This window comes from Lissotriton helveticus, chromosome 10 (genome assembly GCF_964261635.1).
Source record: "Lissotriton helveticus chromosome 10, aLisHel1.1, whole genome shotgun sequence".
In the NCBI taxonomy this organism is placed as follows: domain Eukaryota; kingdom Metazoa; phylum Chordata; class Amphibia; order Caudata; family Salamandridae; genus Lissotriton; species Lissotriton helveticus.
This window is the reverse complement of record NC_136071.1, coordinates 1,031,383,152-1,031,671,509: the sequence shown is the minus strand read 5'-3', so window position 1 is coordinate 1,031,671,509 and position 288,358 is coordinate 1,031,383,152. Positions and strand designations below refer to the sequence as shown.

Sequence of the window (288,358 nt, the reverse complement as noted above, 5' to 3'; positions counted from 1 at the left end):
TAGAAGGTGATGTCAGGGCAGAGAGAGTCGAGTAGGTTCCAGAATTCCATGGCGTGTTTGTGTATGAGGCGTACGTTGAGGAGGATGCATTTTAGGGTGTCGCCGGTGCTGGCGAAAGGCGCTGTTGGAGGCTGGAGTGGCGGTGAGTGTCTGGTGGCAGTGGAGGCAGGAGAACTGGCCGTGGGTCATGTTTGGCGAGGCTTGTTGGCATTCTCTAAGTCTTCCAGGGTTGAGTGCGAGGAGGGTGGTGGTGTCGTAGTAATGGGTAGTGGGAGGTCCAGGGTTCCTGGTGCTGACCGCTGTCAGGTCGTGGACGGGCGCAGACGGGCTTGCCTTTGGTGCATCGGCGGCGAGCCCGCCATGCGTGTCCGCCATTAAGTAGGGGAGATGGGAGGGAGGGAGGAGAGGCTGGGTGGCGGGAGCGGTGGAATTCCAGGGGGGAATTCCTGGGGGTAATTCCGGGTGGGAGGAACCACAGGGGCAGCAGTGAAAGGCAAAAGGAACAGGCAGGCATAAGAAAATAAAAAAAGTGGCGGAATTAGAGTAAGACGCAGATGGGCACAATAACAGTGGCACAACAGGGAAAAATTAACGGCTGAGAAAGGTTACAGTGGTTGCAGGCAGTCTGGTATCAGTTGGAGCGGACAGCAGGCCCAGGAGTGGGCAGCAGCCTCGAACCTTCCAAGGAGGAAGTCGGGGTCTGTAGGCAAGAGATGGCACAGCAGAGCTGCAGGGAGAGAGTGGACCTAGACTGAGGGTCGGAGGTCTTAAAAGGTCACCACTTGTTAAACGACCCTCAATGTCTGACATAAGATTTAAAGTAGATGCCCTTCAAGATACCTATCCATTTACTGTTTGCACTTTATTTGAAATTTCCATCAGAGGAATGGAATTAGCACTGCGCTCTTTTGGGTTTGGAAGATGTCACTAATTGATAAGATCAGGACGTGATTTTTTTTATCGCTTTAATTTCTTTTAAATTATTATAATGTTAGACCTGGCAAATCTTGGAGTGATTACCCCAGACTTTTTTGCCTCTACCTCCTTTGCTTTAAGATACTTTGGGTACTGGGAGACACCCAGAACTGATTTAGGCAGAGGTCAGGGACACCTGAGCACAACGAACTTCAAAGACATTTAGGGGTATAACTATGAGAGCTGAGGCCCCTGAACGTTGGAATCGGAATGGATTGAGACTGAAAAGGGTTGGACCCATGTTGTGGTCAAGAGGAACCTCTGCTAAGGAAGGAACAACTGAAGGTACTACTGGGAAGGACCAACCCTTGCATTGTGATCTGGGGCTGGTCTGCAGTTTGCTGTTTTAACCAAGGAAGAGGCTGTTGGGACTGTGCTTTGTGCGCTGGGTACCCCTGCTTGAAGAAGACTTTGCTTTGTGCTGTGTCTTGTTACCCCAAGGGCCCGAGGTGAGCTGGCTCCCTGTTTGGAAACACAGGAACATAAAAGTTTCCGGAGAAGTTTCAAGCGACGCTGTGAGCGCATGTTGTGATACCAAAGGGGATGATGGATGGAGCGTTTGAGCAAATCAAACACTCACCCCCAGTCAACTGATCTGGGTTTAATCCATCATCATTCTGTAGCTCACACCACCACCCAAGTTCAGACATGCAAATTAGTCTGACCCTGTGCCTCATGGGAATAGTTCAGCGCCGAACTGCAAAGCCATGTCTTCCCTGGACCGGAAACAGGCATCCTGGGACCGGTTTCGGGTTCATAACTCTCATCAGCCAGGCAATCTTGAATCCAGTGGCAAAGTGAGCAAGAGACCCACGTCTGGGCATACCCTGCCAAGTTAGGGCGAACAAAGGGATATCAAAGGGGATGATGGACGGAGCGTTTGAGCAAATCAAACACTCACCCCCAGTCAACTGATCTGGGTTTAATCCAGCATCATTCTTTAGCTCACTCCACCACCCCAGTTCAGACATGACCATATGCAAATCAGTCTGACCCTGAGCCTCATGGGAACAGTCCAGCACCGAACTGCCAAGCCATGTCTTCCCTGGATCGGAACAAGCATCCTGGGACCGGTTTCGGGTTCATAACCCTCATCAGCCAAGCTATCTTGAATCCAGTGGCAAGGGACCCACGTCTGGGCATACCTTGCCAACTTAGGGCAAACAAAGTGATACCAAAGGAGATGATGAACGGAGCGTTTAAGCAAATCAAACACTCACCCCCAGTCAACTGATCTGGGTTTAATCCATCATAATTCTTTAGCTCACTCCACCACCCCAGTTCAGACATGACCATATGCAAATCAGTCTGACCCTGTGCCTCCCATGAGTCCCGTGCTCTCCATGCCACTGGAATCAAGCTATCCTGGCTGATGAGGGCTGAAAGCCCGAAAGCGGTCCTAGGATGCTTGTTTCCATTCCAGGGAGGACCTGGCTTGGTAGTTCGGGCTGGACTGTTCCCATGGGGCACAGGGTCAAGACTGATTTGCATATGGGTGGGTTCAAACTGGAATGGCATGGTGAGCAAAAAAACGATGGATGGTGAAGAGCACCTGGTCATTGAGTGCTCCGGAGGAGAAGTGAGGCTCGGACACGGTGAGTGTGTTGTGGTGCAGCTGAAGGCGTTGGTGAAGAACGCCTGGACATCGGGGCACCGGAGTTGGAGTAAGTCTCTGTGAAGCAGTGTGCGTGCTTTGGTGCAACCTAGGACTGTGGAGGTGATCAGCTGATCATCATGTGCACAGGAAGAAAGTGAGTCTCTGCAGCGCTGTGTGCATTTCTGGGAGCCAACTGAGACCGCAGGAAAGAGTGCCTGGTGAACGTGCACTCGGAGTCGACGTGAAGACTCATCAGCGTTGTGTGTGTGGCTTTGTGCCAGAGGAGACCCGGAGGGTGCTGTGGTGAGCGTGCACCCTGATTAACGTAATCTCTGGGGCGTGGAGTACATGTGCCCTACGGCCGCCAGAGATCTTCCTAACAGTCGGGGCCTGGACCGGCAGACCCGGAGGAGCTGAGCTGCCAGGCCGAGCCACTGAGGCCCATTGAGGAAGCCCAGAAGGCCTAGTCTGTTGAAGGAGGAGAAGAGAGTGGGGTCGCGCCCTCAGGTATCGTGGCTCACTGCCTCGGTGGCGTGCGGGCTCGGAGGGCCATTCTCCCGGCCTCTCAGTCCTTCTGGCGACGTGAGCCTTTGCTTTGGCTCAGAGTGGGATCCTTACTGACCAAAGGAGTGGCAGTACTGAGACCAGAGTGAGAAGCTGTGCTTTATGTCATTGTTGATCCGTGTGGGGGGCAACTGTTATCAAAGAGGCTGAATGTCGTAATACACATTGCCAATATTGGTGCTAACAAACTGCTGGACTGTCTTATGATGCCTGATATTATTTCTGCATAACGAAGTACACGATTGTAGGGCTACGCATAGCATTATTTCTTCCTCACAAAGTACAGGATTGAAGTAGCCTGCACTGCATTATTTCTTCATAGTAAGTATATGATTGTAGCTACTCATTGCATTATTCCTTAATTGCAAAGTACATGATTGTAGCGGTGCACATTGCATTGTTTCTTCATTGCAAAGTACGTGATAGGGGTGTAACGCATTGCCTTATTCCTTCACTGTGCAGCCCATGATTGTAGCGGGACGCATTGCATTATTTCTCCAATTGCAAGGTACCGGAGTGTATCGTTACGCATTGTATTATTTCTCCTTTGCCCATCACAGGATTGTATTGTTACGCAGCGCACTATTGTTTGTTCATTGCAACATGTGTGATTCTAGCATTGCGACCAGCATAGCATTGTGGAAGCGGTGGCTGGGATTTGAACCTACCAGCGACCCGGAATGAATATTTATTATATGTTGGCTTTTGTATTGTGTGGTCTGATCGTACATCTTTTGAAATGAAGTTTATACTAGTTTTATCAAACTTGTGTGGAGTCCATTTGTGGTGTCACCAGTGTGTTGCTGTGGGTGTGGTTGCTCATACTGTACACTCATGCTTTGGAGATAGGCCTGGCTGCTCATGCCAAGCTACTAAGGGGGTGAGCAGGGCTATCTCAAACAGTGTCCTTACTTGGCCTAACTTTCAGTGGGGAGTCCCGGGTTGCGCACTTGGTGACAGTAGTGCGGGACTGGGACTCCGGCTTCCAACATTTGGAGGCAGAGCGCTGAGATACAATCCTAAAGTGATTGAAAAGCGTATGTGCAAAACCACTCCTAGTAATTGGTGTACATCATAAATTGACCACAGACCACGAAGCAGCAACATATTGTTTTGAATTGTTGGTTCTATTGTTGAGTAACCTTTAAACCACACATCATGTCTCAGGAGAGAAGCCAGATAGTCGGTGAGGCTGCGGCTGCAGAATTAGAATTTAACATTAAGGCATTGTTTACCTACAAGGTTGATCAGTTGAGGAAATTCTGCAGAGCTTTGGAATGTCCAATGAAGAGTAGCACCAGGAAGGAGGAGCTGCAAGTGGCCTTGAGGGCGTGGTGGGAAGCCAAATAGGCTCAGGAGATGGGTGATGTTGAGGTGGATGAGGATGACCTAGGGAATGGATTTGGTCCACAGGATTTGCCAGTGGAGGGACCAGCCTCAGGGACTGGTAATAGGCTTTCAGGGAGGAGTTTTTCACCAGAGGAGTTGAAGGAAAACCAAAAGGGTCAGGCTGCATGAGTTAGAGGTGTTAAAACTTAAAATTCAAGCAGAGGAGAGCAGGAACGCTCTCGCTTTGGAAGAGAAAGGGATTCTCTTCGCTCATTAGTTAAGCATGAGGGAATTGAACATTAAGGGTAAACAAGCAAAGTCCAGTTCGAATGGAGCAGCGCACCACCAGTGCCAGTAGGGAAGGTGTACATTCCCAAGGATTTAGTGCAAGATTACTAGAGGGTTGATGACATTTATGCGTGGTTCATGGCATATGAGATTGCACTAAAGATGAATGAGGTGCCTGAAAAGCATTGGAGGGCGGGCCTCTGGAAACACTTCGAGGCTGCGGGGAGGAACGTTCTATCACCTTTAGAGAGGGAGGGAACCCTGACCTATGCCAACATGAGGGAGGCTTTATGCTTTCGGTATGGGCTCACTCCTGAACAATACCGGCAGAAGATCAGGACCTCCAAGAAACTAGAATCCTATACTCGGGTAGAATGTGTGAATGAGTACGCACAGGCACTGGATGGTTGGATGCAGGGCAGCAAGGTTAATAATTTTAAGGGCTTCTGTGATTTAATCAGTTGGGAGCACTTAAGTAGTCTGTGTGTCCCAGAGCTGCGCCAGCATCTATTGGATAGTAAGCTGACTGATCCAGTAATCTTGCTGAGGAGGCTGACCGCTGGACTAGTACCCAGGTCTACTAGGGGGTTGTAAGTACCACTGCCAAGGGTATGCAGGGTCCCCATTAAGGGTAACCACAATGAGTCCTCTAAGGGGCCCCAAGGTAGTTTCCCCAAGAAAGGGTCCCAGTCTCCCAAGGGCAAGAGGGCCTGGGCCTCTAAGTGCAAGAAGGAGCCCCAAGGTCCTCCTACGGGTTACTTCTGTAAAGAAGTGGGTCATAATTCCTCTAAATGCCCCAAAAAGTCATCTGCAACCACTGATTTAGTGAGTGTAGCGTTGGGGGAGGAATTGAGGGCTAGATGTAGGTAATTCCCATTTACAGACTCTTAAATACCGAATGTTACCGATTCGGTATTTAAGAGTCTGTAAATGGGAAGGGGGCAGATGTAGGTAATTTTAAAATCTGAATTACCGAATCTGTAAAATTTGGTATTTACCGATTCTGTAAATACAGAATCAGTATTTCCCATTGATTCCTATGGGCTTTGAAGCATTTGTAATTACAGAATCGGTAATTTACCGAATCGGTAATTTTACCGAATCAGTAAATATACCGATTCTGTAATTTTAAGCCCCCTACATCTGAAAACCCTAATACCGGTCGGAAACGACCATTTCCGACCGGTATTTGTTGTCCTACATCTGGCCCTGAGTCCTTGGAATGGGGAGGAGCAAGCAATAATGACCCTGGTCTCCTAGGAGATTGAGAGATGGTCCAGTAAATCCCTCTGCCTAAGAACACTAAAAATACAGGCAGTGGGTGACCATCAATGGACGGAGGGTGGAGGCTTTGAGGGACATCGGAGTCAGTTTGACATCTGTCAGGTGTCAGTGGACGGTGTCTGAAGAGCAAGTAATTCCCGATGTGCTTCACCCTGTAATGTCAGCAGACAATTCAGTGTGCCTCTGCAAGGCGGCGCTGATTCCCTTTGAATGGGGAGGGGTCTCAGGTTCCCTGAAGGTTGTTGTAAGTCCATCCATGCCTGTAGACTGTCTGCTAGAGAATGACCTGGAGAGTTGCCACTGGAAGGAGGTGGAGTGCCAGGTGCATTTGGAGATGTTGGGTCTACCAGAGTGGGCGTGGGTGACCACTCGGGCTATGGTAGCCAGTAAAAGGTATTCAAGAGAACCTGGGGCCTGAAACAGTGGGCCAGGTGCCTGCCAGTAAGAGAAGAGGCAGGGGGCATGAGAAATCAGCCCCCACGGTCCAGGAGGAGGCACCCTTTGAGGGGGATGCCCTGGAGCCTACCGGGGAACAAGTGGTTGAACTGGCGGACCTACCCTGGTTGACCGAATGGCAGCAGGAAGGGGGGCCCTCCAGGGAGGAGTTCTGTGAAGAACAGAAGAAGTACCCGCCTCTTGTAGGTTTGCAACAGCAGGCAGCAAACCAGGCGGCAGATGATCAGTCGGGATCACACTATACAGGAGAATGATCTCCTGTATAGTGAGCCAAAGGTGGCTGAGCCTTAGTCAGCCCGGGCGCTTGTGATACCCCAGCACTTCCGAGCCTTCCTACTGGGGTTGGCTCATGATGTACCTTTAGCGGGAAATTTGGGGCAGGACAAGACCTTTGATGGCTTGTCACCCACTTCTACTGGCCCCAGATGCGCAAGAGTTCTGATACTCATTGCAGGACCTGTCAGACTTGGCAGGCAAGTGGTAAGAGAGGAAGGAAGTAAAAGGCTCCCCTCCAACCTTTCCCTGTAGTCAGCACACTCTTTGAGAGGGTGGGCATTGATATTGTGGGGCCTCTGGATCCCAAGACGGCTATGGGCAACAGGTTCATCCCAGTCTTGGTGGACCATGCCACCCGGTACACGGAAGCCATCCCTCTCCAGACAGTGACAGCCCCTGTTGTGGGCTGCGCACTGATGGGGGTTTTCTCCTGTGTGGGGTACCCCAGAGAGGTGGTGTCCGAAAGGGGAACTAATTTCATATCGAGGTATATGAAATCTCTGTGGAAGGAGTGCGGTGTAACTTATAAGTTCCCTACACCTTGCCACCCCCAGGGCAAGGGTCTGGTTGAGTGGTTTAACCGAACCTTGAAGGGCACGATTATGAGTTTGGGGGAACCCATGAGGCATAAGTGGGACGTCCTCTTGCCATGCCTGCTGTTTGCATATAGAGAGGTGCCACAGAAGTCATTGGGGTTCAGTCCCTTTGAGCTCCTGTATGGGCACCCGGTCAGAGGACCCTTGAGTTTGGTGAAAGAGGGCTGGGAGAAGGCTCCTAGTAAACCCCCTCCAGGATGTATACAGCTACATGCTGGCCTTCAGGAACCAAACTAGGGATTTCAGGAAGCTTGCTCAGGCAAACCTGGAAGCCAGCCAGGAGGATATGAAACAGTGGTAAGACCAGAATGCCACTCTGGTCAAGTTCCAACCTGGGCAGAAAGTGTAGGTTATGGTGCCAGTGGAGCTTTGTGCGCTCCAGTACAAGTGGTCTGGGCCTTATGAGGTGGTGGAGCACAGGAGCGAGGTGACCTACTTGGTGGACTTACGATCTCCTAGGAATCCTTTGAGGGTTCTCCATGTGAACCGCCTCAAACCACACTTTGAGAGGTCTGAGGTGACCATGCTCTTCGCTACAGATGGGGCGGAAGAGGAGAGTGAACCTCTTCCTGACCTCCTGTCAGCCAAGGAGAAAGATAGGCCAGTGGATGGGATGCACCTCTCGCCTACCCTGACCCCGGAGCAGCGGAGGGAATGTCGCCAAGTATTGGGTCAGTTCGCCTCCCTGTTCTCCCTGACCCCTGGAGTCAATCATTGGTGCATCCATGATGTGGACACTGGAGACAGTCCGCATGTATTACAAACATTTTACAGGGTAGCTGATAAGGTCAGGGCCAGCATCAAGGAGGAGGTTCCAAGATGCTGGCACTAGGGGTGATTGAGCCATCCAGCAGCCTCTGGGCCAGCCCAGTGGTCTTTGTACCAAAAGCATCTGCGCCAGGTGCCACCCCCGAACTTTGGTTCTGTGTGGATTACCGTGGGCTCAATGTAGTCACTAAGACTGAGGCGTACCCCATCCCCAGAGCTGATGAGCTTGTGGATTGACTGGGAGCCGCCCGGTACCTCAGTACCTTTGATTAGACATCTGGGTACTGGCAGATTGCCTTGACCAAGGGGGCCAAGGAGAGGTCAACGTTCTCAATGCCAGAGGGGCACTACCTGTTCAGGGTATGCCCTTTGGATTGAAGAACACCCCTGCCACCTTCCAGAGACTGGTTAACCAGGTGCTGAGTGGGCTGGAGGAATTCAACGCCGCTTACCTGGATGACATTGCAGTGTTCAGCTCCAGTTGGCAGCAACGTTTGCAACACTTCTGTGAAGTATTGAAGGCTCTGCAGAGGGCGGGCCTAACTATCAAGGCAAGTAAGTGCCAAGTAGGGCAGCATTCCTAGGTGTACTAGAGACACCTGGTGGGGAGCAGCCAGGTGGAGACCCTACAGGCAAAGATTGATACCATCCTGGCTTGGGAACCCCCAAGACCCAGACAGGAGTGAGGGCCTTTCTAGGACTCACTGGTTATTACAGACGGTTTGTGTAGGGGTATAGCGCCCTCATTGCCCCCATTACAGAACTGATGTCCAAGAAACAGCCCAAGAAGATGATCTGGACTGATTCCTCCCAGACTGCCTTTGATGCCCTGAAAACTGCCATGTGCACAGCACCCGTGTTACGGGCACCAGATTTCTCCAGTGAGTTTATAGTGCAGACAGATGCTTCAGAGCATGGGGTGGGAGCAGTACTCTCACAATTGAACAACGAGGGCTTGGACCAACCCGTAGCATTCATTAGCAGAAGGCTACTTCCCAGAGAACTGAGGTGGGGTACAATTGAAAGGAAAGCTTTTGCTGTGGTCTGGGCGCTGAAGAAGCTGAGGCCCTACTTGTTTGGGACCCACTTTTGGTTCTGACCCACCACAGGCCCCTCAGATGGTTGATGCAGATGAGGGGTGAGAACCCAAAGCTGTTGAGGTGGTCCATCTCTCTACAGGGGATGGACTTCATGGTGGAACACCATCCGGCAACAGAACACGCCAATGCTGATGGTCTGTCCAGATTTTCAGCCTTAGTGATGAGAACTCCTATGAGGGCGGGTAGTTTCCCCCACTGTTTGGCTGGAGGGTGTAACAGACACAGGAACTCCTAGGAATCCAGGCGATGCTCAAAGGGGTCCACCTCTTGACATCCCCAACTCTGACCCACAACGTACAGAGTATTGAGGCGATCAAGTGAGGGAAAGGAATTAGGGTAGGAACAGTGGAGGGTTGGGACACCTGCAAACAAAAGACACAGATATTAGTACAGATGCACCTCTCTTACTACTCTCATTGACTCTTGCTAATAGGATTAGTACCTGCAAAAACAAGTTCCGCCTACAGTGGTGTTCCTCTCTCTCTCTACTCTCTACCCAGTGGTGATACACCTAGCAACCGGAAGGAGAATATACCTATAACAAAAAGCACACTGATTAAACCCGCATTCATGGCATTTCTTTCCCGGCCGCGCAGCGGACGAGCGCAGCGGGCGCGACGAAGGCGCGCCGAAGTTGCGCCTAAGTTAAGCCCGTCTGCGCCCGTCCACGACAGGCCGGGACCTAGGGCCACACACCCTGCCCCTCCGCTTGCTTATTCATCCGCGCAGCTCCTCTCCTGCTCGGCTGATGCACCTCTTCCTCTGTGCCTCACGCAGCATCTTACTTCTCTAGGTATTTACGCCCCTCACCCTGGCCGCACTGTTTCCCTGAAGTCTACTCCTTCCTTGCACTCCCAGGCTTCTACGCCTTCCACCACTACTTCTACCTCCTCTCATATTGCCTCTGCCTGCCTCCTTAACACTCGTTCGGCAGGCAAGCATCAACTGCAATTATTCAACCTCCTTACCTCTGACTCGCCTGACATTCTGTTTTTAACAGAAACCTGGTTCTCACAGGCTTCCCTTCCAGATATCCTGGCCATCCTCCCCGATTCCTATTACGCCCTTTGGGCTGATCGCCCCGATGGCAGGATCGGAGGTGGTGTTGCCATGGTTGTTCGGACCAGTCTCCAATTCCAGCTTCTTTCTCAACCTCCTATAGCTGGCGTGGACTTTCTGGTTGCCCGCTCCACTAATCTTCCCGTCCCCCTGACAGTTATCCTTGTGTACCGCCCCCCCCTGAGTATGCCCTTATTTGTGGCCTCCCTGCAGGAACTCCTTGCTACTCTTGTAGTCAATAACTCCTCGGTTCTCCTGCTGGGAGACTTCAATTACTGGCCTGGTGATCCCAGGGAGGACCTGGCGTCTAAAGACTTCACGGCCACTCTTTTGTGCCTTAATCTCCAGTCCCATGTCTCTGGCCCTGCTCACAACCTTGGCCATACATTGGACCAAGTTTGGTCATCTCAGGACATAGTCTCTCCCCCCAGCATCCTACCTTGCACATGGTCTGACCATTTTCTTATTTCTTTCACTATCAACCTTGGTTCCCCTCACAAACCCCTTCGTCCTAAGAATATCTTCGCCCGTAGATGGAACCGCGCAGACCTGCATTCCCTTTCCCTCTCCCTTGCCTCTTCTTCCCCTGACCTTAATGGCCTTCCTCTTGACATCCAGGCCGTTGCGGTCAGCAATTGGCTATCCTCTTCCTGCGATCTAGTTGCCCCTCTTAAGATAGTCAAGTCTGTCCGCCCTCACGAGGCCCACAAATGGTTTAACTCTGAACTTAAGGTTCTTAAACTGGAACTCAGACGCTCTGAGTGCCTCTGGCGCCGCAACTACTGCCCTGTCCTCAGGGCCAACTACAAACGCCTGTTGAATGACTACAAAAAAGCCATCCTGGCGTCCAAGACCAAGTATTTTTCTGAGCAGGTTGCTTTGTCTGCGAACAAATCTAAAGAGATTTTTTCTTTGGTCAACAACTTGGCCACCTCTGATCGCGTCTGCCCCAAGCTTATTCCTTCCAAGGCCCTCTGCTCCTCCTTAAACGACTTCTTTATTGAGAAGATCGTTAAAATAAAATCCAACTTCCTACCACTCCCCTCCTTTCCCAACATTCTGTTCTCCCTGCCCCCAAATCCTTCCTCGACTCCTTCCCATCTATTTCCTTGGACTCTTTTCTTGCTTTGCTTATTAAAATCAAGTCCGGCTCTCCAGCCGATTGTGCTTCTGCTCGCGTGCTGAGCACTCTCTTTACCTCTTGCCCTACCACTCCCCTTTCCCTTCTTAATGCTTCTCTTTCCACTGGTTTGGTCCCCTCCTCATTTAAATATGCGATTGTCCTCCCTATCCTCAAAAAACCTGGTCTGGATTCCTCCCTTCTCTCTAATTTCAGACCCATCTCTCTCTTACCCTACCTTGCCAAAACTCTTGAAAGTTATGTCACCTCTTGTCTTTCCTCGTACGTTGAGCAGAACCACCTCCTTGCCTCCCATCAAGCGGGCTTCCGCTCAGGCCACTCTACGGAGTCAGTGGTGCTCGCGGTCCTTGATGAGCTGAAAGCTAAGGCCGATACCAACTCTCCTCAAGCTCTGGTTCTCCTCGATTTGTCCGCTGCGTTCGACACGGTTGATCATACCATCTTACTCGACCGTGTCGGCGCAGCGGGCATTCGGGGCTCTGCTCTCTCCTGGATTGCGTCCTTTCTTACGGGTCGCTCACAAGCTGTTCACCTCTCTGGCTTCTCCGCCTCTCCTCTCCCGGTGTCTTGTGGGGTTCCCCAAGGTTCCTCTCTCTCTCCTCTTCTTTTTAACCTTTATATTCGTCCCCTCATTGTTTCTCTGCTTGATCTGGGGGTCTCTGTATACAACTACGCAGATGACCTCCAGCTCATCTTTGATCTTTCCTCCTCTTCTCACTCTCTATCATTTTTTCGCTCCACTCTAGTTTTCATTTCCGGATGGATGAGCGCCAATCACCTCAAGCTCAACCCTGACAAGACCGAGCTTGTCTTGATTGGTGGCTCATCCAGTCCTTGGTCCTCTGCCTTCTGGCCCCCCACCTTTGGTCCCCCCCACCCCTCTTTCCTCTGTTAAAATGCTGGGCATTAAGGTCAGCCAGGACCTGTCTATGCACGGCCAGGTCAGCTCTGTTGTGTCCTCCTGTTTTCTTTCCCTTCGTCTGATTCGAAAAATCTCCCGTTTCTTTTCCCTGGATTCCCTCAAAATTATCATTTCGGCCCTTATTATTTCCCGCCTTGATTATGGAAACGGCTTGTTCGTGGGCATTCCTGCCTATGAAACTCGCCGTCTCCAAGCAATTCAAAATCAGGCCGCTCGTCTTATTTTTCATTCTCCTAAATCTCACCACATCACCCCTGTCCTTAAATCACTTCACTGGCTACCTGTTTTGCAGAGATCCCTATTTAAACTTGGGTGCCTAGTCTTCCGGGCTGTTGATCGCTCTGCTCCGGTGTTCATCAATTCCCTGATCTCCACTCACATCCCTGCTCGTACCCTCCGTTCCTCTAGTTCTCCCCTCCTCACTGTTCCCAGCTTCCGCAAAACCCGCACTGGTGGTACCAGATTCTCTGTTCTTGCCCCCCGGTTTTGGAACTCCCTCCCTTTGTCCCTGCGCTCAATTCCCATTTTTTCACACTTCCGTAAAGCGCTCAAGACTTTTTTGTTTACCCAGGCATACTCCGGCTAACTTCCTCGGCCCTGTTCTGTTCTGATCAGTAGAGCTTTCAGCGCCAGGAAGCCGCATGGCCACCGTGCGCTCTATAAATACCTTATTCATTCATTCATTCACTCCACCTACTTGGTTAGTAAGAATCCTCCCTTACACATACGTAACCTTTCAGTTACATTCCCCTAAAAAAACACAAAAACATTAGTAGAAAAGATAAGGGAAGTGACACTTCACCGAAGATAGTTCCGAGAGCAGAAATGCAATATGCAGTATCCTGTCTCTGCCGAGGTTAGCCTAATAGGAAGCGCCAGGAACTCTTTAATCAGAGAGCCATATAACTTCAGCCAAAGAAAAGTAAATGTTATTGAGGAAGTCCAAACCCTTAAACAAAAATTAGCAGAAAAACTAAAACCCTCCTTGGTAATCTACACCGACAAGAAACACACAGGTGTCTTGATTTTCAAACCCTGCATGTGAAGTCACCAAGCAAGATATGCAAGCACCCCCCAGAGAGGAGATAGTACCTTCACAGGTCGCCTCTCGCCCATGTGTCTTGTCTTTGTACAAAAGTCATTCAGAAAACGAGGTCACTCGATCACGAGCAGCCCCCGGACCCTAGCAGCCGCTGGATCATCCTTTCGCCGTTAGTCAGAACAGCTCCAACCAGAAACGGAAACGCCTCACAACCGAGAGAGCACTTGCCACTGTGCCAGCCTCCAATCCTCTCAGACGCCCGTGATCACCCACTGCGAACCAGCAAGTAACATCAACGGCTCACCCTGCGAGAGTCAGCAGGCAGCCAAGGTCCCCCTTCGAACTGGAACGAGCTTTCCTGTGATCTCACTCGGAGGATCCAAAAAAAAGCAGCCGCAATCGAACCTGGTCCTTCAATTAGAATTACGCACACCATCTGGCGTGCACGGGTGCCTAATGTACCAGGAAGTCCCTCCCTCTCTGGGCTTCTGGGATTTGTAGTTCCAGCGGTATTCCCCTCATCCACGGATCGTATGCCAATTGCTGACAGAGGGGATGCGTGTCAGACCTGGCATATTTTGGCATGAATACCCCAGACTTTTTGCCTCTACCTTCTTTGCTTTAAGATGCTTTGGGTACTTTGCCACTGCTGATAAGTGTAAAAGAACAAGGGTACCCTGTGTAAAGTACAATGGTAATTGGTTGGCCATGATTAGGATGCTTGCCTTACTAGTAAAGTCCCTAGTGATGTGCACTGTGTGTGCCAGGGCTTGTAATGCAAAGGCGCGCGGAGAAGGAAACTCAGGCCTGCAGTGTGGGGCCTGCACGCAGTTTGCTAAGTTAGCAAGTTGTCCTGACAAGTGCAACCACTTGGACTCTGTGGTAGGTCCCTGGTAACCCCTGGGAAGGGTGCAGTGTAAGTAAAAGGCAGGACATTTACTGAGGTGTGTGTTATGTCCTGACAGTGAAAAACACTCCATTTAGTTTTTTACTGGTGAAAGGCCATCCTGCCCATAGTACAGATTGGGGGAGGCTGGGTATTGTGTTTGTTAGCCTAGTTTCCCATAAGATTAAAATGGAGAGGTGAAGTTTAGTATGTATGAACTCACAGTGTCATAACACATCTTTCTATGAAAGTGGTTTTGTCACTGTGTGTTCAGAAACCACTCTTTTAGAAAGTGGCTGAGTTTTGTGCTTTAAGTATTTCTGAGTGTCTCTGCTAAATGTGGATTAACTGTCTGGATCTGAGAAGGGAGGGGTTGAGATGGCACAAGTCTGAACTGCATCTGGAGAGGGGGCGTAGGAGAAACCCCGGGAGGTGAAGAGGCCTGGGTTCCAGTTATAAAACAATTGATCCATCTCCTGCTGAGTGATTAAGGATCCAGGCCCCCAGTATCAAAGGGAGATAGATGACACTGGGAGGGAGATACCCAGAACTGATTTAGGCAGGGATCATGGACCACTGAGTACAACGAACTTCAAAGAAATTTAGGGGTATAACTATGAGAGCTGAGACCCTGAACGTTGGAATAGAAATGGATTGAGACTGAAAAGGGTTTGACCCATTTAGTGATCAAGAGAAACCTCTGCTAAGGAAGGAACAACTGAAGATACTGCTGGGAAGGACCAACCCTTGCTTTGTGATCTGGGGCTGTTCGGCTGTTTGCCGTTTTAACCAAGGAAGAGGCTGTGGGACTGTGCTTCATGCGCTGATCCCCCTGCTTGAAGAAGACTGTGCTTTGTGCTATGTCTTTTTCCCCAAGGGCCCAAGGTGAGCTGACTCCCTGTTTGGAAACACAGGAACATAAACGTTTCCGGAGAAGTTTCAAGCGACGCGGTGAGCGCATGTTGTGGCAGCTTGAGATCCTCTGAAGGTGTGCCCTGTGATCTTGGACACACGGAGGAGAAGCTAGACTCGGACTCGCTGGGTGTATGTCGTGGTGCACCACAGGCATTGTTGAAGAGTGCCTGGTCAGCGTGTGTATCGAAGGTGAAGTGAGTCTCAGATGCGCTGTGTGCGTGTCATGGTGCACAGGATGTGCCGGTGAAGAGCACCTGGTCAGCGTGTGCATCAGAGTTGACGGGAGACTCAGACGCGCAGGGTGCGTGCCGTGGTGCACTGCAGGCGCTGGTAAAGAGCGCCTGATCAGCGCGTGCATCGAAGGTGAAGTGAGTCTCGGATGCGCAGGGTGCGTGATGTAATGGTCGCAACAACACAGGACCTGCTCCTTCTGGTGCTACAGTTATGCCTGGTCAAACCCTCCTATATTCAATTTGGGATCGGGCAATAGCCCACCTTTCAGGCTAATAATATTCTAGACCAGGTTCACCACTTTCAGATTATTCATTAAAAAGAGAGTGCGCTCTTCATCCTTGTACCTCTAGCTTACTCTCCCCACCCTGCTGTCAGACTAGAGCAAGAAGAGAGAAAGAGGAAAGGACTGGAACCCAAAAATAGTGCGGAAAAGAGTGGTGTCGCCTCACGGGACTAACACCATGGAGGCTCTGCAGGAAGGTACTCGCCTGCCGCCTAGGCTCTCATCATTAGCATACACCACTCTAACAGAAATTGTGTAGTGGAAAAGAAAAGATAAAGTGAGGGTGCTAGGGCAACAGTACCTGCATATGCACCAAGTTCGGTACACAGCAAGGCTGGACCCAACAGTGTGAAGGTGGTGACACAGATAGTGCCACTCCACTTAAGTGAAAGTTAAAAATGAGTTAGAACTCGCTGGCTATCTAAACTTTATTCTTGGCTGCGAGTTTACTCGTATTTAAGGAGCAGGTCCTGTGTTGTTGCGAGTATCTAGAGCGGGGGACGACCTGTTCCGATAATCCCCTAAGCTCCTTAGTGTAGAGTGCGTGATGTAATGCACAGGAGGCATTGATGAAGAGTGCCAGGTCAACATGTGCATCAGAGGTGGAGTGAGTCTCGGACACGCAGGGTGCGTGTCGGAGTGCACCGGAGGCACTGGTGAAGAGCGCCTGATCATCGGGTGCAAGGGAGGAGAAGTGAGGCTTGGACACAGTGAGCTTGTCGAGGTAAGGCCAAAGGCGTTGCTGAAGAGCGCCGGGACATCCGGGCACCGGAGTTGGCGTAAGTCTAAGTGAAGCAGTGTGTGTGCTTTGTTGCAACCTGGGACTGTGGAGGTAATCAGCTGATCAATGTTTGCACCGGAAGAAAGTGAGTCTCTGCAGCGCGGTGTGCTTTTCTTGGTGCCAATGAGACCGCAGGAAGGAGTGCCTGGTGATAAGGCACTCGGAGTGCACAGCAAGCATCAATCACCACAGAGGACCGCCACTGTGATGTTTCAGCCTGCCCATCTGCGATGCCTGGCCTGCTCCACGCACCACACCGACCACTGACAGCGACACTCTCCTTCCTCCCTACGGCCCTCTTCAATGAGAACGAGACTCCTGGCACGTAACTTAAGAAGGTAAACCTTCCACTGGACTAATCAGGGACTGTATCCAATCCACTCTGCATCACGGTTGGCCTGAACATTAGTGAACATTAGTGTGACCATATGGCCATGGTTGGCGCTTCATGCATTTGGGTGCTATATTGCAGTTTATTCTTTTGAAATTCATAACTCCGGTTCTACTGATTGGATGTTTGCCGTTTTGGTCCTGTTCTGTTTATTAAATTAAGCTGTTTTTCTAAAAAAGGCGTGAGATCTTTTTCTGTGGTCTTTTCACTGCTGTACTGTTCGAAGTGTTGCACAATTAGCTTACCCATTGCCTCTAGGTTAAGCCTAGCTGCTCTGTGCCAAGCCTGAATGGGGTTAAGTACAGGTTAGTTTGGGGTTCCCTTATGCCATACCCTGACTAGGATTGTGGTTGCTGCTTGACCAGGGCTCACTCCCCAGTAAACTAGTGACCTGATTTCGAACAATTTCCTTTTCCCTGATCCTCCTGTCTCATAAAGAGCAAGACATCCATGTGATAGGCTCTCCTGGTAATGCTCAAGACCCACTGATCAGAGCAGTGCTTAATTTGTAGAAAATTAAGTGTTAGGGCTCTTACTGTATGGCCACTGCAGCCTGCACCACCCATACACTGCCTGCTCTGTCAATGGCAGTACTAACAAAACACCTAACCATCACACTCCTACAAGTGTGACTTGTCATGTTACACAAAGCTATACTAGTGGAACGAGAGGATGGTATTATTTATTTTTGGAGTACATTGACTTAATAAACATGGTTGTTATGCTCATCTCAAAATTAAAAGGACTATGCCACCATGTGGTGATTGCAAAAACAACAAGTGATGGACTGAATGTGGATCAATGTCACACACTCCCCCAGTCAAAAGATCTGGGCCCAAATCCATCGTTTTTTTGCACTCCACACCACCCTGGGTTAGACAATGGCGATATGCAAATCAGCTCTGACCCTGTTGCCCCATGGGAACAGTCCAGTCCGAACTACAAAAGCCATGTCCTTCCCAGAACGGAATCAAGCATCCGAGGACCGGACCGGTTTCGAGGTAACACCTCTCTTCAGCCCGGCTAGCTTGACTCCAAGTGGTGTGGAGTGCCTGGGACCCACGTCTGGGCATCCCCAGCGCACTTAGGGCGGCAATTGCAAAAACAACAAGTGATGGACTGAATGTGGATCAATGTCACACACTCCCCCAGTCAAAAGATCTGGGCCCAAATCCATCGTTTTTTTGCACTCCACACCACCCTGGGTTAGACAATGGCGATATGCAAATCAGCTCTGACCCTGTTGCCCCATGGGAACAGTCCAGTCCGAACTACAAAAGCCATGTCCTTCCCAGAACGGAATCAAGCATCCGAGGACCGGACCGGTTTCGAGGTAACACCTCTCTTCAGCCCGGCTAGCTTGACTCCAAGTGGTGTGGAGTGCCTGGGACCCACGTCTGGGCATCCCCAGCGCACTTAGGGCGGCAATTGCAAAAACAACAAGTGATGGACTGAATGTGGATCAATGTCACACACTCCCCCAGTCAAAAGATCTGGGCCCAAATCCATCGTTTTTTTGCACTCCACACCACCCTGGGTTAGACAATGGCGATATGCAAATCAGCTCTGACCCTGTTGCCCCATGGGAACAGTCCAGTCCGAACTACAAAAGCCATGTCCTTCCCAGAACGGAATCAAGCATCCGAGGACCGGACCGGTTTCGAGGTAACATCTCTCTTCAGCCCGGCTAGCTTGACTCCAAGTGGTGTGGAGTGCCTAGGACCCACGTCTGGGCATCCCCAGCGCACTTAGGGCGGCAATTGCAAAAACAACAAGTGATGGACTGAATGTGGATCAATGTCACACACTCCCCCAGTCAAAAGATCTGGGCCCAAATCCATCGTTTTTTTGCACTCCACACCACCCTGGGTTAGACAATGGCGATATGCAAATCAGCTCTGACCCTGTTGCCCCATGGGAACAGTCCAGTCCGAACTACAAAAGCCATGTCCTTCCCAGAACGGAATCAAGCATCCGAGGACCGGACCGGTTTCGAGGTAACACCTCTCTTCAGCCCGGCTAGCTTGACTCCAAGTGGTGTGGAGTGCCTGGGACCCACGTCTAGGCATCCCCAGCGCACTTAGAGCGGCAATTGCAAAAACAACAAGTGATGGACTGAATGTGGATCAATGTCACACACTCCCCCAGTCAAAAGATCTGGGCCCAAATCCATCGTTTTTTTGCACTCCACACCACCCTGGGTTAGACAATGGCGATATGCAAATCAGCTCTGACCCTGTTGCCCCATGGGAACAGTCCAGTCCGAACTACAAAAGCCATGTCCTTCCCAGAACGGAATCAAGCATCCGAGGACCGGACCGGTTTCGAGGTAACACCTCTCTTCAGCCCGGCTAGCTTGACTCCAAGTGGTGTGGAGTGCCTGGGACCCACGTCTGGGCATCCCCAGCGCACTTAGGGCGGCAATTGCAAAAACAACAAGTGATGGACTGAATGTGGATCAATGTCACACACTCCCCTAGTCAAAAGATCTGGGCCCAAATCCATCGTTTTTTTGCACTCCACACCACCCTGGGTTAGACAATGGCGATATGCAAATCAGCTCTGACCCTGTTGCCCCATGGGAACAGTCCAGTCCGAACTACAAAAGCCATGTCCTTCCCAGAACCGAATCAAGCATCCGAGGACCGGACCGGTTTCGAGGTAACACCTCTCTTCAGCCCGGCTAGCTTGACTCCAAGTGGTGTGGAGTGCCTGGGACCCACGTCTGGGCATCCCCAGCGCACTTAGGGCGGCAATTGCAAAAACAACAAGTGATGGACTGAATGTGGATCAATGTCACACACTCCCCCAGTCAAAAGATCTGGGCCCAAATCCATCGTTTTTTTGCACTCCACACCACCCTGGGTTAGACAATGGCGATATGCAAATCAGCTCTGACCCTGTTGCCTCATGGGAACAGTCCAGTCCGAACTACAAAAGCCATGTCCTTCCCAGAACGGAATCAAGCATCCGAGGACCGGACCGGTTTCGAGGTAACACCTCTCTTCAGCCCGGCTAGCTTGACTCCAAGTGGTGTGGAGTGCCTGGGACCCACGTCTGGGCATCCCCAGCGCACTTAGGGCGGCAATTGCAAAAACAACAAGTGATGGACTGAATGTGGATCAATGTCACACACTCCCCCAGTCAAAAGATCTGGGCCCAAATCCATCGTTTTTTTGCACTCCACACCACCCTGGGTTAGACAATGGCGATATGCAAATCAGCTCTGACCCTGTTGCCCCATGGGAACAGTCCAGTCCGAACTACAAAAGCCATGTCCTTCCCAGAACGGAATCAAGCATCCGAGGACCGGACCGGTTTCGAGGTAACACCTCTCTTCAGCCCGGCTAGCTTGACTCCAAGTGGTGTGGAGTGCCTGGGACCCACGTCTGGGCATCCCCAGCGCACTTAGGGCGGCAATTGCAAAAACAACAAGTGATGGACTGAATGTGGATCAATGTCACACACTCCCCCAGTCAAAAGATCTGGGCCCAAATCCATCGTTTTTTTGCACTCCACACCACCCTGGGTTAGACAATGGCGATATGCAAATCAGCTCTGACCCTGTTGCCCCATGGGAACAGTCCAGTCCGAACTACAAAAGCCATGTCCTTCCCAGAACGGAATCAAGCATCCGAGGACCGGACCGGTTTCGAGGTAACACCTCTCTTCAGCCCGGCTAGCTTGTCTCCAAGTGGTGTGGAGTGCCTGGGACCCACGTCTGGGCATCCCCAGCGCACTTAGGGCGGCAATTGCAAAAACAACAAGTGATGGACTGAATGTGGATCAATGTCACACACTCCCCCAGTCAAAAGATCTGGGCCCAAATCCATCATTTTTTTGCACTCCACACCACCCTGGGTTAGACAATGGCGATATGCAAATCAGCTCTGACCCTGTTGCCCCATGGGAACTGTTACAAGAGCCAGTGCTGACAATTAACGGCCTGTGCCAACCACCGGAAACCACCAGCCCGAATTGAGCACTGGATCAGAGGTAGCCCTTTTCCAAGTCTTGGGATAGTTTTGGATTCTTCTGACCACTGCTTCTGGGTCAAACAAGAGATGGAAATTGTGAGGACATCAGTGATATTTGCGATTGCTGGAATCTCAAAGTCTTTATCAAGGCACTGCGCAGCATAGGCAAAGTAGAGGCCTTGAGACAATGCATTCACTTCAAACGTTCTCTTCAGAGCATTATCCAGCTTTTTGTCCATGTCATCAGTTGGTAAACAGTCTTCATGATTATTGGAAGAATAACCTACAGGAATAGCCAATATAGCACTCACATTCAAATAGTGAAGACGCACATCCTTGGATTCTTCTAGACAATTTAGCTTCACTGGAAATCTATGTCTACCTCATTCAACTCCCTGAAAATAAGCTCCTTTTTCTACCACTGAATGTGCATGGAAAAAGAAGAAAGCTTGTCATACTGTGGAAATGGACCTTCTGCATCATCAAAGTAACAAATGAAAGAAATTGGAGATTGTGTCTAATGTGTTTTAACATCTCAGACATCTCCACCCTCCACATATAACTGCCCTATCAAGAAATACTTTGTACTTCTGAATTAGGCAATTATGAAAGATCCAGAGATCTCAAACTGCTGGGCTTGGAGACCTTCCAACCTTTGGTTTTGGTTTTCGATTTTGCCAAAAGTGCCCTGGAAACTGCTGCTTCAGTCATCTCCTGTACCTCAGCTGCAGAGATAAGGACAAGAGCTCCAAGGGAAAGCATAGGAGGACCTGCTTTTTCGATCTCTTCTTTGCAGTTCTCGTCCCCTTCATAGTCTGCCAGGAACTAAACAGATCTGGCAAAGACAACCCTTATTTAACCGCATGCGTGCGGCGGCTTTTTCCGCTGTACGCGGTGTTTTTTAAAAACGCGCGTTACATGACGAGCTCAGCTCGTCATCCGCGTGCGAGCAGCACAACTCATGACGAGCTGAGCTCGTCATGAGCAGGGAAGGGGTTAAACAAATAAAAATGCTCCCTCAGATTTTTCCCAGTGAGGATCAAGGGGAACACTCTGCTAACCATTAAAAATGAGCCATAGACTATTCACTAAAGCGTGACACTGACTGACTTCAGGGCCGGGGCCTACGGGAATCCCAGCGACCACAACAGACTCAGAGGTTGAGGTCCGCAGCATGCACCCACAATGATTCGGGCACTCGGGGACAGGCGGGCGCTCAGCGTCTGCAACACACGGCTGCAGCGGCCCGGGCTGGTGGGGCGATGACTCCCGTCGTGCAGCTCCGTGGTGGGCTCACATCGGCAGCAGCTCCCTCTTAGCTGCGGCGGCCCACAGAACGATAGTGACAATCCTCAACAAGGGTGACAAGATGCGGGGCGCCCAGCAGCAGCAGTTCTCCCTTAGCAGCCGCGGCCCACAGTACAATTCACGGTGATGCAAAGTAGCAAAGGGTGCAGGCACTCAACGGCTACAGCTCTCTCTTGGCTGCGGCGGCCCACAGGACAATTCACGATGATGCGGAGTAGCACAGGGTGCGGGCATTCAACGGCTACAGCTCCCTCTTGGCTGCGGCGGCCTACGGGACAATTAATGATGATGCAAAGGGTGCAGGCACTCAATGGCTACAGCTCTCTTTTGGCTGTGGCGGCCCACGGGACAATTCACTGGTGGACACGCAGCGGCTACAGCTCTCCCTTGGTTGCAGAGGTCCTCCCAGGTTCAGAGAAGGACTCGATGGTGTGGATTCCGGTGGGCTCTCAGCGGCGGCAACTCTCTCTGCGCTGCAGTGACCTACACAGGTTTAGCAGAAGGTTCAAAAGTTCACAGTTAGGCGGGCACTTAGTGGCGGCATCTCTCTTCTAGCTACAGCGACCCGCACAGGGTTTTGCAAAGGATTCAAAGGTTCAGCGTTAGGCGGGCTCTCAGTGGTGGCAACTCTGTTTTAGCTGCAACGGCTTGCACAGGTCTTGCAAAGGATTCAAAGGTTCAGTGTTAGGCAGGCTCTCAGTGGCGGCATCTCACTTCTAGCTACAGCGACCCGCACAGGGTTTTGCAAAGGATTCAAAGGTTCAGCGTTAGGCGGGCTCTCAGTGGTGGCAACTCTCTTTTAGCTGCAATGGTCCGAACAGGTTTTGCAAAGGATTCAAAGGTTCAGCGTTAGGTGGGCTCTCAACGACGGCAACTTTCTTTTAGCTGCAGCGGCCTGCACAGGTTTTGCAAAGGATTCAAAGGGGCCCAGTCCGCAGTCCTCGGAGTAGGACTAGAGGCTCCCGATTACTCGACGGAGGCCTCACCTGCAAGTTGAATTCCTCGCACAGGAATTCCGACAGCTGACGGGGTGAAATGTAATGTCCCTGAGACTTCTGCAGGAGGCTCTCTCGATTTAGGCCTTCGGGTAGTTTCTTCGGCAAGCTTGGTGAAAGTTTCCTCTGTTCACTCGGACAGAGTTTCGTCTTGAAATCTAGAAGGAACAAACTTGGCCCAAGTTCCAGCGCATCATTATATACCTAAAAAGTCTTTGTTCTCTAAGGTCGCAAATGAATGACTCCAGTCAGAACCAGTTTGGTGGGGTCGAGGAGCACTTGGTTTATGAGGCGACATCCTTCCCTTTCGGAATGAGGGGGCCTGCTATCAGACCCCCAGTGGGAGGTGGAGCCATCATTCACCTTGCAGGCACTGCCCTCCTTGGATCAGAGTCACCTCTCCCTACGCTCTAAATACCGATCTCTCTCTCCAGCCAGGCCTGATCTAGCTGGCCCTGCTGCTCCAAAACCAGACGACCATTACACATACTCGCAACAGCCTGCAGCAAAGCTTTAGGCAAGAAACTACAGTGTTTCCAGGAAAGGCATTTCCCAACATGTGATACCTAAACGGTCCTTACTAAAAGGTGGCCCTCACTGGCCTGTGCATAAACATACCAAACTCGAAGTTCCTATTGGGTTCCTATGGCCGGATAGGGGGATAGAAATTAATCCCTAACAAACAGGTTACACAGATGTAAGCATTAGAGTTATTCTTCCACACAGTCATTTATATACAGGGTGCATTCGCGCCGTGACACTGATTAGCAGTGGCATGGCGCCCAGAACATCTACATCCAGCCGACATACAAGACAGGAAGAGTAAAAGGGGAAGGGAGACCTGCGCCAGTGATGCCAGGTCTAACATTCACTCTCTTTGTCCATCATAGGTACCGCTGCATATATTAGGAGCGGTTCCAATAGATGTGCAGGTTCTAATGTATCAGCACATTTCCTATACAACCGTGGCTATTACATCACGTTAATCTATGGACCCTCTTATGACTTTTTGAGATTGGAAACTCATTTGATAACGACTTGATCCCTAATTTGGATCAACTTTCTGATACACAGATGTGGTTTATTACTATTCTCATGATGTGGGTTTCTCGAATTTTTTTTTTTATGCAGACGTGAGATTGCTACTTTTGTTTGAAAAATATTTGTTCACAAGGCAGCTACTATATGTACTCTTTCTTCTGGTCTATTTTGACTTATGAATAGTAGGTGTTCCCTCTGGTTAGGGTGTTTTGACACAGAGGAGCGTAGTTTCTCACTTGGGCTACTGGGCACATCTTTGGTTCTTGGTTTGTGTTAAAATGATGTACCTAATTATCATTGTGGGAGGGCAGGTTTGATATACAGGCGAGGTCTCCACGGTGATCGTCCCGGAGGCTCATAGGAGGGGAATGAGACACAGAAGGGAACCGTAAGTAGTCTATTTTCTGACCATGGGCCAGATGTAGGAGCCAAAATACCGGTCGGTAACGGCCGAATTCGGCCGATACCGACCGGTATTTGGGTTTTCAGATGTAGGGGCATATATTTTACAGAATCGGTAAATTTACCGAATCAGTAAATTTACCGATTCTGTAAAATACCGAATCGGTATTTTTACCGATTCGATATATCCAAATGTAAGTGGCACTCCTGAGAGAGCCACAGGCCTTACAGATTCGGTATTTTACCACCCAATCCAATTGGGTGGTAAAATACCGAATCCAGGTGTGCATGCACATGTGTGCATGCACACCTAGCCATGTAACAGACAGACATGCCCTTAGGGCATGTCTGTGTGCCACATGGCTCACATGCCCATCTTTGGGGTGCTAGAGGGTGTCAAAGTGACACCCCCTGCACCCTTGCTGGAACCGGTATTTACCGAATCGGTAAATACCGATTCGGTAATGCCCATTGATTCCTATGGGCTTCAATGCCCATAGGAATCAATGGGCATTACCGAATCGGTATTTGCCGATACGGTAAATACCGATTTTTACAGATTCGGTAATTCAATTACCGAATTTTCCTACATCTCACACCTTCATATTTACCGATTCATAAATACCGAATCGGTAAAATTCGGTATTTATGAATCGGTAAATACGAATTACCTACATCTGGCCCCATGTTTCTTGTCTTCCTGCACCACACCGTTGTGCTCACTATTGGGCTTAATTTGTGAGAGGGGAGGAAGGAAAGCAGGACTAAGTTTCCTGGGAGCCCAAGAGAATTGAGTGGTTTATGAGGTTCAAGAAGGGGGAAAGGGAGTGAGGGTTAGGGTCCTAATATCGTGTTCAGGAACAAATACAGGTTCTCTAGCCCGGTACCAGTAATAAAAGAACGATGGCATACTTAGTGGAGTAATTCAGCACAAAGTCAAGCGGTCGATAGTGGTCTTAGGGGTCATGCAGCATTAACAAACAAGTATAACCTTAATGCCTTTGACTCCCGCTACGAAACCCACCCGACACCACCTCCCACTTCCCTCCCACTATAATTAACTCATAGAACAAGATTACTCACAGACCCCGCCGCAACTCTCCTCCGAGTTGCGGCCGCTCCACAGCCTCCTCCGGGCACCACCAGTCTTCACACCAGCTCTCGTCTCCGACCTGGCTCCCTGGTATCCCGGGGTCCCACCTTTCGGGTCCCCCGTCTTCTCTCCGCTCTCCCGGGTCTTCAGGCGTTGAAGTATCGGGTCCCGCGTCTTCTCGGCGTCTCCTCTCTCCTTCCGCGCCACTGACGACCTCTTCCCCTTGACCTCTGAGCCTTTTCATTGGTTCGAGGCCGCCGCTTCCTGTTGATGTCGAATCCACTGCCGGGTCACGCCGCCGGTCGCATTCCTGTGTAAAAGCAGTAGAGCATGGTGGAAGTCCCGTATGCTTTTTCCGCACTGGTTCCCGAGTTAAAGGTTCTCCATCCAGTGCGTTACTGGTAAGCCCCGGGTCCTCCTCACAATCATGTTATTAGCGCACTCCAAATGTGGTGCACTCTATTAATCCGGATGTTGACTTTAACCTGACTTAAGTCGTGACAGCAAAAGGTTTCATTATTGACATACTGTGATTTATATTTGTTTTATCTATGCGTGACTCACAATGGTCATGATTGTTGCGGCGATTTAGACACAGTGTATATGATCTAGATAAAGATGTTTTTGTTGACATTTGCACAGGATTCCACTGGGGTTTTCATACTGGATTCTTCTCTGGTAACATTATTTCTGGCTTAGTTTAATTTTTCTCGCTGCTGTCTATTTTCTCCTTCTCTCTGTTCTTTCATAATTGCATATATGTCAATAATGTTTGGCTGTGTGCTTTTGGTTTTTGTATTTGGATTGTCTGATTAATGTTTTCTTTGTATACGTTTTAGACTTTGGTCTTATATCAATGTTTGATATGTTTCTTTTATATGTGAACAGTTTTTGTATATATGTGGTTGAATTGATGTCTTCTAAACACTTTATATATGTGTATATTTTAATGTTGTATGTATTGTATAGTTCATGTATTGTAAATGTCGTTTCTATATGTTTTTAACTTTCAGCCCTGAAGAAGTCTTACGCTACAGGACAAAACGAGTTGGCTGTTGCTTTTTAAGACAAAATAATAAAGAAGAAATTGTCTCAATTTGCACCTTACTGAGCAATAACTATTTGTATGGACTTGTTCACTTTAAAGTGGTGCAACTCTGATCTAGTTTTTAAATGTCTGTGAACACATTTTGTTGGGTTTGTGTTTGTACCTTTTGGGTGCGTGACAGACACGAACATGATATTGCGTATCATGACTCATGTCTGTCTCGTGTCTCATGCACAAGGTTACTTGTTCTGTATCTTTCCAAATAAAAGATTGTTGGATGGATTGTAGAGAGAGAACGGTTATCAGGCATTCTGATACTAACCGAGGAACTGACAGGTTGTATATGCTGATTAAACTTTCTACGAGAAACCTTTCTCCTTCTGCATCGTCTTTACTACACTGGTGACGACAGGGAACAGATTCACTTTCTACGTTTTATTCCAGATCTACTACAATATAAATTTAAGAAAGACAATTTTAACCTCTTTTCTAAATCTTCGTCGTGTTCAGGGATTTCTCTGCAGCTTTCATTCAACTTACATTCAAGAACAAAATAAGGAGGAAATATTTTTCTGCAATTTCATAAAATTGATTCAACTAAAAAGGTACTGTTAAAGCGTATACTTTACATTTTGAAACTTTAAAAGTTAATATCTTGTGTCATTGGTCTGAGGCAAATTGTCGTGTTACTAAGTCCTCTCCAATCAACAGTTACAAAATTACAGATTGTGGATTTATTCGCAAATATTTACATATTACTGACTTGGGAAGCATTATTTGGTAACTGGTGACTGTTGGTGTAACTGTCTCCTGCTGCATTTTATGAGCAACGCGGTATTCCATGCACCGCGATTATTCATTGTCTTTTGCTTCCCTGACGATGGTGCATTGTAAGTGACGCATTAGAAACGTATGATGTAAAACGTTTGGCCACACAAAAGTCCTGTCTTCTTCCACCATCTTGAATTGCATCTCAACATTGTTTTTGTTCTTGTTTCACGATCTCAAAGAAAAAATCTCCGTATTACTTTTCAAAATACAAAGGGCCTGATGTAGGTAGCCAAATACCGGTCGGTAACGGACGAAAATCGGTAATTTCGGCCATTACCGACCGGTATAAGTGCATCGAGATGTATGTCACCAAAAACGTACCGAATCGTTAAATACCAGTCGGTAAAACACCGAATCGGTATTACACGAATCGGAATTTACCGAATACATAATCTCCGAATCGGTAAATAAGAAATGGTAATTTACCGAATCGGTAAATACCGAATTCATATTTACCGAGTCGGTAAATAAGAAGTGGTAAAAAAGGCCAGTTGAGATGTAGCAAAGTCAGGAAATACCGAATTTCATGAAATTCGGTATTTAAGAGTCGGTATTTTACCATGGATTGGAAGCAGGTGGAAACCAGGAACAGGATATAAAAGAAGGTCCCAAAATGCAACTGTGCACCCACAATGGCGGCTTTCTACGTTATTGCAAGGCGGCTACGGATACAGGCAGCAGGAGAGAGGGTCTGGCTAAGGGAGGAGCAGGTATATAGGCAGAGGATCACCCTCTTCCAACTCACTGAAGCAGAGATCCTGCAAAGGTACCGACTCCACCCCAGAACCACCCAAGACACCGAACCCCAAGAGCACACGCCATCCCACCCCATGTACAGGTGCTGTGCTGCCTACACCTTCTTGCCTCTGGGAGCTACCAGCACGTGATAGCCTCAGTAGGTGGAGTGTCCCAGAGCTGCCTGTCACGCTTTTTCAGAAAATTCCTTGACGCCATGATGCAGAGGATGGAACACTACATTGAGTTCCCTGACACACCTGCAGAACTAGCAAGGACAAAAAACGATTTCTATCAACTTGCACAGTTCCCGCACATCATCGGATGTATCGATGGGACGCACATCCCACTATGCCCACCTGCAGCAACTGAACACATATACAGAAACCGGAAGTCCACACATTCAATCAATGTGCAGGTGATCTGCAACGCTAGCAACATGATAACGGACATTGTAGCCAAATATCCTGGGAGTACCCACGACTCCTACATATTCACCAACAGTGGGATATACAGACGCCTTGTGGCTGGTGATTTTGGTGATGGATACCTGCTGGGTAAGTATGTGTGAGACACCCTGATAGTTCATGCAGAAGGAGCACTCCTGAGTATGTGACTAATCAAAATATCCTTTCCCACCCAGGTGACAGTGCATATGCCCTGCAGTCATTTGTGCTCACCCCCTACCTGAACCCATCCACCAGGAGTGAAAGGCGTTATAACGTGGCACACAGAACAACACGTTGCGTGGGGGAACGTACATTTGGACTGCTGAAAAGAAGATTTAGGTGCCTCCATAAGAGTGGAGGTGCACGTCAGTACACGCCAATTATCTGTTGCAAGATTATTCCGACCTGCGCCATGCTGCACAATCTTGCCACCAAGGAGGGCACAGAGATAGAACTAACATATCATGAGGACATAGATGATGGGACAGTACAAGCAGATCACAATGCAGCAGGAGCTGCACCAGCAACAGATGGTCGACTGCGACGCGCAGAAATCACCAACAGATACTTCTAATAGAGCGATGACACACAGGCATGTCCATTTATTTGAACACTCACTTTAATGTGCACTACTGCACCATCCAAAAGAACATATATCAAATTAAATGCACATTGCACAATGGTTGGCCAAAGTTAACTTCACTGTGACCTGTCCTGTGTTCATTATGTCTCTCAATGTTTGCGCTTGCGCATGATGTTTTGCGAGCCACGGGGCTGGGGGTCTACATGCGCAGTCGTGCCGGTGTCATCAGCATGGAGTCTGCTGCTCCTACGAATGTCCTGAACAGGCGTGCTGGACCCACTGCTGCTCGTTGACTCCTCAGGGGGGACACACCACTTTGCTCTGCTTTACCTGCTGACGCTTCACCTCTTCGCATCGCGTCTACAGCTTGCCCGAGGGAGGACTAGTGCTGGTGTTCCACTCTCCCCTCGCCGCTGCATTACACCAGCAGCCCCCGAGTAGGGGAGAGCGAGAGGGCTCACGAACTACCCTTCCCAGCAGCCCTTGCCCCAAGACCGGAAGTTACATCCCGCAGCAGCGCGCCAGGCGGCGCATTTAAACCAGGTTCCATACCGGTGGAGCGGGGGACACACCACTTTGCTCTGCTTTACCTGCTGACGCTTCACCTCTTCGCATCGCGTCTACAGCTTGCCCGAGGGAGGACTAGTGCTGGTGTTCCGCTCTCCCCTCGACGCTGCATTACACCAGCAGCCGCCGAGTAGGGGAGAGCGAGAGGGCTCACAAACTACCCTTCCCAGCAGCCCTTGCCCCAAGACTGGAAGTTACATCCCGCAGCAGCGCGCCAGGCGGCGCATTTAAACCAGGCTCCATACCGGTGGAGCGGGGGACACACCACTTTGCTCTGCTTTACCTGCTGACGCTTCACCTTTTCGCATCGCGTCTACAGCTTGCCCGAGGGAGGACTAGTGCTGGTGTTCCGCTCTCCCCTCGCCGCTGCATTACACCAGCAGTCGCCGAGTAGGGGAGAGCGAGAGGGCTCACGAACTACCCTTCCCAGCAGCCTTTGCCCCAAGACCGGAAGTTACATCCCGCAGCAGCGCACCAGACGGCGCATTTAAACCAGGCTCCATACCCGCGTCGCTGGAGCGCGCGGGAGCGCCGGGCTAAGCCCGGGCAAAGGGCGGGCCCTCTACGGCCAGAAGAGGCTGGGCTGGGCCACCCCCCTAACTCCTCTCCTGCACTGTACAAGGTATTTATACAACCCCACACGCATCTTGTACTTTAAGTCTCCCACGCTGATATTGAGTGGTACATCTCCAGTATTATCGACGAAAAGATATTTGTCAAGCGCTAACAACACAAGAAACCCCGCAAAGTACAGATCTGAGTAGCATGAGGAAGGTAACTAAAACTACCAGGATGCCCACCTTAAGATCCAATACTAAACAGAAGGCGGATACCTCCCAATCAGTACCCACACTTACAGCGATAGACATAATGTTAAAACAGACTATAGGTGCAGTATCCACTGCAATAGCGAACACAGAAAGGAGGATGTCCTTACCACCGATGATAATTACCCAAGATGCACAAGATGTAGCAGAGGATCTCTCAGTAGTCACTATAGATGCAACAGATGATCGAGACACAAGCCTTGGCGTTACCTCCTCCTTCGCCGAGCTCCCGGGTGCTCAGGCCCCTATCGAGACCATTAGGGATACAGAGAATACTCAGACTAACCCAAGCACTGCGCGTGTTATAGAAAAGGTGAACCCAAGCAACACAGAGCCAAAAAGAGCCAGAGAAGCTCGTGTACACAAGAAAAAAAAGGGGCAAAATAATACAACAAACCATAATTTAGTGGCACCAATAACTAATTCTACACCAGGAATACCTTGCTGGGTGGCAAACATGGTAGCCGATCTTAAGGCAGACCTAGAAGATACGATCATTGCCCATATCAAACCCCTTATGTCAAAAATTCACAGATTAACATCTCTAATAAATAACAAAGGGGTGGGATCCACTAGGCAAGTGGGATATGATGGCACATTAACTAAAGTGAGGCAAAAAGGGGGAATTGTTCACAACACACCAAAAGATAAGGCAGTACCAGTTAATGAATCCACTGCAAACAGACCAAAGAAAGTCACGCAAACTAACACCCCAATTGTGAAGAAATTCCCTATACCCCTGAACCCCAGTACTTCCAGTACCACCCCACAGGTCCAATTAAAGCAAGGAAATGGAACCCTCCTGGTCTCAAACGACAAAACGGGCCAAAATCTAAAAGAAAGTACAATCACAAACACCCCTCTACCAAAAAATCTACCTGAAAAAGCAAGATTGGCTTGCTTCCAGACAATTAACCTTCCACCGGAAGCTTTGCCTTTCGTGGTTGTATTGACAGGAGTTCCACCCCTGAAAGAGGGAAAAAAGGAAACACACTTCGAGCTAAAAAACAAATGAGTGCAATGGCTAAAGGTAAATAGACCCTTACCTCCAAATATTTTTTGCGAAATACTCACGGTCAGAAGAGGGGAGTGGATAGGGAGAGGAATAAAAACAATAGCAGGGGACATCATAACAATCAATTCTAGAGACATTGCTGCAGTGAATTATATATGCAATGCACCCCCCAGTAGAATTAACACACAAATCCACCCATTACATCTATCATATTTCTACCCGATCACACCCCAAAGACCAATGCAGACAAATAGGACATCTATGAGTAGGGTTCACCAGCTAGAACCCCAGCACAGATTTCACCAACGGCAAACGCCATGGCAAGGCACTCCGGACTATGATCCTTTTCTATCCCAGTACGCGCACTGGAACCGGTTTTGTGCACTGGATGAGGTGGACTGACTCGCACCTGAGGAAACCAGCATCTCACAATCCGACACGAGATTAGAGGAGGAAGGGCTTACAGGGACAGGAATTCGCATATCGATTGCCCCAGAAGATAGCGGTGGCAGGAGGGCCAGTATAAGGAATTCCAAAAAACAAAAAGAGGGAACAAAAATGCCAGATCAAACAGATCAAATGACAATAGTTGATCAAATTAGGCGGAATACAGAAATTAAACTTGTACCCCACACCAAGACAATAACAGTAGAGGAAGACAAGGAAACGTATCCACTAAGGGAACTGAAAGGGCCCATTATGGGGGACAACCAGGATAGCCTCCGAATGATATCCTGGAACATTGCAGGACTGGCAGCCAAATATGATTCTCAGGAATGGCGGAAGTATATAAACAATTTCCAAATTATATGCCTGCAAGAGACCTGGGCGGTCGACCCCAATCAGTATAGCATAGAGGGGTATAAATGTTTTTCTGTCCCGGCCGTAAAATCATCATCTGGGAGAGCGATCGGAGGACTAACAATATACGTAGACCTCCTTATTCAAGGGACTTGGTTTAATTATAATTGGGATTCACGAAACATACAAGCGATAGGGTACCGCTTTAAAAGGCTCAATCTTCTTTTACTAAACTGGTATAATGCGGTAGGCGCGATGGGAATAGGGAACGTCACAAAAGAACTGGATTTCCGTCTAGATAGGCAGATTTTATCAAATAAGACACCAAACTCCCCCAGTATAATACTCATGGGGGATTTTAACTGTCGAAATACAAAAAAGTAGGGGGGCTGGGTGGGTTGATTTATTGACCATAATACCTCACAACCCTAGTCATAGTAACAAATACAAATGGGAGGCACATAGTCAAGAAAAGTGCGTGCTTTTATGAGATCAAGTTACGTGGAAATAAGATAAGAAATTACACTAGGCTGAAAAATTCCCATCAGCCCACCATTGTGGCGGAAGTTCATCATGTGGGATACGAATGGTATGATCCAAATCTCGCCCAACCCATCTGTTGATGGTGCAGAGACAGGAAGACCGAGGTAACCTTCTAGCCACAGTGTATTTCAGGGTGGTGCTGATAGATGTGCAGTGCTCAGTGAAAGAATAAGTGAAGATGTTAAAAATAACTACTAGAACAGAAAATGTGTTTAATAGGCACTGTTCTGGTGTTAAGATTAAAAGTGCGCCTAATAGTCTGAAATTATAACTATAATGTGGCGCAGTGCAGTGTGGTCAACATGTTTCAGCTGTCAGGAATATAGTATCCAGCTTTCGTCAGGACCGTGATGAGAAAAGCAACTGCAAAATACGGGATATCAATTCAAACAACAAAAATACTCCTACCAGGAACTTGGAGCCCCAATGTTAACTGGTGGAAACTTAGATGAATCGTCCTTTTCCTAAAAGAAAGGAAGATAGTGCAGACAAAATGTGTACTGTCAAACAAATATCCATAATAATCCAAAAGTAACAATAAGGACAAAACAACCATCGCACAAATAGTAAGGGGCAAATAGTCTCCTCACTTCTTCAAGAGGGCATTGTACTCCGGAATCAGGATGATAATGTCGAAAGCTAACAAATAAAGAATTTTTACGTACTCACCCAGCGTTGTGTGGGAAGTAACCTCACCTCACCCAGCACCCGCTCGGGATAGAATGAGGCCCCGCTCTGTTAGAATGGAAAAAATAGCTATAGTTTGTGAACTACCACGAGAAAAACTTCATTGTAGAATCTAGCTATTTATATTTATTTCCAAAGTTAAACTTGTCTCAGTTGTCTCCAAAAAATTGAGCACCCCCCTACCCAACTCATGGTCTGAACAATGCTAGTCAAGAATAAGATGAATCAATTCAGGAGTGTTGCTATATTAGCTCAAAACTAAAAGCTCCAGAGCCTAGTGACACTGTAGGTATTCAGAGCTCAAATAACGTGCATCCAATGGTTTAGAGCATAGATACTAAAATATAGATGTTACAAGCGAGCAGGGACCTACAAGAGACCTGGGCGGTCGACCCCAATCAGTATAGCATAGAGGGGAATAAATGTTTTTCTGTCCCGGCCGTAAAATCATCATCTGGGAGAGCGATCGGAGGACTAACAATATACGTAGACCTCCTTATTCAAGGGACTTGGTTTAATTATAATTGGGATTCACTAAACATACAAGCGATAGGGTACCGCTTTAAAAGGCTCACTCTTCTTTTACTAAACTGGTATAATGCGGTAGGCACGATGGGAATAGGGAACGTCACAAAAGAACTGGATTTCCGTCTAGATAGGCAGATTTTATCAAATAAGACACCAAACTCCCCCAGTATAATACTCATGGGGGATTTTAACTGTCACATTTGCGAGAATCTAAGACCATTGAATAAGGACTGGTCGCGATGCACTGTATTAAAAGGCCCACATTTTGCACACACCACGGAGGGATGGGATTTAGAGAAGCTAACAAAAAGGCACAACCTGGCCCATACTATGGACCTGATAGAGTTAGGTAGCAATGGAGACCCCAATCCAACATTTAAGGGCAGAGGCTGCCACTCGTACATCGACTTCATTATGGTTTCACCTATAATAAAAAGAAGCACCAGCAGCATGGATATTGACATAAGCATATTTAGTGATCACAACCCGCTGGTCTTGGTATTAAAAGGCATTAACTTCAAGAAACCATGACATAGAATAGACATCATAGAAAAGGCGGTGGACCAGGGGAGGAGGATTAAGTGGGCAAGGACAGATGGAGACAAATTTTACAGAAGACTAATAACAGAAGGGCAAAACGCTATAAATATATGCCTTGATCCCAGCATGGGGGGAGCATCGGTGGTCAGTGCATTTGAAGAAATCGCACGTCACGTAGATGATTTATTAAAGACCACCAAAGGCAGTAAAACGGCCCTCACACCGCGCTGGTTTGACCAAGACTGCATCAAGGCGCACAAAAACCTTAAAGTTAGCCTCAAGTCGTGCCCTAGGGACAACTCTAAAATAGTACATTACAGATCAGAATACAAAAAGGCCCTGAAATCCCGTAAAAAAAGCTTACAAATACAAGCGTGGGAAGACCTAAGGGAGGCGGCAGAAAGGGGAAACATGTCGGGATTCTGGAAAGTCATTAACACACCATGTTTCCAGGATCCAGGCGCGCCCAAAATAATAAACACCATCATACCAGAGCAATGGTATACCCATTTCCAGAGCCTCTATAATCACACAGGTCAATTAACTCAGGATGAAGGATTAAGGCTAAATCCAACTACTCGATTAGACTTTTCCCTGGCAGAAGTGGAACTGGCAATAGCAGGATTAAGCAAAAACAAAGCACCCGGCCCTGACGGCATACCCCCTGACCTCTACTTGAGCAATACAGAGTTGTGGGCTCCACTACTTACGAGGGTTTTGAACGAGGCAGCGGTGGCAGTGCTACCTCGTTCCTGGTCAACGGCAACTATTGTCCCAATCTATAAAAAAGGGAACCGCGATGACCCACAATGTAACCGCCCTATATCCCTCATTGATGTGACGGCTAAGGTGTGGGGCCGCGTCATTCTAAATCGTCTACAGGAATGGGCGGAAGAGAACTAGGTCCTTACAGATATACAATATGGGTTCAGGGGGGGCAGATCTACCACCGACCAATGCTTGAATCGTTACCTCTTGACCGCCAAATACACCATCGCTGGCAAAGGGGCTATATACATGGGGTTCATGGACCTCTCCGCGGCTTTTGACCGTGTAAACAGAGAAAAACTATGGGGCCTATTGTCAAACCTAGGAGTGGAACAAAAACTAGTAGACCTCCTAAAAGCCCTACATTGGAACACCTCTGCAACAGTTCGATACACTCAAGAGGGTAGCAGGACTGAGCCATTTTTATGTACGAGCGGAGTGAGGCAGGGTTGTATTTTAGCGCCTTTTTTGTTTTCTATATATATCAATCACCTGGACAAACAACTACTCAAACTGTGTGTGGATTCACCCCAAATAGGACATTGAGCGGTGCCCGTATTACTTTACGCGGACAACGCGGTGTTGTTAGCTAGAACACCGCTGGGGTTCCAGAAGCTGATTGACGGATTTGTCAATTTTATGGCTAAACTTGATCTATCTGCCAACCTGGAAAAATCCCATGTCATGACAGCGGGAGACAGGGAAAAAAGGAACTTTACCTATAAAATTGGGCCACACAAGATAGGCCAGGTCAAGTCTTTCTCGTATTTAGGTGTACTGTTTGATGAACACTTAAATTTCAAACCTTTGATGGATAAACACGCAGCAAAACTGGTGGCGTCATCAGGGGCTATAATGGGCTACGGGAGAAGACTTGGCAGATGGTCCCCGGAGCAAATACTAAACTTGTATAGATCAGTTTGTTGTGCTAAAGTAGTTTACGGAGCAGAAGTATGGGGTTTTACAAATAAACAACTGCAGCAGATCCAGGTGGAAGAAAACAAGTTCTTCAAAAGAATTTTGAAATTGCCGCAGAGTACCCCAGCCTATATCATCCATGAGGAACTAGGGGAGCCCTATATTGAAGATCGAATCAAAATTAGACCACTTCTCGCCTGGATTAAAATCTGGATTAATCCAGAAGCGGATCTCACCAGACAAATCCTTAAAGACTGTTTGAAACGTGATAGAGGGGACCACATTCCATGGTTGAAATATGTAAAGGACTCTCTTGAGGCAATCGGTTGTAAAAGATTTTACACTGCACTTGAATCTTTAAACAGTCAGAATAAAACAATAGTAAAAAAATCTTTTGCAGAATGGACACTTACGAATAGGGCCGACGTGGAAAGATGCAAACCTATTGTTTCATCCTACTGTTTACTGACAAAGAAACAAGGAATGGAACCATACCTCACTGTGATGCATAATGCCCAGGAGCGATTTTATATGACTCGGTTTAGACTTAACATGTTACACCATCTACTCTCTGTCCCCTCTGGATTCACTCTAACACTAGAGGCGAAGGGTACCTGCGGCTGCGACGGTAGGTCTTCGCAGGATACCCTCCACTTTGTTTTGCTATGTCCCTTTTATTCTGTTCCCAGACGCAAATTTTTAGTAGGGATCCTGAAAGAAACTAAATTTAGACAAGCAAAAGCGGCCCCAAAGTTTCTGCAGGAAGCCTCAGATGCTCACACATGGTTTTGTACAGTAAGTTTTATTAGGGTGGCAATGAGGTTAAGGAACACAAGAGAAATAACTGACTGTAATGCCCCTTAAACAGAGACTTCTATGGAAATCCCCCCTTTTTCTTTGCACATGTAATGAATTTTAGCTTGTTTTAACTTATTTTTAATCCTTTTTTATATAAAAAATATAATTGCCTATGTACTTTTATGGTGTCTTTTTAAGTGCCGAATAATGATTTGAATTGAAATTGAATTGACTCCTCAGTGTCCCCAACACCCATGTTGCCACCTGTGGCTGTCTGCTGTGTCAGCATTACCTCCATTGCAGAGGTCACCCTCCCCATCCCCCGGGACAAGTCACTGCAGCAGTGTACAATGTCAGTCTGCATATTTACAGAGCGGAGATACAGCAGTGTGGTTGAAGTTGCCAACCAGTTAATAGACTGATTCAGCAGCCTGACCTCGCGCCTATACCTGCGCCTCTCTTGGTGGTCACTTTCGAGCCTGTCACAGAGGGTGCCCATGTGCACCCCCATGTCCCTCACCCCCTCCGCCATGGACTCCATTCCTTTGCCAATTGCCTCCATTCCTTTGCCCATGGCCTCCATTCCCTTTGCCATGGCACCTATCCCCCGATCGATGTCCGACATCCTGGTGTTCAGGATGCGCACCTGTCTGTGCACTGCCATGATGCCTTTGGCCTGCATACGCTGGACCTTAACCATTGTGGCTTCCAGCCCAGCAAAGACCCCCTGCACATTCTGTCCCTCATCCTGCTCTCGTGCCCTACGGCCACGGTCACTTGCATGGCCAGATCCCATTGACCCAAGTTGTCCTGCGTGGCCAGCCAGTGGTGGTGTGCTAGGTCTGGGAGCCACGACCACTTCCTCATCGGAGCTCTCCAGGATCCTTAAAGGTGGTACGTCCTGCCTCCTTGGCCTCACATGCACAGGGGACCCTGAGCTGGGTGTTGTGGCTTCTGCAGGTGCTGGCGGAGTCTGTGTCTCGAACAGCAGGGGTGACAGTGGCTGTGCAGTGGTGTCATGCTCCATTGCTGTGGGTGCGTGGGGTGTGGTTGTATCCTCAGGGACAGTGCTAGGTCCATCTGTGTCTGTGGCCTTCTCCATCACAGCCGTTGTTGTTGCACTAGACTCCCCTCCCTGCGCTGCTCTGCGCGATGACTCTCCAGTGAACAGACATGGACATTGATCAGCTGTGTGTTTTCCCAACACAGGTTCCTAACACACAATTTCATTTGCCTAGACTGTTTGTGTATGGGGAGTGTGGCATGGCATGCAGGGTTCGGTGTTGGCAGCTTTGATGTATGTACCTATGACTACGACTACCATGATGCTTTGCTGGGGACTACAGTCATGTGTGCTGGATTGTGAGTGAATAACCCACATTGGGGAAGGGGCCTGGGAATGGGTGGGGTACATGTCCATGCATCTTACCTTTCTTTCTTGCAGCTCTGGCTGAGCTATCAGCATCCCCGATCCCATGTATGCTCTCAGGCTCCATGGTGGATTCCACGAGCTGCTCCAGGTCGGTGAGGCTTGGAGCACGGCTCTTCCCCCCACCGGTTGCTGCTGATTCCTTCCTCTGGGTGGCTAGTTTTTTTTGGGTGGTGATCCTCAGATCATACCACATTTTCTGCATGTCGTCGATTTCGCGATGAGTCACTCCTAGGGCATTGACCTTGCTCTGGATTGCCAGCCAGGTGTTCCTCTTAACAGACTCAGCTACTTGCAGAGACTGTCTCCCAAACATCTGGCTGTAGTGCTGCACAACCTCCTCCACCAGTGCCTGGAGCTCTATTGGGCTGAATTTCACCTTCCTCTTTCTGTCCCCTCCATCCTTTTGTGCCTCCTGGGACTCCATGCTGTTTCTATGCTGGCCTCAGTGCAGCCTGCTCCTCTGTCTCCCCTCCAGCTCTCTCTGCAGTTCTGTTGCTGTGCACCTGCATGGGTGTGGCCACCTCCAGGTACTGAGGTGTGGTACTTGCATCTGATTGGTTGATCTCTCAGATGCTTTGTTGTGGGGTGTGGTTGGTGTCCCTGATTGGTTCACAGGCTCACATGTCATGTATTCGAATTTTCGAGATCGGATTTTACCGATTCGGATTTTACTGAATCGGTATTTACCGATTCGGTAAATACCGATTCGGTGTCTCCCATTCATTCCTATGGGACTGGAGGGCCATGGGGTTGTATGGGTGTTACCGACTCGGATATTACCTAATCGGTAAATACCGATTCGGTATTTACCGAGTTTGGATACCGATTGATACCGATTCGGTATTTTTTACTGGATGTTTACCTACATTTGGGTTTCCGGTTCATAAATACCGATTCGGTATGAGTCGGTATTTACGAACCGGTAAAAATAATTTACCTACATCGGGCCCTTAATCTTCGGTGATAGGCACACCATGTGTCTTTAAGGTATCAGCATATTATTTTAATTAATTTCTTAATTTTTAATTTTTAAGGTGACATGCATTCATGAGTGATATACTACTGAACTTAATTACTGAGCATAACTTTATTATACATCAACATCAAAACTTTTTCAACATGTCTGGAATTGTTTCATCTCCGTCCTTTTTATGGAATAAAGTGGAACCTCCTATGGATTGGGAAGTTTGGGAACCTGTATTTTTAGCTTATGTTGATGTGTTGGAAGAAGAGGAGTGTGAACCTGAGAGAAAACGTTCCTTAGTAAAACATTGTTTAGATGGAATTGGACTGAAAGAATTCAGCACATTACCTGCATTAATTGATCCAGGCAACATTAATCAATCAATAAATCAATCATAGCATTTGTAAAGTGCACTACTTACCCGTGACGGTCTCAAGGCGCTGGGGGGTGGGGAGTGCTGCTACTGCTCCAAGAGCCAGGTCTTGAGGAGTATTCTGAAGGTCAGTAGGTCTTGGGTCTGCGGAAGGTGGCTGGGGAGGCTGTTCCTGGTCTTGGCAGCGAGGTGGGAGAACGATCTGCCGCCAGATGTCGCTCTTCAGATGGGGGGACTGTCTCGAGGTCGGCGGAACAGAGCTGGCAGGTGGGGGTGTAGACGCTGAGTCGTCTGTTGAGGTATGCTGGTCCGGTGTTTTGGAGTGCCTTGTGTGCGTGGGTGAGGAGCTTGAAGGTTATCCTCTTGTTGAAGGGGAGGCAGTGCAGGTCTCTCATGTTGGATGTGATGTGGCTGCGGTGAGGGATGTCGAGGATCAGGCGTGCAGAGGCATTCTGGATGCGTTGGAGCTATTTTAGAAGTTTGGCCAAGGCTCCTGCGTAGAGGGCGTTTCCATAGTCCAACCTGCTGCTGACTGCGGTCTGGGTGACCGTTCTCCTCGGTTTAGTGGGGATCCACTTGTAGATCTTGCGGAGCATGCGGAGGGTGTTGAAGCAGGAGGACAAGACAGTGTTTACCTGCTTTGTCATGGAGAGGTTGGAGTTGAGGATGACCTCTAGGTTGCATGCGTGGTCAGTGGGTGTTGGAGCTGTTCCCAGTGCGGTCGGCATCCAGTAGTCGTCCCAGGCTGAATGGTTGGAGCCGAGGATGAGGACCTCCGTCTTGTCCGAGTTCAGCTTTAGTCAGCTCTTCCTCATTCATTCAGCGACGGCCTTCATACTTTCGTGGAGGTTGGTTTTGGCGGTGTGGGTGTCCATGGTGAGGGAGAGGATCAGCTGGGTGCCTTCGGCATAAGAGATGATGTTGATGTCATGTAGTCGGGCGACGTGGGCGAGCAGTACTTCTAGACCTGACCTCTTTGGTGTGGTTTTCCCTATTTTTTGGCGTCTACCTCCTGTATTTTTGATGCTGTGCTGGATTTCGTTTTTGCTGGTTTAGATGCTTTGGGTACTTTGCCACTGCTGTTCATTGTCAAAGTGCAAGTGCTCCCTGTGTAAATTGTTATTGTGATTGGTTATCAATGATTGGCATATTTGTGTCACCCGGAAGTCCCTAATAAAGTGCACTGAGGGTGCCAGGGCTGGTGATAACAAATGCTACTAATGGGCCTGCAAACACAACAGTGATGGACAGAATGTGGATCAATGTCACACATTCACCCCAGTCCAAAGATCTGGGCCCAAATCCATCGTTTTTCCACTCCACACCACCCTGGGTTAGACAATGGCGATATGCAAATCAGCGCTGACCCTGTGCCCCATGGGAACAGTCCAGTCCGAACTACAAGAGCCATGTCCTTCCCAGAACGGAATCAAGCATCCGAGGACCGGCCCGGTTTCGAGGTAACACCTCTCATCAGCCCGGCTAGCTTGACTCCAGTGGTGTGGAGTGCCTGGGACTCACGTCTGAGCATCCCCAGTACACTTAGAGCGGTAATTGCAAACACAACAGTGATGGACAGAATGTGGATCAATGTCACACATTCACCCCTGTCCAAAGATCTGGGCCCAAATCCATCGTTTTTCCACTCCACACCACCCTGGGTTAGACAATGGCGATATGCAAACCAGCGCTGACCCTGTGCCCCATGGGAACAGTCCAGTCCGAACTACAAAAGCCATGTCCTTCCCAGAACGGAATCAAGCATCCGAGGACCCGCCCGGTTTCGAGGTAACACCTCTCATCAGCCCGGCTAGCTTGACTCCAGTGGTGTGGAGTGCCTGGGACTCACGTCTGAGCATCCCCAGTACACTTAGAGCGGTAATTGCAAACACTGCTTGATTCCGTTCTGGGAAGGACATGGCTTTTGTAGTTCGGACTGGACTGTTCCCAGGGTCAGCGCTGATTTGCATATCGCCATTGTCTAACCCAGGGTGGTGTGGAGTGGAAAAACGATGGATTTGGGCCCAGATCTTTGGACTGGGGTGAATGTGTGACATTGATCCACATTCTGTCCATCACTGTTGTGTTTGCAATTACCGCTCTAAGTGTACTGGGGATGCTCAGACGTGAGTCCCAGGCACTCCACACCACTGGAGTCAAGCTAGCCGGGCTGATGAGAGGTGTTACATCGAAACCGGGCCGGTCCTCGGATGCTTGATTCCGTTCTGGGAAGGACATGGCTTTTGTAGTTCGGACTGGACTGTTCCCATGGGGCACAGGGTCAGCGCTGATTTGCATATCGCTATTGTCTAACCCAGGGTGGTGTGGAGTGGAAAAACGATGGATTTGGGCCCAGATCTTTGGACTGGGGTGAATGTGTGACATTGATCCACATTCTGTCCATCACTGTTGTGTTTGCAATTACCGCTCTAAGTGTACTGGGAATGCTCAGACGTGAGTCCCAGGCACTCCACACCACTGGAGTCAAGCTAGCCGGGCTGATGAGAGGTGTTACCTCGAAACCGGGCCGGTCCTCAGATGCTTGATTCCGTTCTGGGAAGGACATGGCTTTTGTAGTTTGGACTGGACTGTTCCGATGGGGCACAGGGTCAGCGCTGATTTGCATATCGCCATTGTCTAACCCAGGGTGGTGTGGAGTGGAAAAACGATGGATTTGGGCCCAGATCTTTGGACTGGGGTGAATGTGTGACATTGATCCACATTCTGTCCATCACTGTTGTGTTTGCAATTACCGCTCTAAGTGTACTGGGGATGCTCAGACGTGAGTCCCAGGCACTCCACACCACTGGAGTCAAGCTAGCCGGGCTGATGAGAGGTGTTACCTCGAAACCGGGCCGGTCCTCAGATGCTTGATTCCGTTCTGGGAAGGACATGGCTTTTGTAGTTTGGACTGGACTGTTCCCATGGGGCACAGGGTCAGCGCTGATTTGCATATCGCCATTGTCTAACCCAGGGTGGTGTGGAGTGGAAAAACAATGGATTTGGGCCCAGATCTTTGGACTGGGGTGAATGTGTGACAATGATCCACATTCTGTCCATCACTGTTGTGTTTGCAATTACCGCTCTAAGTGTACTGGGGATGCTCAGACGTGAATCCCAGGCACTCCACACCACTGGAGTCAAGCTAGCCGGGCTGATGAGAGGTGTTACCTCGAAACCGGGCCGGTCCTCGGATGCTTGATTCCGTTCTGGGAAGGACATGGCTTTTGTAGTTCGGACTGGACTGTTCCCATGGGGCACAGGGTCAGCGCTGATTTGCATATCGCCATTGTCTAACCCAGGGTGGTGTGGAGTGGAAAAACGATGGATTTGGGCCCAGATCTTTGGACTGGGGTGAATGTGTGACATTGATCCACATTCTGTCCATCACTGTTGTGTTTGCAATTACCGCTCTAAGTGTACTGGGGATGCTCAGACGTGAGTCCCAGGCACTCCACACCACTGGAGTCAAGCTAGCCGGGCTGATGAGAGGTGTTACCTCGAAACCGGGCCGGTCCTTGGATGCTTGATTCCGTTCTGGGAAGGACATGGCTTTTGTAGTTCGGACTGGACTGTTCCCATGTGGCACAGGGTCAGCGCTGATTTGCATATCGCCATTGTCTAACCCAGGGTGGTGTGGAGTGGAAAAACGATGGATTTGGGCCCAGATCTTTGGACTGGGGTGAATGTGTGACATTGATCCACATTCTGTCTATCACTGTTGTGTTTGCAATTACCGCACTAATGGGCCTGCAGCACTGATTGTGCCACCCACATGAGTAACCCTAATATGGTGTCTCAGGCCTGCCACCGCAGTGCCAGTGTGCAGTCTGTGAATTGCCATGTCCTCCTGGCCAGTGTCCCCACTGACCAGGCCTAACCCTTCCCTTTCTGTACACATTGGTCACCCCTATGGAAGGCCCAAGGCACCCCCTTGGCAGGGTGCAGTGTAGGTGAAAGGTAGAGCATGTACTTGTGCAGGTGATTTGCTCTGGTAGTGAATTACAGCCATTTTCGTATTTCACTATTGTAAGGCTATCTTGCCCCATAGGCTATCATGGGGAATGCTGGCTACAGGGGCTGCCAGCATATCTTCCCATAGGAGAAAGATAGGACATAAAAGTCAGGTATCCCTGAACTCAGAATTTAATAACACATCTTTTAGGAAAGGTTGTTGTAAATCCTCTGTTTGAGAATAACTCTTTTAGAAAGTTTCTGTTCTATTGTCTGACCTTTCTGTGTGCCTTGGTCTGTTTGTGAATTGACTGTCTGGTTTGAGAGTGACAGAGGCTGGGAGCCCCCAGGAGGCTGGCTGAGTCAGCCCTAGGCTGAATCACTGCATCTGCATCTTGAGTGGTGGGAGGGGATAGCACCTGGGCCTGAATGGGGCTGTGCCTGCCTTCCACAATGCTGGCTCCACCTCCTGCTGGGCGGATGATGACCCTGCCCCTCCCCCTGAAAGGATAGGAGAGGCCAGGAAAACAAAGTGCTCAAGGAACAGCCAGAAAAGGTTCAGACCGGGCTCAGGGCCCTTCTGCACAAAGGCATCAAAGACTTTTAGGGGTATAAGTACAGGACCCCTGACTACAGAAAATTAGATCATCCTGGAATCAAGAAGGAACCTCTGCCAAGGAGAAAGCTGAAACTGAAAGAGGAAGACTGTCCTTCTGTTGCTCTGCTGGACTGACCTGCTGTTGCTTTGCTGCCAAAGAGAGGGAAAGGACTTTGCTTTGTGCTGTGTTCCCTTGCTTGAAGGAATCTCAAAGGGCCTGAGAAGAGCTTGCTCTCTATTTTAGTAAGTCCCAGGAACAAAAGGACTTCACCCCCAGCTTTCCTGAAGTTTGCTGAGAGAGTTCTGTCCTTCCTAGAGTACTTGGGTCCGTTGTAGTGCCTCTGGAAGTTGTACCTGTGTTGGGAAGCTGGAAACTAAGCTTTTAAAGACTTTCTGCAAGTGTTGTCGCATCGCTCGCTTGCAGAGTGCATCCCCGTCAGTGCAAGGAAATTCCCGCTGCTACGAAGGCCCAGATCGTCGTAGCGCCTTTTGCCACTGCCAGAACGTCGCATCTTTTGTTTGCGGGACGCACCGGTCCGGTGCGGGAAGAGTACCATCGCTGCGAGTATCGTTGCAGAGCCTGTCGTCACTGGGTGAGATTGTCGCACGGCTTGCTTGCGGACCGCATCACGTCGCTGCGAGTGTCGTCGCATGAGCCATCGCATCAAGGAGCTGCGAGAGGAAGATCATCGGTGGTCCGCACATCGTTGCCCCGGAGATCGTCACAGCCCCAAAGATCATCGTATTGTGCCTTTGCGAGCTTGTTCACTACGGAACCTCCGCACCGGAATCCATACAAGGTATCGCATCCCTCCCCATACAGACTGGAGTCACTGCAACACGCCCGCTACAACCAGCTGGGTTGTCGCATCGCCTCCCCAAGGTCTCAGGAGTGACGCATTGCTTGTTTTCCACCGCACCAGCTTCTGTTTTGGAACTTTGTCGCATTTAAAGGTACTGTTGGCTAAACGTGATGCAACTGTGAACTTTTCACGCAACTGTGGATTATTTTATCGCAACTTTAAGAACTCTTTTGAAACCATAATCTTGAACTGTGTATGTTGGATTTTTGTCGTTTTGGTCTTGTGTAGTTTAGATTAAATACCTTTCTTTTTCTAAACTGTTGTGGAGCCAGTTTGTGGTGTTTTCACTGTGTTACTCTGATTGATGGTACAAATACTTTACACATTGCCTTTGAAAAGCCTTGACTGCTCATGCCAAGCTACCAAGGAGGTGAGATGGGGTTATCTCAGAGGGTTTCCTCCTTACCATGACTAGAAGCAAGGGTCCCTATTTGGACCGTGGTACCTACCCCTGCCAATTAGAGACCCCCAGTTCTAACAGGTGCCATGTAGATGTTACACAGCATTGGGCTAAGGGATGAGCCCTGGGGTACGCTGCAGACGATCTCAGTGGCTTTGGAGCAGAAGGGGGGGAGGCGAACATTCTGTGTTCTGCCGGAGAGGAAGGAGGTGGTCCAGTGTCAAGAATGTGCCTCTGCACAATTGAAACCAAGGTTTGGTAAAAAGAAGAATATCGTCATGGAAAGATTTGTGTTTTATTCCCGAAAACAACATGCTGAAGAATCTGTTGAAGATTTTGTATCAGCGCTCAGATCACTTGCTGTCACATGTGATTTTGAACACATCACCTATGAACAGATGCTTAGAGATGAGATCAAATATTAATGAGAACCAATCACAAAAAAGTATAAGAAAGGTTATGGGCCACATCAGACATGTCTCTAAATACAGCCATCGAAATTGACAGATCTATCGAACATTCTGAAAAATGTGTAAAAGAAATACGAGGAATTGACAAGAGTGATGCATTCAGTGTTTCAAAAGATTTGGACAAACAAAAAAATACTCTATGCAAAATAGTGAGTACCCTACTAAAACTGAATGGAAATTTAAGAACACAAGGAGTGAAAAGAGAAGTACTCAATTTCTGTGTTTTAGATGTGGAAGTCCAGGTCATTTAGCTAATTTCATAATGTGTCCAGCTATTATTGACAAGACATGTTCTAAATGTAACAAGAAAGGTCATTTTAGCAAATTTCGTAAAACAATTCAAAAGAAGGTAAATCTTGTACAAGATATCAATCAATCAATCATTGACACTTATAAAGCGCGCTACATACCCGTAGGGTCTCAAGGCGCTGGGGGGGGGGGGGGGGGGGGGGGGCGGTGCCGCTACTGCTCGAACAGCCAGGTCTTCAGCTTCTTCCTGAAGGAGAGGTGGTCTTGGGTCAGGCGCAGGTCGGTCGGGAGGGAGTTCCAGGTCTTGGCGGCCAGGTAGGAGAAGGACCTTCCTCCTGTAGTCGCTCTTCGGATGCGGGGGATGGCGGCGAGGGCGTGGTTGGCTGATCGGAGGTGGCGTTTGGGAGCGTAGAAGTTGACTCGGCTGTTGAGGTAGCTCGGGCCTTGGTCGTGTAGGGCTTTGTGTGCGTGGGTGAGGAGGCGGAAGGTGATTCTTTTGTTGACGGGGAGCCAGTGAAGGTCTTTCAGATGTCCGGAGATGTGACTGGTTCGTGGGATGTCGAGGATGAGTCTGGCTGAGGCGTTCTGGATCCGCTGGAGTCTCTTCTGGAGCTTGGCGGTGGTACCGGCGTAGAGGGCGTTGCCGTAGTCCAGTCGGCTGGTGACGAGGGCCTGGGTGACGGTCTTCCTGGTCTCGGTGGGGATCCACCAGAAGATCTTCCGTAGCATGCGTAGGATGTTGAAGCACGCCGAGGAGACGTTGTTGACTTGCCTGGTCATGGAGAGGGAGGAGTCCAGGATGACGCCCAGGTTTCGTGCATGGTCAGTCGGTTTGGGTGCGGTGCCCAGGGCGGGGGGCCACCAGGAGTCGTCCCAGGCGGAGGGTGAGGAGCCCAGGATGAGGACCTCCGTCTTGTCCGAGTTCAGTTTCAGGCGGCTGGTCGTCATCCACTCGGCTACCTCTTTCATCCCTTCGTGCAGGTTGGCTCTGGCGGCGGCGGGGTCGTTGGTCAGGGAGAGGATCAGCTGGGTGTCGTCGGCGTAGGAGATTATGCTGAGGTTGTGTTTGCGTACGATGGCCGCGAGGGGGCTCATGTAGACGTTGAAGAGGGTGGGGCTCAGGGATGATCCTTGGGGGACGCCGCAGATGACTTCGGAGGCCTCTGACTTGTACGGTGGTAGGCGGACTCTCTGTGTTCTTCCGTCGAGGAAGGAGATGATCCATTCCAGCGCCTTGTCCTGGATGCCGATGTTGCTGAGGCGCCGTACTAGGGTGCGGTGGCAGACCGTGTCGAATGCCGCGGAGAGGTCTAGGAGGATGAGGGCCGCTGTTTCTCCATTGTCCATCAGGGCTCGGATGTCATCGGTGGCGGCGATGAGGGCGGTCTCGGTGCTGTGGTTGGCTCTGAAGCCGGACTGTGAGGGGTCGAGGGATCCGTTCGTCTCGAGGAAGGCGGCCATCTGCTTGTTGACGATCTTCTCGATGACTTTGGCTGGAAACGGGAGGAGCGAGATGGGGCGGTAATTCTTGAGTTCGGAGGGGTCCGCTGTGGGTTTTTTGAGAAGAGCGCTGAGTTCGGCGTGCTTCCAGCTCTCGGGGAAGGTGGCGGTGTCGAAGGATGTGTTGATGATGTCTCGCAGGTGGGGTGCGATGACAGCGTCGGCCTTGTTGAAGACGTGGTGAGGGCAGGGGTCGGTCGGTGATCCGGAGTGGATGGAGTTCATCGTGCGGATGGTGTCTTCGGTGCTGATCGGGGTCCAGGCGTGGAGGGTGGTGGTGGGGGGTGGTTGTTCGGTCATGGTGTGCGTTGGTTGGTTGTTGAAGCTGTTGTGTATGTCGGCGATCTTGTTGTGGAAGTATGAAGCGAGGGAGTTGCAGAGGTCTTGCGATGGGGTGATGTCGTTGTTTCCTGCGCTGGGGTTGGAAAGCTCTTTCACGATGTTGAAGAGTTCCTTGCAGTTGTGTGCGTTGTTGTCCAGCCGGTCCTTGAAAGCTGTTTTCTTGGCGGCGCGGATCAGCTGGTGGTGTTTCCGGGTGGCAAGTTTGAAGGAGGTCCTGTTGTCCGGTGTCGGTTCCCTTCTCCAGACTTTCTCGAGGGCTCGGCAGTTCTTCTTGGAGCTCTTGAGTTCGTCGGTGAACCATGGGGCCTTCTTGCTGCCGGGTCTGCTAGGCGGGGTCCTCAGAGGGGCGAGCTCGTCCGCGCAGATGCTGATCCACTTCGTGAGGTTGTTGGCGGCCTGGCTGGGGTCTGCTGAGCTGGCAGGAGGGTGCTGGCTCAGGGACGTGGCGAGCTGGTCTGCTGTGATCTTGTTCCAGCTTCTGCGGGCGGTCTGTTGCTGGTGGTGGTGGGTCGTCGTTCTCTTGAAGGTGAAGTGGACGCAGCTGTGGTCCGTCCATTGAAGCTCAGTGGCGTGGCTGAAGCTGACGTCTTTGCTGGAGGAGAAGACTGCGTCGAGTGTGTGTCCGGCGCGGTGGGTGGATGGATGAATATGAATGTCCATATGAGAATGATATCAATACTGTTATTAATATTTGTAGTAGTGAAGGAGTTAGCAAATTTCCTTCATGTGATATCACTATTGATAATATTAAGTTCAAAGTTCTTGTTAACTCATGTGCATGGTACACTATCATTGCTCTTGATGTAGTCAAAGATAATTGGCCTGATAAGATCGTCCTCCCCCCTGATGTTACACCTGGTGGGTACACGGGACACAAATTTGATTTAGTCATTTTTTTCTGGACCAATTTGATGTTTGCAGGATGTAACACTTTTGGGAAAGTCTATGTAGCAAAATCTGGGCAATCTCTTTTGGGTTGGCCGCACCAAGAACAGTTGGGAATTTGACTTGACCCTAGAGCCGATCCCCCTGTTTATGTTGTTGAATCTATGAAGACTATAAAAGATGACAACGCCAATCTTGTACATCAATTAAAGGTAACATTTCCTAGTGTTTTCAGCAGGAAACTTGAAGAATATCAAGGTTTCAAACATGTCATCAAATTAAATGATAATGCAGTACCAGTTTGTCATAGAGTTAGAAATTTTCCTCTCACCTACAGGGATAAACGTAAGGATTTACTCAAAGATCTTTGTGATAAGAAGATTATTGAACCCATTGCATCATCACCATGGGTTTCTCTGATTGTTATTTCAGTTAAATCCAACGGTGAGCTTAAGTTATGTGTTGACCTTCGTAGTCTCAACAATTCAATTTCGACTGATGCTCATCCCTTACCAAGTTTGCATAGGATGGTATCTACTTTAGGGGTGCGTAAATATTCTCATGCATTGACTTAGCCAATGCGTACCATCAAGTAGTTTTGCATGAGGAATCAAAAAACCTTACTGCTTTCATCAATTCAGAAGGTCTTTTTAGATACCAATGTATGCCTTTTGGTCTTGCTAATGCAGCATCTGTTTTCCAAAGGTTAATGAAAGAGGCTCTTGAAGGTTTAACCGGTGCCATTGCTTTTCAAGAAGACATACTTGAGTTCTGGAAAAATGTTGAAGAACATGATGAGAATTTAAAAAAAGTTAGTTCAGCATTATCTGTTAAGGGGCTCACATTACGTCTTGATAAATGCAAAATTAGAGCAACGGAGGTAGAGTATTTAGGACACACCATCAGTGGTATGGGAATTAAACCCAAACACAAACATGTTGAGAGCATGCTCAACGCTCCTGTACCTACTTCTAAGGAACAACTGGTAGCTTTATTTGGGTTAATTGAATTTATGCTACATTTATACCCAATTTTGCTTCTAAAGTAGATCCTTTCACGTGTCTTTTAAAAAAAAATGACATTGTCATAGTCTTCTGACATGACAACAGCTTTTCAAAATTTGAAAGAATTCATAGTGAACGCCCCATGTCTGAAACCTTTTGTCTCTGGGAAAAGATGCATTGTGATGGTGGACGCAAGCAACACTGGATTGGGTGGTGTTTTCATGCAAAGAGACAATGGTAAAGAATGGATAATAGCATATGCATCTAGAGCATTGAGAGACGCTGAAAATCATTACTCAGTTATTGAAAGGGAATTGTTAGTGTGTGTTTGGGGAGCAGACCATTTTAAATCATTCCTATGTGGCACAAAATTCACAATCAAAACTGACCATAAACCCCTTGTTTACATGTGGGAACCAGGTGGAGGACATTCAATGTCTGAACGTCTTGCAAGGTTAGCTTCTAGATTGCAATTATTTCAGTACCAAATTGTATATGTGCAAGGTAAAGTGAATGTACATGCTGATTGTATGTCTAGGTTACATTCTTCTACTACTGATCTAACAGAAGAGGAGGAATGTGAAGTTGCTTTTACTTCTCTTTATGTAAATTTGGTATGTGGTGAACAAGCCAATTTAAGTGAGGATTTTTGGTTACACGAAATGGAGAAAGGTGTAGAACTAACTAACGTCAAACAATATATTCTGCAGGGTTTGCCTGAGCAGAGGAAAGTATCAGGTGACATGATGAGTTACTTAAAGGTACATGATGAGTAGGCTGTTGAGAATGGGTTAATTATGAGAGGAGATAAGTTCACTCCTCTTCCTTCTTTGAGAAATGTCATTATTGGTATTGCCTATGAGGGCCATTTAGGTCTTTCCTTTACGAGGAGGCGTATAAGGGAATCTTTTTGGTGGCCAGCGACTGATGTATGTAATGAACACTTTGTTAGTTCTTGCACTAATTGTGCCAATAGTGACAAGTCTGCTGTAGCTTTACGTTCGGAACCTTGCCCAGTAGAATTTCCATCTAATCCATGGCGCAAACTCGGCATTGATATTATTGGACCGTTTGGTGTTTTACCTAGACAAGAAGCTTTTGGGATTGTCTTAATTAACTACTGTTCAAAGTGGCACGAAGTTAAAATGGTAAAAGATGTCACGTCAAAGAATATAATAGAGTTTTTAGATAATGTATTCTGTAGAGAAGGGATTCCTGAGGAAGTAGTTACTGTTAACAGACCACAATTTGGTAGTAAAAAAATTGAGGTTTTTTTTTTAAATGTGGCATTATACATAGAAAAATTGCTGTTTCCCATCCAGAGGCAAATGGTCAAGTTGAGCGTTTTAATTGTGTGGTAAAAGAAGCTATTCAACTTTCTGTGAGAGGTGGTTTGAATTGGCGTAATGCGCTGCAGTCCATGTTATTATCGAACAGAACTTCTCCTAATTCTGTTACCTTAATAATCCCATTTGAGCTTTTGAGAGGGCGTAAACCTAGCACTAAATTAACTCCATGGTGGTTAAAAAAGAACCTAAGTGAGAGCAGTCAATTTTCTAATGTAGATTATAGTTTGGTTCGTCGTAGAGTAAATGCTTACAAGGAGAAGATGAAAAAAAACATGGAAAAGAAACAAGGATCCATAAGCAAACAAGAAATTTCAGTAGGAGACATGGTTCGTATAAAAAAAAAAGGAGTTTCAAAAGGATCTTCTGTTTGGTCACCACCAAAAAGAGTAGTAGAAGTTTTTAAACATGCTGTCAGGATATATGGAGGAAGTGTACGGAATTTGAATAGGGTTTCTGTGTTTAAAGGTATGAAATCTTCGGAGTATGACCCTGATAGCAATGTATTTGTGGATGTCAGGTTACATAATGATGAATGTCATGAATCTTGTTCTAATAATTGTGATGATGTTTCTCAAAGAGGCATGAGAACTAATCGTCTTGCTGCAAGGTATAAAGACTATGTGCCAGATGTAGGTGGTCAAATAGCGAGCGGTAACGCTGAAATTCGCAGAATTTCAGCGTTTCCGATCGCTATTTGGCAGCGAGCAATATAGGTAAGTTTAAACCTACTAGCAAAATAAGGAATCGCAAAATTGCAATTCCTTATTTTGCTCTTGTATTTAAGGAATCACAAATTGTGATTCCTTAAATGCAATGTAAGTAGCACGAAAGAAAGTGCACTTTAGCCTTAAGGAATCGCTAATTACCACCAACTTCAAGTTGGTGGTAATTAGAGATTTTCTTTAAATAAAAGCACTTTTTCGCTTTTTTTAAAGTGCCATGTGGCACACATCCATGCCTTTGGGGCATGTATGTGTGCCACATGTGCACACAAGCACATTTCAGGGGTGCACCAGGGTGTCCTTTTGACACCCTGGCACCCTTGAAATAGCTCCTGCTATTTGCGATTCTTTAATAGCGATCGCAAATAGTGAATATCTTCCCATTCATTCCTATGGGCCTCCGAGCCCATAGGAATGAATAGGTAGTTATTCCTTATTAGCTAATCTCAATTTGAGATTCGTTATTAAGGAATATTAAGGAATCGCTAATATTTTAGCGATTCCTACCTACATTCAATTTTGCGAGTCCTTAATAGCGAATCGGTAAAATTCGCTATTAAGGATTCACAAATTTGATTTTACCTACATTTGGCCCTATGTCATGAATTAGTTTAATTGTTTTAACTTATTTTCTTATTCACACAAGGGCCGATTTACAATAACTGCTGCATCCCTGCATATCAGCAGGGATGCGCCAGTTGTTTTGTGTCATGGCACACACCTCTTGCACCACCATGGATGCGCCGCATTTAAAATGTGGCGCACCATGGGGCAAGAATAGACAGATGCATGAACCATCTGATGCTGTAAAGGTGACACATTGCTGAAGTTGCGTGGCAAGCGTGACGCAGCAAAGGCTAGGGGTGCCCCTATGCCTAACATGCTGCATCAATCCTTACGCTTGCTTCAAGCAGGCGCAGGGTTTTGATGCAGCATGGCCGTAATTATGACTGAGTGAAATCCTGTAGATTTCACTCAGCCACTTTTAGGAGGCGTTCCTGCGCCGGAACGCCCCCCCCCTCCCGTGCCGGAACGCCCACATGTGGCGCAGGGCTTTACAACGTGACGCATCTCCCTAGATGCGTCACGTTGTAAATGCCCCGCAGCATGGAGGTGGTTTTGCGCCACCACTGCGTAACAAAAGTGATGCAACAGCAGCGTTAATGTGGCTAACGTGGCTTGTAAATCTGCACGCCAGTGTTTTTTATAAGTGGGAAGGTGTGTTGGGTTTGTGTTTGTACCTTTTGGGTGCGTGACAGACACGAACATGATATTGCATATCATGGCTCGTTTCTGTATCGTGTCTCATGCATGAGGTTACTTGTTCAGTATCTTTCAAAATAAAAGATTGTTGGGTGGATTGTAGAGAGAGAACCGTTATCAGGCATTCTGATACTAACCGAGGAACTGATGGGTTGTATATGCTGATTGAACTTTATACGAGAAACTTTTCTGCTCCTGCATCGTCTTTCCTACACATTTACTATTAAAAAACGCGCCTGTGGCCAATAAGCACCCCGAGGCGAAGAGCGCAGTGCTAAAAAAAACGAAGACAGCACTGCTGCAGGTAGACAAACAGATGGAACATAGCATTAAAGGGTCAAGGGGGGAATCCATATGGTTTAACTCGAGAATAACGTACAGAGGCAGAACGCTAGCCAACAAAGAGTGGTATAGCAGAGGTATCACCGCACCGGCCCAGCTAGAGAAAGACAAGACACCGCTCTCATTCGAGACGCTGGAAGCTACACACAAACTACCCAAAGTCGAATTATACGAATTCCTTAAAATCATAGTAGCGATAACTAAAGCAAACCTCTCCAAAGACATACCCTCAATCATAGAATACACGCGGAACCTGAATAAGGTAGGCCACCAAACAGCCCATATATACAAACTACTATGCCCACGCACAACATCACTGAACAACAAAACTATGTCATTCTGGAAAACATATCACAACAGACCCCTAGGCGAGGTAGAGAAGTCCAAACTCTGGGTCTCAGCATCCAAGAACAAAGTCTCTGCACAACTAGCACAGACGAAGTTCTGGCTACTACACAGATTGTTTTGGACGCCCGCAAAGCTAGCGGCAACAGGAGCCACTGAATCTGACAGGTGCTGGAACTGCCACAAAGAGAGAGGAGATCTAGCCCACCTCATTTATGAATGCCCCATGGTCAGGAACTTCTGGAACAAAGTACACAACTTCATTAACACGGTTGTGGGAGAAGACACACAACAGAGCCTCGGGGGAATAACCACCGCATTCATGGACCCAGAGTTAACAGGCAAGGGAGACAGAGACCTAATTGATCTCCTTCTTACTGCCGCAGTCAAGACAATTCTAGCAAATTGGAAAAATACAGGCAAGGCAACGTTCAGGAGGTGGTTCAATTGGGTAATCTGCCTGAGAGGCGCAGACAACATCACCGCAAAACACTCAACCACGCATATAGCCAGAGCGGAAATGTGGACCGCCCTAGACTCTCACCTTGAGACACACAGACCCCCGTAAACCCACAACAGGCCGGGAGCCACGCTGTAGATCCTACCTGAAACACCCCCCCTTCCAGTGGCGTCACTAGGGGGGTGCGGGGGGTGCGGACCGCACCGGGTGACACCATCCCAAAGGGGTGACACCATGGTCCGTGCCAACAATAATCTTGGCCGCCGGCCGGGTAAGGTTTGACAGACTGTAATATTATTTTGCATTTTGGTTTCACGGAGTCCGTGACACCAAAATGCAAAATGCAAAATAATATTTCTGTCTGTTGAACCTTACCCGGCCGCCGGCCAAAATTATTATCCTAATTAGCATCCGGGCGGCAAGGACGTTCGAAACATCACTCACGTCGTGACGTGGACCCGGACCTGACGTTTTAAAAATCAAAAGGCTTCATTACAAGTAACAGCGCGGGCTGTTAATGCTCTCCAGAAGCCCGGCCTCCTTGCTCATTGTGCCAGGCAACGAGGGCTCCTGTTTCCTGCCCTTGGCAGTCGGAGCACAGAGCAGCATATTATTCTGGGAGGCGGAATGCTGAAGCAGAGGCAGCACTGCCCATGCCTGTCTGCACAGGGACGGATGGCTTTCTCCGAGTCCTGCCTGCCTCTCCTAACGCTCCAGGGTGAGACATTCAGAGGGCCCCTCCCCAACCCTTCCTGCAGTAGCGATCCTCGAGCCCCAAAAAGTTTATTATTTTTTATATAGCGCGGACTTTACCCGAAGGCGTCAGAGCGGTTCACAATAGGAACTCTGTTACATGATGATTAGAAAATAACAAGTGAACAAATTACAAAAGCAAACATTAAGTTGCAAAAGTGACAATTGTGAGCAAACAAAATACATGAGGTTGGTAGCAAACGGTGCAATACAGGAGGAAAAAGTGACATGTGTACAGGTTACAAGAGAAAACAGTACAATTCGAGGTATAATACTGCATAATCTGGCAGACACTCAAGCACAAGAACAAACGTTACGTAGGCAATGGTGGCACTTGTGCAAGTATCTAAAGCAAACAAAATGTGAGAGGTAGCAAACAGTGTGCTACAAGAGAAAAGTGGCGTGCTAAACACTCCAAGGCCTCAAAAATCTTACCCGACCCAACACCAAGAAAGGGGAGGATGGATTCCGCCCCTGAGATTCTTGCGATGCGGGCAAGAGGAATAATTTCAGGAAAACCAAAGGAAAAATAAGTCCTTGGAGGCTGAACTGTGGCTAACTGACCCAGGGAAGTGAACCAGGCTTTTGTAGCGCCAGATGCACACTTGTCTTCCTCTGCAGCTGGTAAGTGGCACCCCCATTCTTCCCTTCGCTGTGTTTGAAAGTATGCCCTTTGAGGATTACAACCTGTGCTCCTTGTGTCTGAGCGTGCGATATACCCAGTAAACTGCTTTGGTCTGTAGTTGCGCTATTGTGTGCAAGTGTAACGTACTGCCCACTGGCTATGAGTTGCTCATGGGTGTCATGTTTCCATAAGTTACTGTGCGCATCTTTCTGAGTGCCTGCAGACGTAACATGCTATGCCCGGAAACAGTGTAGCCCTGAACGGGCATGTAGGGTTCTTGTGCTGCCAGTAAACCTGTGTCTAACTGGTCATGGGCAGACTTATGCCATGCGTAGTGTGTGTGTCCTGTACTGTCCAGGACATGTGTGTAGCTGCACATGACACGCGGGTGCCATGTGCATTTTAGTCCCTTTGTAAAGCTGTGTAAGGGTATCTGGGGTGCATCATGGATTCATGATGTAAGTCTTGAGGGGGTGACACCATGAGTTACCCGCACTGGGTGACACCAACCCTAGTGACGCCACTGCCCCCTTCTTCTTCTTTCTTCTTCTTCTTCCTTCTCTCTTTCATACTCGCCAGACCGCCGGGGCCAACAGACCCGCCGGCGATGAAGTACAGCAAGCAAACCAAATGTCATTGTATACAACGCATAACCCTTTTACAGTCTGTAAGTGCCCGTATAGTTACTGTACTGTATTGTGTTATACCTTTTTCAATAAAATATTTTGAAATAAAAAAAACGCGCCTGTTTTATGATTTACCTAATAATTGCTCTTTTCTCAGTATTTCTGGCTCTTACTATAAGTAGCTGAATAAATAACGTGTCTCAGTAAAGAAATTATTTTTACTATCACTCCTCCACTGCCGAAACCTTCATCTACTCTGTTGCGCCCCCTTGTCCTTGACTAAATATTGATCTATAGAAATGTTTGGTGAATGTTGGCTGAAGATTTCTCGAGTTACGCAGCAACGCAGAGATTAATTCCACATTCAACCTACGTGTGCACTTAGCTGTATAGTTTGCAGCAACCAAGATGCATGCAAATACGCGCACTTAACAATATTTCTCTGTCGCTAAGTCATCATTCTTCACAGCGCTAGCTTTCTAACGTGAGAGCAAGCATGTCTTGTTTACCTACAGTTTAAGAACTGCAAATCCACTTCCAGATCGGCATGTCACAGTTTGAACCCTACGTGTATAAATAGAACAAGAGGGCATGACTGGGTTATATACGGTTACCCTGGCCGGAGCGCCGGCCTCGCTCTTGGCGTTGTTGCAGCCTCGGTGCAACTGATATTCACCTAAGACATACTTGCATGTTGCAGGAGACGCAGGCGGTCAAGCCCCGGCCCAACATGGACGACACCGCGGGCAGCACGCGCGCAGCTGCGGATAAGATTCTGAAGAAACAGTTTTTGCATGCCCTGCAGGGCAACGACTTCGCCTGCCTGGAAGGGCTTCTCAGCCAGCGGGCCGTAGACGTCGACACTGTGTTTGAGGTGGAGGATGAGAAGCTGGTCTTGGCATCCTACAAAAGAGGTAAACAAGTGTGTCCACGCTGGAAATAAACTATACTCCTTTTCCAGAGGCAGGGAAGATTCCGCTTCGTCGCTGCTTGAGAATAAACAGCGCGCGCGAAACGGACTCGCGGGCTCTGGTAGGTAAGCCACGCGCCTCAGCAAATGTGTGCAGTTAGTTCCGCAGAGGCTGCGTGTTTAGAGAGCATTCGTTTTCATTTAGAAAATATTGTATCGCTGAAAAGGTATGCTCAAATGACATTTTAATAGCTGAAACGTTTTGTAAAAGAACTGGGTCAAAATATTGCACGGGCTAATGTGCACGCTCTAAATATGGAACACGGTGCAATGCGGAGCCGCACCGCTATCACTTTTTAAGGGGGCAAAAATGTTGATAGGGCGCTCGTGTGATGTGATGACTGAAGGTTTCACAGATATCTCTAGGGACAGATGCGTGGCTTCCAAGTCGTCTTAGTTTGTGTGGCAGCTCCCGTCAGTCCTATTTCTTCAGCCAAGAGCACTTCCCTTTCTGGGGGGGGGTTTCAACAGTCACACTCCTATGCAAATGAAAACCACAGAAAAATCTAAAGTGCTGCGTGGCTAAAAAGACTGGATTGGAATGCATCGGCGTATCACCCCTTCCACTGGAAATCACCTGGGGTTTAGATTAATGTGAGGTGCAAGGGCATCTGGTAGATTCTGGTATGGTAGTTTTTGGATGCTGTGCTCATGTACGCTTGTTCCATTTGACTCAAGATGTGTAACCTGGGGCCTTATTTATGAAAGCCTTGCGCCACCGATGCGTCACTTTTTCCCATGTTAAAAGTGACGCACCGGCGGCGCAAGGCCTTCATAAATAAGGCCCCTGGTTTGGGGTTTCCCGTATTGCGATCAAAAGGGGCCATGGGGTGGAAGGTTCCAGTAGGTCCACGTGACTCCGTCTAGAGTAGCACCATCGGCAAAAAATGATGGACTGGAATGTGACCTAAGTAATTACCAGTGATTAAGAATAATTCCAGCATTCCATCTGTCATTTTCTTGTTTTTCCAAGTGTGATGCCATAAGCGTCAGGTATGCACAGAGGTTGGTCATTCTCTCACTGTGGGAGTGGACTCCAGCTGGTCCTCAATTGAAGAGGCCTAAATAAACTAAAACTTATCTGAGCGTCCTTCTCCTATCACGGTGTGGGCCTGGCACACTCAGATGCACAGCTGGCGAAACCGGGCTTCATGTTCCCAGAGCAGAGTTCTCAGCCCACAATTTACAGATCTAATCCCTGGTTCGGTAACATTGGACCAACCTGAATTCACTTGGATTTTCTCGAAATGACGCCATGTTTTGGAGTCACTAACAGCCTGATTCATCAAGTCGAAATCGGCTCGCAAAGGGCCAGATTCTGAGAATCTGGCCCTTCGCGAGCGCTATTTTTGCATTTGGGATTCATCATCCCAAATGCAAAAATCGGTAATAGCGATTTTGCTATTTTGCGAGGAATTATATTTAAGGAATCTCTATTTGAGATTCCTTAAATGCAATTCATCATCCATTTAAAAATTGCGAATTCGCAATTTCGGCCCGCTATTTACCGCGAGGTCAAACCTCGTGGTAAATAGCGAAAACATAGAAAAATGCTTTTAAAAGCATTTTTCTAAGTTGCATGTTGCACACACACATGTCCTTTGGACATGTGTGTGCGCAACACCTGTTTCAATTTGCATTTAAGGGGTGCTACAGGGTGTCCTTTGGACACCCCTGGCACCCTTTAAATCGCTATCTTATTTGCGATTAGCTAATTGCTAATCGCAAATAAGGAATACTCCCCATTCATTCCTATGGGCCTTTTGGCCTATAGAAATGAATGGGGAGGTATTCCTTATTTGCGATTAGCAATTTGCTAATCGCAAATAAGGAATGTGTAGGAATCGCATTTCTTCATGCAATTTCTACATGAATCCCGTTTTGCAAGTCCTTAATAGCGATTCCTTATGAATCGCTATTAGGGGCTCGCAAAACGGGAGAATGATGAATCAGGCTGTTAGTTAGTGATTAGCGGCCACATACATCAATGTTGCCGTTTGCGAATCCTTAATTGTGAAAATTAAGGAATCGCAATTAAGGATTCGCAAACGGCAATGCATGAATAATTCGCTTTTTTTTTAGCGATTCGGTAATTTTCCTTAATTGCGATTCTCTAATTGAGAATCACAATTAAGGAATTTCTACAGATTCATTCCTATGGGCCTAGAGGACCATAGGAATGAATTGGAGGGCATTCTCAATTTGCAATTCATCATTGTGAATTCGCAAATTGAGAATGCAATTTCAAGGGTGCAGGGGTGTCCAAAAGACACCCTGTTGCACCCCTGAAATTTGCTTTTGGATACATCTTACACACACACATGCCCCAAGGGCACGTGTGTGTGTAACATGTAACAAAGAAAAATGCATTTAAAAGCATTTTTCTAGATTTTCGCAAATTACCATGAAGGTCTACTTCATGGTAATTTGCATTTCTAATTTCCAAATTCGCAATTTATAAAAGTATGATGAATTGCATTTAAGGAATCTCAAATTGAGATTCCTTAAATGCATTCGCAATTTAAGAAATCGCAATTGTGCAATTTCTTAAATTGCGAATTTCTGAAAAAGATTGGTGCATCCCAAATCAGGAAATTGCATTCGCAACCGGCCGAAAAATGCGATTCGCACCGTTTGCGAATGCAATTTACCTTGATGCATGTGGGCGTTAGTGATTTGCAGATGTTGAAACAAAAAAAACACGTTCATCAATTACGCAAACACATTTTCCTTAATTGTGATCCTTCTTGCTCTGTTTTTAATTTTTAATTTTTCCAAATTATTTTTTATTATTATTTTTGATTGATCAAACAACAGAACAGCTTCTCAGTGATTTATTAACAAAGATATTTATCTCCAGCTTTTTACTTATATTATTTCGCACATCAGGTGTCTTTGGAAAGCCTCAGATTTTAGTACTTAATCGCTTAATATTTCAATAACTTTCCACTCCACCTTGGCAGATTACAACCTCTGTATGATGTGTACTGCAATTCTCTCAGATGAGTTTGTGTGAACTGTGTGTGGTTCCCTGGTGGGCATGTTATGTCCCTGCATTCTTTTCCCATATATTGTAACACTGGTTGCCATACTGATAGAAAGCGATCTTGTCCTTGACAAGGTGCCAAGAGTTTCTCGGTGGCCATTGTCCCCCACATTTTGTGGTACCAAGCATTTAATGTAGGGGTTTCCACATTTGAGCTATTACAGTCTTAGTTGAAACCAGCATCTGGAAGATTCATTCCCATTTGTTCTTACTCATCTGTTTCCAGTTATACATTCTTAGTCACATAGGATGGCAAAAACTATGATATACTTAATTGCTGCCAGACCCTCCTTCCAAAATATCAATATCTTTGCACATTGCCACCTAGGGGGCTAAATTATGTAAAGGGTCCACTGTCCCTGGTTGTGCTGCGGCACATCTTTAACTAGGTGAGCCAGGCGCAAACAGGGGCAGTGCACCCTATCACAGATAATGTGTGGCCCATAGGGCAATGCTTTACTGAAAGGTGGTGTGGCTGTTTCTTTCACAGTGCAGGCAGCTTGCTGCCTGCTTTAGAAATGGGGAGTGTCTGGGGTGTCCATGGGGACTCCTTTCCACTCAGGGGTATTGTTACGCTCTAGGTAGCCTTGTATAATTTGCTTTACGTTGGGTCTATTTACCACATCATTTAGCAGCAATCTGCCAAGCATTTATCTCCTGTCCATGAGGCCTGTCTCAATTCCTTTCATTCTAACTGTAACTGGGCATGATTTGAAATGGCTATTGTATGTGTAGTCACAGTTTCTCGTTGCCATTCTAACGTGGTAGACAGTAAAAGCACGTAAATCTAGCGTACGTTAGATGAGCGTGAGAGTAGTAGGTGTAGTCACTGCCCTTTCGATGCTTAAGATGCAGAATATCCACTAGGTATATATCACAAAGCGAGTCTAAACATTCATTTGGCATACATCCTGACATCCACTGACTTTATCCTGACCTATCCAATTTTCAACATATTCCCACATTAAACTCAACTCCCAACACAACATCCCACTCCATAAACCCATGCTGCTTCAGAAGCACTTGCTGCATGAATATACCTTGGCCCAGGTTAAGAGCAAATGCTGAAGCCAAGGTAAATATCTCACTACCTGCTCTATAACATACCTTCCATGCTTACCAACAAGGGTTCTGAAACTACCACTCCAATATTGTCTCTCTGCATACTTTTGTTTCAGCTGTAGAAGGTATTCCATTCATAATGGCATGGTCTTAACCTTCCGAAGTGTCTTTCTTTAAAAAAAGAGCCCTGTAGAAAGATCTGTGACTTGTTTTCTACCCGTGATTGCTCAGTCGCGGAGTTAATCCCCTTACAATAAAGGTAATAACTTGCTGATTCATTTTTCATTGTATAGCAAGGCCAGTTTGCTTTGTGTTGAGTCGACTGAGTTTTACGTTGCAATGTTTTTGACTCGGCCAAATTTCCCATCCTGCTTGTTGCCCCCCATCTAAAGAAAATCCCCAACAACTAACACGTTCTAACCAACCCCATGATATGTCGGAACCTGACGACCACAGGACATCCTGTGGTCTAGTTACCTTTCATCTGTTGCCCGCGGCCCAACACTTACTGAAAAGGGCCCTACAGGGCCTAGCACATGCAAGTGTAATCCCAATTAGTGTTGATGTGGATGTTCCTAGTACCTGTGGGACAAGTAGTGCCATTTCTTCCTTTGTTAAGGTGACATGGTAGTGCTTTTCTTCCAAATGTAGGTAGATATTTCAATGAAAGTCCATCTGTATCTTTCTTTTTGACACCCAAGTTCTTCCACTAGCTGCTTATCGAATTTAATCATAGCCAAGACAGAGGGTGCCTAGTTCTACAGCACCAACTGTGTATGCCACTGAAAGGTAACACAACTCATCTGCCTTGCTTCCCTAATCATGAGTTCCTTTTTGCGGATATGAAGAGAGTTTGGCCACTATCAGCCTTATTCATCAACGGGCCGTTTTGCGAGCCCCTAATAGCGATTCATAGCGAATCGCTATTAAGGACTCGCAAAACGGTATTCATGTAGGAATTGCTAAATAAATAGTGATTCCTACACATTCCTTATTTGCGAGTAGCAAATTGCTAATCGCAAATAAGGAATACTCCCCATTCATTCCTATGGGCCAAAAGGCCCATAGGAATGAATGGGGAGTATTCCTTATTTGCGATTAGCAATTTGCTACTCGCAAATAAGATAGCGATTTAAAGGGTGCCAGGGGTGTCCAAAGGACACCCTGTAGCACCCCTTAAATGGAAATTGAAACTGGTGTTGCGCACACACATGTCCAAAGGACATGTGTGTGTGCAACATGCAACTTAGAAAAATGCTTTTAAAAGCATTTTTCTAAGTTTTTGCTATTTACCGAGAGGTCTGACCTCTCGGTAAATAGCGGCCCGAAATTGCGAATTAACAATTTAAAAATGGTTGATGAATTGCATTTAAGGAATCTCAAATAGAGATTCCTTAAATGTAATTCCTCGCAATTTAACGAATTAGCAATGACCGAATTTTGCATTTGGGATGATGAATCCCAAATGCAAAAATTGCGCTCGCAATGGGCCAGATTCTCAGAATCTGGCCCTTTGCGAGCGCAATTCGGCTTGATGAATCAGGCTGTATGTTTTTCAGCTTAGAATGTTAATTTGGTTTGAGTGGGACTACTCTATGGGCTCCTTCCTGTTGAACCTCCTTCCCTTCCTTCAGATCGAGGATGCTTCCAAACTGCTGTTTCCATTTTGCAGTACAATTTCACCCTCTGTGGCTTCTGATACATTATGGGTCATTGCATTGTCTCTCCCCGGCTGATTTTGTAGGTCCTGACACACACATCTACCTGGACCCGGCTAATTCTATAGGTCCTATACCCCTATCTCAATAGCCATTTCCTTAAATTTGGCAACTTTTCCCATTTCACCATTAATAGGACAGTAGAAATTCCATCCAGTTTTGTGACCTGTTGGTCCACTTGCTCATTATCTTACCAGACCGTCCTGACAGTTTATTTCAGACTATTATGTACTGTGTCACTTGCTGCTTCTTAGTTTGTCTTGGTCCTAACCTTAGAACAATATAACCTAACAATTTTCTGACCTTTAATTTTCTTGTTGTTCATTCAGCTTAACCTGTGAGCAGTTTAAGCTGCTAAGTGTTCTTTGTTGCAACCATTGCCAAGGTTCATTGTGCCATTGTGCCATTGTGCTGGGTTTTCATGTCTACATAGTCTGTTATTGCCTCTTTGCTTATTCTGTTGCTTCCATCCGGCAGGTGCACTAGCACCTGCCGGGTGGAATTATCTTTGGTCTTGAGGAGACTACCTCTGTAGACATCCCCTTGTAATATGTATTTTAGAGTGTCTGCTTGTCATGTGCAATGGGCTTTCTCACCAGGATGACAGCCCTCTGCATGTGGGGGCAGCTCTCCTTCAGCTGCACTCTCCTACATACTAATCCTGCTTACCAGTAGGGCACAGCTCATCACGTCCAAAGCCGTCATTTAAGTTTATATCTAGCCTCCAGGCAGGTACCCTTGATTATATTAATGTTCAGGGTCAGGCAGGAGATTTCTCTCTATGTTCCTTTCAGATAACAGAGACTACATGTTAGAAATTGTGTTACTGGTTGAGGGGGTGAAATCCTGCTCCAGCAGAAACCACAAACCTTGTCAGGTTGAGGCACAAGCAATCCCTAAATGAACCTGTGTTCAGCCCTTGGGTAACGTGGCACAGAGCAGTCAGGCTTAACTCAGAGATAATATGTAAAGTATTTGTGCCACACTCTAAACAGTAATAAATAAAAAAAGGCCAAAACAACAAAAATCCAATCAGTAGAATCAGAGATATGTAATTTTAGAGATCTAAGTAAAAATAGCTCAAAAAGCACAAGGAGCCAACTGTGGACATCTGGTTGAGTCGAACCGGGACTTACGGCCACATGCATCATCCCGGCCGTTTGCGAATTCCAAATTGCGAAAAATAGCGAATCGCAATTTGGAATTCGCAAAACGGGATGCATGATTTTTTTCTAATAATATTAGCGATTCGGTAAAATTCGCATTTTTTACCGATTCGCTAATATTATGCGAATTCTAATTTGCTAATTCGCATTTCCCATTGATTCCTATGGGCCAAAAGGCCCATAGGAATCAATGGGAATTGCGAATTTGCAAATTAGGATTCGCATAATGTTGATGCATTCCATGGGTGCAGGGGGGGGCCTTTGGACCCCCCCCGCCCCCCTGAAATTTATTTTTAAGTGGATGTTTCACACACACACATGTCCTAAGGACATGTGTGTCTGTAACATGCAAGTTAAAAAAATTCATTTTTTTGTTTTTTTAAAAATTTTCGCAAATTAACACGAGGGTCAACCTCGTGTTAATTTGCACTTCCAATTTCCATTTTCGCAATTTTTAAAAAAATTATGCATTCCATTTAAGGAATCGCACAAATGCGATTCCTTAAATGCATTCGCATTTTTTAGAAATGCTAAAAAATGCGAATTGTGCAAACAAGTTTGATGCATCCCACACATGGTTTTTGCATTCGCAAACGGACGATTTTACCGATTCGCACCGTTTGCGAATGCAAAAACCAATGATGCATGTGCCCGAAAGTCACAAGTTCAAGTCCACTGCGATGGAGTGCGGGCCAGCTACTGGGACCCATTTAGCCCTGTTGAACAAGAGTACCTAAATCCTGGTTGCATAGCATTGCGAGGTCAGCATCGAGGATGTGTTGTGCAATGGAGGCGATACATCGGTTCTGAGGGCCTGTGAGGCTGTGATGCAAGGTCCTGCATTGTCATTGAGGATCCCGTCAACGAGGGCTTGAAATGCGTATTCCGGCATTGAGGATTTATCACGCAGCTGATGCAATGTGTCAGTTCCAAGGAGTTGCAAGTCTGTGTTGAGGAACCCTGCAACAAAGATCCCATCTAAGAGCACTCGCAGTATAAAGTTCGTTACCGAGGATGCATCACACATCTCAGGTGCTGTGTGGCTGCGATGCCACACAGCAGGAGTTATGTCGCATGGCAGAGAATATGTGCTGGGTCTGCTGGATCCACAGATGGACTGGCAGAACACCCTCAGGCCATCTTCCAAGGACTGGGGTGGCACCACATGGCAGAGTAGGACTCACTGTTGCAGAGTCCATGTGCTGGTTACAAGATACTAGCCCTTGGAGTCACTCTGGTAGTAGTGGGTACTGTTTGCAGGTCCAGTCCTTCTCACCCAGGCAAGAGGGAGGCAGGCAGCAGGTCAGGGAGGCATGCAGCAGTCCTTCAGGGCAGCAGTCCAGCAGATTGGCAGTGCTTTCAGCAGCACAGCAGTCTTTATCTATGGCAGAGTCTTGCACAGGTCCAGAAGTGTACTGAAGAGTTGCTGTCTGAGGTTCATATATATATATATTAAAGCTTCTAGAAGTTTGCCTTTGAGTTTCACAGGTTTCCTGCCTCCCCTGCACTGGTTCCAGACTGTGACCCAGAGACAGGCTACAGGCATGGAATAGTTAAGGCAAGAAAATGCCAACTTTTCAAAATTGCAATTTACATGCCCTACTTTTTAAATACATTGCACCCTGCCCTGAGGGTTGATTAGGGCCTAACATAGGGGTGGCTGTAGGAAGCTGGCTCTTTATATGATATCTCAAATTGAGATATATTGTGTAAAGAGTCCAGGGGTTCCCTTGTGAGTGCACAGGGGCTTTCTATGCAATCCCAAAGTTATCTGTTAGAGGGTGATGTGGTCAAGCCGCCTTAACCTTAACACAGAGGAGTGCAAGACATCTTAAAATACACACAACCCTCAATAAATGAGGCACACAACTCAAAAAGGAGATCCACACCAATTTATAAAAATAACAAATATATATATATGGTTAGGCATCAGATGAAAACCTTTCAGGTACCTACGTTTTTAAATAGGAATATTTCTAAGTTCAAAAAGTTGACAGAGTGCATTTTCTAAGTTCTGCAATGTTAAACTATAGGAGGTAAATCAGATGTGATTTATCGGTTCTTGTCTGCGAATAACAGAAACCTTCTCCAGGACTTAAGGTGAGTGGTAGGCAAGGTCCAAGACAGCACCAGCAGAACACAGCCAGTGCCACTAGGGTAGCTGGGTGCAGAGGTGGAAAACAGCATCGGGGGTCGAATGTTATTCAATGGAGAACAGCCCTGGTAGAAAGAGGCCGCAGGAGGGGACTGTGTGACAAGTCTGGTGAAACGAATGAGTGGCCTTAGTTCTTGTGATGTTGGGGGACGTAGGGATACCTTTGCTAGTCTCTGCGGGACAGGGCATCTGGGTGCAGAGGGTCTTAGGGCAGTCGGGTTTCTCTGTCCGGTAACTCTTGCAGTTGAGGGGGTTTGCAAACAGAGGCTTCAGGCGACGTCGGGGAGTTCAGGAGAAGTCACTCCAAAGTGAACTTGGTGTTTGGAGGGATTGGGGACCACGCTGACACCATAGGCCGACTTCGACAATGGCTGGGGGGCTTTGATGCAGTGGTGCTTGGTGGCGTGAAGTTTGGCAGACCGGAGTCCTCTTGGTCGTTCTTTTGCTATCTGCAGTATACGGGGGACAGTTCCATTTTCCCTCTGGAAGTCTTGGTTTCTAGGCAAAGGCTGTTAGGTCTCTCAGGAGTTGGGGATTCAGCAGCTGCAGGATAAGTCAACTTTAGGGGCAATAGGCAAAGTCAGCAGGCAAGCCCGCAGGGTTGGCGCCAAGTCTGCACACACAGTCTGTATTGGCAGGCCTCAAACATGTTTTAATGACTGTTAAGTGGGTGGTACAATTAGTGCTGCAGTACAACTAGTAACATTTAATTTACAGGCCCTGGGCACATGTAGTACCACTTTACTAGGGACTTTTAGTTAAATTAAATATGGCTATTGGGGATGAGCCAATGCTACCATAATTTAAGGAGTGTACACACACTTTATCACTGTTTAGCAGTGTAAGAGTGCACAGAGTCCTATGGCAACCAAAAAAGAGATACACAAATATAAAGGAGTAAGGCTAAAACTTTGGGATAAGTTCTGTCAGGTCTAACACTGCAGGTTTTAGAAGTTGGGACATGCACAGCATCCAACAACCCTCTGACGCAAAGGTGGCCGGCCTGTATTATGATCAAGCATTGGGCCACAATCGTCCTTACTCACCGCTGCTCATTGGGTTCTGCCTTCTCTTCAGGTTTGCTTATACTTCCTGCCTTCTCTACTGTTCTTCCATTATGCAGTTAGTCTTTCGCTGTTGGGCACCTGCAATTCGGTTACTTAATGGGCTCCAATGATCGATGAATCTGGAGTACTAAATTAAAGCATCCTTCATCTTGGTGGCTGAAAAAAAGTAAATGATTTGGGGTGGGTAATTGCCCACCTCAAGGAATAGAGACTAACTATTTTTGTACGTTTTATCTTGCAGGTAGAAAAAAGTTCTTAATGCCCCTTTTGTGAAGGTCTGTTTACAAAAATGAGTACCAATACCTGAAGGATTTGAATGATATTAAGACCTCTTTTATTACAGTGTCTTTCTTAGCATATATAATTAAATAAGAAAAGCACTCAGGATTACTAAATAAATTGGAAACTGTACTGCCTACGATGTGACGTATAGGTCTTTCTTGCCCTGTCTTGAAGTTTTGCATCCATAAGATTTATGCATTTATTTTTTAATGTGAGGTATGTCTTTTTATAAATTTGAAATGAATATAAATGACTAAATCCTTTTTATATATTGTTATATATCAAAGAGCTCGAAACCACAAATACATGTATTCCACAGCCATCTGTTAAAAAAGGTAAATCAATCTGCAAGCAAAAAAAAATCATTGTTCTGTGATCAAACAAATAATACAGGCAATGTATTCTCCCACTGAGATTAGAGAAAAACTGAACATTGGCAGCCAACCCTATTTTCAGAGGTACGAATACAAGGCCTGGTTGCATTGAAAAGTACATACTCCATTCTTTTGACATTCTTTATTCATTACGTTGTTTGAATGAGCTATACAAAATAAACAACATAAGAGCGTATGTTACCAACCATACAGGATTTCGGAAGCTGATACAACTGCACTGCTGCAAAAAGGGCATAATAGATTGGTACTCCACTATTCTGGTTGTACATGGGATCAATCAGTAGAGTCCTGCATTGATTTCAGAAAAGTGTATCAATGTTTAGCTCATTGCCTATGCTTCCAAAGACTGAATTAAACAAATCGCAAATTCCTATTTTGCACGTCTGTTAATCCGATGGGATACTGCCAGAGTAATCCAAGGCGAGGAATCATCATAGAATCGAATTTGTCACCAAAAACGAGTTGTTGCACTTTGCAGGCTTCCCTCGGTGTTACACCGTGTGTACCAACTACCGTTCAGAGGCTGATGGATAGCACATTAAGAAATCGTTGACTATTGGTCTGTGTCCCTAGACTATATGGTCCCAGTCATCTGCTGAAAGCAAGTGAGTTTAAAGGAAATTCTTAAAGGTGTATCATATTTTGGGGAGCAGCCTCATCAAACCTCAGATACGAAGTGTGGAACCCCTGAATTGGAGCCCTGTTCCATCAGCAAAGAAGAAGTTAGCACTTTCCTGGGCTTCTTTGGAGCAGTGAATGTTTTATACCCAACTTCACATTTAATTCTGCCCTGTTTCATTTGCGAAAAAAAATATGAGTGCTCCAATTTACGTAAAATGGATGAAATTAAAGGTATGAGGCCACTCGCTCACTATCCCTACTGTCAGAACGATGAACCCCGTGACCTTACTGAACACATTCAGTTATTAGCTGGGAAAAGAGTGTATATTCAGAATTACATTTAGATTATTCTATATAATACATAGTGCTACAGTAGACTCATGTGACTGCTCTAGACCTATGTAATTGTTATGGAAATGTACATTTGCATGTAATGTATTTATTTGAACTTTTTCTGTAGACTTTTTAACGCTCCAATTTTTCTTTTGCCTTCTGTGCAGTCCTGCCTGTGGTGAAGCTTTATAGGATACAAGCAATCCTCTTCTTTAGCAGTCAATATCTGTGAGGTTTGGCATGTATGCATTAGCTTTAAAACCTCTTTCCCATGAGATATGCTATGCCATTATAGAGGAATAATGACTAGTCTTCAAGCAGATGCGAGAGTCTTTGAAGTATTCCCTCCTAGGTGAACATTTCGTGCTCTTCGATGACAATACCACTTTGGCCTGGTTTGCGAAGTGCAGAGATACACACCAGCACATTGTGAGATGGCTTGTCACATCGCAGCCTTATTTACACCATGCACCACTCCAATCAACTGCAGAGGAAAGCAGCCTTTTCCCCTCTTATCCTGTGTCCTACCTGAGAGGACGTCTTGTCTTAAGAGGGTGTTGGAATGTATCCTGCAGGGTACCAGAACCCAACGAGCCAGAATTGCCAGCGCAGCAGTGCTAAGGTTTGTTGCCCAAGGTCACAGTTTTAGTCGACCAGCCCAACCCACAAATGTACAAAGCTTTGGGCCATACTGCAGAGATGGTACAACATATACATTACAGCAACTGGTTATTACTAAAGTCTGTGTGGGTTTGTAGATTGACCCAGGCTACAGTACAGAAACCGTAATGCCCCACATACGGCTTGATTGCTATTACCACGAATTGTAAGAATTTATGATGGATGTTAATGTCACCTTATCCTTAGCAGACTCAGACGACTGACCCTCAGAACCTTGTGATCCTATTGCCCCTATGAAAGCACCAGGTCCCTGGCAAGGAAACAAGTAGGTATAAACTGACGAAAAGGGAAGGGCTGAGATTCACTCAAGAGTTTAGTTTAAAAGGTGAGACCCTGACCTTCCCATCACAGGTTCCCTTTTGAGGAGTTGCACAACAAATATTGGACTCATTTTATACCTAACCAAAATAGAGGTTTCCTAATATATTAGGAAGGCCATTGGATTTGTAAGACAGCTTCTATCCTTTCACTTTGGGGTTAGATATGCTGGTAGGCAGATGCATTCTGACGACCTTCTTCTCCAGGATGTGTGGATTTTGCAGAGAAAGAGAGAGGCAACGTTTGTGGATGGGAGAGGCAAAGGCTGTGGATGAAAGAGGCAAGGTCTGTGGATGAGAGAAGGAAAGTCTATGGATGAGAGAGGCAAAGTCTGGATGAGAGAAGCAAGGGTGTATGACGTTACAACGCATACTTTTACCACGCCTACCATTACCACGCAATTTTTACAACGCAGGATCCATTACAACGAAGTACCATTACCACGCATGTATTTACAACGCATATACCTTTACAACGCATACAAATACAACGTAAGTAATGGTAAGTATATAATATTTTTTAAAATTTAATTTAATTAAAATTAATATAATGTAATTTAATTTAATTTAATTAATTTAATTTAATTTAATTTAATCAATTTAATTTAATTTAATTTAAATTTAATTATATTTAATTTTTACCCTGTACCCTTTTATCCAAAAACCCAAAACTGACCCTGAACCCTAAAAATACCCCTTTATCCAAAAACCCAAAACTAATCCTGAACCCTAAAAATACCCCTTTACCCAAAAACCCAAAACTGACCCTGAACCCTAAAAATACCCCTTTACCCAAAAACTGAAAACTGACCCTGAACCCTAAAAATACCCCTTTACCCAAAAACTGAAAACTGACCCTGAACCCTAAAAATACCCCTTTACCCAAAAACTGAAAACTGACCCTAAACCCTAAAAATACCCCTTTACCCAAAAACTGAAAACTGACCCTGAACCCTAAAAATACCCCTTTACCCAAAAACTGAAAACTGACCCTAAACCCTAAAAATACCCCTTTACCCAAAAACTGAAAACTGACCCTAAACCCTAAAAATACCCCTTTACCCAAAAACTGAAAACTGACCCTGAACCCTAAAAATACCCCTTTACCCAAAAACTGAAAACTGACCCTGAACCCTAAAAATACCCCTTTACCAAAAAACGCAAATAATATTTTTAATAAAATAATATACTTACCAATACTTACGTTGTAATGGTATGCGTTGTAAAAGTACCTGCGTTGTAAATACATGCGTGGTAATGGTATGCGTTGTAATGGATCCTGCGTTGTAAAAAATGCGTGGTAATGGTAGGTCGTGGTAAAAGTTGCGTTGTAAAGGTTGTATACCGAGAAGCAAAGTTTGTGGATGAGAGGCAAAGTCTGTGGATGAGAGGCAAAGTCTGTGGATGAGAGAGGCAAAGTTTGTGGATGAGAAAGGCAACGTCTGTGGATGAGAGAGGCAAAGTCTGTGGATGAGAGAGGCAAAGTCTGTGGATGAGAGAAGCAAAGTTTGTGGATGAGAGGCAAAGTCTGTGGATGAGAGAGGCAAAGCCTGGATGAGAGAAGCAAAGTTTGTGGATGAGAGGCAAAGTCTGTGTATGAGAGAGGCAAAGTTTGTGGATGAGAGAGGCAACGTCTGTGGATGAGAGAGGCAAAGTCTGTGGATGAGAGAGGCAAAGTCTGTGGATGAGAGAAGCAAAGTTTGTGGATGAGAGGCAAAGTCTGTGGATGAGAGAGGCAACGTTTGTGGATGAGAGGCAAAGTCTGTGGATGAGAGAGGCAAAGTTTGTGGATGGGAGGCAAAGTCTGTGGATGAGAGAGGCAAAGTTTCTGGATGAGAGAGGCAAAGTTTCTGGATGAGAGGCAAAATCTGTGGATGAGAGAGGCAAAGTCTCTGGATGAGATAGGCAAAGTCTGTGGATGGGCCTGCACACAGCGAGCCACCCCCTTCCTCCCGTAGTTTACTGTGTGACTGAAGACTTGGAAGGATAAAGGGGCGATTCCCCACAGCTTCTGAATCTCTCCCTTGATTCAGCCAAACAGTTCATAGACAAATCAGTGATTGACTGCTGGCCGCTTTCACAGCTTCCTCTGTGCATGCTTGACAGGTACATCCAAAGACATGCGTGTGGACAGTATTTGTTAAACGTTGACAGCGGTAATATGAAATAGAGCCTGATTAAGTTTCAAGGCTGCAGGGATTTTAAACCCTCTGTGTCTCTCTTTTCATATAAATTAGAAAACCTCTGCCCTCGTAGAGTGAAATGTTCTAACAGCCTTATAGTCTGCTGCAGTAGACTGTGTCGACCATCAAAGGCCAGTTTCCTTGTTGTGCATAACACTATGTAGGATCTTACATGGCCAAGTTTAGGCTGCTAAGGGTGGCTACAAGTGGAGCTTGGTGTAACCTGTGTAATTCTGTGTAGCGTAATCATGCAAAATTACCTAAAAATTCAGTGGCATTATGCAAGAAGAGTAGTTCTGCATTTATCGTTTTCTTAGCTCAGGAATGCCCCCTCATGCTCTAAATGGACGCGAGGGTGCATTTTGCATAAAAAATGGTGCTAAATGAAACAGGACATGAATAGTGAGCAGCCGCTCGTACTTCCTTAATGTGTACTTGGGGTAGGATTATCCCCTACTTGCTTCTGGCATTTTGTACTTGTTTCTAAGCACAAAAGGGACCCTTGCATCCAAAATGGACACAAGGATGCATTTTGCGCTAGAGAATATCGCTGAATGCAACAGCTAAACAGCAGGGCGGGCAGCCGCTCACTCTCGCTAAATGTTGTCTTGCGCTAGGATTTCCCCCCCAAATTACTCTTAATTATGTGAGTGTGCATAATCGCGTAATTGGTAATTCTGTGTCAAAGAGTAACGCAGAATTAGCAAAATTACTCCCATTACTCTGCCATATTAAAATTACTCCCAGGCCTAGCTATAAAGTTATTATAAAGTGAATGAGAATAAATCTGTTTACTTGGTACTTTTTACATACTAACAATCACGAATAAAAAGATTTCACAACATATGTTACATTCATGTTGACCACAGTTTCTTTCAGGATAGCACAGAAAATGAATCACATTTACATAACAAAACGATAGATGCATTAATCCAACAGACTGGTGGAAGAATGTGTATACCCAATCTTTTTCCATATTAAATTAAAAACCTTTTTCATAAATGCATAGTAGAGCTGTATGGGACATGTGATTGATCGGGACATGCATTTCTATAGCATGGTTCACTTATTTTACCTTTTTCTGCAGGCTTCTGGCTTCCAAGCTATAAGATGACATCTTCCTGGGCAACTGGAGTGCATATATCAGTAATGCTGGGACACGTGGAGAGCCTTTTGGTGCTCCTAGGACATAATGCAACCATAAACTGTCGGCCCAATGGAAAAACTCCACTGCATGTAGCGTGCGAAGTGGCAAATGTTGATTGCCTGAAAATCCTTCTCAACCATGGAGCCAAAATTAATTGTTTTTCGCTGGGCGGACATGCTCCCTTGCATCTGTGTAAAACGGAGGAGTCCATACCTTGTGCAAAGCAGTTAGTATGGAGAGGTATGTCAAAACATGTTTTTTCATTGTAATATAGCCTGTATTTTACTATTTTGTGCTACTATGATATTGGTATTTTACAGATTTCTGTTCCTCTTTGAGGCCTCACCTTCCTGTAGCCGTGCATGAAATGTACACAACTATACCTGCTCATGTTTTTCATACATATGAATGCATTTATTTGCGTATTATTTTGCTATACAATATATTGAATGCAAAGTTAATAATGGCAAGTTATCTGCAAGAAAGTACACTTTAAAAACATAGAACACGTTTTTGTCATAATCATGGAATGAAATAGTGAAAAAAAACATAGTTTTTATGATGTAATATTAGTGACAACAGTTTATTTTATTTATTTATTTTAAGAGTTTTATATAGTGCTGGACCTGGAGATATCAGAGCGCTTTACATGAAGTTCCACAAAATTACATCAGTTACAATTTACATCAGTTGCTAGACAAACATTACAAGTAACCCTGGGCTTAAAACTACGCTACCGATCCCCCTAACCTAGGGGGAGTACCAAGCAGATGCCCTGAACACAAAGAGCATAAACAAAAAGCACATTTTGTTGAACTTCAGTGGTGATCCCATCATTTTAGGACCACCCCAAGCACAGTTATTGGCAAAAAAACAATCCTAACCAAAGGCCCTGCAAAGCATTATGGGACGAGATTAGCAGTGGGCAGTGAATATTATAGTTTCCAATATCAAAATAATTCTACAAAGAGCTGCAGTTCACCTAGTTGTTACTAGATGTCCCTCAGGAGTCAAATGCAAAGCATTGAAATTATTCTTACATCAAGCTGCAGTACCACTGGTCGTCCCTAGATGTCCATCAGGAGTCAAATGCAAAACCATTGAATCCCTTTCATCAAGCAGTTGCATTTGACTCCTGAGGGACATCTAGTAACCACCAGTTGAACTGCAGCTCTTTGTAAAATTCTTTTGATATTGTATACTATATAATATTCACTGCCCACTGCTAATCTCATCCCATAATGCTTTGCAGGGCCTTTGGTTGGGAATGTTTTTTTGCCAATAACTGTGTTTGGGTTTGTCCTAAGAGGATGGGACCACATCTAAATTGTTCAATAAGATGTGCGTTTTTGTTTCAAAGGCATCTGTTTGGTACTCTCCCTAGGTTAGGGAGGAACCCAAAATCATCACATCTCCCACAGCTTGCTAATTTTTCAGTTTCACCATTTTGAAAGTATTATATGCACTTTAGCATATAAAGATAGAAATACTTATATTATCATATCTGGTCACGTACAGGAAGCTTTTTGCAATTATTTTGTAATTTTTGCACAGTACAGACAAATACAGTGTCTTCAGCTACGCTACGCAGACTATGAACCACACGAAGTTTAAAGTATACTACGTGAAGCTACGTGTAGTTCTGCTACGCAAACTACGCCCATGGGAGATAAGTAAGGTGTTCAGGGGAAGGGGGTAAGGGTAAAGGGGTAGGAGGGAGATTCGGCAGAGAGACGAAGGAGAGTCTGCCCAAAGTCCGTCCGGCTGGGTAGGTGACGGTTGAGGGGGCAGTCCCAAAACCCATCTCCTCTATAGCTATCAGGTAGCTCCACCGGGCATTGGCTAAATAGCTAGGTCTCAATGGGAAAACGTTAAAGAACATAGAGGGGAAAATAACCTGAGCGTATAGAGGGGTAATGGGGTAGGGTAAAAGAGTAGGAGGGAGCATATGACAAAGAGACACAGGAAAATCTGCTCAACGTGCAGCTGGGTAGGTTACAGCCGATGGGGAAAGTCCACAGCCCATCTCCTCTTTAGCTACCAGGTAGCTCCACCGGATGGGGGAAAGGTCAATGTCAAGTTAAATATCCCATAGTAGGAGCACAACTTGGAAGGTACTGCTGTGGCAGCCATCTTGGGGTCGGGCAAGGGGTTCTGACCATGGTGTTAACAATCAGCCGGTTCCCATTTTTATCTTTTGCTCAACAAGGGGGGGGGGTTATTGTGCAGAGGAGCAGTTTGAGGGCAGAACCAGTGTCCGCTTATCTCCCGAGGTGAGTATTTACGAGTTATAGTTGCTAGGAGGGGAGACAGCCGCCATTTTAGGATCAGGCGGGGCGCCTCAGGTATCTTACTCGGTTGATCTTAAAGCTGATTGTGGTCTTCCCTAGAGGTCGGAGCTGTTGCTGCCATTACCATTCACCCCATGGACACTATTCTGTAGGTGCTAAAGGGGGCCTCCCTTGGGGTGTCGCCCCCTGACCACTGGCGACGATCTTCTGTAGGCGCCATTTTGGGGTCAGGCGCATTAAATAGAGGCTCTTGAATTGACAGAATTGAAAATGCGTTGTCAGATGGATCCAATGCTGGCAAATGGGCTGAAATCTGTTATTTCCATTGTTTATGCTAGTTTTATCGTTATGATTGACCTATAGTAAAAATGATGTCACAGAGATTTGATATTAATATATTTGTGTAAATTTCATAAAGTGTTGAATAAAAGTCTTCTTCAATATTTACATCATCCTGATCATCCAACAGGGCAATTTATACGGGTATATCTAGAAATGGCGGGAAAGGGCTATCCAGTGCCACTCTTTGCTTGGGTTAAAGGGGAGAATATGACCTATTACTAGGAATAAAGCCCCTTATATCTGTACATACTGAAGGGTTTGTCACATTGTAATGAGTTGATATGTAGCCTCCCTCCTGGTGGTAGGGAATAGTTTGTCCTTTATGTAGTTCCCAGCTCCTTATTCATACTTTTAAAACACCTCTGCGCTCTTTGGGAGGTGCTGATAAGTACAGTTAGTCCAGTTACTAATCAGTAATCTTCTTTATTCTGAGTCCTGGTATCCCTCATCATAGCCCTGACTTTGTGAGAAATTGGTCCCAGGCACATGTATTGTTGTAGCTATCCTTGGTAAAAATATAAAACTGTGACGTGGAAATCCAAGACTCTTAGCAATGAAGATTACTAGTAAATAAACACAAGGAGATGATGGACGGTGCGTTGAAACTTTTCAGACACTCACTCCCAGTCACAGATCTGGGTTGAATCCATCATCGTTCTTTAGCTCACTTCGCTACCTCAGTTCAGACCCAACCATATGCAAATCAGTCATGACCCTGTGCCTCATAGGAACAGTCCACCCCGAAATGCAAAGCCAGGTCTTCCCTGAACCGGAAACAAGCATCCTGAGACCGGTTTTGGGGTAACACCCCTCATCAGCCAGGATAGCTTGAAAACCAGTGGCAAACTGAGCAAGGTTTCCATGTCTGGGCATACCCTGCCAACTTAGGGCAAACAAAGCAATCACAAGGAGATGATGGACGGAGCGCTGATATTTTTCAGACACTCACCCCTGAGGAAGCAAAGCTTCGCATATTTTGCGGCTTGCCGAAGTCAAGAACCTCGTTTATGTGTAATAAGGTAACAAAATGTATGTTTTACTAACATTTATTCTGTTTAGGCAAAGTTCTCGAAGCTTGCCTATGTGTATTTCTAATGAATTTAATCCGTGTCCTCTAATATGGCCGCCGCTTGTATTTTAGTTACTGCGCATGCGTCAGCCACACTCACGTGTCCTGACGCGTCTGCAGAAGTGGAGGGAAAGTTATGCGCATGCGTAATTCATAGCTGTGCTTATCATGTGGTACTGCTCGTGCCACTGCTCTTGTGCCCGTATCAATGTAGCTAACATTTAGATGCAATAAGTTTATTTCTTGATGATGAGTTAAAAGTACAAACCCTGTGATGTGTTTTCATAATGACATTATTATGTATTAATTTGTTTTCGCTTACTTTTCATGTACCGCGGGAAATGGGGGTCTGAGTGAGAGGAGAGCCATATTGGAGGTCCCTTCTGCGCCTGTGCGACATTCGGCAGCACGAGGGACCTTGACAGATGGAACACAGCCAGTTGGCAGTGACAGTCAAGATGCGCCTGGGAAAGCCACCTCTGCGCTACGAGAACGGCGAATGTTGCTCCTCATGTGTTACAATGTTAATTTCCTGCACAGTTCTCATGAGAACCCCAAACCTGCTAGGCGGTACCCAAATATGTTAATGAAGGCTTCAAATCGTGTATTGTGATTGGTGTGTTACCCAAATCCTACCTTAGGACCAATCGAAATTGAGGGATTCTGACACTTTGCAACATTGGGGGGTGGTACACTGTCCCCAAACTGTATAACTACCCTGGGTTCACCTAGTGAACCGTCCGACTTGTCTGGTTTAGCTGACCTGTCACTGACCCAACGCACTCAATAGGTGACTGAAGATACAGAGCGCTGCAAGCACTCTGTCCGAATTTGACCATAGACTGAGGTTCTACTGAACCTTAAAGTGCTGGCAAAGCACTTAGCTGGGAGTTCGCTGACCCAATCGGGGTCTTGATCGATAGCTGCAGAGCGGGTGGAGCGCAGGCGTTGCTTCCGAACTGTGGGTTCCGGTCCTGTCCTGAAGAGGGTCCTGTCCTGAGGGTTTGCTGTCCTGTCCTGAGGGTCCTGTCCTGATTCCTATTCCGAGGGTATCCTGTCCTGTCCTGGGTGTCCATTCTGCACCTGCCGTCCTTGAGGGGTATCCTTCCTTGAGGGTTTCCTGTCCTTAACCGACCCGTGGCCAGGGTTTGGTTTCCACACCTTTCTAGGTAAATATTGCTCTGAACCTCTTGAAATTCTTGCACCTTCTGAATTTCTAACTTTTGCTTTAATAAAGTTCAACATTGCATATGTGATATTTTCCATGCCTTTCTGCAACTATTGAAAGTCATTTATATTTTCCATAAGTTTATTCCTATGTCTTCTCATTTGTTAGAAATTATATTTTGCATAGCAGTGTGTCATTTCCTGATATGGTCTAGAACTTCGTTGCCTAGATTGTTCAAAGGCCCCTTCACCTTAAGTGAAGCGTGTTATTCATTATAAGCTCTCCTATAGTCACTCACACTTAGGCTATCCCTGTTTAGATAATACTGACTTGCATAGTATCTTTTCTCGTTACATTTTATTAGTACTTTGATGATTACTCTGTCATTATTTCTTTATGCCTATGTGATTTACGTTATCTTGGTTATTGATTGCCTTGTTTTATTGTACCTCATGCAAGAAAATAATGAACTTTAGATAAACATTTTAAAACTTCCAGTTGTCCGTGGTCATTTAAACAGTACTTGAATGTTATTGGTTGGGTTTGTATTTTGCTGCCTTTCCTTACAGCTAGCTCCCTGATTCATTGTGGTCATTAGGCACCCGCATCGGTGGATGGTAAGTCGGGTGCACCGAAAATTGGTAGCAGGGAACACACACACACCAACTTGGTAGAGCTCGTGAAGTCACCTGATCGATGTATATGGTGATTTGAAAAGTATATGGGCCCTGAAGCCGGAAACGGCGAAAACTATTGGTCGGGTGGCCTCGCGCGCTCTATCAGTTTTCTGGTAGCTAGAGGATGGTTAGGGACTAGTTGAGAGTAAGGCAGGGATTAGTTGGACTAGTTAAGTCGGAAGCTGCTATTATATTAATGCTGCTATAAGAGCGGCTGTTCTGAGGGAACTGATCACTCTCTTGTGAATACGCTGCTGAAATTCATGAATTACTGTATTGCCATTATTCTTGTTCTTATATTGTTATATGTACTAATCCATGCAATTGTCAATCGTTTAGTTGTATGTTGTCCGAACTCCCCGGGGAATTGAAAGGGCAAGTGGTGAATAGAATCCATTGTCCTGAGGTCACAGGTTCGAGGAAAGTTAGGTGCAGGTTAGGATAACCGGGAAGCACTAACTAGGGTTTTCTGAATACATGTGTGAATAAATGACAGTAACGGGGTTCATTGGCAAAATTCCCATAGTGGCGTAACCTAGTAAGGGTCACATCGGAAGAGTAGCAGGTTCCTCGGAGCTAGCGTGAAAGCAGAGGGGTCCGCTGAGAAACCTTAAACTCGGAATATATCCCGGAAAGAAGTGGATGAGTTTAGGGGAATAACAGGTTCACCGATGCTAGAGTGAAGGGTAGGCAGAAGAGATCTGCCCGCAGCGAGTGAAAAGTAAATGGAAGTAGTTTACTTGCAGTAAAACAATTCTTTCTCTGTCTAGACACTTGAGCACTGTGGCGAATGTGTATTTGTTGTAAATTAACCAAGCACTGAGCACTTTAAAAGAAAGAAAGTTTCCGTTACCTTGTGAAGGAAGGGAGTCAGTCGCGAAGCGCCTCTGACGTCACTCTGTGCCGCGCTGGGATTGGTAGAAGCAGCGGGCGGGTAGCGGAGCTGGAATTGTAAAGGAGGGGTGAGCGCCGGAGCGTGGGAACTGTCCCACGAAGGGGCCGCGCACCCATTGGAGGAGCTTATTTAGTGTCGCGCACCCATTGGTTGCACGAATTTCTGAAGCGCGTTCTGATTGGAGGTAGTTTGTAAACAAAGTTAGCGCAGAAGTCGTATGTGGCACTCGCAGACTACAGGAACTCGACCTGATCCAAGGCACCTAGGGTTTGAAAGGGATCAGTGGAAGACTAATAGATACGATATTATGTACGGAACCAAGAGAAAAATGTCCCTTGTAAGTAAGGTGAAAAATTATTTTAAAACGGACAAACCGATTAAATCTAGGGAAGGTGTTCTTGTCCCAGCACCCAATACTCCCGCCTCATTCATGATGTTTGACCGAGGGTACAATACCTGTGTGTGGCTGGAGAATTGGGTGAAGTACACAAAAGATGACGGAGTATTGGCTTTTCCGTTAGATGGTACTTTCAATGGTAGGATCTTATTTAATTTAAGAACCCGAATGAATGAACTGCATCCCAGACCGAGACTAACGCAGTATGAGGCATTAGAGGAATGGGAGATTGAGGCTTTTGAAAGAGAAAGACCCCGAATGGACAAGGGTTTGACCAAGTGGTACCCCAGGCAGAAACAGGAATCCAGGGATAAAAGGATGAAACAGTGGAGGCAGAGCATGATTGTTGAGGGTCTGTTTCCCATGATGCCGGCATGTCATAACATTGGAGCGGGTGAGAAAAGTACTGAAAAATGTAAGCATTGGGGGGCCCTGGGGGATTCAGATGATGAACTAATAGATGACATCTGTACCAGAAGTCCGCCACCTTACAATGAGGGAACCCGACCTTCCAGTGTAGGAGATGTTCCCCGACGCCACTTCCTAAAGGAAGAAGACAGGTCCCTGGGACTGGGAGGGGGTGGTCAAGTATTGCCCTATCCTGAAAAACCCGAACCGACGGAAACAAGGGATATATATCCCAAAGTACCCGCAAGCCAGGAAGAAAAATATTCACGTACGAAAATCTTTTTTCCCAGACCCTTGTATGAAAGCGAAGAGAAACCATCGAATTCAGGACTGCCTTTTGTTCAACCTCCATATGGGGAAGAGCGCAGGTCCTTTAATACTGGAACTTTATTCCCGAAACCAAATTATGGTGGGGGACCAAGTGAAACGCATCCTACTGCCCCGAGTTTTACTCCTCCGTTGACCCCACAGATATTACATGACACAACTTTAAGAAGGGTACTAGTGGAAAAGGAGCAAGAGGCTCTAGCTAGACAAAGGACAGAAATAATTCAGAAAATTTCCCAGTTAAATACCAGTCCTGAGGCATTGACTATTCCAGTAACTATTGGACCGGTGGTCCCGTTATACGGAAATGGACAGGGAAATCCGATTACTCCAGTTATGACCCCAGGCATGGCAACCCCGAGACAGGAACCGATCATCATAGATGATCAGTCCAGTGAGTGCGAGTCTGAAGTTGCGTTTTTGGAATTGCCAAACAAACAGACTGGAAAGGGAATACAGCAGAGGCATAACCCTTTTAATACAAAAGAAATTAAGTTAGAGACAGCAACAGGTACTAGGAATGTCTCTCTGGTAACTCCGGATGAAATTGAGAGTTGGAGTCGTGAATTAGAGAAGCAGACTCCGCAAACAAAACCTTTAGACCTCTACAAGCTGAGGGTCGAAATAGAAGAATTAATGGCAGGAAATGTGGGGTTGGATCGATTGAATACCTACTCTGAAGAAGAATTGTCGTTCATATGTAAAAGCTTTACAAGGAACACCAGAGTGCTCCACGAAAAACTGACCGAAACAGCAGTTAGTATGGGGGTAGATATCTCAAAATCCAAGCCCTTACAGAAACCGTACAGAGCAGACTTCTCAGACAAAGATATAGAACACCTGAATGTGGCAGGGAAGAAGTTGCAGATTAAAGAATTAATGGGGGTACTGCAGAAATGGGGAGATGTGGAAAGATGGAGAAGCAGGTGGGCGAAAAAGAGGGAAGAGGTTCGCTCCCGACAAGTGACTCCCGAGTTTGCTTTAAGAGAGGTAGAAAAACCTGAGCAGTTATGCCCCATGCGCGAAGTTCCAGGAGGGAAATATGTGCATGTCCCCTGGTCTAGGCAGGATATTGTGTCCTTCACGAACGATTTTCCAAAATTACGAGAGAAACCAGTTGACTGGTACAGGCAGGTGGAGAGGTTCGTGAAGGTACAGAAATGTCTGTGGAAAGACCTGGATGGGTTTTTCGACATTGTGGTTCCAGTAGATTTATGGACCCAGTGTAAAATAGCCATAGACTGGCCCAGTGAGGAGTATCCCAGAAACAAGGAAACTGGGGAGCCATCAAAGGATGTCATGCGAAAATATGAGCAGGTAATTCAGCATTTGAAAGAAAAGGTGCCTGCAAAAGAAACTGATTGGACAAAAATAGATAGAACAACTCAGGAAAGGGACGAGACAGTGCACTCCTTCTATGAGAGGTTATTGCAGGTATTTAAAACATACAGTGGTATTGATAACATCGATTTGAAGGACATGACGCACTTTATTTACAGGTTTGTAAATGGTTTAAGACCTGAAATTTGTCAGTGGATAAAAGATAATAAAATCTGTTGGCATACTAAGAAAATGGATGAGGTCCTGCGGTACGCTAAGTACTGCGAGGACGAGATGGCAGAGAAGAAAAAGGCCCTTAAGGAAAAGGTGATGTGGGCTCAGGTGAAGCTCGCAGAACAGCAGGAAAAACAATTGAGTAACATGGTTAAAAATGCTGAGAACAAAGGTCCTGGGGGAGGGGGTGGAGGAAAGCCCCGGCCCAAATTTAGCAGGGAAGAGGCTATGAAGAAATTTCCCTGCCATCAGTGCGGCGAAATTGGACACTGGCGAAACGAGTGTCCTCAATTAGTCGATGTTAATGAAAAAACTCCTGATTTAACTCCACAGACGCAGAAAGAAAGACCAAGAAAGACTCAACCCCAGGTAAAAACAGTTCAGGTGCCTCGAGCACCCAAGCAGGTATACAGGGGAAGACAGGCAGAAGATGAAGAGATAGAGGTTTGGGAAAGCGGGGAGAACAGAAATACAGCAACTTCGCAGTATCTGCTGAATGATACCTTCCTTTGTAATGATCAGGACTGACGGGGCCTGAGAGGGGAGGACGAGGAGTGCGTACTTGGCGCTTCCTTGCCGGTAGACCAGTCTGGACCATATATTGAAGGAAAGGTTGACGGAAATGATGTCACCTTTCTGTTGGACACTGGCGCTACCCGTTCTACTGTAAGAACAGTGGACGTTCCAAACCTACCCCTCTCGGGAGAAAATATCCAAGTAGTGGGTGTATCTAATCAATTGATTAGTACTCCTGTTACCGAACCAATGGAGATTTCAATTGGAAATTTTAAACAGATGCATAGATTTGTCGTCTGTGACACCAGTCCAGTGAATCTACTGGGTCGTGATTTGCTGTGCAAAATGAACTGTACCATCTTTTGCACACCAAAAGGTGTTGAAATACAGACCCCAGATGAAGACGGCATTTATAAATTATTGTTGCTTAGACCTGACTCAGAAATTAAAAGATTGACCCTGCAGGACTTGCCCCAAGAACTCCAGGAAGCCGTAAAGCCAGAGGTGTGGGATTTCACTGGAAAAGATGTAGGGTTGATGAAAGATGTGGACCCCATACAGATAGCCATCAAGGACAATGCAGTATATCCTAACACTAGGCCCTACCGAATGAATGCTGAAGTGAAAGCAGGTGTCACTCTGGAAATACAAAAATTATTAGAAGGAGACATCATACAGGAAGTGATGAGCAGCCCATGTAACTCACCGATTATGGGCATCAAAAAGCCTAGTGGCAAGTATAGGGTAGTGCAGGACCTGAGAAAGGTTAACAAAATTGTAGTTCCTTGCTGCCCTATTGTCCCGAACCCTGCAGTGATATTGTACCAGATTCCTTGGGATGCTGAATGGTTCACTGTGATTGATTTATGTCATGCATTTTTTTCGATACCCCTGCACCCCGACAGCAAATTTCTTTTCTCATTTGCCTTCGAAGGTCACGTGTATTGTTGGAACCGGGTCCCTCAAGGGTATACAGAGAGCCCCTCTATCTTTAATCAGATCTTGAAAAAATGTCTAGAGACTTTGATCTTACCTGGGAACTCTGTGTTAGTGCAGTACATAGACGACCTTCTACTGGTGTCTAAAAGTCACAGGGACTGTGTAGTTGACACCATTGCCCTCCTAAATCATCTGTGTGAGAAAGGGCATAAAGTGGCCCCTGACAAACTACAGTTCTGTGCGAAATCAGTAAAATATCTAGGACACCAGATAGAAAAGGGTGTTAGAAAAGTCACATCAGAAAGAGTGAGAATAATTCAAAAGATGCAGTTGCCCCGTACTCAAAAAGATGTCAGAATGTTCCTGGGGGTATTAGGGTACTGCAGACAGTGGATTCTGGGATTTGCAGCCTTAGCCAGGCCCTTGATAAAAATGACCACGAGAGGAATGCCAGATGTTGTAGAGTGGGACGATGAAAGTCTAATGGCTTTCACAAGACTGAAAAACTGTCTGTGTACGGCCCCTGCGTTGGGAATGCCAGATTATTCCAAAGAGTTTGCCCTATTCTGTGACACTCGCGATAATTGCGCATTGTCAGTCCTGACTCAAGAACATGGCACGACCAGAAGGCCTGTGGCCTATTTCTCTGCCACTTTGGACCCAGTAGCTGCTGGGTTACCAGGCTGTCTGAAAGCAGTAGCTGCTACCTGTGCAAGTTTGGAACAGAGTGAGTCCATTGTCATGGGACATCCTGTGACCGTGTATGTTTCACATGGAGTGGTAATTCTATTGACCAGAACTAAAACACAGTATCTCACCCCTAGTCGGCTGACTAAATACGAGAGGATTCTTGTGGGTGCAGCAAATGTAAGCATTGTTAGGTGCGGTATTCTGAACCCTGCCACCTTACTCCCCGACCCCTTGGAAATAGAAGGTGGGGATGATGATGAACATGATTGTATTGACCTGACAGAGTTCAGTACTAAGCCACGCCCAGACATAAAAGAAGTACCATTGCCTGAGCATGATAAAGAACTATTTGTGGATGGTTCCTGTCTAAGACATGAACTAGGAGGCTTGAGTGCTGCTTATGCAGTAGTGTCTTTCACCAAAATTGAAGAAGCAGGTTACCTATATAACATCAAGTCTGCACAAGTAGCCGAATTGATAGCCATGATAAAGGCTTGCAAAATTGGGAAGGACTTACGCATAACAGTGTATACTGACAGTCAGTACTGTTATGGAGTTGTGCATGACTTTGGCCAATTGTGGCTACAAAGGGAATTCATGACTTCCTCAGGTACTCCCATTCGGAATGCAAAGGTTGTTCATGACCTTTTAGAGGCCATCCAGTTGCCCAAAGAACTGGCAGTGGTAAAATGTGCTGCTCATCAAAGGAGCATGGACAGAGTATCACTGGGAAACGATTATGCTGACCGAGTGGCCCAATGGTGTGCCAAAGATCGGTATATTGTAAATCCAAAACGAGGGGGGCCAGGAACCAGCTGCCAGCTTCAGGTGTTTGAAGAAGTGCCTACGTGGGATGAAGTGAGAGAGTGGCAGGAATCGGCTCCTTGGCAAGAAAGAGAGAAATGGAAGGAGGATGGGTGTAGACCGAGACGTGTGGATGGTGTGATTCTGGGCCCAACTGGTATGCCTGTGTTACCCCGACACTTGCTTGGCACAATGGCAAGATTAATACATGAAGGATCACACATTGGTAGGGATGCCATGATTCTGGTATTTAAACAGACTTGGTACAGTAAAAAGTTCAGGAAGGTAGCAGAGTCCCTCTGCCAGAGGTGCCTGTCATGTCAACAGATGAACCCAGGCAAGAGGACAATGGTTGAACTGAGCAGGATTGGGAGATCAGGGGGTCCCTTTATAAGGATACAGATTGATTTCATCACCATGCCCCGTTGTGAAGGGAAACGATATGTCCTTGTCATTGTTTGCGTATTTTCAAAATGGGTAGAAGCTTACCCTACTCCTCAAAGTGACGCACTGACAGTAGCGAAGTGTTTACTAAAAGAACTGATACCTAGATTCGGAATACCATACATTATTGAATCAGATAAGGGTGGACATTTCCAGAATGAAATACTGGCTGAACTGTGTAAGGCCTTTGGAATAAGGCAGAAACTCCATTGTGCATACCACCCAGAGGCTTCTGGAATAGTGGAACAAGTAAATGGAACTATCAAAAACAGACTAGCAAAGCTGACAGATGCTACGGGCATGACCTGGGTGAAGGCCCTGCCCCTGGTCCTGATGGGACTGAGAAGTGTTCCTGACCGCAAGACAGGCCTAAGTCCCCATGAAATCATTATGGGAAGAGTGATGAGACAAGCATGGGTGCCAGGAAGCAAACTGTTGAGTATTACTGATGATTTGGTGCTTGAATACTGCAGAAGATTGGGTGACCAAGTGCGTTCTATCTCTCGCCAGATTGGAGACGACGGCATCCTCAATCCAACGACTCCTCTCCACAGCTTGGTTCCAGGAGATTGGGTCAAAATAAAGAAGCACACTCGATCAAGCTGTCTGGCACCAAGGTGGGGAAAGAAACGCCAAGTAATCCTGGTGACAACCACTGCAGTGAAGGTCGCAGGTGTTCCTCAGTGGATCCACGCTGGACACACCCAGAAGGTATTGCCAGACAAAGGATTTGAAGAAGAAGGGCAACCAGCAGAGGACCCTGAAGGAGCCAGACCAGAAGCAACTGACAACGAGCAGCCCAGCACCAGTCAGGTTGCAGGAACAGCAGACGTTGGCCCAGGAGTAGTTGACTACGAACTGCCAAGAAACCAGCCTGTGGAAGAGGTCCAGGAAACTGAGCCAGGAGTAGCTGAAGACGAGCTGCCAAGCATATGGCCAGAAGAATGGATACCGATGATTGATCTGACCGAAGATCCTATCAGAACAAGAGAACGACTTAGTGAAGGTAGAGAGTGGACTAGTCAGGAAAAGCAAGGCACAGGCGAAGAACCTCAGCCGCTTGAGATTCAAATCAAAACTGAGGAAGGAGAAGGTCAGACAGGGACAGAGCAGGTATTCGATACACCACCGCTAACACCTGATGCAGATAAGGGAGAGACTAGAAATAGAGTGATAGTTCGAGCAGAAGAAAATCAAGAGATCGAAGTGCTTGAACAGGATCAGAGAGGGTTAAAAGAACGGGGTCAGGAAACCGAAACAGAAACAGAGACAATCGAAAGCCAAAAACAAAATATTCCTGAACAAGGCCAGATTAGCAACCAGGCAGAAGAATTTGATGCTAGCCCTGGAACTAGCCAGATAAGGGAAGTAGGAGAAGAAAGTGGAGAAGGATTACCACAAGATAAAGAGAACAAGAGAATAAGAAAAGAAAGTGAAGTCCAAGTACCAACTAAGAGACTAAAGAAAAGAAACAACCTTGAGCCTAGGTTTGTAAAAAGATTGAGACTAAGGATAAAGACAGTGGAAGAAAAACGTGCAGAAGCAAGAAGAAGTGCTCGAATAGCAGAGCAAGAAGAAGTCTCTTCCAAAAGAAGGAGTGAGCGAATAAAAAGACAAAACAAAAAGTACAAATCTCCTGAATGGACACTGGTTTTGGAGGAACTTGAAGATCTTGATATAACTGACGTGAGCGACGGAGAACCCGTCCCAGAGTACTCAGCTGAAGAGGAAGACGAACCACCGTGAATTTGCACAAAGTAAGCTAATTGTGTAAAGCCAAAAAGAGGGGTTCGAGAGACTCCTTCTGAGCCAAAATGTCTGATTCAACAGTGAATGGTAGACCTAGTTGCAGCCGTTTTAAGACGTGTTGCAAGGTGTGTATATGTAGTATAGTAGTGCTGATAGTTATCTGGATAGGATTAACAATTTTCATTCCCTTTGCTGTAAGTAAAGATACTAACATTGTCCCTACTGAAGTTGTAAATACCGATAATGAGGAGCTAACAACACAGAGTGTAGCACGACATGAGAGAGCTTTGAGGCAAACAAAGCAGAACTTAGAAGCATCAGATGAGGGAGGACTACATTATCATGGAATGAAGAACAGGACACACTTAAATGTTTTCGCAAACTTGTTAATACACTATGTAGAGACTATGGAAATTGAAGATTGCTATGTCTGCATGAAGCTACCTACTTCGGTGGCTGAGGGCGTGACATACCATCATCTGCCATTGACATATGGAATCTCCTGTAGCATTTTAGCTAGTTTATTCTATAAAAGAGGACCGTTACAGTACTATTACTCTAACAATGACGTGATCTTTTCTGAACTTCCTATACGTGGGAACTTGAATCCTGTACATACCAAAACTGACACCATAAGATATATGGGAGACTACTTTCTGACTATAGGTAACATTGACATAGCAGACGCACACAGAGATAACTTGACTTGTTCTTTGCGTGAGCAGGAAAAGATGTTCCTGAACATGGCAGAGAAAAGGAGAATTAAAATTCAAAAGAAGGCTAATGACGAAAGTCAGAAAAGGCCAAAGTGGGCAGAGAACATGGAAGGCACCTCATCTGGTGGAGCGGGTCCTGCTCTGTTGCTGGATTTTGAAAAGAAAGGCAAGCTATGTCTTCACCGCGAGAAGACTAGCTATTATAATAATGTTTTCATTGGTTCCAGTGAATGCGAACATAATTACAAGGTAATTGGAGGTTGGGGTTTCAAAAATGGGTCAGAGCCTGTGTTTCCTGGAATTTATTATATTTGTGGGGACAAGGCTTATTTCAAATTGCCGGATCACTGGTATGGAAGCTGCTACTTTGGCATTGTCTTCCTGAAAATATACCATGTGAATGGAAAAGCTGGAAGCAATGAAGATACTAATGGCTTAGTGCGTAGTAAAAGAGAAAGTATAGGTGAAATTATGGGTAGTATTTTCAGTGCACTGATACCTGGAGTGGGAGTGGTTCTGAACACTCACAGAATTTGCAAATTGTCTACTATAGTAGATGTGCTGTCTACTGAAACAGCTCATGGATTTCTGCTGGTCAATACCGAAATGGTTGCGATCAGATCAATGGTTTTACAAAATCGACTTGCTCTTGACACCTTATTAGCGAAAGAGGGCGGAGTCTGCCGGATGTTGAAGGCGCAACATTGTTGCACTTATATTCCGGATAAAAGTGTACAGATCAAAAGATATGTGAAAAACATTACTAATTTGGCAAAGGAACTCAAACCACTCGAGGTTGATAGTGCCTGGAAGAGACTGGTAGATGGTCTCTCAAATGTAGGTCATTGGCTTGCTAGCATAGGTAAAAGCTTATTATTCAAAATTCTGATGCCAATTGGTATTATAGGTCTTATTATACTTTCCATTTTCTTATGCTGTAAATACCGCAAGCGTACCAAAAGGCACGAGGTAAATGCAAGAGGAGTGAAACGAAGTGTGGATGAGATTGAATTAGAGGAGGTGAATGATCAGATATACAAAAAGGTGAAGACTTCTCACCCTGCTAAAACTGAGAGAGAAAAGTTAGAACGGCTGCTGGAAGAAATAGAACTTTATAAAGTATGAAAGAAAGTTGGCATCTGGTTCCATTATAATTTGTGATGATAGTAAATATCATCAAAGAGGGGATTGATGAAGCAAAGCTTCGCATATTTTGCGGCTTGCCGAAGTCAAGAACCTCGTTTATGTGTAATAAGGTAACAAAATGTATGTTTTACTAACATTTATTCTGTTTAGGCAAAGTTCTCGAAGCTTGCCTATGTGTATTTCTAATGAATTTAATCCGTGTCCTCTAATATGGCCGCCGCTTGTATTTTAGTTACTGCGCATGCGTCAGCCACACTCACGTGTCCTGACGCGTCTGCAGAAGTGGAGGGAAAGTTATGCGCATGCGTAATTCATAGCTGTGCTTATCATGTGGTACTGCTCGTGCCACTGCTCTTGTGCCCGTATCAATGTAGCTAACATTTAGATGCAATAAGTTTATTTCTTGATGATGAGTTAAAAGTACAAACCCTGTGATGTGTTTTCATAATGACATTATTATGTATTAATTTGTTTTCGCTTACTTTTCATGTACCGCGGGAAATGGGGGTCTGAGTGAGAGGAGAGCCATATTGGAGGTCCCTTCTGCGCCTGTGCGACATTCGGCAGCACGAGGGACCTTGACAGATGGAACACAGCCAGTTGGCAGTGACAGTCAAGATGCGCCTGGGAAAGCCACCTCTGCGCTACGAGAACGGCGAATGTTGCTCCTCATGTGTTACAATGTTAATTTCCTGCACAGTTCTCATGAGAACCCCAAACCTGCTAGGCGGTACCCAAATATGTTAATGAAGGCTTCAAATCGTGTATTGTGATTGGTGTGTTACCCAAATCCTACCTTAGGACCAATCGAAATTGAGGGATTCTGACACTTTGCAACATTGGGGGGTGGTACACTGTCCCCAAACTGTATAACTACCCTGGGTTCACCTAGTGAACCGTCCGACTTGTCTGGTTTAGCTGACCTGTCACTGACCCAACGCACTCAATAGGTGACTGAAGATACAGAGCGCTGCAAGCACTCTGTCCGAATTTGACCATAGACTGAGGTTCTACTGAACCTTAAAGTGCTGGCAAAGCACTTAGCTGGGAGTTCGCTGACCCAATCGGGGTCTTGATCGATAGCTGCAGAGCGGGTGGAGCGCAGGCGTTGCTTCCGAACTGTGGGTTCCGGTCCTGTCCTGAAGAGGGTCCTGTCCTGAGGGTTTGCTGTCCTGTCCTGAGGGTCCTGTCCTGATTCCTATTCCGAGGGTATCCTGTCCTGTCCTGGGTGTCCATTCTGCACCTGCCGTCCTTGAGGGGTATCCTTCCTTGAGGGTTTCCTGTCCTTAACCGACCCGTGGCCAGGGTTTGGTTTCCACACCTTTCTAGGTAAATATTGCTCTGAACCTCTTGAAATTCTTGCACCTTCTGAATTTCTAACTTTTGCTTTAATAAAGTTCAACATTGCATATGTGATATTTTCCATGCCTTTCTGCAACTATTGAAAGTCATTTATATTTTCCATAAGTTTATTCCTATGTCTTCTCATTTGTTAGAAATTATATTTTGCATAGCAGTGTGTCATTTCCTGATATGGTCTAGAACTTCGTTGCCTAGATTGTTCAAAGGCCCCTTCACCTTAAGTGAAGCGTGTTATTCATTATAAGCTCTCCTATAGTCACTCACACTTAGGCTATCCCTGTTTAGATAATACTGACTTGCATAGTATCTTTTCTCGTTACATTTTATTAGTACTTTGATGATTACTCTGTCATTATTTCTTTATGCCTATGTGATTTACGTTATCTTGGTTATTGATTGCCTTGTTTTATTGTACCTCATGCAAGAAAATAATGAACTTTAGATAAACATTTTAAAACTTCCAGTTGTCCGTGGTCATTTAAACAGTACTTGAATGTTATTGGTTGGGTTTGTATTTTGCTGCCTTTCCTTACAGCTAGCTCCCTGATTCATTGTGGTCATTAGGCACCCGCATCGGTGGATGGTAAGTCGGGTGCACCGAAAATTGGTAGCAGGGAACACACACACACCAACTTGGTAGAGCTCGTGAAGTCACCTGATCGATGTATATGGTGATTTGAAAAGTATATGGGCCCTGAAGCCGGAAACGGCGAAAACTATTGGTCGGGTGGCCTCGCGCGCTCTATCACCCCCAGTCACAGATCTGGGTTGAATTCATCATCGTTCTTTAGCTCACTTCGCCACCTCAGTTAAGACCCACCTTTATGCAAATCAGTCTTGACCCTGTGCCTTATGGGAACAGTGCAGCTGAACTGCAAAACCAGGTCTTCCCTGAACCGGAAACAAGCATCCTGGGACCGGTTTCGGGGTAACAACCCTCATCTGCAAGGCTAGCTTGAATCCTTGTGTTTGCTTTGTTCGCCCTAAGTTGGCAGGGTATGCCCAGAAGTAGGTCCCTTGCTCACTTTGCCACTGGATGCAAGCTAGCCTGACTGTTGAAGGGTGTTATCTTGAAACTGGTCCCAGGATGCTTGTTTCCGGTCCAGGGAAGACCTGGCTTGGCAGTTTGGGCTGAAAGGTTCCCATGAGACACAGGGTCAAGACTGATTTGCATATGGCTTGGTCTGAACTGGGGTGGCAAAGTGCAATAAAGAACAACAATGAATTCAACCCAGATCTGTGACTGGGAGTGAGTGTCTGAAAAATTTCAGCGCTCCGTCCATCATCTTCTTGGGTTTGATTACTAGTAAGTAACACGTTCATTACTTCTTCATCTATCTTCCTTGTCCCAGTCCTTAATTTGAGAGGAGGTAACTAAGCAGATTCACAGAAAGGCAACAAGAAGGAAAGAATCAATAAAAAGGCATAAATACGGCAACGCCCAAAGCACTTTTATTTAGGAATAACTAATTAATTACTTTGAACATTTGCTGCATCCAAATATGTTTAACAAACTTTGCAAAAAACCTTTCCCCTTACATACAGCTATAGAACATCATAAAAGTATGTAGGGATGACCAAATGGCAGCAAACAAATGTCCACCACTGATACACCATTAAATTCTGCCCCTGAAGTGATAACCCTCTGGTTGATGATCGACCTTGAATTGGACCAGGAAGTGTGCCTTCTGATAAGACAAAATATTATTAACGACTCAGGGTAGAGGAAGAAGGATAATGCCCTTGAAAAAATGCCCCAAAGTTACAAAACGAAATCTACCTTTCTAATCGGGGCTCTTCCGGCCATGTTAACTGACAGTGGCATTCGTAAATCAAGAAAATGCCTACGTATATTCCCTGGAGAATGAAAGGGATGCATATAGTCCGGAAAACCCCAATTCTGAGCCAAATAAAAAAGGAAAGAAAGTTGAAAAAAATCAAGCCAAAGCTCTGAACATAAATGAACACACAACGCCTTAATTCTCCAAACCACCACCAAAAATATAATACCTTCTAGAAAATGAACTTGAGATCCACAGAATCTAAAGGTTAAAAAAAAGAACCGTTAAGGCTTGTAGGAGCAACAGAATATTCCAGGAAGGCACTGGTGAGTGGATTACAGGTTTCAGAAGAAAGAAACTTTGTAGGAGGCATTAAGATAGCAATGAAATGGGCTGCATGTCTGTGCCCCTGATAGACTTTATCAATGATCACTTACAGTATAGTTTAGAGACTGTCAGCTCTAATAGAAAGCCTACTCTTATAAAATCTAGAACCTTAACTGAGTCACAAGAATTGGATTTTAAACCCTTTAAAAGATACCAATTCTCAAAATTTCGCCATTGTCGAGCCTAATTCTTCAGTTTAGGAGGCCACCTAGATTTCTGAATGCTATTGCAACCTCAACAGACAATGACTGAGACTGCAATCTCCTGCTGTCAAGTACTAAACTAAATGATGGAGGTGAGATAATAAGGTGTTGGGAAAAAGAGAAACTATGGCATATATTTACAAGCCCCAATCGCCACAGATACGTCACGTTTTTCATGATGTTCCTGTAGCCATAGGGGCTTCGCCTTATTTACAAGGTGGTGTTAAGCCACTTAACGTGCTTAATGCTGCCTTATGAATAAGGCACCCTTTCATGCGATACTTAGCGTGAAAGGGGTGGGCAATGGGTGTTGTGGTTGGCGTTCCGCTGCAAGACCCATTGATTTTGACGCTGCAGCATATATACAAGGGTGGCGTAAATATGAGGCAGCCCCAAAATTAAGACCAGGCAAAACCTGGTCTTAAACAGGTGAAACAAGGAGAAATACTTTATTTCTTCTCGTTTTTGCTGTTTCAATGTATGCTGCATTGTGCATTGCCCTGCACCCATAGAAACACCAAAATGCTGTGTGTGATTATGTGCAGAAAGATGTCCCTTCAAGCTCATAAAAAATATTTTAAAAATGACGAGTTGCAACAATTATAAATCACCATTTATGATTGTTTATGTGCCGGAAGAAAATCCTTTGTGCACATAAACAATCATTTCACACAATGCAGGCACCCATGCACTATGGTGCAAGAGTCCCCGTGTTGGTGCAAGGCAGCTAAATTTAGCGCCAGCACGGGGAGAAACGCAGGGCTGTACCGTATTGTTGTAAATAGGGTGCAGCCCTGTGTTTCTAAAGTGACAGAGTGCTGCGTTAGCCTTCTTGGCTTAACGCTGCACTCTGCCACATTAGTGTTAAATTTGCCCCATTGAGAGGTAAGGAAACAATCGGAAACACCCACAGGAGCTACATAGAGAGGCACAGAAGAAGAGGCTACTATGGTATAAATGTATGCATTCAGGATGAAATGTTATATGGTCAATCTGCCCAGCCTACCTTAAAACACATGGACAGCCATCAATGATCTCAAATATATCTGAGATGTTTTTTGTAGTTTATTTTCACTTACAAGAATTGCACCTTCACTATACACCTGTCTTTAATGGCACATTCTCTGTTGTGTTTAACTTTGCCTACAACATTGAAACAGGCTTGATTATCCTAATGAATTATAGTTCACAGCATTGGTCTGTGTACAAATATTTTTGTTTGGAATGCATCATCTTTCCTAGACTGCATCCACAGATGCCTTCTAGCTGTGACCCCAGATCCTGAAGACAACGCAGCTGCAGATAAAGAATCAAAACAGATATCTGACAAAAAGCAAACGTGTTGCTCCATGTAAAGGTAGAGGTCAAATCAGCCCATTGCTAAATCTAATCTGCCAGCAAATGAATGATGTAGTTCTCATAGGTGCTTGCTCAAGTAGTGAACAAGCAGACTGACTAGGTCCACTTAATTTCAGGTTCCATTTTAAGTTGACTGCGCCCTCTGGAACAGCTTTGAGATGACAGTGCTGCCGTCAAAGGATCTACTCTCACTGTGGAAGGAAATTCCACAGAAAAGGTTTGCAGAGGATATCGCCTTTACAGAAACCTGGCACTTAATAGCATTCCACTCGTGCACCAAAACCTTGTTCACAGCACCATGTAGAATCAGGTGTTCATGGCCAGTCCTCTGATATTGACCAAAAAGAAATCTTCTTTCAGAAAACGTTTAGATGGGCTAAAAGTTCAGATAATTTTGCCCTTGAGAAAGGAGTCCCTTCATTTCTTCTTCTTTGAGCATCTTATCGTGAGTTTCTTGAGTATGAGCTACTCTGGAAATTTTTAGGAGCAGATACCTCTCTAGCTTCAAATGCAGCACCTTTCACTTGCTCCTCCATCTGCAAAATGCCCTTCAAAGTAGGAGTATTCTGTGGTACTACTTGTGGCTCAGGCTACTCTGCAGCACTTGAGGAGAAAGAGTGTTCCTCTAAATATCTGAACTTCCTATAAGCCTTTCTGGTTTCCTCCATTCTTGAACCTATAAGCACCAAAAGCAAACACTGAATACCCATTCCACAGCACAGGCCAAACATAGCTGTCTTTTCCCTGTTGCCAGGTAAAGAAGTATTGCACTCATGTGAAGTCTTTCAAGAAAGCTCTGTTTCATGAAACTAGGCAAGGTGGATGCTACGTTCAGCTGAAAAACAGCACTTTCAATCAGTACTTAGCACAACCTGATTTGGATGCCCTGGTACCCCTACAATCTTCAGCGAGGGGCTGATTTGACATCACCAGTAGCATCAAGGAGCACCATCAATATAATTGTTAAAGAAGGATTGTAGGGTATATCCAAATAACTTTAATCTATAATAAAACAATAAAATACAATTACCTAGCGATCTGCAAGATAGCCAAGCCCCGTCCTTGTGGAATTGGAATTGGAATTGGAAGCGGATGTGTAAAGCACGAGGCTACCCAGGGGCGTCCCAGCGCTGAGATCGTGGAATTAGCTAGGGAACGGATGTGACCTAGGGGAAAAGCCAGGTTTTCAAGAGCTTACGGAATTTTGATAGGTTGGTTTCCCTGCGAATGTTAAGGGGGTGGGAGTTCCAAAGCTTGGGGGCATTGTACGAAAAGAGGCGTCCCCCTGACCGTGCCTTCTTGATTCTGGGGACGTTTGCCAGAAAGAGGTGGTCGGATCTTAGCTTCCTGTTGGCTTTTGTATGGTTTGATCAGGGTTCTCAGAATTAGAGGGCCCTTGTCCTGGCGAATTTTATGTGTTATGTAGAGGCATTTGAAATTAATTCTCTCTTGGATTGGGAGCCAATGTAGTGAGCTTAGGGCAGGCTTGGCAGAGCATCGATTTTTTGTGCCTGTTAGCAGCCTAGCTGCCGAGTTCTGGACGAGTTAGAGTTTGTTTATGACTGATTTCGGGGCACCAAGATAGAGGGCGTTCCCGTAATCCAGTCTGGAGAGGATGAGACCCTGAATGAGGAGTTTTCTGGAGTGGAGGGGTGAAAGGGGGAGAATTTCTTGTGTGGTGCGTAGAAGACAAAAGCAGATTCCAGCAGTTTTCCTAGCTTGGGCTTGAAAAGTGAGGTCCTGGTCGAGCCAGACACCCAGGCTTTTTATTTCTTTTTTCGGGGAGGGAGCTGGTCCCATGCAAGTTGGCCACATAGGTTTCGGGGGAGAATTTAGATTGATTGCCTAACACTAGGATCTCTGATTTGTCTCCATTTACTTTGAGGAGAGATTTGCTCATCCAGCTGGAGATTTCTTTTAGACAGGAGCATAGATTTTTCGGGGAGCGGTCCGTCTGATTTAGGGAGACAACAAGTTGGGTGTCGTCTGCGTACGTGACCACATTGATGCCGAAAGGGGCTACAATTTCCTCCAGTGGGGACATATACACATTGAAAAGTGTTGGGCTTAAAGATGAGCCCTGGGGCACCCCGCATTGGCGTGGAATAGCTCTGGATCGAATGTTGCCTTCGGAGACCTAAAAGGTTCTATTTTCTAAAAATGATTTAAGCCAGGATAGGGCCAACCCAGTAACTCCTTTTCTGTTTAGACGGTAGACAAGGATACGGTGGTCCACCGTATCAAAAGCTGCGCTTAAGTCTAGGAGGATCACTGCTGCATATCCACCCGAGTCCAGGATCATTCGCTCCTCTTCTACAACTGCCATCAGGGCGGTGTCCATGCACTGGCCAGGCCTGAAACCTGTCTGCGAGTGTTGTAGGAGTCCATTAGATTCAAGGAAGGCGGAGAGCTGTTGGTTAACGAATTTCTCCGCCACCTTGCTGATTCCGGGTAGTAAGGAGATGGGCCGGTAGTTGCCCAGCTCCAGGTGATCCAGATGGGGTTTCTTTAGCAGTGCTCTTACTGTGGCTCTTTTCCAGTTGGGGGGAACAGTACCCTGTTCTAGGGAGGCGTTTATTAAGTTGGTAATGGGGGAGGTGATGGTGGGTGTCACAAGTTTCAGGATGTTAAAAGGTGCGGGGTCGAGGAGGGAGCCACTTTTAATTGAATTTAAGATATGGGGGAGCATCTCCACTGTGAGGGGGAAGAAAGAGTCTAGGTGGGGGGCATTAATTGCGGGAACAAGGGGGTGGTGTTCTGGTAGGTAGTCAGGGACTGGGAGGGTTTTTAGGATATTTTGATGGAGAAAAATTCTGAACAACATCCGGCTCAAAGCTTGGGGATAACCATCTCTCTGTCAGGAACAGAACATCTGGTTCTGTGTCTTGAAGAAGCATATCGATTTCCGGTGACTGTTTGGGCAGGGTCCTGTAGTTCAGCAGGGCCATGTTGATTGAAGGCTCGATGGGGATGGGATTGTCTTTGGTGAAAGAGTGTAGGAGCAGTGGGTGCAGCTGCCTTGTCGTCCCTCCAGGGAGAATGAGCGGAGGCATGGTGTATTTGTAACCTGCCTGAGTTGAAGTAGTGTCTCCCGGGTGTAAATTCTGGGGACTGAGGGGAGAGGGGCAGAGATTCCTCGCCTTGGGCCTGTTCTGGCACGGACGGGCACGGACGGGCGCAGACGGGCTTGCCTTTGGCGCGTCCGCTACGCGAACAGAAAGGCATCGTTCTTTTATAGTAGGACAGGGTAGAACAATTAGCCTGCTAACCTGCGCACTGCAAGCGAGGGGAAGTTGTAGTCACTTCCGGCCTGCCTTCCCTCCACAACAATCTGACTACGTCAGTGGTGGACTGGGGAAGGGGGTGCTTTGGTAAGGTGAGAGCTGCTTGATTTAAGAAGCAATTTTTTGCTGATTAAAAAGAGTGATAGTGCGCTAGGTCTGGTGAGCAGCTGTGGTTTAAAATCAATGGGAGCCCTTTGCCACTCGCTCCAGCGATGTGGCAATTCAGTCTCTGTTACCTGTAATGACGAGTCCACCAGTGCGTGGGAGTGCTCGGCTCTTGTACTGGGAGCATAACAGGAAGTTAGTGTGACGACCATGTTGGAGTGATTTTATCTTTTTGGTTAGGGTAGAACAATGTGTGTGCATGATAAGCGATTGCTCATGAATTTAGGAATTGGATGAGGAAGACAGGTGAGAAGGTAATACTATTTAAATAGCATCCCTTCTACTTATGTCATTGGCCTCAAGGACCCCCATTGTGGTCTAACTCGGACATATTTATATTTTTAACTATTTTAAATAATTTAACATTATTTCTTAAGACGTTTAAGTTTAAGTCTCTGACTCCGTCATTTTCAATAGGAGGGGGCTGCAATGCACGTGAGATGCCATGTGCGGTACCAGGCTTTCTTCAGTTCTGAGCTGGAGTAAATTACTACGGTTTTGGGTCCTTTTTGGCAGCAGTGACTGTAGAAGCGCAGTTTGTAACTAGCTGGGGGCCTACTCCTTTGTGAGAGGGTGCATGTCCCTCCCTAAACCCCTTCCTAATCCTAACCAAACCCCTTCTTACTCCTCCCTAAACCTCTCCAGTTTAGCAGTAAGTATGCTTTGTTTTCCTGCACACCCCCTGGTCCCGCCCATATTTACTATTAAGTAGTAAACTTACATGTCTTAGGGTCACCCCGTAGAGAAGATCGGAAAGGTGGAGATTTAGAGATTTAGGTTGTGAATAGCATGTTGTAGTACTCAAGTAGTAATATTGTAGTACTACAAAATGTAGTTTGCAAATCGCCCCCACTGTCTTTTCTCTTCTGGTTATTCCTCATTTTAGAGTGACAAATCATTGTTGTGGAATAATGAGCAAAAAATCTGGAAGGTTGATAACTCTGAGTATTGTTTATTGTTGTTGTTCAAAAGACCACATTCTTGCAGAATGAAGAAAGTGAAAGGCATTAGCTCACTCTTGGTTACTTGTTTATTCTGTAAAATTTGAAAAACTGCTAAATAACATAAAAGTTAGACACAATAGATAAGGATTAGAGAGAAACCCTTATGTCAGGTGACAATGAGGCATGGCATGCAAAATCGCATCACCTATTTTACTTAAAGGCTATCAGGAAAGGTAATTAGCCTTTGCTTGCTGTTCAAGCACCACTGCCCTTGTATGGTGAGAATAATAAACAGAACGCAAGCCTTAATGTTCAAACTGGTATGCATGTGTGAACCAACTCTGAAACTCAAAATAGACTTTCTATTTTCTGTTGAGCTATTATTAGTCTAGAGCTTAGGAAGTAGCAGAACAAGGGTAGAATTGCTATAAAAATAAGCAAATATATTGGAGTTTTTCCTATTATTTACGCATCCAGTAAACGCTCATTGAAATATAGCCCTCAATTTCTAGTGTTCTTCGGTGTGTCCTTCCTTAATGATAGAAGGTTTGGGCTTCCACTAACTATCCCTAAAATCTCTCATGGGCTGATCGTTACCTGTAAATCAGCTCACTCAAATATTGCTCCATGGGTTTTGTGGATGGGTGCAGTCCCTCTGGTTTTCTGGTTCAGTTTGGAACATTGACTGAGTCCATAGTCAATGTGCCAACCTGAAAGAGAAAACTGAACTCTCTGTTTTAGAGCAATCTAGAAAACGTATCAAGAGGATACTAGGATATACGTCTACCTATTCCTCCTCTATAGATGACATGTGAAGGAGATTATGGCTTTTCAGGAGAGTCTGGATAGGCCAAACTCCACCGCCTCCAAATCGCCATGCATGTCTCCCATCAAAGTCCCTATCTCGCCCCATGTTGGTATGCCCATAATAAAAAGGTCTTGCCACTTTTAGTCGTGGTCATTGTTTACTGGAGCGGGAGAGACACATAGCATAAGGGGAACTGAAATGTTGTGTTCTTCCTCTCATGGTGCACAGGGCACATTATTGAAAAAGACAAACCACAATTCTTAATTCAAACCTCAAGCAAAGTAGACTAAAGGCTATCATATGCACACAGATAAACTCCATCACTTTTGGCCCCACATAGAGAACCTACTATCATGTACATACAGAGAGATGTCACCACCTTTAGTCCCACATACTGTGATAAGGCACCACTCCCTACCGTGTGAGCTTTATTGAACTTTCAATGTCTCAAGGTTACGAAGCCTGCAGATGACATTTAGCTGAAAGAGGGGAAAAGCCAATTCCCTCTCATGCACTCATTCATAGTTGTCTGGTAAATGTACACTAACGCCAAAAATAAGTAACAGAGTAATCCAATCCAGCATATGTGAAATTACTTCAAATTTAGTTATAATTGGTGCAAAACATGCAGAATCAGGGTTTCTGCGTGCATGTTTTTCCACATTAAAATTATTTTGCTGTTGCTAACCGATAGAGTTGCCCTGTGTTGTGAAGTGGTTTACTGCAATTTAAAAAACAAAAGTTATGTTAAATGTGAAGTAAGTATTAGCTTCACTTTCTACACAGAGAATACTGAGAAGTAGAGGTGGTGGGGGCACCAGCTGTTCACACGGTAGCTGACACATTTGTATGTCTTGCACCTAATAACTGATCTGATGCAGGTTTACCTTGAAGCTGTATGACAATTTACTGGCATGGTCCATTTGTTTTAATAATTGTTTTATTTTTATCTGAAATCCAGGTGCAAATGTAAACATACGAAGCAACAACGAAATGGAAGAGACTCCGCTGCACACAGTGGCACGTGCCGGCGTACCTGAGCTTGTAGCCTTTTATGTTAGCCATGGGGCAGATGTTGATAGTTTCAATGCTGAAATGGAAACTCCCTTGGCAACTGCAGCATACTGGACTCTAGAAATGAAGGAGCAGGTATACAGCTCAAACCACCAGCTTATCTGCCGGATGCTGTTAGACTGTAATGCAAACATCAATGCCCGTGATGAGGACATGAAGGCACCTCTTCACAAGGCTGCTTGGAACTGTGACCATGTACTGCTCAACATGATGCTGGACGCCGGAGCAGAAGCAAATGCCATGGATGTCAATGGCTGTGCACCCATCCAATATGTGCTAAAGGTGACAGGGGTGCGTCCAGCTGCTCTGCCAGAAATCTGCTACCAATTGCTCTTAAACCACGGAGCAGCTCGAATATATCCACCCCAGTTTCATAAGGTATGGCATTTATATTTGGACTGGTACCTAGAGACTCTGTGTAAAGTTCCAATTGACCTCTCATTAATGATGCTTTATGGATCTGGTGTATGTCAGATGGATTTGTTAACGTAGAACAATGGTTCTGCACGGGTTTCCTATTGATTCTAGTTGTAAAATGAAACTGATTATTGGTATCACATGATCTCTATTGGGTTCAGTTATTATTTATTTCCTTAGCTTTTTACACTGGAAAGATATATTTGAATACCCCAACATATATAGGTCTCAACTGTACCCAGTAAGAGCTGCTGAACTGAATATCCTATCAGGGGAGGAAGCACACATTACCTGTCATTCTAACCGTTAGAATTATTGCATGAAAATGGCAGTACAGTGCATTGCCTTTTATTGTCTATCTTCGTTTTACCTCATAATTGCATGTTCTCAGGTCAGAATGGGGGATGAGTTCATTTTTTTCTGCTTGGTAAAACTTCACGTTTTTCCCTTTCAATCAATCAATCAACGGCTTTTCAACCTGAATAGATACAAGTTTTCTCCACACAAAGATCATGGTGAAATTTGCGTGGCGAAAAATGATGAGTAGAAGAGCAATTGGTTCTGATCAAAGAATGTATACTCAGACACAGAAGCTATATGCGCCCAACAGGAAGTTTTCCCTTGGAAACAAAATATTGATAAGGATTATGTTGTATGCCTCAGGGTTTTCTACGCAGGTGAATCCCAGATTCTCCTACGAGAAGGGCTTCCTGGTCCTCAACTCATTTGAATTGTGTGTAAATTCAGTGGCAATTGGTTGATCAATGATTGTCTTAAGCTTAACTCTGATGAAATGGAGGTCCTCTTTTTTGGAACTAAGCATTACCCTGGTTCATTTAACTGGTGGCCTTCGGAGCTGGGGCCTTCTCCCTCCCCTGCCTCAATTAGGGGATTTAACTTGATTCCGAACTTTCATTTGCCCCCCCCCCCCCCCCCTCCCCCCCAAATTAAAGCTGCATTGGCCGGCTGTTTTTTCTACTCTTAAATCACTACGGATAATATCATATGTTATGCGCAATTACACTTGTAAAACAGTTGTTCACTCTTTAGTGACGTCAAAACTGGATTACGCAGCTCACCTGATTCTCAAAATTACAGTGCATCAATCATTAACGCCCCTATTACAACAGCTTCATTGGCTGCCTGTTACCAAATGAGTCTAATTCAAGGCTCTTATCCTGGCCTTTAGAGCCCTTGTTCATAAAGGCCCAATATATCTAAGGAAAGAATCAAGGCATATTCTCAATCTAGATCCTTGAGATCTAGTACCAAAAATGTCTACTGATTCCTCGTGTGCACAAAGCAAGAAGGGTTCGAAGATCTTTTGTCTACCTTATGACTCGGTTCTGCAATACCCTTCCGCTTAGCTTCTGGCTAGCTTCTTCAGAATCTATTTTCAGGAAAAACCTGAAAACGTTTCATTTTAACTTAACCCTCTAACTTCCTATCTGTGGCGACCTTTAGTTGCTAGTGCCTGGCGCTCATTCTGAAGCAACCATGTGCTTTATAAACTCTTTGTATTTGTATTTAGGTGAATCCATGCTAGTCTTCAATATTCATGATACAAGAGAACCAGTTGACTCGTTGAAAAAAATAAAGAATCCATTTTACAAATCAATTAATATGACTTTAAAAAATATGTATATATGTTCTCTCTTTTGGTTCACTGTAGACAATGCTGTACAAGAAATCTAAAATATTAGATAGCGTACTTTAACTTTGCATGAAGGGTGGGTGGGGAAAGCCACGAGACAGAGAAGATTGAATGTGAGATGGCCAGGCACACTGAAAACTGGGAAAGGTGTACTATTGTTGATCTGATCAAGCTAGAGCTTGCATCAGGAATAGTCAAGAGAATAGCTCTATTTCCGGAAAGAAATAAACCATGCAGTTGATGATTAATGTGTGAAAATTGATTTACAGGAGGAGTAAACTTTGATCTAGGGGTTTGGCTAATTAAGCCTGGCTTGAGAGATGAAAAAGCAGAATGAAAGTAGTTTGTGTGGAAGAGCATGCAGGAAATCGAATTGTAGAAGTTTTACGTTTATTGTCAGAAAGTGAATTATTAATTGATTGGGATGAATGGTAGTCCACCACAAGTAATAATGTTGCCAATGTGTTAGGTTCAACACAGGGTTTCAGCAATTCAATAATTTAAACCCAAGATCACCAATCTAAAATATGGTAGCTATGAAATGGAGCAAACAGACTTATCTTTGAAAAATATAAAAACAGCAAACAATTTAATAGACAAAATGACCCTAAATTGATAAAAACCCTATCAAAAGAAACAGATATATGAATTTTATAATATATTTGACACAAAGAACCAAGAAAAAGTAGAACGCCAATCAGTAATCACTGTTTACAGTTAACTGGGACCTAGACGCAATTTCCAGCTGACCGCTATCGTGCGTGGGTCAGATACTCCAAGCAGAATTTTACCATTACATTTTTTACCTTCTGACTTATTCTGAGAAATAGAAGTCAGAATCCTTCAGGGATGCAAGGCAGCAGGTTGTATCTGGCGAAGTCCCTTCAAAGACAGACAGGCATTGAGTGAGGATCCTCTGAAGCCATTGATTTTGGCAGGGAAAGGTCAGAAAGGGCAAAGTCAAATTCCCCTACCTCGAGAATAGGACAGGGCAGCAGGCTGCATCTAGGAAGGGTGCACCAAATTTGAATATGCTTGCTGCAAGGGCCCACTGAACTGCGTTTTCAGACAGCAAAAAGCTCAGTGCAGGACCAACCAAATGTTCTTGTCCAGTGAGGTTGTGCCTTGGGTAGTTGATCTTAGTCACCTGGAGGTCTGGAAGTATAACATTTGTCAAAGTCTAAATTTTACTGATATTTTAAAATAAGTTCTTCTGAACACTGGTAAGAATTCTAGAACCTCAGGGACAGCATATTCTGGTCAAGACTCACTCCACCAGAGGAAACCAGCCAAGTCCAGCTCTTTTCCAGTTGCAACTAGTCACTTGAGGAAAAAGGCTGCTTGCAATTTCGATGACCCTGTAGCCACTCAGGAGGTCACTCAACTTAGGTACAATTCGGAGCTGGTTCTTCCACAGGTCTAGATAGGGTTTTGAGGAGCTGGTAAGTGAGTGGGGTCTATTTTCCGGTACCGAGGTGCTGAGGGAGACTCCTGTACACTCCATAACCAATGGGGAAAAAGTTCCTGTACGTAGGCCTACCCAGTTTTACAACACATACTGTTTGTCCCACTGCAAACTAATCCTGAATGAGCTATTCTAAGGGAATTCTAAGCCTTCAGCCACCGATGGGACACTGTGAGCCAGCCAGGGTTTTTGTTGTGACCAGCCCCCCTCCCACAAGACTGGTGCCCAGTCAGCTAGAGTAGGTCAAAAGATCAAATGCTTACCTTCCTCAGGCTTCCCCTTACACTTTAGTGTTAAAGGAGTCTCATCCGTGTCCCTTTGCAGTAAATAACATTCTGAACCCTCCCAGCTGTTCTGCCTGGGCTGACAGGCATCACATACCTCACCCCTAACCAACCTTTCACCAGGCGCAAGTCATTTTCTCTGCTCTGGGAGTAGTTTTCACACTTCATCAAGGTTAAACCCTGGCAGGATCAGTTGCTGGCAGGCTAATACAAATTAGTATCAAGGAGCTTCAGGCTGGGAAAACATAACTTTCTAAAAGCTACTTTTCTTAAATGGTTATCAAACCTCCAAGTTTACCACTCTCAATCCTTAATTAGCAAAACTATATATATGCACTGTAGGTTTTCTCATAGAACAGTCAGAGCCTTCCACAGGGAAAGAAGCTTTTGGAGGCTTGCCAGTATAGGGTTATGGTAACCTTGCATTTCTACAAGCCCCACTTTTAAATTCTAAGCAACCTGCCTTTTTGCCTTTTTGACAACAAGACCTTCTTAGGGGAGACTTATTGATATTTAAAAGGAGAGTTTTTCTCCTGTCAAAAGGGGTATTTCGACAGGTCAAGCCGCATGTTTAAACTGTAGTGGTGGTGCTACATTGATAGGCCTAAAGCCATGCTTTCCTTGTCACATTAGTGGATGGCACATTAAGTGATTCAAGGCAAAGGGGAAATGTAACTTTCCAATCCATGAGTAGACTTTCAACATCATATATAGTGGTATTACAGAAGAGTTAAACATCCTATTCAGAAATTAAACAATTTTTTACATGTTTTAGCCATCAGGGCACATACACTGGCCACTGGACGGAAGCTACTGAGCATGCAAAGCCTAAAATCCAGCAAGAAAATTCAGCACAAAGTGGGGGTGCCCACACAAAAAGTGGCATTCTCTCACACATTGATGTATTTTGTAGTGGAATGATACTTGATTTTTGTGTTCAGATAATCATTAGTTACTTGGTGGCTTTGTTATTGTATAGTGATGCCTCTAGTTGTGGCTCGACAGAAATGATGCTTGTGAAATTGCTGGCCCCACGCTTCTCAATATAAATAAAGAGTTAAGGGACAAACAAATGCTCATAGAACACACATTGGGATTCTTCACAGAGAAACAACTTTTGGAGGCTAACAGTTGCCGAAAAGCACATACGGTGGGGCCATAAAAGGTCTAATAGTTACCTGAGCAGTACAACTGTCCATAAGATGAGCTCTTATGTTCTAGAGTAATGGAGCACTTGTATTCCTTCTGTCTATTGTTCAAACAAATCAGTCCTGACAGTTATCTGGCTGAGACGTTTCTAGGATAAAGGTGACACTATTACAAGATATACACCTTGCGTCATCTTTTTCTGATATCAAAGCATCCCTACTTTGGGAGGACCAGTCTGCTAAGTCAACAAAAGTGGGGCGAGCGTCTTCAGCCCCATGTCCCTAGTTCTGGACCCAGAAAAGCAAGATCACTGCGAAGCACAGATAACCCTTGGCAGAGGGGTGTTCTCTGCAGTATTTCTATCATCGGACATAGGATACCAAGAAATATGAGAAACTGTGTGGAACCTTCCAACTTGTAGGTGCTTTTGTGGCATATTCTGTTTTCAGTGGAAAATCTAACGTACAGGTACTGTAATTCAAAGAAATATACTGATAGATCTACTCACGTATGCCATGAGATAACTTGAGATCTCTGGAAGTGATACAAAGTTGTTTACTTACATGCATGTAATCCAGGTTGATAAGTCATTGGTTAACACATAGTACAGGCAAATGGAGAAAAGTTAATGATAGCATCATCTGTTGTTATGTCACAACTGATACAGCCAAGAGAACAATACAGAACAAAGAAAGTTGTAGAGAGACAAGCAAGTTGCAGTGTTGTTAAGAGTGCTGTAATACTTTGTTTAACCCCTTTCGACGCTCATGACGAGCTCAGCTCGTCATGAGGTACACCTCTCGTACACTCATGACGAGCTGAGCTCGTCATGAACAGCAGGTTTTTGAAATCTTCAGCGCACCGCGGTAAATCTTACCGCGGTTAAGGCGTTAAGGCAGCCAGAGATCAAGGGCCATATTTATCAAGGGGTTGCATCAATTTTACGAGGTAAATGGAAAAAAGAGGAGAAACCCTATTGACGGAAGTAGGGACAGGGTAATCAAGTGCAAAAAAAAATTTAACAGGTCCCTATGTTAAACTATTTGTGGATATAATGTTGTGGAATGTTGTGCTCCGAAGAACACAATGTTAGTGCTAGTCCAGCAATCGTTCCAACCCCGGTTGCAAAGGAATTACAAGGATGCATAAGCAAATAAAAGTAGAATGGTGAATCGACAATAAGAGTAAAACAGGAAAAGCAAATAAAATAATTCAGTTTTTATTTCAAAATTTTAAAATTTCACTCAAAGAGTTTAACACTGTTAAAATTCATAAATTGACAAATTTATAATATTGCATCCACAGTCACAGTTTCATAAAGTTAGGACACGTTATATAAATAAAACCAGAGAAAACTACAAGACAGTCGACGCAGCTTTTCAGGGAGACATGGATCAACCACCTTCTTCAGGACAGAGTTTTCTAAAAGCAATATTAAATAATACAACAATATATTAGCTTATACATCCGTAGTCACAGTGTTCATATTTTACACTTGCATTACCTATTTTACACATAAAATCATTATCTGATTTCCCCTTGCAACCTTTTACCCATTGAATCATTGTTATCTAATTACCCTTTGCAATCTTAACAGTGATGCCCCATGACATCAATGACTACAACAACGCATGATCCATATATTCTCTAGACCTACCTATTACAACAACATAAAATTCATCAATCCCTTTTTCAAATGGGAGGTTTAACGATCTTCTTGTGAAGAGTAAAGGCAGAAATATCCTAAAGAAACAATGACATAGATACACATTTTAACCTAATTTTGACAAGGAAATACCTTGACACGATCTAGATATGAACTGATCTACAGTTTGTTTGGTATTACATACGCCATACCTTTCTATATGGTACTATACCATGATAGTTGCATTGTCGGAGCCACCGATGTGGTAAGGAGTAACATTTGATAATCTTAAAAAATAAAAATAGAGAAAGCCTTAGATTTTAAGATTACATATTAACTTTTTACCAATAATATAATGGATACAAAAACAAATATATCTTAGAAAATTGTTTCGTTTTGTGGACCGTACAGGTGAGCCGTGATCGTGCCTGTAGTGTATGTTGTTACATGTTTCATATAACAATAAATAAACTAGAAAGAAAGAATTGTTGATACAGTATCAAAAACATGTTTGAATCAATTTTACACCATGGAACATAGTGCAAAAGTGATGCAACCCCTAAGATATGATTGATCAAGCCACACAAGGCCCCCTTGTGTGCCCTCATTGGCTTGATAAATCTAGAGTAATGCAACGCAGCGCAAATCACTGCGCTGCGTTACTCTGCCCCAGTGAGGCATTCCATGGGCTTTGCATAGGTGTTACCATGCAACACCCATGGATTTTGATTCATTTCCAGATTTACCATCATTGATAGACATGGGATTGTGCCAACAAGCTACTCCGTCTCAGGGGAAGCATAAAAAGGAGAAATATCTTTATTTCTCCTTGTTAGTTCCACTTTCTAGTTTGTTGCATTCTGCAGCACACATCGAAAGTAGATTATGCATCAGGGGATTATTTTTGTGCAAGAAGGTGCAAGGGTGCCTGCGATGGGTCTAGACCAGTAGCGGTCGGCAGTAGGTATTTCTGTAGGGCGGTGACGTGGGCAGGGTGGGGGCAGTAATGTACGGATTACGGAGTTTTACAGGTAAGTAAACATTTTAAAAAATAAAACGAATTTCGTTGCGCGCACTGCATCACATTTGGTGATGCAGTGCGCGCAACAAATTAGTTTTATTTATTTAAATGTTTACTTACCTGTAAAACTCCGTAATCCATACATTACTACCCCCCACCCTGCCCCTCCCCCTGCCCATGTCACCACCCTACAGAAACACCTACTGCCGACCGCTACTGCTCTGGACAGCACATTGTGCACCAGCGCTGGGAAAAGACAAGAATTTGCCATATTGTCATACCTACGGCACATTCCTGCCCTTTTCCTGTAACTCAGCACTACACAGCAAGGTGACCAGCTGCACTGAGCTGCACTGCCTCACTATTTAATAAATATGGCCCCTAGACTTTAGAAAGAAGAAAAACATGGGACTTGATTTATGAGGACACATGACAGTTCATGCATTCTTCTATATTATATTTAACCCCTTCCCTGCGCACGACGGAACCATGCTGCAGCACACATCGAACGTAAATTATGCATCAGGGGATTATTTTTGTGAAGGAAGGTGCAAGGGTGCCTGCGATGGCTCTAGACAGCACATTGTGCACCAGCGCTGGGAAAAGGCAAGAATTTGCCATATTGTCATACCTACGGCACATTCCTGCCCTTTTCCTGTAACTCAGCACTACACAGCAAGGTGACCAGCTGCACTGAGCTGCACTGCCTCACTATTTAATAAATATGGCCCCTAGACTTTAGAAAGAAGAAAATCATGGGGCTTGATTTATGAGGACACATGACAATTCATGCATTCTTCTATATTATATTTAACCCCTTCCCTGCGCATGACGGAACCATGCTGTCATGAGCCACGGGTGGCATGTGCTCATGACGGCGTGGTTCCGTCATGCTGTGGCTGCTCCGCCCACGCGGCACTGAATCCCCACCTGTGTGGGCGAATTAGTGAGTGGGCGGGGTCGTGACGGAACCACACGGTCATGGGCACAGCTCGCCCTTGGCTCATGTGGCTCCGTGGTTCCATCACAAGCATGGTGGTGCCGCGCTCCCCTCCTCCCCCCCAGCACCGCGGCAGAATTAGCGCTGCGGCCAAGGGGTTAGTTGCCATTCCTAAAACAATGAAATAAACAAACAAATAAGGTATGTTTTTTAAAATTATTTTATTATATTTCTTGTTGAGACAGTTACAGAAAAAACAAGAAATTAAAATACCCCACCAGAACACAGATACCAGCATTGTCTTACATCAGCAACTAAAGAACCAGATAACCATATCCGTGGCCTACATGACCCCCATTTCCGGCATTCTTGCAGCATCATCACATGCATTCTTAGCTACAACATCTGGTGTTAGTAGATATGACACAAAGTCCCTAGGCTGTGATGCACTGGACAATTCCTCTGCTCAGGATCCCAGCGCAGCCTTACAGTACACCATATTCGTTGTCCATGCATCAAATTTGTGTGCCCTTCTCTCACCCCAGAACATTGACACACTTCGTTTTGCAAGCAACAGTGCCGCAGCCACAAATTTACGGCTCACTCCCTGGATGGTCTTCATGAGGCCTAGAAGACAAACCACTGGGGTACATTTCACCTCCTCCATCACCATATCTGAGAGGGCCATCGTCAACTCCCTTCATACTGGTTGACCGAGGGTCATTCCCAAGTTAAGTGCAAAAACCCCGCCGAAGGGTTCCGGCAGCCATGACAACTTCCATCCTCCGTAAACCAAATTTATGTAATTGCAGAGGAGAGTAATACATCTGCTGTAGGTATTTAAAATGAATTATTCTTAGATTGCAGTTGGGTTTCAGTGTGGTCATTGAGTCACTGCAAAATTCATCCAGTGCGATTGGCCGCTGTAGAACCGTGTTCCAGCGGTCCAGACCAGTGTTAGGCTGCTCAGGCGGTTCGCTCTGGGAAGCATTATAGAGCTTAGTTATCAGCTTCTTGCAATCAATACAGGTGAGGAAAATCTGCAGGTACCCCTATAGTTCTTGTTCTTGTAGGAAGGAAGGGAACAGTGTCTTCAGCACCAGTCACAGATGATGGTATGTGAATGGCACACAAAGTCTGTGAGTTCCAGGAGGCACAGGTCCTCCATCGACCATATACTCAAGTTGCCCAACATGACAAGTGCCCTAGCCTCCTGTGCGACCGAAATCGTGGGGTGGTGCAATAGTGGTAATGCCGGTGCAGGGATAGGGAGCTTATCAGCGTGAGTTGCCAATGCATGCCAAGCAGGTGTAGTGCAGTGTAGAGTGTTGATTTAAACAAACAAATAAGATTCTAATGCTTTAATGGTTGTGTACCTTTTTTCTGATAGTATTACACAATAAAGATTTGAATTCTAATTGTGGCATTCTCTAACTTCTTTAGTACCGCATTTCTGTAATGAAACCTACCAACCTGGATAATTCCTAGAATCATTGTACGCTGTGGAAACTGAACCCTGTGATCCCCAAAATCCAGGACACTACAAAATTCAAAACACCCAAAATGTACCTCTGGTTGTTCTGATTCCGGGTCTTGCTTTAAGAAGATCCCTCCCATCAACAAACCTATTATTAGTTTAGCAGAGTAGCATATACGTAACTGGGACCACTCAATAACTGAGTTCTAGATCAGGAAAAGGTTAAAGGCTTTTATTACAAAATCTTAAAATCTGGTGATATAGAATAAGTGGAAAGCACCATAAAGACTCAAATGCAGAGTGCGTAGTCAGAAATCAGACTATTGAATCCCCAAATGAACAGGGAAATTCATAAAAGGAACCGACAGCATCTCTAATTAAAATACAAAGTCATCTGGCTCACCCCCAACACTAAGGGGTTTTTATATGCAATTCTTACATACAAAATTAGGGAAATTGCACGGCTAAAAGTAACCAATATTGGACAAATTAGATTGTGCAGTGTCAAGGTAAGCCTTATGACACTAACACTTTTCTAAGTATGCTGCAGGCTACCTTAGCAACACATTGTCATAGATAGTTCAGCTAAAATGCAACATTTAAACAAAGTGCCTGGGGCGGATTGGATTGGCGAAAATAGGTGGGGCGGGGTACGGCGGGACAGGGGGATTGGGGACAGGGGGCGACGTGGACAAAAAGAAAAAGAATAAAACAAAACATACCTGCTGCCCTACTGCCCTCCTCCACCGCATCACGCTTTTGTGCTCCTCTTCACTGCAGGCAGGCAGATACTCCCAGCCTGCCCTCCGGCCAATCATGAAGCTGCTCTCATGCGAGAGGAGCTTCAGGATTGGCTTGAGCGCTGTGTATGTGCCCTCCAGTATAGACTGGGAGCCTCTCCAATGCAGCTGGGTTGGAGAGAGCTTCAATGCGCATGTAGTTTTAGCTGGCCTGGGACGGCTGGCCAACCCCACATGCCCAGTAAACGCAGTGCCCAGCACTCCCCACCCAGCCTGTCACCCCCCTGGCCCTGCCTCCAAGCCTCAGCACTCAGCACAAGGAAAAACAAAACGATGATAAAACGGGTTATAAATCCTTTTTAATATTGTTTTCATTTTCCCATTTTTTGAAGTGTTTTGGGGGAGGGGCGACGCTCCTCCACCATAGCGGAGGAGCTGCCATTGCAAAGGGCCATAGACCGGCACAAGAGTACTAACCAGCAGCGGAACTACAGCGGAAGAAACCTTTAATTCACAATACATGTACGTTTAGGAAAAATACAGTATGATATTCTATTTGCTTCGGTCCGCAGAGCTATGGGGAGAGAAGGTGCGCAGGAGGATAACAATGGAAGGGGTAAGAACAGGGGTGAAAGGAAGAGAATCATAACAGCATCCATGTTAAGTCAAAATGGAGTTTCAGCAAAATGTGTCCCACATTTCTGTAATGACACCGGTCATCCTGGATAATGCCTTGAATCTTTGCACACCCTTGTAACACCTGTTCTGTGCAGATTGCTTGGTTAAGTATGATCTCTCAATTTGGCCCAGACTGAGTAACATTTTTTGGGCACTCTCTACTTTTTTTGGATCAGATTATCAGTGGTCATGCAGTTGACCATTTTTCCTATGTGCGTAGTCTCATTGCATTACATGCTGTGGAAAAATTCAACACAAACAGTAGATGCTACCGCCAATAACAATATACTCAGCACACAAAAACTTTCCAGAAGTTGATCATTAAAAGTGAAATCAGGTTTTACAAACTACTAGGTTTTTTAACATAGGAATGAAATTGTTTTATGAATTGAACCATAAAGCAATGAAGCCTCAGCATTAAAAGTGTATCCACTAGGAAGATTTTTGAGGTGGAAAATGCAGTCAAGTTTTGTGCACCTGAGTTTAACATGGAAATAGAACTGTACTCACAGCCTTTAATCCCAACCCAGGTAGTCGTGTGTTAGTAACAGCAGGCAGTGTTGCAGTCTTCCCATGTACCTTGTAATATTGTTTTAGGCCCTCATCATGAGTGTCTCAGTAATCATAATGGGGCTTGGAACTGGATTTCTCAGCCTCAATGAGACTGAAAGATCCAGAGGAACACCGCAGGCCCAGTTCTGCACACGTGGATACTTGGGCTTGTAAATCCTGGGAACAGTGGGGAATTACAGAGCGTACGGTACTCACGATTCCACTGGAAATTCTTCATTTTTCTGGGGACCATCTTGTTGTATTAAACTCCACCCCCTGAGGAATTACAAATGTCACATCCAAACTGAAAAGGATGTCGCACACCTGTTGTGTAGTTGTTCACATTGTTTTATGGGTAGTTGGTGCTAATTGGTAAATCCTCCTGAGTAAGAGGACGAATTGAATACTTGGTTTGCGTTGCTCCCTGGATGGGAGGATGTCTCCAATAGCACTCTTTTGAATAATTTAATCACTCTTCTAAATGTTATTTCACATGAATTTTTATTCATTGTTGATATTTTTTTGTCACATAACTTTCTTCAGTGATATAACATTATATTTTTTTAATTCTTTTAAAAATATTTCTCATGCCCAATGCATTTCGGGCCCTGCTCTTCATCCGGTGCTTAATCTCTAAAACAATGAATAAAAATTCATGTGAAATACAATTTTGAAGAGTGATTAAATTACTGAAAATTCAAAAGAGTGCAATTGGAGACGTCCTCCCGTCCAGGGAGCAACGCAAATAACGAATTACAAATGTAATGTAATCCTGGGATCAGTTCAGGCCCACTGATAAGAAGCCCCTTAGTTTCAGGTTCAACTTGTCACCCTATTTTGAAGCTAGTTACTTAATGTGGGTACCAAATAAGCTTATTCACTCTGGTTTTACTGAGCAGGCAGTTGGAATTCAGATTCACCTGAATGTTTGCAGCCTCATTTTTGAGTAATAGGGTTTGTATCCAGAAAATCTGTAAATTATATTCTCTTGCCTATGACATCCCAGTGCTCACCAAAGTCACTTTCCAATTTCTCTCTGACCATGCCTAGGGGCTTAAGGAATGACAACAACATCACTTTGGAAATTGTAACTAAGGGTTTCATTAGTATGTGAAAGAAGTGCAAAAAGATTTTCCATTCTGATTTTCTATTTCTATTTCATTTGAAGTGATACTACTTGTCATGCTTGAACTACTGAAGTCATTGCAAGTGTTAGATTGTGGTCTGCTAACCCTGTGTATAATTTCCGTTGGGCTTCGGTTTTCCCATACAAACCTTTTGTGGTCTATCCGCACGGATCCAGCACTTTTTAAAAAGCAGTAATTTGCCACCTGTCGTTACAATGCCTAGTAGTACTTAGGCATGTCTGGGACGCTAAGGGGCATATAATCAAGAGATATATCAGCAATTTTATTATCTCAATATTAGCAAGGCGTCGCTAACATTCATTAGCGCATGTTAGCAGCCGAATCTGCAATGCATCTCATGACAGTGATAGATATCGCTAATGAGATGCAAAGTAGGCATTCGCTCCTAGAACAACATGTGAAATGATCGCAAAACCAACATTGTGGTATTACGAACGCTGCCCCTCAACAGCGAAGCGGTTACAAAAGGCGAGCTAAGCCTCCATTATCGCATGATTCTAACGCCTGAATAAAACCTGACTTAGCATTATTGTCTATGGGAGATGGATTGTATGGTTGAGTACACACTTCCCTGTTACCAAGCTTTTCATTAGCGCTGTGAAATCATCGCTGGATTTTACACGCTAATGATCATTATAGCAGTCTATCGCTGGATTGTACTTCGCCTGTTAGCATAGCGTTGCTAATACGCCGCTAACTCTGCGATGTAATTAAGTGATAGAGGACGATAATGAAGAACACGCTAAGCCCAATTTGCAATATTTATTGCGTGTCCTTAATAATATAACCCCAAAGGTTTCCATTCAGTGGTTCCATAGAGGTGCCCTAGCAGTCATGCCAAGCTAATTCAATTATCTCATCTTCTACTTGCATGAATTCAGATTTCTGGACTGTTATGTATGATTGACCTATATATAGTACCATTCTCTCGATCAGAGATATGAGAAAATGAAGTCAGTAGCTAAAATTGTTAATGAGCCATAATGGGGATATGCCAAACTGAAAATGGTGACTAAAGAATCAGTTTTCACCAGATATTTTTAAAGGTTGATTGCTAGCATGTTCTTGACATTTGTCCATTAACCTTGGGACAAAAGTCATGAATCCTTCTTAATAGATCTAAAGATAATCTGCATAAAGGGAGATCCTCCCATTTATGTACACCTTTGGAAATTGGCCCCAAAACATCTAAAAAAGGAGTACAATGGGACTAGTCTTGTAATAATCGTAAACAATTAGTACAAATAGGACTATGTCCCGTGTGCACGTTTACTAATGGGGATTTGAATATGTTGGGTCTGTTTCACAAAGGCTTTTAAGAGTACGCAGTAGAGTTCTCCTTAAACACTACTTCCCATTCTCATAAATGCTTTAGGGAATTGTCACAGAAGAAAACAGAGACACCCTTCGTCTAGACATTTTCCACTCTGAGGTCTGTGCCAATTTTGCTCAGTAAGAAAAAATTGTTTAGACTGGAGAAGTGTCTGTGTACCCTGGGGTGATAAGAGACATGAGTATTTTAACTGCTAAGGTTTCTTATTTTGCTTGATCTATACCTGGTCCAGTGTAAAAGGTTTCCAAGCATTGAACTTGCAGTCTACTTTACTAGTGACCACCCTGCTCTGGGTCCTGGGCCTAGTCTTGGGCTATCCCCTAGATATTCCGACATGATCCTTGCCAGTGAATTGTCATGGCTCTGGCACAACTAGATACTTGCACCACCTTTCCCACATCAATAAGTTTCAGTTTTTTTCGTCCTTGGTCATTCCTCTCCTCTCCCATGAGAACACGCCTCCTTGCTCATTACAATGCCTCTCCTTGCCAACTTTCTCTTCTCATACCTTGCTATATATATGTATGTTAACTAATGAGGCGTTGCCCACACCTGCAGTGGGAACAAACTACAAGCAAATGCATTCTACATTGAAGGTTAAATACGAATAGAATGTTAGACTCTAAACGTGAGCATGAACTGAACTGTATTCTCAAGATTTATTTATTTATTATTTATTTTATTTATTTTACAACACTTATAGAGCGCGAACGAAGGCCCTTGGGCATCTCGGCGCTAGGATATCTGCCGTATTCAGCCATGGAGGGGGAAGTGGAGATTACTGATTAAAAAGCCAGGTCTTGAGTTGTTTACGAAAAGACCAGAGAGAAGGGCTAATTTTAATGGCATGTGGCAGAGTGTTCCAGAGTTTAGGTGCTGACACAAGTAATCTTCTGTCACCCCATGACACAAGTTTGGTACGAGGTACCACTAACTCATGTAGATTGGAGGATCGTAAAGATCTGGAGGGGCGATAGGGAGTAATGTTTTGGATTAGGAAGGCTGGTCCCTGGTTATGCAAGGCTTTATAAACTATGCAGAGGGTCTTAAATTTTATTCTGTTTCTGATGGAAAGCCAGTGGAGTTCTCTGATGGTTTCTGATACTGAATGAAATTTGGGGACTCCTCCCAAAAGCCTAGCAGCTGCATTTTGGATAACTTGCATTTTGTTAAGAACTCTTTCTTGTGTGTTTAGAAATAATGCATTGCAGTAATCCAAGGTGGACAGTACCAGGGACGTTATCAGAGTTTTGCCTGCTGTAGCCGGAAGGAAGGGAAGTATTTTTTTAATGAGTCGTAATTTATGAAAAGCAGAGGAGGTAATCTGATTAGCGTGCAGGAGAAAAGTTAGACGGTCATCGAACATGACTCCCAGATTCCTCACCCTGCTCACAGGTACAGGAGGGGTACCCAGTGACAACGGCCACCAGCGGGAGGACCATTCCGGGGTCAAATTTCCGAAGATAACTACTTCGGACTTGTCAGAATTCAATTTCAGGCAATTGGAGGCCATCCAGTTCCCTATAGCTTGCATGCCCGAATTGAATTCTTCTGCTATTTTTTGGCCATCATTCCTGATGGCAAGGACCAACTGGGTATCGTCAGCGTAGGATGTAAGGCTCATCCCATGGGCTCAGATGACATTGGCGAGGTCCGACACATAGATATTGAAAAGTGTCGGAATTAGGGATGAGCCTTGGGGTACTCCACATGGCAGCGACAAGGTGGAAGAATGGAAAGATCCCATAGTAACCACCTGGGTCCTTTCTGCCAAAAAGGAGGCCAGGAGTTTCTTGGCCTTTTGTTGAACACCCATGTTTTCGACACGGTCGATCAAGGTGGTATGATCGACCGTGTCGAAAGCTGCTGACAAGTCAAGCAGTATGAGAACTGCTGTTCCCCCAGCGTCCCGGATGGATCTAATATCATCCGCGGCTTTGATCAGGGCCGTCTCCGTCCCGTGATATTGACGAAATCCGAACTGGGAGTCATCAAGCAAGTGGTGTTCCTCTATAAAGGCTGAAAGTTGGAAGTTCAGTGCTTTTTCGGCGATTTTCGCCAAGGCTGGGAGGCTAGCAATAGGCCGGTAGCTCTTAAGTTCTTCCATGTCGAGATTCGTTTTTTTAAGCAGAGGTTTTATGAGTGTTTTTTTAAGGTGAGAGGATAGGTGCCTGTTCTTATCATGGTATTACAAATGGTGGTGATGGCAGGAAGAACCACTTCAATGACCGGGAGAAGTACTTTAAGGGGACATGGGTCAAGAGCAGAACCCGCTTTAATGGAGGACATGATGTCCCTGATCTGAGATGTGGAGACATCCGCAAACTGGAGGAGCGAAGGGCCAGTTCTGGGGGTACGAACCAAGTTAGAGGTGGTTTTAGCACAGTTAGCAAAGGTAGAATAGATGTCATTGACTTTGCTAAAAAAGAAGTTAGCCAGAGCATCGCAGAGCAGTTGGGAGGGAGGTGGATGTAAATTGGGCGAATAGCCTGCTAGATGTTTGGTGGTTTCATACAAAGCCTTATTGGAGTTTTTAGATAGTTCAATTCTTTCACAGTAGAACTTGTTCTTGGCCTCAGTGATCATCATCTTATATTTGGCCACCATTTCTTTGTATTTGGTTTTGGCCTCTTCGGAATAGTCTCTTCGCCAATGCCTCTCTTTGCTCCTACACAGTTGTTTCTGTGTCCTTAAGGCCTCCGAGTACCAGGGGGCTGATGGAGCAGATCTATTGCGAGATCGTTGTTTAACCTGAACCAGAGCGGTGGTCGCGGAACCCACCCACTCATTAAATTGAGTAATGGCAGTATTAGGGTCGGGTGAAAGGAGAGGATTGGAAATGGTCAGGAGTGATTCCAAACTAGAGCTATCGATGTCATTCCAGGCCAGAAACGACTGACGAGGGTTGGCACTTGCCACAGGGGCACCAGTGTCGTGAGTGGTCAGTGAAGCCAATATGACATGATGGTCCGACCAGGTTAGGGGAAGGATTTGGGTGAAATGTAGGTCCTCCAAATTGGTAAAGATACCATCAAGTATATGGCCCCCTTCGTGAGTAGAAGATTTTACCAACAAAGGGAGGCCAAAAGTTGTCATATCTGCTAGAAGAGCAGCCGTGTCATTGTCTTCAAGTTTATCAAAATGAAAATTGAAGTCGCCTAGGACAGTAAAAGAGCTGTCGAGGGCTGACACTTCCAGGACGGAACTGATGTCGGAGACAAATCCGGACCTATACCCTAGCAACAGCTGTGAACAACAACTCTGGAATGTTGCAGCTTGCTTCTACCAGACATTAGAAGCCCAGAGCACTCCAACCTTCCAATGTTCTAATACACAGTATGTCAAGAAATTGTTTGACACTAGGATGACTGTTCATCTATGGGACAATCTGATTCAGCCAAGGTGGCAAATAGTATACATGCTGGAATTAGCCAGGTGTGTATATAATAAGTGGGGCAGATTTATGATTTATCTCTAGAGATATTGCAACCAAGATGCGTTTACAATTAGTCTCAGTTTATTAACCCTTTGGCCGTGGCGGTAATTCCGCCGCGGCGCTGGGGGGGAGGGGGGCCCCACGGCACTGCCATGCTGGTGACGGAACCGCTCCCTCACCAGCCATGGGCGCGCTGTGCTTGTGACGGAGTGGTTCCGTCACGTCCCCGCCCGCCTAATAGAACGCGCCGCGCAGGCACGAAATAAATGCTGCGCAGGCGCGGCGGCTGGGCTGTGACGGAACCACTCCGTCATTAGCACTGCCCACCCGTGGCTGGTGATGGAGTGGTTCCGTTACCAGCATCCAAGGGGTTAAAGGTAAGTGTATAGACCTGAATTCAACTTTACCTCCATGAAAGAGTTATTTAGTGCGGCTTTGCTGACTAATTACAAGTACCGATGTCATAACTGCAAATGTCTGTGAATACGCAGTAGCTTGAGATCTTTTTGGAGCTGTAGAAGTTCATACTGATAGCTGCAGAATTCTTTTTAAATGTGTTTCCAAAAGGAGGGATTCTGCTATGATATACAACTGAAATTTCCATTGCTCTGTGGCCAGTCTCCCTGAACTCAGCAATTTGAGTCTCATTCTTTTTTTCTTTCTAAATACAGATAAAATGTGTGCTGCAGATCCAAACCCGTGTCCCACTCTGATCCACGGTTCCCTTTTCAGATTCAGCTATTTTACTATTTTGAGTAGGTTCTGCCATTTCATAATCCCTCCTCATCCTCCCTGGGTTTAGGAGATGCTCCACCAGTCACCATATCCCCTCAGTTTCGTTTTACAATGCTGCAGGATTCTTTATTATCTGTAGTTCACGCGACAAAGAGACTTTCCAGTATGACCAGCACATCACATTTCTAGTGTTTGCAGATCACTTTTGGATTTGCAGATGTGAAGTGACAACTTGTAAAAAAACACTCCTCTCCCAATTTAGACCGTAATAGAAAAGTTAAATGCTTCAAAACCCTCCCAGCATGTTTTTGTACTTCACATATCCCAAAATACACTGAACAGGTTTTTACCAAACAGCAGCAAGCATTGGCAAAGCCTGTATGCCCGGCAGAGAAATAAAAACGTTTCTTCATTGATTATATGAACATGTGGCTGTGGTAGTTGAGCATGGTTGGGCACTCTCTGGGTCCCTGAATTAGCATAAAGTCAGGCCTATGAAAAGGCTTTAATGTACTACCACATGCAAACACATATATGTGCTCAACCACAACAAATAAGCACTTTTACTGTTCAGCCAAACCTGAACCATGTGTCCCGTCCACAAAAAAATGTTCTGCTAGTGATTGCTCTTTACATCGTTCCTTGAGATACAATGCAGTAGCTGTGGAGAGGGCTCCTATCTGCACTGGTCTCTACACACCAGGCTCACAACGTTGCTACAATTCTTTTCAAATGGACCTGGAGGTGCCTGCACAGGTGGGCTGGTACCACAAGCACTTACTGCCCTGTGGGCGCTTTTCAAGATCATCCTTGGAGAATGCGGCAGAGTGGCCTCTCCTGGGGGTGTCGGTGCTTGGCTTGCCGGTGTCGACCTTCACCTGCCAGGGGCCATGAGCTGCCCTAGTAGGTGTCATGGCTTGTACCAATGCTGGTGTCTGGCCAGGTCGGAGGGAAATGAGAAGATTGTGTTGTGCACGGTGTAGTGGTCCTCCAGCCTTACGACGCATGAACAGCAGTGCTAGGACAGAACCAGGTGGTTCAGCAGACTGCTAGCGTCAGAGCTTGCAGTTAAACTCCTGCAGTGGGTGGGCGGCTACATCAACCGGGTGGGTTTCGGCACAGCGTTGGTCTTATGGGCTCTACTTTATGTGCACTCTCAACACTTGTGGCATGGTCATCTTGCAGTGCTTTGAAGCTGCAGGGGCTATTGGAGCATGAGAAGGCCCCAACTTGCACAAGCAGACCCCAGGGGCCGTGGGGGATGTAGGAAAGGACACAGTCATCAGCATGCCCCATTAGCGGGCTTAGGCAAAGGAGTACTAATGTTTCTCCTTGTACTGCTCGGTGTTAGGGACAGGTCATGAACAATGTTAGTGCAGGAGCTGTTTTACTCCAAAGCAAGGGCGAGGAATAACCACTTCATACTGCTGTTACTTCACATAGATTTGCTCGAGTCCAACTAGATTATGAAACACCATCCCCCATGTAATGCGTATTTCAAGTAGGAATAGTGGTACGTATTCTGTATGCAGTTCAAACTTGAATGTAAGTAGTCCATATTGTATTTTGCACATTCAGAACATTGGTCTAATGATATAGTTGCACCATATTTTAAGGCAGGAGTGCCCAATTAGATCGAGGAGGACTGGATGCATGGCAGATTTTTAGGATATCGCCATAAAATAAATGCACCTACAATGAATCTAAATCTAATTCATTTACACGCCCAGTGTTTTCATTCTATTTTAAACATATGTAGAATGTTTTTTTGGATATTTACTTGTCATGTCCCTTGGCACCATAGGGATGGTGAAAGCGAATATAGGTGTTTCATAAGCCTTGCACCAGTGCATCTAGAATTCAGGAATATGTATGGAGCAAGTAATGTAGATGAATAATACAGTAAATAACTATATACTTCGCAAGAAGGAATCACAAACAAGCCGCACTATATAGCTTTTCAAATGTTGACATAAATATCGTGCATAAATTATAATATAATACATAGCTCCATCAGCTAATATAGATATTGCATAAACTGTTAGGTCCTGTGCGTTTTCCCTCAATGGTACCCAGGTGAGCCCCTATGTTACACATAGAGCCAGTGCCATTAGAAGTACAATATTCTGGTGCCTGTACTAAATGCATAGGTATTACACTACAGACAAAAGCACTCGGGTGTGACCTTTTGGGACAGCTTTTGGCAGGGATCAAACATGAGCTGTAACTGTTTAGCTCGTGCTGCTAATATTAAAGAGCCTCGTAAGCTTGGTGGAAGTTACTAGCAGGGTCACTGCATTAACGCAGCGTCACCCCTGCAGTGCCTGTTTTTTTGATTCCATAAAGGCGTCCTTAAGTCACTTATAGAAGTTGTGTAATTTCTGTTTTACAACTACAAAAAAAACTGTAACAGGATGAAGTGGTATTTCAAATAAGTTGCAGAGTTTGTATCTTTTACATATACTACAATGAAATGAGGCGACTGTATGTATTTGGAGGTAGATCTGGTCACTGAGGAAGTCTGGGATTCCTGAGTTTTACAGTGCGCTGCATCTAACGTTTTGCCACCTCCGAACGCAAAAGGGGTTTACAGTACTGCCCTATCCAGCCTCCTTGATGACTCATTTCAGGAAGAGGGTCTTTTTAGAGTTCTTTTTGAAATGCGTCAGAACTAGGGGCTGCGAGCGGCTTACAGGACTTCATGGCACATCCAGATAAGGACTTCTGAAGTGGTTGGTACTTTGTACTTAGTACTTTAGTGGAATCTCTACGTGCAGAAGGTTGCTGCTTTGTGCAAAATGAGCAGCATCTCATATGGTGGTTTGTTGTCAGGTGATTTACATTATTACGCAGAATAGCATCGTGGGTTAGACAGAAGCGGATTTATGCACAAAGGGATTATGGCGTAAGTAAAATAGTTCTCCTGCAGTCCTCTTTTACATATTTTACGTGCCTTTGTGAATTGGCCCCAGGAACCTAAAACCGGAACAAAACAGGAAATGTCAGGGAATATTCATATACAGTTAATAGCACTAAAAAGGACTAAGTCCTCTTGGGGAGTGATTCAGACTGCCTCTAATTAATCAAGATGTGGCTTCATCCTCTTCATCATCCTCCATAAGTTCCTCCACATTCTGTCACTGATCTAGACATTCATTTAGGTCTAAGCAAATATTGCAATATAAAAATTAGTTTTCTTAATAAAATCAAACATCCATTATATGGTGTAATAAGATGCCAATAACATGACCTATGTAAATCATTGTAGAGATATTCAAACAAAGCACTTCAGTGCCAAGAATCTTAAAGAAATAATTAATAAATACACGCTCCCTAAACCTTACATATTGTTGTGCACGTGGTGCACCTGGGAAACCTTGTAAAACTGATGGAACATTGTTTGATATCTGCCACCACCTCAGATAAATGAATTAGCCTATCGAGCCAAAATGCACAAGATACTTTCATGTTATGTCGAAAGGGTTTAGCAATTCAAAAGGGGGGTGGTGATGGACAGAGTATCTGAATTAAGCAGAACACTCCTACCCAGTCAAAAGATCAGGGCTTGATTCATCACCGTTTTTTAGCTCACTGCACCATCCCAGTTCAGAACCCGGCTACATGCAAATTAGTCTGACCCTGGCCCAGTGCATCATGGGAACAGGGCAGACCAAACTACCAAGCCAATTCTTTACTGGAAAGGAAACAAGCTTCCGGGGACCGGTTTCTGGCATTACAGCCGTCTTCGGCCCGGCTTGCTTGAATCCTGATGGTGCAGTGAGCAAGGGACTCACATCTGAGCATACCCTTCCACACTTGTGGTGGCCAAAACGATTCAAAAGGGGGTGGTGATGGACAGAGTATCTGAATTAAGCAGAACACTCCTACCCAGTCAAAAGATCAGGGCTTGATCCATCACCGTTTTTTAGCTCACTGCACCATCCCAGTTCAGAACCCGGCTACATGCAAATTAGTCTGACCCTGGCCCAGTGCATCATGGGAACAGGGCAGACCAAACTACCAAGCCAATTCTTTACTGGAAAGGAAACAAGCTTCTGGGGACCGGTTTCTGGCATTACAGCCGTCTTCGGCCCGGCTTGCTTGAATCCTGATGGTGCAGTGAGCAAGGGACTCACATCTGAGCATACCCTTCCATACTTGTGGTGGCCAAAACGATTCAAAAGGGGGTGGTGATGGACAGAGTATCTGAATTAAGCAGAACACTCCTACCCAGTCAAAAGATCAGGGCCTGATCCATCACCGTTTTTTAGCTCACTGCACCATCCCAGTTCAGAACCCGGCTACATGCAAATTAGTCTGACCCTGGCCCAGTGCATCATGGGAACAGGGCAGACCAAACTACCAAGCCAATTCTTTACTGGAAAGGAAACAAGCTTCCGGGGACCGGTTTCTGGCATTACAGCCGTCTTCGGCCCGGCTTGCTTGAATCCTGATGGTGCAGTGAGCAAGGGACTCACATCTGAGCATACCCTTCCACACTTGTGGTGACCAAAACGATTCAAAAGGGGGTGGTGATGGACAGAGTATCTGAATTAAGCAGAACACTCCTACCCAGTCAAAAGATCAGGGCTTGATCCATCACCGTTTTTTAGCTCACTGCACCATCCCAGTTCAGAACCCGGCTACATGCAAATTAGTCTGACCCTGGCCCAGTGCATCATGGGAACAGGGCAGACCAAACTACCAAGCCAATTCTTTACTGGAAAGGAAACAAGCTTCTGGGGACCGGTTTCTGGCATTACAGCCGTCTTCGGCCCGGCTTGCTTGAATCCTGATGGTGCAGTGAGCAAGGGACTCACATCTGAGCATACCCTTCCATACTTGTGGTGGCCAAAACGATTCAAAAGGGGGTGGTGATGGACAGAGTATCTGAATTAAGCAGAACACTCCTACCCAGTCAAAAGATCAGGGCCTGATCCATCACCGTTTTTTAGCTCACTGCACCATCCCAGTTCAGAACCCGGCTACATGCAAATTAGTCTGACCCTGGCCCAGTGCATCATGGGAACAGGGCAGACCAAACTACCAAGCCAATTCTTTACTGGAAAGGAAACAAGCTTCCGGGGACTGGTTTCTGGCATTACAGCCGTCTTCGGCTCGGCTTGCTTGAATCCTGATGGTGCAGTGAGCAAGGGACTCACATCTGAGCATACCCTTCCACACTTGTGGTGACCAAAACGATTCAAAAGGGGGTGGTGATGGACAGAGTATCTGAATTAAGCAGAACACTCCTACCCAGTCAAAAGATCAGGGCTTGATCCATCACCGTTTTTTAGCTCACTGCACCATTCCAGTTCAGAACCCGGCTACATGCAAATTAGTCTGACCCTGGCCCAGTGCATCATGGGAACAGGGCAGACCAAACTACCAAGCCAATTCTTTACTGGAAAGGAAACAAGCTTCCGGGGACCGGTTTCTGGCATTACAGCCGTCTTCGGCCCGGCTTGCTTGAATCCTGATGGTGCAGTGAGCAAGGGACTCACATCTGAGCATACCCTTCCACACTTGTGGTGGCCAAAACGATTCAAAAGGGGGTGGTGATGGACAGAGTATCTGAATTAAGCAGAACACTCCTACCCAGTCAAAAGATCAGGGCCTGATCCATCACCGTTTTTTAGCTCACTGCACCATCCCAGTTCAGAACCCGGCTACATGCAAATTAGTCTGACCCTGGCCCAGTGCATCATGGGAACAGGGCAGACCAAACTACCAAGCCAATTCTTTACTGGAAAGGAAACAAGCTTCCGGGGACTGGTTTCTGGCATTACAGCCGTCTTCGGCCCGGCTTGCTTGAATCCTGATGGTGCAGTGAGCAAGGGACTCACATCTGAGCATACCCTTCCACACTTGTGGTGACCAAAACGATTCAAAAGGGGGTGGTGATGGACAGAGTATCTGAATTAAGCAGAACACTCCTACCCAGTCAAAAGATCAGGGCTTGATCCATCACCGTTTTTTAGCTCACTGCACCATTCCAGTTCAGAACCCGGCTACATGCAAATTAGTCTGACCCTGGCCCAGTGCATCATGGGAACAGGGCAGACCAAACTACCAAGCCAATTCTTTACTGGAAAGGAAACAAGCTTCCGGGGACCGGTTTCTGGCATTACAGCCGTCTTCGGCCCGGCTTGCTTGAATCCTGATGGTGCAGTGAGCAAGGGACTCACATCTGAGCATACCCTTCCACACTTGTGGTGGCCAAAACGATTCAAAAGGGGGTGGTGATGGACAGAGTATCTGAATTAAGCAGAACACTTCTACCCAGTCAAAAGATCAGGGCTTGATCCATCACCGTTTTTTAGCTCACTGCACCATCCCAGTTCAGAACCCGGCTACATGCAAATTAGTCTGACCCTGGCCCAGTGCATCATGGGAACAGGGCAGACCAAACTACCAAGCCAATTCTTTACTGGAAAGGAAACAAGCTTCCGGGGACCGGTTTCTGGCATTACAGCCATCTTCGGCCCGGCTTGCTTGAATCCTGATGGTGCAGTGAGCAAGGGACTCACATCTGAGCATACCCTTCCACACTTGTGGTGGCCAAAACGATTCAAAAGGGGGTGGTGATGGACAGAGTATCTGAATTAAGCAGAACACTCCTACCCAGTCAAAAGATCAGGGCTTGATCCATCACCGTTTTTTAGCTCACTGCACCATCCCAGTTCAGAACCCGGCTACATGCAAATTAGTCTGACCCTGGCCCAGTGCATCATGGGAACAGGGCAGACCAAACTACCAAGCCAATTCTTTACTGGAAAGGAAACAAGCTTCCGGGGACCGGTTTCTGGCATTACAGCCGTCTTCGGCCCGGCTTGCTTGAAATATCCTGATGGTGCAGTGAGCAAGGGACTCACATCTGAGCATACCCTTCCACACTTGTGGTGGCCAAAACGATTCAAAAGGGGGTGGTGATGGACAGAGTATCTGAATTAAGCAGAACACTCCTACCCAGTCAAAAGATCAGGGCTTGATCCATCACCGTTTTTTAGCTCACTGCACCATCCCAGTTCAGAACCCGGCTACATGCAAATTAGTCTGACCCTGGCCCAGTGCATCATGGAAACAGGGCAGACCAAACTACCAAGCCAATTCTTTACTGGAAAGGAAACAAGCTTCCGGGGACCGGTTTCTGGCATTACACCCGTCTTCGGCCCGGCTTGCTTGAATCCTGATGGTGCAGTGAGCAAGGGACTTGGTAGTTTGGTCTGCCCTGTTTCCATGATGCACTGGGCCAGGGTCAGACTAAATTGCAGATCTGCTGACTGGGTAGGAGTGTTCTGATTAACTCAGATACTCTGTCCATCACCACTCCCTTTTTGTAATGAAAGGGTTTAGCAAGCACACTCCATAAAAATAAATACAAATAAGTACAAAACTGAGAGGGTTACAGAATCAGATACCTCCTCACACCCAACATAATTGCATTTCTGTGTTCTATGCATACTTCACAACTCAGGTCCCTTCACCCCTATGGCATTAAGTATTGGATAGCATCCAAGAAGAGTGCCTTGATCTACCAATAATGACAGAATATGTTTTCAAGCCTGCCAACAGACTATTTTCACATTTGTTTATCCTATCATGCTGTATTGCTTTGTAATGGCTTTGGAGACAAAGATGAAAAAAAATCTTCCATAATCTACCAACACACCTCCACATGTAAACAAATAACAGTGTCGAGCCAATCTTCCTTCTAAAGATTAATCCTTATAGTTTGTTTATCTTTGGGTATAATAAAGGCACTTTGTCCGGTTTATGGATAACTTGTTGTGAAATTTAGATGGTTAAATGAATTATCTTCTGTTCTCACTATCAAAATCAATCTTATTATCTATCAACCTCCCAAACATGATAAACGGCTCAAAGGCAACTCATTAATCAAGTAGCAAATCAACTCAAGGCCTCATATTTCTAAGTAAATTAAACCTCCACTAGGGTAACATTCCATCACGTCCAGCCTTCAATTTCACAAACTGTCTTTGATTACCTCCTAACTCAAAACCTTTTCCAAGTAACACACAAAACGTGTAACAAATTCCGAAGCATATTATTAATAGGAATGAATGTTTACAGGCCTAGAACCCAGTACTGAAAGAGTGGTCAGGTTAATTCTTTATTTCCTTATTAACTTTATGAAGAATAATCACCTTTTAAGTATTAAATACATTTTTGATCGGATTTTTAGGGCTTTTCCACCTAAAACAGAAACTTAAATACATCATGTTTAAAATACATTTTTTAAGTTCAATAGTTTTATTAAGATTTTAAAAAGATAAAAACAGTTAGGTACAGTTCATAATGATACCAATATGAAAAATAATGAAAGATCCACAAACTCATTAGAATATGAAATAATAGTCAATAAATTGCCACAACTCATATCTCGTAAAACAAGAATAAAAATCAAGAAACAGAGTGGCATTAGGGAATCATAGGAACCCATGAGTGGCATCATTATTTAAAAAACAGAAAGATAAAGGAGAAAGAGAAAAGGAAAGAGGACAGAAGACAAGAAAGAAGAAAGAAGAAAGAAGAAAGAAGAAAAAGGAAAAGGAAGGATCTCACTGGATGGCGCAGCAAAGCAAAACCCTACAGACACCAGTCAGTCAGACGTCACAAAGGGATATTGATCAACCAACCCCCTTGAGGCCAAATCCATATAGGTATATAAAGTTCTCTAAACATTAAAAGAAATAGTGGGAGTGAGATGAGCCCTATCCACAGAAGTGTGTGCACTTCTCAAGAAGGATACCCATGCCCACCATGTGTGATAAGAAACGGAAGCAAAAGACTTCCACTCCATAGGAATTACCTTAACAGCCACAGTCAATAAAAGATCCAACAATTGCATATCTGAGGTATCCAATGGCAGAGGTTCCTGGGAAGCCCAGGGTCCCAATACGACCATAGGAAAAGAAAGAGGAAATTTAATTTGAGAAATTAACATGAGATGTTTATGAATAAGATCCCAAAAGGGCTGGAGAAGTGAACAATGAAAGAACATATGTGGATAGTCACCAACCGCCAATCCGCAACTCCAACATAAATCATCATCTTTTAAATGAAGAGAACAAAGCCGCTTAGGAGTCCAATGAAGAAGGTTAATGGAGAAAAATTTGGATTGAAATAAAGAAGGAGCAATTTTATTGCGCAGAGAGAACATACCTATCAATTGCCAAGTGTCCGACGACACGCGCTCCGTTATCTCCGAACCAAAGTGACGGGACCATTTTTGCTGCGCAATAGTGCATGAATCTGAAGATGTTGAGGACAAAAATTTATAAATGCGTGAAGCAATGTGACCAGACTTGAGCCACAAAGAAAATAGAGAAACCAAAGGGGAGTTAGGAACAAGATGCACTTTGGCAAGAACCACTTTAATTTTCAAGAAAGTGTAGAAATCCAGATTAGAGATTGAAAATTGCCGAGCTAAAAAAGAAAAGGGTAACGGGTCGTCATTGGAGTTATAAAGATGCTGTACCAACGTGATACCTTTGGCAGACCAATATTGAATGAGTGGAGGATCAATAAGAACCTTTATGCGGGGATTACGCCACAAAGACGACCACCTAGATTTATGAATCGGAGTAGCCAATCTCCGATCGACCAATTTAACAGCAGCAATGGTATCCAAAATAATAGCACAAGAAAAAAGAATAGATAAAGAATACGTGGTTAAAAAAGAGGAGACCGGAAGAGGAAACGAGAGGGCCTGCTCGATGCACATCCAAGAAGGGATATGACCAGGAAGTGAGGATAACCACAACGCTCCTTAGGAGGCTAAAAAAGCAACCTGATACTTCCCCCAATCTTGGAAATTAGAGCCACCCATATCGTAGGGTTTCCTCAAGGATTTATTTGCAATTCAAGCTCTCTTGTCATTCCAAAGAAATGAGGTAGTGATGGAATCAATCTCACGAAAAAAGGAAGAGGAGAGATTCAACGGGAGCATAGACGAAATAAAGTTAACAATAGGAGTAACCATCATCTTTAAAGTTTGGCCCCACCAAGAAATGTGTTTAGGAGACCAGGTCTCTAAAAGATGACGGACTTTAATTAAGGTCTGAGTCTCAACATAAGCCACAGTATCCGATAAAGTACTACAAAACCAGAGCCCTAAGTATTTGAGCTGTTTAGATTGCCATTTGAAACCCGCAGAACCCATATGTGCCGGAAAACAATAAGCATTAAGGGGAAACATCTCCGTCTTGTCTCTGTTTAGAGAATAGCCAGAGACCGTAGAAAAAAGAGCAATTATATCTGTGATCGCAGGAATAGCTGAAACAATATCGTCAGAAAAAATAAGGACATCATCTGCGTACACCGCTGATTTTAGGCATTGTGAACCAAACGTAAATCCCTTAATGGCTGGATGAAGATCAATTAGTCTCAGAAGCGGATCGATAGCAAGTAAAAACAGAAGCGGGGACAGGGGGCAACCCTGACGAGTACCTTGACGAAGACTAAAAAACTCAGAGGTAGCCCCATTTACTCTAATATTCGCTCGAGGGTGAGCATAAAGAGACATCACCATATTAACAAAGGAGTCCCCAAGATTGTGAGCACGAAGAACAGCTTGCAAAAAAGGCCAAGAGACCTTGTCAAAAGCCTTCTCGGCGTCAAGGGCTAAAGCTGCAGCAGGAAGCGTAGATCGTTTAGCTGCCCCCAAAATATGGCAAAAGGTACGAATGTTGTCCCTAGCAAGCCGACCTTTGACAAACCCAGTCTGTGATGGATGAACCAGAGAAGGGATATAGGATTCCAAACGTTTAGCCAGAATTTTGGCGAACATTTTCGTCTCCATATTAAGGAGGGAAATAGGACGAAAGTTTTTAGGGTCCGTGATATCCTTCCCCTCCTAGGGATAACCACAATAGTAGCATCCGCCGCTGTACCGGAAACCGCACCTCGTTGAATGAATGCATCAAAAAGGGTCTTTAGGCGAGGGACCATGAAAGGGAGAAAAGTTTTAGAAAAAAGAATGGGAAAGCCATCAGGTCCCGGAGCCTTGCCAGAACGAGTAGCCTTGATAGCAAGAGTAATTTCCTCAGTTGTAATTGAGGTACCTAGCTTCTCCCCAACTTCGTCAGAAACAGAGTGAATAGGAATAGTACTTAAGAACTCCTGACAAGCCTCCAAGGACGATGGATTAGTAGGAGTGTATAAATTATCATAAAAATCACGAAAGACCGCAAGGATCTCCTTGGTCTGAAATTTTTTAACGCCGGATCTATCAGAGATAGAAGAAATTTGAGATGACTTAGAACCTGGAACTTCAACGTGGCCGCTAAAACCTTACCAGCACGATTTTTTAACAACAACCGTTTAGACTTTTGTGCTTGAACACCAATATGAGCCCGCTTAGTGCCAAGAGAATTATACGAATATTTTAGATTTTTAATAGTTTGTAGAATTTGTGAATCTTTCGTTTGACGAAAAAGGAGTTCATTTCGTTTAATACTGTTTGCTAAATCAGAAAGTTCCTTCCTAACGGCAGCATTCCTCTGTGCCATAACTTTAATGATGTAACTGCGAAGAGTATATTTAAAGGCATCCCACAAAACCACTGGAGAATCAACGGACCCTTCATCAACAGAAAAAAACTGGTCAATTTCAGTTTGCAAGGCACAGACCGCAGCGTCATCATAAAGAATTTCCGTATTCAACTTCCACGAAGGGGAGGATTTCTTAGGGGTGAGCCCCAAGAGGGAGAAGGAAACCGCTGCATGGTCTGAGACAAGAATAGGATGAATGTACGGTGAAGACGAAGATTGTAGCAGAGACGAATGAACCAAGAGGTAATCAATACGGGAGAAAATAGAATGAGGAGAGGAAAAGAAAGAAAAATCACTGCCAGTAGGGTTATGAAGACGCCAGACATCATGAAGATTAGCGGAAGAGCACATGTGTAATAAGTGTTTGTGAGCTCTAGGAGGGCGAAAAGAAAAAGCAGAGTTTCTATCCAACAGAGGATCCAACGGCAAATTAAAATCACCACCCACTATTAGGTTACCATTATGAGGCGTTCGGGACAGTAATTTAGTGATATTCTGCCAGAAAAGAGGATCATCATTATTTGGAGCATAAATATTCAAAGCATAAAGATCATGAATACCATCAGACAATCTAGATAAAATCCAACGACCTTCAGAGTCATGGTCAGAAGAAAGGATTGATAAGCCAGAATTTTTAGAAATAAGGGTGATCACACCATTACGTTTACCAAGAGCAGCAGAGCATACCACATCCATAACCCAGCCATTCCGCAACCACAGAGCCTCATTATGGGATAATTTCGTCTCTTGCAAAAAGACCAGATCCGAAGGCAAAGATTTGCAATAATCTAAAATTTTAGCCCTCTTAACCGGATGATTCAAACCCTTAACATTAAGGGAAACAACATTTAAGCCAGGCATAGACGCACAGAAAAAACACACCAAATAATGAATACAGATGGACGGAAAAACAGAACACCACCATCTGACACAAAGTAGAGATACGCCACCAGGAAATCCAAGAGAAAAGAGAAAAGAGAAAGAAGAGAAGAAAGGGAAAGAGAAAGAGAGAAAAGAAGAAAAAAGAATGGAAAAAGAGAGAAAAAGAGACCCGCCAGGGTAGGTCTATGAGAGACCCAACTCATACCAGGGGGAACATGGAGAGGGAAACAACAGACCGTCAGGAAAAAGAACAGTAAAGAAAGCAATAGATCCCAGACTGGAAAAGGAAACAGCAAGCAAGGAGCGTAGAACAATATAAGTTAACCAAATAACATACTTGAAATCGGGAAATGAAAGCTACAAGAAAGAGGCACAGAATAAGCAAATCCAAGCAATGATCGAAAACCAAGACAGAAAAATACAATATGATATGAGGCATAGCAAATAACAGGCTTGTGAATAAAAGCTAAAATGAGATAACAGGATCTTAGCTATATGGCAACAATTAAATTGCAAAAAACCCATGAATGCAATACAAAGAACCAGATGAGTAAATATAAAAAACAAAAGATGGTGCAAAACAAGAAACTATCAAAATATAATAAAAAGGCAGTAGTACATGGTATGTAGATAGAGAGAAGAAAAACAAGAAATATGTAAATTGTAAAATTAAGCAGCTAAAATGACAAGCAATATTAGATATCAACAGGAAGAAGATTTGCAGGGTGAAAAACACAGAGCAAAAATATAAACAGAATACCACCAAGTGACAAAAAGAAATACTAGCCAGGGAGCCATAAAATAGATACAATAAAGACAAATATAGAAAAAGAAACCAAATGAATGAGGATAAAGAGGAAAACTGACACATCGGACCGAACGGCATGACAAAAACAAACATAGTAACCTACGCCAAGAAAAGAGAAGAGCACCGCACGGCAAAATACAAAATCGAAAGATAACAAGAGTAGGGAAAGAGAAAAATATAACCTGAAACAAAGATCAGCAAATATGAGCTATATGAACAAGGAGCCAAAGAAGCGCCCACCACAAAGAAGATAATCAGGAAAGACAAAATGGCCACAGACAAATACAGAGAAAAAGTAAATAAATACCAATAACAAGACAATCTAAAGCTGACGAGTGACAAACAAATCAATTGGAAACCGAGTAGCAACCAGCGAACAACATGTGGAGCAAAAAGACAATGACATATGTGAAACAGTAAAACGTACTAGACCACGAGGCTCAATAAAGACAAAAAAAATTCAAAACTCAGAAGAGCCAGAAAAAAAAACAAAGGTGGGAAAAAATACAATACGAAAGAGATATCGGAAGATATGAGACACATGAGCGAGGAACCAAAAATCGCCCACAACGAGGAGGACAATCAAGAAAGACAAAAAGGCCACAGACAAATATCGGGAGAAGTGGATAAATATCAATAGCAAGTTTAAAGTAAAACGGACAAGTGACAAACAAATCATTTGAAAAACGAGAAGCAACCAGCAATCAACATATGGAACGAAAAAACAAAGGCATATGCGAAACAGCACGACTCACTAAACCACGTGAAACAACAGAGACAAAAATTCAAGCCCCAGAAGAGCCAGGAGCTGAAGAAGAATCCATCTGAGATTCAAGTTGGTTATCCAAAAAAGAGGAAATATCAGCAGGTTCATCAAAAATCCGATAGCGGCCTTTGAAAGTGATACGAAACTTGGATGGACCAGCAAAGGAAAAAGGAATAATCATGTCCAACAGACGTTTCTGCAGATTGAGAAATCCCTTCCTTCGAATTACAGTGTCTCTGGCAAAATCCTGGGAGATAGTAATCCGATGACCTTCCCAAGCCACCGACTTGACTTTCCTCATGTGGGCCAAAATCTGTTCTGAATGCTGATGGCGCAGTGGATTAAGGATTACTGCTCTAGGAGAAGTGGAGTTTTTAGGCTTGAACGCAGGCACCCGATGAGCTCTCTCAATTTCAAAGTCTCTTTGAAGGGAGATTTGTAGGGTAGAAGGAATCCATTTGGAGAGGAAGTCAATCATTGAGGAAGCGGACTGCTCTGCATCTTCAGGAAGGCCAAAAATACGCAGGTTGCTCCTCCGATTACGATCCTCCTGCTCTGTAAGGTCTCTGCGTAAGGCCGCCATCAAACGTTCTAGCTGGAGAAGAGATCTCGAATGCTGGTGTGAAGAGTCCTCTACCACACTTATACGAGATTCAGCATTCGTAACCCTGACAGATAATGTTTTAAAGTCATTCCTGATAGCAGCCACCTCAACTTGCAATAAGTTGGTATTGGTTTTAGTAGACTGCGCAATATCATGGACGGCATTGAGACGCGTCAAAATAGCATCCAAAGTGGAGTTAGTATCCTTCTGAGAGGACTCAGGACAGGGGTACTGCTGCTTAGAACATTTCAGAGCCCCTTTAGAGTCTTTCGCCGTCGGGGAAGGCCCCATGGTGTCCGCCATAGGAACTGGTCACAGTAGACGGCTCAAAAACACCACCACTAAAGGCACTTGACGTAAAGTAAATGAGCAAGGGCCAGGAATCACACAAGTAATAATTCACCAGCTGCCACTGATAAAAAACACCAAAAGCGTAGACTATGGCCGGGACACCAGCGCACAAAATGGCGGACCAAAGCAGTTGGAATAGAAAAAGAAGGCAAAAAGACCCTAGAGCGCCAAAAAACAAAGTTTGTTACATTGCAAGCAACCTAGCAATCAGGTCACAAAGCATGAGCCCCTCAGGGAAGGCAGGGAGCCATCATAAATAGGTCGAGTGAGGTGAGAAAGGCAGTCAGCAATCCATAAAAATTAGCAAGCAGAAATAGCGTCAAGTAGGCAAAAAACGACTGCAGAGGACCATCAATATATATAAAAAAAAAATGTCACCTCAATATATCTGTCTGAGCATGTTGCGCTGAAAGGCAAGGGTCTTGTCTCACAGATAACGAGCGAGGCCACCACCAAAACAAAATGGCGGCCGCTCACTGAAGTGCTGAAATGAAGGCTGCAATGGAAGAAAGAAGGCAGTTCCAGGCGTTGGACACTGTGGCAATAAACATAAAAGCGTTCACTGCACCTTCCGACATCACATATCAGCAGCAGGAAAGGAAATGTTCATGAACGGGATAGAAAAACGACCCACCGTCTCCGTTTCCCTGGAGCTCAAGCACGGCACGCCATCTCGAAGCGGCGCGCAAGCCACGCCCATGTTTAAAATACATTTTTAACAGACAACTCAAAAAGTATACAACAAGACCTAAAATATTGATACACTATAGTATATGCAAACACTTCATTGCTTCTTACTAACATTTTACTTCGATGTACCAAGTTGTTTGTCAAAACGAGCCAAGCCAACACCTATTGCACTTCTTGTATCTCATTTCAACATCTGCAAGGCCTCTTCATACTGTGCAACTCACAACAAACAACATAAAGGTATGATCGAACTTTGTCCAGTCAGCCATACATAGTGGACAGAAGTAAAGATAATGTGTCTCAGTTTCCTTCTGTGAAACACACCTCGGGCAACAGGCAGGGGGCAAAGGAGGGGTGAAAGATCACCAATTGCTTGAAAAGCCCCTTAAAGGTAAGATGTAATGTCTGAATCTCCTATATAGATGTTTGCTCTAAAAAGGGATAATTTTATCTACAAATTGCACAAACTTTGGAACATGCTTGATATCCAAGAAATGGTCAGTAATACTTACAGGTCTCAATGTTTGACACCACAACTCCTTTTCGTGAAACCGGTAAAGTGAATTTAAAAGATTGCCAGTTCTTCTGATGATTGTGGTGTGTTGGTCCTACAATTCTTGGAGTCCAAGGGTCATCAGCCAAGATTCCACGTAATTGAACCACAGTGCTGTAAAGTGATGATCAATAGCTATAAGCTCTTGTTAACACTGTCTGTACTGGGCAAGTTCCTCTGTGTGCCAAATTATGCACTAGTTTAAGTTAAGAGTGGCCTGAACTTAATTTTATCTGTAACACCTTTGATACCCACGTCTGAGTTGAGTGGTAATGTAGGGGTAGTGTAAGGTAGGTTAACTTTATATATGTATAAAATTTGCGTTTACCACGTTAATTCCCTTGGGGATTTTAGACACGACTACAACCTGAACCGCTGAAAGGAATTTCACCAATTTTTGTGATTTGATGTAACTCGGGTTACTAGTTTTAATGAAGACAATCTACATTTGTATAAGATGGGTAGCGAATACTCCTCGAATACTCACGACCTGTGCAGAGATCTGATTGGCTGCTAACGCTTCATCCAGAAAGTGTTAACAGCCATCTTAGGACTCGGCCTCAGCCGTGTCCCAAACAAAACAAAAATATAAAGAAAAGGCGGAAAGGTATAAATACCCTGACCCCATAGCCCTGATGCTGGAGTTTCCTGGGAACTCTTGCCAAACTATTTATTTAAAAGCAAGCTCTGTCTCCAGCACTTGTTTAAATATTAGGCCCCCTATGTGTAGTGACTCTGATGAATCGTTTCTTTCTTATGGTTTCCTGGTGAGAGCTGAGTCCTTGGTTCTCCCTGTTAAATACCCTAAGTATGTAAAAGACCAAAACTCACACTGCAACTCACACATCAACTCACAAACTCACACACCCACTCAGACAGGTACTCACAGACCAACACAGGCACTCACAGTCCCACTCGCAACCCATATACCTACTCAGACACCCAGTCACCATCCTGTACAGCCACCCACACACCCACTCACAGACCCATACAGCTAGTGACATATCCACTCACAGACCCATACAGCCACTTACACACCCACTCACTGACCAATGCAGCCACTCACACAGCCTCTCTCAAAGTTAACAGGTTACAGTTAGGCAAAAAATTAAAAAAATTTAAATTCACTGAAAAAAATAACGCTTTCCGGACTGTTATAGATAGGGAATAACATTAAAAAATCCTTAGAAATTCACTGAAAAAGTAAAGGCTACAGGGACGTTTTAGTTAGGAAATAGAATTACAAATCCTTACAAATTAGGTGAAAAAACCAAAGGTTACACGGATGTTATTATTAGGAAATAACATTAAAAAAACATAGAAAAACATAGAAATTCACTGAAAAAACACAGGTTACATTGACGTTATAGTTAGGAATTTCTTTTTTTTAAACCGTAGAAATTCAGTAGAAAAAATAACGGTTACAGGGATGTTACAATGAAATTCAGCAGTTATAATTACCTGAACTAACTATAACTTAAACCCCTGCAATGCACTGCTTATGACCTGCTTATGACCTGCCAAACTCCAGAAAAGACTCCAGCGCATACAGAACGCTTCTGCACGACTCATCCTGGACGTCCCGCGCCACAGCCACATCTCCGCCCATCTGAAAGACCTGCACTGGCTCCCCGTCAGCAAGAGGATCATGTTCAGACTCCTCACCCACGCACACAAGGCTCTCCACCACATGGGCCCAAAATACCTCAACAGCCGCCTCACATTCTACACCCCCACCCACCAGCTCCGCTCCGCTAGCCTCGCCCTCGCTTCCGTCCCACAAATCCGCAGATCCACCGCCGGAAGAAGATCCTTCTCCTACCTGGCGGCCAAGACTTGGAACTCCCACACCACCCACCTACGGCTGACCCTGGACCATCTCTCCTTCAGGAAACAACTCAAGACCTGGCTGTTCGAGCATTAGCGACTCCCCCCCCCCCTCAGCGCCTTGAAACCCTTACGGGTGAGTAGCGCGCTTTACAAATTTATTGACTGATTGATTGATTGATATTACATGACATCACTGTTGACATCTCAAATGACATCACTGATGACATCGCTGATGACATAATCCACTCATATACCCACACAACCACTCATAATCCCACTCACACACCCATGCAACCGCACACACATCCACTCACTCACTCTTCCATAGAGCCAGTCACACAGCCACTCATGTACTTATACATCTACTCACACAGCCCCCCACTCACCCATACAGCTACTGACACATCCACTTATTCACGCATACATCCACTCACACACCCACCCCCTTACCCATACGGCCTCTCACCAAAGCCACTAATCACCCATACAACCAATCACACACCCACTCACACATGCATACAAGCACTCACACATCTACTCACTCACCAGTGCAGCCACTCACAGATACTCGCTCTACAATACAGTCACTCACACCCACTAAGTTAAACAAACACCACCCTTACAGCCACTTACACACAATCACTCACCCATACAGCCAAGCACACACACACTTACTGACCTATGCAGCTATTCTCACACCCACTTATTCACCATATAGCCACTCACACACCTACTCACACACTCATACAGTCACTCCCACAGATACACACAGTCACACAACCACTTACATAATATATATATCAGAAATAGTATCACTCAGTAGTACACAAAGTATACCAATGTAACTTTTAAAGTACCTTAGTATACAGGTTTAACACTCATAAACCTTCAGAAAGCACTTACAATCACTTTATGATGTCATGCGTGATGTCATTTGAGATGTCATTAGTGATGCCATCAGTGTTGTCACTTACCATGTCATGAGTGTTGTAATATATGAGGTCATAAGTTGTGCATTGCAGGGGTGTAAGTTATAGTTAGCGCAGATATATGTATATGTGTGTATATTTATGCTCACTGAAAAAACAAAGGTTACAGGGATGTTATAGTTAGGTATATATATATATATATATACACACACACACACATATATTATATATTATCTACTGGCCAGTAAGTAGATATAGTTAGAACCTAGTTTCCATAGAAAAAGCATTTTCTGACTTGCCTATAACTTTGTTGTCATTTGAGCAATCTTCATCAAATTTTACAAAGAAAGTCTCAAATTAGGTTCTGTGTGTCATGGAAAATTTGGGGTTATCCGAGCAATAGGAACTGAGAAATAAGGGTGTGAAATAAGGGTGCGTTTGTAATGTTAATTCCCATAGGAACGCATTGCTGAACCTACAGTCCTAACCGCTGGACGGAATTACATCAAATGTGGCAGAGAGGTAGATGTTTTTATGCAGATTGTGCTTTTTGTTATTTGGTGCAAATCATTTCAGTAGTTTTGGTGGAATTACATTTAAACAATATAGTGATATCTCTGGCCACGTATATTTTGCGGTGGTTTTACGGTGATCGTAGTGGCATCGTAACAAGTTTGATGTAAATCGCGAAAGCGTGCGCCACCGGGAATGCTCTGATTGGCTGGATGGAACCTGAAAAGAAAGTTGCGGCTACCACTTTATCAAATGTGAAAAGGTTCCAGGGGCTGAAAATGTGTGTAAAACCTAAGATAAGGAGTCAGGGTGCAGATACTATGACCGCATGTTTGAGAAATGGGGTGTTAGTGACACGTGTCCAAAATAGGTTTTTTTCTTGCATGCAATAACCAACACAGCCCCCCCATGTACCATCAAGGGGTCATCACGACTATCGAGGTGACATTGCGAATATTAGTACAAATTGTGCACACTCGTCGGTCACTGTCACAGACACAATGTTGGTGTAACAGTACAGTCAACACTGAGTGTGGTGTAATGCTACATTCAACACTGAGGGGAGCACAAATTGTGGACTGCACACTTTTCTGAGAAGTGATGTAGTGTCTGGCCACAGCCTTTCCCTGCCCAAATTGATTTTCATGACCTTCTCTATCATTTATCTCACATTCCTAATGTTCCTTTTTGTAAAAATTACATTCTGGCCCATTGATTACAATTCATCCAGCCCGAGCCGGAGTATACGGCTTGAGCTGGAGAGTACAGCCCGACTGTGGATGTAAAGATACTACTCGTAAATGACCTCTGTGAATACCAAAAGTCATAAAGTTGGACTTTTGTCTCAGATTGCCTTTAATTGGGCCCCAAGTGTCTAAAATGATGTAAAATGTGTGCATATGTGTTTTTTTACACCTCCAAAGAAAGGCACGATGATCTCAGTTATCTAAGTCATTGTGATCATTGGCGTCATTGCAAGGACGGAGAGTAGGGTTCAAACAGTTTTTTAAAAACACTTACTAGACAAATATGTGAACAAAGATGTTTTTAAGCAGTGACGTGGTAGGTAATGTGTGTATTGTAATACTTAGAGTTAATTTTGTACGTTAAAACCTTTTAATGTGGTGGTCGTCGTTGAATGTCTGCTTTTGTGTTGTGTCTCGCAACGTGATCGCGGTCATCACGACATCCTCGCAGATTTCAAACATTAAAAATAATAATTCTTTAACCAGAAAATGAACAGAATTATGGGCATTAGAGCCTTTGTGTTGAGAGTGTGTATAATACATCTACAGATAAGACTGTATGCAGACTTTCAGGTTGCGTAGAAACACCCTGTTCCCTCTGTCTGTAAAGTGACACTTCTATAGATTCCTTGCATGTTAATACGCAGGTTGTTGATGTTGATAGATCCCATGTTACGGTCTCTTAGAAAATCAGAAACAGTTTTATTAAGATGTTTCCTGACGTTGTCAATCAGTTGGTAGAATTGATTACACCACTTCCATTTCTGTATTTGGCATACACCAAGACAGTGTCAGGAAAAGCATCATCAATTCAGCAAAAGTATTTTTCATTAGCCTTTCCAACCCTACCACAGTCAATGTGCCTAAGTGATTGCCAATGCAGTGCACAATCATGAGGTGAGGATCTCTGCAATCCACAATGATTTTTACCAATGCCAGCAACTGATGAAGCTTGACCCTCTCTGGCCAAGCCATGTAATCTCTACATTTGGCAAACCCAAATCCCTGTCAATACCTCTCTTTTTTGCTGCCTCTTTAGCCCACTAGACATAGCTGTGGCCATCAATCCACACTCTAAGCATTTTGAAGTGAAGGAGCAATAGCAGTCAGGTGAAGGCTGGAACTGATTGGGGTAGTTCTCCAAATGAAAAGCAGTTACAATGGAGGTGTTTTCTTTTCTTTAAAAACATATATATTTGATTGGATGCTGTCAGCATGTAAGTGAATACAAGTAGATAGTGTGTTGGATGCAATAGCTAGAAGTCCTATTGTTGGCTGTTGTTTAAAAAAAGAAATGTAATACAGACATGGATATACTTATTTAGAATCTGTGGAGTAAACCACACCTATTGTATCTCATTTTGAAGTAGCATGTTCTTTCTAGAAGGAGCTGTGAACTTGTGATCCACTGGTTCCACTGGGTTGCTAGGTACACTAAGCTAAGAGTGTATTGGGGGAAGGGTGTTAAAGAGACAGATTTTTTTTAAGTTGAAGAGTTATGACATAATTTAAGTAATGATAAACTTTAATTTCCAACTCAGGACTATGTAATAAACTGTTGTGCAGTATTTAAATGTTAATACACCTCTGCTAAATAAAGGTTTGGACTCCCTTTTTTGCGATTTCTCCATGATCATCGTGAAAACATCTTGCAAAAGCGGAGACAGGAACCTCGTTTTGAAAGATAGAGTGAAAAGGTTAACAGATGCTAACCATTCACAGATGAAGATATAGTAGTCTAAAACGAAAGACATGATTTCATTTGCTTCCTTTCTTATGATCAAAGAGTGAAAAGTGGAAGAGGTTGCCATTTTATTGTTGCTTTCTATGAGAGTGGTGTACAATTCTTGTGCTTAGTTTTTACAAATCTCAACAGTGATACAAATATCCAGAATAAGCTAAAACAATAATATAATCTACAAACTCAATTCACGGGTATGTATCTAACTTTTTAATTATTTAAAAATGTACATTACAAACGAAGATGTATATGGGAGTTTTCTTAAAAAAGAGAATCACAGTGGTGTGAAAAAAAATATATTAGATGAACTGTATCTGGCAGAAGGTATGTGTTTAAGATGTTAGTACTGTTGAAAGTTACCATGAGCAATGCCTTTGAAACTGATGTTTTCAATGTCTAAGCATCCACAGGGTTGCTACCACAATGGTGGGGAGCAACCTGGGTTGTTAGAATACCCCTCACACACCAACAGGCCCCTTGGTGTCATGCTTCATCATCGGGGTCTTCGCAAAACCTCTACGGAATGCGGCGTGCTACGACTTCACGGCTACGCAGGAGCACTTTTAGGTGAACTATGTGTTTGGTGTGTGTGGGTAAAACAATGTGAGTGGTGAGGTGAAGGTGAAAAAATTAAAAAATACCTGGCACGTGAGTACAGAAAAATTTATTAAGTCTCCGGCTGGTATTATTAAAAGAGTGCTGTGATGGTTGTGGTCTACTAATTAGGGTAACCCAACCATGTCAGTGCGTCGACATGTTTCGGAGTTTGAAGAACTCCTTCTTCAGGACGAGGATATGCACTACTTATCCCCACCTTACTCACGGGTCGGAGCCGCGTGAAGAGGGAGGAAGTCAGGAAGCCCTGAAAGTAACCGTTGCCTCACCTGGTTGAACGGACCCCTCCTACACGCTGTGGCTCATGAGGCCATGTAAACCTCTTTTCATAAGTGTCTTGAATCGCCAATTGGGCGCAACGGACCTTATTTTAAACATAGATAGGTACATTTTCACCATATCTTTTTTGTAGAGCACACTTTTATATCTACACACATGTGAGTAAGGTGGGGATAAGTAGTGCATATCCTCGTCCTGAAGAAGGAGTTCTTCAAACTCCGAAACATGTCGACGCACTGACATGGTTGGGTTACCCTAATTAGTAGACCACAACCATCACAGCACTCTTTTAATAATACCAGCCGGAGACTTAATAAATTTTTCTGTACTCACGTGCCAGGTATTTTTTAATTTTTTCACCTTCACCTCACCACTCACATTGTTTTACCCACACACACCAAACACATAGTTCACCTAAAAGTGCTCCTGCGTAGCCGTGAAGTCGTAGCACGCCGCATTCCGTAGAGGTTTTGCGAAGACCCCGATGATGAAGCATGACACCAAGGGGCCTGTTGGTGTGTGAGGGGTATTCTAACAACCCAGGTTGCTCCCCACCATTGTGGTAGCAACCACCTTCCACCCTGTGGATTCCTTTTGTTTATGATAATTACTAGGGGAGACAGAATCCACATCTTCCTCTCCCTCTCCCTCTTTTGTTAAGGATTATTTTTTTCAATGTCTAAGCATCATATGCAGAAAGACCGATCTATGCTATTTGCATTCTGGGAAGTGTAGTATTTTAGTCACATTATTAAACAGGAGTAGTGTAGTCATGAAGAAAACATAAGAAAATGTGCTGTGCCTGTATATGAATTTTAAAGTAGTAATACTTGCTGGGTATGTATTACGAAGTGCTTGTCAATGTGGTTTTCAACTTATATGACCGGTTTGCACGTGTTTAGATGGTGAGATATGTTTTTTTCTATTTGCAGATATTTATATGTGAGACTCTGGAGTTTACTTAAAGATGTAGAAAATTATATATTTTTGTGAAGATGGCCGAAGATCTATTTCTATTATAAAATCACATGCATGTTTACATGGTGATCTATGTTTTTTTAGGCTGTTGCAAATGTCATGTATATGGTGAGGGTGGTGCATTTCTTTCAACATGCTCTGTTTAAAATTGAGGAGGTAAACATTGCAGAATATCTCTTGAGAGTTCTTGAGCTAGCTTCACTTGGTGTGTAACATTTCTTTGAGAAATGCTCAATAAATGTTTTAAAGGCACAAGAAATATTTGAGAAATGATGTAGGTATACCATTAAGAAAAGGTGCTGTGCTTTGAAAAAGTGAGAATTGTTGTTTTAGAAACTTACTGATGCATGTGGACGCAGTAACACAGCAAAGTAAGCTCCTATATATCAAATGTGATACTTAGACTTTACTCACATATAGCTCAGTAGAAAAGGATAGATACACTAAAATAGGTAGTTTGATACTGACAGAAGGACTTTAACAATGACTCACAGATATAGTCACAACTGTTATGTATCTAACAGCAGGGGAGGCACTTTCACAGTCTGCCAGGCACTGCTCAGGCACTTATCCAATCACCCAGCCACTACTCAGGCAGTCATCGAATCACTTACACACTATCCACACACTTATTCAATCACCCAGACATGACAGATGCACTCTTCCAATCATGCAGGCACTAATTATGTAGTCATTGAGCTATGCAGGCACTACCCATGCATTCATCAATCACCCAGGCACTAACCATTCACTTATACAATCAACAAGGCTGCACCTATACAGTCATTCAAACACTCGGGCACAACTTATGCACTCAGCCAAGCACCCACTTACAACCCATGCACTCTTTTTCTCTATCACCGCGTTCCCTCTTTTGTTTTCCTTCAGAGATTTTGCCCAGCTAGAAAGTTGGTAATACTTGAATTTTGCCATGGACGCATTTGTCATTGTTGTAAGACTTTCCCAGTCTACTATGGTGTTTCCGATCATTAGTTGGCCCCATTCCTGGATACCCGCTGATTTCAAAGGGTTTGCCAAGCTATCTTTAAGGCACTCTGGTGTTCCGGGAGAGCTCCAAATTGGAGCGTGGTTACTATAATATGGATTCTTCAGGGTACTTCTTATCCGGTACCATAGTTTCGCTGCTGCTGTAAGTATCTTTAGTTTTACCTTTTTGAAGTACTTCGGGTGCCCAAATTTATATAGGAAATGACCCTCCTTCTCTGTCAGGGCTTGGAGGTAATCCGGATATTGATCATTGTTTTTCAACAGTACCCTTGTAGCCTTGAATTGAAAAGCCCTACAATATTCCAGTAGGTCTGGGCTTGCTATTCCCCCTTGTACCCTTTTCCTCCTCAGTTTATTCCAGGCTATTCTTGTGCTTTTTGCTGACCAGATGAAACTTGCGAGTTCCCCTTGTATCTTTTTTAGGGCTTCCCTGTTAAATTCTAATGGGATGGTGTCGAAGATGTATGTACATTTGGGAAGTATCGACATTTTTAGTAAGTTGGATTTTCCAATAAAGGTAAGGGGTAGAGCTCCCAATGCTTTGAGCAATTTCCTGACTTCAGTGGTGATCCTATCAAGGTTAATCTTAGTCAGTTTGTCTAGATCTTTGATTAGGTCTATTCCCAGGTATCTATAATCTCTGAAGGAAAACAAAAGAGGGAACGCCATGATAGAGAAAGAGATGATAACGAGCTCTTCCACAAAAAAAGAAATATCCCGCTGGTACTGGGCCCTCCTTCTAGCAGGGGATGAAAACTTCCTGATTCCAGAAGCGACCTGGGGGAATGAGCTGCCATCGCTGGAGGTCCAGAAATCATGGCAAGTATCTATGGAAAAAGGTTGGTCAAGTGTGAAATCCGCTACCTTAAGAAGAAACCATCTCTTTACAACCCATAGAGCCTACTGGACCCCGAAGAGGCTTTCTAAATTCCGCGGCTCAAACACAAAAAGCTGCCCTAAATGTGGGTGGGAAAAAGCAGATGACCTGCACATGTGTCGGCAGTGCCCCCGGCTCGACAAATTCTGGAAGGAAGTGGGTAAGACTCTAGACACAGTACTGGGAAGAGCAACAGATGTAAGTATGGATCTTATTATCTTTGGGGTGACTTATAACATGGGTCCAAATAGCCTATCAAAAAAAGAGGAGAACCTGTTATTTATGTTAATCCTGCTAGCACGAAGACAGATATGTATTAATTGGATAAGCTCAGCTCCCCCGATACATCGGGATTGGGTAACCTCCGTAAATAAGATAAATAAGATGGACAGGAAGGGGAGTTCCAAAAGGAAGTACAACTTTTGGGAAATATGGGAGGTCTCCCAATATGCCCCCTAAAAGAATGACCTACACTTTATATCGGAAAAGAGTAAAGTCCAATGATTATGCGATGGCAATAAATAAACAGGCAAAGTGCTTGTATGAGTGGCCTGGTTGGTCAGCTTCCCCAGGATGGATACATTTATTGAAGGTAGAATGGAAATAAGGGGACCCCCCTATGATATAAAGAACAGGGAGAATCCCCGATACCAACGTTCGGAACACAAAAAGGGGCAGTGAAGGAACAGAAAACAGAGAAGCGGGTCCCTGACAACTCCGTATACTTACTATTGCAGAATGAGGATAAACAAAAAAAAACATGCACTCTTTGAAATACTGAGGCACAACCTATGCCCTCATCCAATTACGCAGGCAGTACCATTGCAGTGAACCTATCACCCATGCATACTGAGGAAATACTGCTACACTAATGCAATCACCCGAGCAGCTCACTTGCTTTCATCCAATCACTCAAGCTATAATAATGGACTCATGCAATCACTCAGACACTAGTCATGTACGCACCTGTTCAGCCAGGCATTTCTGATGCACCCATTTCAGTTATCCAGGAACTACCTATATACTTATCTAAACACGAAGGCACTACCTGTTTACCGAACCAAAAAGACAGAGGCAGCAGCCATGTAGTCATTGTTAGAAATGGGGGTCTCTAGTTGGCAGAGGTAGGTAGCCTTGTCCAAATAGGGGCCCTTGCTTCTAGTCAGGGTAAGGGGGATACATTCCTAAAATAACCCCTGCTCACCCCCCTGGTAGCTTGGCCCAAGCAGACAGGCTTATCTCAGAGGCAGTGTGTAAAGCATTTTTGAACATATACAGTAATACAGTGAAAACACTACAAATGGACGCCACACCAGTTTAGAAAAATAAATAATCTTTATCTAAACCAAAACAAGACCAAACAACTAAAATCCACAGTACAGGTATCAAGATATCCTCCAAAATAGGTTCTTCACAAAAATAAAGCTTGTAGCAACGACATAGTGACCGGTGGAAATCCCAAAGTACGGCACTGACCGTGAGGTGCGCAGCATGAGGCCTAGTGTCAAGCAGACCCACAAAGAACAGTAACTTGGAATTGATGAAAACAAAGACCGTCCACGGCGTCGGGGAGGTTCGGCTTCGTAGGTGCTGCGCGGCATTGGTTCTTTATGACCCATGGGGAGGTGCAGCCTCTGTTCCTTACTGCAGTGCAGGAGAGGTGAGATGACAGTTCCTTACTGCGTCGGGGAGGTGACATCATGATGGCGCCGAAACCACTGTTCTTACAATGGCACGATGTCAATGGATTCAGGGTTCACCCATATCGAGATAGCGAGTCGTTACGGCACGGCAGTAGGCATCGGGCCTACGTCGCAAGTTAAAGCAGCACTCAAGGCTTCATGGCAGGTTCCGGCGTCGCTCCTCTGTGTTGTAATTTCCTTCTGTAGCAGCTAAAACAGCAGTTCCAGATACAGGGAGACAGAAGGGGTGAAGTATTTGTGTTCCTGAGACTTCAGAACTGTAGGCAAGCTCAGTTTCAGACCTTGGAGATCTTTTCTTCTAGCAGGTGACAAAGCAAAGCAGCAAAGTCCTTTTTCTCCTTTCCTTGGCAGGAAGCAGCCACTGCAGGCCAACCCCAGACAGCAAACAGCACAGGGGCAGTATTCTTCCTCAGCTTCTCCGGCTCTTCTCCTTGGCAAAGGTTTCCTCTTGATTTCCCAGAAGTGATCTAAAAGTCTGGGGTCCACACTGGATGATTAGGCAAGAAAATACCCACTTTCTAAAAGTGGTATTTTCAAACACAGAATGTAAAAATCACCCTCACTAAAAGATGCACTTTAACATTCTGAGTTCAGGCATACTAAAATGTTCTTTCCATCTTGTTCCCAGGGTCAGTTATGTTTATAAGATGTTATAAACAAACTACCCATTCTGTCCTATGGGAACAGATAGCCTTGCAATAGTGAAAAATGAAGTTGCCAGTATTTCACTATCAGGACACATACATCAGGGTCTGGCCTACCATTCATATACAATTCACCCTGCCCCCAGGGGTACCTTGGGCCTACCTTAGGGGTGACTAACATGCAGAAAAGGGAAAGTTTGGGTACGGGCAAATGTGTGCACTTGCCAAGTCAACATGGCAGTCCCAGACTGCACACAGGGTCTACCATGGCATGCTTGAGACACATTTTACAAGCTGCTTCTGTGGGTGGCACAATCAGTGCTGCAAGCCCACCAGCAGCATTTGATCTACAGGCCCTAGGCACACATGGTGCACTGTACTAGGGTCTTACAAGTAAATCAAATAACCAATCATGGAATCACTAATCCATAACAACAATTTACAAAGGGAGCACTTGCACTTTGGCACTGAAAAGCAGTGGCAACGTGCCCAAAGCATCTAGACCAGCAAAAACACAGGAGGCAGCAGCACAAAATGTAAGGGAGACCCACGCCAATGGTGCCAAGTCTAACAGTCATCCAATCACTCAGACACTAATCATGCACTCATCCAATCTGCGAGGTGCTATGGATGTACTTAAACAATCATGTATGCACTATCCATGCACTCTATAAATCACCAATATACTATCTATGCACTCCTGCAATCATCCAGGCACTAGAGTTTCACTCATGTAATCATCCTAGAGAGGCATTGAAACAAACAGAAAGAGCAAGTTGAGGGAGTAGTTGATAAGGCCTTTGCTTTGAAGAGGAACCTTTTCATTTTGATTATAAATAGAATGAATACTCTTGACAAAATAGTGTTGTACATGATGAGACAAAACCAGAAGAAAAGATTAGTAATAGACCTAACTTTAGTACAGTTTTTAGTGGAGAATGGATACATACAATTTTTAATTAAGAAAGCAATCGCGAGGATAACACATAAGTTTATGCTATTGACGAAAGAGGACGATGTTATGAAATAAAGAATGACACTCCTACAGCGAAAGAGGTGACGATATCTAGAACTGTAGAACAAATTATTGCAGAAGAGGTACAGGGAAAGCGTTGTCAGGCCCTGTATACAAAGGGAAATGTAATAGTGTTTGTAGTATTTGACAGCAATCCATTGATATACTATGAACATTTCTACATATCTTTTGAAGGCAAATTTTAAATACAAAATAGGTACTTTACGAGGGTTGGGTCCTTGCAAGGTTAAAAAGCATACACATTTGGAGGGACACTCCGTACCTTGTTTATCAAAGATATTGTGGCAAAGCACCTTACATCATTTCAGGAAGTAAGCTTTACTCCTCTGAACAATGCGAACTTTAGTTAGGAGGTTGTGATATGTAAAAATCCCTGCTTTTTGTGTAGGAGAAATGAATAGACCACTTTTGTGTGGTACTGCGGCACAGATTGATAAGGTTTGTGATGATGTGCAGTTTTGCTTCTTTTGTCCAGAACCGGACTCTGCGGTAAATGAAGATTTGATAACAGGAGGATTTGCAGAACAGGACACAGATATTATAGTTTATTGTTTTGAAGTAGAGATTACAAAATTTAACACAGTATGCTCTGAAAAACCAGAGTGTGTTTGTATATGTAGTCGACACACTAACTACAAGATTCAAACACTGACTGTTGACTTGTATTTAAAAAGTGCAAAAGAAAATAATGGCAACTGTCAAAGTTTATTGTGTACTTATTTGTAGATGAATGCATTGTCTTGTCCACACATCAAGTTATACGTAAGTACTGTTACAATAAATTAGAGTATAATAAAATGACAGCTAGAGCTGTGCATAACAAGTCAGTACTGGTTCCCATTTCAGAACCACTTCAAGGTTTTAAATGTTTATGAGTCAATTCTTATCCAAAGTATACATCCATTTCAGGTTGTAGTCCGTAAGGAGCCAAAGACATGCAGTTACCACCAACAGAGCTTCAGAAAGGTCTAAAAGGTAGAAAGCTTTACTGGAATAGTAGTGTTTTCTCAAAATGTTCAGCAGGATGCTCAAGAAGATTTAATGGTAATGCTAGGATTATTAGAGGAAGAGGATGTAAATATCAATGAATTTCTTGGTTTACGTTATAAATGGAACAATGATCGCGAACATTGTAAATTCACCTCTAGCTCTGAAATTAATTTGGAACAATTCAGCTACTTTATGTTATCAGATTGTTAAGCTGAGGCCTTTGAAAACTCCCATCAAGATATGGCCTGTCCAAACTGTAGATTAGAGCTTAGGTGTATGTTGCTAGTACAAACGTATGAAAATGTGTCATAGTCAAGCTACGGTGATGCAGAGTGGATAGTAGTAAATTAGAAACTGAAATTACAAACGTTGTAGCTGGAGAAATTTCCATTTAAAAAATAAGTTTCACAACTATAACCAACATATTTCATGAAGGAGTTAATGTAACCTCTACACACTAAAAATATATATATTAAAAATGTCAAAGTAGATGGACAGAGTGCAATGACACAGAGATGCTATTCAAATCAAGACTACGTAAAAAGCTAACAAACTTATATCTGCTATTTCTAGAACCGAAGTTCTAATGACAATTTAGGATAACAAAATGTGGTATTGTGTTAAAATGTATATAAACTATGAGTTTCTGAGACATTATTCGGCCTGTTAGGGGTATTGTTTACAGCATGTTGTTAGAAATAAAAGACTGTATTTAACTGGAGGAAAAGGAATTCATAAAGCATTACAGGACTACATTCTGTTACTACAGATAAAAAAATAAATGAGGCACTATAATACCAGCAACCTAAAGTTGCATCTAAGATGTCTCTTCTCCACTTCACTATTGTATCTTGTTTTGGTTGCCTAATGTTAAAAATGACATGCTAATACATTTGTCTTGGTTTATATTTTTTCACAGTGCTTGAACTGCTGCAATAAAAGAAGAATACAAATAAACAAGTATGGTTTTTCCATATTGCTTCCCAGCTGTTACGATGGTGTTATAGTTCATGCAGAAGGTAGCAAAACGCTTTCGTTCTGGTGAAATTTCAGTGCATTTTCTTCCACTTCAGCTGGAACTTTGTCGCCAGGAGCAGGGACTGGAGGTCGGGCGACTGATGCTCCCTCTCAGTTTTTTTCTTTGTGAAATTTTAAGTTGCTTCTTGTGGTATGTTTTCAAGTGGTACAACATGCTTGTTGTACCACATACATATTTGTTTGCTGTGCTAGAAGATAGCGTCTTCTAACATATGCTACACTTCACCAATTCATCTGTAAAACTGTGTAAACAAATGTAATTTCTTTGTTTGGTAGTCATGTTCTATTTGTGAGTTCTGATGTTGAAAGTTATTTTTTAAAACTGGTGTTTTTGTCGAAAGTGTTGCTGAAATAAAGTAAAACCATTATGTTACTAAACAGCTAGAGTCAACCTTTCTGTAAAATATGTCTATATATTGGTTTTACACTTTGGCATTTGTATTCCTGACTACTGATGTCATTGCAACCTCCGGTGTTGCTGTGTAGAAGAAAAATGCATTTTTTATGTAGTTATTTAGACAAATGAATACAAAGAGGAAAGTTAAATTAGTATCCTATTAAACAGCTGGACTAAAACATTATGTGAATTATGACTATAGATATGTTTTACACTTTGTCAAAAACAAGCAGTATTCGCAATGTGTCCTCAGCAATCATGTCATTGTCGTGAAAACCAAAAATATCTTGAAATAAGATGATTAATGTACTTTTTAAATAAATAGATGACAAATACAACAATAAGAGGTCCAGCATGCAGATGTGATGTTCAATATCTAATTCTAAAAAAAATACAGGGACGTTATAGAGATAAAATAGAGTTTAAAAAACCTTAGAAATCCACTGAAAAAAATCAGAGGTTACAAGGACGTTATAGTTTGGAAAAATATTTTAACAAACGTTAGAAATTCACTGAAAAAGCCAAAGGTTACAGGGACGTTATACTGAGACTGACATTTTACTCATACAAAACCAGAGAAATTCACAAGTTAAAGTTATTGAGCTAACTAAGATTCACACCCCTGCAATGCACTGCTATGACCTCACATATTACATCACTCATGCCTTGGTCAGTGACATCACTGATGACATCACTGATGACCTCTGAAATGACATCACTGTGACATCATCCAGTGATTGTGAGTTTTTTCTAAAAGTTACTGAGTGATAAACATATATACTAAGGTAACTTGCTGTGGAAGTACCTGTATGGGTAAGTGAATGGGTGTGTAAATGGTGTATAGAAGATTGACTGGGTATATAAAAGACAGCATACATGAGATTGTGGGTGTGTGAGTTCATGTATGAGTAAGAGAGTGGCTGTGTGAGTATCTGCAGAGTTGACTGAGTTGGTGTATCAATGGTTGTATATGGTGAATGAGAGGGTGCAGAAGTGGCTGAATGGTTGTTTGAGCAGGTACATAAGTGTCTGAATGGGCGAGTGACAGGGTACATGAGTGGCTGTCTCGGTGCATCAATGGGTGTGTAAGTGGGTGTATGGGTGGGTGTATGATTTGCTGTATGTGTGAGCGAATATGTGTTTTGGTGGATGTATGGGTGAATAAGTGAGTGTGAGAGAGGTTGTATGGGAGAGTATGTGGTACTCAGTCACGTTATAATTGAGTAAGCATATCTATCAGTATATGTAGAAGTAACCGAGTGGCTGTGTGAGTAATTGTATGGATGACTTAATGGCTGTGTGAGTGACTGTATGGGTGAGTGAGTATGTGTGTGAGCAGGTCTATGGTTAATCTCATTCACTGTGACAGTAGCTGTATGGGTGTATGAGTGGGTATGTAAGTGTGACTATGTTTCTATGACTGGATCTGAGACTGGCTGTATTGGTAAGTGAGTAGATGCATGAGTGGCTGTAAATGTGGGTTTACGGTTCTGTAAGTGGTTCTGAGAGTGAGTTGATGTGTACTGGCTGTATGGATGAGTGACGAGACAAGATGTGTGAGTGTTTATATAGGTTCTGTGAATGATTTTATTAGTGATTGTGTGAGAGTGGGTGTATGACATGTTTTAAGAGGATGTAAGTGGGTATGTCAGTGTTTCTCTGGATGATGCTATCAATGATGTCATTCCAGATGTCATCAGTGATGTCATTTGAGTGCCATGACATGTCAAGAGTGATGTAATTTGTGATATCATTGCAGTGCATTGCGGGGGCTTAACTTATGGTTAACTCAGGTGACTATGACTGCTGGATTTCTCTGGTTTTAAACAAGTGAAATGTCAACCTAACTATAACGTCCCTGTAACCTTTGTTTTTTTCAGTGAATATATATATTTAGCATAGAAACTGCATTCTAAACCAAGGAATATCTATGTGAGCAATTCCATATGATAATATATACAGATATATACATATGTAGAGATATAGAAATGTATAACACCTTTCTTTGGAAGCTAGTGAAAGAGCTCTTCCCTTTACGTCTCTCGGGAAAGCAAGTGTCCATACAGTTTTCAGGTCCTGCAGGATGTAGCAGAGGCTGTAACAGCCATATTGACTAAGAAAGCAATGGGAGCTGCTATCTGCATAAGAAAGCAGTGGAAGCTGTATTCTATTTCAACTGCCATGTTCAAGTTCCATATAGAATCCTTAAAAAGTATATCAGTTTAAGGAAATAAAATATAGTTTTGAAAGGAAAATATAGGCTTTACACAGCTTCCTATAACTAGTAGTAATCTCAAATCTTCACTAAAGGAGATTATTTAAGTACTTTGCTGACTAAGTGATTACTCATCTGCCCATGTTTGGCTGAAACTGTTTCTGTGTAGGCCTGTACCTTTTATTTGTATCTACATGCTGACTCTGCAACAAAGTCTGTATATAAGCACCATGGTCTGTGTATTCAATGGGCTACCTCCTGGAACACTTGAGGGTGTTGTATGGACGTAGTCCCACTCATGAGTGATTAATAAACTTGTTCTTTGAATTCCAGCATCAGTGTCAATTTCTATTTTGTTGGTCTATGGACCCGTGGACATGATATATGTGAACCCTGCACCGTTGTACTCATCAAAAGGCACATTTCCACACAAGGTTTTTACTTTGTGTCTACATTGCATTTGGGACCTTTCCTGTTGCAGGTGACAGGCACACCCATACAAGTATGGTACCTTTTTTTATTAAGAGAAGTGTGGGAACACAGAATAGCAGAACATTTGTTATCATCCACAGAACAGAATTTCTGTCCTTTTTGGGCCCCAGATGTAAGCCAGTGTGCAAACAAGAACACATTTTGCAAAATGCCCTCGGAATTACATGAGTGTATGGGTCACCCCACTCTTGCTACTGTGGTCAGTGCACCATGAAGGACTTTAAATTCTGCGGCTCAGTTTAACAAATGTTTTCCAGTGTTTAGACAGAATATCGGAGACAGGAAAACTGTGTGGACAAAATATTGTGTCAAGAATATCAAGGACAAAAGTATTGTGAAGGTAAGTTTATATAGGTAAGCAAAGGTTTTCTATATGTAACTGAACAAAATTGTACCTTGATGATATATATATATCGACGACAAGCTACAATACTCGCAAAAAGGGCAACAGATGGTAGATAGCAGTGAAAATTTAACCATCGTGAATCTTACCAATCAGGAACTCACAGAAACTGAAACAAACACCTTACAACTGGGCTTTACTTTCTGCCCAAGTGACCAATTAGAGTTCACACAAACGAGAATTGATTTATTCAAATTGGTAAGGAAAATGAAGCTGCATAAATTTCATAAAACCAAACCCTGTGTTGCAGACTCCCGCAAAACCAAGAAAAAGAGAACAACTGCCCAATTAACTGATGTGTTGACCGTGAAGGATTTGAATGCAGTCCAGGCATTAGAGGAATTGAGGCAAGAACAAACACAAACATTGGAAATTCAAACCAATATTGAACAACAATCGCCTCAAACAACTTTTCGAGCACCCTCACAATTCAATCCACAGATGCCTTATGACGCTATAGACACTTTCTCTGATGCCGTCATACAGGACCTGGTTGATCTTAGAACGAGTACCAGTAAACGGTCCAATTGGAAGAAGAAACATAATCTGACTAGAGAACAACAATCCGCCCTCGAGAGTATTCAAAAAAACGATAAGATCATACTAAAACCATCAGATAAGGGAGGAAATATTGTTTTGTTGACAAGAGAACAGTATTGTAAAGAGTCCCTTCGACAACTAGAAAACCAGGAACATTACTGTGTCACGAGTGATGAGGAATATGAACACAGCAAGAGATCTTATCATGACCTCCTGACGAAATGGCGGAATAAAACCATGTTGGACATGGATGAATTTATGTATCTTCGGAATCCAGAACCATTAACTCCGACTTTCTACCACCTCCCCAAAATACACAAACATGCAACAAGTCCCCCGGGACGCCCTATTGTGTCATCGAAGGGTGGATTGACAGAGAATCTATCGATCTATATTGATTCTTTCCTGGCGGAATTTGTGGTGAACTTGAAATCGTATGTACGAGACACCAAACATTTCATTGAACAGATAACAGACATCACATGGGACAACTCTTTCTGGCTCATTACTTTAGACATAACCAGTCTATATACCTGCATTAGACATGATGTTGGGGTCAATGCAGTAAAATATTTCCTCGATATGAGACCTGGAAAGTATAAAGAACATGGTCTAATGTTAATAGAGATGTTGCAGTTTTGTTTGCAAAATAACATTTTTTTGTTTCAGGACACTCTCTTTAAACAGATCTCCGGGACGGCGATGGGAACCTGCTTCGCCCCCAGCTACGCGAATTTATTCGTCGGCTGGTGGGAGGAGCAGGTGGCCCTTGCCGGAGATAACATCAAATGGGCGGAAAATATTGTGATGTGGCGTCGATACATCGACGATCTGTTCGTGGTGTGGAGGGGCTCCTTCACAGACGCAAACAATTTCGTCATGGATCTAAACAAAAATGATCTAAACCTGGTATTTACTGCTGATATCAGTAGTGAGGAAGTCCACTACTTAGATCTGAGAGTCTTTGTCAGGGAGGGAAAAATACATACTGCCCTATACAGAAAACCCACTGCGGGGAACAGCATACTTCATGCTAAGAGTAGTCACCCACCTAGCCTAAAAAACAGCATACCTTACGGTGAAAGGTTGAGAATAAAAAGAAACTGCTCACAAGAGGAAGACTTCAGGGTAGCAGTCAATGAGAGTATCCAAAGGTTTCTTTTGAGAGGTTATGATCCAACTGTCCTCAACAAAACTCTCAAGAAAGTGACGAGAATTCCTAGACAGGAACTGATGGCCTGCAGTCCTAAGAAAACAACCAATACTGAGAATGCTAATAAATTTAGAATGATCACTAAATTCTCAGAAGGGGCCAATGCTTTGAGAGGGATTCTCTCAAAAAGTTGGCATATACTGCGCACAGATCCAGTGATTGGGTGTGATGTACCAGAAAGACCGCTCATCACATTCCGCAAATCTAGATCCATTAAGGATATGGTAGTCCATAGTCACTTAACACCTGTGAAACCAATCGGACAGAGTACCCTAAGGGATATGGCGGGGTTTTTTCCCTGTGGGAAATGTCGCGCATGTGAGCATAGTAAAAGAGTACTCTCCTATTCCATCCCAGGGGTAGCTTTACCGAAGAAAATCAAGCACTTCATCACATGTACTACAGCGTATGTGGTATATTGTCTGATCTGCCCCTGTGGCTATAAATACGTAGGGAGCACGATCAATGGGGTCAAAATGCGAGTGCTAGAACATCAACGGGCCATAATGAATCGGGACGCTTCTTATCCGGTGGCCCGACATTTCTCTCAAGTCCATCAGAGCAATCGTGATTTACTCCAATTCTTTGGTCTGGACCATGTACCAGCTAATCCTAGGGGTGGAGACAGGCTGTTACGCTTGCGTAGACTTGAGTCACGACATATCATAGATATGCAAACAAAACATCCGGGAGGGCTCAACATTGGAGAGGAACTAGGTGTACATCTTGGTAAATGAAAAACTCTACATGAAGTGGGTGTGTACATGCATGTATATGTGTATATATATATATGGCAGACAGAGAATGCTACTAGCAGATTTGATGTATTAAGAGCTGTATTGCTTGTAGAAGATCTGTCTTGACCATTGTTGGACTGTTTTGAGACTTTTTCTGCTTGTTTCAAACTTCTTTGAAGATTCTTTCTTTCTTTCTCTAAAAAAACTCATAGGAGATGAAATAGTTGTGTACTTTTCTCCTTTCACCTTCGTTTCCTTACTTTATTCTTTTATTCTCTTATTGGCATATCCCTCTCAGTTTGTTTCCCTATCAAATTTTGGGTCTAATTAATAATCTTTGGATTGATTAGATTTGTGACACATGGCAAACAAAATTCACATGTATCATAATTGTGAAAATTGGTCCATATGGATCTGTGATTTACGAGCTAAGCTGATACACGGCTTGAGTTTGAATACATGACTTATAATACTTGGAGTTGAGGTATTTAATTAATTTTGCCACATTGTGTCATGTTTGGGACACACAGTGGTGTCGTTCCCTATTGGTATATTATTGAATTTAATTGATTTAATTCTTGATTTGAATAAGGGAAGTCAATGAGTTTGCCAATGTATGGTTTATACGATTAGGTTGTTATTTGCGTTAATTGTCTGAGCTACTGTCGGTGACATGCCGATACACGGCGAGATCTATTAATTTTCACCGACTTGGGTTATTATTATTTTTACATATGTGTATTGAACACGTGGATCGGACTTTAACCCACAATGTAACTGTACGATGATTTCACTGTACAGGACGGTGTTCAAAATGTATATATTGTAAATATTTGTAAATAGGGCGTTGAAATGCCATGACATGCTGATACACAGCGAGATTGTTTTTCATTTTTCATTTAATGATTTGAAAAGATAGGCATTAGTATATCTAAGGGTCGTAGCACACTGTAATTATGTTCATGTGTGTTAGCATTTATCCACTCAATAATGGCCGCCCTGTTGTAAATATTTGCACATTGTCCTTTTTTCCTTTTCATTCACGCTAAACAGGAAGTGCAATGTATATAGTGTGCCGGGAAACGTGGCACAAACTAACACTGACGAAGGACTAGAGGTCTGAAACGCGTCTGTTGTTTTTGTCAGAAGCCGAAATAAATCTTGTGCAAACATACCCCCGTGAGTGCGTTTTCGTCTCGAATGAAGGGTCGAATGGAGCCATAATATATATATATATATATATATATATATTCACTGAAAAAACCATAGGTTTGAGGCCTTATATAGTTAGGAATTAGCATTTAAAAAACTTTGGAATTCACTCAAAAAACTATAAGTTTTAGGGGTGTTATAGTTAGCTGGACATTTCACTCATACAAAACCATTGAAATTGCTCCTATATAGTTAGTTGCACTAACTATATTTCGCGCACCCGCAATCCACTGCTGATGATGTCACATATTACATCATTCTTGACATGGTCAGTGACATCACTGATGACATCTCAAATGACATCACTGATGACATCTCTGATGACATCATCCACGTGACAATCACATACACCTTTTTATACACTAGTAAAATCTTTCATCACTCTTTGTAAAATACAGAGTATCATATTTGAATCCATTGACACATATCCATATGAGTGAAATGTCCAGCTAACTATAACACCCCTAAAACTTATAGTTTTTTGAGTGAATTTCAAAGTTTTTTTAAATGCTAATTCCTAACTATATAAAGCCTCAAACCTATGGTTTTTTCAGTAAATTTCAAAGGTTTTTTAAATGCTAATTCCTAACTATGTAAGGCCTGAAACCTATGGTTTTTTCAGTGAATTTGTAAGGTTTTTTTAAATGCTAATTCCTAACTATATAAGGCCTGAAACCTATGTTTTTTTCAGTGAATTTCAAAGGTTTTTTAAATGCTAATTCCTAACTATATAAGGCCTGAAACCTATAGTTTTTTCAGTGAATTTCAATGTTTTTTTAAATGCTAATTCCTAACTATAACAGGCCTGAAACCTATGGTTTTTTCATTGAATTTCGAAGGTTTTTTAAAGGACAATTTTTAAATGTATTAATTGTTATTTTTTTTATACTGATTTACTACATCTTTGCTGGCAGGTGTTCAGAGGGCACGCCCCCTTTTTACAACACTCTGCAGCGCATCTCCATGGCGCTTACTGGAGATACCTGTTGGACTAGTTCCCTCTAGGGGACCTCTAGATTGAACAGGAATTAATTCCCCAACTTAAACTGTGCAAACGCGCCCTGTAGAGTGTTCTAAATTGGAGGATTAAGTTCCCTTGCATACTGGGGGTCCCTGGAGGCCAACTAGCTCACCGTGAGCCTCCATTATGCGCCAGGGGGCTGAGTTGCTTTTCCCCGGGGGGTGGCGATCCCCGGGCAGTGTGGGGGATTGGGGCCCCCCCACACTTCTTTATCACTATTCCCCCATGATTTTGCCCCCCGGGGGTAATTTGAAAAAATAAAACGGTTTTTTTTTTTTAAAAATGGGGGCCTTGGGGGTCCTTGTGGGACCACATGGGCAGGCCTAGGGGGTCAGGGTGTTTCTACCCTGCCCCCTTTTTGTGTTCTACACATTTGTTTTTCTGCTTTCTTGTGCCTCGGTCTACCGAGCACAAGATGGCTGCCAACACTTCCTGGTTTGAAGTGTTGAAAGCCAATGAGCATGCAGCTCCTGATCATAGTGAGAGGAGAAGTGTGGCTCAGGGGTTAGAGGTGGCAGACCCGGAAGCTGAGATCAGTCCTGGACCAGGGTTCAATTCCCCACCTCGGTGGGTCTTGGGCTAAAAAATTCCACGGACTCAATAATTCTCGTTCCGCTGCCTACTCTACTCACGGGTTCACACTCTGCGACTCTGGGCAATAGCTTGCTTAATCTCCACTACGGCCCCTCGCGGCGGGATGCCTGGCTTTCACCTTGTGGATACCCTGCTGGGGTTATCTCACAGGGGAATACCAGGACGGGTTCCCAAGGCAAGCGCCTTGATGCCTTCGGGTGATACGTGCGCTATATAAATCGCAATACATTTACATTTACATAAAGTTTTAGAACTCAAAAAGGGGGCAGGGTCGAAGCACCCTGACCCCTAGCCCTGCTCAGGAGGTCCCACAAGGACTACCAAGGCCCCAAATATTTTTTGGTTTACACCTCTCTGCAAGACAGCCCCCTGGCACGTTTGCAGAGGGGGAACTAATTCCCCTTGCATACTGGGTGTCCCGGGGGGCCAACTAGCCCACCAGCAACCTCCTGTATGTGCCAGGGGGGCTGTGTTGCAGAGAGGTGTAATGAAGCCACGCCCTTTTTACACCTCTCTGCAATGCAGCCCCCTGGCGTGTTTGGAGAGGGGAAACTAATTCCCCTTGCATACTGGGTGTCCCTGGGGGCCAACTAGCCCACCAGGAGCCTCCAGTATGCGCCAGGGGGCTGCGTTGGTTTGCCCCGTGGGGTGGCGGTCCCTGGGCAGTGTGGGGGGATTGGGCCCCCCCCACACTTCTTTTTCACTATGCCCCCAGGATTTGGTCTCCCCGGGGGGTAATTTTAAAAAGGCAGACCGGGTTATTTTAAATGTTTTGGGGCCTAGGGGGTCCTTGTGGGACCCCCTGAGCAGGCCTAGGGGGTCAGGGTTTTCTACCCTGCCCCCTTTTTGTGTTTTACACATTTGTTTTTCTGCTTTCTTGTGCCAGAAGATGTTTGCCAACACTTCCTGGTTTGTAGCGTTGGCAGCCAATGAGCATGCCTTTCCGAACATGAGCTGCATGCTGATTGGCTGCCAATTGTCTGTCAACACTCCAAACCAGAAATTGTTGGCAGCCTTCTTGTGCCTCGGTAGACTGAGGGATAAGAAAGCAGAAAAACAAACATGTAGAACTCAAAAAGGGGGCAGGGTAGGAGCACCCTGACTCCTAGGCCTGCTCAGGGGGTCCCACAAGGACCCCCAAAGCCTAACATTTTTATTTTTTTTCGAAAATGTTATGTTATGTTATCCTGCATTTCTAAAGTGCACAGCTACTCAGAGTATCCCGGCGCTGCTACCCTGAACCCCCGCCCACCAATACCGCAGGCAAAGCCTCTAAAAGAATAGGCTCAGAACAATAGTGTTTTTAGGCTCTTTTTAAAGACAGCCGGATCAGAAACCTTCCTGAGAGCAAGAGGAAGCTCATTCCAAGCTAGGCCGGCTTTACCGGTGAAAGAGCAGCCACCTAACCTATGGCGCAAAAAACGCGGATTCTGGATAAGGAGTTGGTCCGAAGACCGCAGAGTCCTGGTAGGGGAATAAAAAGCAAAACGCTTCTGCAGATAGAGTGGACCCAATCCATACAAGGCCCGTTGGACAATGACCAACATTTTAAATTTCAAACGGGCCTCAACTGGGAGCCAATGAAGGTGGTGGAGATGGACCCGCACGCTCTGCCTGGAAGAGAGGCCCAGTAGGAGCCGAGCAGCCGCGTTTTGGACTACCTGTAACTTTTTTATCAAATAGCCTGGACAACCAACTAAAAGCGCGTAGGAGTAATCCAACCGCGAAAGGATCAAAGCCCGGACTACTGTTTCTTTGGCCTCCACAGGCAGAAAGGGGACGAATTTTCACAGGGTTTTAAGTATACCAAAACATGTCCCTGTGAGTTTTTTGACATGTGTCGCAAAATTCAGATTTTCCTCAAACCACACCCCCAAGTTTTTTGCAAGGCCCTTTTCTGATTGAGGGGGCGGAAAGTCCGGAGGCCACAGTCTAGTTCGAAAGCCAGCAGGAAATGCTCCAAACAGGAGCACCTCCGACTTCTCCTCGTTGCACTTAAGTTGTGCATTGGCCAGCCAGCGAAACACCGCAGAAAGACAACGCTGAGCCGTGATGACCGAGTCCTCACCCCTTCTCCAGGTGAACAATAACTGCGTGTCATCCGCATATGCCATCACCTTAGCCCCCAATGACTCCGCGAGGTAAACCAGGGGAGTCATGAAGATGTTAAACAAAAGGGGGCTAAGTGAAGAGCCCTGCAGGACACCAGTGGAGAGAGGGGAGGATGACGAGGAAAACGGAGGCAGCCAGACTAGCTGTGACCTGTCCTCCAGAAAGGATTGCAACCAGCTCCACGCCGTACCCGTAATGCCGATATCGTGGGGTCCGCGTACGGTGCGCGTACACGTACACGAACCTACACGTACGTGTACCGTACGCGGACTCCGCGATTTTCGGAATTGTTTTTAAAAAAAATGTTGGGGCCATGACCTACATGGATAGACACCACTACTTGAGTACGGACCTGCAATTGTCGGCGGTGTAAAGGCTGGAAGTTTGGAGACAATAACGGATACAAAACTTCGCCCAGAAAAACACTGCACATCCTTACCTGATCTTATTTGCAGCCAACCTCAACCATGGGGAAATGAGGGAAATCTGGCTGATGGACCGCACATCGCAGCACGTTGGTGAAAGCAGACTGCACTCTGGGAGCTGTAGTTTCACGTGGTGGATTACTGAGGCGGCTCCTCCTAAATGACAAGCAGGTGTGCAAGCAGATCTACTTTAGATTCCAGAACACTTCAAACTTAGGACCGCAGTGGCAGTGGCAATTTACAAGGAAGCGCATCTGATGAAAGCTTATTGCTGAAACGCGCCATGCCAAACCTTGACCAATAAAGAAATTTGTTTTGAATCCAGCGTGCCCCCTTGTCTATCTTGTGGAAGAGAGATGGCCTGTGGGAATATTAGCGCGGAGCAATACCGTGAAAGGGAGGCACCTTCCGAAGTATCCGGTGTGTCACGTCCCGGGTGTGGACTAGGAAGCATCTGGATCGCCCTACATCACCAGGCATTACAATTCCGCTATCAATGATAGTCCATGACCTACGTGGATAGACACCACTACTTGAGTGATGTCACGGACCTGCAATTGTCGGCGGTGTAAAGGCTGGAAGTTTGGAGACAATAACGGATACAAAACTTCGCCCAGAAAAACTATGCGCATCCTTACCTGATCTCATTTGCAGCCAACCTCAACCATGGGGAAATGAAGGAAATCTAGCTGATGGACCGCACATCGCAGCACGTTGGTGAAAGCAGACTGCACTCTGGGAGCTGTAGTTTCACGTGGTGGATTACTGAGGCGGCTCCTCCCAAATTACAAGCAGGTGTGCAAGCAGATCTACTTTAGATGCCAGAACACTTCAAACTTAGGACCGCAGTGGCAGTGGCAATTTACAAGGAAGCGCATCTGATGAAAGCTTATTGCTGAAACGCGTCATGCCAAACCTTGACCAATAAAGAAATTTGTTTTGAATCCAGCGTGCCCCCTTGTCTATCTTGTGGAAGAGAGATGGCCTGTGGGAATATTAGCGCGGAGCAATACCGTGAAAGGAGGCACCTTCCGAAGTATCCGGTGTGTCACGTCCCGGGTGTGGACTAGGAAGCATCTGGATCGCCCTACATCACCAGGCATTACAATACCGCTATCAATGATAGTCCATGACCTACGTGGATAGACACCACTACTTGAGTGATGTCACGGACCTGCAATTGTCGGCGGTGTAAAGGCTGGAAGTTTGGAGACAATAACGAATACAAAACTTCGCCCAGAAAAACACTGCGCATCCTTACCTGATCTCATTTGCAGCCAACCTCAACCATGGGGAAATGAAGGAAATCTGGCTGATGGACCGCACATCGCAGCACTTTGGTGAAAGCAGACTGCACTCTGGGAGCTGTAGTTTCACGTAGTGGATTACTGAGGCGGCTCCTCCCAAATGACAAGCAGGTGTGCAAGCAGATCTATTTTAGATGCCAGAACACTTCAAACTTAGGACCGCAGTGGCAGTGGCAATTTACAAGGAAGCGCATCTGATGAAAGCTTATTGCTGAAACGCGTCATGCCAAACCTTGACCAATAAAGAAATTTGTTTTTAATCCAGCGTGCCCCCTTGTCTATCTTGTGGAAGAGAGATGGCCTGTGGGAATATTAGCGCGGAGCCATACCGTGAAAGGGAGGCACCTTCCGAAGTATCCGGTGTGTCACGTCCGGGGTGTGGACTAGCAAGCATCTGGATCGCCCTACATCACCAGGCATTACAATACCGCTATCAATGATAGTCCATGACCTACGTGGATAGACACTACTACTTGAGTGATGTCACGGACCTGAAATTGTCGGCGGTGTAAAGGCTGGAAGTTTGGAGACAATAACGGATACAAAACTTCGCCCAGAAAAACTCTGCGCATCCTTACCTGATCTCATTTGCAGCCAACCTCAACCATGGGGAAATGAAGGAAATCTGGCTGATGGACCGCACATCGCAGCATGTTGGTGAAAGCAGACTGCACTCTGGGAGCTGTAGTTTCACGTGGTGGATTACTGAGGCGGCTCCTCCCAAATAACAAGCAGGTTTGCAAGCAGATCTACTTTAGATGCCAGAACACTTCAAACTTAGGACCGCAGTGGCAGTGGCAATTTACAAGGAAGCGCATCTGATGAAAGCTTATTGCTGAAACGCGTCATGCCAAACCTTGACCAATAAAGAAATTTGTTTTGAATCCAGCGTGCCCCCTTGTCTATCTTGTGGAAGAGAGATGGCCTGTGGGAATATTAGCGCGGAGCAATACCGTGAAAGGGAGGCACCTTCCGAAGTATCCGGTGTGTCACGTCCCGGGTGTGGACTAGGAAGCATCTGGATCGCCCTTCATCACCAGGCATTACAATTCCGCTATCAATGATAGTCCATGACCTACGTGGATAGACACCACTACTTAAGTGATGTCACGGACCTGCAATTGTCGGCGGTGTAAAGGCTGGAAGTTTGGAGACAATAACGGATACAAAACTTCGCCCAGTAAAACACTGCGCATCCTTACCTGATCTCATTTGCCGCCAACCTCAACCATGGGGAAATGAAGGAAATCTGGCTGATGGACCCGCACATGGCAGCACGTTGGTGAAAGCAGACTGCACTCTGGGAGCTGTAGTTTCACGTGGTGGATTACTGAGGCGGCTCCTCCCAAATTACAAGCAGGTGTGCAAGCAGATCTACTTTAGATGCCAGAACACTTCAAACTTAGGACCGCAGTGGCAGTGGCAATTTACAAGGAAGCGCATCTGATGAAAGCTTATTGCAGAAACGCGTCATGCCCAACCTTGACCAATAAAGAAATTTGTTTTGAACCCAGCGTGCCCCCTTGTCTATTTTGTGGAAGAGAGACGGCCTGTGGGAATTTTAGCGCGGAGCAATACCGTGAAAGGGAGGCACCTTCCGGAGTATCCAGTGTGTCACGTCCCGGGTGTGGACTAGGAAGCATCTGGATCGCCCTACATCACCAGGCATTACAATTCCGCTATCAATGATAGTCCATGACCTACGTGGATAGACACCACTACTTGAGTGATGTCACAGACCTGCAATTGTCGGCTGTGTAAAGGCTGGAAGTTTGGAGACAATAACGGATACAAAACTTCGCCCAGAAAAACTCTGCGCATCCTTACCTGATCTCATTTACAGCCAACGTCAACCATGGGGAAATGAAGGAAATCTAGCTGATGGACCGCACATCGCAGCACGTTGGTGAAAGCAGACTGCACTCTGGGAGCTGTAGTTTCACGTGGTGGATTACTGAGGCGGCTCCTCCCAAATGACAAGCAGGTGTGCAAGCAGATCTACTTTAGATGCCAGAACCCTTCAAACTTAGGACCGCAGTGGCAGTGGCAATTTACACGGAAGCGCATCTGATGAAAGCTTATTGCTGAAACGCGTCATGCCAAACCTTGACCAATAAAGAAACTTGTTTTGAATCCAGCGTGCCCCCTTGTCTATCTTGTGGAAGAGAGACGGCCTGTGGGAATATATTAGCGCGGATCAATACCGTGAAAGCGAGGCACCTTCCGAAGTATCCGGTGTGTCACCTCCCGGGTGTGGACTAGGAAGCATCTGGATCGCCCTACATCACCAGGCATTACAATTCCGCTATCAATGATAGTCCATGACCTACGTGGATAGACACCACTACTTGAGTGATGTCACAGACCTGCAATTGTCGGCGGTGTAAAGGCTGGAAGTTTGGAGACAATAACGGATACAAAACTCCGCCCAGAAAAACACTGCGCATCCTTACCTGATCTCATTTGCAGCCAACCTCAACCATGGGGAAATGAAGGAAATCTGGCTGATGGACCGCACATCGCAGCACGTTGGTGAAAGCAGACTGCACTCTGGGAGCTGTAGTTTCACGTGGTGGATTACTGAGGCGGCTCCTCCCAAATGACAAGCAGGTGTGCAAGCAGATCTACTTTAGATGCCAGAACACTTCAAACTTAGGACCGCAGTGGCAGTGGCAATTTACAAGGAAGCGCATCTGATGAAAGCTTATTGCTGAAACGCGTCATGCCAAACCTTGTCCAATAAAGAAATTTGTTTTGAATTCAGCGTGCCCCCTTGTCTATCTTGTGGAAGAGAGACGGCCTGTGGGAATATTAGCGCGGAGCAATACCGTGAAAGGGAGGCACCTTCCGAAGTATCCGGTGTGTCACGTCCCGGGTGTGGACTAGGAAGCATCTGGATCGCCCTACATCACCAGGCATTACAATACCGCTATCAATGATAGTCCATGACCTACGTGGATAGACACCACTACTTGAGTGATGTCACGGACCTGCAATTGTCGGCGGTGTAAAGGCTGGAAGTTTGGAGACAATAACGAATACAAAACTCCGCCCAGAAAAACTCTGCGCATCCTTACCTGATCTCATTTACAGCCAACGTCAACCATGGGGAAATGAAGGAAATCTAGCTGATGGACCGCACATCGCAGCACGTTGGTGAAAGCAGACTGCACTCTGGGAGCTGTAGTTTCACGTGGTGGATTACTGAGGCGGCTCCTCCCAAATGACAAGCAGGTGTGCAAGCAGATCTACTTTAGATGCCAGAACCCTTCAAACTTAGGACCGCAGTGGCAGTGGCAATTTACACAGAAGCGCATCTGATGAAAGCTTATTGCTGAAACGCGTCATGCCAAACCTTGACCAATAAAGAAACTTGTTTTGAATCCAGCGTGCCCCCTTGTCTATCTTGTGGAAGAGAGACGGCCTGTGGGAATATATTAGCGCGGATCAATACCGTGAAAGCGAGGCACCTTCCGAAGTATCCGGTGTGTCACCTCCCGGGTGTGGACTAGGAAGCATCTGGATCGCCCTACATCACCAGGCATTACAATTCCGCTATCAATGATAGTCCATGACCTACGTGGATAGACACCACTACTTGAGTGATGTCACGGACCTGCAATTGTCGGCGGTGTAAAGGCTGGAAGTTTGGAGACAATAACGGATACAAAACTCCGCCCAGAAAAACACTGCGCATCCTTACCTGATCTCATTTGCAGCCAACCTCAACCATGGGGAAATGAAGGAAATCTGGCTGATGGACCGCACATCGCAGCACGTTGGTGAAAGCAGACTGCACTCTGGGAGCTGTAGTTTCACGTGGTGGATTACTGAGGCGGCTCCTCCCAAATGACAAGCAGGTGTGCAAGCAGATCTACTTTAGATGCCAGAACACTTCAAACTTAGGACCGCAGTGGCAGTGGCAATTTACAAGGAAGCGCATCTGATGAAAGCTTATTGCTGAAACGCGTCATGCCAAACCTTGTCCAATAAAGAAATTTGTTTTGAATTCAGCGTGCCCCCTTGTCTATCTTGTGGAAGAGAGACGGCCTGTGGGAATATTAGCGCGGAGCAATACCGTGAAAGGGAGGCACCTTCCGAAGTATCCGGTGTGTCACGTCCCGGGTGTGGACTAGGAAGCATCTGGATCGCCCTACATCACCAGGCATTACAATACCGCTATCAATGATAGTCCATGACCTACGTGGATAGACACCACTACTTGAGTGATGTCACGGACCTGCAATTGTCGGCGGTGTAAAGGCTGGAAGTTTGGAGACAATAACGGATACAAAACTTCGCCCAGAAAAACACTGCGCATCCTTACCTGATCTCATTTGCAGCCAACCTCAACCATGGGGAAATGAAGGAAATCTGGCTGATGGACCGCACATCGCAGCACGTTGGTGAAAGCAGACTGCACTCTGGGAGCTGTAGTTTCACGTGGTGGATTACTGAGGCGGCTCCTCCAAAATGACAAGCAGGTGTGCAAGCAGATCTACTTTAAATGCCAGAACACTTCAAACTTAGGACCGCAGTGGCAGTGGCAATTTACAAGGAAGCGCATCTGATGAAAGCTTATTGCTGAAATGCGTCATGCCAAACCTTGACCAATAAAGAAATTTGTTTTGAATCCAGCGTGCCCCCTTGTCTATCTTGTGGAAGAGAGACGGCCTGTGGGAATATTAGCGCGGAGCAATACCGTGAAAGGGAGGCACCTTCCGAAGTATCCGGTGTTTCACGTCCCGGGTGTGGACTAGGAAGCATCTGGATCACCCTACATCACCAGGCATTACAATACCGCTATCAATGATAGTCCATGACCTACATGGATAGACACCACTACTTGATTGATGTCATGGACCTGCAATTGTCGGCGGTGTAAAGGCTGGAAGTTTGGAGACAATAACGGATACAAAACTTCACCCAGAAAAACTCTGCGCATCCTTACCTGATCTCATTTGCAGCCAACTTCAACCATGGGGAAATGAAGGAAATCTGGCTGATGGACCGCACATCGCAGCACGTTGGTGAAAGCAGACTGCACTCTGGGAGCTGTAGTTTCACGTGGTGGATTACTGAGGCGGCTCCTCCCAAATGACAAGCAGGTGTGCAAGCAGATCTACTTTAGATGCCAGAACACTTCAAACTTAGGACCACAGTTGCAGTGGCAATTTACAAGGAAGCGCATCTGATGAAAGCTTATTGCTGAAACGCGTCATGCCAAACCTTGACCAATAAAGAAATTTGTTTTGAATCCAGCGTGCCCCCTTGTCTATCTTGTGGAAGAGAGATGGCCTGTGGGAATATTAGCGCGGAGCAATACCGTGAAAGGGAGGCACCTTCCGAAGTATCCGGTGTGTCACGTCCCGGGTGTGGACTAGGAAGCATCTGGATCGCCCTTCATCACCAGGCATTACAATTCCGCTATCAATGATAGTCCATGACCTACGTGGATAGACACCACTACTTGAGTGATGTCACGGACCTGCAATTGTCGGCGGTGTAAAGGCTGGAAGTTTGGAGACAATAACGGATACAAAACTTCGCCCAGAAAAACACTGCGCATCCTTACCTGATCTCATTTGCCGCCAACCTCAACCATGGGGAAATGAAGGAAATCTGGCTGATGGACCCGCACATCGCAGCACCTTGGTGAAAGCAGACTGCATTCTGGGAGCTGTAGTTTCACGTGGTGGGTTACTGAGGCGGCTCCTCCCAAATGACAAGCAGGTGTGCAAGCAGATCTACTTTAGATGCCAGAACACTTCAAACTTAGGACCGCAGTGGCAATTTACAAGGAAGCGCATCTGATGAAAGCTTAACGCGTCATGCCAAACCTTGACCAATAAAGAAATTTGTTTTGAATCCAGCGTGCCCCCTTGTCTATCTTGTGGAAGAGAGACGGCCTGTGGGAATATATATATATATATATATGTCCACACTCACAGGAACCCCTTTGAAATAGAGCCACACGAGGGTAAGTATAAGGTCCACTTTTATTGGAAGGCAGCCTGCCAGCAGGGACCATCAGGGCAGCAATAATCAAAAGTCAAACGTTCACGCCAGACGCGTTTCAGGAGTGATCCTTTCTTCAGTGGCGTTTTTTGGCAAAGATGGCTGGAAGCGCTTATAAAGACACACACGATAATTGTATCACCCGCCCATAAGGCGTGGCCTCTTGCAAGGAATTATGGGTGATGTAGTGTCCTTGTATTTTCCCCAGTGGGCGTGCCTCCAAACAACTTAAAATCACAGCCTTTTCAAATTTGCAAATGTCCATGGCGGAACCTGCCCCGCTTTATGTGCTGTCGACCGGAACATTCGAACTGGCTTCCCCTGCACGGGCTCCAGTTTGCCCTCGTTCCAACAATGGCAGCAACGCTGTGATGCCGCCATCGACCTGCCAAACGGAATGAGTGGCTGAATGAGTGTCTGAATGGATGATTTGTTGGGTATGGGACTGACTAAATAAGTGAGTGATAGAACATGGCTTAGTGTATGCATGGGTGAATGACTAATCTGTGTCAATGTCCGTATCAGTCTGTCCGTAGTGTGTAAGTGGCTGCATGTGTTGGTGAGTAGCTACATGAGTGTCTATAGGCGTTAATGATTGGGTGCCTGAGTTTCTGTGTGGGTGGGTGGGGGGTGTGTGACTCACTGCATGGATGTGTGAGGGGTGAATCACTGGGTAATGGGTTCATGAGTGAGTGTTCAAGAGTGAGTGGATATCTCAGTGGTATATGTGTGAGTAACTACATATGGGAAAGGCAGTATATGTAATTGCTGGAGTATATAATTGACTATATGTGAAAGTGAGGATTGTGACAGTGACTGTTTGGATGAGTGTGTGCTTGAGTCAGTGATTGATAAGATAGTAAGTATGTATTAGTATCTGTATGAATAAGTGAGGTGGTGTGTCTATAACTGTATAGGTGAGTAAATGGCAATGTGATTAATTATTTGCCTGACCGACTAGGTGTATCATTAACTCTATGAGTGAGAGGCAGTGTGTGAGTGTCTGTATGGGTATAGAATTACATATATCAGTGGCTGTATAGATGAGTGACTGCATGAATGAGCGACTGTATGGGTGAGTGAGTGGATGTGTGTGCATCTATGAATCAGTGAGTGGGTATGTACTAACTGGTATTGGTGTGTGGATGGTTTCGAGAATGGTGGTCTGTATTTTAGACTGAGTGTATCAAAGATTATATTAGGGTGTGAAGAGGTGCATCACATATTATACATGGTCAGTGACATCACTGATGACATCACTGATGACATCTCCAATGACATCACTGATGACATCACTGATGACATCATTCATGTGACAGTCAAATACACCTCATCACACACTAGTATAATCTTTCATCACTCACTGTAAAATAGAAAGTGCCATATTTAAAACCATTGACACACCAATAGAAATCTCATCACAAAACACAACCTGGGGGTCTAAAGGGGAGCTAATTAATGATCCCTACGTACATTCAACTCCTATAGAAGTGAGCAAGCATGTAAGGTACTAGAACAAGCTTAATACCTGAAATAGAAATGGAAATACAACCTCACAGACCTATGATCCACTGCGATTGTTTGAACAGACCCATACAGAGCAAAATAGGATTTCTATCAACATATTGTGTAGATCAAATATTTATAATTTGGTCATCCTAATCTGGCTGGCATGTCTCTTGATCAGTAAGACCATGCCATGCCTCAGACTCTTCAGGGTCAAGCCCTCAATCACTGTGACGACCATAGAGCTATGATCTAGATGGGAAATAGTGCAGTGCAAAAAGGAAAAAGTGGTGTAGATTAAAAAAGGATAGAGAAACAATAAGAACGAACTTTAATCAGCATTGTTCTCTCCCTCATTAAAAAAACCAAGCAAGTGAAGCAGTTTAACCAAATAGCTGCTTATCAATAGGCCAACATGTTTCAACCAAACTGGACTAATTCCAAAGGCTTTCGTCAGGGCCACAGTTCTAAATACTCGCTACTGCATTTCAATAGTGCAACAAAAAAAGGATATCAGTGTGCAAACAAAGATAGATTTTCCTCTGTATCAACTTGGTGTCTTCCATCTGTGTGGAACTAACAACACAAGAAATGAATCATAACGGAGGAAGTAAAACCATAACTAGTCTCCAAACAGTGAGTTCAAAATTAAATCATACTCACCCGCATTGTACAGGGAGTGTACCTCACCTCTCCTGGAAACCTAGCTCAGGAATAGAAGGAGGTCCCCCTCTACAAAAGGTAAGGAGGGGTGTATGTGAAGAGGAATGGGAAGACCAACTTGTACTATCCTTGCCTCTACGACTACGCTCACCCCCACTTGATCCTAACCTCTTAGAGGACAGTTAAAAAGTCTCAGAAAAAATAGGGACAGACCAGGTTACAGGACCACCTGAGTAACCCGGTATGCCTCTCCCAATATAACTACCAGCTTAAGTAGTAAGGTCCCAATCCTTTAGAGAGGAAGGATAACTATTACTACCAGTTCAATGATGATTAGAAAGCCCTTGGTACTATTACTACCAATTCAATAATGATTAGAAATTATTACAAATGATTAGAAAGCCCTTAGAGCTGTGGACTGACCTGTCCGTCGCGACCCCTTTACGCTCATCTGAGCTCAGTGGGAGGCAAAGCACACTCGTATCTTCCTGAACAAGTACTGGAAAGGACAGGAAGTGGGCGGAGCTACCAACAACGGTGTCGAATGTTGTGAGACCGCTCGGCCTTAGATGGCGAGTTGTCTTGCTGGCGTGTATTCCCACCAGCTGTTACAGCGCCATTATAGTAGTTCCACGCATATTTATAATACTGTATACGGTACATGCAAAACAACTCGGGTTTCGAGATAGAGTGAACAGTGCTTAATCCCTGAGTATTAGCAGATACCTGACGCACACAGCAAGGAGTAGAAAAGAATCAAAAACCGAGCAGCATGCAGGCTTACATCAAGCCGGTATCTAAGATGGTACTGCATTATAGTTTTCATCAAATAACTGTATGGGAGCCATTTTGTTAGTTCGTTTTAAAACAACTCCATCAGAGTCCTTACGATATTATTACAGTCCCATACTCAATAACCTCCTCATTTGCCAAGCCCCAACTCTGGTCCTTAGTGTTACAACTAGAGAAGAGGTTCCCCTCAGATTTTCACACAATGTTGTAAGTGGATACGTTAAATTCCCTTGTCAAATTAGAAGGTTCACTTCCAAAGCAGTGGGAACACCTTCATGCCTCACAGAAAATGAAACAGGGAGGCTAATTTATTCAGTTTAGGGCCACCCAAGGTATTTCATCATTTAATCCAAGTGTGTCAGTAGACAATTTGAATATCCATTTCTGTTCTTTCAAGAATAAAAAATGCGAGATGTCACTCACATGGGATGGGATATGGGGTTTGTCCAGGACAGTCCAAATAAAGTCTGACTCAGAATGGTTAAATTCCAAAAAATGTTTAGTCAGCTTAGACACAGTTTTCTTACAACGAAACAGGCTCTTGTGTTCTTGCATTCTGGTTCGAACCTTTCGAGTCGTCATACCCACATACTTCTTGTCACATGGGCAGGTCATTTGATAAATCAGATTGGTGCTATTACAGTTCGTGAATTGTTTAAGCACCCACGGTTGATACGTCCCAATGTCTAGTTCTAACGTACGTGAAGTCTGAGGACAGACCGAACAGGACCCACAAGGATGATGCCCTGTCACTGCTGGAAGGTCCCAAAGGGTACCAACTGGCCTTTTGGGTATATCCTTCGGACGGGTGTGTACCAGCCTGTCCCTGAGGTTAGTAGCCCTCTTAAAGGCGAACAAAGGAATTTCGATTTTATCATTGCTCGCATTTAAAATTCTCCAGTGACGTTTGACAATACGTTGTATGTGATTTGACCTTGTGTTGAATGTGCTCACAAAGGTGATACGTTCCAAAGGTGGTTTGACTACTGGGAAGTCAAGTAATGCGAGACGGTTGTTGTTAGTTTCTCGTTTCAGCGAGCGTTTAACTAACTGTTTCGGATAATCTCTTTGGATCAGCTGTTGACTTAGAAATTCTGCATGTTTTGAGAAAGTTTCTTTCACTGAGCAATAGGGTCTCACTCTGAGAAATTTCCCATAAGGCAAATTGTCTCTAAGGGCTTTAGGATGCTGACTCCCATATAGTAAAAGGGAATTCCTGGCCATAGGCTTCCGGAACAATTCACTTTCAAGACCCGTATCTGTGGCGTAAATGGATAGATCCAGAAAGGAGATCCTTTCTTTATTCAGCTCAACTGTAAAGCGTAGGTACTGGTTCTGCATATTCAGCCATTGATGGAACAAACAAATGGACTCATGGTCACCTCTCCAGATCACCAGGATATCATCTATATACCTCTTCCACCACTTGATATAAGGGTGGAAGGGATTAGATGTGGTTAGAATGTGTTGCTGTTCGAAAGTATGGACATACAGATTCGCCAAACTTGGGGCGAAAATGCTGCCCATACTGGTCCCAGAGCTCTGGAGGAAGATGTTGTTCTCAAATCTAAAGAAGTTATCTTTCATGGCTAGCTTAGCCAATGACATGATGAAAGACACTGGAGTAATAGAATTCAGTTCAGTGTGACTTAGAATGTCCCTGATAGTATCTAGGGTCTCGTCTTGCGGAATCGACGTGTACAGCGACTCAACGTCAAACGAGACTAGATAGTCTGTCTCCTTGTTGTACTCAATATCAGGTAGAGCTCTCAGGACATCTGTTGTGTCCTTAAGATACGTAGGCATTCTCTCCATGATAGGTCTGAGAAAGTGGTCAACAAATGCCGATAGTGGCTCAAGGAGAGAGCCTTGGCCAGATATTATAGGCCTTCCAGGAGGTGGTCTCTGGGCCTTATGCACTTTAGGCAAAGTGTAAAAATAGGGCATTGAGGGGTGAGCAGTAGCCAAAAACTTGGCTTTGTGGTTCATAATCCAGCCTTCACTCAAGGCCTCTTCTATCAGAGTATTAATCTCCAAGGACAGTCTTTCTGTGGGATCTGTGGTGAGTATCTCATATGATGTTTCGACATGTAACAGTCTTCAGTATCTTGAATTACTATCGAGCCGCCCTTATCCACGGGCTTGATTGTAATTGAGCAGTCCTGTGTGAGAGCTTGGAGCGCTTGATTTTCCGCCCTGGATAGGTTTTTAAAATCATTTCTGGGAGAACTCAGTAACCTGTGAATATCATCTTTCACAGCCTGCTCAAATGTCGCTACCTGAGAAGGTACCTGATGAATGAATGGTTGGAAAGTTGACTTCTTCTTAAGACCAGTGTTCCCATCAATTGTGGTTGTTTCTGTAGTGTCTTGGTTCCGGAAGAAATAGTGCAATCGCAGTTTCCGAAAAAATTGGGCCAGTTCGACATGAATCTGAAAGGGGTCCCCAGCGGTGGTAATCACAAATCCCAATCATTTATTAAGAACAATTTCTTCATGTTCTGTGAGGACTTTGTGACTCAGATTAACCACCAAACTTGGTGTTATTCGTTCTCTGTCTGAGCTGGGTTTCTCCTCGTCTGGATCCTGGTACCTGCATGTGGCCCTGTTGGATCTTCCCAATGTACTTGGGCCTGTGCATTTCTTCTTTTTCCTCTGGGGCATCGTGGGCCAGACGCTAAAAAAGACTGATTTCCATAGTTTGGTTGGTATCCAGGAAAGGGGCCCGGATTGATAGGGAAAGGGTATTGTGGAGGTGCCATGTGTCCCCAAGGTGTTGGTGGCCACCATGATTGAAATTGACCTGGATTCTGGCCCCTATAATTCTGGGATCTTTGGGAACGGCCTCTCCCCCTCAACATGGGTGGTGGAAAATTATTGGAGTCTGGGTCACTCTCAGATCCCGAGCTGGAACCAGAATAGTTAGAACCATACCTCTTACCATTGTTCCTAAATTCAGGTGCCTTATAGGAATCACAGGTGTATGGGTATACAGTTTCAAACTTAAATTTAGAGAGATCTTTCTTAAATTTGTCAATCTTAGCCTGTAGAATAGGCGCCCTAAACTCATTATTACTTTTGTTAGATTCCTCTTGTTGTTTTTTAAATAGAGCTGGTGTAACTGTAGCTCTAATTCCTGCCTCTATAACTTGTATTTCGACAAGAATTTGGTCGGCCACCCGCTTGGCTGTGCTAATGTTTAAGATCAGCCAATCGCGGGTGCACCGCCACGCAATTAGAGACCAATCTTTGAGGAAAGTTTTATCCGTCAGAAATAACCGTGGAGCATTAGACACTATCAGGCCCGGTGGGGCACAGCTAGCTGACATGTATTCCGCCATCACTAAGCCATGCACCATGGTGAGTGAGTGAGATTTCTTCAAGGTTAAAACCTTGGTCCAGTCTTCAATGGTTACCACTGCTGGGGCAGGAACAGCATCTAAAATGCTCGGCATGCTATCCAAAATAGATTGATACATGGCATCATCATAGGCTAGTCCACTAATTTCGGCCATTTTCATCACTGCTGATCATGACATCATCAGCAGTGGATTGCGGGTGCGCGAAATATAGTTAGTACAACTAACTATATAGGAGCAATTTCAATGGTTTTGTATGAGTGAAATGTCCAGCTAACTATAACACCCCTAAATCTTATAGTTTTTTGAGTGAATTTTAAAGGTTTTTTAAATGCTAATTCCTAACTATATAAGGCCTGAAACCTATGGTTTTTTCAGTGAATTTCAAAGGTTTTTTAAATGCTAATTCCTAACTATATAAGGCCTGAAACCTATGGTTTTTTTCAGTGAATTTGCAAGGTTTTTTAAATGCTAATTCCTAACTATATAAGGCCTGAAACCTATGTTTTTTTCAGTGAATTTGAAAGGTTTTTTAAATGCTAATTCCTAACTATATAAGACCTGAAAGCCCATCAGGAATCTCCACTATGCGCCAAGGGACTGCATTGCAGAGAGGTGTAATGAAGTCACGCCCCTTTTTACACCTCTCTGCAATGCAGCCCCCGGGCGTGTTTGCAGAGGGGAACTAATTCCCCTTGCATACTGGGGGTCCCTGGGGGCGAACAAGCCCACCTTGAACCTGCAGTATGCGCCAGGGGGCTGCATTGCAGAGAGGTGTAATGAGGCCACACCCTTTTTTACACCTCTCTGCAACGCAGCCCCGTGCATGTTTGAAGAGGGGGAACTAATTCCCCTTGCATACTGGGGGCCAACTAGCCCACCTGGAACCTCCAGTATGTTATGTTATGTTATGTTATGTTAGGGTGATTTATTATGCGCACAGATACTCCAGCCAAGGAGCGTCCCGGCGCAAATGCGCCAGGGGGCTGCATTGCACAGAGGTGAAATGAGGCTATGCCCCTTGTTACACCTCTCTGCAACGCAGCCCCCTGGCGCGTTTGCAGAGGGGGAACTAATCCCCTTGCATACTGGGGGTTCCTGGGGGCCAACTAGCCCACCAGGAGCCTCCAGTATGCACCAGGGGGCTCCATTGCAGAGAGGTGTAATGAGGCCACACCCTTTTTTACACCTCTCTGCAACGCAGCCCCCGTGCATGTTTGAAGAGGGGGAACTCATTCCCCTTGCATACTGGGGGTCCCTGGGGGCCAACTAGCCCACCAGGAGCCTCCAGTATGTGCCAGGGGACTGTGTTGCTTTGCCCTGGAGGGCGGCAGTCCCCGGGGCAATGTGGGGGGGATTGGGCACCCCCCACACTTCTTTATCAGTATGCCCTCGCGATATGGTCCCCCTGGGAGGTAATTTTTAAAAAAACATACCGGGTTTACTAAAAAAAAAAATTGGCCTTGGGGGTCTTTGTGGGACCACTTTAACAGGCCTAGGGGGTCAGTGTGTTTCTACCCTCTCCCCTTTTTGTGTTCTATACGTTTGTTTTTCTGCTTTCTTCTGCCTCAGTCTACCGAGGCACAAGATGGCTGCCAACAATTTCTGTTTTGGAGTGTTGACAGACATTGGCAGCCAAGCAGCATGCAACTCGCGCACGCGAAGGTCCGCGCACGTCCGCGCACGTATATATAAATATATATATATTATACTTAGCTGGACATTTTACTCATACAAAACCAATGAACTTCCCCCGTTTTAGTTAGTTGTACTCACTATAACTTGCGCGCCCACAATCCACTGCTGATGTGGTTTGGTGGGGGGTGTGTGATTGCCAAAAAATGTGTGAATAGTTCATTCAGTAGGTATATGAGGTTAAGACTACATGTTATAACAGTTGTTTCAGTGAGTGTATATGTTTATGGGTGTGGTGGTGATGAAATATTTCTCTCAATGGTACATCTCCATTAAACTTGAAAAAAAAAGGCAGTGTATGTGACAGTTATATCTAATTAAGTGTGCCTAAGACTTAGTGATTTTATGAGTCACTATATGGATAACTGTATACTTGTAATAGTGATTTTATAACACACTAAGTGTGAGTTACTATCTATATAAATAGATGAAGTGGTGTTTGTATAAGTGTGTAGGTGAGTAAATGTAAGTATAATCAATTGTTTGCATAAGTCAGAAGGATGTCTTTATAAGTGAATACAATGTGTGCTGGTGTGTAATGTTGAAATAGGCGTATAATTATATTTGATAGTGTTCTGTTGATTATTCACTGCATATAACACTGAATCTATAGGTAAGTGATTAGATGTGTGTATAGTTCTAAGAATAACTGAGTGGGTGTTTAGAAATTTCTATTGGTGTGTCAATGGTTTCAAATATGGCACTTTCTATTTTACAGTGAGTGATGAAAGATTATACTAGTGTGTGATGAGGTGTATTTGATTGTCACATGGATGATGTCATCAGTGATGTCATCAGTGATGTCATTTGAGATGTCATCAGTGATGCCATCAGTGATGTCACTGACCATGTCATGAATGATGCACTTTTTGTGACGGTCCGGTGGCGCAGAAGACTGAGTGATATTTATCAGGCAGGACTAAGCCACTTTTTGTGGCATAATCCTGCCTGATAAATATCAGCCCCTTTAACTCAGTGTCCTGCGTTAAAGGGGTGTGCAATAGGTGTTGCTGGGGGTGTTTCCAGCAGCATCCATGGACTTGAGTAATTTATAGCATCCTCAAAGTCAGTCTTTCAAAAATTCCGAAGTATAGGACATGATAATCCAAATGTTTCTCAAGAAAAGTCATAAACCGTGTCCTTGGGTCATATCTGTCCAAACGCCGATATTCCGAACGATTGAAAATGACTTTTCTTGAGAAACATTTGGATTTGGATAATCATGTCATATACTTAGCAATTTTTGAAAGACTGACTTTGAGGATGCTATAAATTACTCAAGTCTGCCCGAATTGTGTGGGTAAAATTGATACCTAGTCACTTTGAATAAGAATGTACTCACGTCTCGTCTAACATTTGGAAGAAATATCTAGTTATATGACAACAGGATACCGACATAACTTGAAGGAAATAAGAACGCCCTGAAGAAGTTCTGTTGTACAGAACGAAACGCGTCGGCTGGCTGTGGTACATAAACTTAAGGAAAATAAAAGCATTTGAATATACACCAAGATTCAGGGCTTCAATAAGGACTCTAAGTGATATGATTTGTTTGGACTTGTTGTGCAAGTGGTGCTGTGCCAAACTTTGGAATATTCTCCACTACTCTCTACTACTCACTCTCTACTACTCCACTACTCTGTAATACTCACTCTCTACTACTCATTCTCTACTACTCTAATACTCTCTACTACTCTCTCTCTACTGCTCACTCCCTACTACTCACTATCTACTACTCTACTACTCACTCTTTACTACTCTCTACTCTTTACTACTCACTCTCTACTACTCTCTACTACTCACTCTCTACTTCTCACTCTCTACTACTCTCTACTACTCACTCTCTACAACTCTCTCTCTACTACTCTCTACTACTCACTCTCTACTACTCACTCTACTACTCACTCTCTACTACTCTCTACTACGCTCTCTCTACTACTCTCTACTACTCACTCTCTACTACTCACTCTACTACTCTCTCTCTACTACTCTCTACTACTCACTCTACTACTCACTCTCTACTACTCTCTACTATTCTCTCTCTCTGCTACTCACTCTCTACTACTCACTCTCTACTACTCATTCTCTACTACTCACTCTCTGCTACTCTCTACTACTCACTCTTTACTACTCTCTACTACTCATTCTCTACTGCTCTCTTCTACTCACTCTACTACTTACTCTTTACTACTCTCTACTACTCACTCTCTACTACTCACTCTCTACTACTCTCTACTACTCACTCTACTACTCTCTACTACTCACTCTCTGCTACTCTCTCTACTGCTCTCTACTACTCTCTACTACTCACTCTCTACTCTCTATTACTCACTCTCTACTCTCTACCTCTCTACCTCTCTCTACTAGTCTCTACCTCTCTACCTCTGCCTCTCTACCTCTACCTCTCTACCTCTACCTCCCTACCTCTCTCTACACGCACACATATACACATATATATATGCATATATATGCATATGCATTTATATATATGTATGTGTATATATATATATACATACATATATAAACATATATAATCTGCATATCTATATAAATACAAATATAAATGCATGCATACATATACATTTATGCATACATATGCATGTTATTTACACAAAAGTTTGAAAAACACTAATAAAAGCAAAGCTAAAAAGCCACCTCGTTACAAACAGAATGGGTTTAACTTAAACGAGGGCGAGATCTATTGCATTTTCAATGCTTGTTTACTTTGGTTCCATTAAGAAGGCATTCAGATGTGTCACACATTTGCCATAAATTCTGAATGTTAGCACTCTAGTTGCTCATTAGATCACTGTAGTAAAGCTACTGCTCACCAGGGAAGTCTGCTGCTGGTATTCAAAGTGCATGTTTCAGTCTGCATGTCAGAATTTATTTAATGAAATAGAAAAGGATTTGAGAAGTCACTCAAAATGTGCCCTAATTTTTCTTTCTGAAGCACTAATCATACTTTCTATGGCAAAATGACCCCCCTCATTTTGTTCCTTTTTGAATTAAATGTTTTCAGACTTACCACTTAATTCCAATCAAGATGGCTTCTGGTGTGCCATACTTTTGTCATAAGTAAGACTGTTAGCGCTCTAGTTGTTCTTTAGAACACTCTGGGACATTCTGTCATTGGGCTATACTTGGGCTACATCTGGGTGATATTTGGGCTACATTTGGGTTCTTTTTTCTCCGGTGGCCATCTTGGGAGACTGCATGTCAGAATTTTTTAATGAAATAAAAGAGGATTTGAGAAGTCACTCAAAATGTGCCCTCATTTTTCTTTCTGCAGCACTAATCATACTTTCTATGGCAAAATATAACCCCTCGTTTTCTTCCTTTTTAAATTAAATGTTTTAAGAGTTACCACTTTATTCCAATCAAGATGGCTTCAGGTGTGCCATACCTTTGTAATAAGTAGGACTGTTAGCGCTCTAGTTGTTCTTTATAACAATCTAGGAGGCTGCAGTAGAACACAAAGGAATCAACTGACAGTCTCTGTCCTTGTTGGATGTACATGTTTTACTAAGAATGTCAGACTTCATTCTCAAATGACTGAGAAAGATAATGTGAATTTACAGAAAATATGCTTTCAGTTTAGCTTACAGATCCCCTTCCAAACCACTGTGGGAAAAGCATTAGATAATAGTTTTCTTTCAAACATGATTCATGATATCCCAGCAGAAGGCTTTTTCACATGGTAAAATCACCTTAGAACACACCACAATTCCTAAAATGAGTATGGTACCATCAACAAATGGTTTATAATGTAACTAAAGTCCTAAAACCTTCTATTAACTGCAATGCTTTTTAATGAGGTGCTATCATGTATATTGGTCCCAAGATGGCTGCCAACACTTCTTGGATGAAGTGCTGACAGCCAATCAGATCTCCCGATGACATGTGTGGTTAGGCTCCGCCCAGATATATAATTTTTTTTCCTTTTAATTTTCTCAGGAACTACTGGAGGGATTTACACCATTTAAGCAAAAGCGTGATTTGCGAATCAGACTCTACCATTTAGCCAAATTTCTAGTAATTCCGTTCAGCCGTTCGGGCTGTAGCCGTCTCTAATCGTCCTATGGAAAATAACATGGGGAAAACACATTTTGGGACCCCCCTTTTTTCTCAGCCCCCACTTGACGAATCCCCCCAAAACTTTCAGGAAAGGAGCGGAGCAGAGCAGGCCATCTTCTTTGAGAAATTTGCAAAGATTCATCAACCGGCGCCCAAGTTCTTCCCAATAGAATGTTGCGGATTTCCTATGGAAACTAGGTTCTAACTATATATACCTACTGGCGACCGCCAGTAGGTAATATATATATTACCTACTGGCGGTCGCCAGTAGGTAGTTATAGTTAGGACCTAGTTTCCATAGGAAATCCGCAACATTCTATTGGGAATAACTTTGGCGCCGGTGAACGGATTTTTGCGAATTTCTCAAATTAGATGGCCCGCTCCGCTCCTTCCCTGAAAGTTTGGGGGGGATTCGTTAAGCGGGGGCCGAGATAAAAGGGGGGTTCCAAAACGTGTTTTCCCCATGTTAATTTCCATAGGGCGGTTGGACTTTTAGCCCGAACGGCTGAATGGATTCCCACGAAACTTGGCAAAATTGTAGGGACTGGTAGCCCGATGTGCCTTTGCTATGTCTCAAGATATGTGCTCCAGAGGATTTTGAGTAATTTAGGTTAAAAAAATATATATATCTATAAGCGCGCCCCGGTACGCGCACCGGGGAGCGCACCGGGTGCGCTACTCGAGTACGCGAGCGGAAAGCTGATTGGCTCTCGGGTGTCTGTCAACATTCCAAACAGTCCGGAGCGGCCGCCATCTTGTGTCTCGGTAGGATCGAGACACAAGAGGTGGCAAAAACAAAGGGAGAAATGACCATAAGGGGGCAGGTAGACCCCCCCTGACCCCTAGGTTTGATGTGGGAGCCACCGGGGAGCGTACCATGGAGAAAAAAGAATGACAGAGTTTAAAAAAAAAAAAAATGTTTTTTTTATAAATTGGAGGTAGTTCTAAAAAGAACAGTTTTTTTCTTTTTGTTGTTTTATATTTTGTTATTGTTTTTCTGAACTTTTTTTTTTACTTTTTGTGGCTTTTCTGAACACTTTTATATTTTTTTTGTATTTTTTATGGGGAGAAACAAAAAACAGGTCATTGTAAATGGCTCAACTGGAGCAAAAAAAAAACCAGGAAAAAATTCATGTTTCTTCGGGCACTTGTGGTGATCCCAAGCACGGGTGATAAGTGTAATGCTTTGCTCACCATAGCATATTGTCACTACACAAAATATGCAAACGATTTTAAAATTGGAAAACTTGGATTGACTGCATGGGATCATCTCCCTTGCCTCTGGACCCGATGGGGTGGGTTGTTTATTTTGGGAGGTGCTGGCAGAAGATTGGGCAGGGTTTCTGGCCAGTTTCCTGACCTCTGCCCTAGCATAGTTATTAGGGTGCCGGCGTTGCATGTGGCGAATCATGGTGTTGTTGCCAAAAGAGTATTTTTTGTTAGGGGTCCCCCTTGAAAGTTGAGTGCCACAGATTAAACAAGTCACCTTTGGCGCATTCACTTTCTTCTGGTCCTTCGAGATGGAAAAAAACTCCCAGATAATGTGCTCCTTTGGCTTATATGGGGTAGTAACTTCTCGTAGGAACCTCCCCTCCTCCTCCTCCTCCTCCTCCTCTTCTTGTTCTCACCACTGTGGTGTTGTGGTGGTCCTTGTGGTGGTGGTGGTGGTGGTGGTGGTGCAGATGCTCCTGCAGCTGCTGCTACTGTAGCCATTTTTCAGACAAATAGGTACAGAGAGGTCTTTCAACAGGTCTTCCTCACTCAAAATACAAAGTGAGAATGAGGAAAATAGGTGGGGGCTTTCATCATTTGGAAAACAAAACTGTCCTGAACCAATGAAAAGTGTCACTGACCATGTCATGAGTGAATTAATAAGTGACGTCATCAGCAGTGCATTGCACGCGCAAGTTATAGTGAGTCCAACTAACTATAACGTGGGAATTTCAATGGTTTTATACGAGTAAAATTTCCAGCTAACTATAACTGGTGTGAAACCTATGGTTTTTTCAGTGAATATATATATATATCCTACTAGCGGTCGCCAGTAGGTAGTTATAGTTAGGAACTATTTTCCATAGGAAAAGCGTTTTTTGATTTGCCAATATCTTTGGCGCCGATTGACGAATCTTCGCAAAATTTTCAAAACTAATGGCCTGCTCCGGTCAGCTCCTGTCTTGAAAGTTTAGGGTGATTCTTCAAGGGGGGCCAAGAAAAAAGGGGGGGTCCCTAAATGCGTTTAACCCGTGTTAATTTCCATAGGAATTTTAGACAAGGCTACAGCCCGAACAGCAGTATAAAATTACACCAAATTTGGCAAAAAGGTAGGTCTTGGTCCAGAAAGAGACCTTTTTTTAAATGGTGTAGATTTGTTCCTTAGTTCCTGAGAAATTAATTTCGATATCTGAGCATCAAGGAGGAGTTGTGACTCCTCCCGAGCACGTGCTGACTTGGCAGCCATCTTGTGACTCAGTAACCGAGTCACAAACTACTGTGAAAACAACATCAAAAAACAAGAAAAGGAGGCAGGGTAGGAACACCCTGACCACCTAGGTCTGCCTGGGCTAAGAAATCAGTTTTTTTTAAACTACAGAATTTGCGCAGTGGTGCAGGGAGGGGGCGGGTACATATACAACAAGTTAGCTATCCTGCTGTGTGGGACCTACTTGAGGTAATAAAAGGAGTAGTTGGCCCCCAAGGTTGACGTTGAGGGTTAACTACCCCTCCTGTTACCTCCAGTAAATCCCACACAGTGGGATTGCTAAAAAGTAGTTGCAGGCCACGCTCACCTTTCTCCACCACTCTGCAAATCCGACTGCTATGTTATAGTTAGAAATTAGCATTTAAACATCCTTTGAAATTCATTGAAAAAACCGTAGGTTTCAAGGACGTTATAGTTAGAAATTAGCCTTTAAAAAGCCTTTGAAATTCACTGAAACACACATAGGTTTCAGGGACGTTATTGTTAGAAATTAGCATTTAAAAAATCCATAGAAATTTACTGAAAAAAACATAGGTTTCAGGGACGTTTGCTGAGTTCACCTCCTGCAACGCGTTATAAACTAACACGCTGCATTATGGGGCATGCAGTCTTAACATTTGGCTGTGGTGACATAGTACAGGCTAAAGCGGCGCAGGTGAGCCTTCCACTATTGAGAAAGGAGGAGCTTATTAAGGAGACTTTATCAGGTGACTCTAAACTGAACTGTGGCATTTGAAAAAGACGCACAGCCGAAACCAGTCGTGCCGCCCAGTTTTTAAATAAAGGAACCATACGTACCCCGCTGTGTCCTCTGCTCTGCTCTGCTCTTTTGGGAGGAGGAAATTTGGTTATATTGTAGCGCACAGCTAGTGGTGCGCAACAGAAGACCCTTCCGCTTTGAGGTCGCATGAACATGAGCAACTGCAACTTTCTGTACCGAGGGATCGGATGATTGCGACCTGCCGCCCAGACTACAGGGGATCGAGACGCTGCTGCCAAACGGCAGTCCAAGACTGCTTGGATAGGTGCTGGCACTGTCATTACACCCTCAGCCTCTGTTCCTGTGGATTGGGCTGGCTGGAAATTGGGGACCCAAGGTTGTTTTCATTTCATTTTTCATTTTGGACATTTGTAAAGCGCCTGGAAGTACGCCCACCCTCCTACCAGACATCTACCTGCTAAATAAAAGAGTTTTAAGATTTTTCCTAAAAATGGTTTCAGACGGTTCCAATCGCAAATATAGGGGTAGAGCATTCCAGCACTTGGCAGCCAGGTATCTGAAGGATCTACCACCCATACGTGCTTTCCTTACTCTTGGCACCGTCAAAAGACCCGTGCAGGAAGAGCGAAGATTGCGCGTGGGCTCGTACCCGGTGACCAGGCTTCTAAGCAAAGCAGGGGCTTTGCCATTCAGGATACGATGGCAGGTGGTTAGAGATTTAAATTCCACCCTGCTAGCAACTGGAAGCCAGTGAAGTGCGTGAAGCGCTGTTTTGGAAGGAGACCTCCTAGGGAGCCTCAATACCAAGCGAGCGGCTGCATTATGCAGCACCTGGAGGCGTTTGATGACTTTTCCCGTGGCACCCAGATATAGCAGATTTCCATAATCAAGGCGGGATGTCACCAGGGTATGCACCAGCGTTCTACGAGCTGCAAGCGGGAGTAGATCTAACACCTTTTTTAAAGTTTTCAGAACACGGAAGCATACCCCAGCCACCCGGCCGACCTGGGTGTCAAAGGTCAGGCCAGTATCCAGCCAGACCCCAAGATTCCTAGCCTCCTGACAAGGAACTGGAGTCTCCCCCAAGCAAGGAGGCCACCAAGCCGACGACCAAGCAGCCGGCGACCCTCCCACAATCAGCACCTCGGTCTTGCTACCGTTAAGCTTTAAACAGTTGGCGGACATCCAGGTTGCCAGATCTTTCATGCAGTTTCTGAAATTGTCCGCCGCAAGACCTGGGGTGCGCGAGAGGGAGATAGCCAGCTGCGTGTCGTCGGCATAGGACACTAGGCGCAAACCGTATTTCTCAACGATTGCTGCCAATGGGGAGACATAAAGGTTGAACAGGGTTGGGCTCAGGGACGAACCCTGAGGCACTCCCTGGCCCAGCCCAATCTCCCTCGAATAGCAGTCACCCAGACGAACCTGGAAGCGTCTGTCAGTTAGGAAAGATCTTATCCACCCAAGCGCTGCTCCTGAAACTCCTCCTTCATTCAGACACTGTAGCAAGATGGAATGTGCTACAGTGTCGAATGCAGCGCTAAGGTCCAAGAGGATCAAAGCCATGGTCTGGCCTTCATCCACACCCTGTCGCAGAGCCTCTACTGCCATAAGAAGAGCTGACTCCGTCGAATGGCGCGGGCGGAAGCCAAACTGAGAATCGTGGAGCAGAGAGGTGTCGTCCACGTATTTCATCAGCTGGAGATTCGCTATTTTTTCCGCTACCTTTGCCATATATGGTAGGAGGGAAATAGGGCGCAAGTTCTCAAGTTTATCAAAGCTGACATTAGCTTTCTTTTGCAGCGGGAGAACAATTGCTTGCTTCCACGCAGCGGGAACAGTCTGTGTCTCGTAAGATGTATTTACCAGATGACGTATGTATGGTTCGAGAACGTCTAGACTTCCCCTTAGTCGTCTGGGTGTAGTGGGGTCCCTAGGTGAGCCAGATTGTATGGATCCGCAAATGCGGATGAGGTCCTCAGTCGGGGGGGTGGTAAAACTAGACAGCCGCTGTTTCCCTATTACCTTAGTTGTTTCCAGAGGCTTAGAAATCTGATCTGGCTGCTGTGGGAAGGTGGCGTAAATTGTTGCTACCTTGTTAGCAAAAAACTCTGCTATCCGGTCGCAACCTTCCACCGTGCAGAGTTCCTCAGGCACCACTGCAGGCTTCCCTACCGAGAGTGTTTTGTAGATTAGGAACAGTTCTTTGGTAGAGTTTTCCGCTTCCGTAATCCTAATACTAAAATATAAAGTTTTGGCTTTCCTAATCAGCCTATGGTAGATGCGCCTTTTAGCTGTGTACTCTGCTTTCGCATGTACCGTAAGGGTTTTCCTCCATTGTCGTTCTGCGTGCTTACATACCACTTTAGCTGCTCGTACCTCCTCATCATACCATGGTGCCGTGCTATGCACCCGGCCACCCGCTCTTGTTATGCCAAGTGGAGCCACCTGGTTCAGGGCCTCCACGATAAGCTGATCAAAGTTTGTATTTATGGCTTCCACTCCCACTCCCCCTTGAAGACCTTTCTCCGTGAGGACTTGATTAAATTTAGTTTGGGAAAAATTCATCCATCGTCGTCTAGGATGTTTAGCGGCCGACGGTATCACCGGCCGAGCTCCCTGGGTATAGATCAGAAAGGGTATCAGGTGGTGATCTGTCCAGGGAATAGGGATAGGATCAGCAACTTCTACCTGTTCCCAATTTGCAAAAATCGGGTCCAGTGTGTGGCCTAGATGGTGAGTAGGCTTTAGAACTTTCTGCTCAAAATGAAGTGCTTTCATGTTTTGCTGGAATTCACTGGCTGCTTTATCTGTGGGATCGTCAAGGTGAAGATTGAGATCACCCAGTACCAGGTATTTGTCAACTCGCACTGCAGCCTCAGTTATTCCCTCAAATAGGCTCTCACTGAATCTTGCTGCAGTGCCAGGCGGCCTGTAAATCAGTAGGCCCTTCAAAGTGCATTTGCCATTGACCGAGATGGAGAAGGCACCGACTTCCCCACCCACGATCTTGGCCTGCTCCAGTTGCATTGGAGACCCTGTCTAGCTATGATGGCTATCCCACCACCTCTTCCTATCTCCCTATCTAGCCTCAATAGGGAGTAACCCGCAGGAATAGCATCGAGGACCTCAGGCATGGAATCCTGGCCTAGCCACGTTTCCGTGATAAAGACCAGGTCCCATTGTTTATTACTGAGGAGATGTGCATGTCAAGGCAGTGCCTGCGCAAGGAGCGGACGTTCAATAGGCCGCAGACCAAAGCATGATGGGCCTTTGATGTCATGCAGCCCCGATGGAAGACGAAGTCACAGTAGTTACAACCCACCGTATCTTCAGCCTTCATTTTATGCAGGCAAAGGCCGGATTGTGTACCACGGAGGGCCAATAGATCCTCACGACTCCAGACCAAGTGCCTCTGTGAAGAGGCAGGGGGTCTGGCCCTGGCCCGCGCCCGGCCGCGGATGGGCACAGACGGGCTTAACTTAGGCGCGACTTCGGCGCGCCTTCGTCGCGCCCGCTGCGCTCGTCCGCTGCGCTGCCTAGGGCACATCCGCCTTATATCCCCCCCAGCGTCCCAACAACTAGAGCGCTGCAGATGGAATACAGGAAGTAGCTGGCTCGGACCCTCCACGCCCTCTGCTCGAACGGTGTTAGCCACCGGCGTCAGAACGAGGCGGGAGGGAGGGACGAGTCCAGTGCTTCAGTGATAGGTTGCTGCAACTACCTGTCTGCTTCCAGAGTGCCTCAGCAGAGCAGAGTGCAAAATGCGGCCAGTCCTCCGGTAAATACAAGCACAATAGCGCAAATATAGACAGCGCGAGTACAGCGACCCGCTCTATCTCACACCAGTGCCCAATTGATTAAAAGATTTTAAAAATTAGCTCAAACGCTGTGACAGCATACAAGTTGTAATCACCAATACGCCGGTAGCGCGTCTTTTAAAAGCGGTAGGGACACTGCCACTGCCCACTTACCGCCAGTATTTTGCTGAGTTCACCTCCTGCAACGCGGTATGAACCAACACGCTGCATTATGGAGCATGCAGTCTTCACACTTGGCTGTTGTGAGATCGTGCAGGCTAAAGCGGCGCAGGTGAGCCTTCCACTATTGAGAAAGAAGGAGTTTATTAAGGAGACATTGTCAGGTGACTCTAAACTGAACTGTGACATTTGAAAAAGGCGCACAGCCGAAACCAGTCATGCCGTCCTGTTTTTAAATAAAGCAACCATACGTACCCCGCTGTGTCCTTTGCTCTGCTCTTTTGTGGGAAGGAAGTTTGGTGATATTGTAGCGCACAGCTCGTGGTGCGCAACAGAGGACCCTTCCGCTTTGAGGTCGCATGAACATGAGCAACTGCACCTTTCTGTACCGAGGGATCGGATGATTGCAACCCCGCCGCCCAGACTACAGGGGATCGAGACGCTGCAGCCAAACGGCAGTCCAAGACTGCTTGGATAGGTGCTAGCACTGTCCTTACACCCTCAGCCTCTGTTCCTGTGGATTAGGCTGGCTGGAAGTTGGGGACCCAAGGTTGTTTTATCGCCAGTATTTTGCTGAGTTCACCTCCTGCAACGCGGTATGAACCAACACGCTGCATTATGGGGCATGCAGTCTTAACATTGTCTGTTGTGACATCATGAAGGTTATAGCGGCGCAGGTGAGCCTTCCACTATTGAGAAAGGAGGAGCTTATTAAGGAGACATTGTCAGGTGACTCTAAACTGAACTGTGGCATTTGAAAAAGGCACACAGCCGAAACCGGTCATGCCGTCCTGTTTTTAAATAAAGCAATCATACGTACCCGCTGTGTCCTCTGCTCTGCTCTTTTGTGAGGAGGAAGTTTGGTGATATTGTAGCGCACAGCTCGTGGTGCGCAACAGAGGACCCTTCCGCTTTGAGGTCGCATGAACATGAGCAACTGCAACTTTCTGTACCGAGGGATCGGATGATTGCAACCCCGCCGCCCAGACTACAGGGGATCGAGACGCTGCTGCCAACCGGCAGTCCAAGACTGCTTGGATAGGTGCTAGAACTGTCCTTACACGCTCAGGCTCTGTTCCTGTGGATTAGGCTGGCTGGATGTTGGGGACCCAAGGTTGTTTTATCACCTGTATTTTGCTGAGTTCACCTCCTGCAACGCGGTATGAACCAACACGCTGCATTATGGGGCATGCAGTCTTAACATTTGTCTGTTGCGACATCATGAAGGTCATAGCGGCGCAGGTGAGCCTTCCACTATTGAGAAAGGAGGAGCTTTTTAAGAAAACATTGTCAGGTGACTCTAAACTGAACTGTGGCATTTGAAAAAGGCGTACAGCCGAAACCGGTCATGCCGTCCAGTTTTTAAATAAAGCAACCATATGTTCCCCACTCTGTTCTCTTACTGCTCTTTTGGGAGGAGGAAGTTTGGTGATATTGTAGCGCACAGCTCGTGGTGCGCAACAGAGGACCCTTCCACTTTGAGGTCGCATGAACATGAGCAACTGCAACTGCAACTTTCTGTACCGAGGGATCGGATGATTGCGACCCGTCGCCCAGACTACAGGGGATCGAGACGCTGCGTCCAAACGGCAGTCCAAGACTGCCTGGATAGGTGCTGGCACTGTCCTTACACCCTCAGCCTCTGTTCCTGTGGATTGTGCTGGCTGGAAGTTGGGGACCCAAGGTTGTTTTATCGCCAGTATTTTGCTGAGTTCACCTCGTGCAACACGGTATGAACCAGCACGCTGCATTATGGGGCATGCAGTCTTAACATTTGTCTGTTGTGACATCGTGCAGGCTATAGCAGCGCTCGTGAGCCTTCCACTATTGAGAAAGGAGGAGCTTATTAAGGAGACATTGTCAGGTGACTCTAAACTGAACTGTGGCATTTGAAAAAGGCGCACAGCCGAAACCGGACATGCCGTCCAGTTTTAAAATAAAGCAACCATACGTACCCCGCTGTGTCCTCTGCTCTGCTCTTTTGGGAGGAGGAAGTTTGGTGATATATATATATATATATATATATATATATATATATATATATATATATATATATATATATATGCGGCATAAACTCCTTCCAAACAAAAGAGAACAGAGACCCAAGGGGAAACATTTGGAGGCTTTATTGAAGAGAGTGGCGGATGCATTTCTGGCTGTTGTTGTGCCTTCGTCAGCGCCCAAAGCCTCCACAGGTGAAGTATGACTGTGCTCAAAGTCCCGCCTCTCTTTTAAACTCGATGTGACGAGTCCGCACCTCCCCCAGAGAAACTTAAGGCAGCACACCTGTATGGTATCCCGTGCATCTGGGAAAACTACAGGTCCCAGAGTCCCTTGTGAGTGGACCATGGGGGTTAGTACTGGGGGGATGGAATGAAAGTAAAACCTTGTGCGTGAGTTCGGTATTAGGCAGAGTGAGTCCACAAAACAAAACAAAATGCGATGCTCTGTTTTTCAGCTTGATTGTCCGCAACAAAACCTCCTCTGCTCCCCTGGTACGCCTCAGCCTCCGATTTCAGGTGTCCATAAGGCAGGGGCTGCGAAGACAGTGCCTGCAGCCCACAACGAGCCCACAACGAGGTATATATCTTCAAGGTAAAATCCATGTGGAGTTGAGAATAATAAATCTATATTTACCTATTTGCACTTAAATTCTCCATATTTCCACATTATTTTGGTCCTCTATATTTTTGACACACTATTCTGTCCTCACTATATATTTGTTTCTGATATTCTATCAGTGATCCTTTTTTCCACAGCCAACATACACTATATATCCCTGCACCCAGAAGGGTCTGATGGAACTAATTGTATATTCATTTTACCACAAACTGCAAGCATGCAGAAACTACAAACAAGTATGAAAAAAAGTTTTTGTTTTATAACTCTGCTTGTTCCTGATAGCTGGGCCGATAGTGTTCTTGGCACAGCAAACCTTGTGTTGACGGCATTTTCATTAAAAAGTACACATTTTGCAATTCTTTAAGAGAAACCCACAACTTTTTTATATTTTTGTTGTATTCTCTGTTCCATCCAGGGTAATCTACCACCCCAGGATACCTTTAGAATCCCCTAAATGTTAGGAAAAAGTACTCAATTTGGCCTGCATACTTTTTTGGGGAAATTTTACAAATGCTCAAGCACAAGGTGCCTCAAACTAAAAATCAAGAAAGGAGTTAAAAGTGCAATTGGCTGAAAAATATTTTTGGGGGTGCAAAAATACAGTCAATTTTATGCTGCCAGGATCTTTGCGTTTTTGTAGTTCACATTAGAAGAACATTGCCAGTCCGACCAGCCAACTAGATTGCTTAGATATGCAGATCCTTCTAGAGGATTAATGCTTTAAATGCATGAAAACCTTCCCAACTTGTTTTTGCTAGCCATATTTATCAAAACATACTGAACAGATTCAAACAGAGCAACAACAAATATTGGCAAAACCAGCATTTCTGACTTATTTAGGAAAATGCTTTTTCATTGATTATGCGCCTGTGTGGTTGTGGTGGATGGGCATATTTGTACATGCTTTGTTTGCAATGACTTAGCACATTAAACCTAGACCAGTTGACTGGTCTTTAATTTACTAACATATGCAAGCACATGCTAGTACACAACAATGAATGAAGAAACACTATCTCCCATGACCCAAACTTGTATACTTTAGAAAAGTATATTCTTCTCCCCAACTATGTCCACCAAATCATTTACTGCTGACGATGAGTCCTTAAGTTGTTTCTTAAAATGCACAGCAGAAGTCGTATGTGGTGCTCCTCTCTGCCCTGACATGTAAAGGCTTGCAGCATGCCAGGCACAGGTCAGGCAAGCAACCTCTGGCAGCACTGTTGCTATTGTCAAGAGGCCTGCATCTCCCTCTGCCTTCTTTGCATGGCTTTGTAATGCCCAGTGTGCGAGGGGATGTCTGCGAAGGTGGTGGACGCACTTACAACCCTACAGTTACTTGTAAAGCCCATTTTTTAAGCATTACTCTGATAGGCCTGTGGTAAGGGTGTCAGTGCTAAGCTCACTGGGCTCAAGCTTCTCTGCCCAGGTCTGCGAGCTTGGCCTGTGAGTGTTTGTGTGTTGGTCCAAAGGTAATGCAAGGCCAGGTTGGCTGGGCACGAGGACATGTTTTACTCGGGCCAGTGGTACTCTAGGCTTCTGTGGTATGAATAGTGGTGTTGTGACAGCACCAGGGCATCTGCATACTCTAGTGCCAGAGCAGAAGGTTAAACTGTCTTAGTTCTTGGGTGGCTGCGGAAGGTGGTGGGCATGGGTAGGGAGGTGGTTTGGGTGAGTCCTGCTTGATGCACAGCTCCAAGTAAACAAAACAGTGCTGGTCGGAATGCTTGAATTAATCTCACCCACTGGTAAACTCTCAGGCTACATCCCAATCCATTGTTATTTTGCACACCATGGCACCTCAGTCTGAACCCAGCTATATGCAAATGATTCTTGACACTGCTGCAATAGGAACAGTCCAACCTGACCTGCAAAGTCAGGTTCTCCTTGAACTGGAACACAAGCAACCCACAACCAGTTTTGCCTAAGTTATGAACTCCTCAGTTGGGTACAGTTTGGGTCCAGTTACACAGTGTGGTCAGGACCCATGTCTGGCTATACCTGTCCCACTTAAGGATAGCTCCAGCACCAGCGGCATTGTCAGCTTGCAGTGTTCTGAGACTTCAAGGGCTGTGGGACAATGTTTAGGCTCCGAGGCAGTGAAGAATGCAGGAAGAGGAGCATGCAGCGGTATGCACCAGTGATCAATAAATTAATCAATCAGGGAATTGTGAAGCCCGCTACTCACCTATAATTGCCTCAGGGCTCTTGGAGGGGCGGTGTGCAGCTCCGGTCAGTCCAAGAACCAGGTCTTGAGGGTCTTCCTGAAGATGTGCAGAGTGGAGGCTTGTCTGATGTTGATTGGGAGCTCATTCAAGGTCTTTGCCACATGGTCTTCCACTCGTTCTGGCACATGGTCTTCCACTTGTTCTGGCTCTGCAGGTGCTTGGGGTTTCGGTGAGGATCGGAGGTTTCTCTTGGGTAAGTGGAAGGAGATTCTTTTGTTGAGATATTGGGGTCTGGTGTTGTGGAGGCATTTGTAGGCATGGGTGAGTATCATGAAGGTTACTCTCTTCTTGAAGGGGAGCCAGTGGAGTTCTTGCAGGTTTGGGTGATGTCTTTGTGTCGAGGGGTGTGAGGACGAGTCTGGCTGCAGTGTCCTGCATGGTCTGGAGCTTGCGGAGTAGAGATTTATTGATCCCAACATAGAGGGCGTTATTGTAGTCCAGTCTGCTGGTTATGAGTGCATGGATGACGGTCTTTCTTGATTCGGGGGATCCATCTGAAGGTCTTGCGAAGGATGCGGAGTGTGTTGAAGCAGGTGGAGGTGATGGCGTTGATCTGCCGGGTCGTGGTGAGGGAGAAGCCTAGTATAACGCAGAGGTTCCGAGCGTGGTCTGTGAGGGTCGAGGGGCTGCCGAGGGTGGCGGGTCACAGGATTTTGTCCCATCCAGAGGGGGAAGGTCCGAGAACGAGGACTTCTGCATTCTCCGAGTTAAACTTCATGCAGCTGTTGCTATTCCAGAATGTGACGTCTTCCTTTCCTTCCTGGATGCTGAGTCTGGTGGTGAGGGTGTCCTTAGTGATGGTGAAGATGAGCTGGGTGTAGTCAGTATAGGATACATGGCAAACAGTCATGCAGACTGATAACAATGCATGCCTCTCCCCGTGGCTGCTGGGTATGCCCACTGGCCCCGCCCCAAGACCCCGTGTCACAAACGATAATAAACCACGGTTTATTATCGTTTTTCTTTCCTTTTTCGCTGCTGGAAGGGGGCAACGCTCCGCCGCCATTGCGGAGGAGCCGCAGCTGCCACCAATGTGTTCTCTTTCATTGCCCCTGCAGTGGCTGTAATTTTAATTCCATAAAGATGCAAAGAATTCACATACACAAGTTGTGTGATTTGGGTTTTAAAAATATAAACAATACATCGGGATGAAGTTGAATTTCAAATAAGTTGACAGCTTTGTGTTTATGCTTGTCCTACATTAAAATGAGGGGGAAATGAACTCAAACTGAACTAACCACCCCCACTACATTTAGATTATTCACACTGCATAGTTTTCAGAACCTGCCCAGCTTTGTGTTAGATCATTATGTGTGACAACTTAAAAACTATTCCAGAATGGATACAGAAGAAAGATATCTTAAAGCTTTAAATACACAAAAAACAGAAAGTGTTTGGAATACATTTACTAATAGTAAAGGTTTGATTTGTGACGAGCTGTATGAGTGCGAACAAACTACTGATCAGTAGAAGTGATCTGGTAACTGAGGTTATCAGGTACCAAGGCACTACTTTTAGCTCCTGCAAATCTTTCTGGTTAATAAAGTCAGTTGGCATTAGTACACATTGGTGTGCCTTGGTCCCAAGAGGCTACACATACTTCCCATGCCTACTTAGTAAGCAAAGAATGTGGAAGCATGGCAACTGCTGACTATCCAGCACATTTGTATTTTGAAAACTGAAGTTCCAAAGCTTTGTATTTGGGAAGTTTTATGATGTTCTGCCTGTGAAATTTAGTAAATTCAGAGCACTAAGGGGGATTGCATTACTTAGCTTATCAAGCTTGAAGTAAAAAGTATTTCAGGAAGTATGTCATTTTAGAGTTCTTATTGAAATGCGCTACAGTTATGACTGCAAGAGACTTACAGGAATTCAGGGCACATCCAGAGAAGGAGTGCTGCTTTGCAAATTTTAGGATCTTAAAGAGCAGAATATCTTTGCTCTGTGCAAAACGAGTACCCTCTCATGTGGCCCGCCTCAAATCATATCTTGAAGGCAAGTTTCAAGTGGCATAGCTGTCCCCTTTTACCTCTGCCGCGAAGCCTCTTCATTGTGGGGCACCTCCGGACTCGGCCTTAAGCCCCACCCTTCTTAATGTCTACCTGGAGCCTTTGGCAAACCTTATGGAATCTTGGGTCCTGCAGGGGATTTTTTATGCTGATAATACCCAGCTCTTCCTCTTCTTTCAGGACAATGAGGTAGAGACCTTTTAAGTGGTGTCTGAAATCTGTCTGTGAGTGACAATTGCCTTGAATTGAATTCCAACAAAATGACATTTCTCTTTTGGCATGAATCATTATCCAGACTCGCATAATTGATAGTCTTCTGAGTTAAGTGCACCACCTTCCGTATCTTCATGTGAAGAACCTTTATATGTGAGAAAGTTAGTTTGCAAATTTGAGGATAACCTCTATTTTAACTGCAGCTTAAAACGATATCTGAGCTGCTTTGCAACTTTGAATTCTCTCATGACGATGCTACATATGGTACAGGAAGAACATTGTCCATTATTTGGTCACTTCAAAGTTAGATTACACAAACAGTTTATATCTGGGTCTGCCGTCCTACCTGCGGCGTGCGTCATCTGCAGATTACACAAAATGCAGCTAGTCTTATTCTAAAAGTTCTGGTGCGTCTGTCAGTGTCTGCTTACTTTCACCATCCTCACTGTCTTCCTATTGTTAACCGAATTAAATTCAAGGCATTAATATTTGCCTATAGAAGCTTTGAGCAGAAATGCCTTTGGACCTAAAAAGGCTTAAGGCCTACTGTCATGGTGGATTTTTGAAGTCTTATGCTCTAAAACGTCTGCAAATTCCTAGGTCCAGAAGAGGGGGAAGATCCTTTGTTTTTCTTACTGCGAAACGCTGGAACTCTCTTCCAATTAAACTTTGTTTTGCCCCTTCTGAATCAGTCTTTCTGAAAAACTTGAAGACATTTCTTTTCAACCTTTAGGTCTGTCAGTGGCGTCACTAGGAGGGTGCGGGGGGGTGCGGACCGCACCGGGTGACACCCTTACATGGAGTGACACCATCTGGTTACGCTGTGTATGTAACACAGCTCTGCAGCCTCGCCTCTGCTCTGTTTCTATTTAAACTTATCCTCAGCTCGGCGCGCACAAATTCAAAGCACATTTCATGTGTTTATTTCAATCACTTTGAGAAAAGCCAAGAACTGTGAGGGAGAAACCATGGGTGGGGAGGGTGGAGAAGGTGACGAGGAAAGGGTTAAAAGAGCAGCAGGCAGGGGAGGGGGTGCAGGCGGAGGGGGAGGGATGGTGCAGGTAGAGAGGGAGATGGTGCAGGCAGAGGGTGAGATGGTGCAGGCGGAGGGGAGATGGTGCAGGCAGAGGGAGAGATGGTGCAGGCAGAGGGTGAGATGGTGCAGGCAGAGAGAGATGGTGTAGGCAGGCGGTGAGATGGTGCAGCAGAGGGGAGATGGTGCAGGCAGAGGGGAGATAGTGTGGACAAAGCGAGATATGGTGCAGGCAGAGGGGAGATGGTGCAGGCAGAGGGTGAGATGGTGCAGGCAGAGGGTGAGATGGTACAGGCAGAGGGAGAGATGGTGCAGGCAGAGGGGAGATAGTGTGGACAAAGGGAGAGATGGTGCAGGCAGAGGGGAGATGGTGCAGGCAGAGGGGAGAAGGTGCAGGCAGAGGGTGTGATGGTGCAGGCAGAGGGAGAGATGGTGCAGGCAGGGGGTGAGATGGTGCAGGCGGAGGGGAGATGGTGCAGACAGAGGGAGAGATGTTGCAGGCAGGGGGAGAGATGGTGCAGGCGGAGAGGAGATGGTGCAGGCAGAGGGAGAGATGGTGCAGGCAGAGGGAGAGATGGTGCAGGCAGTGAGGAGATGGTGCAGGCCGAGCGTGAGATGGTGCAGGCAGAGAGAGATGGTGCAGGCAGGGGGTGAGATGGTGCAGCGGAGGGGAGATGGTGCAGACAGAGGGAGAAATGGTGCCGGCAGAGGGGAGATGGTGCAGGCAGAGGGAGAGATGGTGCAGGCAGAGGGGAGATAGTGTGGACAAGGCAAGAGATGGTGCAGGCAGAGGGGAGATGGTGCAGGCAGAGGGGAGATGGTGCAGGCAGAGGGTGAGATGGTGCAGGCAGAGGGAGAGATGGTGCAGGCAGAGGGGAGATAGTGTGGCCACAGGGAGAGATGGCGCAAGCAGAGGGGAGATGGTGCAGGCAGAGGGTGAGATGGTGTAGGCTGAGGGAAAGATGGTGCAGGCAGGGGGTGAAATGGTGCAGGCGGAGGGAAGATGGTGCAGGCAGAGGGAGAGATTTTTCAGGCAGAGGGGAGATGGTGCAGTCAGAGGGAGAGATGGTGCAGGCAGAGGGAGAGATGGTGCAGGCAGAGGGGAGATGGAGCAGGCAGATGGAGAGATGGTGCAGGCAGAGGGAGAGATGATGCAGGCAGAGGCTAAGATGGTGTAGGCTGAGGGAAAGATGGTGCAGACAGGGGTTGAAAAGGTGCAGGCGGAGGGGAGATGTTGCAACCAGAGGGGAAATGGTGCAGGCAAAGGGGAGATGATGCAGGCAGAGGGTGAGATGGTGTAGGCTGAGGGAAAGATGGTGCAGGCAGGGCGTGAAAAGGTGCAGGCAGAGGGGAGATGGTGCAGACAGAGGGAGAGATGGCGCAGGCAGAGGGGACATGGTGCAGGCAGAGGGTGAGTTGGTCCATCCGGTAAGTTGTGAGGGGGTGACACCATGAATTACCCGCACCAGGTGACACCAACCCTAGTGACGCCACTGAGGTCTGTGTCTTGGGATCTGGATGCCTGTCAGTTCGTTCGGTGCCTTGCTGCTAGCACCGGAAAGCTTCCTCGGAAGCAGCAGTGTGTTTTTTTTAATCCTGTTCTAATGATATTGTATTATATTGTATTATATGTGGTGAGGTTTGTTACCAGGCGGCTTACAGTTTTATGTTAAATATCTTCGTGGGTTGGACAGAGTGGGACTTACTCACAAAGGCATTTTGGTGTACATAAAATGGGACTCCTGGGGTGCCCTTTCACATACTCTTATGTGCCTTTATGGATTGGCCATTAGAACACCAAAATGGAAGTAAAGCAAGAAACTTAAGGGAATATTAATAAAAAGTTAATTCGAATAGAAAGAACTTTCACTAATGGCGAGGTGGATGCTGTGCCCCGATTCCCCAAAGCATGTAGGAGTATGTTAGAGTACACTGGTATAAAGGGCTCCGATTCTCCTAAATGCTTTTGTGAATCAGACCCAATGTCTTTAAGACATAGGGTCTTATTTATTTATGAGACTTGTGCCACCGAAGCGTCACTTTTTATGGCACTCTGGTGGCGCAAGTCTCTCAATCATATCTATGAGGCAGTATGTGCCAGGGAGGCTTTCCATGGGCATTGTGGCGGGTTATCCCACGTAACACCAATGGGTTTTGACGCTGCACCACATTTATTTAATCACGTAAACCGGGGCAGCACCAAAACCTTACGCCAAGAGCAGGTGCAACAAGGAGAAATATTTGTGTTTTTTTCCTCTTTCATTGTGTGGTGCATTCTGCAGCACCAATAGAAAGTGGAAAATTTATCTCAGGATTGTGTTTGTGTAGGGAGGTGCCCCTGCCTGCAAAAAAACAATCCTGAATGCAACGCAGACACCCTTGTACCATGGTGCAAGGGTGCCTGCATTGGCGCTCGGCAGTAATTGTACTGCAGAGCAGGGGGAAAGGACAGAATGCACCATATTTCTTGAATACGGTGCATTCCTCCCCTCTTACTTTGGTGTAGGGCAGCGTAGTAAGAAGACTTGAGGCACTGCCCTAGCCAACTCCCCATAAATGAGGTCCTTAGTGTGCACCACTGGAATGCTAGTGTAATTGAATCAGGACTGCCACTCTTTATTTACATTCGCGCACACACCCTTTTGGTGCATATCTGTGTTAGATTTTTGTTGCAAGAGGCAAGTCTGTGTGTTACTATAAAAAATAAATTTTAAAAAAGCACCTGCGTGAATCCAACTATATTTCTTTTGTATTAGGGTTATAAACGTGGACTTCTATGAGCATTGACTTACCTCTTAATTGTGTTGAGCCAAATTAGGTTGGCATTGGTGAATCATTTTTTCAGTGTTGTGTTTATCTGTCGCGCTGTATCTTGCACCTTTAACCCCCTTTAGTACACCTGCGAGCGCATGTTACTTCAGGTGGCCTGGCTGGCTTTATAGAATGTGACCTTATTCTCTTCTCCATTCTGCAGCAGATCGCCCACCTCCTATCATTGAGCTAGTCATTCATTGAGCCCTAAACAAATATTGAAAGTGGAAATTATTTTCCTCTATGCAACAAAAGGTATGTTATGTGGTGTAATCATTAAAACACATTGAACAATTCATTTACTGCCACGAACCCTATAGAAAAAAAATAAACTGACAGTCTCTACACCTTAGACATATTACAAGGGCGTGGCGTGCACACGGTGCAGATGGGAAGCCTGTTGACAGTGTGATACAGTGTGATACAGTGTTTGATATCTGCCACCGCCTCAGCTTATTCAATTCCCATACAGGGGCTTATCACGTAAAGGCAAGGGGCACCCTCATGTAATGGCCAAAGAGCAATGCGCGCAGACTCAGGCCAAACACAATAAAGACAAATACATACAAACCTGGGAAGGTTAGAGTAGCAGACAGCATTCACACCCAACATAATTGCCTCTCAGCTTCTATGTGAACTACACAACTGTAGGTCTGTGCACGCCAATTTCCTGAAATGTTTCGATAACATCTACGATGACAACAGAGAATTATTTATAATGACAGAAAACTGGTACAAGCCTGCCTCCAGACTATTAAAGTTGTTTATCCTTTATACTACACTGCAGTACAGGGACTTTAAGGACAAGGGTGGAGAGACTTGCCATCATTTACAAAAACACCTCCAATCTCCACATGTAAACGAACCTCTCTGCTAAACCACTCTTCCTTTCAAAGCCTGATAATTGGCCCGTCGGGCGCACTAAAGGCAACTGGTTGGTCCTATAGATAAATACATGTGAAATGTAAATGTGTATATTCGCTGCTTTTCTACCAAAATCCATATTATTATGGATCATCCTCCAAACGAGGAAAACACATGCAATTTAGTATTCATGTAACCAGACAGGGTATGGATTATAGCCTTCAATTTCACAAACTCTCTAAAAGTTAACTACTTAACTCAAAATTGTTACAAGTAACACAGACAAATATTATCAAGTTCCTAACCAAATTGATTATTAAAATGAGTGTTCACAGGAAGCGGGCATGGAACCCAATAATTGAAGAGTGCGCAGGTTGCTTCTTTATTTCCTTATCAGCTTTATATAAATATTCATTTTTTAATCATTAAATACATTTATAAATTACTTTCTATCCCATAGGGCATGTTCAAGTTTCACATAAAGTCCATGAAAAGTATAACAATTTCAGGAAAGTAGAACTGTTTTTGAAGGAGGAAGTAGGCTGCAAATAAATCATTCATCAAAAGAGATTCCCTTAGTAAAAAAAATCGACTATCTATTAATCATATGACATGGAATAGATGTGTTGATACCCGATATGACAAATGAGTGGTTGACCAATTTCGTGAATTTATCACTTCTATGAAAAACTGTCATGTAAACCATGACAGACAAGCACATAAACCTTAAAAATATCCCCAACTTGCTGGAGGAATCATTCTATACCACATACTCACTATAACACTTTAGTGTCCCATGCAGTTTCTTTTAGAGATTTCAGTTAATCAGGAGAAGTGTGGGAATGCGGGGTAGTAGGGATTATGTGATCTTTTCCTCATAGAATTAGAGGAAAATGTGCGATTTAGCCACAATTTCATGGCTGCATGGCATTTGGCAAGAAAATGGTAAGACGATTTAGCCAATGTAGTAGGATCCACGCAAGTCACAGAACTCTGGACTCCCTTGTGTGTCTAGTTTTGAAAAAAGTTTGGATTTGATTGTTTTCTCTGGGTGGTGGCTAAGCCTTGGCTAAAATACTGCAGCTATCTACGTTGCCAAAATAAGTCAATTTTTAAGGTTAAAACGTTACATCTTCCATTTAATTTTATGCCTTTCCTGTTTCAGGGGACAGGCCCATCCACACAAGCGGGATACAGTTTTTATCAGAAGTGTGGGAACACAGAATAGTACAACATTAGTTATCATCCATTAATTTTCTCTCCCTTTTTAGCCTCCAAAAGTAAGCCTGTGTACAAAAATGAATACATTTTGCAAAATGATTTCTGAATCACATGATATTACGTGTTTCCGCAGATTACCACAATTCTTAGGCACAATACATAAATTCATATTTTTCCTTCATACCTGTTAGACCTGGCATCCTTCGCATGGTTTCTCCCTAACATTTTACCTTCAGACCACCTGTTTTTGCTAACTTCATTTTTGTTGGCCTTAGTGCTAAAGAGCTTGTACTGTCTGCTCAAAACATGGTAAAATTGGCTAATACCCAGTTGGCATATTTAATTTACTTCTAAGTCCCTAGTATAGTACACTACATGTTCCCAGGACCTGTACATTAAATACTACTAGTGGGTCTGCACCACAGATTGTGACACCCACTTAAGTAGTCCTTTAAACGTGTCTCAGACCTGCCATTACAGAGCTTGTGTGTGAAGTTTTAAACTGACCAAAATAAACCTTTTGCCAGGCCCAAACCTTCCTTTTTTATACAGAAAAGTCACCCCTAGGATAGAACCTGGGCAGCTAAGTGAGCAGGGTGCAATGTACTTAAAAATCTTGACATGCCCTGGAAGTGAAAACTCTTAAATGTGTTTTTCACTACTGCAAGACATATATCTTCCATAGGATAACATTGGGATTACCTTATTACATTTTATAAGTGTATTTCCAAATGGGAAGATATGTCTGGTTCAAGGTTGGTGTCTCTGGAATCCTAATTTAAAATCCTAACTTATGGCGAAGTCAAATTTTAAATCACAATTCTGAAAATGCCACTTTTTGAAATTTGGCATGTTCTTGCCTTAGCCATTTGGTGCCTGCAGCCTGACTCTGGTCACTTGACTGAGGGTAGTTGGCAGTATGTGTATTCCTTCTAGACAGCTGCATACAATGGGAGCTTAGGTGTGACTGAATGGGCCATTACTGGCAGGATGGGAGGGAGGAGCAGGACCCAGCCTCACTTACACCGAATAGGCAGTGTCCTATCCCCAGACAAAGGGCTGCATGCTTCCTGTAGTTAATCTGGAGCCAGGACAGAGAAGGCAGGACATCTGTGCACCTCAAAGGCATACTTACAGAAGCTTCTCCACCTTCAAAGGCATAACTGTGATTTAAAGAAGAACCTCAGACAACACCACTTCAATACACTTCTGGACCTGTGGATACTCTGACAGGAGGACTGCTGTCCTGCTACAAGACTGCCACTCTGCTAGACTGCATTCTGCTGGACTCCTACTTAGCTGTGCTGACCGGCTGCCTACTGCCCTCTTGCCAGGATGAGAAGAACTGGACCTGCATCTATTGAGCCCAGAACCAAGAGTGACTCCAAGGGACATAACAGGCTTCCAACAACCTTGCACCTGTACCTCGACTCTGTCATCTGTGAATCTACTCTGCCAAGTGGTGTCCTCCCAGTCATGGACTCTTGGAAATGGACCTAAGATGCTTGTCAGCAGAACAGGCAGATCTTCTCTGCTGAGTGGTGTATCCCTGAACAGAACGGACAACTCTTTATTGGCTGAAAATAAATAAATACATTTATTGGCTGAGAGGCACATTCCCGAGCAGAACCGACGCATTACCACTACTGCGTGGATTGGACTTGAGCAAAAGACTTGCATCGCCATGGCAACCCACATATTGGGACGGATGCACCGCCTTTGGAACTGCCACAGTGTGGAACTTCTCTAGTGCAAGTCCTCATATCTCTTCTTGACAGCAGCCTCAACGACAACGACGAAACTTTGCATCGCAGCTTCACCGCTCATCAGAATGGACGCATCGTCTCAGCTCCAAATCACATCCCTGACTCCGTACTTTGCATCGTAAACCTCGTTGATGGGATCTTCAACGTTGACATAACAGGACCTCGCACTACAGCTTCGCAGCATCTCGGAACCGATGCATAGCCTCGGCTGCCCGATGAATGGTTGACGTGGATCCACACAGCACTCTGCAACCAGGCTTTAAGGTACTCTGTTCAGCAGGCCTAACTGGGTCCACATTGCTAGCACACACTCCATCACAGCGGGCCAGAACATGTAACTTTGTCCTGGTCTGGCATGACCAGTTATCCCCAATAGTGAGTTGTGCTCTCAGGCTCTATCTTTTAATGTAAACTTAAAAATTCAATTTTACTGGTTGTACTAATTGGATTTTTATCATTTTTATCTTGTTTTATTTATTGAACTAAGTTCCGTTTTTCCAACCTGGCATGGGATCCTTTTTGTGTGGTGTTTTACCTGTTTTACAGTTTGAAGTGTTACACAAATACTTTATACATTGCCTCTAAGTTTAGCCTGACTGCTCTGTGCTTAGCTACTGGAGGATGAGCACAGGTTAATTTAGGGTTTGCAAAGTAAATGGCTCTGACTTGGGTTGACTTTGACCTGACTCTTTTAATCTATTATTCCATTTGAGGTTCTGTATTTCAAGGTCATCCCCTTGCAATTCTATAAGATTCTGGTATAAGATGCCAATCCTCCCATGCTTCCTGATTGTCTCCAACAAGTTACTTTTTTTGCCAAATCCAATACATCTACTCTCTTTTGTAAATAATCGTGAATTTGTAGTTATTTAAAAAAAAAGTTTTGGAGAGATCATATTCAGATATTAACGAAGAATAAGTCTTGAAACCACTGCAGTCAATTAAGTTCCCCAAAGTCATGAGCCATAACATTATCAGAGAAGATAAGGGGAGGTAGTGATAAGATGAGGTGGGTGTATATAAATTAAGTTTACCAAGCTTCAAATATTTTCAAACCTATATCCATACTTTGTTGACGGCTTGAAGCACTTTGAATCATTTTTTTTTATAATAGCTGGGCTCCAAATTTAAGAAACGATTCCTCTCTGTTTTTAAGCGCGCAACAACTGAAAAACATTCGGAAATTCTTCTGCCTTTCCCTCTCCTTCCACAACCAACAGAATGCCCATTTGTTGTAAAATACACACCCAATATTAGAACAAAAAATTCGGAACAGCCCACCCCCCTCAGAATCGAGGCAGGGTCATATACCTCATTGCTCGCCTGGGTTTACCTAGTGCCCACAGGAAGATACCACAGAAAGATTGTAGTTTTTGAAGTTACTTCACCGTAAGTTCCAAGGGGACACACCTAAAATAATACAGCACTTTGGCGAACATATCCATTTTTATAACATTACCTTTCCCAACTATTGATAAATGTAGGCTTTCCATACTATCCAAGTCTTTTTTATTTTCCGCACAAATGGCTCCCAATTAGATAATACCATTTTATTCAAACACGCATTAATGAGGATCCCCAAATATGTGGCCTCCTCTGTAACCCTGGAATCATTAATACATACATTGTTCAGTGCAGATTATTTGTGTTTTTGTTGTATTTAATTTAAAACCAGATCTTTCCCCATATTCAGCCGCTAGTTGTTCAATCTCTTTCACCGTTTTGATTGGATCTGGTGAAATAACCTCAATATCATCTGCTTATGCTAGTATAGTAACCTCCAGCCAGGGTCTCGCCAACAAACTATTTAGCCTATGTTCCAGTAAAGGGGAGCAGGGGCACCCTTGTCGGGTACCTCTTGATATTGCAACAAAGTTAGACTCCAGCCCCAGCGCACATATTTTTGCCTTCTTATGATTTGTGTGTTAAGCCCATAAAATAATATCACCTGGGAAAACACAATACCACGGTATGTTTTTTCCCCTGGTGTGGTATGTATTCCCCACTGAACCTTTTGCAGGTCACATTGAGGATAAAAGAGTAATATTGATGTTTTCCCCTTTTTCAAATTGTGAAACTAGGAATTGTGACTTTGTTTTGGCTGTACATATTTCGCCAGGCTTTACCTTGTAACTTTTGTGTGGGACAAAATGTTCCAGGGGTCCTGGTGCATTATTTGTAAGTATGATTCTAGTACAAATTCCAAATTAAGCCCTATAAGGCTTGTGGAGCCACTTGGAAAAAAACATTTATTACGTTTTTTCTTTGATCAGATTTTACTTCACTGCCCACCTGTAATTCAGGCTTTGTGTATATTTATTACATTCAAGTAGTATTTTTCTATTTGAACATTGATGCTATGTGTTCGTATACATTAGCCATGACTTCTACCGCCTTATGACATGACAAGATTCCAACACCTAAAAAGAAAAACACAATAATCAGGTGCCAGTTTTGCAAAGCGAAAAATTGCAGTGTTTCTATCAGTATTCTAAATGTGTTTTCCTAAACTAGTTATCAGATATGCCTAGAGCACTAGTGTCTTAAAGGGGGAGGTTTCAGCCAGATTTTATGGATAGTCATGAAAGATAAATTTTAATATTCTGAATCTTAACTGAAACACATTTACAACATTAGCAATTATCCAGAAAAGCTGTGGGACGATTTTATTTATTTACAGAGTTTTGGTGATATGATTTTTTCTGATTGTAGTACACATTTACTGAAATTGCACACCTTGCTTGATGCAGACAAGTCTTTACCTTTATGTCAGAAAAATGATTTCCCATTTCAGTAAATTCAAATTGTCAAACACAAAATGATTGACTTGAACAATACTTTTTAGGTCTGGCGTTGGCCAGGACCTTTGATTTTATCATAATTAAAAGTGTAATTTGCATACTTCTAGGGTCTTTCATCTAGCCTTCTTCATTTATTAGTCTGTTGTTGTATTATTCACATTTTTCTTCCACATTCAGCATGGGGCAGTGGGTCAATTCACTTCAGCCATTGTCTAAATTCACTGCGAATGACGATGTTCTGCTCTTCCACAAGGAGCACAACCGCTCACAAAGTAGTTCCCTTTAGTGCCAGGGACTACTCTTACATTGTGTGCTTTTACACACCCGAAATTACTTCTGCTTGTAGCATTTATTTTATATTGCCAATTGCCCAGCATCGGGCTCAACTATAAAGTTGTATAAAACATAATGATATGCCAAAACAATCATTGACAAAGTCCTAACGGATGGCAGTCAAACACACCTGAACTGTTGGCTTTGGAAATGTTTGTTGAATTTGGAATTTAGACAGCATCATGTTTGGTGCTTTTTTTTCTTTACGTTTCATGCATGCAATTTAAGTTTAAGGGTATTAAGTTTATTTGAAACAGAAGTATGTCATATAACAGGAATGGTTTTAATAATTAATTCGCATTATTAGGATTCTAAAGAAGCTGGCCTTCATACATTCAATAAAGGTATTTTTTTCAAGAATTGCAATATTACTGTTATCATTTGAACAGACAACCTATTAGAACTTCGGCAGGAGTGACGTGAATTCTATTGTCAGTATTAGTACATACAGACTGCGGCTAATGCAAGCAGAATGTGTTCCACATACATGCAATGAATGACTTGCATTTTTCAGTTGCTGAATAAAAATCTTTGTTTACTTTTTGAACTAGTGTGAATTGCTTTAAGCAAATAATCGAGAACCGTAATGAAATCGTGCATAAATGGGTACACAATGTTCATGAAATGTAGGATATAGATAATAGCAAAAATAAAACTGTTTAAACATTGCAAATTAATACATTTCAGTCGTTGGGGTCTGTCTTACTTCACAGACAATTTTGGTGAGGACGAACTCTCTATTTGATTCCTCATTTGTTTGTTTGTAGCTCAATAGCCGGACACAATATATTTAGCAGGAAATACAATTAAACATGATTGGGAAAAAACTAAGAATCATGCCAAGTCCTACATGCATTTTAATTAATTTTAAATGTTGTTTTATATACAGTTCTTATATGAATTAACTATTAAAAACAGATAAAAAAAACATTAATTCATAATTTTTTTTAAAAGCACGAAATTCTGGATTAGAAACGTTTTTTTCTCATTTCAAATTCATTTCACAGATTGCCATCTCATTCGAACCCTTCATGATTGCGCAGACAGTTCCTGATATTTCTTTCTGGGTCCAGATATCCTAGCAAAATCTGTCCATCCTCACTTGAAGAGAGCTGGATTTTCTGGACTATTGGGATTATTGCTACTTTTGTAAATTTGTTTCAGTTAGATTCGGAATGTTTAGATTTGCATGGCTATCCTGAAAATCTGGCCAAAACCTAGCACTTTTACTCACCAGTTCTCTAGGCGTATCTGATGACTAGTTGAGGGTGACATATCCGAAATACTGATAGAAACACTGCAATCGTTAGCTTTTGTAAATGTGGCACCTGATAATTATATTTCGCTTTTTTAGGTGCTGGAATCTTGTCATGCATACCCGAAGGCGGTTGAAGTGATGGCTAATGCATATGAACACATTACAACAACATACAGATGGAAAAAGGCTATCCCTGAAGACTCCTTCAAGGTAATAAATAAACACAAATCCTGATTCAGAGGTGGGCAGTGAAGTTAAACCTGCTGATCTCTGGTTGATTTAATACAGTTGCTAACTACTGGAATTCTGCTGGCTGAATTACAGTCACCGTTGTCAGCAGCAAATCCGTATTCTGTAATTTCCCCATTGATGGAGTTAACACATCTAACTGAAATATGCTCTTTTTTTAAAAATCTAAATGCAATTTCCCAAATCGGAACGTAATTATACATAATGTTTGATAAACCTATTTCTTTCTGGCCTGGTCTTGAAGTTTGTTAGAATTGGGGTTCTCTAGTTGGCACAGGTAGGTACTTGTGACAAGTAGGGACCCTCTCCTCTAGTCAGAGTAAAGGGCGTACACTCCTAGAATAACCCCCTGCTCACCCCCTTGGTAACTTGGCAGGTGCAGACAGGCTTATCTCAGAGGCAGTGTGTAAAGCATTTGTGAACACATACAATAATCAAGTGACAACAATACACATGGACACCACACAAGGTTTTATATCAAAAATAAGTATACTTTATATAGAGTTATCACAAGACCAATAAACGACAAAAATAATCCACAATACTATTAGATTTCAAGAGTTCTGGTTAAAAAGGCTTAAATCAAGGTTCAGTGTGAGTCGGTAGCCCTGTCCAGCTTCCGCGTTGTTGAAATAACACAGAGTCTAACAAATCCAGCAGACTGCATTGGTCCGGGCCCACTCAAATGTCGACAGACTCAGTCACGGTACCTTTTACTTGATGCGACCGTCACGGATGTGCAAGCCGGTTCCGGGGTTCGTCGTGGTGCAGAAAAGAAAGTGTTGCAGGATGCGTTGTCCCTCGATGCGGTGCAGGCAGCGGCCCGGTGACAGAGTTGGTGGATCCAAAGCTTGCATTGCAGGGCGAGACGGTGCTTCGTTGCAGTGCTTGCAGCTTGTGGTGAGGCGACAGAGCTGGAGTTCAGGAGCTGGCGTCGATCAGTCAGGACAGCGGTGCGAGTCAGGCGGTGCGTCGCGAAGCATGCAAGGTGGTGCCCAACTCCGGTGCGTTCCCAGGACACGAAGTCAGCAGCAGTGACCGCATCTGTCAGACCAGTACGAGTCGGTGTAGCGAGGCGTTGCACGTCGCGGTGTCCACCAGTCGTGGTGCAGGCAACGGCTCGGTGACGGCGTCAGGACGGAGTCGGTGAGCTCAGAGCTTGCGTTGTTCGAGGTGGACGTTGGTCGATGCGGTGCCTACAGGACACTGGGCTGGTCGTGAGAGTCAGTCACAGCTCCCTGCCTCTGTAGCCAATGAAACAGCATTTCCAGCAGCAATCCACAAAGGCTGGTGAAGTCTAGTGGTCCTGAGACTTCGGTCAGGGGACAAGCTCTCTTCCAAGCCCTTGGAGATCTTTCCCAAGTAGAAAGTAAAGTACACAAAGTTCTTTCTCCTCTCTTTGGCAGTCAGGAAACCACTACAGGCCAATCCCCCAAGCAGCACTTTAGCTTGGGAATAGTCTCTCCTCAGTTTCTTCAAGTTCCTCTCCTCAGCAAAGGTTTCGTCTATTAGTCCAAGAGTGATCTGATTTCATGGGATCAGGGTCCCAATATTTATACCCCAAAATCCTTTGTTCTCTGAGGGGAGAGGGGCCTGTACCCAGTCCAAACCAGTTCTGAAGCACTCTGTTTACCAGACTTCTCCTTTCCTTTCACAGTGCAGGGCAGGAATATCAGACGCCCCACAGGAGGTGGAGCCAGCATTGTGGAAGGCAAGTACAGTCCTGGAGCACTTTGTTGACAGTCTTCCTTCTCTTCTTTCAGTGTGCAGGGCAGAGACATCAGACGCACCACAGGGGGTGGAGCCGGCATTGTAGAGGGAAGGCCCAGCCCTAATCAGGTCCCAGGTGCAACTCGTCCCTCCCATCGAGATGCAGATCTCTCTATTCACCACTGGGCTGCCCCAGCCTGTCTCCTGGAATCCCCCAGCCCTGTCACTCACAGACTTACTCTTGCTGCCCTACCTGAAAGCTTCCCACCCTGAAGTGCAGCGGCCGGGCTTGGCTCCGCCAGAACTCGTGAGGAAAACCGACCGGCCGGGCTTGGCTCCGCCGGCCGGACTACAGCCCCCAGCATCCCTAGGGGGGCTGCGACACCAGCAAACAGCGCGCCAGGCGGCGCATCATAAGAAGCCTGCAGGGGCCGAGTTCCCCGTCTTTCTCCTGTTTACTCTTGCTGCCCTACCTGAAAGATTCCCACCCTGAAGTGCCGCGGCCGGGCTTGGCTCCGCCAGAACTCGTGAGGAAAACCGACCGGCCGGGCTTGACTCCGCCGGCCGGACTACAGCCCCCAGCATCCCTAGGGGGGCTGCGACGCCAGCAAACAGCGCGCCAGGCGGCGCATCATAAGAAGCCTGCAGGTCCCTCGTCCCGCGAGGACGCGCGCGGGATGCGCCGGACGAAGCCCGGACTAAGGGCGGACAGTCTAAGACAGTCCAAGACTGGCCACGACTGGACTGGGCCATACCTCCTGAGTGAAAATCTATTTTTGTGGTGAGGTACTTAGATAATTCTGCCTCCTCTCTTTTGTTTAGTGACTGTACTTGGGGGAAGTGGGCTGAAGTGTTGTATATCCATATTGGTAAGGGTCTTCAATACAATCTTTATATTTGTCGTCATTAGACCCATATATGTCTAAACAGAAGACCCCCATTGCTCCAACCAACACCATGGATAACTATTTGGTGCAGGTGGTGGCAAAAATAAATAATGAGCGCAGGTCTTCCTTGGGTCTTAGCGCCTCACCAATATCGTCGCAAGGGGGAAATCTATGTATGAATTTGATAGATATGGATGCAGGAAATGTCATAGATCTACCCACTCAGCATTTTGCCGATGATTTAGGGCTGAATGTTTCTGTGGTTTCAAATTCAAAAACCAACTCTGACATAATAGAGGAGGGTGATATAGATGCCCTCCAACATGATCTAGAGCCAGTCGAGTGTTATTCTTCTCCATTGGCTCCTGTCCCCGCTCCAAGAGTAGTCAGAGGGGGCACTAAGACCCTCCCCAGAAGAGAAGGGTTGAGGTCAAATAGGAAAAGACCAGCAACTCCCCCTAGCAAGAACGCCATAAAAGGTAAAGCGGGAGAAGAAAATGGGAGTATAGGCTGGGATGATGCAGTTATAAAGAAACTCATGGGTATGTTGGATAATTAACTAAACAGGTTAATCAAACCGTTGCTATCTAAAATTGATCACCTCACCGATAAAGTTAACAAATTGGAGATTCTTTTAAAAACTACCAATGATAATGTGGGGGAGATACCGAATCTGGTATTGGATAAAATCAACGAAAAACAATCTATAGAAATTATATCTGGGGGAGTAGTAGATGTCGTAGCCCCCATCCAGACAACAAGATTAAATCCTGATATACAACCATCTAACCCTACTGCTGCTGATCTATCAGTTACCCCAGGGAAAACCATAGATCCAGGCCCAAATCTAGAGACAGGTCCTGTAGAGCTAGTTATAGAAGCGTCACCCTTGATTCTTGTTCTCGCAAACGTGCCACCTCTGAATGTAGGACAGATTGAGTTACCAGAATCACTGTTAAACAAAGCACTAAACTGGTTGAGTAACAACATGCAGATTTCTCCTTGGGGAAAGGAAAAGCTGACAGATGACCTGATTACAGCAAGACGAGTGAAGTGGATAGGGGCAAACCTAAGACATTTGCGGGGGACTGTGTGGTACTGAACTTGAAGGGCCCAGAAGTGCTACCGGAAATCCTGCTGTATCTATTCCCACCACAACGAAGAACGGCAGAACTAATACCACTTACGCTAGACTTCTTCTATAGTAGAAGAGGACTAGGGACAAAGCCTAGTGTCTTAAGGACCAAGTGGTCTGTCGTGGGTAGCAGAAGTGCTAGGGACAGCCCAAGATGTGATTGGGGGTTGCACTTGGAAAATAGATTTTCAGCCATATCCAACCTAAATGAGTGCGACTGACTCGCAAGGCACAAATATCCGCCAGCTACATCTCAGAGAATGCTAACTAAGGGAAAGGTAGTGATCCTGGCACGCACACAACTGTGCAAACAGCCAATAGAGCCCAAGGAAATCCAAGATCTAAAATCTGGGGAGGTAGATAAAGACCAGCAGGGCAAAAATAGGGCAAGAGCAGAAAGTGAGGTAGTAATGGAGGGTGGAAGAATAATGAGTATTGACCATGTGGAAAATGTTGAGGACATGGGTTATCCAGGGCCAAACTCAGGAAAATCTTCCTTGACCCTCATTTCGTGGAATATAGCAGGCATAACAAATAAGATATCTTCTCCAGAATGGGCTGATTTTATTGACCAACATGAAATTATCATGTTACAAGAAACTTGGTCACTAAATCCAGTTTTTCGTCATGGGTATCTAAACTATCATATACCAGCAATTAGAAATCATACAGGACGTCTTTCTGGAGGTCTACTAATTTGGATTGACCAGGCGCTGAACTGCCCAATAACACAAAGATCATCCCCATCAAATGACATTTTATCATTAATCATCAGATGGGACAGCGGCCAAGAACTGGCTTTGTTCAATGTCTATGCCAGGGGTGTTGGCGGAGGCAAATCCTCAGAAGTAGTAACTGCACTAGAACATGATCTAGAATTGCTGGAACCACAATTCCACGTAATTGTGGGTGGGGATTTTAACTCTACTTTTGAACCCATGGGTGAAGAGGATAGGATTCTGTCCGAGGAGGAGGACATTAGGTGGGGAATACCTCAGTTGGAGGTGCCAGCCATTAAAAGATGGAGTGCTGTGGCAATCCAGCTAAAGAGTCTTTGCTTAGCAAGAGGATTGAGAGCGGCAAATGGGCGTACGCCCTCTGACTTAAAAGGGAACAATACATTTGCTAATGGACGCGCCACAAGCAGAATCGATTGTTTTTTGATAGATGTAAGGGCATGGAGCAAACTGGTAGACATGTCTGTGGAAGTGAGAATGGAAAGTGACCACAATCCTTTGTGCTTGACCCTCCACACTTCCACAAGACTACATATTGTGTCAACAAAATTGAGCGGGTCACTCAAGATGTTGTGTGTTCAAACAACCAGCGCCATTTGAAATGGAGAATGTTGATTGAAGATATAACGAGATTAGAGGACCTCAAAAAAGTAGTGATAGAGGAAGTAAATAACATCAAGTCCCATTGTGAGAATCCCAACTTCCAGGTCTATATGATGGAGGCACATAAAACCTTCTTCTCCAAACTTCAAAGCTTTTTTACCAAATCTGTAGATCCAAGAAGAGTTAAAAAGGAACAGCCTAGGCAGGGCTGGTACGACACAAGCTGTAGACTGGCACGTCATAACTTAAGTATTGAATTGAGAACGGGTAACTCCATAACAGTTAGGAAGGCGAGAGACACTTATAGATTGACTCAAAAACAAGCGAGGAAACGCTGGGACGAAGAACGCTGGTGCGAGCTGAAACAGGCTTGCGCAGCCAAGGATTCCAAGCTATTTTGGGCCACAGTAAAGTGGGACAGGGGTGGGATAGCTGCACAACCACATAACCATGTTGCAAAAAATGATTGGATTGAGTTTTTCAAACCACAGTATGCACGCAACCCAATGCACACTGTAAATTCCCCCCCTCCTAGTATCTTTTTTAAACACCAAATATTCAGTGAAAAAGACGTCAGCTTGGCCTTGGATTGTGTATCAGGGGGAAAAGCACCGGGTATGGATGGAATCCCGGCAGATGTGTTTCTATCTGATAGGAACTCATGGTGCACCTACCTCACATGGTTGGCAAATGCAGTGGCGATGGGAGGGGAAGTGCCCGCTTCTTGGAAGGGAGCGGAAATCATCCCCATATTTAAAAAGGGTGACAAAACACAGGCGAAAAACTATAGACTCATCAGTCTCATTGATACAGCGCAAAAACTTATGGGGCGACTAGTCCAGAATAAGCTGCAACAATGGATTGATGAAAAAAACATACTGTCATCATACCAAGCAGGGTTTCGCCCCTTGACCAGTAGTATCGACCAAGTCTTTTACTTTATAACAATTTATTGGAGAAATTTTATTTTAAAAAAGGGCACAATATATGCTGTCTTTGTAGATTTAAAAGCAGCCTTTGACCTGGTCCCAAGAGAAAAACTATGGCAGACCCTGGCTGATGCAGGCATAAGTCAAGAACTGCTCACTCTTCTAGTACGCCTCCATGAAAATAACTTCGCTAAAATCAGATGGGGCAAGCAGGGAGAAGTGACTGAGCCCTTTCCGGTGGAGCGAGGGGTGAGGCAAGGGTGTGTCCTGGCCCCAACATTGTTTTCAATCTATATAAATGGTATTGTTGATCACCTGAAGAAATTCCCAAGTGACGCGCCAATTATAGCAGGTTCACATGTACCCGTATTATTTGTTTGCGGATGATACGCTTCTACTTTCGCGTACACCGAGTGGTCTCCAAAAAGTGGTTGATGCCTTTGGTGAATTTTGTGATAGTAGGGGCCTTGAACTGAATACATCTAAGACCAAATTCATGTGCCTTAATTATCACTCTACGTCTAGGGGTGTTATAACATACAAGGGCACCCCACTTGAGAAAGTAGATGCTTTTTCCTATCTAGGAATAATCCTACAGGGAGACATGAAATGGAAATCGCACATTAATACGGCAGTACTAAAGTTTAGCCAACTGGCAGGGGTGGTAGCCCTTAAACACAGGGCCTCACTGACAAAACCAGTAAACTGCGCTCTTGAAATTTACAATATGAAAGTACTGAGCGCCTGTTTATATGGCTCCGAGCTTTGGGGTTTCTCAAATTTGGGTGACTTGGGGAGAGCAGAAAATAGATTTCTTCGAGGGCTTGTAATGGCCCCACAGAGCACGCCCACAATCCCCTTGAAACTGGACCTTGGCAGGAAAAACGTAGAGGACATAGCTCGGCTACGGCCTCTGTTATATTGGAGGCGCCTGATGGTGACCCCAGAGCTAACCCACTATGTAACAGCATTATTAGATGTGGTTAAGTGTGACCGATTCCACTGTATTGTATGGATAAAGGAACTGCGGGACACTCTTGTAAAGTTAAAGTTGGAACATCTGTGGGGTAACAGGGATGTGGCTTGTTTCCCATCGAAAACAAAACTGAAAGAAATGTATTGGGAGATGGTGTACTCAACAATGTATCAAAAAGGTTCCTTACCCAATTTGTCATCTCGCTTCTTGGACATTAAGATGTTCCCATCGTGTGAAGATTACTGGGACATAATCGAACGTCCGCACAACAGGAAACTATACTTTCAATTTCGTGTTGGAACACTTCCAGTGAATGCTTTTAAGAAACACTGGAACCCTTCACGGGATTGGGGGTTGCACTTGAAAAATAGATTTTCAGCCATATCCAACCTAAATGAGTGCGACTGACTCGCAAGGCACAAATATCCGCCAGCTACATCTCAGAGAATGCTAACTAAGGGAAAGGTAGTCATCCTGGCACGCACACAACTGTGCAAACAGCCAATAGAGCCCAAGGAAATCCAAGATCTAAAATCTGGGGAGGTAGATAAAGACCAGCAGGGCAAAAATAGGGCAAGAGCAGAAAGTGAGGTAGTAATGGAGGGTGGAAGAATAATGAGTATTGACCATGTGGAAAATGTTGAGGACATGGGTTATCCAGGGCCAAACTCAGGAAAATCTTCCTTGACCCTCATTTCGTGGAATATAGCAGGTATAACAAATAAGATATCTTCTCCAGAATGGGCTGATTTTATTGACCAACATGAAATTATCATGTTACAAGAAACTTGGTCACTAAATCCAGATTTTCGTCATGGGTATCTAAACTATCATATACCAGCAATTAGAAATCATACAGGACGTCTTTCTGGAGGTCTACTAATTTGGATTGACCAGGCGCTGAACTGCCCAATAACACAAAGATCATCCCCATCAAATGACATTTTATCATTAATCATCAGATGGGACAGCGGCCAAGAACTGGCTTTGTTCAATGTCTATGCCAGGGGTGTTGGCGGAGGCAAATCCTCAGAAGTAGTAACTGCACTAGAACATGATCTAGAATTGCTGGAACCACAATTCCACGTAATTGTGGGTGGGGATTTTAACTCTACTTTTGAACCCATGGGTGAAGAGGATAGGATTCTGTCCGAGGAGGAGGACATTAGGTGGGGAATACCTCAGTTGGAGGTGCCAGCCATTAAAAGATGGAGTGCTGTGGCAATCCAGCTAAAGAGTCTTTGCTTAGCAAGAGGGTTGAGAGCGGCAAATGGGCGTACGCCCTCTGACTTAAAAGGGAACAATACATTTGCTAATGGACGCGCCACAAGCAGAATCGATTGTTTTTTGATAGATGTAAGGGCATGGAGCAAACTGGTAGACATGTCTGTGGAAGTGAGAATGGAAAGTGACCACAATCCTTTGTGCTTGACCCTCCACACTTCCACAAGACTACATATTATGTCAACAAAATTGAGCGGGTCACTCAAGATGTTGTGTGTTCAAACAACCAGCGCCATTTGAAATGGAGAATGTTGATTGAAGATATAACGAGATTAGAGGACCTCAAAAAAGTAGTGATAGAGGAAGTAAATAACATCAAGTCCCATTGTGAGAATCCCAACTTCCAGGTCTATATGATGGAGGCACATAAAACCTTCTTCTCCAAACTTCAAAGCTTTTTTACCAAATCTGTAGATCCAAGAAGAGTTAAAAAGGAACAGCCTAGGCAGGGCTGGTACGACACGAGCTGTAGACTGGCACGTCATAACTTAAGTATTGAATTGAGAACGGGTAACTCCATAACAGTTAGGAAGGCGAGAGACACTTATAGATTGACTCAAAAACAAGCGAGGAAACGCTGGGACGAAGAACGCTGGTGCGAGCTGAAACAGGCTTGCGCAGCCAAGGATTCCAAGCTATTTTGGGCCACAGTAAAATGGGACAGGGGTGGGATAGCTGCACAACCACATAACCATGTTGCAAAAAATGATTGGATTGAGTTTTTCAAACCACAGTATGCACGCAACCCAATGCACACTGTAAATTCCCCCCCCTCCTAGTATCTTTTTTAAACACCAAATATTCAGTGAAAAAGACGTCAGCTTGGCCTTGGATTGTGTATCAGGGGGAAAAGCACCGGGTATGGATGGAATCCCGGCAGATGTGTTTCTATCTGATAGGAACTCATGGTGCACCTACCTCACATGGTTGGCAAATGCAGTGGCGATGGGAGGGGAAGTGCCCGCTTCTTGGAAGGGAGCGGAAATCATCCCCATATTTAAAAAGGGTGACAAAACACAGGCGAAAAACTATAGACTCATCAGTCTCATTGATACAGCGCAAAAACTTATGGGGCGACTAGTCCAGAATAAGCTGCAACAATGGATTGATGAAAAAAACATACTGTCATCATACCAAGCAGGGTTTCGCCCCTTGACCAGTAGTATCGACCAAGTCTTTTACTTTATAACAATTTATTGGAGAAATTTTATTTTAAAAAAGGGCACAATATATGCTGTCTTTGTAGATTTAAAAGCAGCCTTTGACCTGGTCCCAAGAGAAAAACTGTGGCAGACCCTGGCTGATGCAGGCATAAGTCAAGAACTGCTCACTCTTCTAGTACGCCTCCATGAAAATAACTTCGCTAAAATCAGATGGGGCAAGCAGGGAGAAGTGACTGAGCCCTTTCCGGTGGAGCGAGGGGTGAGGCAAGGGTGTGTCCTGGCCCCAACATTGTTTTCAATCTATATAAATGGTATTGTTGATCACCTGAAGAAATTCCCAAGTGACGCGCCAATTATAGCAGGTTCACATGTACCCGTATTATTTGTTTGCGGATGATACGCTTCTACTTTCGCGTACACCGAGTGGTCTCCAAAAAGTGGTTAATGCCTTTGGTGAATTTTGTGATAGTAGGGGCCTTGAACTGAATACATCTAAGACCAAATTCATGTGCCTTAATTATCACTCTACGTCTAGGGGTGTTATAACATACAAGGGCACCCCACTTGAGAAAGTAGATGCTTTTTCCTATCTAGGAATAATCCTACAGGGAGACATGAAATGGAAATCGCACATTAATACGGCAGTACTAAAGTTTAGCCAACTGGCAGGGGTGGTAGCCCTTAAACACAGGGCCTCACTGACAAAACCAGTAAACTGCGCTCTTGAAATTTACAATATGAAAGTACTGAGCGCCTGTTTATATGGCTCCGAGCTTTGGGGTTTCTCAAATTTGGGTGACTTGGGGAGAGCAGAAAATAGATTTCTTCGAGGGCTTGTAATGGCCCCACAGAGCACGCCCACAATCCCCTTGAAACTGGACCTTGGCAGGAAAAACGTAGAGGACATAGCTCGGCTACGGCCTCTGTTATATTGGAGGCGCCTGATGGTGACCCCAGAGCTAACCCACTATGTAACAGCATTATTAGATGTGGTTAAGTGTGACCGATTCCACTGTATTGTATGGATAAAGGAACTGCTGGACACTCTTGTAAAGTTAAAGTTGGAACATCTGTGGGGTAACAGGGATGTGGCTTGTTTCCCATCGAAAACAAAACTGAAAGAAATGTATTGGGAGATGGTGTACTCAACAATGTATCAAAAAGGTTCCTTACCCAATTTGTCATCTCGCTTCTTGGACATTAAGATGTTCCCATCGTGTGAAGATTACTGGGACATAATCGAACGTCCGCACAACAGGAAACTATACTTTCAATTTCGTGTTGGAACACTTCCAGTGAATGCTTTTAAGAAACACTGGAACCCTTCACGGGATGAACACTGTCATCACTGTAAGGACCAAATAGAGCACACCTCCCATTTATTGTTTTGTTGCCCTTTATATGCCAGTCCAAGGTGCAAATGGCTAAAGCCAGTTTGTTTAAATATGGGTACTCGTAGTCAATCGACCGCACTTAGAATATTAAAATCTGACTGCTCTACACTATTAGCGATTGCGGTAGCAAAATTCCTTGCTTGGGCCTGGGTAATCCGTTCCCGCTCACTATTGTTAAATGTAACATAATGAAGTATGGCCGCCTTGTTCCAATTGCTCTTATATCTGAAATATGTATATATTATTTTAACTGCTTTTTATGAACTGAGCACAATTTTTATGTGTGTAAAGTATTCGACTGTCATTGTTTAATATGTTTTTTTTTAAAAAGAAAAAGTTTTTAGCTATAGTATTTATTGTATAGGGTAGGGATTGACGCTTTTATGACAAACGTCGAATAAAGCTTTGAAAATGAATACACAACCTAACAGAGGCAGGCTTGAACGGTTAGGCAAACAAATAGCTACTTTCTAAAAGTCATATTTGAAAACACAGAATATTAAAATAAACTTCACTAAAATATGTATTTTATCATTCTGAGTCCAGGCATACTAAACTCAAATTTCTACCATATTCTCTGAGTCAGTTAGGATTAAAAAAATGTAATAATTCTAACAGCCCATTCTGGCCTATGGAGAACAGGTAGCCTTGCAATAGTGAAAAACGAAAATGGCTGTAATTCACTATTAGGACATGCCACACACATCATGGCTTGTCCTACCTTATACTTACAATGCACCCTGCCCTTGGGCCTACCATAGGGGTGACTAATATGAAGGTTTAGGGACTGGCAAGTGGGTGCACTTGTCCAGTCAGCATGACAGTACCAGACTGCACGCAGGCTCCGCAATGGCAGACCTTAGACACATTTTACAAGGCCGCTTCCGTGGGTGGGACAACCAGTGCTGCAAGCCCACTAGCAGCATTTGGATTAACACGCTGTGGGCACACTCAGTGCACTGTACTAGAGTCTGACAAGTAAACCAAATAGTCAATCATGTTATCACTAATTGATACATTAATTTACATTAGGGAGCACTTGCACTGTGGCACTGGACAGCAGTGGCACAGTGCCCAAAGCATCTAACACCAGCAAAAACACATGAGGCAACAGCAAAAATGGAAGGTAGACCCACGCTAATAGTGCCAGGTCTAACAAAGTTTAATAAATTAACTAGCATCTGGGTTTTTGACATGTTTGAAAGCCTGGGAAAATCAGAACAGCTTATTCTGGCGTCATTGAGGTCAAATTAAAATCACTAGAATGATATTTAAAACTATGTTGATGAATAAAATACAAAAAACAGAGTTTATACAAAAAAAACTGGTTTAAATAATTCAGGTCATCAGAGGTCAACAAAATTTACAATACCCCGTAAACATTTTGATATTCCAGTTCGCAAAAAGACACCTTAATCAAATAGCCAATGTGTGTTCACTGGTGTCAGAATTTCCAAGAACGTTTTAATACCTAAACAGATCAGTGCCTTCAGTGGTTTTAACATGTTTTTAAAATATTCCTATTTAGGTCTGGCAGAGACAACTGGCACACCCTATACAATCTATACAGAGAGAATAAGGCTGAAGGTCTCACACTCAGCCCTTCATAGTTGTATGTGTCATTCACATTTTGATCATGTCACATTCACCGCCCTTTGGTTGGTTGTTGTTAAACATCCTTTTTGGAATATTTCCTGCGCTTTGGCCATTTCATTGGCACGGTAGGTGTTTGAGTCACAGCCAAATGTGTCCCCACTGTTTCTTTATGCTGTGTAGGTGAAGAGTAAAGTTCATTATTTGAGACAGAGCTCTGCCTTCCATGCAATAGCTACATATTTTAGTTGAGGTGGTACATCATGATTACCCTGAAATTGTTGGGGCACATCTCAACATCATTGCAATAACTAGGGGTGTTCCTGTTCATTTACTCTTCCTCATCAGAAACAGTACTGTGGCTTGTATTGATCGGGGGAAATATTTCCATGAAGCTACAGAACTGCTTTGGCTCCTTAGCCAACTTCCATCAGAAGGTGGCTCCATGGTAGTTCTGAACTACATCAGACATGTTTGAAGCCTTAGTGAACCTGTGCAGCTACAAGGATGTACCAGATGATGACAGAATGTCAGCAGATGTAACAAGCCTGAGTGAACCCTACATGGTCAACAACCATAATGTTGGTGTCTGCAAGCATAGAAAGCTCTGGAAGGCAAAAACACTCTGCACAGGGTTCATCCATTTGGGTGTCAAATTGAATAATGAGTTGCATCTTTGCTGAAGGCTGCTTGACACGGATCTGCTTGATGGAACCGCAAGGAAAATACTCCCTGCTAGGATATCTTGGTGCAGAGACACTGAAGCCCGTAGGTAACTAGCCACAGTTAACCCTGTTTGTATCTATTCCTAACCAGATGCAGCATCCTGTCAGACTAGCAGGAGGAACCAAGCTGAGACAGATTTCGGAATGTGGGAAGCCCGTAGGAGTTAGCCACAGTCCAACATGCTAAAAGAACAGCAGCGCTTTCTGGCTTCACTGCTAACACTTTGTGCCAAATTTGCCAAGAGTTGAAAGTTTCTGTCTTAACTGACTCCAGTGTGCCATCAATCAAGACTCTGAAGCAGATAACTGATCCCCCAAATTACTCTATCACAAGATATAAGTTCCTTTGACTAATGTGTCCCCGCTTGTAGGACTTTGACCATCTAGTCATTCTAGTGCATCTGTCCAGCTTTAGATGTTGTACTATATAGGAGCGGAATGGTAGTGTACGAAGCCAGTGATTTAAATAATCTTACTGAATTTCAGTGAAGGTCTATCTGGCTTACAGCTTTAATTCCTCCCTTTGAAATGGGCCATGGCAAAACATGTTAATGACTACCACTGTGGGCTAAGGGCACAATGCATCAAAAGGTGGATCTCAGAGAAATCAGTGTTTTTGCACTCTGACCACTGTACAACCTAATCGTCATTTTAATGTGTAAAATTGCCATTAGGTTGAATATGCAGAATCATACCGCATTAATATCAAGGAGGAAGGATTTTGTTTGTGAATTCTTCAGGCTGCAAATATAGCGATGGAGCCTGGGAAGACCTCAACCATTAAACAGTCAGTGTTTCAATATGAAAAAGTTGGCATTTAAGTAATGGTTTTGGTGGAGCATGCAGTGATCCCCTGGCTTGCTGCCCCTAATTCAGAGAGCCTGCAATCATAAGGCTGAAGTTGCCCCTCATGAACTGTTTCTTCCGTGTGAATGGATATCAACATCTTTTGAGAGTCAGTGTCTGGTCAACGGTATGCAACCACTGTTGTTATCCCAAATATTTTGCAGATTGCATAACAAGTAGGAATGAGAAAGATACCAATGTCATATCTCGATCTTCAGACTGACAACAAGTCAAAGTGTACTCTACAGGTTGGAAAGATATTTCTGACAAAGTATGTTTTGTGCATAGAAACTTGAAAGGGTGGAACCAAGGTGGCACTAGTAGTGAATCCAGAAACCCTCTTAAAGGACTCCGACTGGGCAAGCCATTCTGTGACTCTCATTCCTCCAGTTCCAATCTTGAACTCTTCAACATTCTACCATGGCGTTGTTAACACTTCTGGGTATGGGCAAGCCCATTACGGTTTCCAGTGCAGATATTAGTTTGCCTGTCACCAGAAGCAAGAGAAGATCTTTAGGAAGAGGCACCACAGACCAACATGTTTATTCAGCCACTCTAACACACATGTCAATGTCAGATGCTTTTCTTTTGAGTGCATTCAGAGATGACCTACTCAATCCCCAGGCCAAGCCAGCCTCACCAACAGCTGGACACCTAATCAATCAACTCAGGTTTGTAAAGTGTGACTAATCACCCACGAGGGTATACAGGCACTGGGGTCTTGCTAGGATGAGTCAAGGAGCTAGGTATTGAGTCCTTTTCTGAATTGAGAGAGAGAGGATGCTGTTTGAAGGGTGCAGGAGGAGGTCGTTCCAGGACTTGGCTGTGAGGTGGGAGAAGGAGCACCTCCACTATTTCTTCGGGGGATGCGGGGAGTGCAAGCAAGGGCAAGGGAGGGGGAGCGCAGGTGTCTGGAGGGTTGGCAGAAATTCAGGCGCTTGTTGATGTATGCTGATCCTTGATCACGTGGGGCCCTGTAGGCGTGCAAATAATAAACTTAATATAAATTCCACAAAAAGACTTAGAAACAAGATTGCTTGCTCTTTGCCATCAAATCTTCTAGGATACATTGCTGCCCCAGACTGACCTAAGTCAGGTATGCCTAAAGATTAACGGGCGCCCTGGGAAGCTCAGGGAGGGATTTCAATTATAGATTGGCTCCGTTCTTTTAAAGATCTGGCATAAAAACAGCTTTACCATTGTGGTTGTACAGACCATAGTTTTGAAAGTATATCGTTAACAACTGTGAATGTTTCACTCACAGAGTCACTGCTCTTGTCCTAGTTTTGTGGGCAAAACAAGTTTCTGAAGGGTGTGGGTGGAAAGGGGGCTTCTTATAGATGTGCTTATATGGGGCTGCTTTACCTCAATCTCCAGGAAATGTCATCTTGCCATGGCTCTGTGCAGGCAGGACAGGCTGGATCTGGCACCTACATAGAATATATGTCACCTGAATGTTATAGCTAGAGCAGGCCTGTGAGAAAGCAAAGAGGCTGGTTCAGAGTTTGGTGGAGAGGGTGGCAAAGGCAACAGAGTACCCTCTCCACCAAACTGCAGGTCTGCCCACCTAATTTACAAATCGGCGAACGTTGAGAATTTAGATGATAGAGACTACTCTGTTTCCATCACGTACATATCCTCCTGATGGACAGATAGAGTAAGGGCTGTCAGAGGTTGGCCATGTGCAATTTAGAGTGGGCAGTTTTACATTTTCAAACCGCCACCCAAAATGTGACAGTAAGCAAAAGTAAAAGTTAAAATGTTCAATGATCCCCATAACATGGGAGGATACTTCCATGGTGAAGGAGGTCATTGCTCTATTTATTTTCAAAAACAAAATCCCACTTTGGGATTTTGGTTTGAAAAGAAAAAAAAAGAAAATGAAAGTGTGCAGTGAGGCACCATCATGTTGGCGGAGCAGCATGGCATACTTCCAGTGCATTAACAGGGACCTCTGTGATGGTTCCTGTTTTGGCAGGACTCTACTAAAAGAGGGATTTTCTTTTATAAAATAAAAAACGGAAATGAAAATGTGCAGTGCAACACCGTCTTGTTAACAGAGCTTTACGGCACTCTTTCAGTGCATTTACTCGCACCGCCATGATGGCGGTTACTGTAAATGTTAGAGATGTCTGCTGGGCTGACGGGCATCTCTAAATGTGGCAGGCAAAGTACAATCTCCATGATAGGAATACAGTGATCTGCCTCTACAACGGTACTGATACGGTCCAACAACTGTACATCGAGCCCTATGTGTCTGTCCATGGTGCTGGGTAGACTATGTGCCCCCCCCTATCATTCTGCATCCAATTCATAGATTCAGTGTACCTGCAGTCTCAGCTAGGCTGCAGTTATGAACAACCAATGGGAGTATCTTTACTTAGATATTAGATATTTATCGAAGTATGTTCCACTGTATCCCAGTGATTCTGACATTGCACCCTGATCTGCAGGCCCTGTGGATAATGGTTTCCTTCTTCACATCACCAGATTGATTAATAGTCATTGGGAGGGGCACCAGCTAAAGTTTTTACATCACCCTCTAATCCTCCAGTGACACCAAGGCTTCTTAATGAATGGAGAATGGGTCCCTTTTTTGATGTCTTAACGAGCAGTACTTCCCCTTGAGTGGCATAGTTTTGAGGGGTGTTAAAGTGGCGGTGTGTCCATTAGGGTGCTGGGGCTTTGACTCACAAGCCACCGGAGCCCGCAGCTCCCTCGGCAGCTCTGACTGAAGTAAACTGACAATGTATGTCAGTCAGCTTGACGCCGGACCGCCCACACCCATCAGAGTCTGAAGGGGGTGGGCGGTCGGCATCATGCTGACTCACCTGACTGACATGCATTGTAAGGCCAGGGGGTGGCCCAGAGCACACAGCAGGCAGCAGACAAGTGTGCTTGCTGGGTTTAGGTCAGAGAATTTTTCCGACCAGTCCAGTCATGCGCACTAGTGTTGAGTCTGGCTGGCAGCTGCCCATTAGGAGAGCGAGGGTTGATCTACGCTGCAACCCTCGGTCTCCTAATGGGCAGGAGGGCAGCAAGTATCCCTGCTAAGCCAATCCTGGCACTGCTGGAGCAGCGGCAGTATTGGCTGAGAGGGTTTGCCACTCCAGTGACACAGCTGTTCCTGTAGAAAAAGAGGTCATGTTGAAGGCGCCAACGCGGGACCCAGGCCCAGGAGCAGTCAGAGGCAGACCCGGTCAGGTAAGTTTTCTTTTTTTTTATTTTAATTTCCCATGGCCCCCACCCCAGCGCGTATTGCAGCGCAAGCCGCAACTGGAAATACATAGCCGTACTTGTTAAAGGTAATAAAGAGACAGTGGCAGGCAGACAGATGAGAGAGTTTGAGACAGGAATCCAAGGCAGAGACCGCCGCAGTGTGCTCTCAGTCAGGAGGCGGGAGCTCAGCGCTTCACCTCTGGCTCAAGGCACTCGCCGAGTCTGCCTCTGGAAGGTTTCACTGGGGTATAGCTTTTACCTGTGAAGTGCATTCGGAGCTGAAGCTTCTGTCTCAGGGAAAGCAGCATCAGGGACATTGAAAAGTGTATTTTCCAGTCCTCCTCCCCCGAGACCAATTCTTCAACCCAGGTCAAGGTGAAGAAGTACGGTAAGGTCTACACTTCTGGTCACTGCTGCAGCATGTGTGCGCCCTGAGGAGACAAGCACCTCTCCATTGACGTACAGTTTAGGACCCGGTTACATGTTAAGGAGACAGATACTGCTGAGCGGCTGCGAGTCTGTTCAATGATAACTCACCTGTGGATGGCGCACCTGGATTTCAAGACATCCCCCTGTGGTTACGAAGGAGCATGTAATACTCCCGCTCCCTCTGCACGGCACCCACCTCTGCCCACTGCCACCCTCCCCACCCCACAACACACCTGTCCCCTTCTCCCCTGCGCCAATTTACCAACTGCTTAGAGCAGGTGATAAACAAAACCGGTAGTCTACACAGAATTGGCAATTCCTTGTGTAATTTGACCAGGAAAAGCTCAGTCTTCACACTTATTCCCCATTCAGTGGTGATTGTCTTGTAATAGCCGGATTTATGTACTGGGTCATCAACCAGAAGTGTCAACTCCAGCCACAATGTATCGTCCTTCATAAATCTGCATTAGTCATACTCGGGCCTAAAATACCATTGGAGTATTCAAGAAATTTGAGAAAATACGTGCCTATAACTGAGCAGAGTCAAACACATTTTACTAACTTCAAAATCATGAAAGCCTGAATCTCCCCTGCTTAGAATTAATCCCTGGTTCGGCAGAGATGTCCACAGTGAGCAATCTTATCATTGCGGATTTTGTGTCTACTAACAGCATATCAGAGGTACTGTTTCTCAACAGTGGTAGAGTTAATTAAACCTAACCGTTCGCAAGTGTCTGGATAAGCAAGTGTTAATGCACACACCGTCACACAACACACAGTCCACACGACACACTCTGGTTTCACTGAGTTTTAATGAAAACATTAAGTGCACTTTAACAGCAGCAGCTAAGTGGCCTGTTTATTAGAAAACATGGACAATGGAAGCGGGCTATGACATTTTTAATGCAGCCGAAAAGAAATATCAGCTTAGCTATAGCTCCGTTTTTTCATACCTTTGTTTGGTTGTGGCCAGGAAAATGCCAGCCCCAAGAGGATGAAACAGGCGAATAATTACAGTTGGCCCATTGTTAAAAAGAAGCAATTTTCCTCTGCTACTGTGCTTGGTAGCCCGCCTTGTTTCTTGAAAAATGAGGTGGACAAGGCTCCGAGCACGCGGATGGCCTAGTTAGGGACTTTCAGTGCACTCATTTTGTTTAAAAGTAGTTTCACTTATTAGCGCACTGATCAATTTTGCTTGTAGAGGGGCAATCATCCTCTTTCCTTTGCTTCTGTTCCAGAGTGGCCCATGGCGTGCACTCCCCACATCAGCGGGTAATGAATGCACACTGTGGTACAAGTGCTTTCAAGTAGGAAACTTTTCAAAGATAATTAAGACAGGTACGTGCAACAGTTTACTATGAGTGCTGCTGGCCTGCATTCAAAGAACAGAGAGCAGTTTGATAACCCATGCTAACAACATAAGGGCAGAAAGATAAATGATGTGTATCTCACCAGAGCAAATGCACCTGTCCACAAATCCACACAGGAAGATGGACAACATATACACAAGGTGAAACTTAAGGTCAGACATGGATTGCGTCAAGATTTGACCCGATGCGTATAGACTGAGTTCCTGTATGCTTCGTTTTTACTAGTGAGGCCACACTGCTTGCATAACATGCTCTGCAGTCTACCTTAATGACGAAAATACAAAGGGAAAAAACACCTTAGATAAAAGTAGTGAGACCGGTATGTCGAAGGCTTGACATTTTGTACTGCGAAGCTAAACATCGCTAGAAAGGAAGGCCTTTTCATAGGAGCACAAGGGAGCACTGCTACTTAATGCAGCCTGTGAAAGGAATGAAAAACAGTCTTCCTAGCACTGCTTCAAAACCCATGTGAATGATGAAATCAAACGTTAAAGAGGAGACAATCACTCAGTGCGAAAATGCATGGATCAAAACAGTACCTCACACACATATGAGAAATTAGAGGGCGTCACAGAGATTATGTGCATTAGTGAGCTGCTGTTGTGTTGCAATATTGATAACACATGTCATGTCATCATTATCCATGAATATTATAGATGTAAACACATTTAGAATTTTGGCAGAATGGCTGTGCACTGTCAGTGACCTGGTCAAAAAGGGCTTGAAGCAGCTGAAACTGGACCATATATTCAAAGCTGTTCCTAGCAGGGGGCCGGGAGCCCCCTAAATATATTTGGCCCAGGGCCCCCTAAATCCTTAAGATGTCCCAGTTTGCCCACTCTTTTTGAAAATAATTCTCGGGGGAGAACCCCCGGAACCCCCTCTTAGGTTCTTCAGGCTCGCTCGCTACGGTGCACTCCCATACAAATTTTACGCCCTCACTACTTTCAAATATCACCAACCGCCACTGGTGTTAACCCTCCTTGGTCATCCAGAATGCTATTATTAAGGGAACCCGACACCCTGTACAAGGCTTTTGACCGGACAGGCAATCCTGTGACCTTCCATCCTCCAGTTCCAATTTGAACTCCCATAACTAGCCTGAACATTCTGCTGTGATGTTGCTAACACCACTGCCTGCATGGCTACATTACATAATCGACCCACTACAACACACTCTCTCACAAGCCCTCATTCAAGCATACCAAAAATGGAAATTACTGTCTACCTGTAGCTTACACTAACTCAAACCCCTACGGGATTACCAGTGCGGCTATACATCCCTTCCACATAGGGACACTGATTGAGACAATTCATGTGTGGAAACGGGTAGACAATTCTCAACTATATTCTTGGAGTAACATTTAATGTTACTGTTTTTTTAACTTGCATGCACTAATATGGGGATCAGTCTTCACTTTCATCCAATGTGGCAACCCAGCCTTATATATCAAACATGCCCCCCTCCACATGTGCTATAAACAACAGATATCCCAACTGGTATAATTCATAGGCAAATATTAGGGATATGCAAGCAACATTATCCACAAGGAAAAACAAGGAGCCTCTATTAAGTTGTAGTATGTGCTCTTGGCATCATTTATAGAAACAATTTAAGAAAATTGGTAAGGAAAACAAGGTGGACAATACAGTTATAGCAGCACTGTAGTACATAAATGAGAATAATTGGATTAACCCAAGTGGCACAAGGTGCTCGTGGTTTGTGAGTGAAAACCAAGGTAGCAGGTCTGGTGACAGTGTGAGCAGCGTGAACGGCGCAACGTGACTGGTGTGAAGAAATATACAGTGAATGGTTATCATAGTGTGGTTCTGATAGATTCAGTAGGTCCGGTTATATCACAATTCTATTTCATTGTTCATGAACCACTTTGTGAGGAAGCGCCTATGATTGCGCTGGTGTGTCGACGGCGTTTCGATCCATGGAAATCAGGATCATCTTCAGGACAAGGATGGGTTGAAGACAGTGCGGTATCAAGAGTGGACCGATGTGATATCCAATGGCAGCGGAGGTACGCGAAAGGCAGGCCGGTGTGAGTCTCAGGCGCCGATCTTGCTGTTGAGGCTGGCCCGTGGTGGAAGAGCGCTGTCCGGTGCTAAGCAGTAGTCGATCCCGACGTGATCGATCTAGGGGGGGGGGTAAATCTCTCCTCTGCGAGGAATCGGCAGAATGCTCGTCTCTGAGGCTGGCGTATCCACATGTGAACATAAGAAACCCCAGCTGCACTTGGGGTTCATTTGTGAGATGCAGCTTCAGTTCCAAAAGCTCAGTAGCCTTGGGGTTTTGCCTTTACTTACTTCCCTCCTGACGGACATAAACTGAGAAATACAGAGATGGTACACAATTCTGACATTTCTTACTAAGAAGCATCCAAGTAGCATTCCATTCTATCATTTTTGCTCACCTGTCACATTACAGAATTAAAAACACCCTAATGAAGTCTCAATGACAATCAAAATTGTGCCTCATTTACAAGAACATTGTTTCTGAGTAAGAACTGACACACTAATAATGCAATTTATTGAGCGCGAACAGCTACCTCACAAGGAGGTGTCCCGGTGCTGTGAAAGCAGCGGAGCCCCGAAGCGCAAGCCACATACAGGAAGTTAGTGTATTTTGTGGAAGAGCCAGGTCTTAAGTCTTTGTTTGAAGACGGCTTCAGAGGGAGGAGGAATCCTAACTAGGGACGGTTGGAGTTTAGCAATCTAGTTCCTTTTGAGAAAAAACTAACCCAAATGTGTAGGACTTGGCCCTTTTTGGCTAAAGTCCCTAAACGTTTTGCTTTTCCCCTGGACCTTTTTTCTGACATGGTGTTGCCAACTTAGATGCTTTGGACACGTTGTCACTGCTAAACAGTGTCAAAATGTAAGCATTCCCTGTTGTAGTGTAGTTCCTATTTCCCTTATAGGTTCTGCGCATTGGAATAACATACACAATAGGCTTGGCATAGGACTGCTGTCAGTATGCCACTATCATGTTTATTAAACTTAATTACTGTATACCAGCTAGCTCAGAGGCCACTAGAAACTTCTTGAAGACAAGAAGGGAATAGCTTCTGGCAACCACATAACATAAAACCCTGATCCCTCAGGATCGTGGAAACAATATACTACTTTTCATTCAGTCACTCATCTCAGAGAAGTACATAGAAGAAGCAGTTGGGTGTGTTTACAATAACATGTATTGCACAGTTGTTATTCTAGTACTTGTTATATGTGCTGCGACAACTGTTGGACAGTAACAGAGAATTATGGCCAGCAAGCAGTGCAGTTAAATAAAAAGGCATTGTATAGCTCTACCATTTTGCAATAGTAATTAACACATTCATGAAATACAGAATGCATTAAGATAAAGCCTACACCGCTATGATGCCTAACTAGAAGTACCTAAGTGTACCTAGCATGTGTGTAGGTCTTAGAGAGCCAAGAATCCCCCTAGGATTTAGTCTAACCCCATTACTTTAGTGCAGAGCTTTCCAAACTATGTGGCGGGACACGGTACTGTGTCGCCTGCCATGTGTGGGTGTGTTGCACGAGGATGAAGTCTGAGGGAAGATTACTGCTCTAGTATTCTATTCTGCATGTACGTCGTAAATCATAAATGTGTAATTACATAAAAAACAGTATGGCTCTACTGACGTGTCCAAATTACACCCTATTTTCCTCGGTGTGGTTTTATATACATCTCGCACACAATAGCGTTCAATAAAAGCACTTGTAAACTCATTTTATTATGCTAATAAGCAGGACGGTCTGCGCATGTCAGTGACGCAGAACAGAGGCAGGAGAGGAGCGTGTACGCGCGGCCTCGTTCCCTGTGCCACGCAAGTTGAACAGTGAGTGCCCAGTCAGTCCACAGAGCCGCCTCTGCCCTCATCCCAGGCTCGTACGGTGCACTTTAAATAGGAGAGGCAGCCCGGAGACGAGGAGCACTGCCCAGAGGTAAAGTCTGTTCAGAAGTGTTTAAATGACATGCTAGCAGTGTGAAGGTAGTTTCATCAACTTCAGACTGCCGAGTGCGTGGTGCCAAATGTTTGAAGCAAGTCTAGTGAACTTCGAGCTAATGCCAACTGGCATCCTTTAAAAATGCCCTTAGTTAAGAATACGTGGGCATTCATCACACTTCAGCATTTTCATTTTATATGTATATATATTCACTGAAAAAACCATAGGTTATAGACCATACATAGTTAGGAATTAGCATTTACAAAACCTTGAAAATTCACTGAAAAAACCATAGGTTATAGACCATATATAGTTAGGAATTAGCATTTAAAAAACCTTATTTTACTCACACAAAACCATTGAAATTCCATATATAGTTAGTTGCACTAACTATATATCGCGCACCCGCAATCCACTGCTGATCATGTCACATATTACATCATTCATGACATGGTCAGTGACATCACTGATGACATCACTGATGACATCTCAAATGACATCACTGATGACATCACTGATGACATCTCAAATGACATCACTGATGACATCTCAAATGACATCACTGATGACATCACTGATGACATCTCATTTGACATTACTGATCACATCACTGATGACATCATTCATGTGATAATACGATGAACCTCTTCAGACTCTAATATAACCTTAGATACACTCAGTGTAAACAGACACTCATAGACTGTCACTCATCCATGGAGTTACTCAGACACTTAGTCAGTCATGCAAAGAATCAATCACACCTCCATTTCCTCAACTATACAGTTATACACACCTTACTTATTCAAACTTATACTGAAACATATTTACTCACTTATACAATCCTGTATACAAGTTCACAATGATCCATACAGCCACTCACACATTCACTGGCTCTTATGCACAGTTATTTATATATGTCAACTTTCACATGTACTGTGTTTTACATATGTACTTACTTTGACATGTAGCACTGAGATATCCATTCACTCACCAATACACTCATGCACACAGTCAACCGCCCATACAGCTGTTTCCACATGCACTTTTGAACCCATACATCTAGTCAATCAACTGCTCACACATCTATGCAGAGAGTCATACACCTCCCAGCCACCCACACACACACTCAGTCTCCCATACAAATGCTTTGGCAACCAATCAATAACCCATACAGTTAATCATATAGCTAATGATCAACACATGCAGCAGCTTACACACCAACAGACATAATGATGCACAAATTAAGACAGTTTAGTCACTAACCCATGCACTCAGTGAGACACATTTAATCAGTCACTCATACAGTCAGCCATGCCCCTACTAAATCCTTCATCAAGACACTTATACATCCACTCATTCTTCAATATGTAAGACATATTTTAACTTTACAGAATTATACAGTCACTGGATGTAGTCATCAGTGATGTCATTTGAGATGTCATCAGTGATGTCATCAGTGATGTCATTTGAGATGTCATCAGTGATGTCATCAGTGATGTCACTGACCATGTCATGAATGATGTAATATGTGACATGATCAGCAGTGGATTGCGGGTGCGCGATATATAGTTAGTGCAACTAACTATATATGGAATTTCAATGGTTTTGTGTGAGTAAAATAAGGTTTTTTAAATGCTAATTCCTAACTATATATGGTCTATAACCTATGGTTTTTTCAGTGAATTTTCAAGGTTTTGTAAATGCTAATTCCTAACTATATATGGTCTATAACCTATGGTTTTTTCAGTGAATTTCATTGGTTTTTTAAAAGCTAATATCTACAGAAGTAAAATGTATTCTTCTTTAAATCCAAAAATATATTTTATATGTTTCTTAATAAATTTTTTAAAATATTTTTTTTGTTTCGCTCCCGGTCCGCTAACCGGGAAGCTTCCCGTTAGCTCAATTCGATTCCGCGATCCGGTCCGCGAACCGGTAACAAATCAACATAGTGACGGTATCGCGTTGCCGCGTAATGCGTCTTATGACGTACTGCGTTAGCGCACCCGGAAGTGCCCCGGGGCGCGGACCGAGGCGCGAAACGCAACTCCCCGGAAGCGATCCGCGGCGCGAAAGCGCGACGTATCGCGTTGCCGCGAAATGCGTCTTGTGACGTACTGCGTTAGCGCACCCGGAAGTGTCCCCGGGCGCGGACCGAGGCGCGAAGCGCAGCGAACCGGAAGCTAACCGGGGAGCGTTCCGCAGCGCGTAACATGAAAGTTAGAGTCATGTGACTTGTTAATAAAGCTTTTCATTGGTTCATTTCACTTTTAGTTTCATAATTATGGAAGGCTAGGTCAGGTGACCTAAAAATAACACTTTTCATTGGTTGAGAAGTATTGTTTTTTCCAAATGATGAAAACCCCTCCTTCTTTCCTCACTCTGACTTTCATCATTGTGAGAGGAAGACCTTTATTAATACTTGAGAAATGACTTCAGTACTTGCTTCAGCTGGTGCACCCCCACCACCACCTCCACCTCCTCATGGGAAGAGAGGACCACCTCCCCAGGTGATCACCAACACAGAGGAGGAAGAGGAAGAACTAGAGGAAGAGGAGAGAGAAGAACCACAGTTCTTGGAAGAGGTGCCCCGGGTTTCCCATAGGAAAGCCAGTTTCATCTGGCAGTTTTATTCAATCCCTCCAGGGCAAAAGAAAGTGAATGCGAGGTATGTCACCTGCCTCATCTGCAAAGAGAAATTATCAAGAGGGACTGATAAAAAGTATAGCTATGGGAACTATACCATGCATCGGCACATGACCAGGAAGCATCCACTTAATTACAGCCGGGCGGAAATACGGGATATGGAACAAAACCCAACAGCAACTCCTGTGGCCAGGTCAACATCGTCAATATCATTGACACCAGCAGAGGCACGGGAAACTGTGCCAAACATCCAAGAGAATTTTGGGCACATGAAACATACTTGTATGCACTGTGGTGCGTTGATATCATGTGGTAACATGAGTATTAATGCCATCAACCTGGCTTATGACAATCATAATTGCCCTAACCGCCCCCAGTAATTTTTTTTTGCTCCTGTTGAGCCCTTTTCAACGCCTGTTTTTTGTTGTTCCCCCCCCCCCAAAAAAACCAAAAAAAATATAAAATCGTTCAAAAAATACAAAAAAAACAAAAAATGTTCAAAAAATACAAAAAAAATATAAAACAACAAAAATATAAAAAAAAAAGTTCTTTTCAGAACTACCTTCCCTTTCCAAAAAAATTGCTAGAATGTTTAGCACTCTGGCAAGCTCTATTTCTTTTGGTTCGCTTCCGGTTTAGCTTCCCGGTACGCGTACCGGGAGCTAACCAAAAAAAAAACTTTTAAAAAAAAAAGAGTAAGTATAAGGAAAGTAAACAGAGAGTGATGTTTCAAGAAAGACAGCTATAGGGAGTAAAGAAGAGATACTATTTAATAGATCTATTTACCAAAGAACAGACAGAAGATGGTATAATTGTGAAAAACAAAATAGATAACGAAGTGAAAGAAAAACAAGCATTGGCATAGCCAATAGGTATCGACTTTTGGACCTTCTAAGTCTTTAGTTATGCAGCATAATATCCTTGGTGCAGCAACATCAACTGTTGCATGGCTAAACACGTATAAGGTCCCAAAGGCGAGACCTATTGACTATGCCAATGCTTGTTTCTTAAGTAGAATTGCAATACGTATGGCTCTTCCATGTAAAAAAATCTTATCTTGTGCTCTAAAGATTGCTAAAGTCTCGACAGAGAACAGGCTAGATTGTAAGTAGGGTAAATTGCGCTTGGTGATCTGTTTGAGGGAGCGTCTGCTTTGCCTGGTGTCTTTGGAGAGCAATTTTGATTGTTATACTGGACAATATAGCCCTAATGTAAATAACATAGGGGCATATTATCAACATAGGCAATAAAAGTTTTGCAGCTTTTATAGGCAGAAATGTGTCGCTAAAGCTGCTTTTGCGGCAGAAAACTGCCGCAAAAGCCGCTTTTGCACCAGTTTTCTGCCAATAAAAAGAGCAATAATTTTATTGGCTGCATTCATAATATGCCCCTTAGTGTGCTTCAACTACACAGAGAAAGCATTATGAACAAATAGTGATACAGTGATCAGTCAAAGACACTAAGAGTAATAGAGACGGAGTGAGTGAACAAGAGTGAGGAACTATGAGAAGAGAGGGACTGAGAAAAAAAGTGGAAGGAGTTGAGTAAGTAGGTAATAGAGAAAGGAATGAGGGAAGTAGCAAAGGCAGGAAACTGAGGATTAAAGAAATGAAGCAGTGGAAGTAATAGTAGTTCAATGTGATAGAAATGTAACGAAAAGAGTACAAAATACTTACCTTATAATTGTCGTTAAATTCCTCACTTTTTATTTTTATACTTTCAATCTGTGAAAGAGAGAACAAACATTTGAAAAATATAAAAACATGTATAGAAAAATTACAAAAGACAAGGGCAAAGATTGAAGGACAAACAGTTTTTCAATAACTTTGACACTTACAGAAGCTACACAGTCCTAAAGATATACATTTTAAACTAACACTATCTTGATGCAGATGAAGTGAGGCCTATCTTAAAACATGGTGCATCTTTTGCATTGCTGTTGTCTCAGAAAAGTGTCACAAGACACTAAAATTTAAAATAATTGCTTCAGGATGCCAATAAGATGTCTACTATCCAGAGTTTTGTTTCAGGTGAGGCCTACTCAGGGTTGCAGATGAAATTTCGAGTTGTTGAAGAGAATAGAAGACATAATACATGTGAAGGTCTACCAATGAAGTGAGTCATGTCCACTGCAATCTTCAACAAAGTCCAAACCTCCTATGTTTCCCTGGACAGACCTAAACTTGATCTGCACAATGTGATTCGTAATGATAGGAAACACAGGTGATGTAATTGAAATACATGCAATTTATTTTGCTCATTTCACAATCACATCACTTCTGTTTCCTTTGCTTAGGTATCTCATTGTGCAGATGTAGTCTAGCATATCAAAGAATACGCAGAAGTGCAGCACTGCATGCAACAACTTTGACACTTACAGAAGCCTCACCTTCTCCATGCCTTCTACACAGTTCTACATATACATCATAAATGGAAACATTACAGAATTAATTATACATGTTAAATGGTTTATTTTTGCTGTTCTCTGAATGTATCAAAATTCACTAAAAACAGTGACTTGAAGGTATTCATCATGTAACAGCGGGGAAAAAAAACCACAATCAAAATGATTGTGTTTAAAAAACCCATACAAGATCAGAAATCAAAAATCAGAACTCCTTAAAGTTAACTTACTTTCCATGACGTCCAAGGATGTCCTATGAATAGCTTATACTCTTTTGTGCTGTTATTACTTTCAGCCCACCAGTTTCTGAAAGAAAATCTCCATCGTTTTTAAAAACATGTTACATACAATAAATGACTTCTTGCTCTCTACCACAAGATTCCACAAGGCCAAATTTTGTCAGAGCCATGTATAACTCTTGGATTTCTTGTTAGCCAATCCCATCATTTGGCATTCCCGCAACTTTCAGAATTAAAATGTTGAAGATCATTTTCACAATCCTGGAATAGTAATATCTTCCCCTTCTTGCTCAGTCATGTTCTACATTTCGTATGACACTGATACTGCTTAATATGAAGCAGACTTACACTACCTCTATGAGTACTACAATTATTTAATTCTCTACATCACTTTTAATCACAAAGTAATGTAAAACAGTAGACAGCATTGCAGACTTACATTCCCTCTACTCCATGTTTTGATAGGCTGCTTTAATTAGCTTATGAAAAGAAACAGTTTTTCTGAACTCATTTAAACTGCACATACATGTCCATGATGTCCAATCCTATGATTAGAAGTTATGTCTCTGAACTACACTTATCCTCAAGGCCAAATTGTGTAGGAGCCATTAGAACTTCTTGAAATTCCACAGATCATATCCCGAGATTATTTTCCTAAAATTTTGGTTTTAAAAACACCAGGTAAGAGTTTTTAAGGTCATACGGCAATTTTTTTTTGAAAATTACAACAGAATCATTACAGAATGACCAGCCATTTCTAGACTTTAAATAAGCTGTGTAATGTCCTGATGATATTGAAGGGCCGTCATGATATACAATTGCTGTAGTTACAAAAGTCCTTCCTGATATTGACAACTGCGAAGCTACAATTTTTTTTATTAAAGTTGTCAATTTTGTTCCATCAGGCCTACATCGTTGGAACATTAAAATGATGTACTGGCCATATGTTCGTATAAATAATGTGGACATCATTTCAGATTTACATTGGCTACACTCCATGTTGTGATTAGCAGCTTTTACTAGCTTATTAAAGGAGACTGATTTACTGTCTGGCAAAGTTAAATATACAAATCTTTCTGAGTCTACACTAGTAGTACTTGATACCATACAGTTCTCGCAGTCATGCTGCCATTGATAAGAAAGCCCAAACAGCTGATCTACATCTACACCTTCAGCATGTAATACATGAAGCATATACATTAAAAACTCCTGACAATCTTGCTGAATATTTTGAGAGAATTGTGTTTGGCCTGAACATCTATCTAACAGATTTCTAATTTCAGACACACTTTCTATGTTTCTTCTATCAGTGGTACATTTCTCTAACACAGAATTTAACAAACTGCAAAATCTTTGATCAGAATTGACCACAATCTCTTCTTTTACATTTTTTAGAGAAAACAAAACATTAATTACTACATTAGCATAGCAGTTGACACCAGAACTGTTTTCAAACTGAAAACCAACAACATCTTCAACAGAATCCTCTTTGTTTCTGCTTGTAATTTTAGGTTCATTCACTTTTTGTCTTTTTGCTACAACCTGCCCAGTATTGTTCTCATTTCTTCGTTTCCGGCCTACCAGACGTTTCTCAAACAAAGGAAACTGAGGCAAATGTGGCACATACTCTCTTCTTAACCTATTGTATTCCTTAACACAATCTAGATCTGCACAAATGTTTCTGACATCACAGTCAATCAAGTACAATCCCGATAAAGTTCTAACTCGTGACAATGCCACATATGCCATACCCTCCTTGAACACAGAACTGCCAATATTCACCAATGCAGTGTCTACACTTAAACCTTGCGATTTATGAATTGTCACCGCATATGCCAAGCAAACAGGGAACTGCTTACGGCGAACATATAAGTCTTTTACAAGCAAAAATCTAGCAGAACAACGAGCAATTAGCTGTACTTCCTCAATGCCATCAAATTTAATTTTTAAAAATTCAATTCCATCTCTATTTCTGTATTTCACAAAATCAACAACATTACCCATTGATCCATTTACCAGACCTCTTTCAACATGTAAATTCCTTCTTAAAATTATACGGCAGTTCAAGCACACATTCAGAGTCTTTTCAAAACCTGCAGTTTTAGATATACTCTTCTCTAATGAATCCAATTTTGTTTTCAGATTCTCAGACAAAATAATTGTTGATCCCATATGCTCTACTCTATCAATAGCTTCCACTTTCACAATCTCTTGCTTTTCTAAATGCAACATTTTGTTGTTAAATTTGGCACATTCTGCAAGAGTTGGCATCAAACATATTCCAGATTTCTTATCAGTAATTTTCTGAAAAATATTCTCAGGCACAACATCTTGTTCTGGATATAAATTTGACAGTAATCGTGCATGTAAAGCTTCTTTCCCATGCTCGGTCACTTTTCCAATTCTAACATCTTGTAGAATAGTCTTGTAAACTTCATCCTTTGCCTGACGCATATTTTCATGCAGTTCAGCATAATTGAAGTTTAACCATATATTGACGTTGCCAATGCTGCCTAGGCACTTCCTGGTATCTTCATGCGTGAGCATTTTGAACACAGGTTGCCCTTTCACTGGTGTCAGCTGCAGAAGATCTCCAAAAACAATGATGTGTTTGCCACCAAATAACACATCATACTCTGTTTTGAGAACTTCTTGCATCCTCAAATGCACAAAGGCAAGCATGACATTGGAAACCATGCTTACTTCGTCAATGATAAGAAGTTTCATTTTCCTCAAGATTCTTGAAACTTCAAAACAAGCATCTCCAGATAGCTTGTGATATTCTAATTTGTTGTCATGCTCCACTGGCAGCATCAGTAAACGATGTAAAGTAATCCCTTTAATATTATGTGCTGCCAGTCCAGTTGGAGCAGTGACAACACAAGACAGTGATGACTCTGTCCTTTCCTGCAAATAGCATGAAATTGCTTTAATGAGGAAACTTTTTCCAGTTCCCGCTTCTCCACTCACGTACAGTCGGACAGGCTTCAACGACGTACATGAGCACTCTTTCTTATCATGACTTAATCCATGATCAATTTGCATGGTAACTTCGTCATATATTTTCCTCTGCTCAACGTTGAGTTGCCTTTCCAACTCTTCTAAGTTAACCGCATCCTCTTGAGCATGTGCCATGGCTCTTTCCACCTCATTCATAGCAGTGGCAGCTTCATTTTCAATAAGAGGTCCTCCTAGTGGATCCTGACTCAATGAAGCAGAACTCTGACTGTCCTGAGAACTGTCTCTGGCAATCTCGGCTGCAATCGTTGCTTCCTGCTCAATTTCCGCATTCAACATTTCTACATATTTGGGAAAAGCAGGACATTCTATGGTCTCCTTGGCGGCATTGAAAGAGTCTTCGTAACAGAGGAAATCTCCAAGCAGTTCCTCTTCTGCACGCCAAGGCTTGAAAAGTTGCAAAAGTGCTAAATAGAAAAACTCCTTTTTTTCAGGAGATTCGCCACTCAATTTTCGATGGTTTATCAAGTGGCATTTTCTTTGCTTGACCAGACATCCCTCACTTCCTATTACAGCATACACTCCTTTCTCAGTATCTTCTTTGATGTTCCTCTTGAACATGTAATTTTGCAGAACCTCATACAGACAAACATTCTCTAGGTGACTGCTTCGATTTGGATAATATGTATCCAACATGTTTGTCTTCAAAATGTCGGTACTGTTTGGCTCCTTTTCCGCCAAATACTCAATTTCCCGCACAGGTTTGAGAACTCGATTACGCGTTGCAGCAAGACCAAGACTCGCCCAAACGATACTCCTGGACTTGGCATAGAGACTTGCTGAAGACAACCGGTCAGAACATTCGTACGCTCCGATTTCTCGATGCGACAACATCTTCAGACTGAAACTGTACAACTTCTTGCTGAGGCTCTTTTCATGGGAAATGTCCTCCCACATATCCTTCAATTCTGTCTTCTCTTTTTTGGTGATGTACGACGTCACATACCGAGCCACAGCCATACAGTTATCAGCCACAAACTGTATATCCATGTTAGCATTCCACATGGACAAAATCACCGGGTTGTAGTCGTTGATATACTTGGACTCTTCGTTCCTCTTCAAATTGTAAGTGTTTTTAGGTGATTTCTTCATCACATTATGTCGCAGCGAAGACATCAAACTGTTTACTCTTCCTTTAGAAATCACCGGTCGTGGGAAGCCGAAACGACATTTGGTGTAGAACTTGTCTTTGTTTCGGAATTTACGACGGCAGTACTTTCCACATCGATGGCTTTGGAAACGCAGAACTTTTTCTCTTAGGCTTTTCTTCTCCTTTGCGTTTGGAACAGCACACGTAGAATACTGTTGGATGAAACTCATCACTGAGTCTTCTGGATCCGTTCCAAATTTAGGTGCATCCTTGATCCACAGCAACATATGTATATGAGGAGCACCTCTTGCTTGGTACTCCTTTCTCCAGAAGAAATCCAACACCTCTCCAAGAGGTGGATTCTTCTTATTCATGATGAAAGACATCATAGCTTCAAATCTATGATTGAAGTACCTACATACATTGACTGGATCCAAAGAGCACAGTTCTCCGGGTGTCTTGAATTCGATGTTTTCTACGTTAGCATTTGCCTCTCGTAGAAATTGAAGTAAGTCTTCCCAGCCATACTCGGCACAACTCAGAGTGAGGAACCATGTGGGAGTACCTAAGTTCCTCAGCATACATTTTAAATCACCATGACGACGGTACCAGTACTCATTAGTACCACGCTGACACGCCATGAGATTAATCAGGTGAGATTCCAAAATACTATCTTGGACATTCACTTTATCCATAAAATCACTTGCCGAGATGTTTTGCATGTGTATACCACTTTTCAAGATGTGGTTCACTGCATATGACAGTCCAGACAGATCGCTTTCAAACAGGAGATGAAACAAATAAGGAATGCATTGTCGAAACCTAGCATCTCCTGCATACAATCGCAAAGTCCGGTATTCAGAAGCAGGAATTTGATGAGGTCGCTCATCATATCTTCCTCCCTGACCTGTTGGAAAAAGCTGTGGGAAACACCGAGCTTCCAAACTTTCCTCCCAAACACTAATGGGACTCCCTTTGGCTTGTTTCATTTGAAACAACTCAATAGCATTCCCCATGACTTCCTTTGAGTGCAAAGGATGAACACTATAATGTTCATATATTTCCTCACTAGTAGAGGGTTCTACTTTCTCAATTTGACCAGCACACAAATCGCTATCCTCTTCCTCACTTACTTCCTCTTCTGCAACATATACATTCTTATAGTATTTATTATTTTTTTTCAAATACAATGTTGCCTTTTTAACTTTCCTAACATCTACTAAATCTTGCCATATTTTCTTATTCTTTGTCGGAACCCCATTAACTAAGATAACCAGAGGTTCCTCTTCCACTTTTTCTACTCCAATTGTGTTAATGTTTTTCTTCAAATCTAGAGGCAAATAAACAACTCTTCCCTTTAATCCTCTCTGTAAATCTGATGGAGGCAATTTCCCTGTCTTTGGCTCCATTCTTACAATAGCCTGAAAGGGATGGATACTTTGAATCAAAATAGATTCATAAGTATTTAAATCCTTCAATTCAGAAGGAATCTCAACCAATTCCAGATTATTATGAACTGCTCTAGCAGGCATCTGGTTTTGTTTTAATTTGTTACAACAATAAGTACACACACGTTGATCCAATCCCAAATCAAAACAATTTTCTACCATCAAGTATGTTGCAAAATCCTTCCATTCACTATTATTTTCCCTTTCACTTTTTGCATATAAATCCACTAACTTAGTCTGATTCTTATAATAAGTGCGTCGACAACACACACAAGTGAAATTAGGCCTCTCACTTGATTTCATGTCAAACGTCGCAATTTCCCTCTGGAAATTATCTGTACTGGAAACATGTACAGTATCTTCCAAATGACCCTCTATTTCTTGCTCAATTTCAACATTCTCCTCTTTACTTCCAAAGTAACAAAACTCAATTTCTTCACATATATTCCTCACATCTATTTCAGAACCATGCAAAAGAGCAGCGCATAATTGTTTCAGCATAATTGCTGGACTCTTAGCATAATACAACATTCTAACTAACTTCCTCACTTTGTTATGATGCACTGCTAGCATCCTGAAATGATGAAAAACACTCTGGCATACTCTCCTGGAAAGACAAGCCAGTGAATGACCATGCAAACCTGTCACTTCTCTCACTCTGCAAGGATCTAATTCTTGCAACAACCTTATTTTCTGCTTTAAACTTTTCTTGTTAAATGTCCGTACAAAATCACAAAGCAAATTGATGCAATCCTGTCGCACACTGCAAATACTACTACACTTCCAGGTGTACACAGGACCCTTAGCACGTCTTCCTAAAACCTCATTACCTAACAACTCTTCTGCCTCTGTTGTCACAAGTTTTTCTTTTTCAACTGGACAACCATCTTTCACTTCATAAGCACGACCACTGATGTCAACTGCATGCACCAAATCATTATCCTGGAAATAACTCTCTTCATTAAAAAATGCCTCACAGCTTGAACTATGTATCCATTCTCCAGAAAAAACTTCACAAAAATTACTACGATTAACTATTCTCTTCCATCTACTATTTCTTTTGAAATCAAAAATTTCCTTGTTTAGCTTCCTAATTCTATTGATTATCAAAATAAATAACTTACGTTTAATTTCAAAAGCCTGATCAATAACTTTCTCAACTTTTTTTTTTCTCCTATAAAAAACTAATTTCTGTTGACCTTTCTTAATATTTTTTAACAAATTGCCAATTATCCTGTTGCGGAACATTCGTTTACGAATCTCCCAAAACTGTTGTTTCCTTCTACTATCATGCACAGATTTATCTCTTGCTCTAGCAGTAACATTTTCATTTGTCCTTTTCTTTCCATTTGATTTACTTGTCATATTATGGATTGAAACATTTTCTGTACTAATATTTTTTTTATTAGAAATATTTCTTATGAAATATTTAGAGCTCTTACCCGGTGCTTTCTTCATGGCTTGAGAAATCTTTTTGTTAGAGGACTGCTGCGTTTTTTTTTTCTCCTGCTGTCTTTGACGTTTTGCAGCCTTTATCTCTCTTATTTTTGTAGGCATCTTGAAATGATCTGCAGTTGAATCTGAGGAAAAATATAATAAAAAATGTTATTAAACATTATTATCAAACAGTAAATCAGTAATAGTGATCAAAAACATAACACACTACTTGACATTTTATTTTGAAGATTTTTTAGTCATTGCCATTTTTACAATACAGAAATACCAGAAAAGAAATGACATTTATATTTATGTTACCTATGCTATTTTATATGTGAATCTGATCTAATTTTATGAGCATATTTTAATATTTTATTGAAAACACTACACATAACCTGTTTTTGAAGGTGTTTTTATTTTTAAATTAAACGGTTTACCTTTTTACTTTTTATTGATTATAAATTTTAAAAATAAATGTTTATATTTCCAAAGGCTGAAGCAAGTCAGCTTCCCATCCAATATCATATAATTCAGACAAATCTGCATCCTCATCACGCTCTTCTTCATCCTCAGGATTTAAATCATCCAATGGATCAACATCCACTGATGTTTCAATTACAAGTTCAATGATGAGGTCAAAATCAACTGATTGCAGATTGTCGCTCATGTTGAGGTTGTCTTTATCTTTAAAGAAAGATAACAACAATGAGATGTTGCAGAGTAAGAGACAAATCTCACAGATTATAATAGTAAAATTATTTAACAAGAGTAACATTTTGCAGCTATTATTTAACCATGTCCAGCGATGCTGAGCAGGTGAAGCCTATGTCTAATTTTTCACTGAACAGGACTCATCTGTTCTTAACCTTGGATAAGCCTCAACGACTCTGTGTCCCCTGCACATACTCAAATGTTAAAGTGCAGATTTATATTAAATGGCACATCCCCAGGCATGCACCAGTTAATGTGCACCACTGCTTTACCACCCATGGTGTGCCGCATTTACAATCAGATAGGAGAAAGCTGCTTCAAAACCCTGCGCCTGCTTGAAGCTGGCATAGGTCTTGACGCAGCATTGTATAGATGGGGCACCCCTGAGCCTTGCTGGAGCTGCATCGCACTTACGATACAACTCCAGCAATGCGCCACCTTTACAGCACAGATACGTCACGCATCTGTGCCATTTTTGCCCCATGCTGCGCCGCATTGTAAATGCAGCACACCATGGGTGGCGGAACAGCGGCGCAAAATGACTGGCACATCCACTGCTGCATCAGTTTCATGTGGCACGTTTTTTTTACACCATGACACATCTGCCTAAATGCATCAATTTGTAATTTTCTCGCCTCATAGCAAATCTTTTGCACCGCCACTGCGTCACAAAAGTGACGCACAGTGGCGCAAAAGATGCATACACCTATCATAAATCTGTCCCTAGCATTTTAAATGATTAATTCAGGATGACGATAAGGTGTGGCCTATGCAGAGGTTTGTTTAAGGTGAGGCCTACTCAGGGTTGCAGATCAAAGTTACGCTTGATGAAGAATACAGAGGAGATAATACATGTAAAGGCCTACCAATGAAGTAAGTAATGTCCACTTTATTGCACCAGTCATCATAAATGTATCCCTAAGCTTCTTATCTTGTTACAGATGAACCACCATATGTACATGACATTTTAAGTAATTTCCACATGTGCAGTGTTTTCAAAATATAATTTGAAAATCGTTTTTGGGGAAAAGTAATGGTTTGCAAAATTATGACAAGGACATAATGGTGTATGCTTCTCTATAAAGCATTTCAGTATCTCTAATGTCATTTTTCCCATATTACATTATAAGACCTTTCCCCATGAAGCACATTCCTTGTAAATATGCTCCCACCTGTGCATTGCAAATTTATATTTTCACTGTTTCAGACACATAGCCATGTTGAAAGTGACCCAAAAAAATTGCAAACGTTTCCCCATGAAGCACATTCCTTGTAAATATGCTCCCACCTGTACATTGCAAATTTAGATTTTGACTGTTTCAGACACATAGCCATGTTGAAAGTGACCCAAAAAATTTGCAAACGTTTAAAAAAAAAAAACATTCATGTGTCTTAATGACATTTTAAGTCATTTCCCCATGGAGAATGTTTTCTAAGTGGCACAAAAGAGGTATACACCTATCATAAATCTATCCCTAGCATTATAAATGATTAAATCAGGATGACAATAATATGTGGCCTATCCAGAGGTTTGTTTAAGGTGAGGCCTACTCAGGATTGCAGATTAAAGTTACGCTTGATGAACAAAACAGAGGAGAAAATTTTATTGTAAATGCCTACCAATGAAGTAAGTGATTTCTACTTCATTGCACCAGTCATCATAAATGTATCCATAACCTTACTTAAATTGTCCTTAAGACACATAAAAGCGTTTTTTGATTGGCTTTCCTGCATGGTAGGGTCACTTTTAACATGGCTATGTAACATAAACATTCAAAATCAAAATTTTCCATGTACAGGTGGGAGCATATTTACAAGCAATTTGCGCCACAAAGAAAGGTCTGACATTAAAATGGCAAAAATAACATCAGGGACAGTCAATTGCCTTATAAAAAACCATACACCATTATGTCCTTCTCATGCATTTAAAAACAATTCCTTTTTCCCAAAAACGATTTTCAAATCATAATTTCAAAAAACTGCACATGAGAAAATGACTTAAAATGTCATTGAAACACATTAAAGCGTTTTTTGATTGGTTTTCCTGCATGGTTGATTCATTTTTATCATGGCTATGTAACACAAACATTGATAATTAAAATTTTCATGCACATGTAAGAGCATATTTACAAGCAATTTGCGCCACAGAGAAAGGTCTTACACTAAAATGAGAAAAATAACATCAGGAACAGTCAATTGCCTTATAAAGAACCATACACCATTATGTCCTTGTCATGATTTTATAAACAATTCCTTTTCCCCAAAAACGATTTTAAAATCATAATTTCTAAACACTGCACATCAGAAAATGACTTAAAATGTCATTAAAACACATGAAAGCGTTTTTTGATTGCCTTCCCAGCATGGTTTGGTCACTTTTAACATAGCTATTTAACACAAACATTCAAAATCTAAATTTTCCATGCACATGTGAGAGCATATTTACAAGCAATTTGCGCCACATAAATCATAATTTTCTCCTTAAAGCACACTATTCTCTATCTAAAGTAAAGAAATATTTTCTCACCTTAGCAAATACTTTGAGTTTGAAAACAGTCTCAGAAACACACCAATTTGTCTTCAGCAGAGCAAAAGGTATGCACTCCAGAGTCTGCAGCTATCAAAAGCACAGAAATGGTGTAATTCTTCACACATATTTCTCATGTCACCCAATCAAAACTCTTCCCTCACTTTTTTTCAAATGAAAACCCTTCCCCCTCTGCCCTTTCTGCCTATTTTCCATAGCAACCACCTCTTGGAGAAACTCTGGTGTTTGCAAATTCACACAACAATGTTGCAATTGAACTCTGAACTCTCAGTGCACCTGCATATCCAGTGCTTTCTTTCATTTAATGATTTTTTATTGACCACTCAAAATACATCTTTCAAAGAACACATCTCTACACCCTAACTTTCTGTTTTCATCAATCAAAATCCACCAATCACTGTTACTACTTCATGAACACAGAAACTCCACAGTTTTTTTCATTTCAAACTCACATTTTTTCAACTGCCATTTCATTGCCACACTTCATCTGACTGCAGGAGAACCTTCTCTCACCATGTTTTCTGTCTGGATTGTTGGTCATAGTTATATTCACTGGGCTCAAAGGTACGTTGAAAGCAGGAATTTACCTAACCTCAATTTACAAGATGTGGAAATTAAGTGGTTTGGCCAGAGAGGATTAAAATGTCACCAATTGATACCATTGGTGAAAACCTTTATGCATTTGCCAAAACCTGACCTGTTAATTGTGCACTGTGGAGGTAATGACTTGGGCACTTTGACTGGTGTAGGTCTGGAAATGCTTTTAAAGGACACCTTTGAGCAATTAATGGCACTTTTTCCTCAGACTGCCTTGGTATATTCAAATATATGCCAAAGACAGAAATGGAGGTGGTCAAACCAATTTTGTCCACAAATTGAGAAGTCGAGGAAGCATGTAAACAAATCTGTTTCAGCTTACATGAGAGACCATGGAATGGGCTCCCTGTACAACAATAACTTGCGTTACTACATGCAAGATATCTACAGAGGAGATGGAGTTCACTTCTCAGATGAGGGCAACAGAGTTTTCACTCTGAATTTAAAAATGTGCATTGGTACCTACTTATAAGTACCTAAATGTACCATAAACCCAAAAGCTCTTCTCAGAGCTACCCTACATCTAATCACTCACAATTATTATTTTACTCTAACTATTTTCACTAATTTTCAACAAAATACGCTCCCTGGTGCGCTACCCGGTACGCGTACCGGGAGCTAACCTCGCGAATTTTTTTTAAAAAAATGTTTTTTTTTCGCACATATAAGCCTCCTCAGCCACCCTCAGAAAACCTAGGGGGTCAAGATAACTCTACCGTGCCCCCTTCTACCCATTCTGAACATTATTTGCCCTCCATCTTGTATCTTAATTCGACCGAAACACAAAATGGTGGACTCCCGGAACGCTTAAGGTACGCGAACCGGGGCGCTCAGCGGTTCGCGTACCGGGTCGCTCCCTGGGAAGCGCACCATCAAAAAAGGTGGGAAAGTAGTTCACAGAAAAGCCACTGGAGACAATTTCACCAAATATAGATTAGCTCATACTACATACCAATCCCTACCATTTTCACAAAATTGATTGGAATTCCATTTAGCCATTTAGCCTGTAGACCTCTCTAAATACCCTGAGGTAAATTACTTCACAAAACACATCTGAAATGTTGGAATTGACAACCAATTAAAATGTTACTTTCATTTTCTACTTTTTTTACCTCACATTTGATTGGTTATGTACCCGAATATATATAAAGGAAGAGAAGGAAGCACAGCCATTTTGACTACTACTTCTTGGTGTACATTTTAATAGGATTTTCATTAATAACTTCAACTTCTTTTTAAAGGTAAGTTGTTATTTTTAAAACTGAAGTATATTGAGCACTTTAAGTTAATATGGCAAACTTTTTCTGTTAGTTATATACTATCCCTCTGTAGTACTTATAAATTTAGATACACTTTTTTATATTCCTACTTCCACTCTGATACTATACACTGCCCAAAGATAAATTCTCTGTTAAAAACTGCCTATCTAAAATTAATCCCAACAGTGCCCTACCTCTACTAATATATATTTTTTTTATGCAAATTTCAGGAAAAATGGAAAGTGAACAAAACATTTCATTTGAAATTGTCCTTCCAGAGTCCAACACAGAAATCATTGATCCAAATGAGATTGAATTTATGGATGAATCTTGGGACCAAGAACTACTGCAATGTGTACAAGCAGTAGATAACCTCCTTGCAAATGAGGACATTTTACAACCTCAGAGACTACAATCTATATTCCATGATTATTATGAAATTTCTGACAATGAAATGTTAGAAAGTTTAATAAATTATGAAACACAATAAAAAAAGCTTAAAAAAAAAAAAAAAAAAATAATCAACAAAACCAACAATCAATTAACATACAGCATTTGAAAAGTCTATCATTCATTTTTCATTGTGATACGCTCCCCAGAACGCTTCCCGGTTCGCGTACCGGGCGCTAACCACGAAAAAAAATAAAAAAAATTTTTTTTTTTTTTGCTTAGCGGGGCCCCTTTAAAGCCTCCACATCAAACCTAGGGGGTCAGGGAGGAGCTAGTATGCCCCCTTATGGTTATTTCCCCCTTTGTTTTGGCCTCCTCTTGTCTCTCAATCCTACCGAGAGACAAGATGGCGGCCGCTCCGGACTGTTTAGAATGTTGACAGACACCGGAGAGCCAATCAGCTTAGCTACGCGAAGTTCCGGTACGCTTAAGGTCCGCGGACCGGAGCGCTGCCCAGAGCGCGCTTACAGATATATATCTTTTTTTAAACGTTAATTTCTCAAAATCCACTGGAGCACATATATTGAGACCTACAAAAGGCACATCGGGCTACCAGTCCCTACAATTTTGCCAAGTTTCGTGCAAATCCATTCAGCCGTTCGGGCTAAAAGTGAGGCTAACCGCCCTATGGAAAAATCAATGTTAAAAACACGTTTTGGGACCCCCCTTTTTTCTCGGCCCCCCCTGGACGAACCCCCCCAAAATTTTCAGGGGCTGCTCAGAAACAAAATGTTCCATTTTCCTGAAAATTTCAGCCAATTCCGTCCACAAACGCCAAAGTTATTAGACATAGAATTTTCAAAAAACCCATAGGGAAAAAATCCTAACTATATATACCTACTGGCGACCGCCAGTAGGTAATATATGAAGACGAACAGAGGATAAAATGCTGTTTATTTTATTCAATACGTGACACATCAGATGGCAACACTGAGCTATGTAACACGTTGTTATACATTTTATATATCATGTTTAGTTTAAAGATGGCTTACAAATATGCTTTTTAAATAGGGAAAAGTTTACTGAAAATCGTACGTGAAATACTGAACCATGCCCTTTGGTTTCCTACAGCAAAAAGAAGAGCACAAGATTCAAGTTTTTAAGTAAAAGGTGTAGATTAGAATCTAAAAAATAATACAGTTTTGCATTACAGCTCGTACATTTGTGAGCATTATCAAACTCCAATCAAAAACTCTCACCCTGTAAATGATCAGGGACATACGTCAACCAAGAAATTAGGTAACTCTCCTTCCAGGATGGAAAGGGAAATTTGCCATCATCCAATTTGATAGGGGTACACGACAGGCCTTTTTCCACAGGAAATGAAATGTAACTCAGCACCCTATCACCGACCTACTGTTACAAATGCTCCTTTACGACTTTCTTTTTGAATTGGTCCATATATTTATAATGGTGTACTGTAAAAGGTTGAATGATGGTGTGACTGAGTTCTTGGTGTGACACTGCATACTGGTAAATGCTTTGTTTATCCGTGCATGAGGGCCAATGTGTTGTGATATGCTGGTGGATGTCAGATAGTGGTTATGAACATGTACATTGCATGTGTCTGAAGCAGGATGGTAAGTGTTTTTGTATATAATGGTGCATGTGTGGGCATTTGATGCTGGGGTAGGGTTGTTTGTTGGTGGGTGTGGGTACATGAAATTACCCATGTGTTTGTCCGATAAGTAGTGTGTACGCATATACCTGTGACTATGCCAATGTGTAATCATGGTTGGGCAGTCCTATATGATGTTGCGTGGATGATCGTTTTATGGGGGATGTGTTATCTTTTAATGGTGGGGATGTCAACATATATTGCTGACTGTAAGGGCATTTAAGAGATGTTGGAGGTATTGGCATATAAAGTAGTTAATGTTTTACACTGTGTCAAATGTTATATTACTCTGATGGTGAGAAGTCTGGGTGCCAGGCATGAAAGTTAAGGATCAATTAGTATGGTGGGGTTGGGCCCACGAGGTAGAGGTAGCATATTTCCTCATTAATTTACGCCTTGTTCATTTTTATGGCAAAGGCACTGTTAATATATTAGTCAACCTTAATACCCATTCAACTTTAGTGTTTTTAGGGAATTTACAGGAGTTTTGTTGTGATGTGGTATGTGTGGATGTATGGTGGTGTGTGGAGTATATGATCGTTGGTTGTGTTGATACATGGTGTTCTTTTTGTGGCTGTATGAAGGGGGGGTGTTGGCGTAACCTTCCACCCAGTTTCGCCAGTCACTGTCTTTGTTAGAACAGATTCAAAATTGCTTTATTAACCTTCCTGCTTTCTCAAATTTGCTTAAAAATGCACAATTTACCCACTCATTTTTCAAAATTTTCTTGGGATACCCCCACCCCCCCTTAGGTGGTTCGGGCTTACTCGCGCTCTACACTGCATTACCGTGTCACAAAATAATGCATTTTGAAAAAGTGTGTCACGAACATGAAAAGTTTGGAAAGCTGTGCCTTAGTGGGACATCATCCTGATCTCGAGCTGGACACTCCAGGATGGATGGATGGACTTCTGCCAGCCTGAGCTGTGGCATGACGCAGTTTGCAGCGTCTCAGATCAGAGTGTCGGCATGGAAGTCTCGACTTCTCTGCTTTACTTGGGAAAAGGGAGAACTATTTATACCTGATAGGTGGCTTGGAATGTTGGTATTGACGTAAAGTCAGTCAGAGGAAGACGTCAGGAATGAACCCTTAGGGAATAGTGTTTCATGCATATTTAATGAGTTCTTGGAGAAATCAATAATCCTGTGCTAGGGAAAATCCCAAGAACTTAAGGGTCTATTTCTAAGAATTCGTTGTGACTTTAGGTTAGTCACTGTTGGACATCGAGATGACGTATTTAGGATGGACCGTCTTCTGCGCCCAGAGCACACATTAGATAAGGGACAGCCTCTGTTGCTCGTTATTGTGAAGGGAGGGCTAATGTAGGTGAAAGGGCCTTAAGTGGGAGAATGGGCCTGCCTGTCTTTGTGGCACAAAGGATTTGCTCCTCTGAAACGGTGCACCTATGTTAGGGCCTCAATCTAACATATAACACTGTATAAAGTAATGGTACTTGGTTGTCCATTATTGGTATGTTTGCCTTACTAATAAAGTCCCTAGTACAGTGCACTATGTGCGCCAGGGCTGGTAATGCAAATGCTACTAGTGGGGCTGAAGCACTATTTGTCCCACCAACACAAGTAGCCTTAAAAAGGGAACTCAGGTCTCCCATTGCAGGGCCTATGCGCAGTTTGTTAAACTGTCATGTTGTTCTGTCAAGTGCATTCACTTGCCAGACCTTACCCTTCCCTTTCTAGGCACATCAGACACCCCTATGGTAGGTCTAGGGTACCCCCTGGACAGGGTGCAGTGCATGTGAAAGGTAGGACATGTACCAAGGTGTGTGTCATGTCGTGACAGTGAAATAATCTCCATTTCGTTTTTCACTGTTGAAGGGCCATCTTGCTCATAGGACAGAATGGGAAGGCTGTGTAATATGTTTTCCAGCCTATCTTCCTAAAAGCTTAAGATGGAAAGGTGAATTTCAGTATGCCTGAACTCGCAATGTAATACCCCATCTTTTTATGTAGGTGGGTTTTGCATTGGGTGTTCAGAAGCCACTCTCTTAGAAGTGGCTGAGTTTTTGTGCTCTATCATTTCTGTGTGTCTCTGCCTGGCTGTGGATTGACTGTCTGGATTTGAAAGCGATAGGATCTGGGGAATGTCTTGACCCAGGAGAGGAGGGGAGACAGCAACAGGCTGACCTGCAGCTGAAGTGAAGGGGGAGCAGAAGCCCCTAGAGGTGAAGAGGGCTGGGTTGCTGCTATAAACAATTGGCTCATCTCCTGCTGAGTGATTGAGAATCCAGACCCCCCACTAATCAAAGGAAGAAAGGTGTCACTGGCAGGGAGGCACACAGAACTGGTTTGAACAGGGGGTCAGTGCCCCCTAAAGCACGAAGACTTCAAAGACATTGAGGGGTATAACTATGAGAGCTGAAGCCCCTGAACTTTGGAGAATGGCTTGATCAAGTGTGAACAGGAATGGAGCTACTTCGTGGTCAAGAGGACCTTTGCCAAGGAAGAAACAACTGAAGAGACTGAAGGATAGGACTGACCCTTGCAGTGTGATCTGGGGCTGGCCTGCAGTTAGCTGTTTCAACCAAGGAAAGGCTAAAGGGTCTTTGTTGTGCGCTCTGTCCCCCTGCTTGAAAGACTTTGCTGTGTACTGTGTTCTGAAGTAACTTATCCCCAAGGGCCTGAGGTGAGCTGTCTCTCTGTTCTGAAACACAGGAATATAAATGTTTCCAGGAGAGTCTCAGCGGCACTGTGTGTTGCAGCCTGAGACCCTCGTAAGAACTGCCCTGTGATTGGTGGCGCCTGGCGTCCAAGTGAGTCTCAGCGACGCGGTGTGCGTGTGCTTTGTGCAGCCTGAACCCCTCTGTGATGATTGCCCAGTGATCGTGTGCACCGGAGTAAAGAGAGTCTCAGCTGTCTTCAATCATGATCTTCGTGCATCCTGAGACTTGTGTGTGGAGTGCCCAGTGATCGTGCACCCAGAGTGAAGGAAGACTCAGCGAGGCTGTGTGCTTGTGCTTTGTTGCAGTCTGAGATCTTCGTAATTGGAGCGGCCTAGACCGGCAGTCCCGGAGAAGCTGAGTTGCCAGCCCGAGCCACCGTTGCCTTTTCACAAAGCTGCATTGGAGGCCCAGCCACTGGAAGGAGAGAGGAGAATCCGTTCGCGCCCCCCAGGTAACCTGTTTTGACTCCTGGGGTGGGGTGCGGGCTCGGAGGGAGATGCTCACGGCCTCTCTCTCGTGTTGGCAGCGCGAGCCTCTACTTCGGCTCGTATCGCGACTTGTATTGCGAAGGGAGTGGCGGTACAGGGACCAGAGTGTGAAGCTGCACTTTGGGATTACATCGTACTGTGTTGGGGGCAACTGTGAGAGGCTGACCACAGGTCAGACGGAGAGGCGGAGAGACGGCCTAAGGACCAGTGATCGGGCCTGAGTGTATTACGCATTATTCCATTTCTGCATAACGGAGTACCTGACTGTCGTATTACACATTGCATCATTTCTGCATAACGGAGTACCTGATAAGAGTATTACGCATAGCATTATTCATGCGTAACGAATGACCTGATCAGTGTATACGCATTGCCTTATTTTTGCAGAACGACATATCTGGTGGTTGGATCACGCATTGCATTATTTTATCTTGCAAAGTGCCTGCTAGTTGCGTTACGCATTGCATTCTTTTCATTGCAGAGTGTTTGATTGCTGTTTTACGCATTTAAAATACTTTTACATTGCAAAAGTGCCTGATTCTAGCATTATGAGCTGTTTGACATGATATTAGGAGTGCAGGAAAATGTCTAGAAGTGCTCATTAACATCACAGCACTTTCAAGGGCTGGCTGGCTTAACAACCGGCCAGGTAAAATATTACACAACCTCATATGTTGGTTTTATATTGTGTGGTCTTATCTTATGTCTTTTTACATCAAGTTTATACTTGTTTTATAAAACTTGTGTGGAGTCTATTTGTGGTGTCATCATTGGATTATTGTGAGCGTGGTTGTGAATACTTTACACATTTGCTTTGAAGATAAGCCTGGCTGCTCGTGTCATGCTACCGAGGGGGTGTGCGGGGCTATCTAAGAAGGTGACCTTCCTTTCCCTGACGTTGGAACGTGGATCCCTACTTGGCCTAAGGTACCTACCTCAGCCAACCAAGGATCCCGGGTCTAACAGAATGCTGTGGCTAACGATATCAAGCCTTGCAGTTAGGACATGTGGAAATATCATCTGCTGTCGGGAGTTGTTCTAGGTTTAAGGAAGTTTTTCCCTGCTTCTTTTGCATTCATCAATGTCTAAACCTTCAATAAAAAGAAATATCTTTTTACGACATGACAGAAACGTTATAGAGCTCAGGTATCACTCCTAAAGATGTACTGGATCGCTTGATGGGTCTGTACACATAGATGTATTTAACAAGAGTGAGAACACTACAGGCTTCTGCTGGTTGTGCTTCAAGAAGAGGCACTGGTGGAAGTGTTCCAAGAATATGTGGGTTATAACAAAACATACGAACCAATAGATAACAGTACTAACTAGTTTGTTACTTTGCAGTGTTAAAAGAGCTGTTCATGGCTATGAATGGGTCATGATTATCAGTTTACTCTCAAGACTTTTTAAGACGTCCTAAGACATTGCAGTGTTAACAGTAGATAAGAATGGTCATTTCTCACTAGGCAGTTGCTCCTCAGGGTGCACTTGTTGTTGGACTATATCGGTTTTTGCTTCAATTTAGGGTACAGAGTGGAGAGCGCCAATGGGACTGTAGTAGCCGCTGATTGTTGGCCATCACTTGAGTGGGACAGTTTGGGGGTGAATAACAGTTATAATGAAGGAATCGGTTATGGTCCCGACAGGTTGCAATTGCCTGGAGTGTTCCAGATGGTGGGTAGCGGTACTGTATTCAGTTGAGTGTTGTGATTTTGAAGATGTAGTGCTGGAATATCTGAAAATAATAACTTGTTTTTCTCTATGAGGCTACATGCTAGATAAGTGCAGCTTCATAGTGCTGTAAATAACTGACGCTAGCTACTATTACTTAATTTATGGCACTCAGGGGCCATATTATCAAGAACGGCACAAACATTATCGCCGCTTTACCGGCAGGAAACTGCTGCTAAAGCGACGCTAATGGGCTTGATAATATTCCCAAGAGAATTCCATAGAAGCCCAGATTTGATGTCCTTGCACCAGAACCTGGGCTTCTATTGGAATTCTCTAGGGCATATTATAAAAGCCCCTTATCGCCGCTTCAGCGGCAGTTTCCTGCCGGTAAAGCGGCGATAATGTGTGCGCCGTTCTTGATAATATGGCACTCAGTCTGCCAACCTTCAGATTCGGGCATGCCAATAATCAAACGTGTGACCTACCAGTGACGACTCTCTGGCATAGGTGATCATTCATCTGACTGAGTTATCCCTCCAGCAAGGTGGGGCTTAGCATAAGAAATACCGTCCATAGTTCTTTGATTTGGTCAATTTAGATGTGAAGTGTTGCTTTTTGATTGCTCTTTATTCTTTCGAGGTGAGTAAAATATAGTGCTCGATGTTTTTAGCGTGCTTGAGTTTTCTTCAAGGGTATTGTTCTGCAGTGTTGTTCTTTAAGTGAGGTAAGAGAGTGATAGGTCCTGTTCTCTTCTTGTGGCTGGTGCTATTAGCAAATCATGGGGGCACACGCCATTCGCAAAATGTTCTCTTCGTTCCATAATAAAGCCCTTTTCCCTCCAACACATTCAAAGCTAAAATAATTCACGAATGAGGTTATCATTTGTTCTGTAACTGAATACATATGTGGATCAGCAAGCGACCAGTCTGAATTTACAGATATTTCCTTGTTTTGTAGGCACACCGGGATTTCTATGAGTCGTTATTCGCTGCATGTAGTACCTCTCCCAGGACACTCATGCACTTGGCCAGATGTGCGGTTCGATCAGCTTTGTGGAACAGATGCCACCGAGTAATTCCTCAACTTTGTTTACCACCTGCTATTAAAAGATACCTACTTTTGGAACCTGAGGGAGTCATCTACTAAACTCATCCCTTGCCTTTGGCCCTGGTGGGTGAACATAACAGATCACAATTTTGCGCACAATTTTGAAAAGAAGAATGGGGAGATTTTACAAAAACCCGGATCTTTGAGATGCACATTGATTGCATGTGAACCATTCCTCGAGTGCCCCAGTTGGGACAGACCTCTGCCAATGCTCATTTGGTGTTCTAGGACAACACAGTTTGTATTTGCTTAGCATTGTTCCTCTGCCACATGACTTATTTTAGGAACTCAAGCAGATCATTTACATGGTGCAAAGCACCAATGTCATTCATGAATTTTCGTTTCCAGTTATAGCTCAAATAGAAGTGTATATGTGTGGGCCTCATTGCATAACTAACACGAAAACCTTCAAATGCAATTTTCAAACAATAGTAAGGTGTGAGATATTTCTATGTAACAGTAATGAATACAAACAGTTTGGCGTTTTGGTAAAGAAACAGCAGGTATAAATGTTTCAGTTCTCAAAGTGAAACATCAATAGTTATCTAAAGACACGCAGATACATAATTTATTAGGTTGGCGCGAGGTGGGCAATGTAAATAAAAAATATCAGTACGATCTATGTGCCGGCTGAACTAAAAACTGCATAAACGACCATGCGCAACAATGGTGCTACATATTGACCACCAGGTTCTTTTCACGGAAAGTATTGTGTATAAAATACATGATGGTGAAAATTAGAACTTTCTGTGTTTAAAGTGGTATACTTATTGTGCAAGAGAAAAGTTGTCCAAGAACGTTTTGGGGTAGAGCAAGGGAAGGTATAGAAATGGTTGAGAACAAGGCAGGGCTGGTGCAAGTCATATTCACATGAATCAATTAAGCAGCACTGAAAGCCATTTGCAGTTGATTAGGGTAAGGTAGTATTTTCTTTGGGAAGACCAGTAAACTAGTGGTTACAATGCAGTGATGCGCTGCTTGAAGAATGGGTCTACAGTTCCTTTTGGACGTGGCAAAGAGATGGAACCTTCCAAATCTGGACTGGGATGGAGTTCCAGATTTTCGTTTCATAGCAAAAAACCTGACATCTTGACTTCTTGTTCCTCCAATTTCTGATCTAAAATCTCACAATGTTGCTACTGTAGGTGTTACATGATCTGCCAGATATCTGATTCTTGGTTCTGGTGTTTAGCGTGAGATGATTAACTTGTAGGTGATGCAGTAGGTCTTTGATATGTAGTGGTGGACAAATGTTCTCTCAGGATTGATGTGACTTGGTTATACTTCTGAATACTTTGTATGAGGTGGACATCAGCATGGACAACACTCTTTGGGCTGGTGAGGCGGATGTGTGTGTCAAAGTCACTGGTTAGTAGGTTGTTATCACCATTGAGATGGGACCAGGTCAATTCTTGGACAGCAGCTCTGAAGTGAAGTCCCAATAGAAGGCATTCATGTGCTAGCAGTAGATAGTTTTTGATACATTTGCGATTTGAGACTAGAAGCTGGGCTTGGTTTATATGGAAAACGTCAGAGGGTTGGCTTTGTCAGTGATATATGGGTCAGAGCTAGCTGATTCACTGTTGAGAATCAAACATACACTTCTTGATTGGTGTAATTGGCAATAAGCCAAAGTTCTTTTTGTTGGGTTGAGTTTGAGATAGGTAGTTGACTTCCAAGCTTAAATTGTTGCATAACACTCCTTTACTGTCAGTCCCAACAAAGACTTTCAGGCAGAGTTGGGTGTCATCTGCACACTAATAGATTCTTATATCCTCTTTAGCCAGGTGAACGCTAAGGGTCCGATACCCAGGTGGAAGATCACTGACAGAGAATGGACCACAACTGAATGACATGGGAGGGTTAGATTAGTTCATATCTGGAAGATATAATCTGGGTAAAATGAGCTTTAGTCTTTGGTTAGTATTGAAGTTTTCTGGAGCTAACAGGGTTGAGCATGGGTTAGTGGTTAACAATGTTAAAGGCCACAGAGACAACAGCCGGACAAGGACACAGGTTGCTGTTAATGGTGATTCGATGTTAATCATTGGCGACTTCAGGGGGTGACATCTCTGTCCTCGATACTGGCTTGTAGAAGGCAGTTACTCTTTATTTTCTGTGCTGGCTTGCTATATCCTTACTGTTGATCTTTCTAAGAAATGGCTGCTGCATAATTGGATAGTAATTTACCACATCGTCCTGGCTCAGTTTAGGCTTTTTGAGGAGTGGTAGAGTTTGTACAGTTTTGAGGGAGTTGTTCAGGGTGGAATGGTATGGGAGGTGCTGGCGATGCTGCAAAGTGGCCTAAGGGCTGATCCGTCAATGTCCTTCCATCATGATTTGTTTAAATATCTTTTTATTGAAGAATATATAAGACAAACACACAATTGAAACAATAAAGCAAGGTGAGAATAGCCATGTTTAGAACCTTAAGGTTCCACAAGTGTATAGTAAAGTCTCTCTTGGGCGGTGGGGGTATGGGATACAATGGGAACATTCATGTGGCTGTTAATGGAGGAAGGAATGGAAAGTGTGGTGAAGGATTGTATTTGGAACTACTGGGAGAAAGAATGATTAAGCAAGAAAAGTTGGGGCACATAGTCAAGAACGGTTGTTGGTTAGAGAGAAAAGAAAGAAACAAACATCACAAGACACATGGGGTGGAATCTGTCTTAGTCTGAGCAGGATAAGGTTGGGAGAATGGGTCAACAAAAGCAATGGTAGTTGTATCTCAATGGGGTTATTTCCTTCAATATTGATGATGAAATCACGTCATATTTATATGAGTTAGCTCTAAGTCAGTGGAAGGGATTTGGCAGGAACGGTGTTCAATGAGGTGTATTTGGAGGCATTGTGATATGTGATCATTATGGTGATATCTGATGATTCTGTCTAATTTTATCGATCTTGCTATTAAAGACATTATTGATTGTGCACGCTTATCCTTTGAATGTTTTAGATCCATTGGGAGGTTCAAACAGAGCTTGGTGGCTCTCATCTTTAATGGTTTGTTTGCAGTTGGTTACCGTTTTGTGTTGAGGATAGCCATCACGCGCAGTACATTGCCATCAGGATGACTCTTAAGGATTTCATGTTCTTGTGGAGTGGCATGCCTGAAAATGTCTTCAATTATCTGATCAGCTGCTTTTTTTAACTTCATTTGTACAAGGTGTGTGCATAAGAAGGAATAGATTGAAAGCAGTAACTTCCTGGCTATCCAATCAATGTTTCTTTGGGCAGCTGACAGGTGAGGTTAGTGCCTGTTGGAAAAACAAAGCGGAGAGTGTTTCCTTTGTTGTGTTTGCATTGCAAAATGCTAAATAATGGCAACGGTGACAGATATATTAAAGAGGGCATCCTTAAGGGCTGTTTCGATCCATTGCCTGGGAGGTTTACGTTTCTGAGAAATATACTATTGTTCATATAGCTATTCAAGGTCGTTGTGAAGAGGTCAGTCATCTTTTATATGAAAGCTGGTTTGGATCAGAGCCGTTAGCGGATCAGAAGAAAGGAGACATTGTGCATTGAAAATTAACCTTGTGCAACTGAAGGATGTCTATGGCTACAGAGTGCAGGGCCTGGTCTTCTGTGAACAGTGGGGTTACATCATCCTGGTCTGTTTGGAGGCTCACTGTGCAAGGTACTGTAGTCTTCTAGGACATCAATGATAGGTATAATGGTTGGGAAAAGCAAGGTTACTGTAAGGAAAAGGGAAATGCATTTGTGTGTATAAAAGAGGGTTGAAAGTCCTGCATTCTTAGCTGCATAGAAAGGTTAGTGGTACTTGGGGGGAACTGAGTGGTTATGTTGTTTGGCTCTGCATGGTATGGTTGAGATGGAGCAAGGAGGGGCAGATATGTTGATGAGTTCTACTGAGATGCTCTGTGGAGTGAGATGTATGCTGGCCCTTTGTTATTGTCAAGTTCAGTAGGAATAAACAGTTGGTGCTCTTGACAATGGTTGCACTTTGCTATAGATGCCTGGGTGAGGGATCCTCTAGATGATTTACAAATATAGCTGGAATCTTGTCACATCTTGATGGGCTAGTGTTTGATCGGAATTCAGATGTGAACCTGAACCAGCTTCCAACCCCTTGCTGAGGAAAAAAGGTCTAGGAGGGATTGGTGATCTTGTCAAATTAGATATCAGACTAAATGCAAGGCTGAAATGTCAAACATTTGGCTCAACAGGAATATCCAAAATGTGCAAATATGATCATTTTTATTTCAACACGCAGTGATTCTCTTAAAAGCAATATGATTCTAAAGACAATGCAATGCAATACATTATTGGAAATGTAAAGATCAAAAATTTGATTTAGGTTCAGGTTTGTTTTTATTGTTGCATCAAAACACATACACAAGGCTTCATGGAGTAAGCCATGTATCAGTTATATTGATATCAATCCTTAGTAGTATAACTATTTTAACCCACCCCTCCCTCCCTACCACCCTACACTCACAGCCATGTCTGAATATAAAGAGCATGAACAAAAGAGGAATGAACTATGGGGTTAGGTCCTCCTTCTCTGGTGGACGAATCAATTTGGTCAAATGGAGCAATCTCAGGTAGCGGTAGTTAACTCTCTAAATTCCTCTGAGAAGAGGGATATATATGGATGCCACAAATCTCTGTATGTATCCACCTTGGGCAATCAGTGTCATTGTCAATCTCTCCCTTACCAGTATGTGCCAAATGTGATGAAGCCATCCTAAATGTGACGGCAGCAGCGGACCGTGCGGGTAAGAACTGTGAGGCAGTGGTGCCGGGTTGGGAGGGGATTTGACAGACTACCATAAGGGAAAATGAAATATATAATGAATTTTCCTAGTTTGTCAAAATCCCACTCCCACCCGGCCCCACCGTTCATACCTGCACGGACCACTGGTGTGTGGTAGCCTCTCTGTCCTCCAATGTGCCAATATCATCTGGTGAGCCGCCCGAGTGCCAAGCTAATGTGACGGACCCTGTGTGATGTGAGTGGTTATGTAAGGGCATTGGGAAGTCCCAAAATAGTATAAGCTGGAAAGCAGGGAATTTAGGTCTGGAGGTGTGTATCAATATCAGTCAAAACGTTATCCCATAAACGTGCTAGCTTGGGACAATCCCACAGGATATGAATGAGCGTGCCTTTGGCTCTGCAGTGCTACCAGCAGTCGTCACTATGGGACAGGTTACCCCTGTGTAACCTAGCGGTGGTCAAGTACCAATATTTTACTATTTTGGTGGCCATCTCCTTGCTTGGTATATTAAGTGCTGAATGTTGCACCCTGTAATATATATCTTGCCACTCCTTGTGGGTCAGCTGTCTCCCCAGCTCCACTTCCCAGTGTAACAGGTCAGGGGACTTCAGCACAGGTGCAGCCAAGAGAACAATTGCATAGAAGTCAGAGATAAGGTGTTTATCACTTTGTTTGGTGAGAAGTCATTTTTGGAACTTTGTCAAGGGTCTTTACGCACCTACTCTGTGGATGCATAATCCAATGTCTGATTTAGAGATAGTGCAGCCTTTCACTTTCAGGTATCACAAAGTCTTCCTTGAGCCTATCAAAGGGTATGGGGCCTTCCTTAGTGACAGTCAGTGTCCTACCAAACTCTGATTATCGTCTGGACAAGTCCCTATGTGAAGGCCGGATTCCCCACCACTGGGTTTAAGGGGGAGGGGATCGTTGAGATACTCCCACGTGTCACCTGCCCGTCCCATCCCATGTCCTCAGAATCGAACCGGTTATTGGGGACAGGCAAAGGCATAATGGGCTGTGTGCTCGAAGTAGAAACAGAATCTTCCCTAGTGGGGTACAAGCAACCGCCCAGTCTATAAACAACCATGGCTTCTCTGACTCCACCCTACACCACTCAACCATGTAGCAAGCTGGGACACTAATGGAGTAGGCTCGGGACACCCAAGCCCCCTTCCACAGTATAGAAGAACAGTGGTCCTCAAACAAAAATTCACGATCTCAGAATTAATCTCCAATTCTTAATTACGAGCAAAAAATGAATTTGCGCTCCTCATAAATAATAGACTTCAATATAATAATTTTCCACAGTATGCATGAAAGGATGTGCAGAGTATAATCTTCATATGTAACAAAACCAATTTATTTACATCAATGGAATTAAATCACTGTACATTTTGTGGTTGCTCCAGAGGGGAACGTGCAAAAGAAGGGGTGCTTGAAGGTAAGTGGGTGGGAGAATTATTCCCAGAGTGAAGAAAAGAGTAGAGAAATTTGGTGAGATTGATCAGATGTATCAATCTTGGTGTCCTGTCGCAATGCTATTTTACATGGTCTATTTACAATGATTAGTACAATCACAGATTGTAATCATCTGTGGCACGTAGTAGGGATAGGAAGGCTGGGTCCAGGTACAGGAATATATGGTAGTCGACATTTTGACTCGACTTGTGGCGTGTAGGATGTTTAAGCCTTGCCTGCGAGTCTTCCTCAGGACGGGATTAGTGGGGAAGGTGGGGGGCAACCAATCCTGGTTGAATGTACCTTATCCGCTCGTGGTTCTGTGCGGGAGTGTAGTGCCATATCCTGGCTCAAATTGAAGGTAGTCTGAAGCCCATCCAGGGTCAGTCCGCTGTGCAATTCAATTGTACACTTTCTTGTGCTCAGAAGAGTCCACGCGGTAAATGAGACCACAGAAGGGTGCCAGCTGAGCCCTTTCTTCATGGGATGGTGTCAATCAGCCCAGACAAAGCCCTGTGCTGTAAGGAGGATATTATTTCTGGCTGAGGTCGTAAGAGGATCCTTTAATGCGGGAGAAGGATATTAAATGGCCTGATACTTGTGAAGGATTATCCGGAAACCCGAGGCCTCTCCACAGTCACTCATCTCTTCCAAGAAGCTCGGCAGGGCATGTTGGGGGTTGTCTTATTCTACGATAACATTATCTGTGTATAAGCTAATAATATGTTCCTCTCCCCTGAAATGTACGCCGGTGATAGCTCGATGAAACCTTACAGTCTGTGTGAATGGCTCTGTGTAGAGCGCAAACAACAGGATCACAATGGGCACCCCTGTTGTGTGCCCCTCCGTATTGAGAAGAGTGTGGAACTCCGTCCATTAACTTTAACGGTTGCGCTTGGTTCCCCATAGTTGCTTAAGACCCAGGCCCGGAACTGCTCCCCGAAACCAAAATGGACCAGGTTCTCCACCAAGTGAGGCCAGTGAGCACGATCAAAGGCCTTCTCAGCATCGATGGAGATGAGCATTATCTTCCTTTTGGAGCAGTTTGCCTTATTTATGAGGTGAATGATCCTCTTTGTGTTATCCACCCATTGTCTCTGAGGAATAAGGGCTGCCTGGTCCGGGGCCACCAGTCCTGGCATGAAGGGGTTGAGTCGAGCCACCAGAACACCAATAAGTTGCTTAGCATCTCCATTTAGCATCGAAATAAGTCGATATAACGCACACTGGTGGCTGGCCTTGCCGTGTTTAGGGATGACCACAATCTATGCCTCTATCATTGAGGGCAGAAGTGACGCTGAGGTAGTGATGGAATTGAAGAGTTTCGCGGTGGTGGTAAAGGGCCGGATTATCGGGCAGGCAAGGAGTGCTCTGACTAGAGATTTTTATAAAAGTTCCTGAACCTGAAAGTGATGGGACATCCCCTTTAACAACCACTCCCTCTCCTGTCACCAGGAACTCAACCCCTGCAGCTTGTCGTTGTGCTGCAAGTTTATTTCCCAGTAACCTCCCACATCTATTATCCCCCACGTAGAAGGAGTGCTTCAGATGAAGTAAGGAATACTCAGCCCTGTCAAGGACTAACCCTGCCAATTGTTTCCTGGTGGCTTCTACTTGATGCCAAATCCTGGGGACCCCAGTGCGGTGGTGAATACATTCTAGATTGCGTACCTGTTGTTGTAATTGCTCTCTTTTGAGCTCCCACAGTTTGTTATCTGCCACTGAGATTGTGAGAAACTCACCCCTGGTGATTACTTTTAGAGCATTCCACACCAGTGACACAGAAACATCAGGATTATCATTGATGCTAAGGTAATCAATAATGACCTTCCTTATTTGCTGGACCACAGCTGGGCACTACAGGAAGGATCCCTCAAGTGCAAGGCCTAGAGTCAGCATCGCTCTACAGTAACTGTATCTCTACAGAAATGGTGGAATGGTCCGAAAAGGACCATGGCTCTATTACTACCAATTTGACCATTGGCTGTAGTTCCCAGGATCCCAACAAGTGGTCAAGGCGGGCAAAAGATTTAGGTGCATGGGAATAAAAAGTTTAATCCTATGTGTGCGGATAATACTCCCTCCACAAATCTCTTAGGCTCATCTCTTGTAGCCATTGAATGCACTCCGCTGATAGTGCTCCTGCACCTCCTTCCCTGTCATGCGATCTACATCATTATGAAACACCAAGTTAAGATCGCCCTCAATTAAAGCCATTCTATCTTGTGCAGTCAGGGAGTGAGCTATTACTGTCCGCAGAAAAGGCTCCTGTCAGTCTTTAGGGGCTTAAAGGGAGACAAGGATCAGTGTATGCGTGTCTAACTGTACCTGGTAGACAAGCAGGTGGCCTCTAATTTCTGCAAGCTTAGGTCCAATTTTCCCTCGAAAGGAATGTGAAATAAGAATTGCTACTCCAGCCACTTTATGGGCCAAGGAGAAGAAGAATTTTGAAGGGAAATGCTTTGGACCTTAGTTGTTGCCAATCTCTTGCAACCAAATGCATTTCCTTGAGAAGGCAAACGTCCGTTTGCTATTGTTCCAGATAGGAGATGATGGCATGCCTCTTGGCAAAATTATTAAGCCCATTCATGTTTAGTGTGACTACCCTCAGTGGAGTACCTGGCATGAGTATGGGAAATATAGGGCTCTGATGGGCCTCAGGCTCCAGGGGTACTGGAGTGAGTTAGGAGGAGTCACCCCGGTGTGGTAAAAACCCAGTCTATAATATTGATGCTTTACATGTGAGTACCACAATAACAAACCCAACACGAAACCAAACAAAATCTGAGTCACTGACCCTGGAAAGTGGTAGGTACTGCACATTGCCAGTACTGGTCCTGTGTTAAAATGATTGGGGTTCATGGCAGCAAACCTCACAGGGTCGCCCCCCCGGCAGAACCGTCAAAACCTAGAAAAAACATAGGTAAGGTCCCGGCATTCCCAAGTAGCATTCTGGGTCATTGAGTCCTCAGCAAGTCTTTACAGGTTGGCCTTTCCCTCTTGGGCAATTGTAGCTGTGTCGGGCCACGGAACCACCCCCGCGGGATAAATGTAAATGTAAATGTATGTGTCTTGTAAAGCGCACTGCTGCCCTGAGGCGTCGTGGCGCTGTAGACCGCTGGGGAACCGGTCCCGGCTATCCCTGTGAGATGGTCCCTACTGGGTATCTCCAAGGTGAAACCAAGCATCCCCGGCGAATGTGGGGGGCAGTTGTAGAGATGAGGCAAGCTAATGCCCAGAGTTGCCGAGTGTGATCCCTGGTTAGAGTAGGCACTGAGGCGAGAATTATCGAGTCCGCTGACCCTGGTCCACGACCCTGCCGCGTCGGGAATTGAACCCTGGTCCCGGGCCGTTCTCTGCTTCCGGGTCTGCCGCCTCTAACCAGTGAGCCACACCACTCCACTCCACTCCACAAATGTTATCGCCATCGGGAGCACCTACTGCCCCTATGCTCCGTTGCTGTCAGTTGAGAATTCTTGAACTGTACCAGTTCACAGGCCGCCACAAGAGAGCTGATCTGGTGAAGTTTTCCTGCCCATGAGAAGATGAGGTGAAATGGGTGGCCCCAGGAGTAGTTTATGCTCTTTATGCGGAGGAAAGAGGTCACCAGGCGCAACGCCTGTCATTTCTGGAGTGTGATGGCGGATAAGTCCTGAAATAGCTGCAGAGAGTGACCCCTGAACTGTACTGGTTCCCATCTCTGGCTTTGCATAGGATCTGTTCCTTTAGGGTAAGTCATGCACACATGCCAGAATATCCAGTGGGAGACCCACCCTGTGTTCTCTGGCCAGGTGTATGTTTGCAGTCTGCGTATCTCCAAGGATTCAAGCAAAAAGGGCCGTCACATATGCCCAGATATTCTCTCCCTCCACTTCCTCGGGGGCCCCCTGGATTCATATATTGTTGCTCTGCAATCTGTTCTTAAGGTTCTCCGTGTGTGCTTGGAGGTCAAGATGTTGATTCATGAAGCCTATAATTTCGTATCGTTGATTGATCTCCTTATCCCTAGTTATTTCATAATTTTCTAAAATGTCTACTTTGTCCCCTATTTCGGCCACCTACTTCTGGTCAGCCCGTAGCTCATACGAAAGATCTTTCTTGACTTCTTGTACATCTTCGCTCAGTGAGGAGAATAAAGCTTCTAAGTAGGAGCGGGTGGCTGGCGCCTCAGTGACCCCACCCACAGGAGATGGTATTCAGCTAGATATGTGATGGTGGTACACCAGCGAGCAGCTGGCCGGCTTAGTAAGCATATTTTTGCGATTGTGCTCCTTTTTGGTGCACTGCGTCATCATTCTGGAGATGCAGTCCTCTAATACAATCAGTGTAGTTTGGCTGGGACCCACCACAGTCAAGCAACAGGGGAGGTGGAGCAGTCTGAGAGACCAAGGGGGCTGCCGCCCACCAGGCCCACCACTCAAGTGGAACCCGGGTAGCATTCCATTTTGTTGATAGCTCCACCCCAGTTAAGTCTCAGTACTATATCCAGGGTGCTCCGCCAGGGCCCCCGCTCCCCAGTCAACACAAAACATTAGTGGATTGGTGCTAGCTTGCATAAATGTCTTAAGTTCTGTCCACTGGGCAGCTCTACTCATGGCCACCCACCGCCCACACCTGCATTCACTGTGCTTGAAGCCATCTTACCCGGCCATCCTGCTCTTGGTGCTCACCTCCTTCTCTTTGGACCTTAGGTGCTGTGAGAGTGGGATCCCCCAGGTTGATGAGTCAAATCTGCAAAGTTTCAGGTGCGAACGTCAGTACCACTTAAAATTTCAGGGGGCACCGGGCAGGTCCTCCCTAGATGCTGATGTAGAGAGAGGGGCACTCTCAGCCAGTCCACACTGTCCTCACCTGACCAGCTCAAGGTTGTGCGCCTCGCAATGCCAAGCCAGTGCTCCTTCTGTCAGAGGCGTCCTACCCCTGCATGCTCTGAGGCCTCCGTCCCTCACTTGCAAGCTCACAGCCACTTCTGTGAGCCGGCTGCTGACAAAGCAAAAGGGAGGCCACTTGTGTTAGTCCTCTCACATTCCGCCTGGAAGGCAGCTCTGACTGGGCCTCCAGACAGACTCTGGCCGCAACAGGGCGTCATGTGAGTATCCTCTGGTTCCATCCACCTTTTTTTGGCAGTGGCAGTATTTTGAGGGGCCCAGCCGCGGTCCCACACACACATGTGGGCCAGCATCAAAGTCAGGGAACCTCCAGGGGAGACCTGCCCTCCAGGGGGCTGCTGGGCCCACAAAACGTCCGGATTTAAGGGCGGACGGGCCTCAGCGGCCACCATCTTGACTTCCCTGTGATACGAACCATAGTGCTCCCAGTAGCATCTAGCAATGCAGGGCCTGGTTATGGGTGACTTTCTTGCCTGAGCGGGCCCTTGCGCCTTGCAACCTGAAATGGGGAGCTCCCAGGGCCGGTGCACTCCGTTAGTCATGCCACACTCACTACATGGCCGCCACGGCCCTCTTCGCTGCCGACTCCTGTTTCTGGCCGCCTCTCCCGAATGGTACTGGGCGAGACTCTTGGGCTATCCGCAGCGACCGCTCTGGGTCCTCAGAGGCCCCACCGCTTGCAGGCTCTTGTCTTGGCAACTGCAGGTCCAAACACCGAGACTGCTGTCAGGAACGCCATAGCCGAGTCAGAGGGACAGCAAAATGCATCATATCAGCCCGTCATCTTGGCCACACCCCCAAAGATTAGATTTAAATAAATTCCAATATTAAACTCACTCTTGTACCATATAGTTAAATATGCTTTAATATAGTATGTTGCATACCTTAATGATGTTAGTGCTACAAAGTCTTCATGGTATTCTTAAACAACATTACATTTGTGCAGATGTGATGTACTTGGCCCTCCATTTGGACTTGGGTTTTGATTTATACGGTGGCAGAATTTCCACCTTGCCAAGACCACCAGCAATTTAATTCCTTACAGGAATTAGCCAGTCAATAGGGAGGCAGTGGCTATCATTAACATTGTGCAAGAGTTGCCTTCTGCTATTGTTCTGTTTCAACAAGCAACCAACCACAACTGTGGCTGATCTATCAGTGTCATGGGCATCCCAGACACCCCAGGTGCATTGTTAATACCTGGATTATACTCAACATGTCTGCCCACCCTGGATATGAGAGGAAGCAAGGGTATTCTACCATGGTAACTGGGGAAGAGAGAGGAGAAACAAATACCCCCTTCCACATTGGTGCCCCCGCCCAGGAACAGGGTTCACTGGGTTATCCATGCTCCCCTGTACAGGGGTTATGGAATTATCTCCTTCCTGCCTGGCCCTCGAAGTTATTCCAAGGCCGGCTCCAAAGTGGTGGGAGGCACTGCTCTCCCTTCACTGAATTACAATGTTAGAAATAGGCCATGTGTACCGATGCATGATACTATAGATGTTGCAGGCGATGCAGTTAAAATATTCTGGTGAAAGCAGAGATTGCAACATTGATTTGGCAGAATGTCGGGCAGCTTTAAAGGGGGGGAGGTAGTAGAATGTTTAGTTTGAGGATGCACTAGCCTTCTCTCACCAACTTTACATGAAGATCCGAGTAAGATGTGTTCCTGGATGCTAAAAACGGAGTAGTACAGACCACCACTAGAATCCCACTCTCTGGTGAACATGCCTGGATATGTGCTGTAGATTGGTCCCACTCAACCAGTTCTGGTGAGGCCCTGTACGGATTTCACCTGGTAATCTTTATAGAGTGTGATCGTTAGTGTCCTAATGCTTGCTAAATAGAAATGCTCACTCAGTTAGAGCTCAGCAACCCCCACAGAAGGTGACACCTGAGAAGATCAGCTGACAATAATGAACAACTTTTAAAAGATAAAGGGGCCTATTCACAAATTACATTTTGTATTTTGTGAAGTAGTACTACAGTAGTGCTACTCCTGTACTACAAAATGCTATTCATGCACTTATGGGTACGGCTGTAAGGCAGAGTTTAGGGAGGGGCATGAAAATACAAACAGCCACTCACAATAGAGTGAGCCCATTGCTAGTCACAAACAAAAGACTTACTAAAGACCAAAAAGGTCACAAAACAATCATGTCTCCACTCCATTCCTGGAACAAGTCTGTCCCTACACATGGACACTTGCAGGCCTGCAACACACTCCTGTAGAATATATTAGAGGCAAGCACTTAAACTAAAACTCCAAAGAAAACAATCTTAATTAAATACATAATTTTACTTTAATGTTAAATATATATGTTTATTTCTTTTTTAGTGTTGAAAAGTTATATTATATTAGAAATAAATAATTTATATTTTTAAGGCAAAGCCTAACTTATTTTGTTTTTAAATAATTAAATGAAACTATATAAACATTTATTAAAAGTATATTTTATTTAAACAAATTCAACAGATAACGTTTAATGTAATTTACTAAACATTACTTAAATATTGATATGCTAGTGTGGGTTAGTGATTTGAAAGATGAAATAAGTGTATTTGTAAAATAAAAGAATATTTTTAAATTATTTAAATATTTAATTTAATAAGGTAAGTTCTGCAAAATGTTATTGTATTTGTTTCAGGTCATTAATAATCATTTTAAATTAATTAATTTTATTTTCCATCAAAAGAAATTCTATTTTTTTAAATACATTATTAAACTGTATTCATTTTTTCTATACTTGATAGGGAGATCTCACCCGTGGAGACCAAGATCTCTGCTTACGTGTGAAAGGTTACTAGTAGGATTTTTCACTTGTATATTTACTCTTAGATGTCTCCACTGCCTGGTTTCAGGGAATGGAAATAAGTCTCCAGTTAGTTGTAAATCTACCCTCGGAAATGGTGAATAGCACAAAAGTGTAGATTTACATCTGAGAACAAGAGTAAATGTACACAAGGGAAATCATACACATTTGAATTTACCTTTGTGAATAGAGCACCACAATCGAAATTCTTTAAAAAAAATGTAAAATGGAATAAAACAACCAATTTTCTTACATAGATTAAAAGAGCTACTTAGAAAAATCATAGATAAAGTAAGGAATTAGTGTTTAAAATTGCTTACTAAATTAAAAAATTGTAATCTGACGGCTTTTTTTTTGGGCAAACTTTCATGTGCCAGAAAGTGTCAATGACTTTTGCCAATTTTAGTTTCAGATCTGGGCAGTTAAATGATTTGAAATGTCTTTCGGTTTCTTGGGATTGCTCCGGCATAAATGATTTCTTTAAAATTCTTCCCCCTCCCTTGTGATTAGCACAGGGACAAGAAACAAGGCTAAATCCAGTTGGGCTGTTTGGGTTAGAGGTATATGCTTAGCACTCAGCCAGTTCAAGAACAATGGGCATGGTTGCATGAGGTCTTGAGCAAATACCAATTTGACCCAAGATTGGCTGTGCTTTACACCAAGGAATTCAAGAAGAGCCAAGTGTTGCAGTGATAACCAAAATACTACCAATCTCCTTACCTTGTTGACATATATATTGTCAAGCTAAATAAATAAAGAGTCAGGAGTAGTAAATCTAAATGTCTCCTTATATTCCTACCCTGATGATTATAGTGGTACTCGATATTCTGAATGTGATACTATTGGAGGTCGATAAAAACTTGACCTAATCATAGAACATTCTCTCAAAGCCCTTTATCTGTGTTTATTTTTTTTCTCCTTCTGATGCCTTCAAGATCCCGGTGACCAGAGGTAGCAAGGGCAGTGTATGGGTATTAAAGGGCAGGCGAGGATATCAACTTCAAGCTCTTGATACCACTACCTCACGTCCATGGTCTTAGGTAGTGCCATCTCAGCTGGCCTTGTACATTTCCTCAAAAACTAATAAAACATGTGCTTTGTGCAGTCACCTTTTGTCAAGAGGAAAGCTTCTTTTACTGGGTAAATAGAGACAAGTGTAAAAGTGAAAAACATTTTTAAAGTATAGGGACAAATGTATCTGCCAAGACTGCTTTTTCAGTCAAGGGTTCCCATTCACAGAAACCACCATCCCTATGTTGGATGATTCCTGATCTACTCTGCAATAGAATTGTTTCCAAAACTTTTTTCAAGTCTTGCAAACCAAGTTATGTTCAATTAACATGACTTCCATTTGCTTTTGGTGATCTGCTGATGTCAAGCTCATCTTTTAAGAGCGTACATTCTTATTTGTATAACAATGCAACATACTTAGGTCAAACCTACCAGACAACGCAAGTTCTCTGGTTGCATGAGGTCTATTTTTGACTTATCAAGAACTTAGAAGAGCTTACAGTCAACCCATTGTTTAGCATTGGTAGGCTTTATTGTCCCTCTCATTTCCTTGCTTTCTTATCCACTAGTTTTCCTTGTCCATCTTATGTCTTTCCCTCCCATGGAGTATAGCCTCTTTACCTGTGTCCTTCCATTGCACATTTTTAGGAAACTATATGTTTATTTTTGGTAAAGCAATCCACGAGAGTGCATGCATTTTCCAGCTTTCTCCTGCACCTGCTACCCTCGAGATGCCGGACCCCCACATTCTGTGGTCCCCTCTCATGCGTTGCTCAGTCATATGTAGTTTTTCCCAAGCCAAGCCCCTGCAGTGTGTTGCTCTTTCTCATATGCTGCTTCCCCAGCCCCTGTTCCTCACTTGCACTCTTTGATGTATTTCTAAATTGCACTCTACACCTCATGCCCTCTGATTGTATTCTCCCTCATAAGCTATTCGCCTCTACCACATCCGCTCACCCAACCCGCTTTTCCATTATCCACCTATACAGCTTCAGTCCATTTTTTACTTGAATACACACTAAATAAATCTTTATTTTTTATATACTGATCCAAGATCAACCCACAATCTAAGATTGGTAAATGAAAAATTAGACCAAATGACCCCCACGTCATCCCGCTGGTGTCTTGATGCATGTATACCTCAATACATTTTGTGTCAGTGGGATGATGTAAACGCTACTGGTGGTCGCGTTATCGTGCCTTTTCAGAAAAAATTCACAGTATTGCACAGCACCCTGCCACTGTTCAGCATTGCCAAAAGCTTTTGACAAAACCAAAAGATCTCAAAGACGAGACCTACTGATTTTCCCAATGGTCGGTCATTACTTGCAATGATATGTAATTTACTGAAACAAAAATATTTGAAACGAAGTTAATATGATTGCTCAATTTCCCATTTTGGTGGCTGAGTTCTCAGTCTTAAAATGAAAACTGAAGTTGAACTAACATGCAAATGTGCGCCAATGTGTACTTCATATTGTGTTCTGACGGATTTAACAATTTAATGTAGCATCTACATAAAATCCTGGCATCTGTGTAGCTTAGTAGACACAAGGAGCGTTTCCTCTAATGCGGCTTTAGTGCTAATTTAAGGCTCTAGAAATTGTTATTTCTCTCACATTCCCTACCCAGTTAACCACATTTTGCAAAGGACAACTTGTTGTTGAAGGCATGTGTTTTATTCTTTTTAACTTGTCCTCATACACTATTTCTCGGAAGCTTCTGTATTTCCATTGCATGTTCCATAGTCTGTTCCTTTTTGAACTGATGTCTTGAATTGTATTTGTTGTTTGGTGACAATTTATATGCCCTTCTGGAGCTGAATATGCATATGAAAAGATTTTTTTAAATACACATAATAAACAATTAATTAATAATGGTCTGTGCTTTGTAGGAGTCTTGCATAATCCTTTGATAATGTGAGCCATAAAATAGACATTCCATATGCGTAGGGCAATGGAAAAGATGATCCGAAACTGAACCCATTGAGTCTTTCTTTTTACTCACATCTGAGTTTCTCTAAAAACATTTCTCTAATTTTCATTTCCTCAACCCAGCACATATCAGATTCTGGAAAATAAAGATCAGTTTCTTGCCCCAAGCAACTTAAAGAAAACGGGCTCAAAATATGACAATAACCTGGATCTCAAAACCTTAACTGGTGATTATATTAACAAAACTTTTTCTGGTCCTTAATAGAAAAAACTGCACTACCTGCATGAAAAAGAAAGGTGCTTGTGAATCCACCATAAAAAGAGGCATCTGAATGAATGAATCTATGAATGTGAAGCCAGGGGTCAACACGTTTCCTTGCTGAAAGCCTATGTACATTTCTACCTTATCAGGTAAAATCACCCTAGAATTACTATCAACACTTCACAACTTTACTACTTTTTAGTCTTTTGTCTATTCTCTGTTCAATTAAAATATCAATTATCAAGTCACCTTGCTGCACTGCACTGGGTGATAGGGCAGGAATGCGCTGTATTTACAGTTATACTGTACATTCCTGTCTTTTTCCTGCACTGGTGCACAATGTGCTGCCTAGCGCCAACCCGGTGACCCTTGCACCACGGATAAAGGATGCCTGCATTGAAAGCAGGATTGTTTTTGCGCAGGAAGGGACACCTTCCTGAATTGAAACAATCCTGAGGCATGTTCCTCTTTCTATGTATGCAGCAGAAAACAGCACACATAGAAAGGGGAACAAAAGAGGAGAAATAAAAAATGTCCTCCTTGTTACGCCTCTAACGGGAATGCATAGCATTTACACGCTTTCCTAGGTCTACCAGTAAAGGTATATCTGGGAATGTGCGAAAATCCATTGGTGGATGCATAGCAACACATATGCCCCACCCATGGAACGCCTCCCTGGGACAGAGTAATGCCATGCAGCCATTTGCGCTGTGTTGCATTACTCTAGATGTATCAATCCTCTTGGGGCCACGGAAGCACGGAAGGTGGCCTTGTGTGTCTTGATAAATTTAACTTAGGAGTTGCATCACTCTTGCACCCCATTGCGTGGCACAAGGGCAATGCAACTCTTTGATACATTTGGCCCTAGGTGTAAATCCATGCAGCGGTTTAGGCTGTAGCTGTGTCTAAAGTTCATATGGAAAAGTAAATTCAGAAAATGCGTTTTGGGGCCCCCCTTTTTTCTCAGGCCCTGCTGACAGGCACACCGAAAATTTCCATGCACAAACCAAGCAAAAAGAGCAAATGTTTGATAGTTTTGTGGAGATTTGTCAAATGGCGCCAAAGCTATTAGCAACAGAAAAATGCAATTCTTATGGAAACACGATCATAATCATAACTACCCAGTGACAATTGCCACTAGTTAATATGCCAGTCAGTCAGTCAGTCAGTCACTTTTATTCGATTTTTAAAAAATCATAAAAAGACACAGGATACATTTCAAATGTTACACGTACAAAAAAATTAAATAACACAGGGAGAATATTTACATAATATATACATAACAATTCATAGTTCATAGCAGCAAAATGTAAAGTGACATGAGCGCACGCAATTCCTATATACAGAAGAAATAGATAAAGAGGTTAAAAAGGTACATTTAAAATATATAAAACATCGCTAAATCTATTTTCATGTGAGAGTTTGATTCTTAAGAACAGTTGCCTTTAAAAAATTTCGTTTATAATCAATCCGTTATTACATTTTCTGCGCTTTTTATTAATGCGTACTCCTGCTACTAAAAAACTTGCAACATGAAAGGTGACGTGTGCATTGTGCAAAAGTTGCAGGAATAAGAGCGCTGGCTTCACGTGTAAGAAGCGGGCCTCTCTAAGGATGGGGACAAGATATTTCCTTCTGATTTTATCATAGTGATCGCAGAACATAATAAAATGTAGGGTGTCCTGGGGTGAGAAGTTATCACAATCACATGGTTTATTGTTTTCCGGCGTCTCCCATCTATAGTATGAGCCCAATAAAAAATGAATTAAATTCAACCGAAATCTAATTAAAAGAAAGCGGTGGAAAGAGTTGTTTACAAGTATCAGGTAGGGTTCTGGGCCTGGGACGGTTTTCAATCTGAAATTCCTTCTCACTGTAAATTTCATAAGTTCGGTTTCCTCTCGCTCTGAAATAAAAAGGTTCATCAGTGAATCCTTAACTGTTTTAACGTCCACTTTGGTTATGCTCTTAGGTGAGTAAAAAAGGTCGATGCGTCCCACCTTTGCTAACATATTTTTTACATACAACATCCAGGGGATCTTGAGAACTCCATCCAAATTTAAACAATCATCTAGAATTTTATGATTTAAAGAGATCTCTTCATTTAACCAGGTTTTGAGCCAAGTAGTAACCGGGGCAGATTTTATCAAATCAGAGACATACCCAACTCCCAGTTCTGAGTGGGTGGAAAAAGTAGGGGTCGACTGGGGAACAGAAAGCAATGATCTTAAAAACCTGTTTTCTGCCCTTTGAATAGGGACGGGCTCTATGTATCCCCAGATTGAAGCCCCATAATTAGCGATTGCGATGCTCTTGGCATTATATACTTTGAGGATCGCGCTCGTCGGTCTTGAACCCAGTTTTCTGGCAAAATTCAGGATGGCTCCTGTCGATCTGCTTAGTGCATTGGATTTGGCCTTAAGTTGGGGACCCCACGTACCTTTATCATCGAATAGGACGCCCAGGTAGGTAAAAGAGGGAACCCTCTGGACCTCCTTTCCTAGACAGACCATGGTTATTGGTCTCCTCTTTATCCCTTTTATTCCCATGATCATGACGTGAGATTTTTGTGTGTTCACTTTTAGGTCTAGTGAGGTCATGAATTCCCCAAAGGAGGCCAGGAGTTTATTCAGGGCAACACCGGTTCTCGCCAAGAGGACCGCGTCATCCGCGTACAGGAGAACTGGGATGTTAGTGTCTCCTGCACGCGGGACGTCGGCGCCCAAGGCAGAGAGAACCGGCTCGAGGGTGTTTATGTACAAAGTGAAGAGGAGCGGGGCAAGAATACATCCCTGCCTCACTCCTCTCTCGGAGCTGAAGGGATTTGTGCACCTACCGTCCCTGGTCACTCTCACTGTGGCCTCCAGCCCCTGGTGTAAGTCAGCCAAAAAGCCCACCAAGGATTTATCAATGCCTATCTCCAAAAGGACCCCCCACAGCCTCGACCTGTTAACCAGGTCAAAGGCTGAGGAGAGGTCCATGAAAGCCATATATAACACTCCTTTTTTGACTATGGTGTATTTGGAGGTTATCAGATACAAATTTAAGCATTGATCCAATGTGCTTCTTTTGGCCCTGAAGCCATATTGGGCGTTCGAAAGAATTCCCCTGCCCTCCAGCCAGGATGTTAATCTCCCCAAAATGACTCTGCCCAAGATCTTAACAGCAGAGTCAATTAGGGAGATAGGCCTGTAACAGGCAGGGTCGTTCTTGAGGCCTTTTTTAAAAATGGGTATGATGATAGAGGTAGCCCAAGACTGTGGTATCACACCTGTTCTGACTGCATTAAACACATTTCTCAAAACCTTTGACCAGAATGTGGGTGCTACTTTGTACAGATCGGCCGGGACCCCGTCAGGTCCTGGGGCCTTGTTAATAGATGTCTTATTTATTGCATCCTCTATCTCTTCTATTGTGAAAGCTTCAATTGGGTCAGCGTTAGAGTGGTCAGGGCTATCCTGTGTTGGACTGAATACAGTTTGTTTATAAATATTACCAAAGTGGGATAGCCACTGATCGTCAGGGATAACACACTCTACTGAGTGGCTATCTCCTTCCGAGAAGTTAATATGCATATATACTGAAATCTGTTTTTGCAGGTATGTGCTACAACTACGAGGGATGTGTGGCTGGACGAGGGACACATACTTGGAAATTAAAGTGTCAATTCCATTGGAGACAATTGTTGATGACTTCAAAATGCAACTAAAGAGCAAGAATAACATGTGATTTGCTCCTACTGAGGGATAAATACAATTAATGACGAATGCGCATGGGTTTGTACAACATTGCTATGTTGTAATATAGTGGTTAATAGACACTGAGATGGCGCCAGTAAGAGCGTCCAATTCATGGCAATACCGTAGTCCTTCATCAGTGCCTCAGATGAATCATCCAATAAGAGCGAACTTTGACATTGTTTGATGAATCTTTGGAAATTTTTCAAAACTATTTTGCCAGTCACTTCAGCTGCTATCTTCAAACTTTTGTGGTGATCTGTCAAGCGGGGGCCGAAAAGAAGGGGGGTCCCAAAACACTTTTTCTCCATATACATTTCGATAGGAAACTTTAGACACGGCTACAGCCCGAACTGCTGAACAGAATTACACTCAATTTGGCAGAAAGGTAGCTCTTGGTCAAGAAAGTGATCTTTTTGTTAAATGGTGTAAATCCGTTCAGTAGTTGCTGAGAAATGTAAAGATTTTTATGATATACAACTGAGGCCATGGTGGATCTGTGACCCCTCCCAAACTCGTGCCTGAGATCTGATTGGCTGCCAACACTTCAAACCAGGAAATGTAGGCAGCAATCTTGTGACTCAGTTGAACCGAGTCACAAAAGAAGCGTTAAAAACAAAAAGGGGCACCGTCGAAACACCCTGACCCCCTAGGCCCCTGGCGGGGGTTCCACAGAGACCCCTTAAGGCCAAAAAAACATTTTTTCTAAAACAATTTCAGCTGGAGTCGTGCTGGATCAGGGATCCCTCTTAAAATAAAGAAAAATGAAGAAAAATAAAGTGTGCGCTACCACACTTCATTTAATTTAGGCCACCCGGTGGGCCAGGTCCCAACGGCATGTGAAACAACTCAGCCCTGGACTGCCACCTTCCTGGGGCTAAGTTAAATAATAATGCATGGAGATACTTTGACCCCTCCCCCTCCACCTACACAGCCCCGGGAGGAACCACCTCCCCAGGGCACACAGTTTTAAAAAAAAAAAAAATGAGAGGGAGGCCCTAAGGCCTCGCCCACTGCTTCAGGGACCGTCACCTCCCTGGGGCACATTATTTTTATTTTTTTTAAAGCAGGGGTTGGTCCTACAGCCTCCTCCACTGCCCCGGGGACTGCCATCTCCCCAGGGCACAAATACAGTGATTAATGGGGTCCGTTATGGACCCCTTACCCTGGGGACCACCACCTCCCTGGGGTTTAATTCACAAATGAAGGAACCATGCTGCCCCCCTCCAGGATCCCTACATGGCCCTAGGGACTGCCACACCCAGGGCCGGCTCTAGCATTGTCCCAGGGTTCCCACCCCCGGGACATTGCAGTTTGCTATGGCTTGGCAGGAGCACCAGTTCTGCCAACCCATAGCAAACACGTGCTCTGTTGCCAGGCCTCCAGAGCAGCCAGTTGAAACTATCTGCACTGTAATAGCCAGCAAAATCCACAAAAGGAAGAAAGGATGATTTAGGAGCCTCAACTGGAACAGGTTGTGTCACGAGAAGAATTCCAAGATGACTGCAAATCCTCCTATCCGATATACGGTCTAGTTGCCTCCGTCTCAAGCACTTTGGAATCTTGGTGAAGCGCACGGTTCCTTAAGAACTGCGCACTTCACTGAAGCAATTCTCCTCACCGGTACCTTTTCCCAGTTCTCCGTGATAATTCTTTGGGACCCTTAGATTTGCGGCAGTTTAGTTCGCGTTCGGTTTCTCGGGCCAAGTGCCCTTTGGGTCTAAGACTCCCCTGTGTTTTCCGACGAGGAGCCTGCACACTCAGCATTACTGAAGGAGAGTTTTTTGTGGGCGTATAAGTTTAGCCAGGACTCCTCTGTTCATCGTTGTCCATAGAAATAATACCTTTGGAGGAAAGCAGTAGAGCCGCACACAGTCAGCGGTAATTCCAGAGAAGGAGAGAATGGAGAGAATCACTTTCAGCTAAGTGGCTTGGCTATAAACATTAGAGTGAATTCACCGTTGAATACCTTACTTATTTGGAGACATAATGTTGTTGTACATTAATGTAAATAAGTAATACTGATAAGACAATAGAATTACCTGTTGTGAAGGCTTTAATTCCTTGCTGAAAAGAAAAGAAAAGACAAGTTATCAAAAGAACTTTGGGAATCTAATTTACAGCTTCAGTGAGTAATAAAAAATACATACTAATTGGAGAAAGATTAAGAAAGACTTTTAGGAGATGGAGGTAGGTTATTCACACATTAACCAAAGGGTAGAAAAAAAAGTTAATTAGGAAAATAAGAGTATTAAAGATAACTTTTGTGTGTTTAGTTCCTAGAGCTCTCACCTAAAAGCAATAGAGAAATAAAATAGTTTGCGCAACTGTGCAAGAACAGAATACCAAGAACAGAAGAGAGGCTCAGTATCCAGGAAGTTTGGGTAGGTTCAAAATATTTAGAGAAAAATATAAAAATCAGACATATAGTAGAGATAGAATAGGAGTGACAGTAACTCTCATGTGTTTAGTTTCCTAGGTTTCCTCTATCGCAACACTACGGAGAACGAGTCTTAATAAGAGGGAGAAAAATTGGAAGCCAGAATTCAAAAACGGTCTCTTCTTCATTTGGTATTTTATCCAATTCCCCCTTCCACCTTGGGGGTCTGTTGGAGGCCAAATGAAATATTGGCCTCCGAAGTATCTCTGAGAGGGTGTTGGTAAATAGCAACTTCTGTTCCTCTCCAAGTTCCTGGTAAGAGCAAGCTATCATCCTGACATCTGCTTTCAGCAAGCGAGAGCACAAAATGCTCTTGCTTCCTGAAAGCAGAGCACATGTTTGTTTCCCTGCTCGCTGTGAAGCAACGTGGGAAACAGACACATTGCTTTGGGATCTAGGGGTCTCAAAGCAATGTGTTTGCACAGGAGGCAAAGTGTTGGCAGGTACCACGGGGGCCTTGAGGTTGCCAACGTTTCAAGAATGTGTGCCCTGGGTGTGACCAGGGCACCCACACTGCAGGCCGGGCCCTTAGGGATATGGTCGCCGGAGCTGAAATCGGCCCAAGAGGGGGCTGCATGGCCCCTCTTCCTTGTTTTTTTATTTTAAGTTTTTGTAATATTAAAAAAGGGCACAGTTACACACATACTTACTTACTCATACAGATACAGCAAGTACTCACTCACCTCTACAGTCACTGACACAAGCACACACTTACCCATACATTTACTCTCACATGTACTCACTCACCCATACAGCCACTTACATACCCCATCACTCATCTATAATGCCTTTCACATAACCAGTTACTCACCTATATAACTCTGACACATGCACTCACTCACCGACACAGCCAATCACAGACTCACTCAGCCATACAGCCTCTCATACATGCACTCAATAACCCATACAGCCACTGAGGCACCCAGTAACTCATCCATACAGGCAGTCACACAGCCCCTCAACCAAACACAGACACACTAAGATACCCCTAAAGGAACTCAGACAACCAATCACTCACCCATACAGAATCTCCCGTATCCACTCACACACCCATACAGCCACTTTGACACTAACTGACAGACATTCGCACAACTAGTCACTCACCCCTACATTCACTGAGGTACCTAATCTCTGACTTACGCAGTTAGTTACCCACCCACTGGATCAACCAATCAGGCACTCATACACCCACTAATTCACCAAAACACCTTGGTATATATATTTAACACATAAACTTTTAAAAACACTCACAGTCACTGGATGATGTCATCAGTGATATCATCAATGATGTCATCAGAGATGTCACTGACCATGTCATGAGTGATGTAATATGTGAGTTCATAAGCAGTGCATTACAGGGGCACAAGTTATAGTTAGCTAACTAACTTAATGTTATGTTATGTTAAAATGGAATTTATAGAGCGCACGTACACCGGAGAGGTTTCATGGCGCTAATGTGGTCGAAATCCAAGCTCTAGAGAAAGGTCCAGAAAGCCTGTCGAAAGAGCCAAGTCTTTAAAGACTTCTAAAGCCAAGAAGGTTAGTGCAGGAACGGATTTCAGAGGGAAGAGAATTCCAAAAAGTGGGGGCCAGGATTGAAAACCTGGCACCACCAGTGCGCTTTAATCTGAAGCGGGCGTAACTAGTAGATTCTTGTGGGAAGAGCGAAGATTCTAACAAACTTCGGGCTCCTGTCGTGGAGTGCCTTAAAAATAAGGCATCCAATCTTAAAAGCACACCGCTGGGCAACCGGAAGCCAGTATAGGTTCTTCAGAAGAGGGGTGATATCCTGACGCCTGGAAAGTTGAACAATCAGGCAAGCAGCCTGATTTTGTATTATTTGTAGTCGCTTGGAAAGATAGAGAGGGATGCCAAAGTATAAGGAGTTGGCATAGTTAACATGGGACATACCCATGGCCATGATCACCTGAATACGGGCCTCATGAGTGAGGAATCTACAAATCTTTTTGTTTTTACGAGGTTGAAAAAAGCAAGTGGAGATCACCGAGTTGATCTGAGACTTCAGAGTGAGGTCCTGATTGATAACCACTCCGAGGCTTTTGGCCAAACTAGAAGGGACAGGGGGCTGGCCCAACTCCCTATGCCAAAAGTATGGTCCCCATGGGCTCCTATCAATGCCACCAGTTAAAACCAGCTCCGTCTTGTCCGGATTACGTTTTAGATGATTCATGTTCATCCATTCACTGATGAACAGCATGGTGGATTGAAAAGTATGAGCCGATTCCGGGGAGTCACCAATGGAAAACATGAGTTGGAAATCATCTGCATAATTGAAAATGCAGACTTTGCGTTCCTTCAAAGCTCGGACAAGAGGGAGGAGGTAAAGATTCAACAACAGGGGAGAGAGAGGAGCCCTGGGGGACTCCACATGAAATTTTAACTCTAGGAGCAGTAAACTGGGCAGTACAAACCGCTTGAGAGCGGTTTTCCAGAAAGGAACTAATCCAACTTAAGGCGAGGCCATTGATTCCCGCCTCCCTCACACAGCCTACCAAAAGGGAATGGTTGACCGTGTCGAAGGCAGAAGAGAGGTCGAGCAAAACAAGGGCCTGTAGGAAGCCCCTATCAACCTCGCTGCGCAAGGTGTCGAGAACTGTGAGGATGACTGCCTCAGTGGAATGGGCTGGGCGGAAGCCCGTTTGATGGGGATCAAGTCATTCAGATTCCTCCAAGAAGTCTGTGAGACAGCCTGTGACATAGGCTTCCAAAATCTTTGCTAGATAGGGGAGAAGGGAAATAGGGCGATAATTAGTCAGAGTAAGTGAATCAGATCCACCCTTCTTTAAGAGGGGGATAACGATTGCCACTTTGAAGGTTGCCAGAATGGTACCCTGAGACAGAGACTCATTTAGAAGATTGAGAGCAGGGCCTAGGAAAGGTAGTGAAGATTTCCTTCAGAATACAAGGGGGGAAACAATCGGTGGGAGACCAAGATTTGACTTTAGGAAGAAGATTTCTGAAAGTGTGCTCACATATAGCAGGAAAGTGCGAGAAAGTGCTAAGGTTAGAACTGGGATGAGGACTAAGGCCCAGGGTTTGACAAACCGAAATACTGGATTTGATTTTGTGAATTTTATCAATAAAAAAGAGATTCAGTGCATTGCAGAAGGTTTGTGAGGGGGGAGGTTTAAACAAAACTCTGTCGGGATTAGAGAGTTCATTCACAATGTGAAAGATCTCCTTTGAGCGATTAGTTGCTGAAATAATTTTGGATGAGAAGTGCGCCGCTTTAGCCTTTAAAATAGATTTTTTATAAGCTTTCATAAAAAGACTCATTTAGAAGATTGAGAGCAGGGCTAGGAAAGGTAGTGAAGATTTCCTTCAGAATACAAGGGGGGCAACAATCGGTGAGAGACCCAGATTTGACTTTAGATAGAAGATTTCTGAAAGTGTGCTCACATATAGCAGGAAAGTGCGAGAAAGTGCTACGGTTAGAAGTGGGATGAGGACTAAGGCCCAGGGTTTGACAAATCGAAATACAGGATTTGATTTTGTGAATTTTATCAATAAAAAAGAGATTCAGTGCATTGCAGAAGGTTTGTGAGGGGGGGAGGTTTAAACAAAACTCTGTCGGGATTAGAGAGTTCATTCATAATGTGAAAGATCTCCTTTGAGCGATTAGTTGCTGACAACATTTTGGATGAGAAGTGCGCCGCTTTAGCCTTTAAAATAATTTTTTTATAAGCTTTCAAAAAATCTAAATAGGCTTTTTTATCTTCAGGTGTATAGTTGCTGCAGCACTTTCTTTCCAATTGCCTTAAGGCGAGGTTTTGATGTTTCAGCTTTTTATAAGAACCATTTCTGGGCATCATGGCGGCGAGGTGTGTGAACCTTCCTAAGAGGAGCAAACCTGTCACTGGCAGGCAGTAACCAACTGGTCAACTGAGTATCAGCCAGGTTGATTGAGGAGTTGCATGAGGGGAGCAAACTGGCAAGGGAAGCAAGGAATGAAGGTTTCTCAATCTTATTCCAGTTCCTGCGAGTGTACCCAGCCAAGCTAGGATGGCTATTCACAAGATTAATTTGAACATTAAATTTGATAATGTAATGGTCAGACTAGGTACAAGGTACGACTAAAATGGGAGACATAGAAAGATTAAGAGTCCAGACCTGATCAAGAATGTGTCCCTTTATATGCGTGGCCGTGGATACCTGTTGACTTAGATTCAGTCCGGAAAGGAGCTCGGTCAGTTCTGCTGATTGTGGCCCGCCAAGAATATCATTGGCCCAGTAGTTAAAATCACCAATCAGCAGAACCTTCCGATAATCAGTTACCAAGTGACCCAATTGTTCACACAAGGTGTGGGGAAAGAGAGGCATCCTGTAGAGAAGGATACAAACCAAAGGAGCAATATTTGATTTAAATTCAACTTTAACGGTTGAATTTCTCTGGTTTTGTACAAGTGAAATCTGAGCCTAGCTATAAATATAACATCCCTGTAACCTTTGTTTTTTTCATTAAATATATATATTTCAAAACACCTGTCCTCACTTCAAAAACAGGCTCCAGCAGACTGGGGTTCACTTTAAAGCAGACTTTATTGTGGCTTCTGGTAACGTGTTTCGACCGTCTCTGCTGTCTTTCTCACAACAACCGTAAGTCACCAATTTGTCCTTTTTATACACATGTGAGTTTCGAATTACATTTTTAGAGTGACAGTGCATAAATAAACTGAAATTTAAACATAGAGCATATAATAGATATTGCCTGAAAACTCATGTTCAAACTGCATTGATGCAAACCAGGACACATTCAAACTGTACGAAATATCTTGTGCAAATTCATACAATACAATATATATTGACTTTAACAGGGGATTCCTTTAACCAGTGTTTGACTGTATATATATATATATATATATATATATATATATATATATATATATATATATATATATATATATTCACTGAAAAAACCATAGGTTATAGACCATATATAGGGGGCGATTAGGATGGCGGTTTTTCCGCATCCTCCGGGCCGGCGGAAGTGTCCGCCGGCCTGGAGGATGCGGAAAAACCGCGGCGGAGACTCCAAAGACCCACCGCCAAATTAGGATGGCTGGTGGGTCTGATAATCTGTCCGCCGCTTTTTCGCCGCGGTCGGAAGGCGACCGCGGCGGAAAAGCACTAACATGTCTGGCGGTGTCTATCAGACACCGCCAGGCATATTAGGATGTCTGAAAATATATGCTTTTCCGCGGCGGCTTTACCGCCGTGGAAAAGCATACGGACCTTCACTTCGGGGGCCCGTTGCGGGCCCCCTGGGTGAAGGTGGGGTGGGGGGTGCACATGGGGGGTACCTATGGTACCCCCCTGCATTTGCGTGCACAATGCAGCAGGCCCCGCGCGGTGCCTGCCGCTTTGTGCACGCAAATGCTGTGCATGGATTTTTTACATTGCGGCGGGTGCAGCTTGAAGCTGCACCCGCCGCAATGTTAGAGATAGAGGATGTGACCGCCACCCTGGCGGTCACATCCTAATTTGATCGGAGGGAACGCCGCAGCCCATGCGGACGTTCCCTCCTCCTCAGGGGTCGCGGACGGACTCAAGTCCGTCCGCGATCCTAATCGACCCCATAGTTAGGAATTAGCATTTAAAAAACCTTATTTTACTCACACAAAACCATTGAAATTCCATATATAGTTAGTTGCACTAACTATATATCGCGCACCCGCAATCCACTGCTGATGATGTCACATATTACATCATTCATGACATGGTCAGTGACATCACTGATGACATCACTGATGACATCTCAAATGACATCACTGATGACATCACTGATGACATCTCATTTGACATCAATGACCACATCACTGATGATATCATTCATGTGACAATACAATGCATCTCCTCACATTTTAATATAACCTCTGTTTCACCCAGTGTTAAATACAGAGTATAATTTTTGAAACCATTGACACACCAATACTAGTTACTACATATGCACTCACTGATTCCTATGTCTACACACACATTCACTCATTCACCCATACAATCATTCATACATACAATCACTCATCTTTACAACACTATCATATGCACTCATACACCTATACAGACACTCACAGTCTGCCACTCATCCATGGAGTTACTCACACACCTAGTCAGTCCTGTAAAGAATCAATGACACTTCCATTTTCTTGTCTATACAGTTAAACATAGAGCACCTTACATTTTCAAACATATACTAACACATACTTACCTTCTTATACAATCATTGATACAAGTACACATTGATCTGCACAGAGTCACACACCTCCCAGCCAGCCACACACACACTCAGTCTCCCATACAAATACTTGGACAATCAATCAGTAACCCATATAGTTAATCATATAGCTACTGATCAACACATGCAGCAGTTTACAGAACAACAGACATAATGATGCACAAATTAAGACAGTTTAGTCACTAACCCATGCACTCAGTGAGACACATTTAATCACTCACTCATACATTCAGTCATGCACCTACTAAATCCTTTGTCCAGACACTTATACTTCCACTCATTCTTCAATATGTAAGACACATTTTAACTTTACAGAAACATACAGTCACTGGATGTTGTCATCAGTGATGTCATCAGTGATGTCATCAGTGATGTCATTTGAGATGTCATCAGTGATGCCATCAGTGATGTCACTGACCATGTCATGAATGATGTAATATGTGACATCATCAGCAGTGGATTGCGGGTGCGCGATATATAGTTAGTGCAACTAACTATATATGGAATTTCAATGGTTTTGTGTGAGTAAAATAAGGTTTTTTAAATGCTAATTCCTAACTATATATGGTCTATAACCTATGGTTTTTTCAGTGAATTTTCAAGGTTTTGTAAATGCTAATTCCTAACTATATATGGTCTATAACCTATGGTTTTTTCAGTGAATTTCATTGGTTTTTTAACAGCTAATATCTGTAGCTGTAAAATGTATTCTTCTTTAAATCCCAAAATATATTTTATATGTTTATGAATAATTTTTTTTTTAAATATTTTTTTTTCTTCGTTCCCGCTTCGCGAATCGGGAAGCTTCCCGTTAGCTGACCTTGATGCCGCGAAATAGACCGCGAGCCGGTAAACGTTTCTTTACCGCAACTGCCGCGTTAGAAAACAACATCGTGACGCCTCCCGTCCGCATGACGTTTCACGTTGTCGCGTGATACGTCATATGACGTGCTACGTTAGCGAACTGGTACGCGAAGCGAGTCGCAAAGCGCAGGTTTCTGGAAGCAAACCGGGAGGCCCTGCAATGCGCTTAACGTAAACACAGCAGGTCATGTGACTTGGTAATAACACTTTTCATTGGTTCATTTCACTTTTGGTTTCCTAATGATGTAAGACTAGGTCATATAATCTAAAATGAACACTTTTCATTGGTTGAGAACTCTTGTTTTTCCCAAATGATGAAAATCCCTCCTTCTTTCCTCACTCTGACTTTCATCATTGTGAGAGAAAGACCCTTTGTTACCAGTGAGCAATGGCTTCTTTAGTAGCTTCAGCTGGTGCTTCCCCACCACCTCCACCACATCCAAGGAAGAGTGGACCACCTGCTCAAGTTATAATTCAACAAGAAGAGGAAGAAGAGGAACAGGACGACGAGCACGAAGAGAGGCAGTTTTTGCCTGAGGAGCCCAGGACGTCTCACCGGAAAGAAAACTTCATTTGGCAATTTTTTAAAATTCCCAAAGGTCAGAAAAAAGTAAATGTAAGATACGTAACTTGCCTTATATGTCAAGATAGACTGTCCAGAGGGACCGACAAAAAATACAGTTTCGGAAACTACACAATGCATCGCCATATGACTAGGTGGCATCCTAACAACTACAGTGCTGCACAGTTTCGGAACGACCTAGATAATCTCCCTATTATGGCCAGAAGATCTGTTGTACCGGAAGTAACGGGACCAGAGGGCAGGGAGATGGTGCCAAATATACAAATGAGATTTGGTGAAGTAAAACAAGTCTGCGT

The 288,358-nt window shown here is 44.2% G+C and overlaps 1 protein-coding gene across 1 annotated transcript; it reads left to right on the top strand.

Annotated features, from left to right (window-relative positions):
* Nucleotides 1–57,588: 57,588 nt before the first annotated feature.
* ASB4 (ankyrin repeat and SOCS box containing 4) lies at nucleotides 57,589–259,506 on the top strand. The gene is made up of 5 exons (XM_078663729.1): nucleotides 57,589–57,774; nucleotides 73,944–74,243; nucleotides 101,390–101,880; nucleotides 208,543–208,656; nucleotides 256,924–259,506. The coding sequence occupies exons 1-5, from the start codon at nucleotides 57,591–57,593 to the stop codon at nucleotides 257,110–257,112; spliced, it is 1,278 nt and encodes a 425-aa protein (XP_078519855.1). The 5' UTR covers nucleotides 57,589–57,590; the 3' UTR covers nucleotides 257,113–259,506.
* The last annotated feature ends 28,852 nt before the right edge of the window (nucleotides 259,507–288,358 follow it).

Coding starts and splice junctions, on each gene's coding strand:
- ASB4 (XM_078663729.1), top strand. CDS start 57,591: ATGGACGACACCGCGGGCAGCACGCGCGCAGCTGCGGATAAGATTCTG. Junction 57,775..73,943: donor CTTGGCATCCTACAAAAGAG/GTAAACAAGTGT, acceptor CTTTTTCTGCAG/GCTTCTGGCTTCCAAGCTAT. Junction 208,657..256,923: donor TCCCTGAAGACTCCTTCAAG/GTAATAAATAAA, acceptor CTTGTTTTGTAG/GCACACCGGGATTTCTATGA.